The 287,846-nt window shown below is 35.5% G+C and overlaps 15 protein-coding genes, 2 long non-coding RNA genes and 1 pseudogene across 19 annotated transcripts; 11 read left to right on the top strand and 7 right to left on the bottom strand.

Moving 5' to 3' along the window:
- The first annotated feature begins 7,132 nt into the window (after window positions 1–7,132).
- On the top strand, window positions 7,133–8,728 carry LOC6649167. Its single transcript, XR_001450517.3, has 3 exons — window positions 7,133–8,133; window positions 8,194–8,519; window positions 8,581–8,728. It is a non-coding gene; the product is annotated as an uncharacterized LOC6649167 (long non-coding RNA).
- Window positions 8,729–15,806: 7,078 nt separating this feature from the next.
- LOC6649166 lies at window positions 15,807–16,520 on the top strand (annotated as a pseudogene).
- Window positions 16,521–53,392: 36,872 nt separating this feature from the next.
- Window positions 53,393–85,345, top strand: LOC6649165 (transcription factor Sp9). Of its 2 annotated transcripts, none has more exons than XM_002070991.4 (3): window positions 53,393–53,560; window positions 83,037–83,401; window positions 83,578–85,345. In XM_002070991.4, the coding sequence occupies exons 1-3, from the start codon at window positions 53,447–53,449 to the stop codon at window positions 85,205–85,207; spliced, it is 2,109 nt and encodes a 702-aa protein (XP_002071027.3). In that variant the 5' UTR covers window positions 53,393–53,446; the 3' UTR covers window positions 85,208–85,345. The 2 variants fall into 2 exon arrangements, with proteins under 2 accessions (XP_002071027.3, XP_023035104.1); XM_023179336.2 differs by having other exon boundaries at window positions 83,563–85,345.
- A 17,150-nt stretch (window positions 85,346–102,495) lies between these two features.
- LOC124460482 lies at window positions 102,496–103,292 on the bottom strand. Of its 2 annotated transcripts, none has more exons than XR_006954383.1 (3): window positions 103,080–103,292; window positions 102,752–102,980; window positions 102,496–102,627 (listed from the first exon to the last, which is right to left on the bottom strand). It is a non-coding gene; the product is annotated as an uncharacterized LOC124460482 (long non-coding RNA). The 2 variants fall into 2 exon arrangements; XR_006954382.1 differs by having other exon boundaries at window positions 103,088–103,290.
- A 28,616-nt stretch (window positions 103,293–131,908) lies between these two features.
- LOC6649163 (obg-like ATPase 1) lies at window positions 131,909–134,723 on the top strand. Its single transcript, XM_002070989.4, has 5 exons — window positions 131,909–131,987; window positions 132,107–132,405; window positions 133,053–133,113; window positions 133,426–133,807; window positions 133,881–134,723. The coding sequence occupies exons 2-5, from the start codon at window positions 132,225–132,227 to the stop codon at window positions 134,448–134,450; spliced, it is 1,194 nt and encodes a 397-aa protein (XP_002071025.1). The 5' UTR covers window positions 131,909–131,987; window positions 132,107–132,224; the 3' UTR covers window positions 134,451–134,723.
- A 32,983-nt stretch (window positions 134,724–167,706) lies between these two features.
- Window positions 167,707–207,886, top strand: LOC6649021 (carbonic anhydrase-related protein 10). Its single transcript, XM_023179482.2, has 8 exons — window positions 167,707–168,052; window positions 190,106–190,156; window positions 193,752–193,888; window positions 194,094–194,306; window positions 203,772–203,867; window positions 204,163–204,384; window positions 207,417–207,600; window positions 207,686–207,886. The coding sequence occupies exons 1-8, from the start codon at window positions 167,995–167,997 to the stop codon at window positions 207,706–207,708; spliced, it is 984 nt and encodes a 327-aa protein (XP_023035250.1). The 5' UTR covers window positions 167,707–167,994; the 3' UTR covers window positions 207,709–207,886.
- A 20,609-nt stretch (window positions 207,887–228,495) lies between these two features.
- Window positions 228,496–231,593, top strand: LOC6649020 (serine protease easter). Its single transcript, XM_002070987.4, has 3 exons — window positions 228,496–228,592; window positions 228,661–228,812; window positions 229,867–231,593. The coding sequence occupies exons 1-3, from the start codon at window positions 228,511–228,513 to the stop codon at window positions 230,869–230,871; spliced, it is 1,239 nt and encodes a 412-aa protein (XP_002071023.2). The 5' UTR covers window positions 228,496–228,510; the 3' UTR covers window positions 230,872–231,593.
- A 2,266-nt stretch (window positions 231,594–233,859) lies between these two features.
- On the top strand, window positions 233,860–236,317 carry LOC6649019 (serine protease easter). Its single transcript, XM_002070986.3, has 3 exons — window positions 233,860–233,956; window positions 234,021–234,172; window positions 234,755–236,317. Exons 1-3 carry the CDS (start codon window positions 233,875–233,877, stop codon window positions 235,739–235,741), a joined length of 1,221 nt encoding a protein of 406 aa, XP_002071022.2. The 5' UTR covers window positions 233,860–233,874; the 3' UTR covers window positions 235,742–236,317.
- Window positions 236,318–236,436: 119 nt separating this feature from the next.
- LOC111519296 lies at window positions 236,437–237,075 on the bottom strand. Its single transcript, XM_023179340.2, has one exon. It carries the CDS (start codon window positions 236,982–236,984, stop codon window positions 236,754–236,756), a length of 231 nt encoding a protein of 76 aa, XP_023035108.1. The 5' UTR covers window positions 236,985–237,075; the 3' UTR covers window positions 236,437–236,753.
- Window positions 237,076–240,383: 3,308 nt separating this feature from the next.
- Window positions 240,384–241,091, bottom strand: LOC6649018. The gene is made up of 2 exons (XM_023179339.2): window positions 240,733–241,091; window positions 240,384–240,524 (listed from the first exon to the last, which is right to left on the bottom strand). The coding sequence occupies exons 1-2, from the start codon at window positions 240,965–240,967 to the stop codon at window positions 240,508–240,510; spliced, it is 252 nt and encodes an 83-aa protein (XP_023035107.1). The 5' UTR covers window positions 240,968–241,091; the 3' UTR covers window positions 240,384–240,507.
- Window positions 241,092–242,396: 1,305 nt separating this feature from the next.
- Window positions 242,397–243,679, bottom strand: LOC6649016. Its single transcript, XM_002070983.4, has 2 exons — window positions 243,366–243,679; window positions 242,397–243,297 (listed from the first exon to the last, which is right to left on the bottom strand). The coding sequence occupies exons 1-2, from the start codon at window positions 243,576–243,578 to the stop codon at window positions 243,289–243,291; spliced, it is 222 nt and encodes a 73-aa protein (XP_002071019.1). The 5' UTR covers window positions 243,579–243,679; the 3' UTR covers window positions 242,397–243,288.
- An 801-nt stretch (window positions 243,680–244,480) lies between these two features.
- LOC6649015 lies at window positions 244,481–246,753 on the bottom strand. Its single transcript, XM_002070982.4, has 2 exons — window positions 245,451–246,753; window positions 244,481–244,755 (listed from the first exon to the last, which is right to left on the bottom strand). Exons 1-2 carry the CDS (start codon window positions 246,475–246,477, stop codon window positions 244,691–244,693), a joined length of 1,092 nt encoding a protein of 363 aa, XP_002071018.1. The 5' UTR covers window positions 246,478–246,753; the 3' UTR covers window positions 244,481–244,690.
- Window positions 246,754–249,010: 2,257 nt separating this feature from the next.
- On the top strand, window positions 249,011–249,925 carry LOC6649014 (endochitinase A). The gene is made up of 2 exons (XM_002070981.4): window positions 249,011–249,318; window positions 249,385–249,925. Exons 1-2 carry the CDS (start codon window positions 249,012–249,014, stop codon window positions 249,741–249,743), a joined length of 666 nt encoding a protein of 221 aa, XP_002071017.2. The 5' UTR covers window position 249,011; the 3' UTR covers window positions 249,744–249,925.
- A 621-nt stretch (window positions 249,926–250,546) lies between these two features.
- Window positions 250,547–251,319, top strand: LOC6649013. The gene has a single exon (XM_002070980.4). It carries the CDS (start codon window positions 250,635–250,637, stop codon window positions 251,139–251,141), a length of 507 nt encoding a protein of 168 aa, XP_002071016.1. The 5' UTR covers window positions 250,547–250,634; the 3' UTR covers window positions 251,142–251,319.
- A 944-nt stretch (window positions 251,320–252,263) lies between these two features.
- LOC6649012 lies at window positions 252,264–253,545 on the top strand. The gene has a single exon (XM_002070979.4). It carries the CDS (start codon window positions 252,309–252,311, stop codon window positions 252,858–252,860), a length of 552 nt encoding a protein of 183 aa, XP_002071015.1. The 5' UTR covers window positions 252,264–252,308; the 3' UTR covers window positions 252,861–253,545.
- Window positions 253,546–254,223: 678 nt separating this feature from the next.
- LOC6649208 lies at window positions 254,224–254,735 on the top strand. The gene is made up of 2 exons (XM_002070978.4): window positions 254,224–254,633; window positions 254,706–254,735. The coding sequence occupies exons 1-2, from the start codon at window positions 254,258–254,260 to the stop codon at window positions 254,711–254,713; spliced, it is 384 nt and encodes a 127-aa protein (XP_002071014.2). The 5' UTR covers window positions 254,224–254,257; the 3' UTR covers window positions 254,714–254,735.
- A 4,375-nt stretch (window positions 254,736–259,110) lies between these two features.
- LOC6649207 lies at window positions 259,111–260,217 on the bottom strand. Its single transcript, XM_023179481.2, has 4 exons — window positions 260,025–260,217; window positions 259,838–259,954; window positions 259,615–259,767; window positions 259,111–259,552 (listed from the first exon to the last, which is right to left on the bottom strand). The coding sequence occupies exons 1-4, from the start codon at window positions 260,211–260,213 to the stop codon at window positions 259,445–259,447; spliced, it is 567 nt and encodes a 188-aa protein (XP_023035249.2). The 5' UTR covers window positions 260,214–260,217; the 3' UTR covers window positions 259,111–259,444.
- Window positions 260,218–284,129: 23,912 nt separating this feature from the next.
- Window positions 284,130–285,727, bottom strand: LOC6649206 (pancreatic triacylglycerol lipase). The gene is made up of 4 exons (XM_002070976.2): window positions 285,510–285,727; window positions 285,286–285,440; window positions 284,596–285,072; window positions 284,130–284,521 (listed from the first exon to the last, which is right to left on the bottom strand). The coding sequence occupies exons 1-4, from the start codon at window positions 285,725–285,727 to the stop codon at window positions 284,130–284,132; spliced, it is 1,242 nt and encodes a 413-aa protein (XP_002071012.2).
- Between the last annotated feature and the right edge of the window lie 2,119 nt (window positions 285,728–287,846).

Below are 287,846 nucleotides of genomic sequence, written 5' to 3'. Positions count from 1 at the left end.
AAACACTTCGACTCGTGCTTGTCAGAAAAAAAATGAGAGTGAGATGAAAGAAATGAGAGCTCTTATATTTAAAAACATTTAATAAGTAAACCTCAATAATTTGAAATCGACAAAGTTTCTCGATCATCTCAAAAGAATTATTTATTTTAATTGGTTGTGAATTTTCATTCCATTCTGCAAAAGAGAATTCATGATTCGTTATACTTGTCTGAATCAATTATTGTTATTTCTTTTTGTATTTTGTATTTTGGTATTACCCCTTATCGCACAGGACGTTTCATGTGTCAAGCTCGGGCTTCCTGAATGGCAACACCTCCACCTTCTCTTCCTGCATCATCATCGACATCATCCACATCATCTCCAGTTCCAGTTCCATTTCCATTGCAATTTAGAAATACTTACAATGTTGGGATACGATACGCATTTATCATTTTGGGTAGAGCGGAAAAATTAAATATAAACATTTGTTATATGCCAAATATGAGAAACTTATGCGGCAAACGGATATCCTTGACATATCCTGGGGAGGATAATAATGCCATATAACATATTGTCAAAAATGAAACAAGTAAAACACATTGAAGATATAAGATACATTTGATGCGATCTCTTATCGCATTTTGCATTGATTAGCCTGCAATTTTTTGTTGTGACTACTCGAATTACATTTTGCGACACCTGACGGGAAGTCCCCTCTTGCTTCTAACCCTCCTTCACCCCCACCTCCTTCATCACTCTACTTCAATAGGTGTGTGTGTGTGTGTGTATGTGTGTGTTTGTGCCCCCTTCTTTATGATGCTTTAGTTTAGTTTTTTTTTCTTCTTTCTTTTTCTTAATTTTTCGTTATATTTCATATCAATTGACATGGCACTTTTGGCCCAGCTGCCTAAACGTCTGCCATACAAACATACATCTGTAGATATATACATATATATATACATATATGAAATGCCATTTTATGCTTTATGCTGCCTGTTAACTGTAGTCTATAATTATCGGCCAACAAAACGAACCAAAAACAAAAAAAAAAAAATAACAGAGAAGAAGAAAAAAGAGCAGAGAAATATCAAGTTGAAATATTTTTATGCCTTTGGGCTGACTTCTTGGCCTGCCGCGTATGTAATGGCAACTGATTTATTGTATTTGAAATATTTTCAACATTACTTAACCTTTTTTCCTTATATATGAATCCCTCACCCCAACTAGGATTTCACAGAGAGTGAAAACGATCGCTAAAACGGAAATTATCTAAGAAAGCATTTGCTATTCAAGATCAACTTTTATAGACGACTCGGGAGACTTGCATACAAAATACACTGATCTAGGCTTTTGAAATATAAATATCTCTTTATTGGCTATCAAAATCTATTGGTCTATTAAATTTCATAAAAATCGGAATACAAATAAGCAAATTATAGGTAAAAATATGCCGCTACGTTCGCCCAAGTGCTCATATCAATGAGGAAAAAGTAAAAAAAAAACCAGAGCGCAAACCCTTGCAACTTTTTTGGTAACTCTTTCCTTACCTATAGCCATCAAAATGGAGAAAGGTTTTATCTAAAAATGCGAAAGAACGGCCTTCAATCTTAGCATAGGAAAGATATTGACAAAAGTCACTGTTTTCGACCGATCGTTCCTATGGGAGCTATATGATATAGTCACCCGATCTTTATCAAATTCGGCACAGTTTATAGGCGCAATAAACTCACCAATATTAAATTTCACGACAATAGCTATAAAAATAACGAAGTTATTAAGAAAAGTCACTGTTCGTGACTTTGCCATTTGTATGGGAGCTATATGATATAGTGGTCCGATCCGGCTGAGTCCGAGATATACAACCCCTGCAGTATATACTGTAGCTCTAACGGTCTAGGAGGAGTTTGCGTTGATCCAGACGGACAGACGGACGGACGGACGGACATGGCTATTTGAACTCGTCTCGTCGTGCAGATCAAGAATATATATACTTTATATGGTCGGAGATGCACACTTCTGACCAAAATTAATATACCCTTTTTGCAAGGGTATAACAACTAAAATTACTTATCTAGACTTTTTTTCAAAAATTATTCAACATTTTTACCAGAATTCTTTCTACTTTTAACTGTGATTATATTCCAGAGTATTATATATCAGAATTGATTTGAATGAGTAGAAGAAAATGGGAAAACTTTTCCATGCAAATATTGAAATATGTTTATCGAATAGATTCTAAATGAAATTCCATCTTTGGCACAATTTTTTTTTCTCTCTAATAAACTTGTTTCTATTGCGTTATGGTATGGAAAATCACATTGTCTTATAGTTCAACTAATTTGTGACCTTTGACTTTGGTATCGTTGGAATTTTTTGCACAAACACTTTGCACTTTGTACGCCGCCCAGGCCTAAACAAGGCGAATGAGAAATTTAATAGTACCCCTTTGTATAGATGCCATCCGCCACCCTCCCTCCCATCCCTCCCGCTATCAATGCCAATTCAAATGGGACAAATGCCAACTAAATTAACTAGATGCCGACTGGCTGGCTGACTGGCTGTCTGACTGGCTGGCAATATGCCTTTAATCAAGCCGCAAAAGACAAAGTAATTTCAATTTTCAAATTATTTCCACAAAAGCTACCGCTTGATGTTGACGACAGAGACGATGCTGATGCTGATGCTGATGCTAATGCTGATGAGGATGAGGATGATGATGTTGCTGATTGGAGGGAGATGAAGATGCTAATGGTTTGAAACGAGAGGGCAGAGGCGAGAGTTGGAGATGTAGGTTTGAGTTGATTTGGATTGGGATAAGGATATGCTGGAGGGGGAGTGTGGGGTGTGGGGGATTGAGGTCGAACAGTCAAAGTGAACAAGAGCGCGTGTATTTAAATTAGGCGCACATAATAAAGCCAATGAGCGATTTAGTTGAGTTGCCAACAATTGAATAAATTTTCCAATTGCCTGAATCTTTTGCTCGCATTAGCATTAGAGCGCGGAGGACTCTCTCTCTCTAACTCTAAGTCACTCTATGGATGGATGTGTGGATGTGCCTTCAATTCAGTTGTCGTTTTCATCAGCTCACGCACATCCTGACGACGCACACAAAACGCAAAATCAGTTGTCGTCGTCGTCTGTTCGTTCCCCGTGGCTGGCATTCATTCAAATGACGACGATGTTGTCGCCCAACAATTTTGTGAACCCTTTCGTGCGGCACAAAACGTGCGACTCTGTCAACGTATAGAGAGAGAGAGAGAGAGAGAGAGGGAGGGAGATGGAGAATGAATTTGAGGTTGGGCATTGGGGTCTTGGGTTGGGGTTACACTTTTGGGTTGGGTTGCGTTTTCGTTAAAGTCTTTGAAGTTTATTCGTTGACTCTTTTTCTACCATTATTTTCATTTCTTTTTTCAGTTTTTTGTACACACACACACACACACATAAACACAAACAAAATGAGTGTTTGTTGCGTTTCATGCGTTAACACCCATTCGGTGTTTTTTTTTTTTTATTGTGAAAAGGATCTCATAAAGGGTTTTTCTTATATAAACAAAAATTTCAATCGATAAAGGACTTAAATGATTGTTTTAAAGTTTTAACCATGATTGTTTCTGCTCGCTAACTTGAAATTTTTATACATACATACATATATAGAAAATATATAGTCTACAGTCATGTTTTATATAAAATCGTATAGTTTTTTCGAAAATTCACGCAAAAAGTTTAGGGAAAATAATCGTTATTAATTAACGCAATTGTTATTTTGAAGTTAAACTTGAGTTATAATATAACTCATATAAATAATATAACTTGAGTTATATTATTAAATTTCAAATATAATATAATGAAAGCGAAAGCAGAGATTAAACCCCCGTACCCAATCCCCCCCCCACACACAGACACACACACACACACACACACACACACATTTCTACATCAACGGAATACACTCCCTTTTTTTTTATTTTTTGCTTCGTTCATCCAAGTGCGTAAGCAGTCATTTCATTTGAAAGGGTTGTGCATTTCTGTTCCCACTGATTTGTGGCCAGTAGAAGAAGAAGAAGAAGAAGAAGAAGAAGAAAAAAAACCAAAGCAAAATAATGTTTGTTGCCAAAAAAAAAAAAACCGAAACCGAATTTTTTTTTTGAAAAAAGTGGGTGTTTTATTGAAAGTGGCGCGCATGAGTGCCAAAGGGCCAACAGGCCTGTCAAAGAGTAAGAACTCCGGCTCCCTCGCAACCCTCCTCCTACCCACCATACCCCACCACTCACGCACACACACACACACTCACTCACACACCCAATTTGCTCCTCGCAAAAGTCGATCCTGGTTGGGACTCTGAATTTTGATTCCTTGATTCTCTGATTCTGGGGCGGTTCAGGCGGAGGGGGACACGCCCAAACGGTTTTTATTTCTTAGAAATAAGTAGCTGGCGGTTGCTTTTTTTTTTTCTTCTTCTTCTTCCTCCTCCTCCTCTCGCTTTCTTAGTTTGCCATTTTACGCACAGTCGTTTCTTCTACATGTTCTTGTTTTTGATTTTTTTTTTTGATTTTCGGCTCAAGTTCATTTTACTTATTTTTCGGTTTCGCTGAGCTGTTGACAAAGGCGTGGCTCTATTTTGACAATTTGCTTCCCAGTCAGAGATAGAGAGAGATGCAAAGAGGGAGAGATCGGGACTCAAATGCAAGAAGAGGAGATTAATATATAACTTTAACACTTAATTAAACAAATGATACTCACTTTTATTTTTGTCTAGTTTACGTCTTTTTTTCATTTTCAACATATGTACATACCTTGGGTCCATCTTCAGATCACTTCATTAGGTTGTAAATCTCAACTAGTTTTGGTGTTGCAATTCTAGAGTCCTTAAACTTTGGGCTTTACACTGCACATAGTTACCGCGTTTTCGTTTCCACTCCCTCTAATCCTTTGGATTACTTCAAGGTCTAATGGAGACTTCATACTCACCTTTTAAGCTGCCTTTTATAATCTTACCATTTGGATTAATTCAACGTTTGAAAATCATTTTCTGCAGTTGCAACGAGTTTTAATTTAAAGAATCTTTGAATATTTTCCGATTCTCTAGTCACAAAATTTTAACTTTTTCATAACTTTCCACTTAGTAGAAAATGTGAGACAAATACATTGATTTTGACTTATGATGTTGAGTGACTTAAAAAGTTATGATTGCTAAGAATTTATGGCTAGTTCTTCCTTTCTTCTTTCTTTAGCTTCAATGTAACGTCAGTCCAACAATGTAAAATGTTTACCTTTTATCCTTATATCATAAAAAAAAACTGAGTTCAATGTGCTGGCTTTTGGCTATTAGTCATCTAAATACTAAGCACTTAGTTGGCTTAGAGAAATTTGATTGATTCGATTAACCAAAAATTAATGTTAATGAATTTTAATCCATTGATTGGTTTTTCCCTGTCCCTTCTCTCTACTCTTCCCCTTCAATCGCCGCTTTTTGTTTGTCTTTATCTGCCAAATATATTGGCGAACTTGACTCTCACTGTAGAGTGGTTGAAAAGATATGCCGACATAATGACTATGCTTGATCCTTCAACGATAAGAAAGACCCTTCCCAAATAACAACAACTTTTGCTATTTAACTTGACATCAATCAACAGTCAAGAGGTAAAGACACAGTGAATGAGAAAGAGCAAAAGGAGAAGGAGTAGTGGGGTTTGTCCAATATGAGCAGCTTCTGTTAAAGACGCACTCAAAATGCTTTTAAGTTTTGCGAATTCGGCTTACAAACACGAAAAAAAGAAAAAAAAAACGAAGACAGCAAAAAGATGAGAAATCTGCTGATGTAAAGATGACCAAACATATATTTGAGGAGATCTCTCTTAAAAATCCGTTGTTACGATATTGTGGCTGTTAATTTGATTTCAAAAGCGGCCGCCGCCGCTGCCGCCGTCGATGCAGCCGCAGACGTTGTCGACACTGCCGCCATGAATAGGCAAATTATGTACACAGGTGCAATGAGCCACTGAACATCATCGAATGAACCACTGAAGTGCAACACCCACCGAAAACAACAAAACAAAAGATGTTATGCAAGTGAACCGACTTACCTAATGACCTATACCCAATAATAATTGACATAAATTTGCTCTACATGAAACCTAAAACTATTGTGATAGTATATTTTGTAGGAATTCTTTTCTTTCCTCTTGAAGACATACAATTGATCTTCACCAATATACCCTGTTTGACCATTTAAGCATAGGGTATAAAATGATCTTTAAGATCGACGAGTGATGAAAATTGCAGTCAGGCAGGCGCTTTCTTTTGGTTTCTTTTCGTGCGGCTTAATTGAATGTCAGGCGAATGGCGGTGTTACGTTTGGTTCATCAAAATCGTCTAAGCTGATGAACTATTTAGATACCACAGTTTTAAATGATGAAACAAAAAAAATGATAAAATTTATGAAATTTACAAAAGTATTGTAAAATGGTGACTCCGACGTTTAAGGTTCCATCTAGTTGAGCTTAGCAATTGCTATTATGCCTATTGTAACAAATTGGTGACCCCGATGTTATGTTTTTTCTTTTATCTAGCGCTCCGAGTGCCCATTATACCCAATATAATTTCCACTCTTATAAATACATCCTAGAGAAAAGCATCAGTAACTACTGTGCCAGCTGTATTGGAATAGTCTAAAAGCCAAAGCCAAAACGAAAGAAAAAACCAAAGAAAGAAAGAAAAAAAAAAGAAACACAGACTTCTCTTTGTGGGCGTTTGGGGCGTGCGCATTGATTGAATGCTCAATTGAGCGCATGAACCGGCGATCATTTTGTTCAATGCCCGACCCTCCTCCAGCCACCGCAGTTCGGTATTCGGTATTCGATCATATTGAGGCTCGATTTGTGCTTGATGCTTTGATTGATGGGTGTCAGCAAATTGGATGAGTTGTAGATTATGATGACTATCCAAGTCATCGGGTAGGCCTTGCTTTTTATATGTCAAAATTCAAATGCCAGCAAAAGTTGATATACCTAACCCAGAAATCTAGGAAGTTCATTAAGTTTCAGTTTGTTCTATCTATCAGACCTAATAGCAAGTACAAAATTTTAAGTGAAAAAAAGAAAAAATAAAATAAAAATATAATATAATCTAATAAAAGTAAATAACAAAAAAATAGTATACAAAATAAAAAGCCATAACATAACAAAAGTCAGACCTAATAACAAGTACAAAATTTTAAGTGGAAAAAAAAAAAAAAAATATCTAATAAAAGTAAATAACAAAAAAATAGTAAACAAAAAAAAAAAGCCATAACATAACAAATGTCAGACCTAATAACAAGTACAAAATTTTAGGTGAAAAAAAAAAAAATAAAAATATCTAATAAAAGTAAATAACAAAAAAATAGTGTACAAAATAAAAAGCCATAACATAACAAAAGTAATAATAAATAAGACAAAAAAAAAGTAGTAGTTAATTTTTTTCCTATTTGGACACAAGGATAATAAAAGTATTTTAAATGGCGTGCTGTACACTCATTGGTGCAGTGATTTTAGCTGCTCTGCGGGAGAAGAGACAACCGATGACATACGCCGAGCTGCTAAAACACATCTCTTGCAAACTTCATGTGCCCAATTATTTTATCAAGAGCAGCTTCGGAGTTGCATTGGATATGGCTCATAGCCGAGGATTTATCTATAAGGAGGGATTTCGTTATCGCCTGAGAACCGATTTTCGTGGCATACCTCTGAGACGCACAGTGGAGTATGTCCTCAGTAAAAGGAACGAGGAACCGAATCAGGGAAATGCTGAACCATGCAACAGCCAGCATGCTGCTATTGACGCTGCGGAAGGATCTGTGTATGATCCCAGTGTGCTCTTTGTTGAAAATCCACCAATAAGCGTGGTAACTGTTTCTTCGGCGGAGACACTTCGTCCAAGCACCGATTCTGTGATTTATATCGGAACGACCTACATCACACAAGCGGATCGTCTTCAGATGGGGTTTGGTAGGAATCCCAATTGTCCCGTAAAGCAGGAATACTGCTACTGTGGACGTATGTTCTAAATGTCCCTAGCTTAGCTCCAGAACCGACCAGTACAGCCTAGCCTCGTTTTATGGATTCCTTTTAGGCGAAATTTCAATGTGTATGTAAATCAAGGCGTCAATAATTGCAGGTAAGAGAACTTGCACATAAACTTTTGTTAAGAGTTATTTCAAACCATTTTTAAAATTAGGTAACTTCAAGGTCCTATCACCGAAAAACGGTAATCTTCAAAAGGAGTTTAGCCCAATTCTTCGGGGGACAGAAATGGGTGCGACTCTAGAAATTTGTTCAATGGAATGGAACATTCAATATGTTTGCCATTGATTGTTCGAGAAATCAACCTTGACCTTCTTCTACGTGGACTCATACGGGGAGAAACTATCTGGAATCCATGTATTGTCAAAAGACACAAGGATATGTGTCTATACTGCGGTCAATTGGATAATGGGGGCAAATCTGGTGACCTGATCATGACTTTCAACTTAAATTCAGACAAGTCCGGAATAGTTTTGAACTGTGAGTTAGACAAAGTAAGTCCACTAGTGGTATAAAATAGTTTGTCCTTTCCTCTCTTCAGAAAACAAGTGCAGTTCGAAACGGGAAACGTAGAAGACGCTAAAGATGTGGGAAGGACTTTCATTCCTGATAGTGCCTAAAATATCAATTTCCAAATCCACTGTGTTTAATATTGACCAAAATAAATGGCGTGTTTCAATGTTTCAAAACTTTTGCTTTGATTTTTCTCTCTCGTTTATCGAGAAACTCTGTCGTTTTGCTGTTGTTGGGCACATACCAAAAGACCACTGAAGTAATTTTTAAACATGGGTCGATAAAAATCTAATAAAATGCATGGAGGGACGGCAACAGAGAGTGACATAGGGAGGGAGGGAGGGGATTGTAGTGAAAATTGGTTTATACGTGGCTGACGATATCTATTCAATACTTGGCTAGCAAAATGAACTCGTGTAAACGGCATACTTGTTATTGTTGTCGTTACCTGGCATTAAAGCAATTTCTGGAAATTATTTTTAATAAATTTTTTTTGTTTTCAGCTTGATTTCTCGATTTTGTTGTAGTTGTTCTTGCTGCTGCTGCTGCTGCTGCTTTATGTATGTAGGTTTGCGGCACACTTTGCACTATCGAATTGTGTGGATCTGAACGTCGCCGTCGACATTGTCGACGAGTAAAGTCTTCAGCTTCGACTATAGCCCTGACACCACTTTTGCAGGTGTGCCTTTAGCTAGGAGGAGATCGAAGTAGGCGAAACAGAAAACAAGACTTGTACAGCGAGAGAGAGCGAGAAGGATGACAGAAAACGTGTGGTGGGGGGATGTGTGGAAAATTGAGGTGCAGATGTGCAATGCGAAACGCGCGCAAAATTAATTTCATGTACAAAGAATTTTTAATTAACTTACATGGCGTATGAGTAATATTAAATCACTGACCGAAAAGAGATAGATAAACAAAGCGACAGAGACAGAGTTAGATGTGCTTACTGCCAAGACTAGTTGAACTCTTATCATGACTTTCCGATTGGCTTATTGATACATATTTGAAAGTTTTTCCTTAAAGAGAATTAGCTAATCAATTAACCCACTTTTCAATTGATTTGGTATAGTAACATCTTGAGATGAAAACTAAATTGAAAAATTGGGTATAAGCTTTTCTATGGAAGGTTATTTATTTAAGAGGGCTTTCAGATTAACTCTATATACATATATAACAACTTTTTAGGTCTTTGGATATTAACTTTGTAAGAACTTTTGCAAATTTGAGTGTTTTTTTTTTCGCCTCATATAAATTGACTTTATTCTCAAAGGCTAAAATTTATCCCTTTAGTTAATAAATCATACAAAGAAATATTAAAAACTCGCTCTTTGAAGTCTCAAAGTCTTGTTATAAGAACAGATATCATTAGTAAGCTGAATAAGCCTCAATAAAGGCTTAAAGTGTTTGTAGAAAGTACAAGAAGCGGTTATGCCTTTAGAATTTAGATAGAAATTCAACCCCAACATGCTTAAATTAAGGTTTTCAAAATCACGTTATCTCTTTTGAATCGTAGGATTAATCAGAATCTCTTGTCCACTTCAAATGTAAACTTGTTCATAGACGTTGAAGTGCATTAGAAAGTTGAGAAACTCTGACTAAGAAAGATAATAAAAAATATTTCGCCTTTTGTCTTTATAAATATAAAGATTTTATTTACTTATAGGATATCCATGCCCCAATTTGCCCCTGATGCGAATGTTTAGTTTAGTTTCTGTTATTAAATTATTTACTTGTTCAACACTTTTCATTTTCAGCTAATCTTTAGTATTTATAATTTATTATTTATTATAATATAATTTTACTGTTGATAAGCCAAATAAAACACTTTTTAGCTATGTCATTACGTAGCTTACAAAAAAAATTTCAAAAGAACTCGCAAGAAATAAATTAATGAAAAAAGAAATTAGTGAATAATTAGAAATCTAGTAAATTATTTAACCCAAACAATTTCGAGTTAGTCTGGTTTTTTATGTGTTGATAAGCATAAAAAAAACTTTCTTGTTAAATACATATTTGAATTTCCTTTTTAATATTTCATCTGTATTGAAAATCTCATCAAAAGTAAAGTTAAAACTAAAATCAAAAACCGGTTCTCAGCTAATTGGTTGGGCATTCATCAAGCATCAACCACTAAAATGTGAAATCTGGTTGAAATTGAAGAAATTGTCAATGGTTTTCCTTATATTGTTGGGTCACGTGACTATCAAACCAAATGATGTCCTTCCTAGATCGCTTTACAGGACCCCAAAAAAAAGGCTGCCTGCCTGGGGGTGCGGAGGAGGTAAACAATTTGTGCTCGTTACGCGGTTCAAAATGAATAGCAACAGCAACAACCCTCGAAAATCTCGAAAAACAGTTTTAAAATCCATATCAAACCACCCACACAAGAAATTTCATCAACTTTAGCCACCCACCCACCTTATGTGTTTTGTCATTAGTTTCATTTTATAATTTATTAACGTCAACATTGTTGTTGGCGAATTTCCCATCTCCCTTGGCATTAACTGTTTTTGAGAAGCGTACATGATGCGTTGCCTCATTATATGGGTCCAGCGTCGGTTCGAGGCATCGAGTGGAAACGGTAGGAGGGGGAGGGGTGGTAGCAACTTTTGGCTTTAAATGACCAACGAAGCGGATGCACTTTAATTTGACAACAATTGCGTAAATTGCCTCGTCATGCTGTTTGTCCTTTGACTCGCTCTACTTTCTATTTTTAAAACCAAAACACACACACACACAGAGAGAAGTAGAGATAGAGATAGAGATAGACATAGACAGAGGAAGAAACAACTGACACTAATGTGTCAAAGGTCACGTGGCATTCGTTTGCGACATTTGTAAATTTATCTTTCAGCTTAAAAGTTTTCAAAAGTGTGAGACCCTAAGCCAACGAACAACACAGAACTCAAGGCACTGCCATGAGACGAGATGCGATGCGATGAGATGAGATGCGATGAGATGAGTCGAGTGAATGAATGCCTGGGTGGGCATATGGGTGTGGATGTGGGTGGATATGGGTGTGGCTCATTCCCATTCACAATCCCCTCCCCCCATCCCCCAGACAGAAAGTGCGAACTGAAGTCAGTGCATACATTGTCACACATTGTCATTGAGCATAAAGAGATTGCATAAGAGTTGAGTTTAAATCTGGGCGGACCCTTCTAATTGAATGGGAAATATTTTTTTGCGGGATGGGGAAAAAAAAACTCTTAAAATTTCATTGGTCATTTGTTAGTTTTACTATTTGCGAAAAAGTGTACACTAACAATAGAATATATTCATGTAGTTAACAAAACCCAACTCTTAAATTTAGCTAAACAATTAATACTTTTATTTTAAAATTCATTTTCAGGGAATTTTACTTATTATTATTTTCGTTGTAATACAAGAAAGTAATAATATATTAGAAACAATTGGTGACTACGTGAATGTAGTAGAAATAAATATAACAAAAAGTCGAGTTTTTAATGTAAACAATTCGAAATATTGTGTAAAACAAGCTTAATATATAATTTGTAGTTTCATTTGGTTGTAATTCACAACTAGTTTTGGTAAATTTATGGACTTGGGCTATTATTATACCATACACCCATGGGGGGAAATGGTATATTAAAGTCGCCAAAATGTATGTAACAGGCAGAAGGAATCTTTTCCGACCCCATAAAGTATATATATTCTTGTTCCGGATCAGCAGCCGAGTCGATCTAGCTTTGTCCGTCTGTCCGTCCGTCCGTCTGTCCGTTTGAACAGCTAGATCTCGGAGACTGTAAAAGCTAGAGTTACCAAATTTGGTATGTAGACTCGTGTAGTATGTAAAGTGAACAAGTTTATTTCAAATTTTCGCCACGCCCCTTTCCGCCCCCGTAATTTGAAAAAACTCGATTATCTTCCGTAATTTTCTACCTTGTGCAATCAAATTTGGCGCACTTAAATTTGATACTAATATCCAGCAAAATAAAAAATTTGATCAAAATCGGACAAAAAACAGTCGAGTTATGCATATAAACGTTTTTCCTCAAGGCCAGAGTTGGCCGTTCTCTGGTGGGGGCGCTAGAGTGCTGGTATGATTGAGTGAGCGAGATTAGTTTAATAAATTTGAAATATTTGCTTTACTGGTGCATGGTATAACTTAGTCGGCGAGACGACTTACTAACTTCATTTAACAATAAGTTGGATCATCAAGTTATCTAGATTTTCTTGCTTACTTCTTAAGTTCTCATATGATTATGTCATTTGAAATTTTAAACCAAAAGTAAAGGTACTTTCTTGCTCATTTATTGATTGTTGCATTTGTTTACTTATTCAAAATCCAATATGATAAATTATGCAGAAAATTCTTCAGTTAAATAGTTAAATTACAAATTTTGAGTCAAAGGATAAAGGATAAAGCTTACATATGTATGTTTTTGTTCTTTTGTTAATATGCTGTTTACGTATGTATGTGACTTTGTATATATATGTATCTTTATGTATATATTCAAATAACTCCATTGTTAACTCTCCATTATTCATGTGGTGAATATATCCATATGCTCGCTTTACAAATTTACTATCCACACCTTGTTAATATGAAATTAATGACTGCATTAGATAAATTACCTTTCCCAGGTGCTTACCTTTCTCCTTCTACCTTAGCTCTGTCTTTTCCCTTCTCTCTCTCTGTCTCTCTCTGTCTCTCTCCTTCTACTGTTTGTCTTTTCATATGGCTTAGTTGTAGTGCTTTGTGGTTTGTGCTATTCTATTATTAAGTGACAAGAGCAGGACATGTGAAAGGACCCCCAAGAACTAAGGCCACGACAAATTGCCACTAAACCATTGATGGTAATCGAAGCCGATGGCAACAGGAACAGTAGCAACCAGGCCAACCAGGCCATCCAGACCATTTGCATCCCATTCTACCAACCATTTGCTAATGACACCCGAGGAGTTTGCCTTTAGCTTTTTGTTACATTTTTTTTTTTTTTTGCTTTTTTGTTATTGTTATTAACCTTTCCACTGCTTCTGACCTCTTTAGCCCATTTTCAGCAGCTCATTGTGGGTGGGTCTAGGCAGGGGTGGTGTAGGGAGAGGGGTTGGAGCATTAAAATATGATTAACTTTTTGGTTCGTGCCATTGTTGTGTGTGTGTCTATTTAATTAGATATTTGAAGCCTTGTTCTTTGGTCTTGACGTGTTCCGCATATCCCTCGGCCTCGGCTAATGACACTTGAAAGGTGCCTTCTAGGATTGGATGGCTTGGCTTCGTTTGGTGGTGTTGGGTGGGTGGATGGCTGGATGGTTGGCGTTGGCTGTCAGGTGGCTGACAAAAGGCGCTAATCTATGTTTTACGTGTTCAAAAATTTTACGCTTTTTACATCATATGGGACCATGGACTAGGCATAGAGTGCGGCCACTTGGTTTGATGGATAACTTTATACACAGGACTGTGCGGTATTAAGGTAAGTAATGGACTTTTATCTTTCTTTCTTTTTAGGGTATTGAGTAGTTGATCATATGAAATGTTAACTAGTTCACCTTTTTGCTTTTAGTCTTTCGCGTAGAGTCTATCTGTACGATCTAATCATAATTATGTGATTCCCCTCACACACACACACACTCACACACCCTCTCCTCGGGGCAAATGCTTTGTACTATAATTGGTATCAAAATAACCGCCAGCAGCTGATGTAGCCAGTGCATTTTGTTAAAAGGTGACAATTAATTTGTCAATAATAAAAATTGTCACCATTTTTGTTGCCCATTTTTACGCTTCGGTTTCGTGTTTGTGCCTCATTTTTGTTCTTGCTGTTGTTGTTGTTGTTGTTCACTAATGATATATAGCCTAGTTGACGTCCAACTTTGCTCAGGTTAATAATTTTAATTATTTTGTCATTTGTATAAATTCAAATATTTTGTTACAGACCAAAACAAATAAACCAATATAAATTATCAAGAAATTTGAACCTAAAGGGTTGACCTTTTCATATATATATGTATACATACACTGCAAAGAAAAAAGGGTTAACACTTTGAAATTGAAAACATCTAACAAAGATAATCTCATGAAGTATATCTTTGACTCTGACTATTTATCTTTCGATATATACATATGTATATATATGCTATATATCATCTGCCGATTGTAGTTGATTCATAATCATTTTTCTTCACGTGTACACTTTCAATTTCCCTTTCTCTCTCTCTCTCTTTTTCTCCCTCTCTTTGTCGAAGTATTGCCTATTGATTAATGATTATTTTGGCCCTCGGGTTTCCTTTTACCAATTTCCCCCATGTACATATATATGTAAAACTATATATGGCGTGACAACTCAATCAAATGGACATATGTAGTATGGTCTCTTGATTCTTTCCTCTTAATTTACATTTCGATTGGAAAACCCCTTTATTATATGGTCATACAGTAGTGGACAATTATAATTGAATCCTTAAAGGGGTTGAGACACAGGCAAATTAAAATAATTGTACTCAATATTTCAATTGATATAAAGTCATTTTTTGCTTCTCTTTGCTTTTTTTTTTCAAATTTCATTTGTATTCATAACTTGTAGTCAAAAATTGTATGTGTTTCGCTTTGCGATTATTTTTTAACCTATTGAACGATTTTAACATCAATGACGATCATTATTTATTAAACTTGTTTAACTTGTATTTGACATAAAAGAGATCATATCTTATCAGAATTTGGAATTTATTTTGGACTTTGAGCGATATTCCTTGAATGACAAAGTGTCCTACATTATATTCAGCTTAACTATGGACTGAACTAGAAATTAATTATGGGAGTTGTCCGATCAAAAAACTTATTGTAAGATGTTCGGCTTAAAAAATTAGGTCATTTTCAAGAAGAGCGTTGTGTCAGTTTAAGAATTTATCGGAATTGCCCGACCAAATGAGTCGAAAGGTTGATATTGCGAGAAGTGTCCCCTGTATCCGTTCCAGTATAACCACTTGAATGAGTACCCTACTCACTATTCAGGGGCCGAAATTATGGGAGAGCAAGCGGAAAAGTTTCCTCGTGGCATCATAAAGACAAGAACCATATAAAATGAAAAAGTTATCAAAAATACTTTGAGCCAATCAATATCAGGCGAAAGATAACAAAAACATTGGACCTATGTCCCTTCTGACTTCTTTAAGTCCACAAAAGCAATCACTTATGGATATGTTTACTTATGTAGGTTGCCATCTCATGAAGGGTTTCATTTAGTCCTTATTCTTTGTAGCATCCTTTGATGCTGATAATCCTTTTCGTGAAACGGCATTCGGAAAGTGTTTGACATGGCGTCAAAAGTTTCTCGTGACACGCTCCTTGAGGGCGTCAGCGGCCTGTTGGAGGCTTCAGCTAAGAAGAAGCGTGGCTTTTTGGAGACAGTGAAACTCCAAATTGGCCTGAAGAACATTGATACCCAAAAGGACATTCCCCGCCCAAAGATGAAGGTGTGCATCCTTGGTGATCAACAGCATTGCGATGAAGCCAAGGCCAACAACGTCGAGTACATGGATGCTGAGGCTCTCAAGAAGCTGAACAAGAACAAGAAGTTGGTTAAGAAATTGGCCAAATCCTATGATACTTTCTTGGCTTCCGAATCGCTTTACAAGCAGATTCCGCGTCTCTTGGGTCCTGGTCTTAACAAGGCCGGCAAGTTCCCTGGTCTGCTGTCGCATCAGGAATCGATGATGGGGCAAAATTTAGGAGGTTAAATCCACCATCAAATTCCAAATGAAGAAGGTTCTGCGTCTGTCTGTGGCCGTCGGTCATGTGGGCATGAAACAAAATGAACTTGCCCCGAATGTCAACTTGTCGATCAATTTCTTGGTCTCACTGTTGAAGAACAACTGGCAGAACGTGGGTCCCCTTCACATAAAATTTGATGGAAAAAATTGCATATTGAAGCTTGTGACCTTCTCAAAAAGAGTTTTATTTAGGCATCTATCGATTGATAATCCGGAATTTGGTAATAATTCTTAAACCTAGTTCCTTACATCTATTGGGATGCGAAATTTTGGCTTATGTTTAGTTGTTCATATCTTTAAAGTTATCATTTGTGGTATATATGTAGTTGAGTTACTTTTGTTGGTGTTTGTTTGTTTCTGCGTCCAATCGAAATAGTTTGCTTGCTGTCAGCTCATTGGGGATTTTCCATCTAGTTAAAGTTATCTAAGAAGTAAAAGGAGACAATCGAGTGCAAAAAAAGCCGCTCGAACTGGCAACTTGCAGTTCACTTATATTGGTACTATATATATCCTTACTTATGTACATATAGTGTACATACATATATGGGTGAGTATACTTATACATATATCATTTCTGGTCCTCATGTTGTCGTTGCTGTTAGGCCTGCTGCGATTGTTGTTGTTGGCAGCCTGTAATTAGCCGCAGACGTTGTTTGGCATTGCCATTTGCCTTCTTCTTGGTCTTTAGCTTCTGCTCTTTTCCTTAAATTTTCTGTGTTTTTTTTTTGCCTTTTACATTTGTGCCTTTTGGCATCTTCAGCTGCTGCTGCTGCTGTTACTGGTGGCTGCCGACGCAAGTTTCTAAGTTTTCAAATCCAAGGCAAGAATCCAAAGGGAAAGGGAAAGACCAAGTCAAGTCAAGTCCATGGCCAAAAAGTTGGCTTTTTCTTTCATTCTTTACGTTTCATTTGGTTTATTTCAGACTTTTGACGTTGTCCGTTTGACCTGCCAAGCTTCAGGTTCTCTCTGTGCAGTTTTTATACCATACACCCATAGGGTGAAATGGTATATTAAAGTCGCCAAAATGTATGTAACAGGCAGAAGGAAGCATCTCCGACCCCACAAAGTATATATATTCTTGATCAGGATCAAAAACTGAGTCGATATAGCCATGTCCGTCTGTCCGTCCGTCCGTCCGTCCGTCCGTCCGTCCGTATGAACACCTAGATCTCGGAGACTATAAGAGCTAGAGCCACCAAATTTGGTATGTAGTCTCGTGTAGTATGTACGCTTATCGAGTTTGTTTCAAATTTTTGCCACGCCCCCTTCCGCCCCCAGAATTTACATAAAACTGTTTTTCTTAAAAAGTATAGCAGATAGAAACATCAAATTTGGTTTATATACTCGTTTAGTTAGCGCGCAGAAAATAATTGTTCCAACTTTTTGCCACGCCCCCTTCCGCCCCCGGAATTTACATAACTCTGATTTTCTTAAAAACTATAAAAGCTACCGACATTAAATTTGGTATGTAAGTTAGCCTCATAGACGCGCAGATATTGACTATTTAAAAATTTTGCCACGCCCATTTCCGCCCCCGAAAATTAAACAAAACTGATTTTCTCGAAAACTAACAAAGCTAAACTCACCAAATTTAGTATGTATATTGGCTTAGTATGCGCGCAGAATACATATATTGTAATATGTTGTCACGCCCACTTCCGCCTCCATAATTTAGAAAAAACCGATTAGCTCTTGCAATTTTTTGACCATCGCGATCAAATTTGGCAGACTAATAAATCTTATCTATTTCTATCAAACTACCAAATTTGATTGAAATCGGACTAGAAACATACAAAATATACGTATGAACGTATTTTGCTACTCGATCCATAAGGGCAGAATTGGCCGTTGGCTAGTGGCGGCGCTAGAGTGCTTGTGTGTTTGTAGAGTGAGGGAGATAGCAAATGGTATGAGGCATGTTAAAACAATTTAGTAGACATACATTTGGTTTTCGAAATTCTAAATATTTGTTTCACCTGGTGTATGGTATACCCAAGTCGGCGAGACGACTTACTTACTTCATTTTTTATACTTTTCTTTTTTTTTTTGTCTTTTAATACAAAAAAAAAGTTGCTCTTTTTCTTCTTTTATTTTATTTTTGTTTTTTTTTTTGGTATTCTGATATATTCTTGTTGTTTTGTTGTTTTGTAGGCGCAACTCGTAAAAGTCTAGACGTGATTGTATCACGATTTCTATCGGCCATTTTGGAGTCTGTGTCTTCTTTCTTTCTTGGCCATCTTTTGAGGTCTCCTTTAAGCTCCTTCATGGTTAATGTGAAAAATTCCTGGGAATTTTTTGTTTCTTCTTCTGTTTTACCGCATCACCAGGGCAAAAATCCAACAAAACGGATCAAAGTGCGTGGGCCCTCTTCACACACAGAAGAGAAAGATGATAGGAAAGTTTGCTAAAAAAAAAACGGATGAGAAGAAGAGCATCCCTTCAGTAGTCTGATGATAATGAGTTTGGGACCTAATATGCGTTTCTTTCTATAGCGTTGGCTATTGAATATTAAGAAGCTGTGATGAGAAAATCTAGTTGGATTGGATTCTTTAATATTCGAAACTAATTTGGAATTTATAATCAGAATTTATACAATTTTCCCTACCCTAAATAACAGTTTTTCTAACTAATTGAGTAGTAGAAAATAATACAGATGCCAAATTTAGCTCTAACATTGGGTTTAGCTTACTGCTTGCTTGTAATTCTCAACTAGTTTAAGCCATTGGCAAGGCAAGACCAAAAGTTGGAAGAGGAAATTTCCCTGGCCCTGCCTACTCCACAAACTTGTCTCTAATTGATTCAAATTTTCTACTGCCTAACAAAGACTTTAGTAAGAGAGATCAAGCAAGTGCCATGCCAGTTTAACTATTTTACATGCTTACCTTAATTAAAAATTTTTCATGGTTTTTTATAATTTTTCTGCGTTTTTTTTTTTTGTGATTCAAAGGAAGTCCATAAAAATGCATAATTAATAAATGATCCATTCATAATTTTAATGAATGGTCGGTGGGGTGGGGCAGAGGGGGGAAAGCTCTCACCGCATTGATTTCATTTCCGAGGGGGGACCCCCTCCTTACCCTATTAAAAAACTATCTTCTAATTATAATTGATTTTCGTTGCAACCTCTTTTTTTTTTTCTTCCTCTGTCTTTTTTGGTGAAAATCGATTAATATGGAAGGCAAAGAGAAAAATGAATGCGCCGTAAATTAATAAATTTGTGAACAAGGCAAAAGTCGAGTTCGATTTTTTTTTTTGTTGGAGTTTGTGTGAATAACCAATAACCAATTCAGGGAGAGAACTGGCGCCAGGGCCAGGGCCAGGGCATAATTAACCAAACAAAGAGCCGCAAAGAGCCGCACATAAGCCGTTAAAGTGTCGAAGTTGAAGTTAAACTCAAAAGTCAGACACAGGCAACAACAATAACAACAACAACTATTCTGAGAGTCCAAAAACCAAATCAAAAATGCGGCAAAGTACAAAGCAAAAAGATGTGAGCGAATGGAAACTGTAACGAAAGAAGAGTTCGAGTTCATCTTTCAGAGTGCTTCTTGTGTATGTGTGTGTGTGTTTGTGTGTGTGTGTGTGCCACCTACACGTAGAAGACAACAACAACAAGAAAAAAAGGGTCGTTTGCTTGGCCAAAAATTTAAAGAAAGAAGGGCAACATGAGCCGCTAAAGGAGCAGAAGCAGCAAAAATCATTAAGCATGATTAAAATGCACGAAAGGATGAAATGTTTTCCATCAATATACATTTTTCACTTTTTGTTTTTGGAAGAGTAAAAGTAATTATAAGAAACTGACAGACAGATATATGAAAAGGACAGACACTTAGACAGACATTCGGTCCATTAGAACTGTGGGAAATATCAAAAACACAGAATAAAAGTTAAAAGAAAGAACAAATATTTATGATTCCAAAAAACAGTTTGAATTTTACAACTAGTCGATCCAGGCTGACTGACAAAAGTAACACATCTTTGAGCCCTTGAGTCCTTTTTAGGTCCCTTTGTTGTCATAGATCGCGTGTGGCATTCTGTTTTATCACCTTGACCGCAAAAAGACAAAGTAAATCGACTTGAGAGTAAACTGCGACATCTTGGCAACAAATTTAACATGAAACAAAATAATTCTTAAAATTCTTTTTGAAAGGCAAATTATCCTGCTCGCTTATTTAAAACCTTTGGCAAAAATTATTAAGATTTTTATATCTAACACACTTTCTATTTCTCTTCTATTGATAGCCTCTCTTATCCAGTAAACATTATCACATAGTATAAATACAGTGTTTTATTTGTCGCCACCCCCAAAATAAAAATTCAATTCTGTAGAATATGGTTTAAATTATCTAATTCACAAATAAAAAATCATTTTCATAACATTTTTTTGCAGTTACATATGTTCAATGTGTCCAAAAAAGTATTGGCACAATTTTTCTGATTTTCTTAGAATATGAACTGCACATAATGTGTTCAGCGCCAGTTTTCGATCTAAATTCGGACAGAAACGATCAAAATGTGCACAGGAGCAGAAATTTCCTTAGAAACTCGTGAATTGATTATAAAACTATATGTTAAAAACAAATCTTATCGGGAAATTGGCGAGTTAGTGGACAGAATTGCATTTTTATTTATAATAAAACAGAAATTGCATGGGATGAAAGGTGAAAATTTTAAGTGTGTCAATACTTTTTGGGCTCACTGTATAGTATATGTGTAGAAATCAAACTATTTTTTGTTCATTTAGTTTTACTATTAAGATTTTGTGCAACAATTGAATTATTTTGGTAATGTTTAAATCTCTAGGTTTCTAGATCTTTAAGTCAAATTATATGTCAACCTCTCTTGACCATCACAAGAAATTATAAACCAGAGGGCCGGGGCTAACTTTGACCGCGTCGAAGTTTGTATACTCTTGCAAGTTTTTTCAACTCTGTAGCTCTAACGGTCTAGGAGAAGTTAGCGTTGATCTAGACGGACGGACAGATGGAAAGACGGACGGACCGGCATGGCTATATGAACTCGTCTCGTCATGCTGATCAAGAATACTTTATATGGTCGGAAATGCTTCCCTCTATGGAAGCACACTTCTGACCAAAATTAATATACCCTTTTTGCAAGGGTATACAAATTACTCTATAAGTATATGCCAAAATTATATACAAAGATTCGAAAATATTATTTTGGTAGAACAAGAAGAAGAAGAAGCTATTAAACGAAACTATTATTCGATCTGGATCTGGATTTTAATTTCTGTAATTTTGTAACAAGAATCTTTTTTTTTTCAAATTTCTTTAATATCCTATAGTTGTCCTCTAGAAAACTCTGTAAAAGTAATCGGAGTATGCTAGGATCCATCTGATGTGTTGATAAGTGAAATCAAGGTTACCCATTAACTCCTACATCCCTTTTAAAAGCATGATACCCTGCAATCAGAAAGTAAAGTTATATTATTTTAACCCCTCGTCAAAAGTTCTTCAAATATGGCAAACTCTATGGGAAACTATAAACTTTTGTATCAACCAATGTCCCTGTCACATTTATGTACTGATCTGTTGTGGCTTGTTATATACTTGAGTTTTTTTTTTGAATCCCAGTATGCCCAGAATGCCTGAAGTCTGTTTCCTTTCCAGTAGACAGCTGTCGGAGAGGTCTAGATGAGTTGTGCCCCCTCGAGTCAAATGTGTAACAGCGACCACAACCACAAAAACAAAAAGAAAAAAAAAAACAAAACCTATGTACATACAACCCAATTGCACCTGTACTGTAAGAAATTTGTCTTGGGACTCGACTCAAGTCAACTCTTTCTGATGTTTTATGTTTTTCTTGTTTTCTTTTACGGTTTTACAGTGATATGTTGTAGCATTGCCATATCCTTGAGCCACAACAGTGATATATGTATCTAGAAAATTCTGTGAATTTTTTGGATCAGCAGCCTTTGGTTAGTTTGGGTCAAAGACGCATAATTATGGGTTAGCGAGCAATGAAGAACAGAGAATGGAGATCACAGAAAAGGAAGAAACAAAACGAAACGAAACGAAACGAAGAAGAAATCATGTTTTATGAAAGATGAGGAAAGTGAAGTTGTTGTTTGCAAAAAGGAGTCAGACATTCCCCCAAATGTAGGGTCAGAGATGGAGACAGACAGACAGACCAAATGATGAATGATTTGTAGACAGTTTTGGTGGCTATGGCCAGCAGAAGCTATGGTAGTGATGATAATGGCCATTGCAATGTACCTGAACAGGTGAAAATGTAACCAATAAAGCAACTAACTAAATTTTAATAACCAAATAATAAATTATTGTTTTCGCATAACAATAAATAATAATTTTGTTAAGTACTTTAAGACACAGTAGGCTTAACTTTTCGCAATGATCTCCGAAATTTCTTAGTGACCTATCTAAAGAATTTTATGATCATCATTTTGGTCCTATTTGTCTATAGTGTAAGACTGCTAGTTGCCATCAAGGAGGAGAGCATCTTTTTCTAAGCCAATTGAGGCTGATTTCCCTGCAAGTCATTGTCGAATTATACTAACAATTCTACATACTGGAAAGGAGCAGTTTTGCCCTTATTCTGGTAGTTTATGTGGAATGTCAGAAAACATTGGCCATCGTCTTCTTTGGAGGACATTTCCCGTTGCAAGTCGAATGTTTTGACACTTCCTTGGGCTTTGATATGTTTCTGTATATTCATGCTTGGTCGACTACCAGGATGCAATGTGGAAAATCCTTTGGATTGTTCTAAAACCGATGCATTCATTGCCCTCAATGCTTTCAAATCCTTAAAAGAAATACAGAGTTATATTAATTAATACGAATTAAAAACGTTTAACAAAATTTTAGGTGAGATTTAATTGGTAAAGTCTAAAATTTTCTAAAATAAATCAACTTTTCCAGGTAAAATGTTATTTTTTAAAAAGGTTTTTGTGAACCAGAAACCTCAACAAGATGAAATTGTGTCTCTGAACAAGGCTTGAAATGTAACAAATTGATTTTAAATTATGTAAAACACAATAAAATTAGTTACACATTTACATAAAGCAACAAAAAAAAACAAAAACAAAAACTTTACAAGATGCCTTTTACTTATTTTACTGCATTCACGTGCCCATCTTTTGGCCATGTTGCCATGTCTGAAGACCTCATGACAAACAGGTGTCAAAAGGCAGCTTGAAGGCTTGAACGGAATGGCCGAAGCTTCTCTTAATGTCTGGCTAACTAATTGCCAACAAAACAAGAATAAAAAAAAAGAAAAGGTCCTCTTCAACATATACATATATGTTTATAGAGGGGAGAGGGGGAAAAAAAAAAAAAACATTTATTAGATTTTCGTTTTGGGGCGTTGACCAAATTGGAGCAATCCCATACCCAACCGATGGCCGATGTTCAATTAATTTCATTACAAAATTGTTTCTTGTTGCAGCAAATTGCAGCCAGGCTCTCACAATTTGTCATAGGCCAAAAAGGAGTCGAGTACACAGACTGGCAAGACCGAGATCAGAGGCAGAGGGCGGTACTTGGGCGGGTCGGTAAGGGTTTGGTTTTTTTTTTCTCTCTTCCTTTTCTTTGGTTTTTTTCTTTGTTTTTTTTTTTTTTGGTTTTTTTTTGGTGGGGGTGGAGAGGCGGGTATGGGGAAAACCCAAAGTGGACCTTATACTTTCGTCCTGGTGCAATTTTGAGCTGCAGCTACCGCATCGCTCTCTTTTGCTCTCGTTTTGAGGCTAATTAAACACAGCAGGTGGGCATGTCGGGCAGTCGGGTACTCCGCAGGGGCAGGCGTCCAGTATTGAGGTCCAAGTTTCGAGTGATAAATGATTCGTATACGGACTATGAATGAATGGTTTTTGGTTGCACACACACACACACACACAAGGTAAGGTGCCGAACTGAACCGGATCGGACCGTGCCTGGACCAACCTTCAAGCCTTGCCCTGCAATTCGAGACGATTGTTTCTTTAATTTGAATACCCTGTATTCAAGGGAAGTATCAGCTATTCAAATTGAACAAGTGGATGCAACAGCAAAAACCCAAATTTAAAGCTTTATCTTACAAATCGAAATTCGAATTTGGCATTTAAATCATAAGCAAAAGAAACCTTTATGAGTAAGAAAATAGAATCAAAAGCAGGGTATAGATACTTCGTTCTGAACATTGTTAACTAACGTCTCTCCCAGTGGTCTCCTTTTGCACTTGAATGTGTAATTAGTGCAATTGGTGAATGAATTCGGGTTTTTTGTTTTTGCTCGTGCAATTCTTGGAAATGCCGCCAAAATGTATTTTCAAACTAATGAGTTGCCCGTTTTTTGTTTTTTTTTTTTTTTCGGCAAATATAAGACAAACGTTTAAGGCACCTGCAGAGTTAGACGTTGAAGCAGCTGTATTGGGAAGGGAAGGGAAGGGAACATTAGACTAATGATGTCAAGTCTGGGGTCGAAGAAACTAGAGCAATTTTTTTGTTTTTGTAGGATAAATTGTAATTTAGGCGCCAAATCTCTCTTTCATGATTTGTTACTTTCCGCACGCTTTCCGACAATTTTCAGTTCTTGTTGTAGTTGTTGTAGTTGTTGTTGATTTTTTGCGTTATTATTATGCATTAAAAAAATGTTTATCGCGTGGTTAAACAAACGATTTTCCTCAACAAGATTTCGCCTTCAGTTTTGGGTGTGGGTAGACGGCGAAAAAGGTAGGAGAAACAGAGAGGAATGAAGAGAAGAAGAGGGAACCAAACAGACAGAGTCGCCATATTGTCTTAAACCCTTTTTTATAATTAAATATGACAAATTTTTTAGCTTAGTATTTAAGAGTATTTCCCTAAGTAATTTCTTTGTAGTTGATTTCTGGAGACTTGAGCTTGAAAGGTGCGCCAAATTTGATTTGGCAAGTGGCAAGATCCCCTATTTCTTTCCCCCCCCCTCTCCCTCCACGCCATACGCCGTACTCTGGCTCTGACTCTGACTCTGGAGGCGTGATGGCAGCATAACCCAGTCGAAAGGGAAGCAGGGAGGGAAGTGGAAGATTTTTTAAAACGAAAAGAAAAAAAAAATAAAGAAAAAATAATTCACAAATTATGCGAATAAAATTTTTAATAATTCTCATGGCAACGTTAAATAAATGAGCGCAAAAAGAAGGCAAATGCTTTTGGCCTGGTCTGGTATGGTCTGGTCTGGCCAATGTCTGACACACAAATCTTTAGCTCTGGTTCCACAGCATATTCGACTTCATTCCGGAGCTCGCTTGGCTCTGTTGGCCAAGAAAAAGTGGGTTGGCACAAAATCTTCAACGCGTCGGTATCTCAGGCCCGTGGGCCAGAAAACACAACCCAGCTAAAAGGAAAAAACCACAAAAAAAAAAAAATAAAATAAAATAAAAAGAAAACAACCCAAAAACCAACCAACTCTGGCGCAGCCATAACAAAAGTCAAAGTCGTCAAGTCGTCGAGGTTAAAGATGCAGATGCTATGGGGATTGAGGATTGCGGATTGAGGCAGGTGATCCCTCCCCCCTCTCTGCTCTACCACTACACCACCACTTCCGTCTCCTTCACCTACTCTTTCTTCAGCAACTATCCATGAAAGAGGTAAGACGGACATTGGATAATGCTTGGCTCTGGCCTCAGACTTGAAGACTTTTTTCGAGAGCGTTGCAAAAATGTTTTTGGTTTTTTTCTGTCGTTGTCGTTTTTGTTGTTGTTTTTTTTTTTTTAGCATATTTTCAACTCAACTCAACTCAACTTTTTATACACTTTAAACATATAATATGCAATTAGTTCATATGACTTTTAAGGTGAATAGTATGTATGAAAAATCTAGATCAGTTTAGTTTTTGGTTGACAATTTGTTATGACATTCTTTGCTGGATCAAAGATTATAAACTATCTAAGTAGGACAATATTTTCTTAAGAAGCTCTTTTTTTCAAGACTTGCTTAACAGTAGAAGTCTTTTAAGCCTTAATAGCTGCTGCTGCTGTTCCTCTGCTGATGGGTAATGAATTTGTCTAACAACAAAAGAAGTTGAAAACTTGAGATTTGAAGAGATTTTAAAGAATAGCAGAGAGATTTCAACATTTTAGCAATATTTCTATGGATCCAAGTCTTTATCTACATACAAATGATTAAAAAAATAAACGATAAGTGTATAGATTATTCGTTGAAAGTGTAGTTTTATTAGGGCTCTATGGTATTTTTTACAGTGTGTCGGCATTTTTCGTTTTGAAGTCGTTTTTTTTTGGTGTTTTTTTCTTTTCTTTTGGTTTTCTCTGTTGTATTTGACTTTCGCAGCATCACGAAAATTTAGCATGGCCAATGGGGTGAAGCGGGTTAAAAACAAAGCAAAACAAAATCAAAGAAGCAACAACAACAACTACAGCAAACTCTCTTTTAAAATCAAATTTCACTTACAATACTCACTAGTTTTATGTTCATTAATGGTGTAGGCAACAAAAATTTCATATATTTTTGTGTTTTTGCTGTGGTTAAACATTTTCTGTTTTTTTTTTTTTTTTGTATACGCCCACTTTTTGTACATTTATGTGTAAAATTTTTTGTAATTGTTGTGCAAAATCGTTTTGTAGAGCCAAACTGTGGCTCATTAGGCACCACAAATGCGGCGGCGTCGGCGGTCTGAAATGAGAGAGTTGTACAACATTTTCCAAATGATGTTTTGAAAAATACAAAAAAAAAAAAAAAAAATAGGAAAAAAACATTTGGTATAAATTATGAATTATATTAGACGGACTTCATTGAACAAGATCATTTACATAATCACAAATCACACAACAAGTCGATAATAATGGGTTAAAAGTATTGACTAATTTAAGACTCTAAGACTTTAGTGGTTGGCCCTTAAGGCCCTTAGAATTCTATTTAAAATAGACTTTAGATTAAATTCCATTTTAAAATTCATTCAACAATTAATAAAAATCAAAGATTTCATCTTTTTGCCAGTGTTGTTGTAGCCTTATAAAGTCAACCGACTGCAATAGAATTTTCCAACACATGAAATCGAAAAAATATTGTAACATGAGCAAAGGAGCTTGAAGCAAATTGAACATTTCGAAACCAATTTAAATAAGAAAATTGCAAACACTATAGCTTAGATAACTCCACAAGATCTAACGGTTTTTCGAATTTAAATGTTAGTATTACTGATTAAAATATATATAGAATGTAATTTCACACACAAAACACAACTGTACATGATTTTGGTTAAAAATCGACATGCATATTAATCAAAAGGCATGCGATTTTCGTTTCAACTAATTAATTAGCTTAGACGCTAATTAAAATCAATTTGCTCAACACTGGAAACCGGTGATTAGTGTGGGAAAGAGATGGGTATCAAAGTGCCGACAAAAATAAAAACTGAGAAGAGAAATAGTGACCGAGAGAGAGAGAGAGAGTGGGAGAGGGGTAGAGTGAGTGAGTAAGATTATCATTTTACAGCTTATCTGTCAATCATTTGATGTTAGCTCTTTCGTTTTTGACACGTGCACTGATTTTTTTCTGTCAAAGAAACTGTCACAAGAAGTCATCAAGTGTCATTCCACTTGTTCGCTTCACCCTTCCGAGTGTCGTTGTTGTTGTTGTTTTTGTTTCTTGTTGTCTTCTCTTGTGCGTTTAATTAGCCTCTGTGACACTTTTATGAGCAGTCAAAATACACTGCGACAAATCAAAATGCTCTATAAAAAATTTAAAGTTTAAGCCGTTTAAGTTCTTTGACCTTCTTAGAGTTTTTTAGAGGGATTCACAATTTTATTGTTGTGACTTCTGTAGTTAATAGTCGAATGTTTTAAGTGTAGATAACACAGAAAATGCCAAAGGGATAGATGATAGAGAAAAAAACGAGATTTGTCTTGCTGCATGAAGTTTAGCCCTAGCCTGATGACAGCGCAATAAAAACTAATTGAGTGGCAGGCTCAAAGAGAACTCTTATCCTCGAATACCCTGCAACGTTAGTGCTCCAGTTTCATCTCTCCACTCACTCCCGTTTCCCCTTTCTCACTTTTTCTCTTTCGCTTGTTGGCTTGATGGGACATCCCTTGTTGGCTTGTTTGCTACCCCATTCTTTGTAGCTTGTTGTTTGTTTGTTGCTTGTTGTTTTTGTATGTTTGTTTGTTTATTGCTACTCATCGGCGGTTGCCCCGCTTCTTTATCCTTTGTTGCCACCAGCCACAAATCCCACACCTAAAGATGTAGTGCCTCACCCCCCAACTCCCCCATATGGCCTAGCCGTTTCTTTTCATCCTCCCACTCCCTTGGTGTTGTCAACGTCAAGGGCCACGCCTTTTTTGCGTTAATTTCAATCGAGGTTTGGGGCATAAAACGGGGAAATTGCATTGCAACTCATTCATGTATCTCCCTCTCTCTCTCTCTCTTGCTCTTTCACTTCCACCTTCTTGTCTCTTGCCACCCTCAACTTTTTATACATTTTGTTTTTTTATTGTGTTGTTTTTTTTTTTTTGTCATTCTTGTTGGTTGATTTCTTTATTTGTTTTTTTATTTTCTTGTTGATTGGAACTTCATTAAATGTTGCCTTTTGTTGTTACGTTGCAAACAGCCAACAACCAACAGTAACAACAACAACAACAACAAACGGAGCCAGTCAGCGAATAACGAAGTGCTATTTCCATGGCCAAAAGTCACGCCCACAAATTGCAAATAACAAGAATAGAAGGTGATAAACCCAACTAAGGATATACACATACAACATGGCGTATGGGTAATTTGAAAAGAACTCTTGTAATCATTGCGATTATTAATATTATTTCATAATTAGTAAAAATTTTTAATTGCCAGTTACTTTTATCACATAATCAAGAGAATGGACCCCATGTATGGAGGTCTAGGTCTATCATTTACGATCATTCAATAATATTTATATTCATCATCTGATTTCTAGAATAATTCCATATTCTATATTAACACTGTAAAGAAGCTTAAGAAGAAAATATTATGAGCTTCTGCAGTCTATAATTAGGACACTGCTCTATCGCAGCCCAAGCGATGCAGTTATCGAAAATCTCTCATCACTTTTGGGGTTGGAAATTATAAACATCAATGTCAATTAGTTTAATATTTCCAAAATTTTTGAATATACTAAAAATTTGAATAAGTAAAAAAAGTGTTTTATAGTTGTGAATGTCTACTTAATTATAAAATTGATTTCCCTGGATTCTTTTTTAGGAAGTTTTAGGAAGCAAAAGGGGACAAGAGATTAATAAAAAAATTGAATTTTATTTTATTTTAAAATTTGCTATTTAATTGCAATTTCTACATTGCCTCAAAAGTTTTTTGTAGAAAGCGATCAAAATGTTAAAGAAAACTTTTTGTCCAACAGTAGCTGGAAAATGTCATGATGAAATAATGGAAATTGCTAGAGCTGAAAAGCTGGTCAATCTGAAAACTTGTTTCACCATTTTTATCGTGTATGCTAGAGAGAAAAGAAGAAGAAGAAGAAGAAGAAAAAAACCCATATAAAACTACTGCCAACTACTTACTGGCCCGGCTTTATACACATTCAAGTATGTCTGTTTCGTTTTCTTTTTCTGCCAGTCGCGTCCACACAATTAATTACACAAAAAAGAAGAAAAAAAAAAAACGGATAAAAAAAACTGGAAAAAAGTCTGAAAATGTCTGGCTAAAAGGGGAAGGGAGAAAGGTAGCAAAGCCATGAGATGAGAAGAGGATGGAAGGACGGGGAGACGGGGCGAGGGGAGTAAGTCTGTCGAAGGAAACTTGGGTAACCGAAACATTTTTCTTCTTACAGCCACAACCTGTAATTATCGTTCGATACAAATCGAAAACGAAAGACACAAAAATTTATTATTGCGAATTAATAAATTTTATTTCTTGTTTTTTTCTTTTTCTTTTTCTCTCTCTTGGTTTTTTTCCCTCATCTTTGTTGTTGTTATTTCTTTGCATCTTTCCAACAATTTGTGAAATAATTTTTATTAGCAACGATCTGCAATGGCAAGCAAAACGATGAGCATATCAATTTTAAGCATTATTTGGTCTAACATAAGAGATGGTATAACTTAGCTGAGTTATCGAAATGTTATCGCTTTAGTGTTTGAAAATATCGATAGTCGAAATGGAAGAATTTACAATTAGACTTTGGAACGAATAAAACAAATGCCAATTTCTTTGGGTGAATCCATCATCTTTATATACAAAAAGAAATCACCCTATTGGAAGATGCTCTCATTTTTGCATATGGCCGCCAATGTCAAATCTGTTTTGACATTTGTGGACTAGACAGATTCAGAATACAAGTGAATAAGCCATGGAGCGATACACTCTCCAAGAACGCGGAATAATCGTGAAGGACGCGTTTCCGGGTCGCTTAATTTCGCGTTTTGGCGATTTGCTTTGGCCCGCCAGATCGCCCGATTTAACGGCCCCGGACTTCTTTTTATGGGGTTTCTTGAAGTCCCGTGTTTACATCAACAAGCCTGAGACCTTGGAAGCCCTCAAGGAAAATATACGACACGAATGCGAGAATTTATCGCCCGAAACGCTCGCCGAAGTGATGGAAAATGCCATAAAACGAGCCCGTATGGCAATCAATTGTGACGGCGCCCATTTGTCCGATATCATCTTCTCGACTTAACACAATTAATTCTAAAGGTATAAATAAACATAATCAAGAAACAGAATCGAAGTTTTTCATTTAGAAAAAAATAAGAGCCAAACAACATCGGGAGACTTCTTTTGCCCAGCTGGACTGGATCTTGTGTCCCTTTATACTTATATTACTTAAAAAATATAATTTTATTTTTCTAATAAGTAATAATGATAATCGCAAATGAGAGAACCTCTTCAGTCCTTTTCTAGTTTCCGATTCTGAAAGATTTTATCGAACCGGATAAGATCAATTATCGCTTTCGATTCCGATTAGGATTTCTATTAGTGAATGGATTGAAAAGTTATTACTTTACACAATTGTACATTCTTTCAAATATTTTTTAAGTTTTCTTTAAGAACCTCAATTGAGAACCACATTTGGCCATAACTGATTTATTCTAGCAAGGAATTAGAAAATTGGGTGGAAACCACACTTGTGACAGCAATCGAAATGGAATTGACCTGTTATCGACTGAAATGCTTATACCACTCTTAAAATTGTATCAAAATTAATTGAATTTCTTAGGGGTCGAATCAAATTAGTTTCAAAAACCATTCACAACTTAATGCTCTGCTATTTTTGGAAAGATTTGCACAAATTTGTACCTTAATTATTATAATATTTGAGAGTCTCGTAAACTGACTTAGTAGGGGAAACAAATATTTTCAAATTTGGCCTTGAATTTGAAAAAAATTTGACATTTTACTCCGACTTGAGAACAGAAATTTTGATCACTCTGCGAAATTGCTGTCCATTTATGTACTTTTAAAAAACGAATCGAAAACGATAACAAAGCCTGATTGATTAAATTTTTAATTTGAAACGATTATTTGCTACACATGTTCATGTTCTGATTTTCGTATAATTTCTACAAATTTTAAAAACTTAACTTTAACTCTTTTAAATTAAACAATTCATTACAGTTTATTACAGGTTTTCTGTTTCTTAAATTATTCTTAGCAAATTGTAAGTCCTTTGGTTAGATTTAAATAGGTGTAGGGTATAGACAAACTATCATAACCGAGTCTCTTTTTATTTTTGCTGGTGCTGCTTCATGTGGCATATATCTTGAACATTATCTTGTCATACAATCTTTATTTTCAAAAAAAAAAAAGAAAAAAAAATTGGGAATTTCAGGATCTTGTTTTGTATATATACTTTAAAAGTTTTTTTTTTCCTGAAATTTTCTGGTTAAATTGTGCATTAAAAAAAGTCCTGCCAATTGCTTTTTGCTAACGTTTAATTGCTCAATCCATTTGACTATTTATTCAATTGCAATTCATTTCACTTGGCCATATAATTATGGCTAATTATGCAATTAAAATTGCCTACCCCCCAATGGGTCGCACCCTCTTCAGATGAGAGGAAAGAAAAAGTGTCAAAGACAAATTGTGCAACAAATGCAAATAGCCGGGCGCCATCAATAAAATCTGCTTTATCTGGTGGTGGTGGGGGGCGAGTGGGGGGAAGGGGGGGAATTGAAGAGTGAGACGCTTAAAAGGCCAGTAGCCAAGTGGCGAGGCCTTTTTGTTTAAGCATTTAGTCTAATTATGATAATTTTGCGTTTTAAACGCCTTGGGCCTGCAATCGATCAATTACACTACGTTGCGTATCCTCACACCTTGGTTGGTCGGTCTGTCGGTCAGTCAGTTGATTTAAACAATTTGCAAATTCGACATTTCGTCAACATGTTGTTGGAACATCTCATCAAAACAATATAAAAATAATAAATAACAATAATTAAGTGCAATGAAGCCAGTCTGCGGTGGCGTTGGCACGCAGCAAAAGACTCTAAAGACTGTGACTGGAGTGCACTGAGTATATACATATATAAATATATATATATATGTATATATATAGAGAGAGAGAGATATATATTTGTGTGAATGTGGGTAACCATGTTGGCACCCTCTTCAGCTTAAACACAGGTTTTCGGGCAAAAGCAGCAGCAGCAGCAGCTTAAGCCACAACCGGCAGCAGCAACACCCTCAACATGGAGGAGCATTGAAAAGATTGGACACAACAACAACAACAACAACAACATTGGATGACGCTGAAGATGGCAACGGGAAACGACGGAAACGATGAGGATGTAGTGTGTAATCAAGGTAGGTAGTCATTATATGGTAAGTTGGTACCTTAACCTGGAATTTATGTACAGTAAAATGTGTGCCTGGCGTTGATTCGTAATTTCAATTTGATAACTCTATTCAATAGTTGAATTACGCGATCGAGAGTCTGAAGAAAAAACAGATATATCCATATGCAAGACTGATAACTGATCTCTGTTATTCCTTGATAGCCATTAACACTTTGAAACAGATCCTTACAGCTACAAATGTATGCTCCTAAAGGTCGATACAGTCTTGTCTTAACCATATGAAGTTTCAGTTTTGCGTGAGACTTAATATACTCTTGTTTTTTTTTAGCCATATATAATTATTGTCATTAGTTGATGAAAGACAAAGGCTTTGCCACAGTGATGAGAGGGCAACGAGAAACAACATCGATAAAAATTTGTTGATTGATTTACCCTATAGTTTTATGGTTTTCAGTCGATCAATCTTGCCAAAAAGGTGCTTGCCATATATATATGTATATATAAGACAAGATGTGTATATATATGTATATAGTATATATATGTATATTTGGTTTTTGTTTTAGCTTAGACACTTAACGGCTACCGTGTGTCAGGATAAGCAGCTTTGGCAGCGCCTAGCGTGCTTTTTCCTGTCGCTGCGGGGCATTCAAGAATAGTGTGTGTGTGTCTCAGTGTGTGTGTGTGTCTCAGTGTGTGTGTGTGTGTTGAAGATGGCCAAATGTAAGGCAAAAGGGAGAATATGTAGAATATGGGGAGCAAAGTGTCTGTTTTCTGCTGTTTCTGTTGCCGCTGCTGTTGCTGTTGTCTCGAACGTCGCTCGGACGTCTACGACCCACTTCAAAGTGATTTACGATTTTGTGACACGCCCTCGCCTAGCAATTTAGAGGAACGAACTTGGACTCGAACTGCTGCTTTTTTATTTTTTGCTGGTTTTGCTGTTTTGACGCATAACTTGTACTTTTACTTTAACGTGCGATTCCTACATACATATATGTATATATGTAGTGGAAGTGGAAGAAGTAAAAGAAAAACACAACAAGAAGAAGAACTTGAAACGCCGACCAAAAAGAAGAAGAAAAAAAACATTTACATTCGCATTCATGAGCCATGTGCCATGTGAACTTCGGGGAGGGGGGTGGGGGGAAGGGGCAAATATATGTAGCTTCTGTCTCTGAAATTCTCTTGTATGGTTTTTTGAAATCCGTAAAATAGCCTCTCGAATAGTTTGCCTTCCATTTCATTCATTCACTCATTCATTGGGGAGGGGGAAACAAAAAAAAAGAAAATACTCAGCCACCTCATAATCTTTTAAGAGTGTCCTTCTGGGTTAAGACGTGGCATTGTCACTTTAACCAAGGGAAATTGTCGTAACCCTCTAATACCCAAGAGTGCTTTGAGGAACTTATCGATATTTTATTAAATCATTATTGTATTATTTACAGTTACAGGGGTAACCAGGGGGTTATATCGATTGCACTAAGCTTGTAAGTTATCGATATAAGCCACTCTGTAACTCTGAATATGTTTCTTCTTCCTTTTCCGCCTCTAAAAGTGTATGGACACGAAATAAAGATAAACTTTTAATTTAAAGCAATCCAATCGATCCTCATAAGCATAATTATCATTTTTATTTACAACTCCACCTAAACTCATATTAAACGGAATAAAATTGAGCTTGCCATGTGTTTTGAATAATTTACTACAGGGTATATCCAAATTGGAGTAACTGTAACATTTTCTTTTAGTAGGCCATGACTTTTCAATTTCGGGGACTGTTAGTTACTTAACATTTTCTTAGCAGGGGACTGTAAGTTACCCAAAATGTTTCTTGGTAGGCCTTGACTTTTCAACTTCGGGGACTGTTGGTTACCTCTCAGATTCAATCTCAGTTTTCATCATTCCTGTTTGGTTCGCCCAAGCTGCAACATCACAATTTTTCCTTATTTTTGTGTTCCAATTAAACTTTAAAACTGCCTTGAATTTAAATTCAAACGAATAACCAATCACATCATCATTTATTTCGAATGCATATCACACTTATGGCACGTCTCTATATTTTCCTTAATACTTACAATAAATCTCAAAACTCAATCCACTAAGAGGAACTATCAGTTAAAAAAAAAAGAACTATTTCTTAACCATTGCAAGAAATCTATGTTAGATAAGAACTATACAACGCATTTTAAGTATACATATATATTCATGATCAGCCTTGCCCGTTCAGCTTTCCAGGCTACATCAAAAGAAACTTCTCTTTTATCCTTTGACTTGATTATTTTGGTGAGCTTTTTTTTTTGTATAAAAACTAATACTTGTCAAGTAAATAAGTGTCTTAGTGACTTTGACAAATTTCATTAAAATCAGATGACCATATTGCATATGGGAACTATCTGAGCGAAAATTTATTTTACTCAACATAACTTTTTTTTTGCTTTTTATGCGTTAAGCACCAAATTAAATTACATATATTTTTCTTCACAATGTGGAACGACTATTTTATATAGTTAACATGTACAATCGCATTTTATATGGTTGTCATACATATATAGAATGAAATATCATGGAACTTTGTTATTTTGGTGAGCGTTTTTTTGTATAAAAATTAATACTTGTCAAGTTAATCAATGTCTTAGTGACTTTGTCAAATTTCATTAAAATCAGATGACCATATTACATATGGGAACTATCTGAGCGAAAATTTATTTTACTCAACATAACTTTTTTTTTGCTTTTTATGCGTTAAGCACCAAATTAAATTACAGATATTTTTCTTCACAATGTGGAACGACTATTTTATATATGTAGTTAACATGTACAATCGCATTTTATATGGTTGCCATATAAATATAGAATGAAATATCATGCAACTTTGTTATTTTGTGATCGTTCTTTATAAAAATTAATTTTTGTCAAGTTAATCAATGTCTTAGTGACTTTGTCAAATTTCATTAAAATCAGATGACCATATTGCATATGGGAACTATCTGAGCGAAAATTTATTTTACTCAACATAACTTTTTTTTTGCTTTTTATGCGTTAAGCACCAAATTAAATTACAGATATTTTTCTTCACAATGTGGAACGACTATTTTATATATGTAGTTAACATGTACAATCGCATTTTATATGGTTGTCATACATATATAGAATGAAATATCATGGAACTTTGTTATTTTGGTGAGCGTTTTTTTGTATAAAAATTAATACTTGTCAAGTTAATCAATGTCTTAGTGACTTTGTCAAATTTCATTAAAATCAGATGACCATATTGCATATGGGAACTATCTGAGCGAAAATTTATTTTACTCAACATAACTTTTTTTTTGCTTTTTATGCGTTAAGCACCAAATTAAATTACAGATATTTTTCTTCACAATGTGGAACGACTATTTTATATATGTAGTTAACATGTACAATCGCATTTTATATGGTTGTCATACATATATAGAATGAAATATCATGGAAGTTTGTTGTTTTGTGATCGTTCTTTATAAAAATTAATTTTTGTCAAGTTAATCAATGTCTTAGTGACTTTGTCAAATTTCATTAAAATCAGATGACCATATTGCATATGGGAACTATCTGAGCGAAAATTTATTTTACTCAACATAACTTTTTTTTTGCTTTTTATGCGTTAAGCACCAAATTAAATTACAGATATTTTTCTTCACAATGTGGAACGACTATTTTATATATGTAGTTAACATGTACAATCGCATTTTATATGGTTGTCATACATATATAGAATGAAATATCATGGAACTTTGTTATTTTGTGATCGTTCTTTATAAAAATTAATTTTTGTCAAGTTAATCAATGTCTTAGTGACTTTGTCAAATTTCATTAAAATCAGATGACCATATTGCATATGGGAACTATCTGAGCGAAAATTTATTTTACTCAACATAACTTTTTTTTTGCTTTTTATGCGTTAAGCACCAAATTAAATTACAGATATTTTTCTTCACAATGTGGAACGACTATTTTATATATGTAGTTAACATGTACAATCGCATTTTATATGGTTGTCATACATATATAGAATGAAATATCATGGAACTTTGTTATTTTGGTGAGCGTTTTTTTGTATAAAAATTAATACTTGTCAAGTTAATCAATGTCTTAGTGACTTTGTCAAATTTCATTAAAATCAGATGACCATATTACATAGATTCCATTGGAACTATCTGAGCGAAAATTAATTTTACTCAACTTTTTTTTGCTTCTTATGCGTTAAGCACCAAATTAAATTACATATATTTTTTTTTTACAATGTCGAAGGACTATTTTATATAGTTAACATGTACAATCGCATTTTATATGGTTGCCATATAAATATAGAATGAAATATCATGCAACTTTGTTATTTTGTGATCGTTCTTTATAAAAATTAATTTTTGTCAAGTTAATCAATGTCTTAGTGACTTTGTCAAATTTCATTAAAATCAGATGACCATATTGCATATGGGAACTATCTGAGCGAAAATTTATTTTACTCAACATAACTTTTTTTTTGCTTTTTATGCGTTAAGCACCAAATTAAATTACAGATATTTTTCTTCACAATGTGGAACGACTATTTTATATATGTAGTTAACATGTACAATCGCATTTTATATGGTTGTCATACATATATAGAATGAAATATCATGGAAGTTTGTTGTTTTGTGATCGTTCTTTATAAAAATTAATTTTTGTCAAGTTAATTAATGTCTTAGTGACTTTGTCAAATTTCATTAAAATCAGATGACCATATTGCATATGGGAACTATCTGAGCGAAAATTTATTTTACTCAACATAACTTTTTTTTTGCTTTTTATGCGTTAAGCACCAAATTAAATTACAGATATTTTTCTTCACAATGTGGAACGACTATTTTATATATGTAGTTAACATGTACAATCGCATTTTATATGGTTGCCATATAAATATAGAATGAAATATCATGCAACTTTGTTATTTTGTGATCGTTCTTTATAAAAATTAATTTTTGTCAAGTTAATCAATGTCTTAGTGACTTTGTCAAATTTCATTAAAATCAGATGACCATATTGCATATGGGAACTATCTGAGCGAAAATTTATTTTACTCAACATAACTTTTTTTTTGCTTTTTATGCGTTAAGCACCAAATTAAATTACAGATATTTTTCTTCACAATGTGGAACGACTATTTTATATATGTAGTTAACATGTACAATCGCATTTTATATGGTTGTCATACATATATAGAATGAAATATCATGGAACTTTGTTATTTTGTGATCGTTCTTTATAAAAATTAATTTTTGTCAAGTTAATCAATGTCTTAGTGACTTTGTCAAATTTCATTAAAATCAGATGACCATATTGCATATGGGAACTATCTGAGCGAAAATTTATTTTACTCAACATAACTTTTTTTTTGCTTTTTATGCGTTAAGCACCAAATTAAATTACAGATATTTTTCTTCACAATGTGGAACGACTATTTTATATATGTAGTTAACATGTACAATCGCATTTTATATGGTTGTCATACATATATAGAATGAAATATCATGGAAGTTTGTTGTTTTGTGATCGTTCTTTATAAAAATTAATTTTTGTCAAGTTAATTAATGTCTTAGTGACTTTGTCAAATTTCATTAAAATCAGATGACCATATTGCATATGGGAACTATCTGAGCGAAAATTTATTTTACTCAACATAACTTTTTTTTTGCTTTTTATGCGTTAAGCACCAAATTAAATTACAGATATTTTTCTTCACAATGTGGAACGACTATTTTATATATGTAGTTAACATGTACAATCGCATTTTATATGGTTGTCATACATATATAGAATGAAATATCATGGAACTTTGTTATTTTGGTGAGCGTTTTTTTGTATAAAAATTAATACTTGTCAAGTTAATCAATGTCTTAGTGACTTTGTCAAATTTCATTAAAATCAGATGACCATATTGCATATGGGAACTATCTAAGCGAAAATTTATTTTACTCAACATAACTTTTTTTTGCTTTTTATGCGTTAAGCACCAAATTAAATTACATATATTTTTCTTCACAATGTGGAACGACTATTTTATATATGTAGTTAACATGTACAATCGCATTTTATATGGTTGTCATACATATATAGAATGAAATATCATGGAACTTTGTTATTTTGTGATCGTTCTTTATAAAAATTAATTTTTGTCAAGTTAATCAATGTCTTAGTGACTTTGTCAAATTTCATTAAAATCAGATGACCATATTGCATATGGGAACTATCTGAGCGAAAATTTATTTTACTCAACATAACTTTTTTTTTGCTTTTTATGCGTTAAGCACCAAATTAAATTACAGATATTTTTCTTCACAATGTGGAACGACTATTTTATATATGTAGTTAACATGTACAATCGCATTTTATATGGTTGTCATACATATATAGAATGAAATATCATGGAAGTTTGTTGTTTTGTGATCGTTCTTTATAAAAATTAATTTTTGTCAAGTTAATTAATGTCTTAGTGACTTTGTCAAATTTCATTAAAATCAGATGACCATATTGCATATGGGAACTATCTGAGCGAAAATTTATTTTACTCAACATAACTTTTTTTTTGCTTTTTATGCGTTAAGCACCAAATTAAATTACAGATATTTTTCTTCACAATGTGGAACGACTATTTTATATATGTAGTTAACATGTACAATCGCATTTTATATGGTTGCCATATAAATATAGAATGAAATATCATGCAACTTTGTTATTTTGTGATCGTTCTTTATAAAAATTAATTTTTGTCAAGTTAATCAATGTCTTAGTGACTTTGTCAAATTTCATTAAAATCAGATGACCATATTGCATATGGGAACTATCTGAGCGAAAATTTATTTTACTCAACATAACTTTTTTTTTGCTTTTTATGCGTTAAGCACCAAATTAAATTACAGATATTTTTCTTCACAATGTGGAACGACTATTTTATATATGTAGTTAACATGTACAATCGCATTTTATATGGTTGTCATACATATATAGAATGAAATATCATGGAACTTTGTTATTTTGTGATCGTTCTTTATAAAAATTAATTTTTGTCAAGTTAATCAATGTCTTAGTGACTTTGTCAAATTTCATTAAAATCAGATGACCATATTGCATATGGGAACTATCTGAGCGAAAATTTATTTTACTCAACATAACTTTTTTTTTGCTTTTTATGCGTTAAGCACCAAATTAAATTACAGATATTTTTCTTCACAATGTGGAACGACTATTTTATATATGTAGTTAACATGTACAATCGCATTTTATATGGTTGTCATACATATATAGAATGAAATATCATGGAACTTTGTTATTTTGTGATCGTTCTTTATAAAAATTAATTTTTGTCAAGTTAATCAATGTCTTAGTGACTTTGTCAAATTTCATTAAAATCAGATGACCATATTGCATATGGGAACTATCTGAGCGAAAATTTATTTTACTCAACATAACTTTTTTTTGCTTATGCGTTAAGCACCAAATTAAATTATATATATATTTTTTCACAATGTGGAACGACTATTTTATATAGTTAACATGTACAATCGCATTTTATATGGTTGTCATACATATATAGAATGAAATATCATGGAACTTTGTTATTTTGGCGAGCGTTTTTTTGTATAAAAATTAATACTTGTCAAGTTAATCAATGTCTTAGTGACTTTGTCAAATTTCATTAAAATCAGATGACCATATTGCATATGGGAACTATCTGAGCGAAAATTTATTTTACTCAACATAACTTTTTTTTGCTTATGCGTTAAGCACCAAATTAAATTATATATATATTTTTTCACAATGTGGAACGACTATTTTATATAGTTAACATGTACAATCGCATTTTATATGGTTGCCATATAAATATAGAATGAAATATCATGCAACTTTGTTATTTTGGTGAGCGTTTTTTTGTATAAAAATTAATACTTGTCAAGTTAATAAGTGTCTTAGTGACATTGTCAAATTTCATTAAAATCAGATGACCATATTGCATAGATTCCATGGGAACTATCTGAGCGAAAATTTATTTTACTCAACATAACTTTTTTTTGCTTTTTATGCGTTAAGCACCAAATTAAATTACATATATTTTTCTTCACAATGTGGAACGACTATTTTATATAGTTAACATGTACAATCGCATTTTATATGGTTGCCATATAAATATAGAATGAAATATCATGCAACTTTGTTATTTTGGTGAGCGTTTTTTTGTATAAAAATTAATACTTGTCAAGTTAATAAGTGTCTTAGTGACATTGTCAAATTTCATTAAAATCAGATGACCATATTGCATAGATTCCATGGGAACTATCTGAGCGAAAATTTATTTTACTCAACATAACTTTTTTTTGCTTTTTATGCGTTAAGCACCAAATTAAATTACATATATTTTTCTTCACAATGTGGAACGACTATTTTATATAGTTAACATGTACAATCGCATTTTATATGGTTGCCATATAAATATAGAATGAAATATCATGCAACTTTGTTATTTTGGTGAGCGTTTTTTTGTATAAAAATTAATACTTGTCAAGTTAATCAATGTCTTAGTGACTTTGTCAAATTTCATTAAAATCAGATGACCATATTACATAGATTCCATTGGAACTATCTGAGCGAAAATTAATTTTACTCAACTTTTTTTTGCTTCTTATGCGTTAAGCACCAAATTAAATTACATATATTTTTATTTTACAATGTCGAAGGACTATTTTATATAGTTAACATGTACAATCGCATTTTATATGGTTGCCATATAAATATAGAATGAAATATCATGGAACTTTGTTATTTTGTGATCGTTCTTTATAAAAATTAATTTTTGTCAAGTTAATCAATGTCTTAGTGACATTGTCAAATTTCATTAAAATCAGATGACCATATTGCATAGATTCCATGGGAACTATCTGAGCGAAAATTTATTTTACTCAACATAACTTTTTTTTGCTTTTTATGCGTTAAGCACCAAATTAAATTACATATATTTTTCTTCACAATGTGGAACGACTATTTTATATAGTTAACATGTACAATCGCATTTTATATGGTTGCCATATAAATATAGAATGAAATATCATGCAACTTTGTTATTTTGGTGAGCGTTTTTTTGTATAAAAATTAATACTTGTCAAGTTAATCAATGTCTTAGTGACTTTGTCAAATTTCATTAAAATCAGATGACCATATTGCATATGGGAACTATCTAAGCGAAAATTTATTTTACTCAACATAACTTTTTTTTTGCTTTTTATGCGTTAAGCACCAAATTAAATTACATATATTTTTCTTCACAATGTGGAACGACTATTTTATATATGTAGTTAACATGTACAATCGCATTTTATATGGTTGTCATACATATATAGAATGAAATATCATGGAACTTTGTTATTTTGTGATCGTTCTTTATAAAAATTAATTTTTGTCAAGTTAATTAATGTCTTAGTGACTTTGTCAAATTTCATTAAAATCAGATGACCATATTGCATATGGGAACTATCTGAGCGAAAATTTATTTTACTCAACATAACTTTTTTTTGCTTATGCGTTAAGCACCAAATTAAATTATATATATATTTTTTCACAATGTGGAACGACTATTTTATATAGTTAACATGTACAATCGCATTTTATATGGTTGTCATACATATATAGAATGAAATATCATGGAACTTTGTTATTTTGGCGAGCGTTTTTTTGTATAAAAATTAATACTTGTCAAGTTAATCAATGTTTTAGTGACTTTGTCAAATTTCATTAAAATCAGATGACCATATTGCATATGGGAACTATCTGAGCGAAAATTTATTTTACTCAACATAACTTTTTTTTGCTTATGCGTTAAGCACCAAATTAAATTATATATATATTTTTTTTACAATGTCGAAGGACTATTTTATATAGTTAACATGTACAATCGCATTTTATATGGTTGCCATATAAATATAGAATGAAATATCATGCAACTTTGTTATTTTGGTGAGCGTTTTTTTGTATAAAAATTAATACTTGTCAAGTTAATAAGTGTCTTAGTGACATTGTCAAATTTCATTAAAATCAGATGACCATATTGCATAGATTCCATGGGAACTATCTGAGCGAAAATTTATTTTACTCAACATAACTTTTTTTTGCTTTTTATGCGTTAAGCACCAAATTAAATTACATATATTTTTCTTCACAATGTGGAACGACTATTTTATATAGTTAACATGTACAATCGCATTTTATATGGTTGCCATATAAATATAGAATGAAATATCATGCAACTTTGTTATTTTGGTGAGCGTTTTTTTGTATAAAAATTAATACTTGTCAAGTTAATCAATGTCTTAGTGACTTTGTCAAATTTCATTAAAATCAGATGACCATATTACATAGATTCCATTGGAACTATCTGAGCGAAAATTAATTTTACTCAACTTTTTTTTGCTTCTTATGCGTTAAGCACCAAATTAAATTACATATATTTTTTTTTTACAATGTCGAAGGACTATTTTATATAGTTAACATGTACAATCGCATTTTATATGGTTGCCATATAAATATAGAATGAAATATCATGCAACTTTGTTATTTTGGTGAGCGTTTTTTTGTATAAAAATTAATACTTGTCAAGTTAATAAGTGTCTTAGTGACATTGTCAAATTTCATTAAAATCAGATGACCATATTGCATAGATTCCATGGGAACTATCTGAGCGAAAATTTATTTTACTCAACATAACTTTTTTTTGCTTTTTATGCGTTAAGCACCAAATTAAATTACATATATTTTTCTTTACAATGTGGAACGACTATTTTATATAGTTAACATGTACAATCGCATTTTATATGGTTGCCATATAAATATAGAATGAAATATCATGCAACTTTGTTATTTTGGTGAGCGTTTTTTTGTATAAAAATTAATACTTGTCAAGTTAATCAATGTCTTAGTGACTTTGTCAAATTTCATTAAAATCAGATGACCATATTGCATATGGGAACTATCTGAGCGAAAATTTATTTTACTCAACATAACTTTTTTTTGCTTATGCGTTAAGCACCAAATTAAATTATATATATATTTTTTCACAATGTGGATCGACTATTTTATATAGTTAACATGTACAATCGCATTTTATATGGTTGCCATATAAATATAGAATGAAATATCATGGAACTTTGTTATTTTGTGATCGTTCTTTATAAAAATTAATTTTTGTCAAGTTAATCAATGTCTTAGTGACATTGTCAAATTTCATTAAAATCAGATGACCATATTGCATAGATTCCATGGGAACTATCTGAGCGAAAATTTATTTTACTCAACATAACTTTTTTTTGCTTTTTATGCGTTAAGCACCAAATTAAATTACATATATTTTTCTTCACAATGTGGAACGACTATTTTATATAGTTAACATGTACAATCGCATTTTATATGGTTGCCATATAAATATAGAATGAAATATCATGCAACTTTGTTATTTTGGTGAGCGTTTTTTTGTATAAAAATTAATACTTGTCAAGTTAATCAATGTCTTAGTGACTTTGTCAAATTTCATTAAAATCAGATGACCATATTGCATATGGGAACTATCTAAGCGAAAATTTATTTTACTCAACATAACTTTTTTTTTGCTTTTTATGCGTTAAGCACCAAATTAAATTACATATATTTTTCTTCACAATGTGGAACGACTATTTTATATATGTAGTTAACATGTACAATCGCATTTTATATGGTTGTCATACATATATAGAATGAAATATCATGGAACTTTGTTATTTTGTGATCGTTCTTTATAAAAATTAATTTTTGTCAAGTTAATTAATGTCTTAGTGACTTTGTCAAATTTCATTAAAATCAGATGACCATATTGCATATGGGAACTATCTGAGCGAAAATTTATTTTACTCAACATAACTTTTTTTTGCTTATGCGTTAAGCACCAAATTAAATTATATATATATTTTTTCACAATGTGGAACGACTATTTTATATAGTTAACATGTACAATCGCATTTTATATGGTTGTCATACATATATAGAATGAAATATCATGGAACTTTGTTATTTTGGCGAGCGTTTTTTTGTATAAAAATTAATACTTGTCAAGTTAATCAATGTCTTAGTGACTTTGTCAAATTTCATTAAAATCAGATGACCATATTGCATATGGGAACTATCTGAGCGAAAATTTATTTTACTCAACATAACTTTTTTTTGCTTATGCGTTAAGCACCAAATTAAATTATATATATATTTTTTTTACAATGTCGAAGGACTATTTTATATAGTTAACATGTACAATCGCATTTTATATGGTTGCCATATAAATATAGAATGAAATATCATGCAACTTTGTTATTTTGGTGAGCGTTTTTTTGTATAAAAATTAATACTTGTCAAGTTAATAAGTGTCTTAGTGACATTGTCAAATTTCATTAAAATCAGATGACCATATTACATAGATTCCATTGGAACTATCTGAGCGAAAATTAATTTTACTCAACTTTTTTTTGCTTCTTATGCGTTAAGCACCAAATTAAATTACATATATTTTTTTTTTACAATGTCGAAGGACTATTTTATATAGTTAACATGTACAATCGCATTTTATATGGTTGCCATATAAATATAGAATGAAATATCATGCAACTTTGTTATTTTGGTGAGCGTTTTTTTGTATAAAAATTAATACTTGTCAAGTTAATAAGTGTCTTAGTGACATTGTCAAATTTCATTAAAATCAGATGACCATATTGCATAGATTCCATGGGAACTATCTGAGCGAAAATTTATTTTACTCAACATAACTTTTTTTTGCTTTTTATGCGTTAAGCACCAAATTAAATTACATATATTTTTCTTTACAATGTGGAACGACTATTTTATATAGTTAACATGTACAATCGCATTTTATATGGTTGCCATATAAATATAGAATGAAATATCATGCAACTTTGTTATTTTGGTGAGCGTTTTTTTGTATAAAAATTAATACTTGTCAAGTTAATCAATGTCTTAGTGACTTTGTCAAATTTCATTAAAATCAGATGACCATATTGCATATGGGAACTATCTGAGCGAAAATTTATTTTACTCAACATAACTTTTTTTTGCTTATGCGTTAAGCACCAAATTAAATTATATATATATTTTTTCACAATGTGGATCGACTATTTTATATAGTTAACATGTACAATCGCATTTTATATGGTTGCCATATAAATATAGAATGAAATATCATGGAACTTTGTTATTTTGGTGAACGTTTTTTTGTATAAAAATTAATACTTGTCAAGTTAATAAGTGTCTTAGTGACATTGTCAAATTTCATTAAAATCAGATGACCATATTGCATAGATTCCATGGGAACTATCTGAGCGAAAATTTATTTTACTCAACATAACTTTTTTTTGCTTATTATATATATATTTTTTTTTACAATGTCGAACGACTATTTTATATACAGTGGTGTTCAGCAGGTTAACCCCTTTTTTAACTTTGAATTTGATTTTCTGGGCTCCCAAGAATTTAATGAAGAAATTTTTTGTAATTTGTTGGTTATTGTATTTAGATAATGACCCGTAATTATTGTCATGTCAGCTTTCGATTTTTTTTTACAGGTGCGTTTGAACGTAAAGCGCCCCCAAATGCTGGTCAATAGTTTAGCCCGGTCTTTCCAAAATCTTTAATATTATAGTTAGACATGTGCATACTTTAAAGAAGTTGTAGATCTAGGTAATCTAAGATAAGCTTTATACCAAAAATTTACATTTTAGCCCCAGTATTTGTTTGTTTGTTTCGTTATTAAAACATTTTCCCTCTAATTTAAAAATAAAACTATATGCTTTCCATTAGAAATGATCTAATCATGTTGAATACATTTTGAATACAGATTGTTTAAAAATATTACTAACAGATTCTAAATTGTAATCTAAGTAATTTAGAGTATAGATCATTCCCTCAATGACATCATTATTAAATAATATTGAGAGTTCATTTGTTCCGTTTATTCTCTTGAACAGATGAGTCAAGTTATTTTCAATTAAAGAAATTTGAGGGTTTTTTTATATATGTATATAGAAAATTGTCGGTCGATATTAAAAATTTCAATATAATTCTGCTGGCATAATAATAAAAAAAAAGTAGAGGCGTTTCCTTGGCAAAAGAAATTGGCCCACAATTGAAATTAATATACTTTAGAGTGATTATATCATCCATTGCATTTGGACAATGGGAGAGGAGAGTTTGCTAATCAACTTGCCCTGCTTAAAATGTATAATTAAGGCACCTAACATATACATATACACTTAATTGTTAAACATAAACGTATCATGGGTCAGCAATAAGACAAAGTCATCAACTAATTGTAAGAAGCCATTTTCATTTGTGGGTCGCCTTGGCAACAGCAACAGCAACTAAATAACTCACTAAAACTAATTTTCTAACCCCAAACGAATCCCCCGTCATCCTTATCGTGTGATAATCATGTCCCTGTCGTCGGCTGTCGGCTTTAATGGTGAGGAGGGGGGCGAGGGGTCGAATGGGTTGTGTAGGTTGAAGTAGAAAACAATTTAATTAAAAATCAAACGGAAAAAGTTGCAATTAAAAATTAAATTTTACAATTAAGTGACTCTCAATGGAAATGGAAGTCTGTTTTAATGGCGCTACTCGCAATAATCTTCGAGTGGCTCATGGACGTTGGTGGTGGGCGTGGAACAAGGTGACGACAACCGGGAACAATGCCGACGAGTCATGGCACACAAGTGCAATAATAATGGTGCTCGGGTTTGGGGGGGTGCAAAAACTTTAACAAAATTGCAAAATGGTTTAATTAAGCGAAGCAAAAGTCTCAAATGGCTGACAATAAGAGTGTCATTATAATTGTCGGCAGGGCAAGGGAAATGCAAATCATCGTCAGGATAGTAAAGTACTCGCCTCGTCCATTCCCGCACCATATCCTTTTGGAATATGAACGTAAATCGAGCAGCGGGCAACGCCCAATATAATGCAAGTGGTGTTGAGTTGAGTTTTTGGCCCCCACGTTGGGCGCCCCCGCTGCATAATGGGGCGACAGAGATGGCCATAGAGTGAGTGAAGTCGAGACATCGAATGACAAAGTCGATAACTTCGTCGTGCAGTGCGTGCATCGAATTAATGAAATCGTAAATAAAGTCGTGCCCCCCCCAAAAGCATGGACAACAGAGATACATGTATATATATAGTGTGTTTGTGTATGTATATGAGGGATGAAGGTCTAAATAAACTTGCCACTTGCCTTTGCGGTTGCAAATTTTTCGGCAACTGTCCCAACAGATATATGTATGTATGTATCTTCTACAAATACAAGCTTATATCCCAAGTATTTGCTTCAAATTTCATACAATTTTACCTTTGTCATTTAATATCTTAATATCTGCTTTAATAAAATAATTAAGAGAAATTTAAGAAACTTTTGTGCTTATTTCTTAAAATGGGAGTGCTTAAACTTGGACAATTAGTTAGTCATTCAATAGAGTCTATTGGCAAGGCTTCAGATGTCTTTAAAAAGTGTAAACAGTATTAAGTTGTGTGCAGGGCAGCCTGACCATGACGATGGGGTAGTGGAAGGGGGGGGGGGGGGACGTTAAGGAAACCACCCACTCGAAACCCACCCAGATGGGCTTAATACATATGCCACTGATATAAGAGATTGAGGGAGATAGAGAAAGAGAGAGACCGCAAACGAGAAAGTTTGAGAGGGAGATAGTAAGCGAGTGCACAACGCTGATTCGCCCACTCACATAACTTAATGGTTAGCGAAACAGAGAGAGAGAGAGAGAGACACACATTGACTGGAGGCAGACTGCAATCAGTCAACAGAAAGCAAAAAGCATCCTCTTGTCCTCTTATCAACTTGGTTAGCCCCAACTAGCATGATGAATACGGCCAACAATGCGGCAGGAAGTACACGTTGGCCTTGGACTCTTAGGCATACTTTTCAATTGGAAAGAAGGAGGAGGAGGAGGAGGAGGAGGAGGACAAAGCCACAGCCTCTGTCTTTGGTCTCTGGTCTTTGGTGGCCGGTCTCTTGTATCTGGTATCTTTAACTCAGCCTGGCGCTAAAAGTGTTGCACTTTGTGTGTCCTGAAGCAATGTCGTGAGATATACTCCAACCGACAATGTCGGCAAATGGGCTTCGAGTTTTGCACTGTCAAATACACTGAGAGAAGTAAATTTATTGCATTTCATCATAAATATTTACTTAAGTTACTCGGGCCCAAAACGCGCTTAAACTACATATACACGAGCACGACTTTAGGTGCGCCTTGGCTATTTTTTAGATAGTTTTTGTGTAATTAGCAAAAGAAAAATTATGTTTTTAGCGGGATTATAGCTAAAAGTAGCTATTACCTGCTAAAAAAAGCTGTCAAATTTTGAGATAGTGTTGCCAGCTGACAAAATATTGTTGAGTTTACATTATTTCTTATAATTCTATAATTCAGAGTAAAATATTTGGCTGTCAGGTCGGTCAAACAACGCGCCATATAAAAAAAAACATTTGCCAACACTGAAATCTAGCTTTTGCTGATTTTTTCGCTTTTCAACACTAAAATCTCGAGTAAATATTTACTGTTTTTATTAACTACCTTGGTGTAACTGTTTTTTATCAATTACTTTTTCGTAAATACTTCCCAGTAAATACTTCCCTGCAAGGAGGTAGCCAGGTACTGGCAGGGGACGGCAGCTGTCCCCCCTCCCCACTTAATTTGAATCCTGGCTATGCTCTTTCTTTCCTTTTAGTTATTTTTATACTTTTCTTTAAGTACTTTTCAGTACAGTACATTCCAAGTAAGTACTTTCATTTAGTCACATTTCTATTTTCCCGTTCTTACTTTCGATTAAGTACTTTCCAATACATTCTTCCCTTTAGTTATAGTTTTTCGGTAAACATTCTTCATTAACTCATTATTAATGTTCAATTTTCAATTACTTCATTTCAATGCTTACTTTCCATTCTTGTTAATTGAACAATTACTTTTCCTTTACTTCCTTCAAATTTAAATTTGACTTTCCACTTCTTAAAATTTACCTTCCAATAAATTGTTTTCATTTCTTTCGAATTAATACCCATTCAATTGGCAGTACTCATTGAGTACTTGAGTACTTCCCACTTGGACTGTGGATATTTTTCCAGTGTATAGTTGTAGATAGTTTTCCTGATTTCCTCACAGGGCTGGCAGGCTGCGGCATGCGCTCTGCACACTTTTGCCTGTTGGCTCTTTGGGATTTTCCCCAGTTTACTTGGTTATTTGAAAATTTTAGTTTTTTAGTTTTTTCCTTTAGTTGTATTTTGTTGTTGTTGTTGTTTGTTGTTGGTGTTGTGTTTTTGTCTTTTGTGGCCTGGCGTTTGTGGGCGTTTTGTTTGCATTGGGCGGGCGGTGCGGGGCGTTTTGGGGCGGTTGGTGCGGTCGTTGGGCAATGCAGAGCAGCAGCTGCCATTCCGGGGTGTGGTTCAATTAGCTTAGTTTAACTCGAAGCCAAAAAATTCAACTGATGCAACATTTCTTCTTCTTCTTCCTCATAACTGTGCATTGCTATTGCTTTCTTTCTTTGTTTCTCGCAAAAAAAAAAAAAATTGACAACGAAAATGGAAACATAAATTAAGTAAAAGTGATTTTAATTCAGGAATTAAAAATTTTTATTTCAGTTTTAATATTTTTGTTTATTTTATGCAAAATTTTTGAATCTTTGAATCTTTAATGCTTAGATCATTTTGGTCTTCCATTATGACAAATTTTAAGCCTAGACTCAATAGATTAAAAAAAAAACAATAATAAACACTTAAACTTCTATTCACGAAGATCCCAATGCACAAAGGACCTTTTTATATCTTGCTCACTTTGCTGATCCTTTGTCATTTTCTTGTTTGCATTGCCCTAGTGACAGGATCGAATTAATTATTATCACTAATTAAAAATAGTATTGCAAGTAGTTAAGTATGTACGATAAAAATTGTTTCAATTAATAAAGATTTCGTTTTTTAAATTTCAATTAGATTACATTACATTTAATTGAAAGAAGAAAATTTGTATTAGCCAAACATTTCTTGATTTCATTTTTCTGGAAAAATAATTTCCTTATAGTCTTCATTTATCATTTCGATATGAGTCTCTTACGATTCTAAGAGTGGAAAGCTAAATATTAATTTGAAAATTTTTCCAAGGATATGAGCAACCTAATAAGAAAGGAAGAAATAAAACCAAACAAAAGCATTATCTTTAATCCAATCAAACTTTCCACCTAAACTTGCCTCAAACTAATTTTAATCAATATATTCTCAGAACAGAGAACAAAAAAGAAAATAAGGAGGTGGAATATATTCCACAAAACTTTCTATTGGAATACATTTACGGTTTTTGTTTATCTACAATGACGCAAATAATAAAAAACAAAAAAAAAAAGAAAACATAGATATATATGCAAAGGAAACGGTGGGGTAAAAAAAAAGTCGAAACAATTTCATTTACAAGATAAAAAACCAAGCGCAACATTTTTGCGTCAGGCTCACGCGATGAAATTCAACTGAAATGAAAAACAAACCGAGAGAGTCAGCGAAGGATACACCGATACAGAGAGAGAGAGAGAGAGAGCGAGAGAGAGATAGCATACGCATGAGAGCGAGAGAGGTCAAGAGACCTAGACAATGTATATGCATCTCTGTCGCACAGCGGCCATCGCTATAATTATAGGTTAGCGCATGTTAAGCCAAATACAACTCTCCGATTGGCCAACGATTCACAGCGGGAGGGCGTAACCAAAACCGAAACGAAACTTGTTTCGGTCGGAGCGTGCGCCGACGCTCGTTCATGAATGAAAATACCAATCCCAATATACATATATATGGATATTAGAATACCCCCATCCACTTGCCCACCCCCCTATTCATGGTACAGTGATCGATGTTGCTGCTGCTGCTGCTGTTGCTGTTGCTGGTGGTGGATGTTGGATGTTGGTATAAGGCCATCTCACTTGCACTTTTGAGCGTGCCCTGAATTGCGTCACATTGTGTGCGCGCGGATATCGGGAAGGAAGGAAGGTTGCTAGTAGCGTTGGCGTTGCTCCTCGTCGTAGTCTTCATTGTGAACGCACAGCGTGTTGTGTGCAAAAAAAAAAAGAGAGAAGAAAAAAAAATACACACACTCACACATACTCATCAAGTTAGTCTCTCGGTTAGGTCTCTCTCCCTCTCGCGCACACACATTGTCTCGCTCTCGCTGTTTGCTGTATCTCTCTGTCGCTCGTGAGTTACGCCCCTACGTGCGGCTAAACTAAAGTGAAGTGAGCTAACCAAGCTTTTTGTGAAACAGTTGCAAGCCTTTGAACGATCAGCGACGACGACGAAAACTTTTGCGCGGATATCACAAGAATAACAAATAGCAAAAAAAAAAAAACAACAACAAAAAACAAAAACACAAAATACAATAAGAAAAAAATAAAACAAAAAACAACAATTGAATTGAACAAAACCAAATGAAATTAACTAAAGAAAAGGAAGAAAAATATATAAAAAATATAAACCAAAATAAATAATTAAATCAAAAAATTCAACAAAACAAAAAGTGCGAGTGCGAAATATAAAAAAAAAAAAGTTTTTTTTTTTGTAAAACTAAAATATATATATATATATTTAGTTTAATACATATATGTATGTACATGTTTTTAATGTTATTCAATTTGGCTTTTAAACGGCCATATTTATCGTATATACGACAATTGGCCGATTTTAGTCTTGTGTAGGCAACTACCAGGGCCAAGAAGAAGAGCTATCACGATATCGGACCGACGGCAAAAACGAAACAAAAACCGAAGTGAAACTGAAAAGATCAAAAGTGTACAACAAAAAAAGGGCAAACGAAAAAAAACCAACGGCACAAGGATAAAGTTGAGAATAAAGTGCAAAACGAAAATCGTATAGAAAACCCAAGAAAGAGAGAGCGAGAGAGAGAGAAAAAGAATAGAAAATCCTTTTTTTTTTGTTGTTGTTGTTGATTGTTGGATCTTTGCGTAGCATTCCGTTCCGTTTGTTATTTTCTTACTTCATGTTTGTTTTTTTTATTGTTTTTGTGTATGTGTGTGTATGCGTGTGAGTGAGTGTATGTGTGTGTGTGTATGCATTTTGTCCATATGTCCGTTTATGCCAAGAGCCAACAACTCGAAATCTATAACAAAACCGATTTTCCTCTTTTGTGCTTTGTGCTGCTATAGAAGAAGATACAAGATACAATCATTGTGCGCCTTAAATTGACAACAACAACAATAGCGACGAAGACGCTAGAAGAAGCAGAGGCAGAGGCAGAGGCAGAGCCAACGCTAGCAGCAGCAGCACCACCACCAACAACAACAACAACAACAACAGCAGTTAAAATGCTAACAGACATGACACCGACGGCCGGTCAATTGTATGGCTCACAAATACCGGCCATGGGAATGAATATCACAAATATTGCCACACATTTGCAGAAGCCACAAGTTAATCCGGTAAGTTTCTATATCTAAATCTATATCTCATGATCTTGGATATTCTTTTCTATGTACGTTCTGATGTTCATCTAGATCTGGGTAATTGGGTTTTCTTTTCGGTTTATCAGGGTTTTTGCCGTTTTCATCTAATGGATATTTGAGCTGATATTCACTTGCTCGAAATATATATATATTTTTACCGATTTTCATGGCACATTTGATCAGATAATTGCTGTTATTTGATGAATGTGTCGAGAAGGTATTGAGATTACTTTTTCTCTTTCATTTAGACAACAATTCTAGATAGGGACAACAAATTTGCATCAATTTAAGATGATTTCATGATCAAATTTGTTACAAAACTTTAGAGATTTAAATCAAAAGTGGGTTTCAGCCGGCTTTACGTCAACAAAATCTTACTAATTTATAAGGTTGTCTGTATAGCTATTCAAAGACCCATCAAGTTTTATCATCAGAATCCACAGTTGTAATGGCCATATCATATCTTCAACGCTAAAACTAGTTGGGAATTCAAGCTACACGAAGCGAAAAAAGAACGGCAAAGCTTGCAACTGCAGATTCGAGATCGATTAGAGATTAGCTTTCGGATTGCCAAGTTTAACATTTTATCGTATCATTTTCATGAGGAATGTTCTAAAATATCTATTAATATATATTCGATAGACGAATGGTCAAATGGTTTAGAGTCCGATCAACATCAGGACTTGTAGAAATTGCACGACATTTTCAAAGACTTTGTTGGGGTCTTAAAGGGATTAAAAAAGTAAAAAAAAAAAATGATTCAATCATGGGTCAATTGATTAAAATTAAAGTTGAATAGATTTTGAATAGATCTTAAACTTAAAACAAATCAATAATGTTTTCAAAAAAAGTATGTATCTATATAAAGTATCTGTATCTGCATTAAAAGGAATCTTTAACTAAATAAAGTATAGCTTTAGTTTTGCACAATATCCTAAATATTTCTGTAAAATCAAATGTCGATTGTTTTGTCAATTGTATAAAACAACAAAAAAGTGATCAAACACCTAGTATAAAGCACTTATATGGCATTAGGCATAACAAATAACAGTCAAGAGCTGTGTCAGTAGCGGCAACGGCAAACAAACAATAAACAAGCAACAATCGCAAATCGACAACAATGGCCGTAGCGATATAATAACACCGTTAGACGCCGCAAAAAATATACCTATACATATATGAGTACTGTGTGTGGATATTGTATCTGAATCTGGGCAGTAGCTAAAGCTGACAGAGAGTACCTATGCCTTTTCACAGGCACCAAATGAACAGCAACAACAACAAATAACTTCCATCCTCCCGGTTATTCTCTCTCTCTCTCTCTCTGCGCGCTCAGCTGGACTTCTTTTGTTTGCCAGCCGAGTCGATGATTGAGCCAAATGTATCTAAGGTTGCTGCTAAATCGATTAGATGCGGCTTGTTTAACATTCTGTGGCCCCTTGTGTGCAAAAGAAATTTCACGCTACGGCTTAACCACCGTAGAGTAGAGTACAGAGAGAGAGATATGACCCGGCCACAGATACAGAGATACGGATACCAAAATACCAGATAGCAGTACTTACTCTCCTCAGGTAAGCGCCGCTTTCAAATCAATTATTCGGGCTCACTTGAGGTGTGAAGCTAACGATGAAATGATTCTTTTCTTTTTTTTTGTTTTCTTTTCTGATTCCAACTATGATGTACAAACATATATGTACATATGTATGTATGTATGCCTACCGATATCGGATTACAACAATTTCATTGTATTATTTCATTTCTTGGTTGGCTAATTGACTTTTCGCATCTCTATGCTATAGCGGAAGCAATCACTTAAAAATCACCAACAAAAACCAAAAAAAGAAAAAACTCAAAACCTTTAATGATTTTACCTCGACCAGTTTCAATATTCGCACAATTTTGTCTTTGATCTTTGGCCGAGTGAAGCGAAACAAACTGAAAACTAAACTAAAGCATTTTTTGAGCACTAATGATAATGATGATAATGATGACCAGATAATTCCGACCTAAAGCCCAAAACTGAGCATTATGCAAATCGCAATAGATTGAAATGAATGAAACTAAAACAAGAATTTATAAAGTTGTGCAATTTCTTAATCTAAAATTGAACAATTTGTGTGTTTAACTAATTAAATTATATATGAATCTATTAAATGCATGTATACAGATTGATCGTTAAAGAAAATTGCCAGATTATACAATATATATACAATTGCAACAATTTATTGCTTATGTGGCACCTCAAATGCTGGTCAGGGACTTTTTACTTGATCTTGTTGAAATTTGCATTCATAATTTATGAAAAATATTGCGTATACGCAATGTATGTATAAAAGACTGACCAAGTAAGTAAGTGAGTGAGTGAGTGAGTGACTGGTTGACTAACTGACTGACTGACTGGCAGGCAGGCGGACCAATTAAATGCAAAAAACTGCAAGTCAGAAGCACGCACAACAATTTTTCTACTCTCTACTCTGTTTGGTGCGTGGTCTTTGTAATTGAAAAACGGTCTAAGGGAAAAACCCCAATTGAAAAATGCTTTTCAAAGTCGGCACTTTTGAACCATCAGCCATAGCGCGACCTTGTCTCTCTCTCTCTCTCTCTCTCCCTCTTGGTCTCTTTGGTGGCTTCTTTTCAATTTTGCCCTGCTTTTCTGCAGCATCATGCCAACTAATTTTCCAAATGACGCAAGTTAATTGCATCAGTTCGTAGCCGCATAGTCTTTTGTCAAAGGTGAAAAAAAAGTAAAAAATTTTACAGCAAGGAGGCGAATTCATTAAGCTAAATTATATATATTAAATATTTGTATATGCAGACCCAAAAAAAAAAAAAAAAGAGACAACAAATTTATTAAAACATTTTGAGTAAAATTTCCAATTGAATTAGCAAAATGCAGCAAAGTTGATGCTTTTGTTCTTAAAAATGTTCAAATAAATTATAGTTAAACAACAGTTAGTTATTTAATAACAAAAAAAAACTTGAAGCAAATATTCTTTACAGTGTATAAAGTTGCCCTAAACAGTGGGGAATATGAGGAACGGCCTCAGTCAGGGCTACTGAAGGGTCTTAAAGTCGGCGCTCTGGCGCCTATAATACAATGTCTGCACCTACAATGTGTGAGACAATGAGATAGAGAGAGAGAGAGAGAGAGGGAGAGATGGAGACTTTGAAGGGAAATAAACGAGTAGAGTGAGATCAAGAACCACAACAAATTAGTCAATGACGCGGCGATCTTTCTCACATATGTGAATAGGTATATTGCCCTACCTCACTCTTTTAACTCTCTCTCTCTATCTCTCTATCTCCCTCTCTCACTCTTTCACACTCTATCATATTCATATTCTTTTTTCTGTATTTTCATTAATATTTTATTGCTTAATTCCTTTTGTTATGCTGATTATGCCGACCGACGAACGGTTGAACAAATGAGGCTGAGACTCTGGAACTCTGGACCGAGAGAAGTTTTGTGTTTTTTTTTTGTGTTCATGGGAAAAACAGCAACCGATGTTGCATGATTTTCAATAATTTAACAGAGTCTTTCGAATCATACAAACACATATACATATAATTTCTCTTTGGCAGAGCTTTACCCCAAACCCACCTCACCCCTACACTGACAGAGAGAGATAGAGAGAGATACAAACACATTACAGAAAATGTTAATTTCAGTTTTGTCTTGGTAATTTATCATATTTTTTTATTTTTTGTTTCTGTTTGCTGTTGTTGGTGGCTTTAAACGCTTTTAATTAAAACGAATGCTCATGTGTAACTTTCTTAAGCAGACCTCTTCTGACTCTCTTAGTCTAGGCTTAAGAATCAATATTGTAGATACATGTGTGTGTTTGTGTGTGTGTATCTAGTCTCGAGTGTTTTATTTCTACTTTGAACTTGGCCGACAGCGCGTTTGTTAAATGATTGATGTGGTATTAATTTTAATAAACGCTTTTCTTGGTCCCAAGCAACAAAACCCCATCAATATGCATATTATATTGAACAAGAGAGTCGGACTTGAAGTCGGTTAGCTGCTGGCTGCCGGCTGGCTGCTGGACCCGTTTTAGACTTGGCTTTTATTCTGCGGTTATTTATTTACATTTTGTTTATGGTCGCACGCAGTTGCGTGGCGTCTGCACTTTGCGCTTATGGCATTTCATATGTATGATAGAGTAAGGGGGGAGAGAGAGAGGGAACTGCAGCAAGTTAACTTCCAATCATTTTACGCCTATTTGTGGCAAGCTGGCTGTTTATGCAACATGCTGGCACTTATCGGCCCTGGTAACTCTATTAAAATGTGTCATGCAATTGTTATAACATGCAAAACCAAATAGAGTTGGCAGCAAAAAGCAAATAAAAAAAGGCAAGATCAACAAAAAGTATATAGAAAATTCATATAGATTTCTAGACAATATCTTGTCTGTCTTTGTCTTTCTTTATATAATGAAAGAAGTTTGGATACCATTTGACTTGAAACGAAAACCATTTTGATAGATATTTGTTAAGAGGCCATTCGAAAGGAGTTTAGTTTAGTTTCTAAGAAGTAATCCTTTGTTGTTATGTTCTTTAAAGAACTAAAGTGGAATCGACTCCGCTTATAACCGTCCGTCCAGTTATAGCGACTACAGTTCGATGAGTGATTATTTAAAGAACCACCAAGATCTTACTTTAGTTACTTCACAGTAAATACATTTTAAAGCCTAAAGCTTGTTGAGAATTGCAACTTTATTACTTATTATTGGAATAGACGGTCATTTCTTTAAGGAAAAGTTCAATCACTTAAATACATTGATCTTAGTTTTTATTTGTAAAAGTTTATCTTCTCATTATGTTTTTGTTTAACTATTATTTGGAACTTTTGAAATATAATATTGAATATTACTTAATCAGATATTACTTAATCTGTCTCGAAATTGTAGAAACTTTATATTCGATGTGCTAAACAGTTCAATCAGTTCAATTCAAAATCAATTTAGTTAAAATCTACTAAAAGTACTATTAATTTAACCATTACCTTGACTTTATAACAATTTATTTAAAACGAATGGGTAGGTAGAATATACTTGATTGTATCTGGTGATCTGGCAATAAATCAATCAAAAAATTCATATGCATATTATTGGGCTCTCACATTAAATTCAAATCAAATCTGGTCACAGATCTGATATCATTTGTAAAACTAAATGGGGGGGTTGGACTACGATGGGGTGTGTGGCGGGGGCGTGTCATATATTTCCTCCCTCATATTATCATTTTATCATTCCCATGCCTACCGATTGTCAGCAGTTGTCACCTGCAACATATTTGATGTCAGGTCAAATTAGTTCTGAATAATAGAATAGAATTCAGACAGTGGCAACAGCGGGAAGCTAATGAGAGACAGATATCAAAGCCTCTCGTATTTCTACCTAGAATAGTAACTAGAGACACATACACACACATATATATACCAATTGTAAGTACGTCCAAAGTGTAAGGTGTAAAGCGCATATGCTCATTAGAAGCGCATTCAGGCCATTTACTATGGAGCTAGGTTGCTGGCTGGTTTTGCTGCCAGGTAATTGCCTTGCACTCATGCATTCTAACTCATTAAAAAACAAAAAAAAAAAAAAACAACGGAAAATAATAAAAACACATACACACACATACATACATACTAAATTCCAATTGAAATGCAAATACAACTAAATAATGTAGGAAAATGTTATTAAAGAAAAACATATTCAATTTGCATTAGCATTTTTTAAACATTTTCATTTAGAAAACAGTTAAAAATTTGCATAAAATATATCCAACTACAAGTATATATATATATATATATATATATGCTTAGTGAGTACTTTAACACGTGTTGCCATTTACGAGATGTAAACCTTTAATATTCATTGGAAAGTTTAAGACAACTAACTAATTCCAACCTGCCTAGGTTGATGAAGTGATGAGGTTTTGAAGTGAACTAAAGAATAATCATTCAAAAAAACTGTTGAATAATAATTAACAAGTCTGGTAAATGGTTTAATTCTAAAACCATTTTCCATTTAAGTAGTTGAAGTAACTAAAATAGTGAATGAAATGTAGGAGAAAACTTAATAATAGAGTTGGGAAATTTTGATATTATAGAAAAGTCATATCTCCAATTCTCCACCTTCAATTTTGGGCCATTTGAATCAATCATTTAATTAAGATACAAACTGGAAAAAGTTGGAAACTTTTCGAAATTGAGACCAACCCCAAAAAGCATAAGCAAAATATAACATTAAACAGCTGCAATTGTTTGATAAAAACAACACTAAGCTACATAAATGTGATACAATTTAACCAAACTAATATCTAGGCAAAAAGATGAAAAATGAAGTAAGTAAGTCGTCTCGCCGACTTAGGTATACCGTACACCAGTAAAGCAAATGTTTCAAATTTTTTAAACAAAAGCATTTTCACATGCTTTTAACAAGCATATCTTAGTATCTCCCTCACTCAATCATACGAGCACTCTAGCGCCCCCACCAGCCAACGGCCAACTTCGGCCTTATGGAAAAACGTTTATATGCATAACTCGACTGTTTTTTGTCCGATTTTGATCAAATTTGGTATTTTGCTGGATATTAGTATGAAATTTAAGTGCGCCAAATTTGATTGCATGAGGTAGAAAATTACGGAAGATAATCGAGTTTTTTCAAATTACGGAGGTGGAAAGGGGCGTGCCAAAATCTTTACACATACACGCTTAAGATAAACGCTTTTTTTTAATTGCGGGGGCGGAAATTTGAAATAAACTTGATCACTCTACATACTACACGAGTCTACAAACCAAATTTGGTAGCTCTAGGTCTTACAGTCTCCGAGATCTAGGTGTTCATACGGACAGACGGACATGGCTAGATTGACTCGGCTGTTGATCCTGATCAAGAATATATATACTTTATGGGGTCGGAGAAGCTTCCTTCTGCCTGTTACATACATTTTGGCGACTTTAATATACCATTTCACCCTATGGGTATAAAAATCAACTTTAATAGATTAAATTTAAAGAATTACTCAAACAAAAAATTGAAATATTTTATTTTTGTCTATTTAGATTACGACCTATTTAAAATTTAAATGAAACCTTGCAGTTTAGCCGGCTCGAGGTCAATCCTTCAAAAGAAGAAATAACAGGTCGTGATATTAGTTTGTTAAGGGCGAATCTCTTAAGGGTATCCACAAAAAGGTTGTCTTCGGTACTTTTTTCGCTTAATTTAGTTTTAATTCCCAACTTGTTTTAGCGTTGAAAACATGGTATGGCTATTACAGTTCTGGAGTTCTTTAGCAAAGTCTGCTGATGATGGAATTTGGTGGTTCTTGAAAAAGCTATACAAACAACCTGCTCACCTTTTGGAAGATTGACCCCGAGCCGGCTAAATTGCAAGGTTTCATTTTAGTTTTGAATATTGTAGATCTTTATAAATATTAAAAGTCACTTGCTTTATTAATTTGGATTTATTTTGTATACTTATAAGATTAAATCTTTATCTGAGTGGGATGTTTTGAAAGATCATATCCAAGTACAAATTTTCAAGGCAGTCTAAATTGTGTTGATTAGTGTAAAGGCCTTATATTACATTTAGAAGGTATTTAACCAACTATCACACCTTGTTTTTTCTTTTTTTGTTTAACCCTTTTTCCATTTATGTTGATCGCATCCCGCATTTGGCCAAAATTGAACACAAAACGCAGCTGCCATATTGGCATTTCATTTTTAGGAGGCAATTTTACCATTTAGTTTGTTATTTGGCCAAGAGTGTAAAACCGATGATTGCATAAGCATGTATGTATGTACATACATACATATATATATATAACTTGTTATAAATTTTGTTGACACGAAGTCAAAGCGTTTTGTGGTGAGCGTTGATTTGAATGCAAGTTCATGAGTTAATCAATTTTAATGCATTGGCAGCAGCAGCAGCAGCCAGCCAGCCAGCCAGGCAATGGCCAAGACAACGGCAAAGGCAACGGCCAACTGACAACTGCCAACTGCCAACTGGCTAAGTCTGGGCACGTCTACACATCGATCGATCGCATCGAAGTGATCGCAGCGATTGAAGCGATCCAGCGAAACGATCGACTGTTGATCAGTTTTCCTTAAACCCCCCGAAATTACACCATTCTCCACCCCTCCGCTCTTTGCCCACATATCCCACACTCTCCTTCTCCTTCTTCTTCTTCGACCCCCTTGAAGCAATCAATCCACAGCCTTGTCTCGCCATAGAGTAGACTAACTTTGCGAATTATTTGATCGTGTTGTAAAGTTTTTCATGTTGTTGGTGACGGCAATGGCGATGGCGACGTGCCTTATATGGCAACTGGCAAATTCTATCCCTATCTCACTCTCTCGCTCTCTGTCTATCTATCTTATGGTTGAACATTATTTATTTATATGTATTTTTTATAAAGCGTTGTATAACTTGATAAAAAAAAACCCAGCAACAATAACACAACAAGAGTCAGGCTTCAAGATTGGGTTACGTTTAAAACAAAAACAAAAAATAATAATAATAATAACAAAAAAAAACCTTCCAAAGGCAAAAATTTAGTTTGACTAGACCGCACTTTCTATTCCCTAATAAAACTTTCATCAATTTCTTTTAAATACTTTAAACAAAGCAAAGCAAAACTATTTGTCTCTATTTAAAGTTAATTCAAAAGAATTAAGTACAGTACTTTTTGACGATGAAAGTAATTAAAAAGATATGAAAGGATTATGGAAGGATATGCAAATGGAATCCAAGTAACTTGAAATGGTTTCTTTAAACGATTCTTTTAATGGGTCATAAGTAAACGATTCTTCTAATGGGTCATAATCGATTTTGAGAAGTTGTTTTGGCTTCATTTACAAAGACAGGATACGCTTCTGGAAATATTGGAAAGTAGAGCTTAGAAAGGTAGTTGTCTTTTAGTTATTAAATATAAAATTAAGTAACTAAAAGCATAGAAGAAAGGACAAATTATTAAATAGAAAACTAATACAGTAATAAAGTTTTTAGCAAATGAATTGAAGTCGATTTAGAAGAAGATTAAATGCCCAAAAGGTTATCAATTGCACATACCCCTCCTCAGGTTAGGGTAGAGAAAAAAAAAAAAAACAAAACAAAAGAGTTTTGTGCGCTTGCAGAATGAAATGATTTATGGTCTGAATTACAGATAATTGTGATAATCATACCGAAAAGACCCAAAGCTCAGACTCCGGTTCAGTCGCAGTTTGCAGTTCGCATTTGCAGATATTTTGTGTATACACACATTTTTGTTTTTTTTTTGTATTTTTTCTTCTTCTTTTTGGTGTCTGAAATCGATATAAAAATCAAGTAAAAGAGCCTATATCTGGAGAAAAAGAGAGGCGCGAGGTGCGAAGAAGATGAGAGTGAGAAGGAAAGAAAATCATATTAGTTTTTGGGGCAACTAACATAAGATGCGTGCTTGAAATCCATAAAAGTTGAGTTATTAAAGGGATCGAGGTTGAATTTTATTTCATTTCAAGGACACAAATGCTTCAACTGGATTGTTAGTTAACAGTTATACATTTTTGTTTATACAAATTATTTAAACGATTCCATGAAAGTGTTTAGTACGACGAATTGAGCAAACTCAAATCAAAATTTGTTTTGAGAACTATTTGAAATTAGAATAACAAAAGGTAACCAAATCAAGCAGTTTTTTCAGTGAGGCCTTAAAAAAAAAAACCTTCTATCTATCTATCTTTCACTCTATTAAGGATACGTTATACCTACGTTTTGGCTTACTTAATTAAGGATGAGATACTTAAGCATAAAATAGAAATATTTGAAGATTGAATTGCACTTTTGAGATGTCCAAAGTTATGATCAAATTCCAAAGTCTCTCAGTTGGTTAAGTTGCTAATTTTTTTGCATTACCAGAGAATTTTTTTGTGCGGGAAAATGTGGTTTATGCAAAATCATCTTGAGCATTAAGAAAACGCACACACACACAGAAAGATGTGTAATAAAAGGTAGCTCTAAGTGAAAAAAATAACAACAAGGACAAAAATTATGTTGAAAAGAGGGCAAAATTGTGAACAAGGGACACAAAATGTATAGATCAAAATGGAACAATAGAGATTGTATTCTAGATGGATGCTCTCAATTGTATGTATGTATCTGTAAGATACAGTTTGTTTTCGTTACGGCTATTTAGTGCTTTGGCTTTGGCTTTGGCTACGGTTTTCTTCGGCTTTAACGTGAACAAAGTGTGGGCTAAAGCGCCTCGGTTTATTTGCTTAGGCGGCTTAACGAGTGGAACACAGAACAGCAACACAGCAACACAGAGAGCAAAAGAAAAGAAAAAGGACAGAGAAACAACAACAAAAAAAAGGGCCTAAATGTGAGATGCCGTTGCCCTTATGTCTTCTAAAGGCTCTCTGACAGTTTTTGCCACTCGGGTGAGAGAATAGCAATTGTTTTGTGTGAGTGTTTATGTGAATTTGGATTTATTTTATGTGGCTCCTCTGGCCTGTCCTTCTTTGCATTTCATGGCTCTTTCTGGGTTTTTTTTTTTTTTTTGGTTTTATGTGGTCGTATATCTTACAAGTGTTGAAGTGTGCCTGGCTGACTGACTGACTGAGTGACTGACTAACTCGTCTTTCCTCTATGTCTCTCTCACTCTAGTTCCCATGTGTCTATGTGTGAAAGAAGAGATAGATGATGGGGAAGAGGGCGGGGGGAGGAAGTATGCAAGTTCTTTAGACAGGAAGCCGTTAAAGTTTTCAACTTTTTTAATTGCACCAAAGTTTTTATATGACCACAGAAAAAGCAGAAAATATTTCACAAAATGTTCTTAAAGACAACAGCAATTTATATATACATACATATGTATATGTATATATATATATCATATATCATCTGTCATGTCAATATGTGTGGAAAAGTGTTGAATGATTTATAAAGAGGAAAAGTGCTTAGAATAAAATTTGAAATTTTTAATGTTGTCTTTTTTTTACCTTCTTTTCAATATAAATATAAATTCTTAAAAATTGTTCGTAAATCAAAAGTGAAATTTGCATTAAAGTAAATTAGCTTCGATAAGTATGAGCCAAACGGAGAGTCAGTTAACATTACTTGTACTTGTTTTAAGTATTTGGATTACTAGTTGTCCGCCTTTTGATAATTTCTTTACCTTTAAGCCCTGTGGCCAGTTAAAACACATCAAAAATCGCTTAAGGTGCATTGGTAATAAAATCAGAGACATGGTAAAGAGTTGTCCATAGTCTATAGGGTCTTTTAACCATTTGCATATGTCTAGAGGGGAAAGGGAGAAGATGTCATGAGTGGTGGGAGAGGGGGGTGGGCCTGTGTTAAACATTAAATGAAGTCGTTAAAATCATTTAATGATGCACTCGTTAGTCACTCGCTTGTTGACAAGTGAAGCGATGCGCTGATGCATTGCATTCTAGCGAGGCGAGAGCCAAAGTCATGTGGCATGACATTCATTCCATATGTCGTCGGTGTCGATCTGTGTTGCTGCTGTTGCCTCCTATTGCTGCTGGTGTCACTTTGTGTCGGCAAACTGTAAAAGAGACCATTCAAAAAGGATGTTTGATGGCATGCTAAATTGACAAATGCATGCAAAACAAAAAAAGGGCTGTTGGCTGCCGTTTCTGTTTTGGAATACGCATTTCGGCTCATTATTCATAGTCCAAGTAGTTGAAAATTGCATGAAATGTGAAATTTGCAACAAGTGCCAACAAGCATTGTCGGGTGGGGGGTGGGGGGCTAAAATGGGTGGGGTTTAAAATGTAAAGGCCATGCCATAAGGTCAAATTGTTAGGTATTATTATCAATGACCACCAAAAAGGACAGCAGCAGCAATATTGCACGCCAGCAACATGGCACGGCAGCAACATTGAAGCCATGCTGGGTCTATAAGCGTTTCGTGCTTCAAAAGCGCGCGCGACACACACACACAGAGAGAGAGAGAGAGAGAGAGAGAGGGGGAGAGGGAGAGCAAAACATTGTTGCTGTTGTTAAGGTTGCCGCTGTAGCCGTTGCCGTTGCCGTTGCCGCCAGCAGCAACATCGAGTTGCAAGTTGCTGCTATGTTGCCATGTTGCCTGCTTAAGATGTATCTGCTGTGATTACCACCAGGCGAGCGTGTACTTAAGCATTTTATATGCTTTTTTTATGCCATACTGATGTTGTCCTTGTGCAAGAGTCGACTTGACTTGACTCGACTCCACTCGAGATGGCTTGACTTGACTTTAGTTCAGTCGCGTCGCGTCGCGTCGCGTCTTGGGGCTCTCGATTCCAAAATTGGGTTTATAACTTTTCGCCAAGGCGCGCGTTGAAATGGCGTTGATGATGTTCATGTTTCATGTTTGTGGCTTGATGAAGCGCAACGATTATCCCAACAGCAAACGGCCACAAAACAACAGCAACAACAGCAACAGCAACAGCAACAACACTGAAAAATATGCCACAAATTGATTGATTTGCCACGGCACGAAGTAAGACGGTTGTTGTTGTTGCTGTTGGACTGAGGCTGCGCAAAACTCGTTTCAATTTCAATTTCATTTTTAAAGGCTTTTTTTCTTTTTTTTTTTGGTTTTTCTCTCGATTTTATACTTACCTCTGGTTTTTTTTCGCCGTCTTCAAGTGGGCGTTTTTGGCGTTTCAAAAATCTATCTATGGCGACAAAATATGCAAGAAACGAAAAAAAAAGAAACAGAAAATGAAAATTGTGCTACGCCTACTTGAGCTGCAAAAGTATTTCCCACTTTTTATTGAAGACTTTTGTTGTTGTTGTTGCATTTTCATTGCGGAACTGCCACACAACAATTTCCCAATTGAAATGTGTATGCGAAAATTGTCTTTACCAAGTTGCAGTGTGCCGAGTTGCCTATTTGACAAATAAGTTGCATGCAAATGGCAAACCAGCAGCAATTGCCACTGCAACAGCAGCAGCAACAGTCTATGAACAGCAGCAATTTGTATGCAATGCAATTGAATTCCAACCCAAATCCAACTAAATTTCGCCTCACTTCACTTTTTGAGTGTTCTTTGTTTCTCAATGGCAAAACTTTAGTTTCATTGATGAAAATCAGCACCAGCAGCCGCATTTGACCTTTGACCAATTTGGTTATTTGTCAAGAGTGAGCGAAGGCGCAACAACTTGACAGACCGCCCATTTTACGCCTCTATTTCATCTACTCCTCGCATCGCCAGCAACATACCTCAATCAAACCGATTGAGAACTTCTCCAGCACAGTGGTTCAAATTTTGAGTAAAATGCAATTTCAATTTTTATTTTCAGTCAATCATGAACATCCTTTTTTTTAATGGAGAATTCACTTCACTTTCTTTGGAGTTTAAAATTATTTAATGACTTTAAAACCTACATTAACTTAAAGGACTCAAATAGTTAATTGAGAATTCAGAACAACTTTTTCTTAAAATTCATAAGAGTATTGACCATGTTAATGTTTATAGTAATGTGTTCCAAATTATGACCGATCCCAAATTGGGACAGTTGCCCTAAAAATGTATTTTAAAAATAACTCAAAAGTTAACGCTAAATAAACTCCATACACTGACCAATCTAAAGCAACTAAAACGTTTTCAAAACTCAATTTTAAAATCGCATAAATTCAAAATTAAAGTTTAACAAAGTAGGGGGCTTAAATTTCTGACCTCCACTGTGCTTCTCAGGCTGAACTTCTTTCAATTATATATTAATCTTAGTCTTATAATCTTATAGAAATAAATGGAACTTTCAAATGCAAAAAAAAAAGGCTTATTAATAAACAAAGTATACATTTTCGAAATTAAATAATCATTTATCCATTAAGTAAGTTAATATATAAATTTTTAAAATTTGAGAAAAAAAAACAAAAGATATGAAATTACAGATTTACAATTTTAAAGTTTGATTATAAATAATCGTTTCTTTATCGTTTCGTTTGTTTGTCGGCTCAAAGTTTTATTCCTTTTGATTTCTCCAATAAATTTCCAACTCCTTCAGAACAATTGGATTAATTTTGGAATGGAAACAAACTTCATATAATATTTGCTTGAATGACAAATTTGTTTGAATTAAAAATGCAATTAATTTTAAAATTAAATGAAACGAGGAAAAACCAAAAAAAATTAGGAAAATATTTCAAATAAATTTATAGGCACTTTTAACTGGTTTTTGTTGAGTTTTTTTTTTTTTTGTGGTGGTTAATCAAATTTGTGCGGTTTTGGTTACGATTCGGTTCGGTTCCCACATTCGTCAGAGTTGTTTGGGCCAAGTGAAAATGCCTCTTGGAAAGCTGAGAAAATGGCCCTGAGGGACTGAACTGACTTTAAACGTTTTGTAGCCAGTTGAAAATTGTGGGTAATTTTCGGTGGTCTCCTCCCGAACCGTCAAGCTGAGGCAAGCCGACACCATGGCCGCCTTCGCCTCCGCCTCCCGCCTCCACCTTCGCTCTTCTGCTTACATTAGCGTTAGCGTGTGTGCAGGTTGTAATTTTCTACTTTGCGCCCAAAAAATAAAAATCAACCACAAGAAGTGAGACAGAGAGAGTGAGAGAGAAAGAGAGAGAGAGAGTGGGGGTAAGAAAGAAGAAAAATCCAATAGAAAACCCAAGTCTGATCACTCACGATCATTATCGAGACGGGACAAGGCTTATAATTATGGCAGAACTTGTTAACTGCTCATAAAAAAATAACAACAAAAAAGATGAAACATTATTAAATGTTTAGCTTTGGTTTGGAAATGGAAATGATCTATACACGAATTGTTGCCATTGTGTTTGTACATTTCGTGTTTGAAATTCAATCAGAGAAGCAATCATTGCCGGCGCCTTTTTATTACTTGTTTTGCACTTTCTGCAACTCTTTCCCCCCGTATCCCCGCTCTCTCTCTTTCTCTCTCTGACTGACTGGGCTATCAACTATTCCAAATGATGGCTAAAACTACCCACAAAACCATCTAATCCGTGTTGTCTATCGCGCTTTTATTATTATTGTTTTGTTTTTGTTTTTGTTGGTTAATTAGCCATTTAATGCTCAACAGCAACAAGCATCTTTTTTTTTTTTTTTTTTGTGATTTATTGAGTCATTAAATAATAATCATAATTTTTGCTTGTTTAGTAGCGTTTTTCAGTGATAAATTTGCTGTTGATTATGCCGTGTGGATTTCAGACTTGAATAACACGTAAAAACAACCGCACAAATCTCTTTAGGGGACAGCAACCAAATCTCTTTGGTTGATGGACAATCGATTATAAACGATCGATAGGGCCGATTGGTTTTCAAGAATTCTCAAGGTTCCGAATAAACAAATCGGGAAGTATGAGTATTGAATAAAGTAAACCATAATAAAAATACATTTAAGCATTAGAAGAAGAAATTTTAACTTTTCTCTAAGTTGTTTTAATCGATTTCGTAAACAAATACACACTTTTAAGAATAGTTTTGAGAGAGATGAAACTCCTATCACAATGTAACATCGCTTTACGCTTAAACCAGTTGCGAATCGTACGTCAAGTCTTTGAACTTTTTGCTTGCCTTGATCTTGGATTTTGTGATACTTCGTTTTGAACAGTTGACAATTTGCTCCATCCATAGTTAGAATAGTTTTGAATATTATACATCGCGAGAGAGAGAGAGAAAGAGAGATGAAACTCCTATCACAATGTTACATCGCTTTACCCTTAAACCAGTTGCGAATCATAAGTCACGTCTCTGAACTTTTTGCTTGGTTGGTGATACTTCGATTTAAACTGTTGACAATTTGCCCCCATCCATTCTATGGCGATATGATAAATAGTTATTTATCACAACTTTGGTCTTCCTGATCTCTGTTAGGTTTTACACCTTTTATTTTTTTTTTTTGGGGGGGGGGGGGGGGGGTAGAGAATATTATTGAAATATATATAAATTTGTAGTTAAGCCAAATCAATTTATCAAATGAGAGAGACTCCATCATCTTTTGATAGCCCCAAGTTGGTTTTTCTTTCTAAATACAAAACAAAATTATGAAATTATAAAGTCTAGACTCACTCAAATCGATAGACACGCTATCCATATGCAGATATATTCATATCTATATGTGCTTACTAATGGGTCATTAATCAAAGTCAACCCTACGGGTGCAATCTTCATTTTAGTAGTAGGCTTTGTGTCAACGTTTTCTTAACTTTATTTCATTCTGGCTAAAACAACACACACACACACACACACACACACAAATAGAAAGAGAAAGAAAGATAGACAGAGAGAGAGAGAAACAACCAGAAGAAGAGCACAATAAAGAAATCAATAAGTCAAATTGCCAACTTTACGCTCTGGCCATTTCATTATTTATTATTAAACGAATTGGTGCAACCTTAACTGCCAAGGCAATTGGCTACTGGTGTTCTCGTATTCGCATTCGTATTCCCCATTCACAATCACATTTGCATTCGCATTCGTATTCGCATTTGTATTCGCATTCATGTTCATTCGCCACTACCAACTGGCAACTGGCAACTGGCAACTGCCAACTCGAAATGAATATGCAAAAGAGGCAACCGCAAGTGGCAGAGTCAACACACGGCACAGTAGGATAAGTTTAAAGAAAGGGTTACGACGACGACGACGACGACGACGACGACGACGGGAATGGGCGGTTAGCTTAGGTCGAACAAAACCGGCAGCATTTTGGGAGTTGGAGCCCAGACAGCTGGACAAGCCCTTTTCACAGCGGGGACACTGCAGCCAGATTTAGAGTCCAAGTCCGTTTCCCCCCAGTCTCAGTTGGAGTTAAACTAAAAAGAAGACAACAAAAAAAAAAAAAAAAAAAAAGGGTGGCCCAAACCTCCAGCCCCAAAACTTCATGGTCTCTTTTATATGGCTAATTTAAATGAGCTACAAACAAGAAGAACGAGCATATTTTTTGTTTATATCTGACCGAAATCTATATACTCTTTATCATTACTTTAAATCTCTCTCTCTTTTAGGCCAGATTTTGGGAATCATATTCTCTAGCAGAACCAAAATAATAAGAGTATAGGAATATATATTTCTATATTTAACCGATTAACAGAAGTTAACGAAAATCGCTTCTTCCATTATGATTTAAATATATTGAAAACTTCTCGTTAACAATGTGTGGCAAGGGCCGTGAATAATCTATATTCGTATTATATATATGTATGTATTTTTTTTCTGATTTGGCTCATATTGACCGATATATGAATATATATACATATAATGGCCATGTAAGAGTATATAAATGCAGTGTTTTGAGATTGATTTTGGAAATGGGTCTTTGCAATTTATTAGTCTCTACCCCTTTGGCTTTTATTTCATTTTCATTTTCTCTGTCTCAGACACACACACACGTAGATACTTTCTGGCTGTCTCTTTCTCTCATTGTGTCTATCGCATTCGCACAACACAGTTGCTATGTAGTGTGTTGATTTGCATATCCAATTATAAACACATTCTGAATGAAAAGAAGATTTCTCGTTTTGGGGCATTTTGTTGGCTGCTGCTGCTTCTGCTTCTGTTGCTGCTGTCTGCCTCTTTTGTTTAACACAAATTGTCGCACTTTAGCAGCCCAACAAGAAAGACAGAGAACAGGACAACACCAAATTGACCGACAGACCGACAGTAACAGAAAAGAAGCCACGATATAATATATATAATGTAGGGAGTATTTATATGCCATTGACACGATATGCATTTCTGCTTATTTGCTTTGCAAAACTGACCGCGTCTCTGTAACACGATATATAAAATCAGATGTTCATAGGTACATATATATAACCCAACATTTGTAAAGTCACGCAAATTGGAAATCGTCAAAGTGCCTATATGTTTGGTATATATGTTTGTATTTACTAAATGGGTATTAGGTTTGTACATGATAAAAAGGCATTAAGGCATACAGTGAAATACATTAATATTCCCACCTCCATCAGGTGTGCATTATGAGGCAAAAATTTTGCAGCAGTAATAAAAAGAAACACAAAAATATACAAAAAAATCTTTTTCAATTTCATTCATTTCATTATACCCTTGCAAAAAGGGTATATTCATTTTGGTCAGAAGTGTGCAACGCATAGAAGGAAGCATCTCCGACCATATAAAGTATATATATTCTTGATCAGCACGACGAGAGGAGTTCAAATAGCCATGTCCGTCCGTCCGTATGTCCGTCCGTCCGTCTGTCCGTCTGGATCAGCACAAACTCCTCCTAGACCGTAAGAGCTACAGGGCTGAAATTTTGCATGTAGGCTTGTATACACTGCACTGTATATCTCGGATTCAGCCGGATCGGACCACTGTATCATAAAGCTCCCATACAAACGGCAAAGTCACAAACAGTGTCTTTTCTCAATAACTTCGTTATTTTTTGAGCTATTGTCGTAAAATTTAATATGTGAGGTGAGTTAATTACACATATAAATGCCAATGCCAAATTTGATTAAGATCGGGTGACTATATCACATAGCTCCCATAGGAACAATGGGTGGAAATCAGTGACTTTGATCAATATCTTCGTTATTTCCTATGCGTTTTTCTACTTTGATGGCTATAGGTAAGGAAAAAGTTACCAAAAAAGTTGCCAGGGTATACAAACTTTGACGCGGTCAAAGTTAGCCCCGGCCCTCTGGTTTTTTTTTATCGCGAAGTACTTTAAGTTAGAAATCTATCAAAGTTAAGTACTAGAAATTGCTTATAATTAAAATGAATACCAAAAAATAAATAACAACAAATGAGCCTTTCAATTGATTTTCAACTATTCATTTAAGGCAAAAATTAAATTTATAATTGAAAATAATATATAGATATATGAATGAATTTAAGAACTTCCAACTATCATTATATGATTTGATATTATATATTTTGAATTTCTATTGCAATTTTCTAATGAAATTCATTTTTAATATGAAAAATTGTTTATTAAATTTATAAATTGTTTACATTTAAAGATATGAAAACGAAGGGCAACTGTACTTGCACCCTCTTTGGATGCAATTTTTATGAACTATTCAACTAAATGCTGTTAAATGCCTTAAATGGCCCAGTAGGGGACTAAGGTCAAGGGGCAAGGCCGCAAAGAGAAAGGGAGAGAGAGAGAGAGCGAGACAACCCAAAAAAAAAACATAACTGAATGAAACGAAGAGGAAACTGCCACATGGCAGAGCCATTTGATGGATGAGGGATCGTTCGTTCGTACTGTGACCGAGTAGACTGTGGGATGGATGCTGTGAGAATGAAAATGCTAATGGAAAATAGTTTGTGTTACCTTCTCGATCCCCTTTTTGTTCAGAATTTACCCCATGTTGAGATCTCGCGCGCCAGCCAAATGTGCAATTTTTGTAACAAATTAGCAAACACAAAAAGATTGAATGAAAGAGAGAGAGAGAGGGCATCAGGGTGATTATCGCTGCTGGAATGGAAATGGCCTGTCATATAGAGTAGAGAGCAGAATATGTGTGTGTGTGTGTGTGTGTTTGAACAAATCCTTGGTGCTCATCCGTTAAATCCTTTAATGCATCTCAGCGCCTATGCGCCATTTTGGTTAGCCTTCGCATTCTTCGCTCTAACTCTCTGCTCTAAATCTCAGTTGTAATGAGCAGCAGTTCTTAGTTCTCAGTTCCATTCTCTGCTCTCAACGAAATCCCTAAAACACACACACACACACGTGATCCTCTTTTGTGTGCGCTAGAAAACACTTGACCAGGAATACAATTGAATAGAGAACAGAGACTACAATAGAGGACACACAATGGTACAGATATGTCTTAAGTAAACAAACTGCCACTTGATTTCACTATGCCAAAAACTAGCCAAAAACTGGCCTAAAACAACAACACTCACAACAACACCATGAATTCCGACAAAACGGTGAATTGCCAAAACCAAAACCAGAAAATCGGCAAAAAAAAAAAAAAAATATAAAGAAAAACTAAACCACAAGTGAAATGGAAATATATCATTTAAGCATTTTACAACATCGACTTGACAATACCCTGGCAAATTTACTAAGAGTAGAAGGACCAATATTGCTGATTTAGATTGAGAATAAGCATATTGTTATTTCACTTATGACCATTTTCAATATGCCCTTTAAAGTCATTGAAAATTTTTTAGGGGGTATAGAAAAACCGTTAACCGTTTTTTTTCATAGGACACAAATTTCGCCGTTTGGTGAATGCGCAGATACACTTAAAAGCTAGTTTCCTGTCACGCCCACTGCGCCACATATATGTGTGTGTGTGTGTTTGTTTTTTGGAGCTGGACTCCACCGCCTCGTCGCCTCGTCGCCGATTTTGTTATCATTAAAACCACGCGAAAAGTGTTCTAATTGCAAAACTTTTGCCATGTTGTTGGTGTTGCCGTTGCCGCGTGTTTGTGGTAATTGCAAATTGCAGTGGCATGCAGCTGTAGCCACCATACGCCGCCACCACTTTACTCCACTTCACTCCACTCCCCTTCACTTCACTTCACTTCACTTCAGTTCACTCGACTCCAGTTTAACTGAATGAAAGGAAACAGCCTGGCCAATCGCCGGGGAATAGATGGCTAACTCTTTTGAACAGGCGGCGGGGCTTTTAATTAAAAGTGACGAGTGTTTAATAAGTGGTGGAATAGTGCAACTTTACTTCAACCTTCCCCCCCTCCCCTCCTTGCAAGCCAAATCCTTGTTGTGGCAACATGCAAATTCAATGTGTGTTTGGAGTTGTGGTATAAATTATTATGGCATTCAATATACGGCTAAATGTGAGTCACAAAAATTGGCAAGACATTAATTTCATAAATGTTTTGATTCGTGATATAATAAAGAAAAAAAACAACAAATTCATTCAATTTTTTAAGTGAAAAGAGAGATAGAAAGTAAAAAAATATAGCTAATATTTAGTCATTTCCTAGCTTAATTTATATTTTTGCCTTTCTCTTTTTTTTTTTTATAGAACGTTGAAACTCAAGAAAAATTCAACTTTCCTTTTTGAAAAATGTTGAATTGATTATATATCTCATATTATTGTTATATTTCGTTTTGATTTCATTCGATCAATGCGTTAAGATCAAAAATTAAGCAATAAATCCAAATTTTCCTTAATCTGCTTAATCAATGATCTACCTCATAGGCCGATCTAGGACTGTGAAATAAGATAACTTTGCCCCTTAAAGTATGTAATAGGCGTTAAAGTATTCATTATTTGCAACAAATTTATAACTTTTTATATGACTTATAACTTAAAAATTCCCCGGAAGCAACAAAGAATATACCAAAACTTTTTCATCGAACTCTTGGACTACTTATTGCATACTTTTGGAAGCAAATCTCCCTCAAATTTACCCTCTCTAGATACATGTGTTTACATATGTCTTCTGTATGCGTTAGATAAATTCTGTAAGCTTATAAATTTAACTAGCAAAGTTTTATATGACTATTTATATGAAATTGAGTTAGTGAAAAGGACAATTCATAGGTGACTAACTAAGTCCATAGTCAAGTAAATTAATTGATATTCAAATTAATTAAATTGATGTAAGGTAAATTGGAATATTATGATTACATGAATGAAGAACTCGTTTAGTTGAGAGAAAGAAAAAAAAAAAAAAATGGAAAATCAATCAATTGCCCCACCAATAAATATCAATATCAACTTGCCTTTCAATCAAACTCATTATGCTAATGAAGACACACAGCTGCACACGCCTACACATAGACACACACACACACACACACACACACACACACACACACACGCATACACACAATTGCATACTTTCCCCCCTTCACCCATTAACTTCCCTTGTCGGAGTTACTAAGTAAGTAAGTAACTTGACTTGACGGAACTCAATTCGACTCAACTCGACTTGACCAACTTGTCGAGTTGTGGTTGTTGTGGCCAAAAAGACCAAAGACCCTGCCTTTCCACCTTCTACTTCTCTTTTGGCCTGTCTGTCTCCCTATTGCTATTCTCTTTCTCCCACTCCGCACCCCTTTAGCATATATATATGTATGTATATACCTGAGCATGATCATGATCACGATGAACATCGACAGCTTGCGGCGACGTTTAAATTTGTTCATACTATAAACAAAATGAGCTAAAGATTCTATCTGTTCGTGTAAATATTTGTTAAAATTAAGCTTTCAACTGAAAAGTCTCAAAAATGTAAAAGAGAAACAACAACGATTTTGTGTTTTCTCTCAATTCGTTTAAGTCGTATCGATTTGTTTTCAACTTTGTGAATTTTGTGTGCAATTTTGATTGATTTGTTTTGGAAAGAGCACACACAACTTCAAAACTGTTGATAGTTATTTGTTAGATCGAATGTGATATAACATTAATGGGTTAGAAATCCTTTGAACCATTTCTTCATTTTTAAATTTCAATAAAGTTTAGAGCTTTAGAGAACAATTAAAAGTGAGCTTTGTGGAAGAGCATTTCCTATTCGTTTCAAAAAGTTGTTTTATTATATTCATATTACCATATGTTTTTGTTTTTTTTATTGTGTGTGTGTGTGTGTGTTAACTTTGTTTGCATTTTTAATGTGGTGTTTTTTTGTTGTATAGTATTTAGCTTGAGGCAAATGTTTTTGTCTTTAGTTTGTCGTGTGTGTTGGGCTTGGATGTTTGGAATGTATTCGTTTGTTGTTGCTGTTGTTTTAGTTATTTTTTTGTAATATTTTCTCAAATTAGCCCGCAGACATTGTGGGACATGCAAACTTTCCGTTTTTAGTCTTTTGAGTGACGGTCGTCAGTCAGTTACTCAGTTAGTTAGCCGATCAGTCGACAGTAGCCAACACCATGGCTACGAGAGTTTGCACACATAATTCAATTAATTTGATTTAATTGCCGCAATGAAAGCGGCCCATAAATGCATAAATTATATTTGTTTCTAAGAGAATTCTGAGTTCTGACAGGCCAGGTGGTGGCAAAATCAAAGTCCTTGCGTTACACTCGTAACGTTTTTCACATTTTCAAATGGCATTCCACCATTTTACCAACAACCCTTTTGCAAGGGGTTAAAATGCATAGATGAGAGAGAGAGAGAGAGGGAGACAGAAATGAGTTGCCCTGCCTTCAACCACATTGGCAAATGGCCTAATGACGTTGTGAATTTGTGGTTGTTGTTCTTGTTGTCGGTTGTACAGTGTTGCCTGTCAACGTGTCTTGAAAGTTGTGAGTATTTTATGAAGTTTTAAGCAGGTACTAAGTGTAATGGCAGTTTAACACGTCAAACGGGAATAAATTTGACAGGAATCAAGAAACTTATAGGGTCAGGGGTAAACAGACTAAGCAAGACAAAGCCAAAAAGGGTGAAAGTGAAGTTATAGAATAGAAGTGATTTTGAACAAAACTGCATCAATGGAGAGCTAATGAATCAGAGATCTTTAATCGCTAGCCTTAGCAGCGAGTAGGTTTTAAGCATTGCCATTTAGATTTTTATTTAACATTTAATGAATAGAAAGTGAATCTAACTTCATGTATATTAAGTTCCAATACTTAAGATTGCTTCAAAAATGCCACAAATGAGACTCTAGAAGCAATTAAAAAAATGAAATAGAAATTAGTCGAAATTAAAGAAATTTTCAATGCTTTTAATTTAACTTAAACCCCCCAACCAGACCATCATCTCTCTGTCTACCCGTCATAGTCAAGGGGTTTGTGGAAGACTAATCAACCCCAATTATGGCCAAATGAAAAGGGAATCAGAAACCAGGCACCAGGCCAAGCACTTACCAAAGTTCGAGTTCAAATTAATTGCAATATGAGGCACATTAAATGTGACCCGTTTTGTGTTTATTGGAGATTCCAACTCCAACATTTTTGTGGGGGGCGAAACGAATCTTTCGAGGGTTGGCCTAATAAACTGCTTACCATAGAGAAAATGTCATGTGGTCCTAATGAGCGGTCAGTTAATCATGATATTTTAGACCAGACCATAAGGACTTGACCATGGGCATGGGCCGTGGAAAGTGGGCGTGAGAGTGTCTGCCTTTGATACTGTGTATCTAATTGAAGTTGAAAATTGTGAATCTGGTTGCATTTTTAACCATTTTACAAATTAAAACCATAAATACATAAATTGTATATTTTGTACGGTTCGCTTGTTGTTGTTGTTGTTGTTGTTGTTATTACACATTAAAGATACATTTAATGCACTTCATCAATTTGGCTTTTTCTTCTTCAATCTTATAAAGTGGTAATTATGTTTCGAGTCCATAACTTGGGCATACTGGAATATGCCTTTGTGTTTTGTTTTTGATCCTGAATTTGATCTTTAATAAATATACATATAATCATATTCCTAGATCATCGATCAAGAGTCCTTAAAAGGCAACAAAATATAATACAGAGACTATCTTTAGTCGATCAATTGATGGGTTTTTATTTTCTGCAGATTTCGCAAAAATAATAAATAATACAAGGAACCAAAAAAAAAAAATCAAAAAAAAAAAACTGAGAAACACTGAACAGATAAGGCTGAACGAAGAGAAGGAAAGAAGAGAAAGAGAATATATATATATGTATATATAAAAATTATGATGAAAAAGTCTGGAGCTTTGGAAACTTCATTAATTTTTGCCTCTGCTGTTGATGCTTCTTCATTTTGTTCTTAATTTTTTTTTTGGTTTTTTTCTTTTTTTTTTTGAGCGTCATTGTTAATGAGTTTTCGTGTATGGCTTACTTATAAGAACGCAGAAGGAGGAGAAAAGGGAACTTCAATCTCAACCCAATGGACCAGTTCCAAGGAACTCTGTCCCTAAGACAAAGTTAAAACGACCAAGAGCCAGAAGAGACCTGGCTACTTAATATTGCTGCTCTCTTTCTGTCTCTGTCTCATTGTATTCGTTTGCTCTTTCGCTCAGTGAGCGGTGATTCTTTTTAAATTTTTAATAAACTTCTGGTCGAAACAAACTCCTTTCGCCTTTCGGTCCTCTCTCTCTTTTGGTGCGGTTCCCACGCTGCTTTTAATTTCTGAAACTCTCAGGCAAACGAACAAAAATCAAAGCCATTAGTTTACACTTTACATGCTAATGGAAGGATGAGGATGAGGACGAAGTGGCATCCTTCCAGTCTTTGCTATATTGCCTTAAGGCTCTGGCTCTGGCTTTGACTTTGACTCTCTTCTTTTCTGCCGGCTTCTGGACAACCAATGAACTTTTTTAATTGCCTATGAAAATTGCGCCCGAGTCTCTGAGCGTATTTGGGTAGCCTTCATCGTTCATTCTGCATCTTCTACACAGATTCCGCTTACCCATTCTGAGCTCCAATTCCAACTTTGACTCCTACTTGTTGCTGCTGCCTCATCTTTGGAGTTTAGTTTTGTCTGGCATTTCGCGCCGTTTGGCGCAATTTAAAAGTTTCTTTCAGTCTTTTCTTGGTTTTTGTTTTTATTTGCACTCTGGCGCCGGAGTTTTTAAAGTTGCAGTAAAACTTTTTGTTGGAACATTTGACGGGTTTTTTTGGTACACTGATTGGATGCTGATGCTGATGATGATGGAATGAAGGAAACCCAAATGCAAGTCGGTGCTTATTGTGGCTCTCATACACTGTGCTACAAAGTTCTTGCCATATGCGGATTAGCAAACGAAATATTGAAAGTAAAGTCATGGTTTATGGCCCTATGAATTGAAGGATTTTGCAACTTACTTATCATAAATATTCAAAGCACCCGTGAAAACGTCATTTCGAGAAAGAGTTACAACACTCTAACCCTACACTGATCTCATGTTACAGATTGAACTCTATAAATATCGATTCAATCTTATGCGGTGCCCCATTTTAGGCTAATTAAAACGGTTCGAAATGACATTGCGGCATGGAACAAAGGTAGCAAAACCGACAAAAGACGACACGCGAGCTAAACAAATTTGGTCAACTCAGCGGGGAGGTGGAATTACTACCAATATTACTACTACTACTACCACTATCTCAATGTCTTTAGGCCAAGATGCTGGCTGATGTCGAGTTGGGTTGCACAGCAGGCGCTATCAGCGAATGGCGCTGTAGGTTCAGCACCTTTTTTTTTTGTGTTGATTCGTCTCCTTCCTCCATCTACGGTTTTCGGGGTTTTCTGTCTCTCTCTCTCTCTCTATCTTTCTTTCTCTTGGGCATTGGAGGCAACAAGTTGTTCACTTCAATCAGAGGCGGTGTCATAATTTTCACAGCAGGTGTCGTTGCTAATGATTTACAATGAGACAAAAGTGGAAAACGAGAAAGAAGAGTGTCGATGGAGATGAAGTGGAGATGCAACAAAGTGCAGTGCCTCTCCCTCTCTTACTCCCTCACAATCTATCTTTCTCTCTCTCTCTGTCTTTCTATGTGTCTGTCTGACTGTCTGTCTGTCGGCAAACAACAATAAAACGTGAAAAATCTAAATTCGTTGTGGCAGACGATGTCGGCTTTCGGTTTTATATGCTTTTGAAGTTCTGCTCAAAAGTAACCAACGATATTCGAAAAACAATTCATTATTCAGATTGTCTATATGGTCAAAAACAACAAAAGAAATGAAAACCAACAGCAACAACAACAACAAGAACATTTTAAATGGTTAAAAGGCGGAGCTATGGGGCGTTGCAGGGGCTCGCCGCGCTAATTTGGGTTTTTGAGAAGGCAAGAAAATGATTAGCAGAAGTTGTCGACGATGATGACGACGATGATGACGACAATGTGGCGCCAAAGGGCGCCCCCTAGGGAGCATAAATGCCAAACAAATTGTTAAACTCTATTGTAAACGATTCGATTCGGATATACCTACCTACAATATTAGGTACAGGAACAGTACTCTAAATCGAATTCGATTTGACTTTGTATATTGCATATAAGGCAGATCTATGTATATGTAATCAATTGGACTTTGCTTTAATTAAATCTAAACATCTATCCAATAGCAGGTAAAGTCTTCTGCGAGGGTTACAATTTACAGTAGGCTGCATATTTATAGAAGCACATGAACTATTTTAGATTTATAAAGGGAAAACTTGGTTCTTGCTTAACCCTAAGTAATATGCTCAATGTATTATTATGTTTTGACAAATGATACTAAACTCAGTTTATTTATATCAAAATGCTCTTATGAATATGGACTTGATTGTAGTTTTAGACAAATGTACATATGATTTTTTTTTCCTTAATGTCTCTTGGTTCTTAAACAACTTTAAATGTTTATTTATGTACCAACTGCTTAAACCCACTAACCCACTCCCTACCTGCCCCACTCACACACACATACAAGAAACCGCTCTGGATAACAAAAAAGAATAAGAAAAAAAAAAGCCTGATCGATTAATCAAATCAACTTGCATTTTAATTTACTTTAACTTGACTGACTGACTAACTAACTGACTGACTTGCCTGCCTCGATATCATTTTGTATAATTTCCATGCCATACAATACACACACAAGCACTATATGTGTGTGTACACATACAGGCAAAGCCATTACTCATACGCGCAGTTGCACGACGTTGAAATTGCTCCAATTAAGTGGATATTTTTTTTTTGGTTTTTGGTTTTTTTATGCTGTGTGTCTGCAGAGAGGCCAAAGCAGTTCGGTGGCTCAAATGTTGCGGATTGTCCGTCCGTCTGTCTGTCCGTCTGTCTGTTTGTCCGTCTATCTGTCTGTCTGACTGTTCTGCACGATTTCGAGGCTGGGGTTTTGTGTTTTTTTTTTGGGGTGATGTCATTAGGCTGCCAAAGCACCTGTCTGTATTCATATTGCACCAGAGCTGAGGCCGAGGCTTGCTCTTTGCCTCGCCCTCTAACTGCAAATGCGGAAACTCTGGTGGAAATGCACATGGACATGATAGTTTTGGCCATGGACTTTTGGTGGGAAGTTGTAGGGCGGACTATTTTAGCCAATTACTTGCCAAATAGCAGCTTCCGCGGATCTCTGATCGCTTTTACGCTCCATCTCTCTCTCTCTCTCTCTCTCTCTCTCTCTCCCTCTCTCTGTCCCTCTTCTTTGGCTTTCTGATCTCAATTCCTAATCATTGCCTGATTGCGGGTTGCCAACATTGACTAGCTTCCTCTGTCCTCCCTCTATCCAGGCACCGTTTGTCCGTTTTTTCTCTTTTGTAAGCCAATTTTTGTTGTTTCTATTGCTCTCAACGGTAAAAATCTCAAACTAGACAACTGTAAATCGTTCAACAAAAAAAAAAAAAAGAGGGGCACAAAAAAAAAACTATTAACTTAATCTCTTTGGACAGGCAGCCACTTGGCTTTTCTGATGTTGACTACTGGGCGATTGCACTGAGAGAATAGACTAACAAACACTTAACGAAAATATATAAAATATTTCAAAATTATGTTAAGTTTTTGCGGCTAAGCAAAGAAGAAACGAATACGTTGAATGAGGAAGCAAATTCATTAATGATAGAGCGAATGTTTATAGATCTTTAAGATTATGTTTAGATACTTATGTATTATCTGAGCACCATTAGCTAATATATAGATCAAAATATATCTACTAGTGATACCTTAACCTGTTCAATTCATGAGATTTTATACACAATTTTAATTTGGCTAACCCAAAAAGTAAAGAAACCAATGAAAATATTAGCCCTTAAGGTGCCTTCTTTTACATTAATCTTTTTTGTCTTGCTCACTCATCATTGCTGTATCTCTTTCTCTTACAATAATCTCTCCTTCTCGACTCTCTCATTGATGCTACATCTCATTCTTTTCAAAAAATCTGATGGCATATTAGATTGAAAAAGTGTTTCCCTTGTGAAATGTGTTTGATGAGGATACCAAATGATTGAGAATACATTCCCATTTTCGACCGTCGTCAATCAGTCAGTAATTAGTGTGAGACAGAGAGTGAGAGAGAGAGAGAGAAAGAGAGAGAGATTGTAGCAGTTGAGTTTTATAAGGAACAAGTGTTGGAATTTCAGAGAAATGCCGCTAGACAAAAGCGGAATTGAAAATTAGTTTTGGTCCCTACCAAAAAAAAAAAAAAAAAGCCGAAACTGCAAAACACTTCCTTTTCTTGCAATTCAGCTAAGACGCATTCGTAATGCACTTACCAAAATTTTTATAATTTTCTTTATGTCTTAGAGTGTCCAACATACTCAAGATACTGTTATCCCTTAAATTAGAGTATGATAAAATGGCTAAAATGAAATTTTCAATTTTGTTTTTGGTTTCGCATTCCGCTTCGGTTTGCCCCCTTTTTTTTGTTGTATTTCTTTTTTTTGGGTTTTATTTTGTTTTGTTTTTTTTTTTGGAGATTTGATTTACGTAGCGAATTAATTTTGTGGGTCGGCGGCAACGGCGGCATTAGAAACCGACGGAGACGTCTCCGTTGTCGACAGGAAGCAAAATTGAGCAGAACAAATTTGTATTTAAATAATTTGATCGTTTTCGCGCGAACTTGGAGCCTTTTTAAGTTCAATTAAGAGAATTGTTTTCGAATTGGTTATTTTCTCACGCCACAAACTGAATGAACTAATTTGGGTTGTTGTCTCTTGCAGGATCATCCCAGTTTGCGGGGCACACCATTGGCCATGCTGGCCGCCCAATGCAATAAGCTGTCGAACAAATCACCACCTCCATTGGCCGATGCAGCTGTCGGCAAGGGTTTCCATCCATGGAAGAAGAGTCCCAGTTCTCCGGTAGCTGGTAGCAGTGGCAGTGGCGGATCAGGTGGTGGCGGCGGCGGCGGTGGAGGAGGAGGTGGAGGTACAACTAGTGGTGGCCAACATTCACCCTGCGCCATCTCAGCGGCCAGTTCATCCAGCTCCAGTGGCAGCACTAGTGGTGGTGGCAATGGCGGAGGAGCATCCCGTAGCTCGGGCAGTAATAGCAATAGCAGCACCATGGTCAATATCACAGCTAGGTAAGCATCTAAATGACGCACAGTGGTCCACAAAAAGGTCCCAATCCACTATCCATTGTGGACCATAGTGCGTTTTGTAGGGCTTGGCGGCCTGGCCAATCCCCATCCCCCCCTCCCCCCATTGATTTGCTTCCTATTATACAACTTGTGAGTAATTTCAGCATCTATCCTTACAGTCGCCCTCTGGCCTCATCGTGCGCGGCTGTTAGCGGCACGGCGGCGGCAGCGGCCTCCGCTTATGGCGGCGATTTGTATTTCCCAAACACATCGTCATCGTCGGCCAGCATGGCCAGCATGGCGGACAATCATCATATGCATCAGGGCCTGCTGGGCAAAGTGGAGGCTGGAGCTGCCGCCTTTGGATCGGTATATTCCCGCCATCACTACGATTGGCCCTTCAATGCCGTCTCGCACAAGGCCGTCGAGGCAGCCAGCGTGAATACTGGCTGGTGGGATATGCATAGTGCGGCTGCTGCCGGAAGTTGGCTGGATATGGGCAGTGCGGCAGCAGCGGGCATGCACTCGACCATGGCGAACTATGCGAGTGCTGCCGCTGCCGGCAGTGATTATTCATCGGCATTAACACATTCACTGTCAAATACGGCACATTTGTTAAGCTCCAATCAGCATCTGTTACAGGATACATACAAGAGCATGTTGCCCGGCCAGGGTGTTGGTGTTGGTGTGGGTGTTGGTGTTGGTGTGGGTGTTGGGGGATTCTCGTTGCCGCATAGCTCACCATCGGCAGCGGCAACAGCGGCCTCGCCACAGGCCTCAACCCCGTCGACACCGTCGCCGCGATCGCAACGCCGTTATGCGGGCCGGGCCACATGCGATTGCCCCAATTGCCAGGAGGCGGAACGTTTGGGTCCAGCTGGCGTCCATTTGAGGAAAAAGAATATCCATTCATGTCATATACCCGGCTGCGGTAAGGTTTATGGGAAAACTTCACATCTGAAAGCCCATCTGAGGTGGCACACCGGCGAGCGTCCCTTTGTGTGCAATTGGTTGTTCTGCGGCAAACGTTTCACACGATCCGATGAACTGCAACGACACTTGCGAACGCATACCGGCGAGAAACGCTTTGCTTGCCCAGTGTGCAACAAGCGTTTTATGCGCAGCGACCATCTGGCCAAGCACGTGAAGACCCATAATGGCACAACGCCCAATGGCATTAAGAAGGGCTCCTCGGAGTCGTGCAGCGACTCGGAGGAGGCCACCAATCAGTCGGGTGAGTCAAACGGGCTAAGCGGCGCGACCAGTGGCCAGCAGCAACAGCAACAACAGCAACAGCAGCAACAGACGGGCGGAGGCGGTGGCGGCGGGGGTGGCTCCGCCGGAGCGGCAGCCAATGGTGCAAGTGGCAGTGTGACGGCTTCGGCCAGTGGCAGCTCTGGCAGCCATCCCGGCACCCCGACTTCGCTGCATGGCCTAAATGCCACAAGCACGCCCAGCAGCACTAGTTTGCTGGTGGGTGGCGGTCTGCACCTGGCCTCGCCGCACCAGATGGTCGCCGCGGGCGGCTCGCCGGTGATGCTTCATCAGCACCAACAGCAGCAGCAACAGCAACAACAACAGCAGCAGCAGCAGCAGCAACAACAACAACAACAGCAACAGCAGCAACAACAGCAACAACATCATCAACACCAATCCCAACACCAACAACAGCAGCAACATCAACAATTCTCACAGCAGCAACATGCCCATCTGCATCATCATCATCACCATCATTTGGCCGGCAGTCCTGGCCTCGATCATCGGCTAGATCACAGTGCGCTAGTTGATATCAAGCCACCCATGGTTTGAGGGTCGCTGGGACCCTTTCTGTTCACCAACTAAAAACTGGCACGAACAGGAATGGGGCCCACCAGCTAGACGACTAGATTCATCTATGGAATGAATTTCATTTCTTCTTGTAAATATTAAAATTAGCTCTACATATTAGTTTTGTTTTTTTTCTTTTTTTTTCTCATGTGTGTGTCTAAATATCTACGCCTATGAAAGTATATATATATATATATATATATATATATATGTATGTATATCGAAGTATGTGTGCATATTTATGTGTTTTATAAATATATATGTATATCGTATACAAATTTATGGCTAATAATATTTAACAAAAAAACAAACAGAAAACAAAAAAAATACATTTTTTTTCTATCGTAATTAATTTTTTTTTTTTTGTCATAGTAATTTAAGTAAAATAATGGAAATATTACAATGGCTTAATGAATTAATCAATGCTTACAAAAATAATCAAAGTGAAAAAACAGTTTATAAGGAGATAAAAAATTTATTGTTGAACATAAAACAAAAGAGAAGTAAAGAGAAAATAAAATAAAAAAAATAAATATAATAATAAAAATATATTTCTAGTCCAATTAAAAAAACAAAACAAAAAAAAAGCAAACATAAACGACAAAAAAGAAAGTAAAACCAAAATTGTAAAAAACAAAACAAGCAAAACTAAAAGAAAAAACAAATACAAAAAAACACAAATTCAAGGCAAAGTTAATAAATTCTTAAACACTTTTTGTAAATTAGCCCATTTCTTTACAAAACTTTATAATAATAATAACAAAAAAAGAAAATATATATATATATATATATATTAATGATAATACAAATTTATTGCATAAAATCATCAATTTTTCTAGCTGTTAGCGCTTTAAAAAAACAAAAATTTATATGAGCAATGTTTTTTTTTTGTTGTTTTTTATTTAATTTATCATTTTTTTTCGTGGTTTAAGCTTACAAAATATTTAAACATAAACATTTTCATATTTTAAATCAAGCTTGAATACAAAAAGAAAACAAAAACAAAAGCAAAAACAAAATACGAATAAAATAAAAATGAAACTACAAATACAATATATATATATATTTTTTTTTTTTAATAAAATGTAAATTAATTATTTAAAAAACAGCAAAACAAAATACAAATATTTAAATTTCATTAAAAATAAATGTAAAAAACCCAAAAATTAATTTGCAAAACTGTAAAAACTTATGTACATAAAACTGATTCATTTTCCACCTTATCCCCCCTTTCCTCTTTCCTTTCTATCCCCTTCTATTAATCCAATTTTATAAGAAAAAAAGGAATTCCTTTTGGTGACGAGTCAATTTAATTGGATACGAGGGTGGTCTAACAAGTACTTAACTAAAGTACTGCAAATAAGAAGACGACTTGTCTAATGATGAAGGATTTGGTTTTGAATTCTTGTCTTCAATTGGTTTTTAATGAGCTCACAGAGAATAATCTAAACCTAAAACCTAAAGGTGCCCCACTAGAATTATACGAGTGCGAGTTATAAATTAGGCAAGGAAAAACCGCGTTTTAATTGAGCTGCCCTCGTATGGCCTTTTGTCTGTAAGCAACTAGTCCTAGAACTCATAATAAATACAAATTCCTTTCAGATAGTTTGAAAATCTTGACTTGATTTAGGATTTTATTGTCTTGGACCTGGTAAAAGGTTATTTAAAAAAAGAAATTTGGATGGGATCGAGTAGGTCGTTAAGTTGAAAAGTTTCAATCCATAATAAATTACAACTTTTTATATCAACACTGAGTTTTTCTCTTTGTGTGAATAGGATTTTCTTAAATTAAAGTATGGGAAAAGAAAAACATGAATTGTGTATTTCGAAAATTTTTGGAAACGATCTCTGATTAGGTAATCAATTTTGTTTTTTTAAACCCCTTTGAAAATATTTAAAACTGATTTGATTTTAAATTCGAATTTTGTCGGTTTGAAGGGAACTACAGTTATTTGATTGTGAATTTTACTTTACCAAAATTTACAATCATTTTGATTACTTAAAATTTAAAAAAATGCTTAATTGTAGCTTAATTGCAATCTTTCTTAAATAGGATATACAAATGTGTGGACTGGAGATGGTAAATCTTAGTAATTATAAGGATTTACTATATCTGCATTGAAACAATGAATCCTGCAACGCCTCAAGGTTGGTCGCACTGAGCAAGGATATCAAGGATCTCCCATCGACAGACTAACTATCCTCGTCCATATCATCCAAACTCCGAGAAAAGCTGCTAAAATGGAAACATTTAATTAAAATTTTTGAACAAATTATTTATTTAGTTTAGAAAAATAAGAAACCAAATATATACATACATATAATCAAATTTTTTGGGAAACTCAATTAAAGATTATAAAATAACAAATAAACTGAAATTATATATTTTTTATATGGTTTTTAAAAATATTTACTTAAATACCTGTGATGTCATTAAAGCAGTTGTATACCTAGTGAAATTGGGAAGAACTTTACACCAAGAACAAACTCAAGTTCATAGTTAAACATTTAAAATTTAAATTATTATTATTTTCTGACACGCACAAGTCAAATGGTTTCCGAAGTGCCGTACACGAACTTACACAGTGTATGTGAGACGGCAGCGCTGCGGCAGAGCTAGACCCTAGTCCGGGGAATGGGCCGTGCCTACCACTGATTTAAATAGAAACAAGCGACAAATAAATAGAAAGGATTTCAATATCTCAGTTGAAAATCAGCATTAAAATTTGACATTTTTCTAGTTTTACTCACTTGCGCAAAGGCAATCAGCCAAATCAATGCTTGTATTGATCGAGTCTTCTTTTCAAGAATTAAAGAAGCTAACATTGGCTATGCCGAAGTTTATATACCCTTGCAGTCCTTGGCAATAATAATTGTAGGTAAATGTTCAAAATTTGTTTTCTGCAACTCATCAATTTGTCAATATACCTACTTTATTTATACTACAATTTGTTCTTCTGTTGATTTGATGATGACGTAGCAGCAAGCAGCGCTGCCGGCAGCGTTTAAACCGATTTATATTGAATGTAACTTGTGTTGTATTTATCCGATCAGATTCAAATTTTGGGATCTGAGGTTTTATATCCAATACTGTCATCTTAGTAAATTTCATGGGGATACTCCAATTTTTATGAAAATGTTTCTTCCAGAGCTATATGATATAGTAGTCTGATCCTGACAATTTTCATACTTTATTTTTCCCGGGTAATAAAAAGCCCCCAAAAAAAATTTCATCCCGATAGCTCTTAAGATGGCTGAGTAAAACGACGAACATGGCTATATCAACTCAGCTTCTTATGCTAATGAAGAATATATATACTTTATGGGGTCGGAAACGTCTCCTTCCATGCGTTACAAACATCTGACCAATTTTATAATACCCTCTGCAAGGGTATAACAAGCCAGAGCCGTTTTCGATTTCTGATAAATTCATGGGAATCAATATTGATACATTTTTTTGCTTCGTTTCCAACTACATTTATTTGATTGTTTCGCTTTAAAGTCATACTCAAATTCTAATTTTTAATTGATTGATAGATGGAATTGTTTTAAAAGATAAGAACAGGCCAACTAGATGGATGTTTTGAACTTAAATCTATATATATCGGCTACTATCCGTACAAATCTTATCACTGGGTAATACTTATTCTACAGCCTCATGGCTTAGAGGGTAATTCAAAGTCGTTGCTTTGCCTAAAGGATATCTATCTTCCTTTTTTTTTTTATGTTGTCTAAGGGTGACTATGGAAAGACGAGAGAAAAAAAAAAAAACAGATTTCCTGCTTTTTTACATCCATATACAATCCTAGCACCCCAACTTCAATACCAACTCTGATTTCAAAATTCTGCCTGCCCCTTGAGTAAATCATGCTAGCTGGTCTTGTCTGTGTGTGTGTGTGTGTTTATATGTGGGTGTTGTGGGTGATTTAAATTTTATTACCATCTGGATGGTTGGGTGGCACACACAGATTGAAATTGAAGTGTGTGCAGATTGTTTCTGTTGAGTAGATTAAGCTGCGCAGTTATTTTTACGCTTATGTTTTGACATTCGCCAAAATTGGGGGCGGCAACGGCCGTAATCATGAGTAGGATGAGGGGGAGGAGTAAAAGAGGAGGAGGTCGTGAAAAGGGGAAGTTGACAGTGGGTAAGGAGAGCTGCCAAGGGTCTGGGATAGATAGAAGATCTACGACCAGAACCATTCACTCACTCAGTGGGAATCATTGGGGTTCGGTTTTGAATGGGCAAACGGCAAAAACAATTTGCCAGGGTAATGAATTGAAGATTCACTTGGTAAATGGTAAATGGTAAATGCTAAATGAAATGGGATGAGATATTAAATGCTGGCGCTATGATGGTTGATTCCGATTGAAATGCCCCAACCACCAAATCAACCACAGCAAAAACATTTTCACAATTACTTGGACTTGCATTGAAGAAAAAATAACATAATAATTACTATGTCTGGTTGCAATTTTGGCATTAGGCACAAATAGTTTTATATGGAACACACATATTTTTAGATCTGAAATTCAATCATTCTGATACTTGATACTCACAAAAATATAAAAGAGTTGGAAGATTAGTTGGACTCAATAGTTTTGGGCTATATCTTGGTTATCTTTCATAGGAAAGTTGGCTGAAATCTAAACGAAAATTTCAGTTGTAAGTAAACAACTTTAGCTGAATTTAATATTTAGTTTAAAAGAAACTAAGTCGACTGTCTTAAGTAACAAGAAGATGGTTATCTAAACAGATATATCCAGTTTTGTGAGATGATTTTTCGCTTAGTTGAAATGAAAGTTATTTTCTTTATTCTAACCTAGAAAGTTACCTTACAGATTCTACAAGAAGTAAAAAAGAAGTGGAAAAATCAATTCAAGAAGTACTTTTTTTTATTATTGCTAATATTTTATTATTATTGCTAAATTAAGACATCTTTTAAGTTTTATGAAATATTAAAACAGTTGTGACATTTGGGTGAAAATTGAAACTAGGCTTAATAACATAGCCTCTATTTAGTCTCCCTTTTACGTCATGGACTAAAAACTTTAGAATCAATCAAAATATTATATGTAGGTTGGTAGGGATCTTGGAATTTCTTTAACGAATTTCGTCAAGGTAAGTACATACAATAAGTTTTGTGGCTACAAACCCATGTATTAACTATTTTAAATTGATTAAACCAACTGTAGATATGTAAATTAACAACTATTTTGCATACTTCTAATAAAAAATGATTACTTAGCCTAGATTCAACTCTTATATTAATGTTGATCAAAAATATATATATATATGTATATATATAAACTTCTGGCCCTCAATTAACAAGACCTTCGTTAACACCAAATCGATCTTATACGATTGTGATTTTGTTATCATGCCCAAAATCTCAATCTAAGGCGATTCAATTTATATCGATTTTAGTTTAAATAAATTTTCAAATGGTTACGTGGAATTTTTTATGTTTTATGTATTCTATGCATGATTTTTTTTAATCAACAGAATGTAAACTCCATGATTTAATCATATTCGCTCATTTAGATCAAACAGTTGAAAAAATCAAAGATTTCTTGGAAGATCTATAACAAATAATAGGCAACAAAGAGATGAACTCAAATTAATAGCCTAGCAAACAGTGAAATTTGACCAATAAAAAGTTTTCTTTAGCCTCTGTGAAAGTCTTGGAAGTTAATGCCCTTTTTTTGTGTTTCCTTGGAATATAGTCCCCAATGTCAAGCGGTGGATCAGGTGTATTTTATGGGATCGGAAAACCATTCCCTCTGACCATGTTATAAATTTTAATGACTTCAAATTTCGTCCTAAAAAATCATCTAACTTTGGTTTTAAAGATTCTACGTCCAGTGCCATTCCAAGCTAAGCTTCGTGCACTGCATGTCCTGCTGTGATTGTCCTGACACATACGCACACACACTCTCTCTTTCTCTTTACTTGTATGCAATAGTCAAATTTCAAAAGGGAATCCGAGCAAGTTGTAAATTAAAATAATGAAAAATACTTGCTTACAGACGAGCATAGACAGAGATATGGTTAGAAAGATACACAAAGAGAGTGAGAGAGAGAGAGAGAGAGGGAGGGAGAGAGAGAGAGAGAGAGAGGAAAAACACAGAAGGAGAGATGAAACGAAAAAAGGAAAGACATGCGTTTGGCATCAGTTTGCAAAGGAAGGACTCGATGGAAGTAGTGCGAGTAGGATGATAAATGAGCGTCACAACGGCGCTGACAAAATCATTAGCAGCAAATTTTAATTAAAATATAGTATTTTATGGATTTTTTTCACACATTCGAACGGAGTTAGGCGCCACAGCAGTCGGTCTTTTGCTCTGTCTTTATCATTTCCTTTGGCTCTCTCCCTCTCCTCTCTCCAGCTGCTTTCAAAAGTGTCAACACTTTATTATTATAAATTTTTTCTTCTTGAGAAAGTGAGAGAGGGAGAATAAGGAGACAGAGAGTGGAAACAGTGTCGACGCTTTAGGCATTTAAAGAATTTTTTAATGGTAGCCACGCCTCTTTCGCTCTGCATGCTCCCCCGAATATCTTGTTCACACATTGTTTTCATTAAGCAACCAAAGAGAACAAAAAATACATATATATTTTTTTCGAATATGTTCTGTCAATGAAAAAAAAGGGTAAATCTGGGTATATATCCACACACACACACACACATACATAAGAATATTTTTCTATTCTAGTTAAATGTTTAACAACAAGTATAATCAGATTAATAATGCAAATAATCGAACTTATTTATTGCTTTTAGTCGTTTTGGCATCGTGAAAGTAAATATGATAGAAAATAATAATATCCTTTTTTGTGTTGAATATTATTGAATTAGAAATCATAATGAAGCTTTCTGTCAAAAGAAAATCGCAAAGGTTATAGAGCAAAAATTACTTTATATAGATAGATTTAGACAAAACATTTTGAATTAAAACCCATTTTAGATATTTTATTAACAAAGTGAATATTTTAGATATTTTATTAACAAAGTGAACTCAAAGTCGAAAAAGATGGCAAGACGTTCGAGAAGTTAATTGTTTGGATCTTAAGTTCAATAATTCTAAGCCCTAATAGTAGGGTATACATATAGTCGAATATACATACATATATATTCAAATATGAGAAGAAATTCTGAACAATTTTTCGACTAGCAATCTCATTGCCATGTATCTTCAAAACTCGAACTGAATGGAGTGTCTGTGATTTGTTGTTGTTGTTGATGTTGTTGGTGTTGTTAGTGTTGTTGTTGGTGTTGTTTGGCTGTCATCTTATTGTGGCTTGTTTGGCTTTGCGACATCTGTTTGCATTTGACACGATTATTTATGTTTATCGCGCGTTAAATGCGCGCTATTATCAGCATAATAATCGTAATTAAAAGCCAACTAATTTATGGCAGTGATTTATGTTGGACCCATTCTTTGCATTCCTCGAATTGTTTTTTGTACTTTAGTGTTTCTCCTGTAGCCCGTATCTCCGTAGTGTTGCCTTCTCGCTCTCTTTTGCTCTCGTTTGCTGTCTCTGAGTTTTGAGTTTCTGACTTTTGCCACTGCGCATAATGCCCCGCTGGGCAATGATAAGAAGCGTTCCAAGGACTACCCACTGAGTGTTTTAATCTCATTAACTGTCGACGCTATATACATACATACATACATATATATTTTCTCATTTTTCAATTTACATTGTTGTTGCTGTTGTTAGTGGTGGTTTTTGTTGTTGTGGTTGCAATAACATTTAAGCAAATTGCATTTGCTATCCTGCGGCGTATCAAAACAGCGAAAAACTCGAGGGAAATTGAATGATGGTCTGGGTTTGGTTTGGGGAATCGCATCGAGTCGCGTGCGTTTGGATAATGAAATTTGAAGCAATTTGTCAATAGAAATATTGTTACATACACACACACACATACACACACATATATACATATATCTCTAATAGATAGATAAATGAAATGGAAACCTTTCGATTTATGCATAACAAAAATGTTATTTGTATTATTTATTATTATTATTATCATTTTTGATTATAGAAAATTCTACAAAAACATTTATCAATACGCAGAATACATCTTACACATTTTAAAATTAAAAAGAATATAAAATATGTATATATATAATGTTAGATGTGAAAAATTTAGGCCCACAAAAGAATAAGATATTTTTACTAAGAAATCTCTTGATGTGGTTGAAAAAAAATCTATTTTTAATTATTTCTTAATTCAAAATTTTTAAAAACCAACAAGATTAAAAATCACTAGATTTTGTTCACAAAAATGTTTGAATGAAGGCATTTCAGTCATTCAATTGTATCATTATCATATGTATAGTGTAGCTTCAATATAGAAATTCTATTAAAAATTAGAAGTATACTTAATATTAACTATTTTCTTATGTAGTCTAAGTAAGGGATTGCATGGAAAGGAACAAAAGGCTCTCTGAAAAATGTAGAAAAAGCCACTAAAAGACTTCAAAAACTTGATGGAAATCTTTCAAGTGGCAAAAGGCTGAGAATATCGTGCTTATCCATTCTTTACTTACAAGTTATCACAAGTATGTACAACATTACAACTTCTATTGCTATTTCTCATAGTTTCTATTACTGCAGTTGGAAAAAATTTCATAGTTCAAAATATTGAAAACTATCTGTGAAATAGACTAAGACAAGTTTGTTACGAAAAATATGTAACTAAAAATGTGCTAGTTCTAAAAATGTTGGTATTTATATGCTGAGAAATTTAAATACCCTAATCAGCTTTTTATAATGTTTATGAAAAATGAAAATCTTTTTTGAATGCTCCCATCCAGAATTTTATCGAGTTTCCTCTTTCTGTTTCAAATAAATGAAGTCATATTCTCATCATAAATCTTTTGGACGAAGAAATTGATACTCTAGTAAGGACTTAAGGAAAGAGAAGGAAATAGTTGGGCTGTTGAAAACACCTCTTTAAGAAAAAACACCTTTTTTGCAGGGCAACGAAGTCTATCTATTTTTAATTCGATTTTGATGAACAATATTTCATTCGACGGCAAATTTAATTCACTATCTTTCATAGTTCAAGTGTAGTTATACTTTAGTGTGAGTTAGTGGCGTAAAGTGACGCCAAGCAGAGAGACCAAAAAAATACATACAAAATTGAATTTTTCAATTTGCTCCAAATTGGACCCTGGAGCCAAATTGAAATTCGAAACTTAGTTTTACTAGACCTAAAACTTGTTCTTTGAGTCCAAAGGTGTACGATCAATTTTACAAATTTTGAAAATGTGTCTTTCTTTTTATGCCGGGTCCGAATTTTGGGGCTTTTTATCAAAACCCACTTAAAAAAAAACCCCATTAGAGATATGCCCACGAAATTTACAGAACATCATCTCAATAGGATAACCAATTGAACGTTATAAATTAACTTATCAAAACTTTTCACTAACATTAAGAAACAATCGAATGAAATCAGAATTTAAGGTCCAAAAAAAATGTACTCAAATTTTTTGCCGCCACTGTATATATTCTTAATGACGAGCATGACGAGACGAGTTCATATAGCCATGTCCGTCCGTCTGGATCAAAGCAAACTCCTTCTAGACCGTTGAAACTAAAGTGCCGAAATTTTGCATGCATATACTGCAGGGATTGTATATCCCGGGTTCAGCCGGATAGGACCACTATATCATATAGCTTCCATACAAAAGTCACGAACAGTGACTTTTCTCAATAACTTCGTTATTTTTTGAGCTTTCGTCGTGAGTTTATTACACATATAAACGACTGTGTCGAATTTGATCAAGATCGGGTGACTATATCATATAGCTCCCATAGGAACAATCTTTCGAAAACAGTGACTTTGATCAATATCTTCGTTATTTTTAACGCGATTGCTTTCAAATTAAATATTTGTTAGTTTAGTATATTAACACATATACTAAATATCGGGTTACTATATCATATAGCTCCCATAGGAACGATCGGTGGAAAACAGTGACTTTGATCAATATCTTCGTTATTTCCTATGCTAAGATTGTTGGCCGTTCTTTCGCAAACATTAGCCTTTTTAGATAAAACGTTTTTCCACTTTGAAAAGGAAAGAGTTACCAAAAAAGTTGCAAGGGTATACAAACTTTGACGCGGTCGAAGTTAGCCACGGCCCTCTGGTTTTCTTTAACTTCTTCCACTTCCACGACAAATGTATATATATATATGTATGTAGGAATCGCACGTTAAAGTAAAAGTACAAGTTATGGGTAAAAACAAATTCAAATTCAAATTTACTTTCATACTTAGTATATAAGAAGCAAAAAAAAGTTGAGTAAAATTAATTTTCGCTCAGATAGTTCCCATATGCAATATGGTCATCTGATTTTAATGAGATTTGGCAAAGTCACTAAGACACTTATTAACTTGACAAGTATTAATTTTTATACAAAAAAACGCTCACCAAAATAACAAAGTTCCATGATATTTCATTCTATATTTATATGGCAACCATATAAAATGCGATTGAACATGTTAACTATATAAAATAGTCGTTCCACATTGTGAAGAAAAATATATGTAATTTAATTTGGTGCTTAACGCATAAAAAGCAAAAAAAAAGTTATGTTGAGTAAAATAAATTTTCGCTCAGATAGTTCCCATATGCAATATGGTCATCTGATTTTAATGAGATTTGGCAAAGTCAGTAAGACACTTATTAACTTGACAAGTATTAATTTTTATACAAAAAAAACGCTCACCAAAATAACAAAGTTGCATGATATTTCATTCTATATATGTATGACAACCATATAAAATGCGATTGTACATGTTAACTATATAAAATAGTCGTTCCACATTGTGAAGAAAAATATATGTAATTTAATTTGGTGCTTAACGCATAAAAAGCAAAAAAAAAGTTATGTTGAGTAAAATAAATTTTCGCTCAGATAGTTCCCATATGCAATATGGTCATCTGATTTTAATGAGATTTGGCAAAGTCAGTAAGACACTTATTAACTTGACAAGTATTAGTTTTTATACAAAAAAAAAAGCTCACCAAAATAATCAAGTCAAAGGATTAAAGAGAAGTTTCCTTTGATACAGCCTGGAAAGCTGAACGGGCAAGGCTGATCATGAATATATATGTATACTTAAAATGCGTTGTATAGTTCTTATCTAAGATAGATTCTTTGCAATGGTTAAGAAATAGGTCTTTTCTTTTTGAATAGTTCCTCTTAGTGGATTGAGTTTTGAGATTTATTGTAAGTATTAAGGAAAATATAGAGACGTTCCATAAGTGTGATATGCGTTCGAAATAAATGATGATTGGATTGGTTATTGGTTTGAATTTAAATTCAATGCAGTTTTAAAGTTTAATTGGAACACAAAAATAAGGAAAAATTGTGATGTTGCTGCTTGGGCGAACCAAACAGGAATGATGAAAACTGAGATTGAATCTGAGAGGTAACCAACAGTCCCCGAAGTTGAAAAGTCAAGGCCTACCAAGAAACATTTTGGGTAACTTACAGTCCCCTGCTAAGAAAATGTTAAGTAACTAACAGTCCCCGAAATTGAAAAGTCATGGCCTACTAAAAGAAAATGTTACAGTTACTCCAATTTGGATATACCCTGTAGTAAATTATTCAAAACATATGGCAAGCTCAATTTTATTCCGTTTAATATGAGTTTAGGTGGAGTTGTAAATAAAAATGATAATTATGCTTATGAGGATCGATTGGATTGCTTTAAATTAAAAGTTTATCTTTATTTCGTGTCCATACACTTTTAGAGGCGGAAAAGGAAGAAGAAACATATTCAGAGTTACAGAGTGACTTATATCGATAACTTACAAGCTTAGTACAATCGATATAACCCCCTGGTTACCCCTGTAACTGTAAATAGTACAATAATGATTTAATAAAATATCGATAAGTTCCTCAAAGCACTCTTGGGTATTTAGTTATTAGGGTTACGACAATTTCCCTTGGTTAAAGTGACAATGCCACGTCTTAACCCAGAAGTACACTCTTAAAAGATTATGAGGTGGCTGAGTATTTTCTTTTTTTTTGTTTCCCCCTCCCCAATGAATGAGTGAATGAATGAAATGGAAGGCAAACTATTCGAGAGGCTATTTTACGGATATCAAAAAACCATACAAGAGAATTTCAGAGACAGAAGCTACATATATTTGCCCCGAGTTGAAATAGCCATGTCCGTCCGTCCGTCTGGATCGACGCGAACTCCTCCTAGACCGTAAGACTTACAGAGCTAAAATTTTGCACGTAGGCTTGTCTATACTGCACAGTTTGTATATCTCGGATCGGATCACTATATCATATAGATCCCATACAAATGACAAAGTCACGAACAGTGACTTTTCCCAATAACTTCGTTATTTTTGGAGCTACTGTCGTAAAATTTAACATTAGTGAGTTTATTACACATATTTATAAACGACTGTGTCGAATTTGATCAAGATCGGGTGACTATATCATATAGCTCCCATAGGAACAATCTTTCGAAAACAGTGACTTTGATCGATATCTTCGTTATTTTTAACGCGATTGCTTTCAAATGAAATATTTGTTAGTTTAATATATCTGTTAATGACTGTGCCGAATTCGATAAAGATCGGGTAACTATATCAAATAACTTCCATACGATCCATCGTTCAAAAACAGTGACTTTGATCAATATCTTCGTTATTTCCTATGCTAAGATTGTAGGCCGTTCTTTCGCCTTTTTCGATAAAACGTTCCCACCTTGATAGCTATGGGTAATGAAAGAGTTACCAAAAAAGTTGCAAGGGTATACAAACTTTGATGCGGTAAAAGTTAGCCCCGGCCATCTGGTTGTTATTTCAGTTCATTTAAATCAGATTTTCAGCAAAAAGATGGCTCAAAATAGACTTACCAAAGTGGTTTCTGATAAAACTATCGAACAATCAAATAAAGGTGCAAAACTGTATATTACTACATGAAAAGCTATTTCAAAATTCTCGTGAGGAATTCATTTGTTAAATTGAATTCCAAATGTTTTATTTGGAACCCAAAATATAATACACATAACGATTTTAAAATTTTGAAAGTTAAAAACAATGTTAATGAAAGATTGTTAGACTTTTAACAACAATTGAAAGCAAATTATTACAAGATTTCAAATGAATTGAAACATACTAAAATACGTGGTCATAAGAGAACTATGAGTTATATGGATGGAAAGGAAAACGACATAATAAGTATTTACTTAAAAATACCCACTGAACTGAGTTGTTTTTGCCTTTAATGTGGTAAACCAATTGGTTTAATATTTTGTATAAATGTTGGAGACATTTCTTTTAAATTCTATACAAAAAACTCCATGACGAAAGTTAATTTAAAACTAAAAAGAAAAAGAAAAACGGAAACTTTGAGCACCTCATTCCTTACAACTCAACGAAATATGTAGCTTAGTTGCTTAAAAGCTTCTTCTATACAATTTGAGGTCATTAAGAATTCCCCGCAGGTCTGTCTGTCTGTCTGTCTGTCTCTCTCAGCAGAAGGTCTCAGCCCACTAATAGCTCAATTAGGTGGACCACATGACATGGCGCAATGGCAATGGCACACAAGAACCAAGAGCAAGTGGAATGGAATAACTCCTCCCCTCTATACGCCAGTCCAACAAACAGCAACAAAAACGAAGCAATTATTTTGATGTACCTACTTATATTCCCAGGTCTGTTCCGGGTTTGGTTTCTATTACTATTACAAATTCTATTATTATTATAACTAAATATATGCCACGCTTAATAAGTTCGTTAACAAGTCTTCAATCGACATTGAAACTGAAACTGGACATTTTCGTGCATTATGATTAACAAATATTAAAATGCTTCCCCCTCCCCCACCATAGAAAAGGGTTAGGCGGGAAAAGGAGAAAAGTTGGTTCAAAAGTTGTGTTAGCCAAATGTCATTTAATTGGAGGGACCAGCAATCCGTCGGTGCACGCAATCGATAGTGGAGAAGTTGCATTTAATTAGATTTGGATCTTGAACGCTCCATTGCAGCCAACTGGCGGAACTGAGGACACGCAAGGATAATATGAGAGTGTACCAAAAACAACACAAAACACAAAAAGAAAAAAGAAAAAAAAAATGAACGAGTGGGTAAAAAAAATAAGGAAAAGAAAAGGCAAACGCAGCAAAGAGTTAAAAAGCAAGGTTCCTTGAACCTCAGTAATGAAGGACACTTGTCAGGATACATTCAGGCAGCGTCAAGTATCTTTTCGTTTGCTCTGGGTTGAGAGATGATTATCTGCTAGAGTTAAATTCGATACCGTCTATTAGCCTCGTTATTATCCCTTCTTTTTTTTTTGTTGTTGCTGTTGCGCTGACGAATGTGTGTCCTGCCAAGGCATTTGAAGTGGTATCGTGTGTCTCAAATGGCCCAGCAGAAGCAGCAGCAAAAAGAAACCCCGAAAAATAAGAAGAAAGGCGAGGGACCTCTTCTTTCCATTCGCTTCAATTGGGTGCGCTCTCTGACAATGAAATCTAAATGAAAATTTCGCAGTTTGCTATATATGTACCTGTGTACAGGTCCTAAAGGTCCTGCCGAAACGCGGCAGCTCCCACGCTGAGCGCAAAAATACTAAAATAGTTTCCATTGATGAAATGGGAGACAGCAGTCGAGATGGTGAAGGCAGAGGGCACAGGAAGTTGAGTTGTGGAACTATTGTCGGCTTATCATTCATCATCCTCACATTAGATTCAACTGGGCTCTCTGACCCCGGTCTCTTCTGCTCCTACTCCAACTCATGTTCTCTCCATCTTGGCTAATATGTGTCTTGGGTTTCAGCGGCACCATGTGTTAGAGACATTCCCAGTTCACGTTTTGGGTTCACTTTGGCATTTCATCATTTTTCCTTTTCATTTCAGTTTTTTCTTTTTGTTTTATCAGATTTACCCAAACACAATTTGCTTAGTTTCTCACAATTAGCCTTTGGACAAATCGGAAGCGTTTATGTTTAGATGCCGTCAACGACACCAAAAATACCCTGTAACAGTCAAGGTGGCAAAAAAGTCCTTTTTCTATCCATTCTATTTCAACTCGATTAAAACTCATTCATTCATAAATTCTTTTGCAAGTACAGGGTGATTATTCTTTGCATTTCTAGTCTTTTTTCGTCTCTTTTTTTTTATTTTTAACCACGCCCCTTGTCAATAATTCCAACTAAAAAGTTGAAAGCAATAGAAAATTTCCATAGTTTGTAATTAATATTTTTCAAATGAAAGGTATTACAATTAGTTCTCATTCCCCTACACCAAATTATATCCTTCTCTCAGTCTTCCTCCTCCATCTCCTCTCACACTCCGTCCATATTTTGCGGTTTCACGCTGCTGTCATGAAGCTTGTTAAAAATAAAAAAAAAACATACCAAAAGTATTGCCAACAAGTAGGGCAAACATTCTCATGGTGTAAAAAGTTGACTTTTTATTTTTTTCTTTCTCTCCCCAACTCTTTTTTTTTTTTATTTATGCTGTATTAAAAAAACAAAACGAATACTGAATGCCTTATGAAAATATATATTCAATACTAGTTTTAATTAACAGCTAAGTGAATTTTCACAAAACTTGTGTTCTATTGTTTCTGTTTTTTTTTTTAAATCTTCTTGTTTCAATCATTCTAATTTAAAATATTTGAATCAAATGCATATTCAAATATAAAATAGTCTCAACTTTTGCAGTGCAATGAGAAAATGTGAATCCTTGTCCATATGCTGGCCACAAATGGCCCAACAACATTCACAAGGATATGAATTATTTAGCACAGAAACGTATATTCCATTAACTAGGTGCTACAAAAAAAATATGGAAAAAACACACACAAACAGCAAGGAACAAAAAAAAAAAAACATATCAACTTTAAGGCTATTATTAATTATATTTCCCACATAGGTTTTTTTTTTCATTTTCCATTTGTGTTTTGTTTCAATGAAAATTATAGAGGTATGTAAAAGTTTTCAGCTCCTTGTCAATTGGTCGGTCATAAGGTATGTAAATAAGTATATGAGTATGAGAACAAATGCCAGTTGTTCCCCATCCATTTTGTCAACAGATGTATGGGGTTCGAAATGCCATTGAGGCAACCTCAATGTTGCGTGTGTCCGTTCGAGTGCAGTCAGCGGATCTGCTTACATAAACAAAAGTCAAGGAAATAAAGATGAAGAAGAGGGGCTAAAAATGTTGCAAAATATATTACAAAAGTTTTTGTCATCATCTAAAGAATGATTCTAAGTTGATATTGTTGAAAATACCATATGTTTCTGTTTGCAGCCCTGTATTTATCCCTGGTTATATCGATTGTACTAAGCTTGTAGGTTATCGATATAAGATGCTTTGTAACTCTGTATATTTTGGCTTCTTCTTCCTTTTCCGCCCTTGAAAGTGTATGGACACTTAATAAAGATAAACTTATAATTTAACGCAATCCACTCGATCCTCAACAGATATAATATTAAAACTTAACTATGATTTTTTCTTAGCCAAATGAAGAGGGGGAACGTTTCATTCACAAAAAGGATTAAGGATTTCAACAGTTATCCAAGACTGATTTTTGGCTCTGAAATGACAGACTTTACCTAACAAAAAACCTACATGAAATCCTTTTGCATGTTTTTAGAAGGGAATTTTATGTAGAAAATTGTCTTTAATCGTAACGAGATTTGATTAGAATCGAATTCGTACTTAGATTTTACCTCTCAAAATTCACATCGAGATCTGCATATTTTAAAAGGCCATCAAAATAACTACACAAAATCCTTTTCTTTATCCTTAGAAGGACATAAGAGATATCATTTTTATTAATAACCTTGATGAATTCTTAAATCTAAAAATTCCTTTTTAGAACTCACAAATTGTTTTTGAAATATTTAACTTCTTTTTCTGCCTTTTATTTTTATAATATATAAAAAAGTTCTTGGTATCCTTAACTTAACAACAAATACAGTCGAGTCTCGATAATTCGTACCCCGATAAATCGAAAACCTTTTAATGTAATTCGTAAAAATTGTGATCCCTTGCCATTTCGAGTTATCGAGACTCGACTGTATCTCCATATAAGATCTGTTCTCATAAAGGAAACTAGAGCAAAAGTTGGCAAAAGTCAAATTAGTCTAGAAACGAAAACTCCTGCAACTCCTTCTTAAGGCATCGTTAATGAAAATCAATTGTTCATACTCAGTCGATTGAAATAATTTGTCGAAAATGTCAAGTCAAGATAAGCAATCAGCAGGAATAAAATCAAATCTGTGATCTGATTGTTAAACATTAGGGCATTGTATTTGTATGTGTGCCAATTTGAAGATTTTCAACAAAATTTTTGTACATCATGTTGTTGCTATTGGAATCTCTGGCCCTCGTCTAATTCAATTTGCCACGCATACTCTAAAAAAAAGAAAAAAAAAATCAAGTAAACCAAGCAGCCAACATAAAGGTAAGAACATTTGACATTTACGCAATTTGACATAATCCATTTAACATTAATCAAAAGTCAAACAAAAGGACTTACACACAAAAATTGAATACCTGGCAACCATTCTTGCTCTTTCTCCACCCCAGTTTGGCAATGAGTCAGCAAATTACATATATACATATATATATACATACATATATCTGGAGTTTATCTGTATCGTGTCCTTTATTGTTTTTCCCGTTGAAAAAAAGGGGGTTAACTTTGTAAAAGAGTTAACTTTTCTCTCTGTAGCACAATCATTTTAATTGCATGCTCAATGACAATTCTAATGCCAATTTCAATTCGAACAACACAAAAAACGTGTTATTAAAGTTAATGATTTAATTTGAAAATTAGTAAAAATCGATTTAATATTCTTACATACTTGCATACTTGCATTTTGTTTGCCTTTCCATATTGTAATCTTGACCCGATAATTGCATTGAAATACCTTGTACGATTACAATTCATACGAGGAAACCGGATTTATTTATATAAACTTTGTCTTGAAAGTGATTCAATTGATATGTATGTCGGTTAGTGTTGATTAAGTGATTGATTAGTCGAAGCCTACTAGATACATAGTTTCAATAGATTGACAGGTGTGTCAGTTGTAGCCCTAAATGACAGTGCTACAGAATGACATAGAATGTTGAGTTTGCAGGATGATTAACATCTTTGCCTAAACAACATGTCATCAGAAATGTCATCAGGTAAGGTCCTACATAAAAAGGGGCATGGGGATAGAAAGCTCACTATATAAGTCCAAGTGTTACTAACCGAACAGTTTCTCCATGAGCTTTGCTAAAGACGGAACTGTGGCGCTACGATAATCCGCCCAGGACAATGGACGAGCTTTGGAGTCGAGTCCAAGCAGAATGGAGCACTCTATCGCACGGATTGATAAACAAATTGCTAGAAAGTATGCCCAGGTGCATTAAAAGTGTGATTACAGCCAAAGGCCTTTGGGCTAAATATTGAAAAAATTCCCTAATCTATAAGTTTTGTTAAACGAGCAAAAGTGGATACTTGCTCATTTTTAAGTTTTTTATGGATAATTCGAGTTAAGGAGGGGATAATGAAAAACATTCTTTGTTTTTCGTTTTATATATTATTAGTGGATTTTTGTTAAAAATTTGGAATCGATTAATGCATTTTTGTGGGTTTTACAGCCACTCAAAGTCACAGTATCAAAACATGTATCCACATGTGCTCGCCACTGTATTTTAAGTTATTAGTATTTTAATAATAATCAAATTAGTTTTTCCTCTCCCAAAGGCGCTAAAAGCATATTTGCATGATTGATCTCTGATTTAGGAGTACTTAGTAAAACTTTCTCAATATTATTTCTTATTTTAGATCTAAAACTAAATCTGAATTCCTTAGAGCACAAACTAATAGAATTATCTAGCTAAGAACAGTTTATGCTGTACGAGTAAAAGGATCTTTTTAGACGAATCTTTTTACATTTCAATGAAATCAAATCCTTTAAAATTTACCCAACTAATTAACATTTATCCTTTAGTTAGATACTTTTGTTTTATACTAGAATCTTAGAACAACTTCCCATGGCTAAAAATATGAAAAGAACTTCAAAAACATTCCGCATTTTACATTAGCTAATATATGAATTAAACTCAATCGATTGACCATTTCGTGTAAATTATCCTATTAAAGTGTTTGATATTGAGACCAAAAGATGCCGCTCTATCTATATGAATAATAGCCATTTCGATATAATAAAGATTTCCAGGAAGTTGTTAATAAAAAAATAGCAAAAGAGAGAGAGAAAAAAAGGAGAAAAAACGGACAAAATCAAACAGCAGCCAATTTTAGATGTCGTGCATTCTGTATGAGTAGACAAAAACGTGCCATAAATTGGCAAAAATTTGCCATAACAATGGGGCACAGCACAGGACACACATTGAGGATACACAAAAGTCAACAGTGGCCACAGGACATTTGGCCAGGATAACAATTGCGGACAGCAAAAAGCAACAGAAAAACGAAAGAAAGAAAAAAAAAAAAACTGAAATCAACTGAATTGAAATGAAAGGAAGACGAGCAAGAGAAAAAGTTGATTGTTTGCCCAAGTAATTGATACGCTCTCAATAGAGTATACATATGTACAGATATGTGGTACGTGGTAGGGAGGGGAGGGTAGAGTAGAGTAGAGTAGGGTAGGGTGGGGTGGGGGTTAGCATTAATGTCAACCTTATGTAACCGCCAAGTCAAAGAATCGACAGAGGGATGCGGTCTGGACGTAAAGGACCTAAAGGAAGGACACAGCATGCGACACACTCACACACACACATACACAATTGATGAAAAGAGCTGAAGAATTTGTGAATTTATGTAGCATTTTGGTCTATGTGTGTTTGTGTGTGTGTGTGTGTGTGTGTGTTTAGAACCTTCCTAATTACGCGACATGCGCTGACAAATTTTATGAAAAAAAAATATAATAATAAAAGAAAAACAAAATCCTCCATCTGTGCCCCTTACCATTGCTCCCTTGCCTCTGTCCCTATCCATGGTGTGAATGGTCTTTGAAGGACAATGGCAAACAGAGGACTCATCGTAAATCCCCATAAATGATAATGATAATAATAGTTGTCAATTTTTGTGCGGCTGATCGATGGATGAATTTGTGAAACGATCGTCCCGATTTCTACCCCCCCCACCACAGCCGAACTCAGGCTGGAATGAATCACAATCCAGACGACAATGATCGTTGATATTGGACTGCTACTGCTACTGGACCTAACTCAACTGGCTAACCACAAAAACCATTCTCATCCTGACTTTAACCCCCAGTGTCGTGTTGTTTTTGCATCAACAAAAGGGCCGATGGAGAGTGAGAGAGAGAGAGGCGGAGAGGGAGAGGGAGAGAGAGGCCACAGCATGTGGTCCCCACATGTCCTGTATGGAAAAACATTTAAATTGAAAATCGCGCCTGATGTGTTTGAACGTTAATTTTGAAATCCAAATCATACTCACGTATGTATGTAGGAGCTTTGTGTTTTGGTGGAAACTTTTTAATTGCTTAACTTTCAAGTTTACCATGCAGGACAATTGGCATTTTGATCCTTTATTGTGCAGTGAGGCGATTTCAATCGCCTTACCTCCTCCCCATTGGCATTAGCCACACTTCAGTGAACATCGTCATCAGCATTATAATTCGATTATTCGGGCTTTCTTTTTATGCAAATATTTTGCTGGCAAATGCTGCAATTGATTAATTTTTTTTTTCCTCTGTACTTAACTTTAGGAGAGGTAATTTAAACAGTAAAGGATTTATGGCAGTGCAGACTTCAACAGGAAGTTGGATATACTCAATTTAGAGAAAGAAAAGTTATTCTTCCATTAAAGATCTGACTACAAGTGAAACTAGAATGGATATTAAAACTGTTCCCAGGTTGACAGTTCAAGGCAAAGGCTTAAAGCTTAAAGGATACTAACGATTTAACTAGGCCATAAACTCTACGAAGTGCAAAAAGGATCTTAATTTACTCAGTCAAATGATTCTTATGATCAACTCAACCCACTGAAGGGGAGAATACTGAAAAGAAAAAAAATCTATTTGAATGAAAGTTGTATCGTTATCTTGAACTTCTTCTAATGCGAATACTTTATTAAAATGATATTAAAGGTAAGTGATATTTAAGCAAGTTGCTGATGCATTCACAAGCATTGCATGTATGATGAATTTAAAAATCAAAAACAATGACTGTATGTCTATATATAGGCCCTATCGACCCTATGATACTCTGTTGAGATTTCTCCAAATGGTGATCATATATATTTGATATGATCAGTAGTTATCGATTAGCCATTGTTGAATAAAACTTGTTAATGTAAACTCTCTCTTGGCGCATCTTTAGAAGTTATCCTCTAGGACAGTGGCGGATCTACGGGGGGTGAAATGGGGGAAATTTCCCCCCCCAAAACTCCGAGTCTGATAGAATATCAGATTTTGGTTGAGAAATTCAACTACTTGTTTGTGCGTGGATTGCGAGAATTTTTGTGAATATATTAAGTTCATATGATATATGTATTGACTTATTTTTACAATATATAGTTAAAAAATCAGACCAAAACATTCTAGATAGCCAGTTGAGAGCTTGATGGGTGCTAAATTGCTATCACGCGTGTTAATCACGACGTAGAATTATCACTGACCGGAGTTTCTCTAGGCAGCATCGTTTTAAAAACAATGAAGAAACTAAATTTGAATTTAGAAAACTGTATCTCTCTAATATACACAGATGCAGAAAAATTGACTGAGGAATTTATTATAGAAGTAAAGAAACCAAGAACAGAAGGTAGACAAACGAAACGTGAAAATCACGACACGTCTAACTGTGAAGATTACTTCCGAGTCTCCATGTATATTCCACTTTTGAAAAAAATTATTGAAGATTTAAAAATTCGATTTTCTCAAGAAGTTCTAGATGGCTTCAAATTATGTTCATTGCATCCAAAAAATGTTAAGGATATAACATCAAACGAAAATACAGATTTAATCAACTGTTTAATTCAACGATTCGGCATTCTACAATGTGCTTCACAAATGCAAGCGCCGAACGGTCTTTTTCAACTTTGCGACGTAGTAAAACATGGCTAAGAACAACCATGCTACAGAATAGATTGGTAGGCCTAGCACTGCTGAATATTCATTATGACATTGAAGTAAAACCAGAAGATATCATTCAACGGTTTGCAAATCTAGGAGCCCACCGAATGGTTTTGTAATTTATGTTTGAGACAGCAACTTATTTGTGTTATTAATCTTATTAACGTATATTCTTTGATGAATTGTAGATTTGTATGTATGTATGTATACATTATTTTTGACTTACAAAAATATTAAAATAATAAGAAACCAGAGGGCCGGGGCTAACTTCGACCGCGTCAAAGTTTGTATACCCTTGCAACTTTTTTGGCAACTCTTTCCTTACCTCTAGCCATAAATGTGGAAATAACGAAAATATCGATCAAAGTCACTGTTTTCCACCGATCATTCCTATGGGAGCTATATGATATAGTCACCCGATCTTGATCAAATTTGGCATAGTCGTTTATATGTGTAATTAACTCAACAATATTAAATTTTATGATCATAGCTCAGAAAATAACGAAGTTATTAAGAAAAGTCACTGCTCGTGACTTTGCCATTTGTATGGGAGCTATATGATATAGTGATCCGATCGGGCTGAATCCGAGATATACAAGCCTACATGCAAAATTTCAGCTCTGTAGCTCTTACGGTCTAGGAGGAGTTTGCGTTGATCCAGACGGACGGACAGACGGAGAGACGGACGGACGGACGGACATGGCGATTGGAACTCGTCTCGTCGTGCTGATCAAGAATATATATACTTTATATGGTCAGAGATGCTTCCTTCTATGCGTTGCACACTTTTGACCAAAATTAATATACCCTTTTTGCAAGGGTTTAATAATATAGGTATAATAAAATGAAATTTCTTCCATACTTGGTTTAAAAAAATTTTTGTCTTCGATTTCCCCCCCCAAAATCGAATGCACGGTCCGCCACTGCTCTAGGATTCTAGAACCAGAGATATGTATGTCTAGTTAAGGCACTTAAAGACATTTATTTTCTCAACTTATTGAACTCAGTTGAAGATGTGCTTAAGTGCGTTTCATTGAATAGAAGGGTATAAAAAGGCTTAACATGTGCGTGACTGTCAAGATGATGATAATAACGTTTTGGGTTGAGGTTGAGGTTGGCATTGGGAAAATGGTGAATGGTGAATGGGGTATGGGCTGACGATTCTAGGGTGTCTTCTTTTTGTTGTTGTATCTCTCTAGACCTGAACCGACAGACACAATGCCTGGTGACGTTTTGTAATAGTTGCACGCATGATGCTGGTTTTTTTGTCTTTACCCCCCTCTTAAAAATATTTATACCCTTGCAAGGGTATATTAAAATTGATCAGAGGCTTGCTTTGAATATCTGAAAAGTGTTTAGAGGATCTGATAACTAAATGAGAGAGCACTTATAATAAAGATCTATCGAAATAAAACTCTAAGACTGTCCCAAAAATGAATGTTTATTTCCAATGGTCAAATTCAAGTTCACATTGTCAAAATAGGTTTTTGATAAGGAAAAGTTTCCCCAATTCAAAAGAACTCTAATAAAATGGAGTTTCTCTCTGAATTGATATCTTTATGCGATTGAGTTTTATATTCTTGTCTAGATAATGGCCGAAAGGGTATTAAGACATCGGCGCAATTGAATTCATTTTGACATCTTTTGTTTTCTTTTTTTGTTTTATTGTATTCCAATTTCAATTTACAATTTTGCAGTCTAAATGGCAGTTAGAAAAATGCACGCAATGCCTTTTGTGTGTGGGTTAACTTTTTTTTTACTAGTTTTTTATTTTTTTGGTTGACCGCAAAAACGATTAGCAAGGTCTATGAAGCATGGCATCACAGATGGCCAAGAGCGAGATAGAGAAAGAAAGAGAGAGAGCGAAAGATTTTTCCTAGTCTTGAGCTTGGGCCACGTTAAGATGTTGGCCAATCGCAGTTAGCCATAGCAAAAACTTGCTATGGATCAAAGCAACAACTAAGAAGAGAGGGTTGAATAGAGAGAGGGGAAGCACGGAGGGTTGCCATGCTCCTAACTCTCGCTCTCTCTCTCTCTATCTCTCTCTCTCTCTGTCAGTCTGTCTCGCTTTATTTCTGTTTCATTTAATTGGTTGCCAACTGTGCGTACCATCTAAACAACAATTTCTATATGCATATATATTATTAACTTTAACCGCGTAATTACAGTGAAGAATACAAAAAATGAACAACAACAAATTTAAGTTCAGTTAGGCGGAGAAGTTGGGCGTGGACATTCATTGGTTGGTTCGTTTGTTAGCCGTTTGTTCCGTTGACAGTCGGCCATTGTTAGCTTGTATATCACATTTTCATTCATTTTTATGAAATTTTCTTTTTATACCTAGCAATAAGCAAAAAGCTTTCAAAAGGGTATATCAGTATCCACTTAAGGTGGTAAGCTAATCCTGTACACACATATGTATCTATGTAGTAAGTGATCATTTGTTATCCATTCAGTGTAGGATACTCGTGAGGAAAAAGAGGGACATAACCCTTCAGGTCTTTGAAAATTCATCAACATGAAATGATTATTTCCTCCCACCAAAGTTAAGGTAAGTCTAGGGCATTTGTCAGTCGTTTCAACTTGTTTGACTTCTGTTTTTTTTTATTTCTCTACAATTTGTTTGCCAATAATCACATACGAGGACCAGCGAGCATGTTTGTTTAATTTTTTGTTTATTTTGTCGCGTTTTTTCCTTTTCATTGTTGTCTGTTTATAGCACATACATATGAGTATTATTTACCCCATTTGACGATTTTTTTTTCTTCTCTTTGTTCTATTATTAATATTATTATTATTATCATCATCATCATCATTATCGTCGTCGTCGTCATGATTCGCATTGTCCGTAATGTAATCAGTAGAGGGGCTTAAATACGCCCATTTTTGGTCTAAGCGTTTTGTTTAACAATTTTTAGCACAAAACGCCACAAAAATTATAACCTGTTGAACAAAAAAAAAAAAAAAAAAAAAAAAAGACAAAGCGAGAGGGGAGAAAGGAGGGGATAGAGTGATAGGCACAAAATTAAATAAAATATATATTATTATACTTACTATTTAATTTACAATTTGGCTATCTACTTAAACTTTGCCAATGTGATATGTAATGTGATCACATACATATATTTCTCCTGATCATTAAGGTTCTATCCATTTAAATATCTGTTGGGTTTTCAATTATCAAAGAACTGCCTTGTTAAATATTTAAATGGCCAGGCAAACTTAAAAATTATTTTTTAGTTCTTCTTCGAGAGAAAGAAAAACTAACTAAACCCAAATATTATTGGTAAAGGAGAGGTGAAGAAAAATGTAGGAGCTTTTTAGCTGAAATCGATGAATCAAAATAATAATAATATTTTGGTTTAGTAGTTTCTTTAGTTTATATTCTTATTTGATTGAACTTCATTGATAAAGTAGAATTTGTTTTTTTCTTTAATCTTTTTTGGTTTGATCAATATTTTTAAATGAACCAATCCAGAAGAAGGTCCCAGGGGTCCCCTATAATGTCTAAATTGATTTCTTTCACTTCTTTATAAACCCAACTAAAGAGTCTTCGAATTGGTCGTGCAATTTCGGTAAATGCTAATAAACCTTAATTTTTTGATCGGACCTTTTTTCAAAAACAAAAATCTATAACCGTTTATTGTAATCTATATTTATTGAAAGCAACAAAAGATGTGTAGGTTATCTGTTTCGTTCTTTTACAAGAACTTTACAAGAACTTTACAAGTCCTTTAACGAGCAGACAACGACTTGAACTACTTGCGAATTACAATAAAATGTTGCTAAATTTGGAATAATTCATATACATTAAAGAAAATTCTATTTGTTAATTTTAAATTTTTGAAATGTGTGCAAATTAATTTGTTTTTTCTTAGAAGAAAACCTAATTAGATAAGCCAGCTACGAAAACAAAAGTTTGACAGTATTTCTTAACCCTATAAGGGTCGTGAGTTTTTAATCGATGATCATAAAATCAATAAACAATGAAAACTAATACAGTTTTGAAAATATTGAAAATTTATTAAAGTTAGGAATAAACAAATTAAACTTTTTAACATTAAATAATTTCCCAAATGATTTAGGAAATGAAAATGGTCAGAATTAATGATTTTATTGAAAATAAGTGACTTGAGGCACTCTTAAGTCTTTCTTATTTAAGTAGTTTTGTTTCTTTTCTCATATTTCATATGTTTTCTGATAATTTTTGAATCCAATCCATTCACACATACATATGTGTGTATGTATGTGTGAATGTCTCTTGGTAATCCTAATCGGATGCACTCATTAAGCTGTCACCTCCCGCTCCTCGTTCACAACTTTGTGGTCGAGTGGAGGCGAGGAAACCCTTTTAGAACTCTTTAGATGTGCCAAATGATGATCCTTATTATCCTTGCATTGCATTGCATTCCAAATCAATATCCAGTTAGGAGAATTTCCTCTTCGAATCTGAATGGATTCAAAGTGCATTTAGGTAGCGCCCACTCAATTATGAGCTAGAGGGTCACGCCCCCTAATGGTTGTTGCCTTGCCGCCTTCCCAGTTCCCGTATGCTGCTTGCGGAACGAAAACTGTATTATAAATATGCACAAAAAGGATTACAAGGACACGGCAGCTGATTAGGTTGACACGTTCCAGAGAACTTCATGCACAGCATCACCAGCAGCAGCAGCAGCTCAAAGGACAAAGGACATTTGCTCGCACTGATGCTGGAGGCGGCGGCGAAGGCGGCACAGGCGTGGCCCATGTGCGAGCGTCGAGCGTGAGGCCAAGGCCGATCCCGATGCCAATGCCACGCCCTCTCTTAAACAAAAAGTGGCAATAGCCAGCCGGCCCATTTCTGGCGCGAGTTAAATAAAAAAAAAAAATTCTTCCTTTTTTGTTTTTCGTTTTCTTTTTCTCATTTTTGCATTCAATCAAAATGCAGCGATTCATTTGACGGGCGGGTGTGACACGCCTACTCATACCATATGCGAATGAATGAGCGAGAGAGAGTGCATACTGAAAGGACACACAAAGCCAGCAAGGACAACAACGCACGTTGCCTGTCACATGTCAAACCGGAAGTGTGCAAAATATATTTTTATACCTATTCGAAACGAGCTCATACACTGCGAAAAACAATAATAAAATCAATGTAATTTTCGATCTGAAATAGAGTAATTCGATTTTAGTTGAATAGCTAAACAAACAATCCAAAAACCCAATCTAACCATTTTCATAGTTTTAGACAAATTTGAATACATTAATTTACTAAATAGGAGTTAAATAATATTACAATTTAAATTTATTTTAAGCTTTTGAATGTTATCGATTAATAGACAAAACAACACTGATTAAACGAATTTCTTTTAACTTAGCAAAACTCTCTTGGTTTGAGTAGCATTTACACTCACAAATGGCAAATGAGTTTACCCATACATAAAGTTGAATTACTTCAATTAGAAGAATTTACAGAATTGCAACAAATTTAGATAAATAATGGAAAGATTTTCCTGGTTAATGAAACATTTTTGAGAAGTATTTCAGGTGTGATCATTCATTATAAAATTTGCAATTAATCCAAGGTGAAATTTCAAATAAGGTGGTAAGGTGAACCACAAAGCAATGTTTTGAAATCGAATCCATTTTGAAACGTTCCATTCCCAAAAATTGAAATCGAAACCAAACCAAAACATTATTTTGATTCCGTTTCATTGCAAATTAAAAGGACATTCTTAACTCATCTGATTGAGCTATTTTTCCTTATATTAAGTGTAAGCTATGAGAGTTTCTCTAGACCTTTGATAATCCAGGCCAATTATTTTTTCTAGTGTAAAGTGGGCAAAGAAGGCGTGTTGGGTGCAGACTCGCTAGTTCCCTCATTCCTCTCCCTCTCTGTCTCTGTGATTTGGCGTAATTATGCTAGCTGGCAGGACCCTGGCGGTCTCCTTTTGCACCCCTTTCTAATGTGCTTGTGTGTGTGTGTGTGTGTTTTCTTTTTTGTCCACTAATATAATTATAGAGTAGAGCCGGAAGCGCTTTCATCACAGCACCCAAATCTAGTGAAAAATGCAGCGGCTCCAGTTTCCATTTCGTGATCCTTTTTTTTTTTTTTAGGCCTGGCAGGAATAAGAAAGCTTTGTGCGTCTGCGTTCTGGCATCCAGCGGCGAACGGAAGTCATTCGAATCAAGGTCCTTGATGGATGGATGGATGGATGGCTGGACGGACAGATGGATGGGTGATGGCGCGGAATGCTAACTGCGCATGCCTCTCTCCTCCAATCACATTCACAATCGCAATCGCAATCCAAATCACAATCACAATCACGACCATCATCAACATCATCACCAACAGCAGCGTCGTCATCACTCATCGCACTATAATTATGATGGCAACAATGCTGCGAGTATCGTTTTTCAACGCATCCTGTACTGAAATACTCTGTACACAGCTGCCAGCCATTTTTCGAGCCCCCTAACCCCACCCCTTACCAGGCCAATAGTTTTTATTGTTGGCTCGCGACTTTCTCTCTAAAACACAGTTTCCAACAGTTTGCAAATAATTTGATTCTTTCAAAACTCTAATTGAACAAATGGAATATTTTTCTGGTTGACTGTTCGAGTAATTGAAAGATTGATTAGCCAAGGGTGTGACAATGGATGAGATTGGAGTGGAAAAATGACAGCACGTGCTCTAGGTGCCACTTACCTTTTTATTCTCTCACTCCTCTAGGCCCCATGGGATATAATCACAAAGAAAAGAAAAGGTTCATTCCCTCATTGGCAGTAGGCAAAGTTGTTAAAGAGGCATATTTTCTCAAAGGGTAGAACTTCAATGATTTCACTATTGAATAATACTTTGATAGTTAATAATTTGAAGCTTAAACTTTTCTGAGCCAAAGTGTCATCCTGACAGAAAATAAATAGTTCTAAGCATTTACTCAAAGAGGGCATAGCCAAAAAATGGAGTACACCAATGCCTTTTTGGTAGTTTTCCTTTCAATTCAATTTTTTTTTTAGATATTCTTCAAGAAATATGGTTAAATTTGAGTTATTTAAGAAGAAACCAAAAAAAAACCTGAAGAACTAGCCCTTGGTTTTATTTTACCAGGACTTATAACTGCTCTATATGGTAAGCTTTAGAGGCATCAAGTAAGAATACGAACAGCAAGAACTCGTAAAGACCTCACATGGGAACCTCGAGAAGAAGTCCTTGGAACGGGACTAACATTGGTAGAATTAAGAAAAGTAGTTTTGCAAGCCATCGAATTCATCCTAGAAACCAATAGAGCATCACAAAATATCCTTAGATAGGAAAAACGGCGTCAAGAAGACATAGGAAAAACGGTCTCCAAAGTTTATAGTGGCCGTGACTATGCCTGAGGGCAAATCCTTGAGCATACCAATGAAGGTAATACAAACGACGGCAATGAAAGAAGATCTTAGGACTGAAACAGGGAAACTGAGAAAAAGCAGCATATCGAAAGCCCTGAAACTTTCCATTAAAGCAAGGAACAAATAACAAATGACCGAATAATTTCAATCTGTGTTCTTATTTTCATTCCTGAAGATCAACATTGGAACGATGTTTCAACTGATTGGGTTTTATTTTATTTAATCAAAAACGATTTCAAGAGATTCTAAATAAATTAAAATCTAATAATTATTTACGCTTTTTTGGTAAATTTCAAAAAAGTTTCACTTCAGATTCATAACCATCCAAACCGAAAAGAGGGAAATACCAAACATTAAACATGCTTAGATATCCTTAAGGCATTAATTTACCTTATGTATTTGGTCAATTGATGTTAGAACCTCTCAATATTGCATTCGAAAAACTCAAATCGGACTGATGAGTATATTTTTTGACGAATCTTAAGCCTCTATGCTAAAAGAGAAAGGAGCTACTCTTTCTTTAAAATAAGTCTGCCAAATTAATATTGAAGACCAAGATCATTCAAAGCCCAGTTCAGAGGAACTTTGGGTGTTTGAAATAGAGCAAGCTAATTCTATTTCTTACCCAAATCAAAGATTTTAAGTAAATTTTTTAGATTGAAAAAGTTGCAATGAATAAGATAAACCTAATATAAATAGAGTGTAATAAACTGAGTGGAAACGAATTGGCATTTTGAAATTTAAGTATGGGCAAGATTAAAGTTAAAAAGAAAATTATAAATAATTAAAAAGCAAATAACAAATTGATATGCATTTATTCACACTTTTAATGGTGCACTAGGAGTAGGGCAAAGATTGTTGATTTGTTTTTGTTGGTGGCGAGGGAGAACTTAAGCCAAATGTATGTCTGATATATACATATATATCTCTTAGTTGTGGCATTATATACATATGTATGTATGTATATGTAGGTACATTCTGTATCTGTATTGGACATCTCTCAGCACATTTTGTGCTCACTGTGGCACGAACAATGCCAAATGGAAAATTACGCCAATATCACTGCAATGCAGTAGCAGCCAACAACAGTAACAACAATAACCAGTTGCTATAGGTAACAATTTCCACGAATGCCAGAGAGCCTTAATAATACAACAAAATGCATTTAATAAGCAACTGCAAATGGCAACAGCAGCAGCAGCAAAGGCAAGTGCAGTCCAACAACAACAACAACAACAATTGCAAAAGGCAATGCGAATGTGCGATGATCGCTTCCTGTCGATAAGATGCGCGTAATAATAATGCTCCCAATAGAGAGACAAGACCCAAGAGATAGATGCAAAGTACAAAAAAAAAACTCAGCGAGTGAGCGAAAAAGATAGTTTGAGGGGAGAGGAAAAGGAAATGGCCAGGAGCCTGGCCTGGCCTCAAGTATGTATGTATGTAGTATATGAAGGTTGGCCTTTCCATCCAGAAGCCTTCAAGCTTGTAATCATCTTTGGCCAACGGCAGCACCAACAATTCCGTAAATTATCATAAATTGCAACAGCAACAACAACCACAATAATACTGATTGTAATACAAAAGGTAGACAAAAAAAAAAAACAAAAGAAACAAATCACAAAAACCGATCTAGTTGATACCCTTTAAGAAAGAGAAAAGCTCAAATAATTTAAAAATTTTAAAGTTTTTTTTTTCCAAAGGCAACGCAAAAAGGTGAGCAGGTTGTCTGTAAAGATATTTCAAGAACCACCAAGTTCTATCATCAGCAGAATTGCAAACCACGTCTTCAACGCTAAAACTAGTTGGGAATTGCAACTAAATGAAGCCTTTTTGTGTTGCTTTTGAAATAATCTTCTTGTTGAAGATTGACCTGTTCTAGAATGATGATTATATGATCTTCTTTCACATTAAATGGACACCGAACCAGCTTAAACATTCTACTTAGTTATTTATGTTAGATGAATAGGTTATTTTTATTTTTAAATTAATTATGGCTTTGTTTAGGCAAATTCAAATTTTACTATGGCAAGGATATTTAGTTAGAAGTAAGTTTGAATTGAAATATTCTTTAAAATTTACATAAATCAAATTCACTTCTAACTAACATTCTTGTCATCTTATGTAATAGTTTGATTATTTGGGTTTGAATTATAAAAATATATTATATTATATAAATCTTCGAGTCGCCTTATTTTTTGTGGGGTTTCAATTTCTTTAGGTTTAAGTTTCTCAATTTTTCGAAATTTGTTTCGTAGGATTCTTAATTTTAACTGACTTAAGATATAATTTATTTATATATTATATATTATGTTTAACACTCAAAGGTTTTGAAACTTTCTTTAGATAGGTTTTAAACAATAAACATCTAAGAATCGAGTTAAGTTTAATTTAATTGCTATTTCTATATATGTATTTTGGCCATATTCTTAAGAGTTTCAACCAACTTCAATTGCAGATGATGTGAGATCATAAACATATATAAGCTCGCATTATGCTGTACCAAGGGGCAGCAATGGCTGCTGCTTAAAGTGTAACAACAGAAGTCATCAGCCAAGTTCTTGAGGCATCTAACCAGTTTATTTTTTTGTTTTTGCTTATTGTCTGCAATTGAGCAGAGGGAGAGGGGGCTCCTACCACCATGGCAAAGGCAGCGGAATGATGGCAGAATGGTGGGGATAATGGCGAGGGAGTGGTGAGGTAGGAGGGATGTGCTAGCCCGCATGTTTGCATGCCAGCAGCAAATAAAACGCAAACACACGCACAAAATGGTAAACAGCAGCAGCAATTGTGGCCGAGGCAGTGGCAGAAACAAAAACAGAGACAGAGACAGAGGCAGAGGCAGGGACAGGGCCAGAGAGACAGAGACAGAGACGTAGGGGGCAGCTTTTGGCGGCCATTGCAGAACGGAGGCAAACTGAAGCTCAAAGGCTGGCTTTAACGTCAACAACGACTGCGCAATGGCGCAGCAAGTATATGTGTGTATGTATTGGTACCCACATAGATACACACACCTATACACTTTCCGCTTGCGTGCCAAGTGGCAATCAGTCACGTTGGCAAAAGGCGTTGTCCGTTCACCAAAACAAAAACAAAACAAAAAAAAATAGCTCGAGCCGGGGCCGGTTTGCCACTGACTTCTCTTCTCTCCAATCCAAACGCAAAACGCTACATAGATACACACACACACACACACACACACACACACACACACACACACACCTTTCAAGGTGTTTTTATTTGCCTCTCGCTCTATCTGCATCTATCTCTCTGTGTGTGTGTGTGTGTTTGCAACGTGTGGTTTCTGCTTTTTGTGGCATCGCGATTGTTGCCATTTTGACAAAATGCGTCATTTTCAAGCGAAAAGAAAGCATCTAATAATAAGCTAAATTATAGTCTTTTTTTTATTTGACAATGAAGGGTATCACAGATTTGTCATCATGTATCCGCAAATGAATTCTTTAAAATGACCAAATTGTGTCTGGCAATTTTATTTTTCTCTCCAAAATTTATTTTAAATATTTTCAAATTTTTTAACTATATATGTATATAACTACTTAAGTGTAATGTCTTTATGTTAAATCTACATATATAATTTTAACTTTTTTTTAAAATTTTAAACTATTTTTTAGTAATTAGCATAGTATTTCATTCAAAATCATTCAAGAAATTTATACTAACATAATAATTAGGTAATTGAACTTTTTTATAATAAGCCATTTCAAAAAATATTGAAAAATCTGATTCAATTGGCCAATTATTTTAAGTACGATAAGATTTCAATAGAATTATTTTAGAAACTTGCATGATAAAATAGACAAAAGTCTTGATTAAAGAAATCTTTTTCGAAAATTAAACTTAAAAAAAATATGTGATCTCATATTAGTATACATATATAGTTATATAAAGAATATTCATATAAATGATTTAAATACTAAAAGTGTTTCAAAACTTTTATATACATACATGTTTAGAGTATACAAAATTCATTGTTGTTTATCAATTTTTTTCTTTTGATTTCTGTGCTTGACTCTTTGACTAAATTGAGGTTTAGTTTCATTCTCTACAATTTCTCTAAGGGGCTAAAGCTAACCGTTAGTTAAGTTAGCCTTGGCTTTCCTTTAAAATTGGCTCAGGTCTTGCAGGTGCCAATCGTTCGAGGGTCCATTAAACGTTATTATCTGATTACGTGATGGTATGCCTGAGTAGATCTCAATTTGTGATATCCAAATTAATTTCATATTACATTTAAGTCACTTCATTTCATTCTTCTTTTCTTTTATTCTGGGGTCTAGTTAATATTTATCAGTTTGTATTGCTATGAGAAGTCTATTGCAGCTTTGTGAGAGTTTTCTTGTTGCTCATTTTGGCTTAAAAAATATAGATTTTCAAAGCTTAAAGATATTTTTGGATATCTTTATGTAACTTTTTGTGTCAATTTCTCGAAATGAAATCATTGAAAAAGAAATAATGGCTTAAAAATATAAGTTTTTGGTATTTTAATGCGAATATAAAAATAATTTTTCTATGTGAAGGTTAGGACATAAATGAAATTTGGTCAAAAATTAATGTATTAGTAGATTCGCAATGCTAATATATTTTATTATTTTTTTTTTTTAGAATTTTTAAACCTATATTTTTGGGCTGAATCTGCTTTCTTTTTGGACTCTATTGTAGTCAAATTCTATCCGATTTCAAAATGTTACTTCTCAATTTAATCGCAATTCAGCATATTTTAAAATGGCTTCTATATTTGAACAATTTTATAGTAATCCGATGACTGATGACCCGATTTAATATTGCATTCGATATTAAACTTGATGGATGCATCACAATTTTTTGCGAAAATCAGTAAAAAATTTAGTTTTTAGGATTTTAATGGAAATTTAAATACATTATTTTTACTTCAAAATAAAGATATGGATTTTTAAAATACAGCGAAAACTAAAGCATTATGAAATTAAGGTTAATTCAAATACTTTTCTGTTTATTGGAATTTTTAGCACCGTTTGAATAAGTTGATAAGTTGATAATTGAATTAAACCCCATTCAAATGAGGTATTACTTTCGAAAATTGGTTAAAATTTGGCAAGGATACAGATACAGCAACGTTCAGAATTTTTAAGAATTTTCAGAATTTTTCATATTTATTAAATATAAAAATATTTGAGTCACTTGAAATAAGTTTGTCAATTTTGAATGTCAAATCTCAATTCTTAACTTGGTTACATTTGAATATTAATATTACCCATTTTGATTTCAATTCTTTTAGTTTTTGTTTTATCATCTATATATACTTAAACCTGTCTACATATGTACATATGTATGTATTCATATATATCTTTGTATATGTGTGCATATTCGAGACCCTCAATTAAAAGGTGTGGAAAATGCAGAGTTCACATGCAAAATAACAATTTAAATGACCAGCGATTGGCCTGGCAAATTGGGTCCCACTGCCACATCCCCAAGGACGGCGAATGAAAATTGTACCATTGAGGTATGTATGTACATATATACATATGTATGTGTGTATATCCTCCTTCATCATAGTCGTAGCATTTTCTTTTCTTTTCTTTCGCCTGCTCTATAATTGGAGTATTCCATTAATGATCATGTAATATACATACAAAACGTGTGCTAGACCTGGCTACTACATATCGAATGAGGGAAAGGCGACAGGAAATGCAACAAACACGATAGCAATAACAAGAAAATGGAGATGGAGCTCCATGTTGGCGAACTTTGTTGGGAGGACCAGAATGATGCAGGCAAGCAGGCTCTTCAGGATGGCCAGACCGAAGCAAAAAGTCGTCGTATGGCAAGAAAGAAAATTGCATGCGATTTGTAAATTGTTTGACGATTAAGAAAGAGAAGGCTAACACACAAAACAGTAACAAAAAAAAAAAAAAAAACTAATAAAATACGTTGGCAAAACGAAAATTACAATTCGCTGAACTGGAAAGTTGCCTCCTGCCACCTGCCTCCAACGTCCCCCCTCATCCCGTTTACCCATCTAATAAACACAAAATGGCGCGCGTGTTTTCCAAGAATGTAATTAAAATGAGAGAAAAAAAAAACTAAACTCAACTCAGCAAATAGCAACAGCAAAAACGATAAAAAAAAACCCAAAGAACTTAGAATGTCTAATGTTCAAGCTGGCTTATCTACCCTATATTTGTCATTTCGTAAATGCGAATAATATGGCCAGATCAATCGTCAAAAGATATTTAATATAAATAAATAAAATATATATTATTCATGGATCATTCAAATATTCAAAGTTGTGTGTACTAAATTTGTTAATCTGATATTATATTAATTAAATTGCTTAGCTCTCGCGTACAGTGTGGAATTTTAATAATATTTAGCATCAAGATTATATCAACCAAGTATTGTAAACTGATAATTAAAGTCAACTTAATGATAGACAAGTGACTAAACTAATGATTGGTTGCCTCAAACCACCAATAACCATTGATGATCCATTAGGTTTTGTCGTTACGAAAACTTTCTATTTACATCATGTTTGTAGCTCATGAAGTTCGATTATCGATTTTTATCGATAGTTTTCCAAGGCAACACTGAGACTTGTTATTCTCAATCAATTCTAGCTAGAATGAAGAGAAATGAAGAGACAAATATGGCCAATTAAAGTAGACATGTTGGGAAAAATCAAAAGGAACAGATTTTTGAAGATAATTAGGAATGGGGAAAAAGAACAAGGAATTGGAAAACCTGGCAAAAAGAAGCGATAAAATTAAAGGAGGAGGAGAGAGAGATTTTAACCTCAACTAAAAATTTCCTTAGATGAACTATATCTTAATCTTAATAATTAAGAATACTTACGTGTGGCTTACATATATGATTTTGAGTAAATTTATAGAAAACTTAATCCATCTAAGAGCTCCTGGTTCCTTGTGGTTGCTGGCTCGACTGAAAAGTCGGGTATGCTTGTGGGGGATATAGGGTAAGCACTTGGAGCTTGGGCTGCTGTTCCTTGGCGTTTGGCGCTCATTAAAGTGGAGCTACCGGTTTTTGTTTTTGCTCTCTCTCTCTCTCCCTCTCAGACACATACACAGTGCTTCTCTCTCTGTTTGTCTTCCAACATAACATTTGTGGATTTCTCTCTCTCTCTCTCTTTCTCTCTTTCCTTCTTCTGGTCTATCAGCTTGAGTTTGCGGCCCGTTTACATGGCCAGTCCGAATAGCTGCTGATGTCCCGACTGCCCCCTCCAATCCACCCGCTCGAGCCCCCCCTTCTACTACCCTATCCCAAATTTGTGTTGGCCATTTTAATGGCCGCCGACCGAACGTCGCCGTCGTTTGGGGTGTTCAACCAACTGCAATTATTCTTTTTTTTCGCATTTTTTTTCCTTTTTTTTTGTAGTTTTTGTTGTATTTTTTCTTGCTTTTCTTTTAGCGCAATAATTTGCCTTTCTGTGCATTAAATGGATTTAATGAATGCGGTCCTATTAAGTTTTTTTTTTTTTGTTTTTGTGTTGCTTCTTGTGGTGCTGCTGTTTTTTTTTTTTGTTTCTCTCTTTTTGTTTCAACTTGTTGTAGTTGCTGGCTGTTGTTGTTGTTCTTGTTGTTATTAATAATAATTGGGCAAGTCGTCGTCGTCGTGGTCGTCATCTGAATTTCAAATTCAACTTCAACTTAATTTTTATTGCCACAAAAAACAACAGCAGCAGCAGCAAAATGCGAAATGCGTTCTCTGAAAATTGTTGGCCTCAATGGTAAAGTGACAGAGGTGGTGGGGGGGGTGGTTAGGGTAGACATTCAGGTTTAGTTTGCTTGACTTGACTTGGCCCCTGAGGCTGCTGTGTAATTGCCCTGCCATCAAAATGGCCGCCCCAAATGGAAATTATGCGCCATTTGCCCAAACAAAGAGAACAACACAAAAAACCCAACAAAAGACTAATAAATAAAAAACCGCAACAGTAGCAATAAAATAAAACCGAGCCCAAATAAGAAAGACACATGCAACTAATACAACAGTTTAGAGTCTTAGATCAAAACAAAAAAATATGGTTTTAGAAAAAGACTAGGAGAAGCACAGGTTTAGAAGGAAGACACCAATTCTGTCATTGCCAAGTCAACTTGGATCATTATAGGATGAAAATTCTTGAAAAGAAAAACCAACCATCAGAAGTCTCTTGGGGTATTCTTTGCATCAAAATGCTATATATGTACATATATGACGTCAATAAAAAAAATAGCACTATTCCGAAAACATTTCAGTTTTTGACATTTGTATTTCATTCTTTTAAACAATAATGTTAAAATATGAAACTAATTGTTATCATTAGTCTTTACAATTAGCGCCTTTAACCTCTGTCTGCCACGTATAAGTCACTAAAGCTAAATAGAAAAGTCATTGAAAAGATGACTGATGATAACCTGCCTCACAATGCGAGCAATAAGCGAGGGACCGATGCCTTTCTTAGAGACAAACTTCAACTGGATGATGCGAAGATGCATCGAGAATTGTCGCAGCAGGAAATATCGTGGTACTTCAACCCACCGTCAGCTCCTAACATGGGAGGAGCCTGGGGGCGCTTGGTGCGTTCCGTCAAAACCGTGTTATACCGTATAACACCAAATCAAAAATTTTTAGATGAAAGTCTTCTTACCGCCATGGCAGAGGTGGAAATGACGGTCAACTCCAGGCCCCTGACATACGTGTCCCTAGACGACGAAGATGAAGAAGCTCTTACGCCAAATCATCTGTTGCTTGGCTCATCAATGGAAGAAAAACTGATTTGCGATCCGGAACAAATCGACTATAAATGGTCGTTCCGCCAGAGTGAGATGTTCGCCAACCTATTTTGGAAACGCTGGGTCAAAGAGATGCTACCAAACATAACACGATCCCGATCCAATGAGATTTATCGGGATAAATCAGCTTTATCTTACATTATATTCCAAGATATGTTGTACATTTTATCAATCTCAGTGACTCGCACAACTGAATTTCTCCTTGTTAGATTTGTATTCTCTTTTGGAAGTGAAAGTGAAGTATAAAGGATACTTCTTACTGAGGCCTAGTACATCTTTACTAATTCCGATATCTTTTTGGATACAGGGTTTACAAGTTTATATATATAATTTTCTTTTTCAATACATTCTCCAAGCATGACTTGTATTGTATGAGGTAATAAATTCTTAATTTCTTAAGATGAGATAGATAAATAGAGAGAGGCATTAAAGAAGCTGTACTGTAGAATCGGAAAGTATTATGTTACGACATTAAAATAAAGTGACTATCTGGGCCAGAAACGATCAATAAGTAGGTACACCTTAATTAAAAACACAAAAAAAAATCACATTTTTGGAAATACATTTTTTGAAACAAATATTCCAAACTTTGCTTAACTTCATTTGGCTTTCTTATAATTCTTTTTTCTGGTTATTTTCTGTGAAATATTTAGATTTTTCCTTTCCAATTGTTATTGTTTATAAAAATAAGCCGAGAAATTCAATTGCACTTGACATTCTTGAACTTCAGCTGGTTTAATTAGCTTGATTACTGAATTTATCCATTTATTTACATTTCTTGTTTGGAAATTGATGTCAAACAATTTCGAACTGGCAAATGGCAAAGTTCTAGCACAGATTCAAAAATTGCATAGTTTTTTGGGAAATTTTTTAAGTTTAGTATTGTGAATTTTCCCATTTTCCTTAAACTGATCAATGGTCAATATCTAAACGATTTTAATGAAATTTTAGTGCACTTTCTAACATATTTTGAAATGGTATTAAACGGTTTTAAACTTAGGGAATTTAGACACGATTTTTTACAAAATCCTTAGAATTTGTTCGATTTAAAACCAAAATTGGTTGAATGCAAGTTGAATCCGATCATTGCCATACGAAAATTAAGACAATAAGTTGAAAGTCGGCCGAAAATTGACTAAGTTTCTGGAATTTTTCAAATATTTTTCAATATTAATCAAAAGTGGGTTTTAACGGGTTTCAACACTTATTTCTTTTTTTTTTTTTGGTAATTTTTCAAGCTTATAATATATAAATTATTAATATTTAAATACTTTTCTTAAAGTCTAGTCTTTGATCAATGTCACATCGATTTTTGACATTTTTAACTATTTTTTAACTATTTTTAACTATTAAAGAAAAGAGTTTGAAAACTGTTCAAATGTGTAAGTACTTAGAATATACTAAACTAATGTACACATATTTAAATAAATAGATTAAGACTTTTTATTAAATTTGTCAGTTTATTTTTTGAATTTGGTAAATTGTAGGGGAAGTCCTTTTATCCCATTTCCAGATAAAAATTTGTTAACATTCTGAATTTCAGTCATTCGTCTTAATAATCGTGAAATTTACAGATAAGCAATTAATCTGTTGCTTTTGACCAAAAAATTAGTTGGCTCCAAATGTTTTCCATTTTTTATCAGCTATTTGGTGGAATCAAAGCTCTCAAGGCGAACGAAACTCTTGGCCTTAGCACGTTCCACAATTGCCCGATGTCCTGCGGTGATAATCGCTTAATATAATAAGCAATGCGTCAAAGCAAGGCAAAGGGACCAGACCATGGCACCCAAAGAGAAGTGTCCCGAAATCCAATATGAAAAACTTCTAAACGATGATTCAATAACGAACTTGCAATACCCTAAGCTAAATATGAATGTAAGTAATGGGGACTAACGATCTTTTTGATAAAAATGTAAATATTTCAGTCCATCTTACTTAATAAATCCATTGGTTGTTTAAGGGGAAATTCAATCTGCTGCAGCTTTTCTTTGTCTAATTAGCTTATAGTCTATGGCACGGGAAAACCTTTGAAATCGCAGGGTATCAGGTGAAGCAAAAGAGGGCAGCTGCTGTGCCAGAGAGTTTTTTGAGTCACGTGTTATGGAAGCTGAATGATCCACACAATGCAATGGCTGGAGGGGTTGGGGCGCGGGGTTATCAAGGAGACGCCTTAGTATGAGGTAGATTTGGTCTACCTATTTATAATTCATTTATGAGAAAGGAAGCCGCAAGGGTGAGTTCCATTTCAGTTTCCATTTTTCTCCTCCGGTTGGGTTCGTGTTGTATTCGGGTTTTTTTTCTTCCTTTCTTTTTTCTTTTTTTTTATTATTATTGTTGTTTTCCCAGTTTAGTTTTTTTTTTATGATTATTATTGCGTTTATTACGATTTCCATTTCTCGAACAACCGTGTGGCTATGGTAACGCCTACTTTTTTTTCCTTCCTTTTTATATATTACATTTAGGCACATACAAATACATATATATGTAGGTATGTATGTATGTATGTATATGTATATTCAGCTCGTTCCGGTGTCAGCTTTTTCAATAACTAAACAATTGTGTTGTGTCTCGCACCTTCTTTTTAAATTTATACGGTCCTCTGTCCATCTTTCTGCGCTCCTTTCCGTGTCATCTTTGTCTTTGAGTGCATGCTAGTTTTTCGTTGCCTTTTTTGTTTTGTTCTTGTTTCCTTCCTTTTAATATGCAACATGCAATTTGGCAGCTGATGCATTGATAGGGGGGCCCCATCTGCCCCGATCCCGATCTAAAGAGCGTTAGAGACAAACCGGTGGAATGAATTCAAAGAGTAGCAAAATTTACATACAGGCAACCAAACAAAAAATTAATAATAATACAATAATTGCTCAAATTTTGATAATTTTCAGGGTGCATTTTTATTTTCAGAGAAATGTTTCAAGGGAATATTCAATATATATGTATATTTAGGAGGGGGTGGGGCATATTATTTTAATCGTTCATATACTTATTCGAACTATTCATACATATATATTCTTATAGATAATGCTTCTGGCATCACCAACAATAAAAGCAATTTGGTTGGTTATGACCTTCATTATGCTATGATTCTGACGTATCTAATATAGCTATAGTCCTTATGTGTCCTTGTACCCTGCCTCCTAGTGTCTCGTTTTGCCCCAGCCCAAAATTTTGGCACCTTAGACTGAAAACTTAAAAAATTGTGTAAATTAATTCGAAAAAACGATCAACACACGATAAGTCAATGCAATTTAGAACCCATTTCAGTTTGCTTTGATCAAAATTAGAAATCTTAAAAACAATTTATGAAAACTTTTGTTTGAGAGAAAATCAAACTGTCAATGATAGAAAATATATAACCTTTGATATTTTAAATACTATGAATTGGAAATAACTAAGTTTATTATCCAAATATAGTCTACCACAATGCGATCTTAAAACTCTCCAAAGGTATTGTTATGTCTAAGGTCGAATGGTTCCGCCCTCCGATATTAATTGGATGATTTACTTAGAAATATATATAATGTAGTAATAAAATGTCTTCTAATATCGGTAGAAAGGAATCTTCGGAATTCTTAACTATTTTTTTAGTAAATTGAAGTTAGGTTTTTTGGTGAAAAATTCAACTTTTTTTTCAAATCTAAAAAAAACTTTGATTTTCGTTTTTTTAGGTTCACATAGAAGAAGGACTAATGAAAATAAATTATCCATTTGATTTTTTTGTTTCACAATCAGACAAAAATTGCGACCTACATTTTGCCCGCCAATTGGACACTTTAATTGCGCGGTGGTGCACAATAGTCGATGAAAGTGGGCTGTATTTCGATATTTTAAATTTAAAAAAATATTTTTTGTAAGTTTAAATATGTAATAAAATTATGTACAATTTTTCTTTACATTTGCTTGTTTTTTTCTATCCTAAAAAAAAACACGAAAAACTGCCTTTTTTAGGCCTCCTAAAGCAGGCTCCCCCCTTAAAAGAACAAAAACTTGAATAAAGTTTCATATTGTCTAATAAAGTTTAAGTTTATTTTGAATAATATTCAATTTTTAAATAAGCTTTTAGTTATTCGAATTTGAGGCGAGCTCTTTAAAATTTTGACTATGGTATTCATTAAATTCAAAAACATTATTTTAAAATCCAAGAGCAAAAGAAACTCTTATTTATATTTGTTTGACAAACAAATGTAATCCAAATCAGATGTATTAAAATATTGGAATATATTTTAGAGAGAGCTTCTAAATTATAGCATTCAAAACGACTTTTGAGATATTTAGTTTCATTGAGGCTTAAAAAATGAAAGAAAAATTTGAAATACAAATTTTGATGTAATAGTCGAACTCATCTATTTGTGTGATTAAATAAATAAATAAGATGATAAAGAAATAATTTTTTTTTTGTGGGATAAATTGGCACTTATTGGGTGTCGCATGGATCCTTAAATCACTTTAAAAATTTACAGTAATCCAACTTTTGAAATGATTCCTAAAGTAAATAAAGAAATCTTTTGATAGGTTTAAAGTTTTAAATGACTTTTAAAGTAAGCCAAAATAAAGTACAATTTTTATTCCAGATAAATTTCTATTCCACACTTAAATGTTTGTAATTGGGAAAAAGGATTCCAAAATAAAATCAAGCTTAATTAATTAATCAAATTTGAGTAGCAATTGAAATAATATATCTTTAGATTTTTGTGCAATGTTGCTTTTTGTTGTTCGTTTTGTTGATATTTTGTCAAGTTTGTTGCTTAAGTCTTTCGTTTTGAGGCCAAAAAAAACGAAATGTAAATAATTTGCATAAATAAATGGCAGGGGGGTTAGAAGGGGCTCTTCCTGGGCAGAAGGAGCTTATTACCAAGTCAGTTAGTCAGTCACTCAGTCAGTCAGGCAACAAGGCAACCAACGACTACATTATAATTAAAGGCAATAAAAAAAGGAAAAAATATGAAAATTTATTTATGACCACTGTGTGTGTGTGAGGCTCCACATTTTCCAACACATTTTCCATTGAATGGAAGTTGATTCAGTTCACCTGCCTGGCATAATTATAAATAATTATAAATTATGACTTTAATGTGGGTGCGAATGTGAATACGAGTATGAAGTATGAATACGATTAAAGGTGTGAGTTTAAATGTGCGTGCATATATAAGTATGAGTTTGCTCTCTCAGACTTGTTGGCTAATTTCCCCTACCCCTACCCCCATCCTTACGTCCGTTCGTCCAAATGTAAAGAAATAAAATTTATGTTGCTTCTGGCAAACGCCTACAACAACAATGCGGGTCTCCATCCCGCTTGTGGGCTGGTCCATGGCCCAAAGTGAGTTGAAAGCAGCCATCTTCCTTCGCACTCCATATAAACAACATACATATGTACATTAAATGTATACATATTCAGCTGGTGGTTGATAATTAAGCTCAATAAAAGGCAATTATAATTAAACCATAATTGGGCAAAACTGGAAAATGAATTAAGCAATGGCTAAAATTTGAATAGAAAACTCTCTGAACTCTCCGAAAATGTCAGGAAAATGCAGCCGAAATATAATCGCTTTATGAATGTGTACAGGCCCGGACTGGGACCCTGAGGGCCCACCGGGCATTGAAGTTGAAGGGCCCCCTATACTACATGCTTGAAAAATTATGTCGAGGAAAATGAAAGGTACACATTTTTAGGTTTTACATCAAGTATGATCGCTTATGTGAATAAAACAAAAACGACTTCTTACAAACAAACAAACAAACAATTTTATTCGCCTATCTTTTTTCAACAATGCACTTCTACGTAACGTAATTTTACTAGATTTTAAATTATCAAATAGTCAAAAGTTTTTGAAGTAAATTGCTCTGTAAGTATAAGGCTTTAATAATGCTTTCATTTTCAATTTGATTCAAGTTTTTTTTTTTAACTGCCATATGCAAGAAAGTTTCTAAAAATTTTGAAAACAATATCTAAAGTTCCAGTAGCTTACAAGGCTTCTGAATTCCAGGGGCCCCAGCGTCTATCGGTTTATTACATTTCAAAAATGATTCGTACTGAAAACCTCGTTTGATGGGCCCCTATAGGCTGAATGGTATATGCTACATTCAACTTCGGTTTTTCAAGAAAATTTTTCTACACTTCATTCGTTTTAAAGGGCCCCAGTGTTTTCCAGTCTTACAGAGCCTGTGAACGACAGGGGCCCCAGCGCCCATCGATTTTTTATGGTACAAAAATGATTCTTAGTGGGAACCTCGTACGAAGGGGCCTAGTGACTAAAAACTGCCACTTTACTACATGAAATTTCATCAAAAGGGGCCCCCTACATTGAGGGGCCCCCTACCTTGAGTCCGGGCCTCAACGTGTATTATTTACACCAGTCGAAACAAACATATGATCCGAATTGTTTATTGAGATTTTATTAATTTTTGAATTCAGACAGTCATTAAGGAAAATATTTTGAGTGAATCTAGAAAAATATTTTGGGTGAATCTACCAGGTTTTTAACGCTTTTTGTTTTGGAAAAGGAAAATGAAATTATCGAATTTAACTTTAAGTTAAAACGTTGGTCTTTAAACCATTTTAAATATAATTTGCAGTAATTAAAAGGAAAAATAATTGAGATGTTTACTCCTGAAGTGCTTGGAGCCATCTGATGAAACAATGTAACAAAAGCTATAAGGAAAACTCTGTACAAAGGCCTACTTAATGGCATGGCCAACTATGTTATAGAAAAATCTGCTTATCGAAATCGATAAACGACTAAAAGAAGCTGTGAAAGATACAAAATAATATCCCCAAATTAACGAAAGTGAAGTGACTTTTTGTCGGCCAAAAGTTGTGACAAGTGAAATGACTTTTTGTCGGCCAAAAGTTGTGACAAGTGAAATTGTAATTTTTAAAATTGAAATTAATATTCGTTAATAATAATTGTATACATAGGCAAAATATTACATAAGCAAAAAAAACTAGTAAATTATTTATAACATCGATGAAAACTTCGGATCAAGTGATTTCCCAAACTTTTATTTCCTAACTTCTTGTCCATTCTAAAAGGAAGATGTACTGCGAGTAAACAAGTGTATTAATAAAATAAAATTGAAGTTGTCAAGTTCAGAATTGTGACAGAGTTTGGAAGGATCCTAAAAACGTCAGCAGGCCAACCGCACAACAGGCCAACAATAAAAAACAACAAAAAAATATGATGAGAAAAAGAATATTTTTGCGGTCGCTCGTGACTCGTCATTACATGCTTGAGGGGAACTTGACCGAATCAATCAATTGGCACAGCAGTTGGACTAGATAAATATTTCATTCATGGTCAGTTGATCCTTGAAATGGTTTTCTTGCGGTTGTCCAGACAAATGGTTTTTTAAATGTTTCACTCAAAACCGCAAATACTATATAAAAAAGATGAAAGACAAAAGTAGCGTGAAATTATCAAGAAATTTTCTAGGCACGCAGCCAAATACGCGTATGCAGGGCCATTGGCCAAGGGCCATTGGCCAAGGGCCAAGGGCCATGGGCGAAGGAGTTCATCAGACTCAACTCACGCATAACGGAGCTTTTAATTAGGGACCGTAAACGTCGCGACGTTGGCAACAAATCAAGCAAACCAAATCAATTGGTATAGGGTTACGGGTAGAAGTGGCATTAAAGTATCTCATCATCGATGAGTAGGTAAAGGTTTTTGTGACCAGCAAAGAGGTGGGGAGACACAGACAGACTTGCGTTTCAATGTGCAATAAAGCTGAAAGTTTTGATCGATCGAGACGATCGATACGATAATTATGCGAAATTATTGATTATTGCAAAGGCTTTTCACTAAACCGCCAAATTGCGTGTACGTGAGTCGGCAACGTTTGACCTTGACAGTTGGCCAGGCTTTTTCTTTCTTTTCAACATGGTGTTTTTTTTGTTTTTTTTTTTTTTTGGGTCAAAAGCATTAACAAAAACTGGTTAGCGCTCGTTATAGCTGTGTATGCTTAAGCGCAGCGAAAGTGAATTAAATATCATTATAGTATATATGTATATATATTTATATAGGAAACATTTCACTCAAGTGTATTTTTATATTTACTGCAATTTATTATCAAAAAACTTTAATAATTTAAAATGGTTATAAGAATATATTCAGCAGCCATTTGAATTGTGCGCCAAAAGGCTGTAGCGCCATCTATTGGGAAATTGCAGAAACCAATGCCTTTGGCAATGTTTCCTTCAATAACCGCCGTCGGCGCCTCAGTGCTGGCCAATGACAAGTGTCATGAAAAAGATGTCGCTTTATACAAAATTAGCTAGAAATATATTTTAGAATTTCGAATGGTTTTTGTTTTGTAATAAATCATATGGCTTAGCCGACTTTGTAGTTGAGCGCCCTAATTTCAAATTTGCCTATGTGAGTGATATCTGGCAACGTTATACGCCACGCCGTCAAATTGTTAGAGTTGCCACAATTAGACACGAATTTAGCTTCTGGCAGCGCTATCAGCCGGAGGTGGCAAAGGCAACAAAAAGCCGCAAGTAAGTAATTAAACATATTTGCAGCAAATATTGTAAATTCCAATGTGCAATTAATTGATAGTTGCTGCCTATTATTAATCATATCAAATAACATTCCATTTATTTTGCATTTTAATTAGCTGGAAACTGAACGAGTCAAACTAGACGTAAAGTGAGGTTAAACCGAATTTGGGAAACTAGAAATCTATAAAAATTTGTTACTATTTTGAGTTGCGAGAATACTAAAAAGGATTCAGTATGCCACCGAAGAAGCATGATGAACCAGAACGCAAAGCGCTAATCGGACGCATTGGCACCAATTTAAGAATTGGTATTGTCGGCGTACCCAATGTGGGTAAATCGACGTTCTTCAACGTGCTGACAGAGAGCGCTGCCCCCGCGGAGAATTTCCCCTTCTGCACGATTAAGCCCAATGAGAATAAGTATTTCCAATTATAGGCACATATACCTACCTACCTACTCGCTATATAGATGTTTATATATATATTATATATATAGATATGTATATATTCAATATGCCTGGCGGCTCTTCAATTTTCTTAATCATTGTAATTTTTAACGAAATATAATTTTTCACCCGCAGGAGCTGAGCAGCGTAAAAGGCACCACACAACAACAACAACAACCACAACGACAACAACTGCTGCAGCCACAGTAAACCGCTTCTAATTTCAAAACTATGAATTTTTTTTTTGTTTTTGTTTTTCGTTCGTTTTAATTTTCTTGAAGGCGTGTCCTTGGCAATTTTGATCAGATCCAGTTTTCAATATGCAAATTGCTGCCGCTTTAACCCCAGCACATCTTGTGTGCCGGACGACTTCATTTTTACTTTTTGCGTCCGCCTTGATCTGGGCACAACAAAATTATAGAAAATTGCAATGATCGGCGGTTTTTGTGGACCACCAATTGATGATGTTGTTGCTGTTGCTGTTGTAGCTGCCGCTGCCGGGTCTCCCCAATATAATATCTTTGTGCCAAAACTCCGCTAACATGCATCTTCCACCTCTCTCTCTCTCTTTCATGTCCATGTCGTCACTTGTTGGAATTATCTTGCCTTACCCATACGTCGCGTTCCTGTGCCTGATGAGCGTTTCAACTATCTGGTGGAATACCATAAACCAGCCAGGTAAGTTTCAATCTTAAATAGCAACACCAACGTATCCATATATATATATATATATATATATATATATATATATAAGTCAATCAGTCGATTAGAAATGATCTGTAGGCAGAACCATCTGCGGGTTAGAGATTGATCGATTTGTGTTTGTTAATTCGACTTTATGACCTTCAGATTTACGCTGATTATATACTATACCCATACAGATACATATATATACATATATAATAATGTGATTGAAATTGTTTAAACTATTTATTTATAAATATGAATGTTTGTCTTTTGTCATTTTTCACACGCTTCGTCGTCATTCAGTGTGGTACCCGCCTATCTAAATGTGGTGGACATTGCCGGTCTTGTCAAGGGTGCCGCCGAAGGTCAGGGCTTGGGCAATGATTTCCTTTCGCACATCAGTGCCTGCGATGCCATTTTCCATTTGTGTCGTGCCTTCGAAGATCCCGATGTTACCCATGTTGAGGGTGAAGTTGATCCAGTCCGCGACTTGGAGATCATTTCGGAAGAATTGCGTTTAAAGGATGAGGAAAAGTTACTCCAGAATCTAGATAAACTGGAAAAAGTGGTGGCTCGTGGTGGTGATAAGAAATTGAAACCGGAATATGATTCTATGGTTAAGATCAAGGAGATTTTGATTGATCAGAAGCGTCATTTGCGCTTTGAAGATTGGAATGTCCATGATGTAAGTTTAACTGCTGTCGCATCATCATATTAAACTTAATTAATCACTGATGTATTTCCTTTTCTCTTTCTAGATTGAGACATTAAATAAGTATTTATTTTTGACCTCAAAACCAGTGATTTATCTGGTTAATCTCTCTGACAAAGATTTCATACGCAAAAAGAATAAGTGGCTACCAAAGATTAAAGAGTGGATTGATAAAAACGATCCGGGAGCTCTCCTCATACCATTCTCTGGTGCCTTTGAGCAGCAGCTGAGCGAGAAAGACGAACTTGAACGCAAGGCCTTTGAGGAGGAAACCAAATGCAAAAGCCAATTGGATAAGATCATTATTACTGGCTATAAGGGATTGCAGTTGGAATATTTCTTCACCGCCGGACCGGATGAGGTTAAAGCCTGGACTATTCAAAAGGACACAAAGGCTCCCCAGGCCGCTGGACGTATTCATACCGATTTCGAGCGCGGTTTCATTATGGCCGAAGTAATGCATTTCGAGGACTTTAAATCTGAGGGCAGTGAAGCGAATGCCAAAGCGGCGGGCAAATATCGCCAACAGGGACGCAACTACACGGTGTTGGATGGTGATATTATATTCTTTAAATTCAATGCCGGCGCTGGCCTTAAGGATGCCAAAAAGAAATGATATCGCCTTGCCACAATTGTCACCATGTTTGCAATTTTGTATATTAATTTGATTTTATACTCGCAATCGTTTCGCTTAGCTGGGGCGAGTAAGCGAGAGAGCTGAACTATATTCACGCTCTCTCGCTCTCACTTGCTTATTGTCTATCTATTACACACATGTTCATGTTCAATATCAAAGGTCTCTGATATCTGATATGATATAGAATGCATTTTTTTTTTCGCCGATTTCGTTTTTTTACCATATGTAAAATACATTTATGACTCTGTCATACGTTTTGTGAGTTTTCATTGGTTGGATCGAAGGAGTCGTTGGTAAACTAATTTCTGCTACTCATGTTTAAATGTCAATCACGGCAACTAAATCGAATGTAGGTTAAACAAAGTTTAAGAGAAAATATTGGATTATCCTGCTTGTCTTGGAGTGTCTTTCATATGATTTTAATTGGATATTTTGTATAAGTTTTTTGGCTCATTCTTTAAGATTTTTGGAAAACTGTTTTTGTTTTTTTTTTGTGAAAATCTAAGCGTTGAAAATTCTGTTTTGCCGGCAAAGTTTTTAATCATCTAGCAGTAGCAAAACTTTGTGCAAATGGTTTGATGCTGGCCTAAAGAGGAGATGAAGGCAAAGGTAGGTAAAGACCAGCAAATAGAAGGCTCCACAAAGGCAAAAGAAGAAGGCGTGCCAATGGTCTTGCTCATGTTGTTGTTGTTGTTGTTGTTGTTGTTGTTGTTGTTGCACATATGCAGCTGCAAGGATGCACACAAAGAGTTCAGAGACGCGAAGGGCGATGTCACAGTAAAGGAACGGGCTGCAATGGATGCGGTAAAGGACGGGCCTCCGGTTGTAGTGGGAAGTTTCTAAGCACATAATTTGGTTTACCGCATGGGCCTCTACAAACACGCACTGCAAGTAACCACACACCTCCCTCTCTCTCTGTCTCTCTCTCTTTCTCTTTCACCCACTCTCTATATCCTTCCCCTCTTGTTATCCTTTGGCTCATGAACACTCTTTGTCGTATGCACTTTTGGTCTCTGTTAATCTTTGGACGTAAGAAAGTTTTCCTCCAGAAACAGTGGGGGAAAATTGTTATAAAATGGAACTGAATGCCTTTCCTTAATTGTTATTAGACTCAGGTCTCAAAGTATCCTTCTAACAGTAAAAATTTCAAGGTTTTATCAGAGTCACTTTTGATTCTAAGTTACATTGAAATCAATCTTGAAAAGAAAAGTACTACTAAAATATAGGCGCTGAGATTTAGGATAATAAAATAAAATAATCGGAATACCTTAATTTATTAGAAATATTTCTTTAAGGGATTTATAAGGGAATATAAACATAATTTAATAAAATTAAATTAAACATTAAACAAAATTAAATTACCTACGTTTAAAATGTAAACTAAATTAATCATCAGGATTTTAATTTTTGACCACTTTATTAGGTAATATTACTCATACCACGTGTTGGCTTAGCAATTTTTAACCCCATATGTATGTACATAGTTTCATAAAACCGATAGAAAGCAGATTTATTTACTGCTATACCTCAAAATAGATTAGATATGAGATAGTTTTTAATTATAATCAATTAACATTTTTGTTGATATGGGGTTATATTAGATGGAATATGTATATTTGCTTCTTGAAAATTGTTTTATGAATAGGATTGGGATTAGTGGTCCTTTCTTCCTATTGTGTCATATTTGGAATATCCTGGGATTATGTGGATGTCTGTAATGGGTCTGTTGCAGTGATAGAAATGACATATGAAAAATACCCATTCCATTTCTCAAATTTTATCGCTGCTCTTAAATTTTGCTCCTCACTGACCCATAATCTGTATACAAAGTTGGTTATAACTTTTTCGACATATTAACATTAAAATATTTGAGATATTTAAGATAGCCACTTTGAATATGGATATAGAGATACATTTTTTTATGGGATCTTCTGGTATTACGTTAGTTAACGTTATTTGGACTCAACATAAGAAAACTTTCTTGAACTAAAGTAATGATTCTGTGAGATGTTGAATTACCCTAATATGGAGTTTATATTGCAACGGACTTAATAAAGTTAAAATCCATCAGATTTTTGAAGGGGAAAGTCCCCTTAAACGTGATTCAGATCATGCCACTGTGCTGCATTTTGGGCGCTTGTATGGATGGATGGATAAATGAATAGTTGGGATGGATGTGAGGCATGTATGGATGAAAAGTTTTTGCGTGTGGCCCGAGAAAACGAGGCAACTTTTCATATGAAATGTGCAAAATTACACACTCCCGCACACACACACACACACACTACCGCCGACGCCGCCGTTGCCGCATAACCAACCAAACGAACCAAAGGCACGAGCGAGCCGAGAAAAATATTTTGAATGTTTTATTAGCCCAACAAACAGCGGCCAAAAGAGGTAGCTGAGGGGCTGAAAGGGCATGGGGCGGGGCTCAAGGAGAAGGACTGTGAGCGAAACGTGGGGCAAAGAATGCAATTGCCATGGAGTTGTAGTTAATTAAAGTGTAATGTCTGCCACTATGTCTAAGTATATGTATGCATGCATATGCATACATACATATGTGTGTATAGGTATGTGTGTGTGCGTGAATCCATGGGCATGTGTGTGTGTGTATTTTTGGGGCCAAGCCAGCGAAACGTTGACAAGGCCATCAAAAAGCGCATGATATATGGCCACTGAACTAAACTAAGCTCAGCAAAATGGCCATCATGCCGAAAATATTCGAACAAAACTGACCCACTCTTGTACTGTTGTCCCTGCCTCATCCTTCCCCCAAGTCCCTCAAGTCACTGTCCCTTACTGACCCCTACCAAATCAACCGGCAATGGGGCCAAACACACAAATCATCATAGAAAGAAAAACAGAAATAAGTTAAACGAAACTTTACTTATACCCTAAGTTAGGCCTTCAAATATTCATATATTTTCTTTGTTAACTATTAAACATAAAATTTATATACTCTTAATATAAATTCATTTCTTATTTGCCCTTTTGTTTTTTTATTAAACTTTGAAAGGGGAATTTTAAAGATATCGAAATCGAATTCAATTCTAATGTAATATATGTAAATGTTTGCACTTGTAATATATCGTTCTGTGATCGAGTCCTTTTGTGACAGATTTTCTTAGCACAAAGATGTTGAGAAATCAACATTTGCATACCCTGTACTTATGACAAGTGTTGTAGGGTATATTAAGGACAAATGAAGCAGGTGACAATATGTAAAAGTAATCCCTTTTAGTAATCCAGAAGAAACGAAACCTTGTTTTTTCCTGTTCTTTGAACTTGGCACTCGAGTGATATAAGAGAACTTTCAAACATATTTTAGATAGGTTCAGCTGAGTTCAGAATAAAATTGATTATTTCAAACCAGTTGGGAATTACAAGTGCATAAAATGCAAAGATGTGGAAAGCATAAGGAAATTGTATTTTAATCCAAATGCGAATGAATTCTAGATAATGTTAGTTACTTGTACTCAATATGGTTTTTTGAGTGAATATAAATTGGTGTGGCCACATCAAGTATACGCCCCAGATACACTAGTACATGGTAACTAAAAGTCGATCCTGTCTAACTTTCTTTTTGTGTTAAATTTTGTTTGTTTCCTTGCCGTTTTGTCAGGCATTCGCCGGCATATCCATGCACTTCAGTTTTGAAAAAAGAAAAACGAAAGACAGAATGAATGAATGAAAAAAAAAACACAATTTTTATTCAATTCAATTGAAAAATGGCATGGAATATTTGATGTATGGCGCGCAGGGTGGAGAGAGGTTTTGGCGGTGCGATGTGTAGCACGATGAGTGGAAGCGGGGCAATGTGAATGGCGGGTGGGTGGTTGAAAGGAGGTGGCAGAGGTGCAGGAGGAGTGTGGTGGTTGGCTTGTTGGTGATGTCACCCATCAACTGTCAGTTGCAGTAAGGGGCGGTGGCATCAGCATGGCCAGCAAAGCGTTAAAAATGACTGTCATAAATTAATGAGCGGGACCGAGTCGCATTGAAATTGGAATTGAATATTTTGCTGAATTGCATTCATTATTCATTTACAGCTGCCTCTTGTCTCATTCACTCTCTCACTCTCCTTTTCTGTCTGTGTCTCCGACATTATTCTAGTTTGACTTGAATTCAAAATGCTGCCACTTTAATTGCTTGTCAAAATAAAAGTAGAAAGAAAAGCCCAAACATTCGGGAACAATGCAACGGCAGCAGCACATAATAATAAAAAATAAAAAAAACTGCCCACGATTATCGCATCTTTTGCATCTACTTATTTACCTCTCACTCACTCCGTGTCTATCTCTTTCGCACACCATCTAGTAATTCCAATTCTCAATCTGGGCATAAACGTGACAATAATATAAATCAGCAGATTGCGTTGTTCTCGATGCGGTGTCATCGGTATCCACATCGACATCGGCATCTACCTCATCATCATCATCATCATCATCGCTCCTCAAACCTCCCAACCTACATCACCCGTTCTCATCATCGGAATCCTCATCCTCGACGACAACGACAACGACATCGACATCGACATCATCGTCTACGTTGCCATTTAACTTAATGCCACATGCGGCGACAACGTAAAACGTTTTGAGTCCTGGATTAGATACTCGTATAGAGCACCAGAGAAACCAGAGGAACCAGTTGCTAAAACAAATGCATTAGAGCTGACAAAGTTCAAAGAACGAACGAACAAGCTACGAAGAATCTTCTTAACTAATTTCGTTTATGATATCATTGTAAAGTCATTAACTATGAAAAGAACTTACAAGGATTCTTTTAATTAAGTAATAGTCAAAAAAAGGGTTATCATCAAATAATTCACCGAGTGGTCAAAGAATTTCATCAACTTTCATCAATCGAAGTATTTGCTCTTATCTCATTTTTCTGAACGACTGTACAGAATCTAAGAATGACAGTCAAGATCAATCAAAAAGGACACACATCAATGTAGGGATCTCTTGTGATTTGGAATGGGACATCCTGATGTTGTCTTTTTTGTCTATACAACTTGCTTTTTTCCCAGTTTGAATTTGCTGTTTTAGACAAATTTTAAGGTGAAAGTTCTGATCTAGGTAAGTCTCGAACGGTCTAAACAATGTTCATAGATATATGCTAATTGGTCAAAGTTTTCTTCTTTTTAATTTTCCACTAATGGCCCTGTGGAAGTGGCCCAATATGAACTAGAGATTCTGGCCAACACTAGAGTGCAGCATCAACAAACTACGTACAATGCCGAATACGTGCCGTTGCTGGGAATAAAGCGTGTAATTGTTTTGGCAGCTGCCGAAACGTTTTAACAGCTAATTAAGTAGCCCATAATTGGTGAAACTGAGTCTGATGTGCGTGAATGGGTGGGGGTCAGAGAACCAGGTATTAGCACACACACACACACACACACAATACCTAGTCTGACCTTTCTGCAAATGCTGAATCGTTAAGCAATCATGATATGAAATTGCTTACTCAAAAGCATTTCATTAATTTCAAATACACCTAGACCTCGCTTTGCGTTGGGAATACGTTCCAAAAAAACACGACGCAAACTGAAACGACGCAAAGTGAATTAAGATTTTCTATAGGCAACCATGGAAAGATCAAAGATAGGTGCCTGGGCTATGAAAATACTAATTTCTAGAAAGAAAAATTGAACAAAGTAAACATTTAAAAACAAAAATTTTATTGCATTCATTCATTGAAAAAAACTGTTTCCATTAAATCAAAATAACCCATTCAATTAGTTTATCTTTATGAGTTTTTAGTGGCTTCGTTCACCAAAAATTTGTCCAGAGTTTGGTGAATAGCTTTTTTTTGTAAATTTAAATAAATTTCTTGGTATCAGTTGATGTTTGCAGCTACCGCCTGGGATACCTTAAAACTTCTGTTATTGTAAGGATCGTTTTTTATAAAAAATCTCCATTGCTTCGTCTATCAAGCCCATCGCTTTTTAAATTTGTTTGGAGGATAAACACTGTTCTACGAACATTTCTACTAAACCGTTTCCGAGTTTTGATAGCAAGACGCAATTATAAACAGAAGTAGGTAAGCTAGATGTCAATGTTGAAAAACGTAAAACTGACAAACATTCAAAGGCAATGTTGGTAAAAGTTAATATTGGCGTTGCCACAATGGCTGATTTAGAAAAAACCAGAGGGCCGGGGCTAACTTCGACCGCGTCAAAGTTTGTATACTCTTGCAACTTTTTTGGTAACTTTTTCCTTAAGTTTAAGCTAAAAGGGCTAATGTTTCCGAAAGAACGGCCAAGATATTGATCAAAGTCACTGTTTTCCACCGATCGTTCCTATGGGAGCTATATGATATAGTCACCCGATCTTGATCAAATTTGGCACAGTCGTTTATATGTGTAATTAACTCACCAATATTAAATTTCATGACAATAGCTCAGAAAATAACAAAGTTATTGAGAAAAGTCACTGTTCGTGACTTTGCCATATGTATGGGAGCTATATGATATAGTGATCCGATCCGGCTGAATCCGAGATATACAACGCCTGCAGTATATACAAGCCTACATGCAAAATTTCAGCTCTGTAGCTTTTACGGTCTAGGAGGAGTTTGCGTTGATCCACACGGACGGACAGACGGACGGACGGACGGACATGGCTATTTGAACTCGTCTCGTCGTGCTGATCAAGAATATATATAAGTTATATGGTCGGAAATGCTTCCTTCTATGCGTTGCACACTTCTGACCAAAATTAATATACCCTTTTTGCAAGGGTATAAAAAGTCAAACACTCGAACTCAAATCAACGCAACAACGAGAATTTAACGACGCACAGTGAAAATTAGTACTAATAAAGCAGCGACGCAACTTCGAAAAAACGCAAAACGAAACGACGCAAAGCGAGGTCTAGGTGTACTTAAAATGTTGCCAAACTAAAGCCAAATGTGCAAAACTCTTGTTTCAATGGACGCAGTGCACCTCAACTGCATTCCAAGGTGGGCTTTTAGTGTAATTCATATACGAGATTTCCATTGTGGCACACCAAGGAGAAGCCAGCCAGCCTACTGTCCCAGCATGCCTTTCGCCACATGGCATCAAAGCAATCTCATTACCAGCATGTAATTAAATTCGCTCAACCCGACGGAGACCTAGCAGAAGAAATGGACTTGGATTCAAGCCTCAATGCTATGCAATAAACTAAAGTAGTTAAGCAAGGCGAACCCAAAAAAGACATCAAGTATCCAAGCAAAAATTGGCCAACATTTTTCAAAACTAGTTTCAAAGTTTTATATATAAATCGACATAAAATAAGTTTACCGATTTCTATATATGTCCTTGACATAAAGCAAAATATATATGAGCTTATTAAGTCGGTCAGATTTACTTGGAGATCATAATTATAAGCCATAAAATTTTTGCTTTTTTCATTTTGTTCAATTAATATCAAATTAAAAGATTAATTTTTGCAAATCTCTCAAGATTTTTAAATTGTTTCTTATCTTCTTGTTTAATAAATATATTTTTATTGAAGATTTTTAATAATAATCTTTAAATCAATAGAAAAGATTATAGTAAATATTGAAAAAAAGTGGTAATTAATTATTTTTGCTATATATGAAAAATAATTACTTTATAATACTTAGAAAAGGGAATCCTTATGAATTATAGTATTTAATACAGTTTTTTATTTACATTTTTAGATGATTTTTATTGAATAAGTTTATTAACAAACACTTTGAAAGATATTTTAAAAAAATCTTGAAAGATTTACACCAAAATGTTTATTTTTCTCAAAATTTTCAAAAAGAAATTAGTAAAAATAAATAAAGCTAATGCGCTTATTGAGCAGGGATATACTCTTAAAGAATTTTCGAACTGTTTTGCTCTGATGCTGATTACGAACCTGTGACCTAAAACCAAAGAAACAAATGCCCTTTGCTGGGGGTACAACAAGTCAACGGTGGAAAACAATACATTAAGCGAATGCCCAATCTTTGAGTGTGAGGCGACAAACAGTAGAGTGGTAGAGGGGAGAGAAGATGAGGTGAGTTGAGTTGAGTGAGTGAGAGCAAACAACACACACACACGTAAGAACATATACGTACACGTACACCGGAAAATGTGTTCATTTCCGGTGTCAGTGTCAGCAGAGGCAACAATGGTACAGCTTCTCGCCAACTTTTTGCCAGTCGTGACTTTGATGAAAAATCGGGAAGCTGACGCTCGACCCTGATGGAGCGACGAGTATGTGAATGTTGATGCGATTAGTGATGGCAACGTGACACGATTAACTTACCTAAATACTTACATCCATATCAAATTAATATTTTTCATAAAACTCACTTCACGCACTTGTGAAATTAATACTTGAGAATTGAATTGTGAAAAGTGAAAACTCTTCGAGGATCTCCTAGAGGCATAAATGAGGAATCTTAAACTGTTCTTACTTTTAATCTAAAATTTACATCTAGATGTGCTTTAACTTAAAAAAATACAACATAATAACAGTAAAAAAATAAAATGACATAAACGATAGTCTGAAAGGATTTCCAATGATTTCTCCATAGCGCGTGTTTTAACTCTCTGCATACTTTTACACTTACTTTACTTAATGAGTTATAATATGTTACCAATTTGTTGTTTTGTCAATAATTCACGTTTGCATCTCTAACGCATCTCCCTCACTTATAGACTCATACCCTCCAAGGAGCCGTCTCTTGGTATATGTACGCTGCACTTCATTCAGGCCAAAAAACAAAAAAAAAGAAACAACAACAGGAGCGTAGACAGGAGGAGGATGAGCAGGGAAAAAGCGTAGAGGCGACATCATAATAATGTGGCCCATGTGAAAAACAAAGCAAACAGGCAAACAAAAAATTTCCGAACCAACAAGTGAACAGACAAAAAGGCCAAAGAATCTCCAAAAAGTAGGCAACTCAACATACACATACTCACTTGTGTATGTGTGTGTGTGTGTGCACATACACTTATGGATTGAAAGCAAATGCAGTATGTATTTTAATTTCCTGTTTTACAGAACATAAGGTAACCCACACAATCAATAAACTAATAGGGACAACAAACGACGAAACTGAATTGATTAAAATTAAAATAAAAAATGTGTATATCACGATCTTTAATAATTGCTGTTTTAAAGGGAAATATATAAGTCCGAAATGCTGTTGTCAGTAGAAAACTGAAAACAACAAACATTTCACATTGGTAATGTTTTATATACGTAAATAAGACACCAAGAAATACTTGAATCAACATTTTGTTGAGTTCTGAAACTTGAGACACGTTTTTAAAATGGATCTGGGTTTGGCAATATCAAAAGTTTGATATAAATACAGAATATATTAATACAAAAATATAATAAATATGAATTGCATCACAAATCTCACACTAATTGAAATGAAATCCAATAATTATGGGAAGCAAAAAGTTTCAACAATCTCAAACCTGATACTAAAGATGAGAAGATAGAAATTGAACGATAAAACGAAAATGTTCATTGTGTGATAAAATAAAGTTCCAAATTAAAAGTAAGGAGAACTCATCATTCATAACGATTTTCCTGGTTTATAAATGTCTAAAAATTTAATTTTTATCATGACTTTCCAAGCTGAATATGAATTTCCCACGAGCCTCTTAGGCTAATCATTCTAACAAGAACGTAGATCACTTTTAAACTTAAATTTAATCGGAATTCCTTTACTTTTATTAAGCAATCCTTGTGAACGTTAATGATAAAATGTTCTTTGATAAATTCCTTAAAATGTTAAACAGATTTTCATCTTTTAACAGTTGCATCATTCATTCCATTGCCATTCATTTCTTTTTCGACTTTTTACTGTTGTTGGGCCCTGGGTGAGCATTCCCCCACCCCCTTGAGCCCCTCGGGCTACTCAGTCGTTTTTCATTGCAACTTTGATTGCATTTACTTTAAAATGTCGTCCAAAGATCTCAGGCGTGACTAATAAGGAGCCAAGTGGGGGCTTTTCATGCTTGATTGGGTCATCGATGACTGCTGCCTGCTGCTTGCTGCGTGGCTCACTTTTCCTCAGTTCATCGTGTGCTTTTTGCCCTCATATATCCCCTCCACCCCACCCAACTTAACTCGTCTGCTCCACCTGCCTGCCTGCAGTACTACATACGTTTACTCGTACGCTTTCCATTTTCGATCCTTCCCTCGTTCGTATGTGTGTGTGTGTGTGTGGATGTAAAGTAATTTATGGCAACAAACTCCCTTGGCATCCATATGCCTGATTTATGGCTGTTATTGAAAAATTCGTAGTGCCAGCTCTTTTAATTATGAGGCGAGGTGTAAAAACAAAAAAAAAAAAAAATACCAAAAAAAAAAGAAGGAAAATTGTGTGGGGAAAGCAAAGGCAAAAGCAACAGCCGCGACAGTCGAATAGCAAACAAAATGGAAAACTGTGAAACAGCAAATTATGTTACTCCAGAGAATGGATATAAATGAATGGAAGAAAAACGAGACACCGAAATTGCACTCGTTACTCGCTGCTTTTAAATTAGTTAATGTGTACTAAATATACATATATTACGACTAAAACAAAAAAAAAACATATCACAGATTGAAGTCACAAAATGGTAACACAAAACGAGTTACAAACGGGTAAAACACGAGTCATTGCATAAATGTTTCGGTTGTGAGTACCATGATGGGAAGTGGAAGTGGAGGTGAGGTGAGGTGAGGTTGGGTAGGGTGGGAGAGATCCTATCCTGACATGCATGGAGCGCGCAAGTGTTTTAACACAATTTAATATGGCACAGACGGAGCCTGGCACAGACAACTTTTCGCTGCGATGACATAATATGAACGGGCGACAACAACAACTTCATACTCCCGCCGTTCCCCCCTCCACCAACCAACGGGAAAGTTGCTCACCGTCCTACATCGAGGACTACTGTAACTATGTATGTACGTTGATTATGTCGAGCAACGAGCAAAAGGGTCTCGTCCACCATATGCAACGTTATTAAATCATAAAGCGCAAGCTGCCGCCATCTAACGTCCTCCACATTAAGGGACCAACCGACGTGTGGCGGCTGCTTGAAGGTGGCGAAATGCATGTAGACGGAGTTGGAGCTGGAGTTGGAGATGGAGCGATCAAAATTCAACATGGAAATGAAGATGGAATAAGCAGGCATAAATAGCAAACGATATGTGTTTCGTTTTTTTTTTTGCCTCGTTTGTTTGTTTTCCTTTCTTTGTCTTTTTCTTTTTTTTGTCAACTTCCGTCACATATGGGAATACATTTTTTTTAGTTATTTCAAACGCCTGCTTATTATTTTAAATAATCTGTAGAATTCGCTTCAATATGAGTACAATAAAAGGATAGCAATAGAAAATACATTTTAGGGGTGCCTTCAAATGTCTTGAAACAAAATAACAATTAAAAGAAAAATTAAAGTTGCAAAGTTTTAATATTAACATTTTCTTCTTTTGATCGATCGTTCATTTGGCAGCGAAATGATAAACAGGTCTCTGGCTAGCTGTTACCTTTCGGTATCACTTTCTGCAGCTTTAAGGATCTAGGTGCAGGTTGCATCCAAATCCAGACAGACTCATATGGCCACGTCATCATGTGATCGGAGATTCATATTTTCTGTGCCTTTCTAAAAAAAATAAATAAAACCCTTTTTGGGAAGGGTATTAATATTAGCTGACAGTTTTGGCCATTAGAAGCATAATGGCTTTGTCTCAGCTGACTTCAGTCGTCCCATTGCTCTACCTGTTATACACTGCAGACTTACCAACGAGTTTAGGGCTTACAACGTCCACTTTTGCCGATGACACGTCAATCCTCAGCAGATCCAAATGCCCAATACAAGCCTCTGCAAAATTAGAGGAACACCAAAAGGTGGAAGAGGAATGGCTAGCAAAAATATGGCTAACAATATCTCCTTGTTGTAAGGCTCTAAGCTAAATGTAGATTTCAGCAAATATACGTTAAAAAAAAGAACCATATTTATGTATACTAATAATTATTTTTTGATTCGTTTTATTAGAAATTTAAGTAGTTGATTTCTTAGACATCTTTTAATTTCCAGGCAGACATAAAGTTTCCATGTTGTTAAACTAATAAATACATCATGCGTAATATGTGGCGTATACTTAATATCTCAGTATAATCGGATTAATGAGATGGTAGATTACCTCGATTTGTGTCAATTATTTGTATCTGATAGATTGAAAGACGTTTGATGCAAGGGTGGCCAGTTCCCTTCTCCTCCCTCCCTTCTTCAAGAGCGTTGAATGGCAGGGCCCGTTATCAGATCATAGAACACAACTAAGAATGACACAAAAATTAAGAAACTGAGGACAAAACTCCAACTCTTTCCACTTATCCACACAGGAGATCGTGGCTTATGTTTCAAATATCCAAAACTATCCCATTTTGAAGAAAAACTTGAGCTAAAACAGAATTGTGTGAAACACAAATATGGTATAGAGGCAATGTGTGAGTTTTTTTTCTTCTTCTTTTTTTCTATTCAGTTTGCAGTAAGATTTATATAGCAATTTGCCAAGTTGTATTGCAAAACTAATAAATTGTCGCTGCAAACTTGAATAATGTATGTAAGTATGGGTGTGAGTGTGTGTTTTCTCTCTGTCTCTGTCTCTCTCTTACAGTTACTCTCACTGTCTATCTGAGAGAGAGAGAGAGATGGAGAGGGCGGGTAGGTGGAGGGCAGTTTGGGGGGCACAATTATTATCCCCAACGTCCGTGGCTGGCGTTTCCTGCTAGGCAGCCAAAAGAGCCGTGGCATAACTTTTAAATAAACTTTCATAATTTTGCATACTTGAGATAACAAATTGCATGTTGCAAGTCGTTTCCTTTTCTTCTACTAGCCCCTTCCCTTCCCTCCACCAGCCAACATCCCGCCCTTCCGCCAAGAATCTCCACCAACGCTTCACCATTCTGTTCTGACATGGTCTCAGTGCATTTTGTTGTTGGCTCGTAACTTGTAAACTTTAAATTAGATTGTTTTCTTCTTTAGGACTGGTTTTCTTCAGTGTCTACTTAAGTTTTTTAACACACCCGCACGCACTAACACACACACACACCGCACTTAATACCATCTCGCTCCCACTTTCTCTAATTGTCTCCGTTTTGCAAGCAAAAACCAGATCTAATCCAAATGGTACAATAAAATTTCCAAATAAAAGACAATTTCATACCCCGCGTTGTCATATCGAATTGGACATGGACATTTTGATCTTTTCATTATAAAGATGTTTATTTTCCCTTTGAAAACCTTTTGAATTATTTTTGCTAAATATAAGTGCTAAATGTGTTTGGAAAATAAACGCACCCATTTTTTGTTAGAATACTTAAAACGTATCTTTAAACTTGGTTAAGTTGTATCTTAGATAATTTCAGATATAACGCAAATTATAGGCTTAGGCTTATCTTGAAAATTTTAGATTTATTTTTAGTAGTTTGAAGAATATATTTTATTTATTTGTCGTTTTTTTTTAGGAAACGACAGCAAAAATAACGATACATTTTTGTTCAATATCAAATCATATTGGCAAACTTTTTTACTTTACTTTCATTTAAAAAAAAAACAAGTACTAAAACTAATGGATATATCAATTTTTTGGTATGTTTACTCGTTTAATAATCGCTCAGTTTTTGGTTGTTTAAAAGTTTTGCCACGCCCCTTTTAGCTAATGCAATTAACTTAACTGGTACCGTAATATTTGTTATTAATATCTAGCAACTTACCAAATTTAATCAAAGTCAGAATAAAACTAGTAAAGTTATGCGTATAAAACACTAGAGTGCTTATGTGCTTGAAAGTGTGAGCGAGATAGCATAAGCAAACAATTTAAAGCAGTTTTCCTTGATTTTTCTTGGTATGCAGAGGTCGTCAAAACAATTTACTTACTTAATCTATGAAAAATTCAAATATTTCTATTAAAATTTTTGAAAAATATTTATGTGTGTGTGTGTGTGTGTGTGGCCTAATTGTAATTAAATTTATCAAATAACAGTTTAAACACTAGACGATTATATTAATTTCATATCATTTGACAACACACATACACACACACACACATGCACACATATGCCTAGTCACACAGGCAAGGCGGTAGCATTAGGAAAACAATTAGTGCCGGGAAAAAGACACTGGGTGTCCATGTATGTGTGTGTGTGTATATACAGGATAACGTAAGGAATAGAATAGGGGAAAAGTACGGTCAGTATAGCCGTTAGTTACACACACATTCCTTGCTGCCAGACAAAAAGGCAATTAACAAAGATTTTGTGGGCAATTGTTGTCAGCAGATTGTTTAATTTGTGCAAACGTTTCTTTCGGACAATCTCAAGACAGCAAACAACAAACTATCTACACATGGACACACAAACACACACATACATATACAAAGAGGACTTATATGTAGATTCCAGAGAAATGAAGGGGGCGAATGGTAAAAGTGTGCTCATAAATATTTTACTAGTAGCTATACAAAAACTACTTATTGTCATCTCAGAAATTAACATACAAACACACACACACACATATGTATGCATATACTGACAAGCACATACAAATACCTAGAAAGAAACCATGCTTAGGATCTAGGTTTTCTGCAAGGCAATTAGCTCAAAGAGTTTGTGTAAATTACCTTCGATTGGTCACTGGTCTCTCATATGGCTAAGGATTTACGAAAGTTTTGTATGTGTTCAATTTTGATACGAATGCACACTTGACTTGCTGCGGCTTTAATAAATGGCTTTCATAACTTTAAATAAAGCTCCAGTGAACTAATAACGGAAAATGATACAATGGGTTTCTCTTGTTTTACCGTTCGATGCAAAAGTTTTTGGTCTACAGTAAAACCGCATCAAGAAGTGGCAAGTGACTTTTAGCCATCGAATTGACCAAACGGCATGCCAATATGAATAAGACGATTGTGGGAATATATATAGAAACTTTCATTATACCTTAAACATAAATATTATACAGTATATATCGCTTATAAGCTAAAAACAATAATTACGTATACGTCAAGTAGGTCAACTTAACAATTGAATACATTTGATTTAACCTAAAAAAACATCGGGTTCATTTGTTAAACAAATCCTTATAAAATATGGCAAGGCCTAGATACAATTAAGAGAACAGCGTTTTTTTTTGAATTTGAGAGTGTCTAAACAGAACTTGAAAAACTTGAAAACTTTTTGGTAATATTTGCCTTTTTCATATGGTAGCAAATGTAACACGATTTCAGAAAATTTCAGTATAAGATGATAGAAATTTAAGTCCAATCATTTGGATAGCTTTTAATCTCAAAATTCTTTCTTTTATATATTAGAGAATATTTAGAAAATATTAAGCGAGGATCAGTTGTATTGCAATAGAAATGTGAATCAGAAATATGCATTTTACTTGACACTTGAGTTTTATTTTCATTTTTACTTATTTTACTTCTTCAAAATTTAAACCATTTCAATTGCACTTCTGACATTATATTCTTTGTGCATGTCCTCTCTTTGCCAAATATTGTAAACCTTTTTGTAAGCATTTCAAAAAATCTTCATTCTTCACTCCTTTTAAAATTGCTTCACGGGCGTGGCATTTTAGGGATGACACAAGATAATTCCTCTTCAATTATAAATCCTGGGGGTTATGAGGAAAATTTTTCCCTTACATAATCACGACTAGCCAAGTTAATGAAATTTCGAAATCAGAAATGAATTTGCCTTTCATATTGTTCCAAATTCCCCCAACAAAGTTAGGAGTTAGATCTACCACTTCTTCTCTTTACATCCTAAGATCAAATATATTAATACAAATATATCAACTAAACAGAGAAAGCTGAATAGCATAAACTCAAATGTTTTCAAGAAGTGGATAAAGTGTTCGATTTCCAAAAAGTTATACATTTACATTTTGCAAATTACTTGATTTTTAAATTGATATCCAACAATTGTAAAATTGAAATTAAGTCGATTCCCATGAGAAAAGTAAGATATGAATTTTGGAAATTAACCAAACGTTGAAAACAAATTCTTTTCATTTTTTACCAGACTGAATTTTCGATCGATTTCGAAGAGTTATAAGTGCATATGTATGTATGTATATGTGCATTGACAATGTCTGATATCAGTATGGATAGTGAAGTTGGCTAAACGATGCTCTCGCACATGTCTTAATTTTTGACCAAAGTTTTGTAGCGTTCTCCACACACACACACAACCAAAACTCAACTCGAACTCGACTTGACTCAAGCCAAAAACACGAATGGGGGAAACAAAAAAAATTGCCTGCTTGCTGGTGGTGTATGTTGTTGTTGTTGTTGTTGTTGTTGGTGGTGGTGTTTGAAATAAACTTTAATGAGTTTTCTGCTTTTCAGCCACAAAAACCACTTAACCGGCACATATGCAATGTTCGGGGAAAGCTGCAGAAAACTTTAGACGGCAACGTCGACGATGGCGAAACGGCAAACGAGAACTGAATTTTTGGCCAGAACCACATATATACATATATATAAATGAACATATGTATATGTATATGTGTGTGTGTGTGTGTGTGTGTGTGTGTGTGTGTGCAGTTTTTTGGTTAGCCCTTGGACCCTGCAACGGCATAAAAAAAAGAAAGAAAAGTGAAAGAAAAATATGTGGCTAAAAAATGTTTGAGCGCATGTAAATTTTAACGGGTCAGAGCCAAGCAAGATGAAGAAGAGAATGAGAGAACATGGAAAATGGACCAACATTTATGGCCGGCAAATTTTTCGCTTAGTGCTAACCAATCAAGTGTAGCACAGCCCTAGCCCTCTCTCTCTGTGTGTGTGTGTGTGAGTGTAATTTCTGACATACGACAACATGCCGTATGAGTAATGCCAGACACTCTCTGGCCACTTTACATTCAAATGTTATTCATTAAGCCAGTGAGGTCAGTGGACCCAGTGACATTTTTTCATTATATTTCCAGCCAGGCCAAAACATTGCGCATTTTAAGCATCTTTTGGTTAATTGCATTTTCTTGAAACACAAAAAAAAAACGAACGAAAAAATAAAAAAATAACAGAATATACGAGGAGGAACTGAAATAAAAATGCTGTTAATAAAGGGCCATTAAGGGTACATTTGAGTCGATTAAATGAATAAATAATCTAATTGTAAATACAAAAAACTAGGTCATACGAGTTGAAATGAAGAAGACAGCAAAATTATCTTAAAAATAAAGAGAAATATAATAAAAAACACTGTGCCAATTCGTACTAATTATTTAGAGTTACTAACTACCCATTAATACACAGGGTTGCTCTAAATACTAGGTATCTCTGATGTCTATATGTCTTTGCTAACATTATTTCAATTTTGCCCTGCCATTCACATTTTATTTCTATTTCCTTTTTTTCTCGTTGTTTTTTTATATGTATGTATATTTTATTTTTTTTTATCATGAGTGTGTGTTTGTGTGTGTGTGTGTGTGTGTATGTTTGGCCCCAGCAATTACTTTGTGGCCAAAACTAAATGTGAAAGCAAACGCAGCTGCCGTTAGCATAAAGTAATCAGAAAACTTTTTTTTCTCTTTTTTTTTTCGTTTCTCCCCACTTTTCTTCTTTTTTTTTTTGGCAGTTGTCGGAGTCATTGGAGTCGTCATTGGGCATTGTGATGGCGCCTGGTTGGATCTGGTATTTGGTATTTGGGTCTCGATCTGGGCCTAAGCTTGAACCTGGTCATTGCTCACTGGAAACTGCATGAACGTTACCTTAATATTTCTATACCCTGCAATGGCTAAACGGGGTATATACTTATTGAAGACTCATTTAGGATAACAAAAGTGAAAACGACTGAAAGAGAATAAAATCTCCAATTTCAGAGGGTACCTCTCGGTCGATACTTTGATCACTTTATAGGCATTCGGTGTTAGGCAACCTTGAAAGAAAATGCAATAAAAATTGATAACTTTTTCTTTTGTGTTGAACTTTTTGACTTGGTATACTTAATTGCAGCAACAAGAAAAACACCAAAAACCCAAAACTCTCCTCTTCCCCCTATTCGATGTTCATACATACATACATATATGTAGGTGAATGAATGAATTTGTTGGTTTTTTGTGAACTAAAAGTCAATTTGGTATTATTCGCACGTATTTCGATGAAATTTTAATAATCCAGCTACGAAGGTAATAAAGAACTTTTGCTGGACATGTGACTGCCGTCCATTGCTGTTGTTGTTGTTGTTGCCTCCTCCTGTTGGCCAACATGGTCAACAGTTTTTGCCTGGCACGCGTGTGAAAGCCTGCGAACACTTTGAAATGTCTTGGCCAAATGATGCAACACAAATGATTAAATTTAATCAATCTATTGCAATAATCTCTATCTGATTTTTACTTGCTCCTGTTCTTGGGCTATTTGCTGCAATGGCAATTGAGAATCGTTTTGGTCAATTTGGAAAATTGTAATTAGGTACTGATATTGTAATTTGAAAGATCCATCAGAGGTGTCTTTCCGTTTATTTAGGCAATTGTCAGCATTTATATAATAAATGCAATTGAAAGGATCGGCAGAAGTTACCACAGAATTCGGCCTCCAAAGGGGTGACCCTTGAAAATTGAAGTGGTTTTCATTAACGCATATATTCTCTATATTTTGTTGTAAATGATTGCAAAATTGTAAAATATTTGGTATCTTAAATGTAAATGGAAATTGGCAATGTAAACAAAAAAGGAATGATTAATGCAATATTTGCTAGAAATAAATAAAACGTTAAAACTTTAGATTCGAAATATAAAATAGATGTCCAAAAAGTCCTTGATATCTCAGTTTTCCCCAGGACTATTCGCATGAGCTGTCACTAGAGAAATTATTAGACACCTAATCCTTGATCCTTTAAGAAACTTGCGAGATATTCTTGATTGATACTGCTGGATTTTCCAGTTTCTAGTACCATCAGTCGATGTTAATCAAAAAGGACTACAATCTGGTTGTGAAGACTTCTGATATTGGCTTGAAATAACTTTAATTACGAGATTAGAAATTTATTCATTTATTTTTGATAGATTGGACTTGAGATTTTTTTGCAACTTTTGTTTCTTTTCCTCCCATTTGAAAGCTGCCACCCACTTGGAAACCATTCCTAGTTACCTATTCATCCCTTCTTCTATCATCTTGATTGTGGCGTTTTTTTATTTTTTTTTTTGTTTTTGGTATGGGATATCGATTTGATTGCAATTGCATTTTTAGTTTTTGTGCCAGCAAATTAATTAAAATTACTTACATTGCAAACGATTTGGAAACAGATACAGACCTCTACTCTATTATTTTTCTGCACCTTTTACCGCCGTGCGCCCCTCATGATGCCTCCATTACACACACACACACACACACACACACACACATATACAGAGTGGCATCCATCATCATCATCAATTTAATTTGTTTAAATTTTGAACAAGAGAAATGCTAACAATTTAATTAAAATTGTATAAACACACACACACACACGAACACACTCACACACTCACAGAGACAAAGTGAGTTGGCAAGGGGAAAAGTGGGCTACAAAGTTGGGCGATGAGGTAGAGCAGCGTCTAGAAAATGTTTCGGATGGAAAGACAAACATTGACCATTGGCTAGTTAGTTAGTCATCAAAACCAGTTATGTCCTTCAATATCATTTTGGCCCTTTCTTTGAAGAGAATTGCTCCATCCACTCACTGACTCACTCACTGACTCACTCACTGACTCACTCACTCACTCACTCTGCCCCCAACGCTCTCTGTCTCTCTCTCTCTAACCCCCTCCCTCAGTTACTGTGGCAGTGACTTTACCCTTGCATTTGGCATACAAGTGCAGTGTAAACACATGACTGACTCATTCGTAACGCCTGTCCGTGCTTTCATTTTTTCTCCTTTTTGACCACAAAAGGTTTGGCTTCTAAAAAATACCCAAAACTGGAATTTAAGTTGTTTTTCGTTTGCACTTTAGTTTATTAAAAACTTTTTTAGACAAATAAAAGATGTAACAAATTGAAATATATGAGCATAGGCGATTTTATTAGACTTTTGTGAAAGATTTCAAGCGAATGTGTCGATTTAGATTTATTCCAGGCATTCTATATTTGATTTAGGTTCAATAGTCTGACAGTTTATTTAGCCTATTAAGAGTATAATTAGATAAATTTACAGCTAAGTCGATGTCCTTATGAAATATGGAGAACCTTTTGCCGTTGTATCCTTACTGCCACGTGTTGGCCAATTTCCAGGTCATGGAATGTAAACAGTGAAAACGTAAACAGACCGCTTCCACCGGCAAAAACAAAACACATTTCCACCTCGTGGTGGATAACGAAGAGTCGCTTTGAGACTACTCGTTTGCCGACTACAATGTCAATAGATATAGGTCCTTTCGGTTTTTGGCAACAAAGACAACTGGTTCTTGATCTAAGCGCCTGCGCCAATGGCAAATGTTTACTATGACGGCCGTAGGGCCAACAAATTTGTCCCACAGCCAACGGCAGGACGTCGACGACCAGTGTTCGGGTGCCGAGCCGAATCGTATCCTTTTTGGGGCCGATGCCGTTGCCCGATGAGTGATGCCGAACGAGCGGCAATAAACGAATCACAGGCAAAAAGCCGACAACACGACTAAAAAAGGAAGGAAACAGAAACAAGAAACCGATGAATTCCAATTTCTGAATTTGGTTTGGGCCAAGCAACAGTTTTGTTTGAAACGTCAACACGTGCGGTAGTCGGATAAGGTCCTTGCGGGTGTCCTGTCTATGTTCCTTTTTGCTGTTGTTTATTATAGTAAACGCGTCGCGTGTATCCAAGAACTAAAATCTTTCGCTAAAAAAACTAAAAAAAAATAAAAGATGAATCCAATATTTTAAATGCGTTTTTTTTTTAATTTTTGTGATAAAACAAAAAATCAAAAAACAAAATTAACAACGCTAAAATTAATCATCCAATTTGAAATACAGTTCAATCAAATTAATCAAATTAGAAGGTAAAGGCAAACAAAATTTAGAAATAATGACAGGGCGACTATTCAAGAAATGGCAAGAAGGTGAAATATGATGGCAAATAGAAAATGTTCACACACACAACACACACACACACACACACGAGCAAGCATGCTTTGGCATATAAATTGCCAAAAATCAATGTAATTTGAACCCATTATAATCAGTTTGGCTTACACAATTCTTCACCCAGTTCCTTACTTTCCTTTTCAAATCAATCCCCAAATTCCCTTCCCCATTTGCTTGCCTTGTGCATACCATCCATCTTCCCATCCCCATCCCTACCCAATCGAAATTTTCGAACTAACACAAAAGACAAAAAGCGAATGGTTTGTTCCGACTAATCGTTTGTCGATTGCAATTTAAATGCCCCGACCCCCGCAAGTTCTCCGTCAAATGCCAGGAAACGGAAGTGCATTCAAACGCGCGCGCAAAAAAAAAAAAAAACACAAAAACAAAGAACGAGAACGAATAAATACAAAAACAAGCAGAAAATGAAAAATTGTAGAAATAAAACAACTCAAAACAAAAAGGAAAACAAGAAACAAATTAAAGAAAATAGAAATGAAATTCTTTAATAAAATGTAAAAGTAAAATCTTTCGAAAAATGGTTGAAAAGTATTTGTTATTCCTTTTTTTTAATACCATTTTCTAAAATATTTTGATGAATTTCTAGTTTAGTAGTAGTTTTTTCAAGTTACAAATTATTTGTTTAGATTCAATCAAAAATGTTTTTTATAAACATTTCAAATATGTACTTTCTAAAAATTAAAGTGGCTCACAAAATCTTAGAGATTATTACGAAAATTTTTCGATTAACAATTTTCCTAACTGAATTTAAAAACATTGTAAAAAGTTTCAAATTTCAAAAACAAACTTCTTAAACTTTGTTTTTTTGTCCCCGAATCTTTTATCAGTTTTGTATACTTTAGGAACAAAATTATAAAAATCTACATTTTTACAATAAAACCAAATAAAGTCAAAATAACTACTTTTGAATTTGAAAAAGAGCAAAATACACTACAAATACCGACTGTCCTGGAAAATTGTTCAAATTAAAATTTTTATTCATTTCTTTGTTTTAATTGTCTCAGTTATTACTAACCAAGTTAGTCTTCAACTAAATGTGATACACTTAAATTGAAATGTGTTTAAAAGTGATCAATTTGTTTATCTATAAAGTCAAATTTCAGCCAAAGGACGGTCCAAATACATAGTCATCAGATTTTGATCAAATTTGTGCGGGAAAGCAAAAAAAGTTTTCATGATCAATCCCGATTTGTTTATTTATTAATTTATTTATTTATTTGTTTATTTATTTATTTGTTTATTTATTTGTTTATTTATTTATTAAAGTTATGGGACTATATTTTACAAGCACTGGCAACAAAGGCCTTCGGCTTGGGCGAAAACTACATCCATACACTAGCCTGGGATTCGAACCCGGATCCTCGTTCAGTTGACTAAATGACTGGGCCACTTAGACAACTCATCTACCGAGGACTGCTCTTTCTTAACGATTTCTTTCTATTTTCTTTATTGAGTGTTTTTGTATAATATTTCTAAAACTTGTGAATGAATCGCTTTGAAAAACAAAGTTAGTTATTAAAGTTAAAGTTAGTTATCGAACTCGGTCATAATGATATGCGAGGGACCGTCGATTTTATGTCGTTACACCCTGAAGATTTCTTGCTTTTAATAGTTCGTAAAAGGTTTAAAAGGAAATTATATAAAAAATTAATGTAAAATATAGATTATTAATATTATTATTATATACGGTTCACTTATAATGTAAAATTATTAGTAAACTTAGCTTAGTGGCTGCAAAGGTATTATAACATATTTATATTGAGGAAAAAAGGATAATTGCAAATAAGTATGTTTATATTTACAATGTGAGATAATATATACATACATATATAGTTAACTCTTTATGTGAGCTCGTAAATGTGAGATGATTTTAAAAATTGAACGACTTTGGATAGGTTTTCTGTGTTAAATATGGCTGAGAGTGGGTTGGATGATGGGATTGGATTTTCTAACGTTTAAGGTGTTCGGACAATCTAGTAGGATGTGGTTAACAGAAGAAACAGGGTTACAATGTTGGCATAAGGCGGCGGTGGTGGGGTTGAGGAGGTAGGAATGGGTGAGGTTTGTATGTCCAAGAATATAGATAGCTTAACAAAATAATATAGAATCTTGATCTCTTGCCTAATAATCATATAATGCATATTTGTGGGCATTAATTTAAATAATCATTGAATTTTGATTGTTTAGCAGTATTCTTTGACTTATCTATAAAGTCAGTCGGGTACATTGAAAATTTGAAATCTATCTAAAATTTCTGCAGCATTTTTAAATGCTTCCATGAAAATGAAAAGTTGTCTTTGTCGTTGTTGTTGTTGTCCCATCCGTCATCAATATTTTTTAAACAATGTTATCTTAGATTTGTTAGCCTTATTTCAATAATAGCCAACTGAATTGTGAAAACAATAGTTGCTAAAAGCGAAAACGAATTTAGCCAACACCAGGAGAGTCGTTATAACCACATTCTACTGTATACCGTCTTTTTATTTATGTGAATCCAATATTTACAAGCCCTGAAGTAAATAGAAATTGCATTTGTGTTCCAATTAATACGATAAATCAATACTTATGGTTATTAAATTGTAATAAACAAATTGAAAATTATTGAAGTAAACAATTTGGGGAAACAATTTCAAAATATATTTTCTAGATAACACAAACATATTTATTAATAGAATATAATCTGTTTAACCACATGCAAGTGCCCGATTAAATTTTGCATACAAACTCGGTTAATGAGGCTAAATACTCTGTATTTGCACATATAAATATTTGCATTACGCAAAGCGTTAATTTAAATATGAATCTGTTGTTTGATTGTATAATAATTCCATGCTAAAATGTGCAAATTTTTCAACCAAAAACTGCAAGTTTTTGTTAGAAAATGCTTAAACGCTTCTTGCTTGCCATTTTGCCGCCGCACAGTGGTTCGTTTTTCAAGTTAAATGAAAGAATCTTTTCATTTTGTTTTAAGGGTATTCAACAATTTGTCACATAATGCAGAGAACAGGGAACATTTTCATACATGAATTTGTTCCGCCGTAATGGTTTCTGAATTGGCACTAAAGTTACAATAAAGTATCAAATATTAGACAGATCGAACCAGTATATCCAACAGTTGGCATAGTAACATTTTCGAACGAATATAGTCTTAATGGTAATAATACTAAATAATAAACCTTTTGTTAAGATCGGAATACACAAAATTATAGATTTTTGTATATAGAAGTAATAGAAAATATCAGTTCTTATGAAACAAAATTGTCAGTTTGGTGATTTTTAATATTACTAAATCCACATTTATTCGGGATCTAAATATCCATAATTTTGTATTGAAACATTCGGCACTTAAGTTGACAATATTTTAAAGCAGTTTACATGGCTTAAACAAATAATCTTGATTAACTGTAATTACAATGCAAAATTTGGGAAACAAACATTGTGAATGTTTTTTGCTTTTTGTCAATGCATCAAATTCGCTATGACACAAAAACCAAAAAAAAAAAAAACATGAAATTGGTAGAGCAAATTATTAATATATATACGTTTGTATGTGTACAATTTTTTTTCCACCCAATATTGGTAATCCAACAAAAACAAAAAATAACCTTTAAAATGAATATTTCTTTTGTCGGGCGAATGGTTTTTTGTTCTTTTTGTTTCTGGTCTTGTTTGTTTGCGAACGCGTTTTTGTCGCCTTTTTTTGTTGTTGTTTTTATTATGGCGGTGGCGTCTCTTATTTTACCTATTTTTTGATTGTTGTTGGCGCTAACGTGTGGGGCAATTATTCTTTATGGAATACAAATGAAATACACAATGTATTTTGCCCATATGCATACATTTTGTATACAAATCGACAGGCTGGGGCAATTTGCCTAACGGCTTTTTCATTTTAATATTTGTTTTTATAAATTTTTTAATAGCCTCTGCTCATGCTTAATGAGTGAACCCACAGTCGATCATTTAACGTAGAAAAAAAAGAGTTCAACTATTTCATTATCATTATGGCTAGATGAAAGAACTTTCGTTTTGAAGAGGAGGTAATTTGATTTACTGGCGTTTAATTAAAAATTGCCTAGGTGAAAATAAGCAGATCAGATAAACTCATGGACAAAAGCTAGTCTCAATTCTAGAAGTTTTAAAACGAAAACAATATTTTCGGCATGAACCTTTCAATCAAACTGGCCAGCATATTCCTCTCTGTTGTTTTTTTTTTTTTGTTGACTTGATTGGATTTTTGCTTCATATTTGTGTGTGTGTGTGTTACGATAGTTAAACATTTTTCTAGTACAAATTGAAAAATCCAAGAGCTTAAAAAAAATTAGTAAAGTTGTTTGATCGCTTCCCATACAAACTAAGTTAATGAATTTTTCGTTATAACCTTCAACATTTTTCCTAATAGTAGACAACTTGGCCAATTCATAAAAGAAAGTTAAGCAACACAATAGCTTCTACTTTAAGTTAGAAAAGTATGATTTAATAGAGGTAAACAAAGGTTCACATTTGTGGATCAGCTAAAATGTTCTGATATTAAAGCCAATTAAGTCCAGGTTAGAATCTTTAAACTCATGTAAAATTATTGGCCAATAAAGTTTTGGTTTAGCAATATTCACAGAAATTTTCGGATTGTACAAAATGTTTTTATTAAGTTTGTGTAATCGAATCTTGAATCAATAATTATCTGAACATGATTGTGGTAGCTCTTTATGTCGATTTTGATTCGATTGAGTTAAAAGAAGTAAGTGGAATTAATTTCCCCAATGATTACTAAGCTAACTTGTTAGAAACATTACAAAATAAAAAAGAATTCAGTTCAATTTGTTAAACTGAAAACAAATTGATATAAAATGTAAATTAGGTGCAAAAACGCAAAAAGCAATTGTTAAAACAATAAAATTGATTAATTTTTGTTGGTGTTTTTAGCGTTTAGAGCAAATCGTCATACACACATCAAACATTTCCGCTTAACTTTACCATTCTGACCTGATCCTGGTCTTGGTCCTTGTTCTGCTTGTTGTTGTTGTTGCTGCCGTCGTCATCGTCAACATCGTCGTTTCATCTCCCCTCCCTTCCCTTCTCCATTTGGATACATTTTGGCCATTTGCGTGTTCATGACGCAACATTTGCGGTTGTTTATGTTTTTGAGGTCCCATATCGTGGTTAGCCAATTGTTATGCGCATTTTGTTTAATTGCACACACGCACACACACACACACGCATGTCTGCTAGTTGTGGTGACATTTTCGTCCTTTAGGTGTTAATATTTCAATTAGTAGCGATTTATGTTTTACGTAGCGCAAAAGAATTTCTATTCCCATGTAAATGTAATGCTCCACGCAACTGTCGCAATGGCTAAAAGTCGTAAAGACCAAGTGAAGGGGCGTGCTACATACATACACACACACATACACACATACATACATACATACATATCAGTGTGTCTTGTTAATGCTTTATTCTGACCAAGTTTTATAACAGATTGCGGCCAAAAGCACTTGCCATGCAGCAGGGATTTTGTTTTTACACTTTTGTTTGCCTCTTTTTCCTTTTTTGGGCTAGCATCTGGTTAGGTATTTGCATCTGAAATGGCTGAGATTATGTGCCAAGGCAAAATAAATTGGTCTATTCAATTTCTTCGATTAACATCAAATTTTAAAGTAAATAAAATTTCCAACAAAATAAAAGCGACACAAAGTTTTTATCGAATTTGCAATGGAAAACAAAGATTTGTTTTAACTCTTTTTAAATTATCAAATTATTTAACTCTACGTTAATAACAAAATTTCAATTTGGTCTTTTCGGATTTCTAGATGATCTATCTGATCTGTAACTTTTCTTCTATTCCGTTGTCGATTTTCTCAGTCTATAAAACTGAAATATATGACTTTTCCTTGATCTTCCTTCATCTGCGAATCTTCTGTCTATTTATTTATGATGTCATTTTCTGAAAAAATTAAAAAAATTTCTATTCTAAAAAGGTCTTTGATTTCATTTTAAAGCCAAATTAATTTGTTTTCGATTGAGTTTCGTAAAACAAAATTAATTATTTCCAAGATGAAAATCAAATTAATTCCTCAACAATGAGAACAGATTTATATAATTGTCGTCTATGTTTTCTGAGAGATTCAACTTATGTATATGGCCAAAATTTTTGTTTACAATCTTTGACTTTGCAAAAACAAAGAAATATTGTGAAAATGTTTTTAACAATAAATCGAAAAACAGGGGCAATAAAGTGAAACAAAATTTGATACATGAATTAATAAAACGTGTGAAAAATCACCTGAAGAGCGGATAAAATTGCATTTGGCCAATAAATAAAAAATTGTATATTAAATATTTTTGGCCTTATCACAAAAACGTAGCGAGTTAAAATAAAATAAAATAAAATGACAACAAATAACCAAAATATCAATAAAAATATAAATGAAAAGAAGAATATCCCATAATGAATATTCAAAATGCTTACGCACAGGCGAAACGAATGAACAAATGAATGAATGAATGTTTGAAAGTATGTATGAATGAATGTACATATATGTACATACATACCTACATACTTATATGTATATAGATTTTATATGAATGTATATAGGTTTTTTAACATTTTAATATGCATGGCGGGACCAGTCAGAAAAAGATGAATATTGCAAAAAAACAAAAACAAAAAAAAAAGAGTTAACAAACGCAAAAAAAAATAAAACGAAAGAAAGAAAAGGAATTGAACCAACAAGCCAAAAGAAAAAACCGCCAACGGCAAACGAAATAAATTTGTCAGCCATTGCAATATTCTTCCTTTCCCAGGACCCAAAGAACAACTGAAACTGGTTCTGAATTGTGGACGAACAATCGGACAGACGGCCAAAAGGACGGACATACGGTTGGGCGGTTGGATCTGCGTTCCATGTGCACGTAAATAAATAAATATACAAAAATACTATATATACTATACATATGTACATATATATGTATTTGTATGTATGTAAGTACATATAGATATATCTTTTTAAGCAGAAACCGCTTTCTGCCCCACTCGCCTTATCTTCATCCCTTTCGCTCTCTCTCGAACTGAAATTGTGCATGAAAAATATGAAAAGACACTTTTGGTCAACGTTGAATTTGGCCCAGACGCATTTGCACTGAGGCCAAACTGACAATAAATGTCATTTAGTTGCCTAAAGGGTATGGGTGTGTGTGTGGGGGTGGGTGTGGCCAAAGGCTGGCGGAGGTAAGGATGTAAAAGTCCTGGCACATTGCACAGCTGCAATGCCAATAACATTTATTTAAAACAAATTAAGAAAACCAATGGTCTGTGAATGATTTGTGTTGTGGAAGATTTCCCTTTTTTTATTTTTTGCTTTTTTTTTCAATATATTATTTTATGCTCAGTTTGCCTGTTTGACAGTTTACTTTTTTTGTGGCTTCAACACTTTTTATAGCCTCAGCTAATTATGCTGGCCGTAGACATAGTCCATTGAAAGAGGCGAAGATCCTTGCGGAAAGATTAAAATCGACACCTGAATATAAGCAAAAAAATTGGTGTGTATATTTTTATTAGCTAAAAGTGACTTTAAATGAATATTAACATTGTCCTTCTATTTTCCTCATGCATTTGAAGCGATTTATGAGTCCAACAGAAATTGGTATAGTCTATGGAAACGATTAAAGTGAAAAAGCTATTTTACGCCCCAAAATATGCAACATATTTTTTTGTCTTAATGATACAAGGACGAAGCTCTAAGAAAGAGTATCAAAATTACGACATATTTCTTAGCTTTTTTTTATTTAGCATTTGATTTGGCATTTTGAGTGTGAAAGACAGACAGAATTATTTCATATTTTTCTTGTCTAGAATTAAGATAGATTTGCAACATTTATGCATGTTTTTATGCGATTGCATACACACATACATATACACGCATGCATGTGTGTGTATGCATGTATGTACATATTTATGTATTTTTGGCTTGTCTCAATTAACAATGACAAAAGATTATGCAATTTGCCTGGGACAAGGGCTTAAGGATTCCTTCACTCACTTGCAGATTTTATGGCCAAACTTGGTTTACATTTCTTTATGATGCTTGTGAAAATCTTTAATAATGCCAGGCAAAAAAAAACAACAACACAACAAAAACAAAATCTAAAAACTAGATTAGAATGAATAAGAAAAATCTATTTTATTTCATCAAAAATTAAAGCAATAATAAGAAATGACAAAAAACAAAAATATGCTTTTATTGTACACACTTACATACATATGTATGTGTGTGTGTAATGTCTAAGTACTTTATTTATGTCATCATTTGATAAGCCAATAAGTCGAAAAACTGTTATATCATAGGGAAAACAAGTTTTTAGCAACTCAGTAGATCAAAGAGTCAGAGTTATAAACGAATTTCGAGGAGCCATCAGTTCTTTTTGCTTTAACTTTCGATATCTACATAAATAAACTTCTTATCGCTAAACTGTTCCAAGTGCAAAATTATGTCTTTTTATAGAGGTTCTTCCCAATTAACGAGTTACTTTTTAAATAATTTCCCGTTAGAAAGAATTAATAATACTTCTTTGGTTGTAAAAGATTTGGGGATCTTAATAGGCCACAAACTTAGTTTTAATCAGCATATATCGACTACTGTTAGTAGGGCTAAGTGTGTTCTTGGCTTTATAAAGCGCTGGTCGAAGGAGTTCAAGGATCCATGTATGTACTACCAAAATACTTTATACATCTTTAGTCTGCCCCATATTTGAGTATGGATCTTGGGTTTGGTCTTCTCAATATGAGTTTTATCAAAACAAATTAGAATCTGTACAAAAACAGTTTTTACTCTTTGCCTTTCGTGATTTGCTAAGGGATCCAACTGTACAATTTCCATCTTATTCTAGTCGATTTTAGTTAATTAACCTTCCTTCTTTAACTAATCGTAGAACTATGCTTGGTGTAACTTTTCTTTACAAACGTTTGAATAGTGAGATTGACTCTTCTGAGCTGTTGAGCCAAATTAACTTTTCTGTTTCATCTAAAAGAACCCGCAATGCACAATTAACTTTTCTCTGCATGAACCTTTTCGTATACTTTGTAGTGACTACAACAGACTTTGACACGTTGTCGGTTCCGAAACATCGCTTTCGGGTATAAAAACTGCGCCTAACCTATCCTGTTTTCTTTTTATATGTAACCTATTATCTTATTACATTTAATATTTTCTATTTTTTTTTTTGTTTAATCTATGTTTATATATGTAATACGCCTATGCCCTTAGGTTGGAGTGGGTGGAGGTTGTAACATTAACTTTACTTAGGGTCATTCGTAACAGACCCGGGCATGGTGTCATATGGGCCACTTGTTCGTACTGAGCGTTGTACGACTACGTCTATATAATAAATAGATTCGTGTTCTTTTAGTTTTTGTTAACTCCACCTTCAAATTTAAGTTTAAACTAAAAAGTGTATTGAAAACAAAGTTATGCTAATTACAAATTTAAGATATGAGATGGGTCGAATAAGCTGTGAGTCACTGTATCTATGCTAATATATTTATTTATTTTATATATTATATATTTTAGTCTTCCATTCTGAAACATTGGAGTCTAAAGGATTGAATTAAAATTTCATAAAATATTTGATTCAATTTTCCAATGTCTTTTGTTTATAACGTATTAATTAATCTTAAATTAAATACATTTTTCGAATGTTTTTGGCTTAATTCTCGATTATTATCTCGATTTTAACATAACATGGCAAATTTCGATAAATCTCATTCTCTAGAAGACTAAAAAAGCTAAAACCTTAAAATTTTGTATATAGACTTCTTTAACATTTGTTCAGATGAAGTTGATTGTAAATTTTTGCCACGCCTTCTTCCCTTCGCAGTTCGTACGCTTTATTTGGCCGCCATACAAACTGACCAACCCAATTATACATATATGCTTATATAGATGGTATATATCTACTGCAATGTATTAACTAAACAGTTTTTATTTAAAAGAATGCTTATGTATGTGTTTGTATATTATATGCCTGTGTATGTATGTGTGTGTGTGTGTGTGTGTGTGTGTATCGTTGGAAAGAGAAAATTTTCAATTATGCTCATGACATGACATAAAACGTAAATTAAGGCAAAATGTCTAAAAGTCAGCGAGTGTGGAGGAGTTTATAGGCCGGGCCAAGGTAGAAGAGGCAAGTGGGTGGTGCTGTGGGGAAGTGGGGCTGTTGAGGAGAGGGACAAGTTGCAGACTTAGGGTGGAGTTTAACGGTTGATTTGCTCTGACATAAGTGGCGGCGACTTTTGCGCTGTGTATTGTTGTGTTTCGCTTGTTTGTTGTATTGTGTGTGTGTGTGTGTGTGTGTGTGTGTGTGTGAGTGTTCTACTACAATGAAGCCATTTTGCCATTTGGCATTTACCGTTTGTCCAGGATCTAGCTCTAACTCTGTCTCCGGCTAGGGGCTCCATCCAGCTCGCTGATGGTCTCGGTCTTCTGGCTTGGGCTTTGGCTCTGCCTCCGTCTCCATTGTGCTGTGTTGGACAACACACAGAACCGACGAGTGCATGTTAAGTGCCTTATTATCCTGTTTATGTAACCGTGCAGTTGTCAAAGGACACACATCCAGCCCATCCATCCACCCACACACACTCACACAAACAGTGGTTCGTTTCTGGCCCATTTTCGCCAAAAGTGTTTCGTTCCATGTCCCCCCATTTCGTCCTTATACTCCCACCAAACATGTTCATGTTTTATTCAAGTCTGATGTATTTCGGTTTTTGTTTTGCAAATTGTCGTATATGCAATATTTTGAATACAAAATATCCAATGGATATTGTCTGGAATACCCGATAACGATTATGTACAGATAAATATCCAGAGCTGAGAAAATTGAAGCTAACCTTCACAGGATTAGTTATTCATTCAGATCATGGATGATGATGACATTCAAACTTAAATAATGGCAATTAAAATTTAAAATTGTGCGTGTGTGCGTTTTAGTCAATTGCTCATTCAGGTTTTGGCCAGTTCTCTTCAAAGGAGCAACATTTATTAGCTTCAAGTAGACAACATGTCTGAGGCTCTCCAACAACGCATCAAAGGTCCTTGCAGCTATCCTTCGTCTCATCTTTTTCTCACACTGTTTGCATTTTTTCTCTCTCTTTGCTGCCTTGGCTGGTGTTTTAGTGCCAGCTAATTACAAAAAGTGAAAACACAATTCATTTTTCTTGTGGTTTATGCGTTTTCTTCCATGTTTTTTGCCCCCCCCCCCCCCCATACCTCTCCCTCACCACTACTTTTCATTCCCTTACTTGAAACTTGCGGCGTGCTACCGACGCGTCGTCCTGCAGCGTTATAAAAATGTTTATGGCTGACGTTTGTTCCCATAAAATTGTGAAGTTGTCGGAGTGCTCTGGTGCGTGTGTGTGTATGTGTGTGTGTGTGTGTGTGTAGCTACCGGTGTGAATGCGATTACCAAGGAGGAGAATATCGAATAGAAGATGGGAAAGGTAAAGCAGAAAGGTCACTTAGTCGTGGCCATTGCTGGCTTTGTTATGCCTCACACACACCTCCTCCTTTTGTAACATGTGTGTGAGTGTAAGTGTGTGCTTGTGTGTAACTGTATTTATGATGGCTGTGTTGGTTAATATCATTTGCAGCAAATGCATTCCATCACTGACGTAATGTACCCACACTTGTGAGCCAGAAAGCAAACTACTTTCATACCATTTAGTTGATACCCTTTACTTACTTGTTATCGATTATTATTAAGATTAATCCCTGACTTACACTGTTAATCTTTGAAATAATTGTTTAAATGGACGAAAAATTAAATAAATATGATTGTGATGATTTTTATCGATAAATTGGTGTTCTTTTGTCCAACTGCTACATCGATCATCACGTTATCGATAATTGTCATGGTATGATCCAAACCAGATTTATTATTTATAGTAAGAAATTGTTTTAGGGTATCTCTAATAGTCTTTTTAATCCACAAGATGATAATTTGATTTTCCTTATATTATTCTAATTAATTTAAGTCTCACTCCACATTTCTCGCCATTTTCTTTCCTTCTCTCGCTCTGTCTCTCTCTCTCTCTCTATTTATCTGATTCTCGCTTACTTGGCTATTACATTTCTTGTTGTTCTTTTCATTTTACAGAGCTTGGCAGTGCAATTACGCAGAATGCCGTTTGCCTTTTGAAGGTTTTTTTTGCTATATGTATGCAAGTTGTTTATGTTGTTGTTGCCCACCTTAGCGTTCCACAAGGCGGCACAGTGGAAAAACAGTGACGTTAAACAGGCACTGGCAGTAAGTCACTGGCGTAAAGTTTTACCCAAGTCGGAACCGGAGTTCCAGTCCGTAGCCATTGCCGCTGGTCCCTCGCAGTCGAAGTCAGAGTTGAAGTCAAAGTCGGAATCGGAGTCGGAGTCGGAGTCGTCTGTCGCATAACTCAAATCTGATGAAATATGGAGCTGCTTCAGGCACTTTGCTGCACATTTCTACTGCTGCTAGCAAGAATGCAAGGTAAGTTAGTTTAAAAAACAAAAAACATGACACTTAAATAATTTTACCAAAGTGATGATACATGACAACTTAAGCGAAAAATCACGATGTGATATTCATAATATGAAAAATTATGCAATGAAAATTAAGGAAAACACTAAACAAAACAGATATATCTACAATGCATATATTAAAATTTGATCAGATAGGGCATATATCTAAATACAATGTTTTTTTTTCTTTTGTATGAAATTTGGAAATCTTTTAATGTTCTTGACATGATTGTTTCCGTTTCATTCGTTGAAATTCAGTAATTTTCTTAGAAGTTTCTTGCTTTCTCTTTCTGAACAATTCTGAATTGATATATATATGGGGAAATCCATTTCTCTAGCTGATTTTAAATCAAAAAAATTTAAGGCGAAATTGTGAAAAATTTCATTACGTTGCGAGTCGTGAGTGAAAAAAATAAATAAATTATTAGGAGTTGTTACTTTGATCTAGTCAAACAGGGGAATTCCACTTGCCACGCCTCTTCGCCATTTATCCACTCCCAGGCACCTCTCTGTTTGCTCTCCCTCTCGCTCGACCCCCGTTTTTGGGGTCAGTGTCAACCGTGTCAACGATATGCGATATGCAAATTTTTGCAACCTGACACGCGCTTGCATAACTTTGCAACAAGAACAACAACAATATCAAGTCACGTCCCTTGACAAGTTCAACGTAATAGTTAAGCAAGGCGAAAAGTCAGTGGAGAAGGAAAGAAGCCAAAAGGTTAGTTAGCCATGGGAGTGGCTCTTCTATCAATGGCTTAGATCTGTCCCAATGCGCTAACCGAAAGCTAAGCTCTATAAATTTCACATTAATTACAAGCGACGACCAGGATAACTAAAAGTGGAAAAACACCCAAAGCTAGTCGGGTCGCGAAAAAGGGGCAATAGAAGAAAAAGAAATCTACAAAGTGCAAGAGCAAACAAACAAACAAACAAAATAAATAAATATACAAATAAATTGCAAAGCTCTGGAACACGGCAGTGAAGTGAAGTGAAGTGAGGGGCCAAACAAAGTGGAAAACAAAAATTAGTGGAGACAGAATGAAAGAATTCTACTTCAAATTGCAAGAAACGGATGCAAGTGACCAAAATGAAAAGTTTGCACATTAATCGAGGCTACTTAGACCAACTTTTTGCCATGATGGCGCAAAATATTTAAAAATTAAATAGAAGAGAAACATGGGGAAAGCGGCGATAAAAAAAAGAGAAAAGAGAACACCCAAAAAAAAGAAGGAAAGGAAAAAAAAATGGGGGGCAAAACTTAAAGAATAATCAAAGTTGGAAATCGATAGCCTGAACGGGAAAACTTTCCGCTTTGCCAAAGCATTTAAATGTTTTTAGTTAATAAATTTTTACAAGTCGACAAAAGTCGAGTAAACATGTACTACCAAATTGGAATCAAAAAGAAGTGCCAAATATATAAAATTATAGTTATCTAATCTCTTAACTCTAAATGCAAAAAGAGGCCAAAATAATTAAAGCCAGTTTCAGTTGGTATATCCTGGTCAATATTACGTATACGCAGCATATGCCGGCTAAACCAAGAGCATTCAGGTAAATATTTAAACACTAATTATCGTCCCATTTATTTAATCAACTTTAGTCGAGGATATATGACACTTTCAGCCAGAATTTGTAAAATATTAAAAGTTAAGTGTGTGTGTGTGTGTGGGTTCTGCTTTTTTTTTGGTCTACCAATCAGTTATCTGCTAGTTACCCTTTAACTTTAAAGTCATAGATATGCCTCTGGCAGATATTCATATATACATAGATACATATGTATATATGTACATAGATATAGCATAAATATATAGCCAGTGGCCGCACAATTTCATGTAAAGGCATAAAAAAGATGCAAAAAAAAAAAACAAAAAAAACAAGACGAAACTAAGACGAAAAAAAAGAAGGAATTTCATGCAATAAATTCACGTTGAAATTTTGCAATAGTTGCGTCTAAGAGTTGCAGCCAGGAGTTCTTCTCTCCGTTTCCAACGTCTTACTATATTTTTTCCCCTTTATTCGTTTTTCTCTTTTATTCCCAGTCTTACTTTTCTTTTTTTTTCGTTTTTTTGCCTTAGCATCAAGAAATAAAACAGGCAACAGAGAGGCGTGTCTTGTTGAGTGGCTGGCTCCTGCTCGTGCTTAATTTTACAGCGCCTCCGCTTAAGTAAACTTTTTGGTTTGCCAAAAGCACCGAAAAGTGCATAAATTATGAACCGACTTTTATGATACTCTACACTGAATTGCCAAATATTATGTAGCATACGATTGGATTGATCCAAATGAAACTGTAATTCGATTATAAATCAAACTGATGAAGATTTTTAATTAGTTTGAAATGATTTCACTTTCTGAATATGTGACAAAGACAACCGAAAATGTACCCCTTAGTATAGAGTATGACTACAGGGTATATAAGAACCTCTTGGTCTGGCTTGGCGATAAGCAGGCCGCTTTTTTTATAGTACTTTTTTTTGTTTGCCCCATTCGATTAAACTAAACATAAATTTTATGGACGATAAATCAGCCGTGAGAGTTGTTGGCCAAAAGCAAAAGAAGACGAAGACGCAGAAGAAGTTGCAGGTGCAGCACAACTTGCAGCCTTCAGGCTGTGCGAGCCTTCGGGGTCCTGGTCCTTCCTACCTAGCATTGCTTATACACAAAAGACGGCACATATGGGAAATCAACGGCCAAAACTATAGAGAACAGTGGGTCGAGCTTAATAAATTGAATAAAACAAAACCAAACAAATATTTTAAATGTGCACAATTTGATTTCGTACATTACAATAACATATATAATCTATCGTTATTGTTAAACGATTTTGATCAAATCAATATACAAAGATCCAACTTAAGTTAAAGTCTCTGGAATTTCTATATATACCAGTTCAGACCTCGGTAGGTATGTATCTGTGTGTGTGTGTGTTTGGTAACCTGGTCGCGGCAGGACATTGATTTTCGATTTTCTTATAGCCATACCCAGACCCATGCTGCTGTGTAAATGAATTTTCAATTTGAAATGGAAATTATACTTTTGCTTAGCTATTTGCTCTCGTTTTCTACTTGTTTGCCTGCCTGCCTGGCTGCTTTGCCTGTTTGTTTCTTTCGTTTTTGTAAGCTGCATTGCAAAATCGTTTGGCATAAATGGAAATATGATTGCCTAAGCAGTTGCTACTACTACATATATATTTGATCATAAAAACAATCTCAGACATGCCCAAAATTAAAAAATAATAAAGGATACAATTTTTGGGAAACAAAAACACCAACATTGAGCCTTACTTGACCACATTTATTTCAAATGCATATCTAATGCGTAATTTTATTGATGAGAAGAATGAATACCAACAACAAATTTCTAGAGAAGTTTGTGTTTAGAATTGTCCTTTTTGCCTCCTTGATATGGAAATGCAAGTTCCCGTTGCTATCACAAATCCGTACCTGTTAAGTCATTACAGTCAAAGAGAATTAGCCATATCTAGTTCAGACAGACTGCTCAATAAGCCATGATGGAGACACATAAAACAATGACGAGTCTAACATAATTTCCAGCACTTAACCATGGCCAGCTGCGTTCAATTGATGCCAAAGACAAGGGAACCTAAGGGACACGTCTGTCTGGTGACAGTTCAAAAACTCAAATATCCTCCCACTAACAAAAAAGAAAAAAAAAAAAAAAAAAACAGAAGCAATCGGGTCATGCATTTTTACGCTTCGCTTGTTTTCAAACTGATTTCAATCTGTTTTTGCTGTCTTTCGATCTGGCCCCGTCTGTCTCCTGCCATGGTTTGCTCCTTTCTCGCCGCCTGTCATTGTTTCATTGTTGCCAAAAGTCATTGTTCCTGCTGTTCTTACTGTTGCTGTTGTTGTTCTTGTTGTTGTTGTTGCTGTCGTCCTCATGGCCTGCCGGTCATCATCGTCATCATCATCATCATCAGCGTTGGCATTTTGCTTTCAATTTGCGGCCAGCATTGAAAACAAAGAAAAGCGAGAAAACGAAAAATTCCCTCGAAGCGCTTAAGTTTTTCCCGTCTCATGCGCGCTAATGAAAAGCTGCCGCCGGTTGTTGCTCGAAAATTTGTTCATTTTACCTACAATTTTCGTAAAAGCGAGCATACTGGACATATTGGTCAAGAAATTATCGAATGAGTGAAGTCAATTGTAAGCTGGAACAAATATAGAAAAAAACTTCAACCATTTGTTTGCTTACCTTTTATACTTTACTTTGTTTGCTTCTCCGATAAAAACTATCGATCTTAGGTTTTGCCATCTATTGATCTGAAATCTGCATCTGAAAGAAATTTATAATATTTGCTCAGTGATCTAACATTTGCTTTTGTTTAAAAAATCGTAATGAAAGTACATAAATCAATTGAATATACATAGATTTCGATGTAACAAATTATATATCGACATCAATATTTGATAACAGCAACTATCGATATCGATACAAATATTTGTATATTGTCCAATACAAACAAATAAAAAAAACATGTTCCGCCATCTGCCATGGGGATATTTAGCTTCGATCTGCAATGTAATTTTTTTTTTGTTTTGCCCTTTCCCATTGTTTCTGGGTAAACTGTTGTTGTTGTTGTTGGTGCTTTTCGTTTTTGCGTGGACAATGAAAATTAGCAGCACAAATAATCAAGTGCAGTTTTAATTCTTCATCTTCTCTTCATCTTCATTTTTAACAAAACAAAGGAATAATAGCCAGAGACAAAGGCCAAACAGAGAAGACGAATTTTGCCTTTTCCCCCATTTTCTCAGTGAAGTTTTTTTTTCTTTTGCTTGTGTTTCCTTTTTCTCTCTTTCGCTCTCTCTCTCTCTGTCACACACACACACATCTTTTCCTTTTGGGTCCCCTTGCTCGGTCGGTCCAGCAATGTGGTCACAAATAATTGGCCCGATGCCGTTTGACGTTAAAATTTTATTGAATTGGCAGCTGCAATTGGCAGTCGAAGAGGTCAGAGAGTTCTAAGCTTTTGCTTAATTGTTCCCCCGATAACTGACGGAACAAAAGCAAAAGAAATACGATAGGCAAGCAAGGCGATGGTTCGAAGGGGGTGGCGGTGGAATGTCGGCAAAAAATGGCGACGAACCAGAGGAATGAGGGGCAAAATGTTTGCATAATTCTTTTGTGCTTCGCTACGCCTTATTGAAGAAATAGAAAGCAAAAAAACGAGTCAAAAGAAAAAAAACACACACACACACACAAGAGAAATGTGAATAGGGAATGAAAAAAAACTTGGCCAATAAATGAACCCCACTTTGGATCCAGACATAACAATTTTTCCTACACATATGCACAGTGTGTGTGAGTGTGTTCACTTCTAAGTGTGTGTGTGTGTGAGTGTGAGTGTGTGTGTTCATTATTTACGGCTCATTTGCTGGTGGATTGTAGAGTAGTAGACGGCAAAGGGCAGAAGTGGCAAAGTTCAATTGGCTCGTCTCTAATTTGGCGTTTTTAAAGTGTGACAGCATTTTACGCTTAATTTGGCATTGATAAAATTTCGGAAAATCAAGGCCTAGGTAGAAAAACACCTGTTGTTAACCCACGCACACATACATACGTGTGTGAGTCTTCCTATGTATATTGTGTGTGTGTGCTTGCGTGCGTGTGTGCCTAAAAGCAGGCAACACATTTTTCAACTCACAGCCAAAACACAAAAGCACTTCAGTCAACGCACCCAACAACACCAACAACAGCAACAAGAACTCCAACAACAATAATAACAATAATCATAATAAAATGTAAAAGCCCAAGAGACTAAAAGACAACGTCAAGCACACACAGTGGGCACAGTGGAACCAAACTGATAAAACTTGTTACATATAAATCATGTTAATGTGAATTTTAACAAAAATAAAATCTCACCTGAGCAGAAAATTTGCATTTGACTAGAGAAAATCTAAATCTATTGAGTACGATAAATAGAATAGTCCAAGATGAAACATACACAAAAAAATGCCAAAGGACATATAAATATTGAAACATTTGTAAGCATTTTTAGCCTACTGTATGCCAATTGGCTAGAAAATCTGGTCAATGCGAAAAGAAAATACAGAAAACGCTGACATTGATACGTTTGGCAGTGCGTGATGTTTCTGCCGGCTGCTTAAATTTTATGATGTTTTGTCATTTTTGGTCTCAAGAGCCTCAAGAGCATCAGGAGCTTCAAGAGCATCATTCCTACATGGTAGAGCATCCCACAGAATGCTACAATCGACCTAAAGGTATTCCCCTGCAGAGTATTTTGTTGAATGTGCCGCACAGGTGACGGCAAATTGATGCTGTTATTGTCGTCCAAAAAGCTGGAGAATGGGGGGTGCCAAAAATGTCGGAATGCCAAAATGCTGTCAACCCCTCACCATATCGCCTTTTTCTCTTGTCTCCTCACTTCACTTGCCACTCGCCACCTTGCATGGCTCTTTCTCTCTGTCGCACTCTGGATGGTTGTCATGTCAGGCGGTCATAACCATTGACATTCATACATAATGGACTCATTGATATTCGCAGCTAGAGCAAAAGAGCAACAACAAAATGCCAAGTGGCTTTCGACGTTTTACGGTATGGCAGTGGCAAGGAGAGGAGTGGAGTGGAGTGGAGAGGAGAGGAGAAGGAAAGAACCAGAGAAGGATGTTAGGGAGTGGGTGCGTTGAGTGGCTGAGGTGGTTGGAGGTGGATGGAGGTCGTTTATTGTTAGCGTTGTCGTCTTTGGGGTCATAACAGTAATTGCCAACAAAACGAGTGATTAACCTGACACACACACACACACACACACACACACACAAACACATATGAACTGCAGTTGGACAACGCCCCACATTTGCCTTTTGACCTTGCCCATGGGCTAATGTTGCGTTTCGAGCTTACAGTTGTGGGTCTTCAAGAATAGAAAACTTAAAATTTATTTACATGGACAAAAATATAGCATTTTCAACTTATTCCTCTTACTCTATCAAGTGGTCTATGTCCAATCACCCAAGAAAAATACTTCAACAGGATTAAAACTTTAATGATTTTTCTTAGAAATTAACATTTATATCTTATCTGAGATTTTGTTATCTCGTAACTAATTTCAAGAATTTTAAGATTTTTAATTTCGTAACTAATTTCAAGATTTTTTTTATATGAATAAATATTGATATATAAATCTCAACAATTATTGAAGGAATTAAAAGCAATCGATCGTAATACAAGAGATCGACAATTCAATATAAATAGTTTCAGTTTTTAATACTTGCAGAAACAGAAATCTCATTTTATTTGGTCAACAAAAAAATTGTCATTTAAATGCCATAAAATCGATAAATGAATTGCTTCACAAAGTCAACTTTCTCTAATGATAATTTATAATTAAATGCATTCGAAAGCTTTTTAGTTTTTTTTTTCCACATTTGCAACCGAAATTTACAATTAATCAATTGATTTTCGACTCAAATGCCCATACACAAATTTATATGCATATAAATATGTTTATTAGAAGCGAGGGCCACTATACAAGTATTGGATACTCTGGTCTCAATGTCAGTTCCTTTTCCTTTTACTTAATTCCGTTTAATTCGTTAAATGTTTCATTGTTTATAATACTTATCTTTGGGTGTGACCTATTTTTTAACATAAATATTTGAATTGATAGTAAAAAAAAATGTTGCATGCATTATTTCTGCCTTTGTTTTTGGTAACTAATTGAATGACACTCGTTAGATATCAATTAAATTGCTTTTATCGCTTTCTGATTCGGTCAATTACAAAATTTTTGGCTTAGATTTTATAATTTATGAAATTTGTGAACTAATTTAATTATCTAACTACTCTAAGCAATTTTATGCATTAAATCAAATTAAAATAGTTGCGTTTGAGTTATCCAACCGCCCGCTCTTCATCACCAAAGGTATCTCTAAAATATATCCTTCCATTTATTGCTATCCTTTTCTTTGCTTCTAACTGGGCTTCTGTCTCACTGATTTGAAATGTCCATCAGGCAAACAAGCAAATCACTCAAAGGGGATCAACAAATTTGCGCTTTGATTTTTGTGCACAACCAAACAAATTATTGAGCATTTGTAGACAGGCCCAGACACTGACAAAAAAAAAAAAAAAACAAGAAAAAAATACAGAAAAAAGGGGGAGAAAAACTGGGTAAAATATAGACAGACAGAAATGTATCTGTGTCAGTGTGTGGGTATGAGAAAGGATTTGGTGGCTGTGTGTGTGTGTGTGTGTGTGAAGGGGAAGCCTTCTGTGAGGTTCAAATTGGCTTAAAAATAACATGTTCAGTTCATGGGTTAACGTATTAGAAATTGCTAGTGGGTCTTATGGCAAGGCCAATTGAAGTAGGATAACGAAAAATGTAAGCATCTTAAAATGAAAACAATTTACGAATTAAATTTAAGTAAAACGAAACAGAAAGAAGCAACTAGGTCAATTAAAGGCCGATTGAACCATGATCTATTAAAGAGAAATTCAAACTAAATAAATTTAAAATATTGAGCATTGAACAAAGTAAAGTGAAGAACAATGAGAAGATACATTTAAACTAGCAAACCAAACTTAATTTTACATTTGGCATAACAAAATACATAAATCATAGTTAGATTGCTCTTTAAAAACATGGCAAAAAAAAAAAAATAAATCCAACAACATATTTGTCTAGGCTAAACATTGATAGGCGTTGAAACCAAATCACAAGTTAGTCCATAGACTGCATTTTTCGTTATTAGGATTTTCCTCACTAGAGAGACAGAACGCTAGACCAAAAAGGGGAAACAAATGAAGAGAGAGAGAGAGAGAGGGCGGAATTGGAAGGTGGATAGAGTACGAAAACACTTGAAATCAAATCGCATTGCCATTAAATTTGGCCAACGAAGCATAACTCTGGCAGCCAGCTACTTTTACCTACTGACTACTCTTTCTCTCTCTCTCTCTCTCTCTCTGTCTCTCTCTTCCCCCATTCGTTTCCAATGCCTTCACCGATTCCAATCACATTTCTAAGAGCTCTAAAACGAGAAGAAGATGAAACCCTTTTCTAAATAAAAAAAAAAAATGAAAATGGCCAAAAAAAAAAGCAACCAGTCGGCTCGACTCTTCCAATTCCACACATGTTTTGCATGCAAAACTTACCATTTTGCCTTAGCCAAAAAACCAAAAGCCAAACAAACATCATCAGAGGCAGCCAAACATCTTTCGGACTCTAGTCGTTCGTGCCGGAAGTAGTAAGAAAAAAGAAAAAAAAATCGAAAAGAAAAAAAAATTGTTTCTCAAGCAAATTTGTTTTCTTGTTTTTTCGTTTTCCTCGTTGTTTTTCTTGGCATTTTTGTGTGTGAGTGTGTGTTTCTTTTTTTTTTTTTTTTTTTGAATTTTTATAAAACGTACTTGTGAGCCAATTTTATTAGCAACAAGCAAAAAGAAAATGGCAAAATGGAAAAAGAAAAACTGCAGCACGCAAAGCAACGTCGTCAACGTGCAGTCAAAAAGTTGTAATTTTAATTTAGCTTCTGCTCTAACTGCCTCAAAAGACACAAGCCAACTGAAGCAGAGAGGTGGCTAGTACTTGATGAGAAGGGCCAGAAACAAGACCAAGACCAAGACCAAGACCAAGGCGTTGAAAAGCCACAGAAGTTGCACGTGCAACAGGGTATGGATAGAGCAAGGATGTGCAAGGAGAGCAAGGCACAAAAGTAGAAGGGGTGAATAAGCTGTAAGTGAAAAGAGAAATATTTCTACATTGTATATGTATGTATGTATATTTTTGGCCATTTGAATTTTTCATTCAATTTTCATTTGAGTAAGTAATTTAACCAGTTTACTAATTCTTAAATTCCAACTAACTTAAGCTTCAACAATGTCAAAGACTGCAAATGTTATTTAAGATGTTTTTGCATTTTTCTCTATTTAAGTAAAATCACTGTCCATCTTGCCATTCCTATTAAGCAATAACTTCAGTAAGCTGATCAAAATGAAACTTCGGTAATATATTTGTAATAAAATACACATACATCTCAATAGTATGCTTTAGTAATTTAATATGAGAGATTTCTACTTTAAGTTTTCAAACACCTAATTGTAGTAACTTAGCTAACTAACTGAATGTAAATCACATTTAGATTTGGGCTGACTATTTTAATTAGCACATAAAACAGTTTTGAATGTCAATTAATCAATTAAATGAATGAAATATTTAACTATTTATGATTATGATAAATTATATGGCACCTTTTGTCTTATATTCTGTACTAGTCTCAGAATATTATGTATAAAGGGTCTAACAAATAACGAAATGTAGAAATATTCTTTCAATTTAACTCGATTGGGTTAGTAAGTGAATTTGCTGAAACTATTTTGTACAAGTGTAGAAAAATGTATTTTGCTTCATGCTGTGCCCTCATATATTTATGCCCCAAAACCCTTTTTCAGTTTTTTCTTCCTTGATTTGTTTTTTTTTTTCTTAGCTAAATAAATAAACCACAAGGTCGTCAGCCTTTACACACATTATTCCAGGCAAACAAACACACACACACACACTTTTACATTCACCGTAACGAAATGGCAAAAAATTGGCATAATTTCCGTGGCCTTAGCACAACAAATCAAGAGGCACATTAGCGCCACCTGTGTGCGCTTAGATGAACTAGCAGAACCCCTTTTTTCGTTGTTGTTGTTGTTGTTGCTGCTGGTAATGTAATTTTCAGTAGGTATCGCTGCCTGACTGAAAAATCAGCAAGCATCGATTTCTGCAACGTCGACCAAATGAAACTGAAACGAAAATAAAATGCCAATGGCTCATTTATCATGGCCTCACACTACACAAACACACAAACACACACACACACACACACATCCATAAACACAAACCTCGCACACACATGCTAATACTGGAGTCCTTGAAAGTTTGCTATGCCACAGTGAGGCAAAAACCAATCAAATATCTGGCATTTTATTTCTTACCTACATTTATAGGATTTATCAAGCTACTAAAGTTGACAATTCTGACCGTTATTTGCGATATAGAATCTCTTATGAGACTAACAAATAAATATAAAATCTATCAATACAAGATTTATTAATCAGATAAATCAATGTTGGATCTTTAACGATCAATTTTGAATGATTTTTCGTATTGTTTTGTGTCAGTGTATTGCCGCACCATACGGCTAGCATACTGTAGCATACTTTTCAGCGCCATGCCACAAAAACCGCCAAGAAAAATGTGCCACGCGGCTAATGAAGAATGTGTGTGTGTAGGAGTTAAGGCATCTCATCTTGACGCCAAACTTTTTGCCACAGAAAAAAACTAAAATCCCGAGACCCCGAAATATCCAAAAACCAAAAACGACGACGTCGACGACGACGAGGACGTTAGCGACTTTGCTCCTAATGATGATTTCAAAAAAATGGCAAACATTTCATTATTTCGGTGCTTCTATTGCTTACTCCAAAAGTGAATGCCAAACACTATGTGTGAACACATTGAGTGCATTAGAATGGGGCTGGAAATGGTTTATGATCATTCATTCAGTCAGTGATTACAAAATGAATACATTTCGATGGGCATTTCGCCATGATTGAATCATGCACTTGAATTGCACTTGCGTTTTCGTTCTTGTATCTCTAGAATCCAACATATAGATGAGAAAGTAAGAGCGTAAATAAGGGGCGGGGCGGGGGCAATAACATACGCTCAATGCACATTTTAAATGGCCAAAAACAGCAATTGAGCCTTCAGAATATATACACAGTATAAAGTACCAACGAAAAGTAGCCAGTAGATGAAAGTGAAAGCAGCCAGCCAGTAGGTTGGCTTGGCTTGGCTTGGCGGCAACAATGAGCCAAAGGATGCTTGAAGTTTGTGCACCCCACTTCCACTTAGACTAATTAACTGAGCCATCACTCGGACAGGGCTCTGACTCGGACTTTGGGTTTTGTACACTGAAAACTGTATACTGGATGCTAGGGTGGATGCTGAGTACCTGGAGAACAAGCCAAATGCGATGCAACTTTAGCCTCTCTCGTGCTTGGGCTATGCTGCTGCTGACGTTGCGTGGGCTGTGGTCGGTTGTACGGTCTCATCCGGTCACTCAACGTTGACTTGCCGGGAGTCAACCAACAACATCATTAAAACTCCTGAGAAGGACATCCAAATGGAGTTCGTTTTACTTTTTAGTGTTTGCAATCTCTCTCTCTCTCTCTCTCTTTTTCCCTTTAATTCTAGCTGTCTCTCTTTTTGGCCTTTTGCAGCCAGTTGGCAGCTGCATCAAGAGCAATATTGACCGAGATAGGAAATGGACTCCAAAATGTCCATTTACTAAGCCAACGACAATTTGGCAATACGCCTTGTAACAAGTAGAGTGCTAGTAAGAATTTAAGTTGCTATCACTTATAACTTTAGTTTTATGGATATCGATTATCGATTATAAAGAATATACATATATATGCATACATATATCTAATTATACATTTGCAAAAGATCGTATAATACCTACTTTTATATCTTTTACATTGTCTTTTTAATTTACGAAAATAAGTAAATTGCATTTGCATTTATAAAGTGGCAACATTTCATTCTAGTTTAAAGTACACATTTTGCTCACATTCTTATCTTTTGGTATGTTTCAAACATACCCCTAGACATTCTTGGGAGTTCGGAGGGGAGGCGATTGGGGCATGTTAAGTTCTTTCTGGCTTTTCCTTTCTTGTTTTGTTGCATTGTGTAACCCAAATGAGCAGAATGTCTAAAAGGCAACTTGACAATAATGAGTACTGCAGCAACAACAACAACAACATCAACAACAACAACAACCACTGACACAAAAGATACAAAAATCGTAGTTGTAGATGGCAAAGTCCTTGAAAAAGAAGCCAACAATCATCATGGCAACAGACGGAATGCTCCACCTTGCAAAGTGGTAAATGTAAAAGGTGGCAAAATGTAGCAACAAATCAAAGTCAGTGAGAAAAAATTACTCTTACATCTGACATTTCTCCCATTTCTCACTCTCTTTTGCTCTATCTCTCTCTCGCTCTTTCTCTCTCTCTCTCTCTCCATCAGGCTCTCTGTCATTCTAGGTATTTATGTAATTGCAACATTTATTATTATTAAAATGCATGATATTTAAAGGCTTTCAACGAAGCCCCAAACAGCGAAATATGTAATTATGAAATACTTGGAAATTTTTTTCAAGCGTTGAATTTTTTAAATTCTTTACTTTACTTGCATCTCATTAGCCTTCGATTTTCACCTCTTGTAAAACTTCCGTCCCTTTATTCCACCTCATTTTGCCACGTCCCACTTTTAATCAGATACTCCCCAAGAGAGACATAAGCGGCTTTTAGTCGTTTTGTGCAAGAAGCAACTTTTGCAACTTCCTTCTATATAGGGTATATACCCTAGGCCAAAAAAAAAAAGAAATTGAATGACATAATTTCAGAAAATCAACGAATCAATTCGTCTACGAATCCTTTAAGCAAAAGTTGTTCTACCAATTGAACATTTTTAGAGTTTTCGAGTCGATTTACTTCTGCTAGTAGAGTTGTAGGGTATCTATATATGGGATAGGTGGGTGAAGAAAAGCAAGAATCAGGAATCAAGAACGAATACATGAAACAACCTTTCTATACCTTTTTGGTTATCGTTGACTTTGACACGTTTATTGGCATTTGGAGAAGTGACAAGAGTAGCAATAACAGAAGCAAAAATCAACGAAAATGAGCTCACAATACTTTTTTCTTTCTATTTTCTTGCTCACTGCTATAGTTTTTGTTCGTCTTTTCTTTCTTTCCTTTTTTTTTTGACAGGTGTTTGGCGTGCCATTTGTTACACACACACACAGCGTGAGAGAAGGGGATGAGGGCGCCAGGTGTGTGGTGAGGGGTGAAAAGCACAGGTTAACATTTCAAACGGAAATAAAGAATTGTTGAATATGGCAACAATATGTTTAGAGCACGGATTTCTGTGGCAAACAAATTGACACAAAAAGTAAAAAGATATTACAGAAAAAAAAGACTTTTATTTTAAAACTTTTTAAAACTCACTGTAAATATTAAATTTGGGAATGGGAATTCATTTGCACTTTAACCTTTCGGAAAACATATATTAATTCTAATGGGTTTTATAAAAGTCATTTTTTTGAGAAATAACTGAGTTTTTTTGTGTCAAGTCCTTCAGACATATTGAAGGTGCTTAAGCTTAACTAAAATGTCATTCCAATGGCATTGATGGTAAAACCTTTTTTACTGTCTTCTCTGTTAAACTCAAAATGGATGAAAACTAAAGGCTGCGCTTACTTAAGCTTCTGTGTGTTTATGAAACTCGAAATTTAAAGTTGCATGATATGCCTTTATGATGATTATAACCGCACCCCATATCTGTCTTTAAGCTTCTCTAACTCTAAATCACTCCAATTTCCATCCCCCTCGGACTAAGACCCACTCTACTTCATTTTATCCGACTGTTTGCCATGTTGCCTGGTGTTTTTTCTGCCCATTGTGCAAATGCACTTAAAGCGCCAAATGGATGTTAAAGACAGAGATAGAAACACAGAGAGTGAGAGGGAGGGAGGGGAAAGATAGATGTAGTTTGGTTGAAAAGGGAGGTGAAAAAAAAAAAACAAACGGCGACAGGCCGCATAAAATTTTAGTACTGTGTACGTAATTGAAATGGCATTTACCATTAGCCAGAGGCAACTGTGGAAGGGAGGCCAAACAAAGGCGTGGCCCACACGAAACCAAACCGAGACGAAAACTTAATAAAAATCAAAGAACGAGGTGTGGCCAGGCCAATGGAAATGAAGTAAAACGAAGAAATAAAACAGCGAAAACAAAAAACACCTCCGAACCCAAATTGTATAGCAGATCCTTGAATACCCTTTCATGGCGAAGGCTATCGGTCTATTGAATAAATACAGTGAAACAGCAGAAACCGACCAGAGGCAAGTTAGTGGGCATTACAGGCCAGTCATTTTAGTATGTCCCCCCGTTTTTGGAGTGTAGGGTATCATTGAAACAGTGCTTCTTTGGAAAAAAAGAGCGTAACGATAGAAATTAAAAGCCAAAAGCGACAAAAACAGAGGCGTGTATGGTAAGGAGGGGGTGGTAACCAGGCAGCCGCTGGGTAACGTTAAGGGGAAAGGAAAACGACATTGATTGAAAGCTTTCACTTGCTTGCGCTTTTAAAAGTAACACAAACTCCATACATGTATGGCTCCCCCCTCCTGCCCCGTGCTACTCGTTCGCTGCCTCGGCTCCTTGTCCAGTCGAGTCCTGGCCAGCCCCTTTCCTCTTATCACTTGCTTCTCCTTCGTTTGGTAATTTGCATATTGCTCTTTTTTTCCAGTTGTTGGGGCTGGGCAAAAGTGTGAAGTAAATGAAAACTAATAAACCAGGCAAATGAATTGGCCTCGGGCCGTACAAATTGATGACCAAAAAGATTCACAAAATATATATGTTTGTTCATACATATATCTTACAACACGCAAGTGCTAAATCTGGCAAATACTTAGAAATAGTTAACAATTAAAGGCTTAATTGCAACAAGCTAGGGGTTCATTTGATATCTCAATGGTCGATAACTTGTATGGGGGATCGATCGATAACTTCTATGGAAGATAAAGAACAAAACTTACGAACTGAATGGGAGAGGAATTGACACGAACATTTTAAACTTGATACATATATGTATATTTTTGCAAGATTTTATACCACACAAATATATCAAAACGATGAGATTTATTCCATACATTTAATCCCTCCGAAGTAGAAGCGGAATCACCAGAAAGACGTATATATCAAAACCCAGAAACATAATCAATATTTTCTTTTTTGCTTGACATTTTATTTAAAACTTTTTATATAGTAAACTTAAAGGCAAGACATAGGGAGAAGAACAAATTGAAACTTAAAGGGACATTATAATCAACTAGAAATGTTAAAAGGTTATAGAAACATCCATTTGGTCGAATGGGATAGGCATTTGAGTTCATTGTTCATATTTTTATTTTTGATTTCAATTTCATAGTTTAGGCCCTTTTTCTCGGCTGCCTGGCTCGCTATCCATCTCCATTTCCATCGGGTACGTTACTTTCTCTGGAGGTTTAATTTCCTTGGCGCGTTGGCAACGCAAATTTGCATATGACAAGAGCTTTGTCATTCATAACCCTCCGCCCCCCTGGCCATCACAAACACACACACGCACACACACACACACACACACACACACACACACACACCATATATGATGATAGTGATAGATATAATCAAGTTAGGCAAACATAAACAAAATATTATGTTACCCGCAAGCAAAGCTGATGTCCTGATGTCCTTTCCTCACATGCCATGTATACCACTAGGCGACACCAACAACAACAACGAAAACAATCAGCTAAAATGGCAAAAAAGAGGCAAAGGAAAAAAAATGAACCCGCGACAGCGTGACTAAAATGCTCACGTCAATCCTTTTTTCCAGCCACCTTACCAAGTCCCTTTCGGAGTCCGTTTTGTTGCCATTGTTGTTGTTGCTGTTGTTCTCCTTCTTCTTGTTGTTTTGGGTGCGCCAGGACGCAAGAGTCAGAAATGTTTACATGCTTTTTTATACCCTTTTACCCATAAAGTAAAAGAAAGTCCATCATGAGCTTGTTTGACTTCGTCAGCAAATTCATTATACATATATGTATTCCTAATCAGATACTTTATTCGATCTCTGATTTCTACTTTTCAAATAAGGAATCATATGTAAAAGAATTCTTATTATTTATAGTAAGAGCCACCAATCAAATGGACTCAATTGCTTACAGGGTATTTTGAGGGTCGAATATTCAACATTAAATAGGACAAATTTTTAAATAGACAAAAGACGATGACGAAGAAAGCAAAAGAAAAAAATAAATATAGGCAAACTTCAGGGTGAGGAAAACACCAAAAAAAAAAAAAAAAAAACAAACGAGTATAAAGTAAAGCAAACAAAATTGAGCGCAACTAAAGTGTCACCATTAATTTCCCTCGGCATTGTAAACAAGCAAAGAAATAGAAAACACAGGAAGAAACAGAGGCAGCGAGACAAAGCCAGAACAACAAAAAAGAAGTGGCAAAACGAAATTGAAATTGAAAATCATGAGGAAAAGCCAAGGACCAAACGAAGTAACGGACCAGAACAATTAGCACGCAGCCCCAATAACCATAAACGGAGGGGGCCAACAACAATTAGCCAACAACTATTTTTGCTTATTGGCTTTCGAGTGGGGGCCGCCAATGAGATGGTGAGAAGGGGGCGAATGGGGGGGGTGTGGCCCGATACGCTCTAGACATCCATGCAGACAGAAAGTTGTCAATGGCAACACAAAATGAAATGAAAATGATAAGAAAATTTCATTTGTAATTAATACTAAAAGGAGCGCTCACACACAACACAACAAGGAGCAGCCACAAAAGCGACAAACCACAAAACTGTAAGGGGTAGCCCACACACACACCAGGTGAGTGGCTTTTTTTAAGATAGCCAAGTGCAGGTTTTAGTTAAAGTTACCTGGCTGCCATGACGTTCCAATTTGATTTCAGTCTCTTACCTCCATGTAGCCATACAAATTTGCCCCACATTTTGTTGCCTCTTTTATGATTGCGTGAAGCCATGAAACAAGGACCACAAAAATACTTATACATATACATATTTATAAGAACTAACCTTTATACATAAAAAAAAGAAACTATGACCACCAGAACAAAAAAAAAGTAGTTAGGTAAGAAAGAAAGCGATCCAGTGAACCATTTTGATTAAATAATTTGATTTATTGTACAATATTATCGGGAAGAGATAGGATTTACTTTTTATTTAAGTCATGTTTTCTTTCAGACAAAAAGTACGTTTCCTTAGGACTTAATGCAAATAACAAGGATATACTCTTATGTTTCTTTCCTATATTCCTTCGACTGCATGTTGGCTAATTTTAAACCGATTTTAAAAAGTTATCTAATAGTTTGCCCAAAAACTGTAATTTCTTTAAGCAATTATAAACTACTATCGAACACTGTCATACGGAAAATTAATCTTGGCAATAAATCTTTAGTTCCATTGAAGTTTTTACCTATCGTAAGTAACTTTTATCTCTGAAAAAAACCACTTGACTAATTCTGTGGGATATTGAAATAAAATGTAAACTACCTGAATAACAATCTGAGTGTAAGTATGTTTTCCGTTTCATTATAAACTTGTTCTTAGACCCATTAGAAGGAACTCCTTTAGCTGATCGTTGATTGGAAGGTGAATCAGTCGTTTTATTGAACATTTTCGATCTCGGTACAGGTAAACGAAATACACAGTTTCCATTGCATTTATGCCTTTGTTTTTTTTTTCTTTTTTTAAGCGATTTGAAAAGTTTGCTCTCCATCTCATTACTTTTCGCTTAACAAACTATTTAACAGAAAACAAAATGCATTTGTTGTTTGTTCTTTGTGCTAATAATTTACAAATGTTGCACAACTCATTCACCATTTTTACACAGACAGAATGCAGGCCACGCTAATGGCTTTACGCTATAGAGAGAGAGATGAAAGGATGGAACGATGGGAGGAGGATGCGAGAATAAGAGGTGGGAGAGGATGGTCGGGTCAGGATCCGAGTTTTTCCAGTTTCTCGTTGCAGCTCAATGGATTTCCACAATACCATTAAAATGAAATTAAACTTGAAGTGAGCAACGGCAACAAAAGGCGAGGTCATGTAAATCTGTAACCGCGGAACGCTTTTTTATATTTTGTTTTTGTGTTCTCCCTTCTTTTCTTTTTTTTTTTTTTCATTTTCAACAGTGGAGCAACAATTTGTCGATGGGCGAGAAAGGGGTTAAGGTGAGGTGGTTGGGTGTTTGGGCGGTTAGTTGAAAGCTTTTGTCGAGCACTTAGAATGACGTTGAGCATTTAGAAATCCATTAATTTCAATCATTGCCCATGACTTTGCGATATTATTATTATTTTTGTCGATATTATTGCTTCTTCTTTGTAACATTTTTTTTCCTCTTCCTCAGCTCGAGCCATATTTCAAAATCGATGGCAAAAAAGAGTATAAATATGAGTATGTTGCACTGGGCAAATGCAACAAAATGAATTTAGTATCAAATTAAGTACCGATAATATTGTCTCTAATGTAAAAGTCCGTATATATTTAAACTAAAGAATGCATAAGAAATTCGAACTAAGAAACTTCTTCCACAACACTTTCTTTTACGTCTATTGATAAATTGTCAAATTGTCGATTAATCCTACATATATTTCGATATTATATTGTTTTAATTGTGTCTTATAAACGATATTGTACTGTATCGATATAATATATTGTATAAGTATTTTAGCTAACTAATATTTATACCCTTGCAAAAAGGGTATATTAATTTTGGTCAAAAGTGTGCAACGCATAGAAGGAAGCATCTCTGACCATATAAAGTATATATATTCTTGATCAGCACGACGAGACGAGTTCAAATAGCCATGTCCGTCCGTCCGTCCGTCCGTCCGTCCGTCCGTCCGTCCGTCCGTCCGTCCGTCCGTCCGTCTGGATCAACGCAAACTCCTCCTAGACCGTTAAAGCTACAGAGCTGAAATTTTGCATGTAGACTTGTATATACTGCAGGCGTTGTATATCTCGGATTCAGCGGGATCGGATCACTATATCATATAGCTCCCATACAAATGGCAAAGTCACGAACAGTGACTTTTCTTAATAACTTCGTTATTTTTTGAGCTATTGTCGTGAAATTTAATATTGGTGAGTTTATTACACATATAAATGATCATGCCAAATTTGATCAAGATCGGGTGACTATATCATATAGCTACCATAGGAACGATCTTTCGAAAACAGTGACTTTTGTCAATAACTTCGTTACTTTTGCCGCGATTGCTTACAAATTAAACATTTGTTAGTTTAATATATCTGTAAATGACTGTGCCAAATTTGATAAGGATCGGGTAACTATATCATATAGCTCCCATAGGAACGATCGGTGGAAAACAGTGACTTTAATCAATATCTTCGTTATTTCCTATGTAGGCCGTTCTTTCGGAAACATTAGCCTTTTTAGCTTAAACGTTTTTCCACTTTGATGGCTTTAGGTAAGGAAAGAGTTACCATAAAAGTTGCAAGGGTATACAAACTTTGACGCGGTCGAAGTTAGCCCCGGCCCTCTGGTTTTTCTTTATTTCAAAAAGTTTGATGTTATGTTATCGAAAATTTGAATGCAATGAGAAACAAAAGCTTAGATTGAAATTTCATGTTCTAGATTAAAAACGTGTTCTTAGAAATTCAAATTCAATATCAGATCAAAGTACGTACAATAATGGGAAATGTAGAAATGGTAGAACCCGTAAAGACTGAATTGCATTAGCCATTGCATTTCTTGTGGCCAAGTCTAACTCTTTTAATGACTCAACATTTCTTGACTTTGATTTGAATCCTAAAGGCGTTGGCCTGCTTTCCCCCCCCCCCGCCAAGTTTTCGCTTTTTTCCACCTAGTTTTTCCTCCGTTTTATTTTTTTTTTGTCGGCTGTCAAAATAACAAAGTGTTTCAGCTTCGAAAGCTAGCAGTAGCCTCGCGGGCGTACTACCGGGTCAGGGGCCGAGGTGGTGTTAGCGGTGGTGCCGGTGGTGTCAACGTAGGCGGAGTTGGTGGCTCGAATCCCAAAAAGCCAAAGGCAAAAAGTGTCGATGAATGTTAAAGTTAACAAGTGACGGAAGTAAATTTACAACGCGAGTCGAAAAAGTGAAAAACGTTTGCCGAGGGCAAAAACCAAGCAAGAAAAACGAGAGAATATACAAAAGTAGAAAAAAAACAATAAAACAAAATTAAAAAAGCAAAAATCATTTCGAGAGAGTGCAAGGCAAAAAGTTTTGTACTTGATATTAAAAAGCCGATTCTAGTATACCTAGTGAATAATTTTGAATTAAAATTTTAATACATATTTCTAAAGTTTCTAATCAGAACTAATAATAAATTAATGAAAATAGAAATCTCATGTTCCACTGTGTTGCATTAATGGCGAGAAGCAAAGGGCGTAGAGTAACATTTTGATCTGGAATCCCTCAGGTCTCATCTGTGGACGGAAACGGCTGTTGGTAATGATCAGAGTGTTGGCAATTACTCCCTTAATGTACCCTCCCCTACACACTATGGCTACAGGGTAATGGAAAAGAGGAAAATGAAGTCAAGCAGAATGACTGTGGTATTTGGGTGTGTGTATGTGTGCGCCTTCGAGCAGGCAATGCTTTTTGTGTGTCCAAGTGCATAGTGCAGACAATGCACTGAAAATTGTTCAAGTTGTTGTTGTTGCTGTTATTACTGTTGTTGGCGGCACTCAGTTGCTAAGTTCTTTCGTTTTTTTCTCTTTCTCTTGTTTCAATGGCAAGCATGTAGTTTGTGGATATTAGCCAAAAAAGGCAACCATGCCTAGTGATGGCACGATAATCATATGATGCGCAATAATCGATTATTTTGTACAATCTTACTATTTAAATGTATCGAAAAATGCCTTTCATATATTTCAATCGATTAATGACTCAAATAATCGCCTCATGGTTTCCAACATTTTGCCACGTTTTGTTCTTAAGAACTTAGTTTTTAATATGAAACTGAAACATTCTTTTTTTAAGGCACGTGCTCGTTTCACGGAAAAGAGAAACCACTACTCACGTGTTCAAATTACTTTCTCTTTATGGACTACCATTGGAGTACCATTTTTCAATAGCTGCAGCTTTTAAATGATAAATTTTAAAATATTTTAAATAGGACTAAATTGAAAAAAGAACATCGTTAGACCAATCGATTATTCTCATTTCTTTTCGATAAATCGTAAACGCACTTTCGATTAATCATGTGATTTAATAATTTTTCATGCGTAAATGCCTCTTAGTTTAGTTATTGATCATTCACAATATTTTGTGACTACTTCAAGAAATATATGAGTATGTTTGGTTAGGATATTTAGGCTAATGTTGCCTATGTTCTTGAATTATTCATATCAATCTCTTTTGTTACTTTCGTTACAGTTCTATATGCAGTCAGTTGGGAGGAATGGTGGACATACGATGGAATATCGGGTAAGAAAAAGATAAGCTACAATGCACGCACACATATATATGTATAAAGACAACTTTATCTACCTACCACCATCTACATATATATACATATATGTATGTGTGTAGGTACATACCTTTGGTTTCTTCATAAATGTCAAGAAACGAAAATAACAACAAAGTAAAATTTAATCAAAGCTCTACGTAAGGCGACAACAATAACAATAACCGTCGAGCGAAACTTCAACAAGCAGCAGCACGCGCCACACTTGCAACAAAGTTGCGCGTTAAATAACCTAGCATACTTTTTGGCGTTAAAAAGTGAGTGAGAAAAAGATGCAGAGCGCATAAGCGGGAGAGCGTGAAACAGGAGCCAGATGCATGCACCTGCAAGCGGGTTATTTTTTTGCTTGCTTTCTTTCTTTCTTTCTTGCCCGCCTGTAAAACGATTTTCTCGGCGGACTAAAGCGAAGCTCTCGGAAAGCGTGTAACTGGAAGACGCGAAGCCGATTTGCAGCTGTCAAATGGAAAAAGCCAGACAAAGTATGGCAATACTTGAGGGAACCAAAAAAAAAAAAAAACCGAGCTTGGAAAAGGCATTTGGAGTGCTAGTGGAGAGGGGCTTATAGAAGGGTACTGGGAAATGTGGCATAAGAAACTTTCCTTTTGCCATTGTCTGGCGCTGAAACGTGATAAGGCAAAAATGTGGAACCTAAAATGCTTTTCCAAACAAACACACACGTTCACACAAACCAATGCACGGATGAAATTTTGTTCACAAATGTGTCACAAGTCGAATCCGTAGGTCCATGGAGATTAAGTCCAGACAAACGAAAAACAAAAAAAACAAAAAGAGACCAGACAGAGAGGCAGACCAGACGTAGATAAGCGAACCCATCTTCTACTCTCAACCTCTCTCTCTCTTGCTTTCTCTTTTTATCTCTGGAAACCATCTCTCTTAATCTCATTAGAGACAACGGCAACGCCATTTGCCCAAGACAAATGCATAAATAAGTTCAAGTGCTTTGAATTTTGAATTGGATTTGCCAACCAAAAGTGCAAGCCAAATGCATGAGAAACACCTGCATAAGAATAGAATTTGAAGTTCATTTCCAAAAGTTGCAATACTCTTTCCATAATAAACTTAACAGTTGATCCTAGTAGAAGGAAAAGAACGTCATTTATCGATTAAATGGCATTTAAGAGTTGAGCAGCTGCACTCACTTAAATTTTATCGATAACAATCGATCGAAATAAATAACTTGTAATCAATAACTATATGGACGTAATTTGTTTCCCTCAGCTTAATTGATTCATGTAGTGCATGGACTCTGGAGTGGTTTTTTCTCGTTGGTTTTTGCATTCTCTAGTGACTTGTAACACGTGTTGTCAACAAATTGCAACCGAAAATCCAGGCAAACTTTGTGTCTCTTTTGGCATAAATAAATTTGCATAAGCGCATTGCATATATGCGATAAAAACATACACTGAGAGATAGATAGCGAAAGAGAGAGAGAGAGAGAGAGAGAGAGAGAGAGAGAGAGAAAGAGTGAGAGTGTATGAGAGAGAAAGAAAGTAACAGCAAGCAAGATGGAAGGGGACAACTGAACATTTCTCTCTAGAGCCACAGTTGCAGTTTCAGTTCGTGCCACTTGTTTAATGTGATTTACACTCGCAACGAGCCAAAAAAAAGGTAACCAACCAAACACACACACACACACAGACACAACAAGATAATATGGCTAAAAGGCGAAATGTAACCAAGCGAATCGTGTTGCATACCTTAAGGCGCACCCAGCCACCTAGTCAGCCAGCCACTAATGTTGTTAATGGCTGCTAAAATCGTTTGGCAATTGCCTCATTGACTCGATAGACATTTCCTTGGAGCTGCATGATACCGCAGAGGAGAAGAGATGAATGTACACGAAATCGAGGAGCGGCCAAAAGAGATGGCTATACCCATCTCTTTTGCTGGGGTCAACAATCGTTTAAACGCGTGTACGTGGCATATCTATGATTGAAGCTTTTGATTACGGCTTTAGCAACCTCAACTCCACCCCCCACCCCCAATATGTATGTATGTATTCCAGGCTGTCCCACAGTACTCCACTTCATGGGCTAACTAAAACGTGTTGAGCAGCAAACGCGTTTTTATGGTGAGCTAAATGCGATTCTCATGCCACAGAGATGAAAGTATTTTCTTTCATTTCTATTTTACTCTACTTTGCCGCCATATCCTGCATCTTTGGGTTAAGGAGACTGTGTATATTAAGATGATCTAAAAGTTTTTAGTATGCAGAACAAGTTTGTCTATCTTATTATCTTTGAATAATGGAGATCAATCACTATCAGTTCGCTATTTCTCTAGAGACTCTCAACATTTTTGCAGACTTTGCATTCATTTAGCCATTTTAAAGAATGCTCTCATTTCTAGGGTAACAAGCGTTTGAAAAGATAAAAGCAGTAGAAGGTTATAATTCTATTCTAATAATAGAAATCTTATTATTCAACTGATGTGAGTCTATAGAAAATTATTATCAAATTATATTTTTTGCAAGAGTTGAGATTTTGACTTAATTTCAAATTGCCATAAATTAAATAAAGTTTTAGTTTGCCAATGAAACAAGGCAAGGGGAAGCCACAGGCAGTCAGAACTAGAGTGTGCCAAGGAAGCAAAATGTAGCCCAAAATGCAAAATTCACCCATCCCAACCCAACCCAATTCAACCATCAACTATCCAACATCAGCAGCCCCCATCATCACTGTCCGACATCCACATCGCTTCTTTTCTATTTGCGAAACCGCACAAAATTAAAACCGTCAGAGCCTTTGGATTTTGGCTTTGGCTTTGTGGCCATGGACAGAAGGAAAAACCAAAAACCCCAGAAATAACCAGGCAAACACAGCCAACATAGGTCAACACCTATGGAGCTTTTCAAATTTTCTGGTCTTCCACTTAACTAGAGATGAGAAAGTGTCACAAAAGATTTGATTGGCCAAAATCCGGAAATTAGATATTTATCGTAACCAATAGAGAGATGATTCAGTTAATAACCCAAGCGGAAGCGACTAACTATAGTAAGGAAAAGATTTGTTAGTAGTTTTTTCCCAGCTTTAAGCTTACATTTTGAAATGCACACTTTTGTATCCTTTCCCGTATGAATGATTCAAAAGATTCAAAAATATTCTAAAATACTTTATGCTCATCTCTAAACTTTAATGGTTCTATTTTCTCATTGGATGGCTTGGTGTAAGCCTTCTGGCCAGTTATACCAGTTTGTGAAAAGTTTTTGCACCTCGTTTCAAATGGAACAATAACTGCAACAACTGCAAAAAATAACTTTTTGCATAGTTTGTGGCGAAAAATTGTTCATAAATCTTGGCTGGCCATTGGACCGTAGAAGCGTGGAGATACTTGAAGGAAAAATAAAAACTAAAACTAAAAAAAAAAAAAAAAAAAAAAACAAGCAATAACATTTGCCAGATGGGGAAAAGTGCAACTAAATTGTGAATTGTTTGCAACGTATACGAGAGCTAATGAACTTGTACACAGAGTTTTTGCATTTTCTTCTGCCTAATTGTTGTGCTTTTTGTACTCACCCCGCGCCTCCTTTTCTAGGTCCTGCATTTTGGGGTCTAATCAATCCAGAATGGTCATTATGCAATAAGGGACGTCGCCAATCGCCAGTGAATTTGGAACCACAGCGTTTACTTTTCGACCCAAATCTACGACCCATGCACATTGATAAACATAGGGTAAGTATTTAAAGTAATTTGATATAGATCTGACATTCAATTATATGAGAAAAAATAATGCAATTAATTGAATGTCCAATTTTGCTAGCTATTTATGGAGAATGTTTCAATTTTGAGTTACTTGAGAAAAATCTTTAAAAAGGTTTAATTAAGAAATGAGAGAAAAATAACAAATATTCTTTGATTTTGATCGTCAATATTTCAGATAAGTGGCCTAATAAGCAATACGGGTCACAGCGTCATCTTCACCGCTGGCAATGATACAGTTGCCAATTACGATGGCAATCAAACGCCAGTTAATATATCTGGCGGACCATTATCGTATCGCTATCGTTTCCATGAGATACATATGCATTATGGACTGAACGATCAGTTTGGCTCGGAGCACAGTGTGGAGGGTTATGCATTCCCAGCTGAGGTGAGTTTACATCACACTGTCACACCTGTTTCCCCACCCCCCAACGCCCACATCATACATATACCTACTATCTACCCAATGTCAATTTCAATTAGTTTACTGTCCGAGTGGGTGCCTAAATTTAGCATTAGACATTTTGACACTTGTGAATGCCATTTGGGCACACAATATTCTATTTATTCAGTGCGTGTGTTTTTTTTTCCCGTCTTATGTGTGTGTGTGTGTGTGTGTGTGTGTGTGTATGTCTGGCTCCATTTTGGCTGTTGTCTGTCAACAGATTTGTGTGGCCCTCTTTAACAATTCAATTGTGTGAACGAAGAGTAAGAGTGTCAAGTTTGTCGCCCGTTGTCCTTCTCCCTTCATGGCATTTTCAACAAGACTTTATTCTTTTCCATTCTCTCTCTCTCTCTCTCTCTCTCGCTCTCTCTGTCTCTCTCAATTCATTCTCATCTCATTGCCCTCTGCCCACGATGTTCTCGTCATTTATCCATCGCATTGTTGTAAACTTGTTAGCTCTGCCTGCTCAAATATTTATACAGATAAACGAGCGGAAGTGTATTTGATCAGCATTTAACGTAGCAAATGTCGATTTGTCGCAAAGTCGCAAAAAACCTCATTCCACCGTTCATAGTAAACTTCTTGTTTCTTGCCATATTTTCCCCCCTCCGTTCGGGTGCCTTTTTGCTGTTTAAAGCAACGCCAGCAGGACGCCCACGACCCCAAGGAGCACAAGTAGAGAGAGAGAGAGAGCGAGAAAAAACACAAAAGGAAAGAAGTCAACGACTCAGAAGTTGGCCCTGAAATGTCGTCATCAGCTTTCACCAAGTTGAAGTTTTCTTTTTTTGTAGGTGTTTTGTCTATTTTTTTTTTTCAAAGAAAGAAGAAGAGGGTAAAACTATGGGATTGAGTTTCAGTCAGTTTTTATGTCAGCATATAGAATTTGATAATAATTCGAATAAATACTCTACGTGAACAAGTCAGCATTCAATAATAATTTAAGTCAATTATAAGATTTAACTCAATTTCATCACAAACATTTTTTTAGATTTGGAATAGGAAACTATTTCTCAAAAATTTTTACAAATTCATTGAAATATATTTTGCAAAATCTTTAAGATTTATTTTCTAAAATCAAGGAGTAAAGAAAATGTTTTCATCATTAGTTCAAATTGTTTAATTATTGATTAAATAATAATATGATTGTTGCTATCCCAATCGACTAATAAAGGTAGCGACTAGCTGATGACATATTTGTAAAATATTACTTTTCATCATTTTAAATTCAAATTCTAGGATATAATCTGTTTTATATGATCACGATCTTTTACAGCAAACTGTCGCAAAAAGGAGGTTTCAAAATTTATTTGGAATTTGTAATAAGCTGGACTGAGTTTAGCAATTAAAAAATTTATTCATGGTCTTGGAATATTTATTTTATTTACACTATTTTCATATTAATATTAGTATATTTATTGTTTAAAATGACGACGACTGAAACTGTCACCTTAATTGAAAAAAAAATTTTGAAATATTTTCCAGCTACGTTATTATACCCTTGCAGAGGGTATTATAAAATTGGTCAGATGTTTGTAACGCACAGAAGGAGACGTTTCCGACCCCATAAAGTATATATATTCTTGATCAGCATGAGAAGCTGAGTTGATATAGCCATGTCCGTCTGTCCGTCCGTCTGTGCGAATGCGTTTTAATCAGCCGTCTTAAGAGCTATCGGGCTAAAAAATATTTTTCGGGGTTTTTTAAAGTATGAGACCCATCAGGATCGGACCACTATATCATATAGCTCTAGAAGAACTAGAAGAAACATTTTCATAAAAATTTGAGTATGCTATGAAATTTACATATGTGATAATATTGGATATAAAACCCCAGATCCCAAAATTTGAATGTGATTGGATAAATATAACACAAGTTACAGTCAATATAATAATCGGCTCTATAATTGATAATGTTGATAAAATTGAATTGATAATCGGCTGCAAATACAGCAAGTCCAAATATATCCCCCTTAGATTTTTCTTGGCTTAGGTTTCTATTTAAAGATGTTTTCGAAAAATTAACAATTATGATGGTTTGATATATGAAAATGTTTGGATTAAATTTCTCTTGTTTTGCTCATTTTTTGTTTGCAGTGTACAATTTGTTGTACTTATTATTTTGACATCAAGCGGCATTTGGCCAGGGCGACACCTTGTGTGTTTTTCGTCTCTCTGTCACACTCTCTCTCTCTCTCTCTCTCTCTCTCTCGCACTTATGAAGAGTATCTTCATCGACCATTTTCTCCATGATTTCCTTGCTGTTCGCTTTATTTAGCCCGACACACAATGTACACATGCATGGTTCCTCTTTGTTTTTGGAAAGCAAGTCCTTGTTTGTTGTTTGGCAAATATGATTTAGTCAGCGTTTTTTTTTTCTTTTTGTTTTTTGTGTGTTTTCATACTATTTTTTGCTTTGTTCATTTTGATGTCAAGTTCAGAGAACTCGACTCGCACATGAGTCGCTCGCTTGAGTTGATTTGCCAGGAGTTTATTAAAAAACAAGGGCAAACGAAATGTAAATATTCCTTTAGCAGGAAGGGTAAATAAACAAGTAAATCGTTTTGTTTCCGCTCTTTTTTTCTCTTACGCTTAGCAAAATGCACAATAAATGGTTTCCATTTTGTAGCAGAGCACAAACCCTTCACCTCCCTAACCCCTAAGCCTGATCCTGATCCTGCTCTTGCCACACCCTTGATGTCAACAGTTTTGTGGCTAGTTTCTTCATTTGTGTGTAATTAGTACATGTCCATTTTTAATTAACTCATATTTTCATATAATGTCAACTGCTTTGTGGCTTCAGTTGCAAGTTGCACTCAAAGACCTGAAAATCAATAATTCTTCTCCCTGTCATGACCTTTGATAAGGGCCAGAAATCCCTCAACGAAATGCCCTCTCAAATGCAGGTACCATTTGTATTGGACATGGACAAGTTTATGTGACAGCGATTCACTACTAAAAGGGTAAGGCAAGGATTTTTCTCGGCCAATTTGACTAGAGTTATTTTTTGTAGGTGCTTTATAATCAACCGATTCATATTGGCAGCATTTCGAATTTACTGTTAGTTTGTTTTGTAGACGTTTTTAATAGATGAAAAGCAATTGCCTTCTAGTGACCTACTATACATATATTTTCCATGAGATTTCTTTCCGTTTTGTGCTTGGTATATTCATTTCCATTTGCCATTCGCTGACTTGTTGGCACCATACGGAGCTATTGTTTTTTTTCTTCATATTTTCTTTTCTTGTCGACTGTCACCAAAAAAAAAAAAAAAAGAAAAAGGAGGCAATCAAATGTAAGCCAAGCCGACGCCAACTTGCAACAACGAGAAAAGTGGCGACAACAAACAAGCAAATAACGTTATAAATCTGTTGCTTGTCAGCAGTTGCCATTGCCGTTGCAGTTGCAGTTTGGTCTGTCGGACTTTTTGAGTCACAAGTCATGACTGAGTCGACTGCTGCCACCAATGTCAACGCAAATTAATTAGAAACTCGGCTGGCGCTGCCTGCAAGATGATGATGCGCCACAAAGTATGCCATGCATTTTGCTTAAATTACTTTTACCATGCCATGAAAGGGGGCAGGGGTAGAAAAAAACAAACGATTTACAAAAATTTAACTGCAATACAATTGGTTTTTTGTTTTTTTTTGTATATTAATATTTGTTTCCTCCACTCTCTCTCTCTCTCTAACTGTGCTTGTGTCTGTTCTAGTCTCTGTCTCTTTGCCCTTCTATAGCCAAAAATTTGATCCGCCTTAATGAATTCGTAATTGGCAATTTTAATTAATCCTTGCAAAATCCATACAAGATTGCAGCCAGTCAGCCAAGGCACCGACACACCGACAGACAGCCGCCCAAAGTCTCGGATTTCACTTGTCGTTGTCATTGGATGCCACACCTGATGAGTGCTGGTAGAACTAGGAAGTTGGTTGATGGGGAAGGGGCGGGGCTACAGGGTTAGGAAACGTCTTAAGAGAAAATCCATCCAGACGTTCGATTTTGATTTGTTTCGGCTTTACTTTTTTTTTTCGTTCGTGGTAATTTAGCACTTGTCTTGTGGCTAAAATTTAATCATTTGTGCGTTGTGCGATGGAATTGAATATGCCAACGGATGAACCTATTTCTCTAGAGATGCACAGTCATTACATTAAATATCTAGTAAAACACGATAGTTTTCTGCTCTGAAACAAAGCAGAGCGTAATTAAACATTTACTTTTCCCTCTGAGATGCAAATTTAAAAATAAATGTGTTTCATTGTCGTTGTTAGACTATATTATTTAGACACGTCTCGTTAACATTCTTTCAGTTCGTCTTATACCCATCAACCAATTATCTATTAAGCCTAAATAATCAATTTTTTGATGGAGAAAAAAGGTTTTATGATATTAATTATAATTGGATTCTTCTTTTTGCCAAACGCGTGTCTGATAACGTAAGAGTGGTTGATGTTCTTTGCGTTTGCTGTCTCATCTCTAGTTTCAATACGTGCGAGTACTTAATGGACTGCAAAGTCCTTTACCTTGCGCTTCCCCTTTTGCACTGATACCAAGTCCCCATTTGTGGTTGCCATTCATCCCCAAGCCATAGCAACCCAAAACCCAAAACTGGCGACCGGCAACCAACCGACAACGGCTTAACCATTAATTTACGCGTTAACCATGAAGTACTTAAATATACAAATGTATCTGTAGCGAAATACAGACCCAGACACAACTACAGAGAGTGAAAATATTTGCTGTTAATGAGATTCAGTTAAATATTTCGACTACTTTTCTATTTTAGCCTCGTTTTGTGTGCTACTTAGCTTTTGCTGTCTCTCAATCTGCGGAAAAATTCATTTAAAGTGCAGCATTTCAGTTAGATTTGTAAGAGTTTTTCATATAATATTTTGAAATTGTACACTTGAGTGAATTAAAATAGTGTTAGAGACGTTCTTCCTAAACTATGCAATAGACAGTGGAAATAGGTTTTTTTTTTGTAACCATAAAATATCTCCTTTATCTAAATAATTGTCTATTCAAAATATTACCAAGGCAAAAAGAAGATTTTAGAAGATCATTTTAGTCTTCAGAATTCTTTGATTGTCTAAATATGTGTAATAAAACAAAATGAAAATTGACCATTTATGGTGTGATAAAGTTTGTTGCGTTAGGGACAGTGACAAAGGAATACGAAGGGTCTAAAGCACCACGAGCACCCCTTGCATCTAACTCATCTAGGGGAGAACGAATCATACATATTTACTTAAGCATTTGTCTAGTATAAATGTCCTAGCAAATCATGTAGATCCAGCTGACATATCCTGAACTTTTGCTCCTGTTAAATAAAAAACAACTAATTCTGTTATTATTACAAATATTATTGAAAATCAAAGACTTAAAAACGAACTTTGTATTATTTTGTATTTGGCCTTTGGCCAGATCTTTTGGCTTCCATCTCTTATCGCCAATGTGTTCGTGTATTCATTTGAGTACTTAGGTTTGCTTTTACTATTGGTGCAGTGCATAATTAGGAAGCAAAGTACTACAAGTGCATAAAGAGACAGGGAGAGCAACCTAAGAAGGACTAGAGACAATGTTACCATAAGTGTGTGTGTGTGTGAATGTGTGTGTGTGCTTGTGTGTGTGTGCAAGTTTCACAATGTTCCCCCAGTGCGCTGTTAAGCTAATTTGCTTCATTTGTCCAGAAAACTGACAGAGTAAGCGGCAACTGGAGCTTGAGAGAATGTTAAAATGGCAACGGACTGTGGGCCGTTTTGTATGGGCCAAGGGTTGTGTGTTAGTCAGTAAGGGGAATATAGGTCTAGGCGGCAAAGTGTTGACATGAGGCCTTGTTCTCGGCCCTAGTGAGGAGCTGTAGTATTTAGCCCCGGCTGGACGATTGGTCATGCCAAGCCAACGTTAACGTGCCGGACAGTGCAACACGAAAGCCAAGTCAACCAGCTGAAAAACACACGCGCAGACCCAGGACATCGCACAGTGGTATACAACAGTACCAAAAATATTCATAATTCTTCCTCTTTTCGATAAGAAAGAAGTCGATATCAAAGAAGTTACAGTTTCAATTACAGTTTGGTGTAATTAAGTAATAATTCGATTCAAGAGATTATTAAAGGCAAAGAGATTTAACTTTTTTAAAATCGATCGATTTTATACATAAAATATAGATAATTCATTCGAACATTCAATATTCAGTCATAGAATTGGAATTTCATTATTTCATTTAACAATAAGAGAAAAATTTGATTGAAATGTATCTTTTGCTGCCCATGGTCACAGATTTTGTGTGTGCCCGTGGGTTGAAGGGCGCAGACATACGAGGGAAAGAGCGAACAATAGCCTAAGCCCGGCCAAGTCAAGCCAAGGCAAAGTTTGCAGCTGGCACCGCATTGGTAGCTTTTGCCTTTTCCACTAGTCTACGCCTGGCTCTCGGTCTGGGTCTGGACTTTGGCTTGGGGTTGGGGTATATGGGTTTGGAATCCATGCAGTGAAAACATGTGTAATTGATCTGATTAAGTTGCCAGTGCCTGTGCCTCTATCCATGTGTGTGTGTGTGTGTGTGTGTGTGGCAAGAAATATGCCAGGTCCTCGCTTTGTGTATGCGGTCTCCTTCCCAAACCAAATAAACAGTCGGACAGACAAACCACTGGCGCCCCTTGCCTCCCGCCTACTACGACGCCAATCTAAGTACTTGGCCCCACCCAACTCCACCGCACCGCAGCCCTCAGCCCTCCTCCATCCATACCCACCCTTTGCTTGTTGGGCTGTCCGACTATTTGCTGGTACTAACTCTTGTTGTTGGCCATGTTTATTTGCTGCCACACGCTTTTGCTGTTTAATGAAACGGAAATATAACATTTTAGTTTGTGGTTAAATATTGTATAATTTTTTACGCACACAAACACATACACACACACACACACACAATACAGGCTAAACAATCAAAGGTAAATGGTGTATGCCAAGTGGATGGCTTACCGTTATGTTTTAATCACTCTAACTATCTCTTCTCCATAAAATTGTTTTGTCCCGCCGCTCTCTGGGAATTATTTGTTTATTTATATTAAAGTACTTTAAGCTGGTTTTAAGTAGCATTACAACAAAATTCCAAACCATTTATGAATTAAATGCAATATTTTGCATAATTTTTCCATAATTACAGTTTATTCTTTAATTCGTTAATTATGCAGCCCTTTGACTGATTAGAGTTCATTAAGAAATTTCAAGTCAATTACGATTTCATATCGAAATTGTCTTTCTAAATGTCATTCAATTCTTTACTCAAAGAACTAGACTAGAAGCATTCTTTTTGAAAGACTTGGAATTGGAATAGGAAAATTGAAAGAATTTCAAAAGTTATAATAAAATCTATTTTAAATAAATTTAATGAACATTTGGGTCGATAAAATATTTCTACAAATTTTCATGACATTGACAACAATTTATAAAGGAATTCAACACTTGCTGGCTTAAAAATTAATTGTATAATTTAAATTTTCTACATCTCTAGAAACCGCATTCTTTGCTTTCTCTCTCTTCCTCTCTCCCTCTTTCTCACTCTCTCTCTCTCTCTCTCTCTTTCTCTTTTGTTCTATCCACACGTGGTTATCTCGTATTCATTTGTATTCGCTTTTGCCATTTCTTTTTAAAGTTTCAAGCATTTTAATTTAATTTAAATTTTATTTGGTTTACTGAGTATGCATTAAAATTGCAGTATGGAGTTTTTTAATATTTAAATGCACTCTACCCGTCTCTATCCATTTCTCTCGCACACATTTCGTGTTGTCTCTATCTTGCTCAGCTGTTATCTTGTTCATGTCTCTTTATTCTAGGTTTTTTTTGGGTTTTTGTTTTCTGTTGGGTTTTTCCCCTTTTTTTTTTTGGGGTTTTCTCGTTGCAATTAAAACAAAAAACAAGAGAAAAATGTTGGAAACTGGAACTGAACAACGATTAACTGCTGTGACTCATGTGTAAGCGTGCCACACCCACCGCCCATGCTATAACTACTACAACTATTACTATAAGATTCACCAGCAAATGTGGTCGGCATCGGCTTTTCACTGCTTCTTCTGCTTTTATTATTATTACTATTATTTTTATTATTTGCACTATTGTCTGCAGAATTCTCTCTATTGCCATTTCGTTTTCTACTTTTCTTCTCTAAAGAATGCACTCCACACTTCATATACCACACACACAGACACAGACACACACACACACACACACATCGTATACCAAAATCCAACAAAATCCAAACACATACATATGCAAACGCTTTTTGCGAGGGTAACAACAAATACATATAAATTTAATCGATATTAAGTAGCATTGATTAAAAATAACTTTCTAATCTAGGGCGCCTAATAATCGATAAAGATTTGAAAATGTACCTACTTCAATTTAGCTTAGTTATATTTAATGTTTAGTCATTTCTTCTCTTAAGACATCCAGAATCGAGAAATACTTTTGGATATATCAAGTGCAAACATCCCTGGTCCACTTTAATATCAACCAAATCTAATCCAAGTAGTCCACCAGGTCCAACTCTTTGTTTCTTTACGAACTCACCTCGTTTGCCAATTGCTTGCTATTCATTTTGTGGTATTGCGCTCTTCTTCGTCGTCTGAAGGCGTTTTGCCTGCCGACATGAAACAAAAGTGCAAATGCATATTTATACTTGGTCATCTCTGTAAGTGTAAGTGTGTGCGTGTGTGTATACATACATACATATATGGTTTCTGCCACATTCCCATTCTACACCATATACACCCCTCTTACCGCCCCATCATTTGCCAGCCTGCCTCGCAGTGCTTTCCTATTTTCTTCCATGTTTGCCTAAAAGCAAAATATTTGTTGTTACGTTACTTGATCTCGCCTCACCATGTCTCTGTCTCTGTCTATGTGTATGGGTGTGTGTTTGCTTTCATGTATTTGTATTTGTCTGCATTTTGTTGATAGTTGGGATTATTTTGTGGCAATTTATGCGAAACAAGGCGAAAGCTTTTGCCCATGGTCCATCTCACAACTGACCAACTCTTACGGCTCCTGTCTTCCTTTCCTTCATCTCTTACTCTTCGTTTTCTTGTTCAGACACGCCTCCTATTTTCCTGTGTGTGTGTGTGTGTGTTAGTCGGTTGTGTCGCCGGCTTTTGTGTGCATTTGGGCTTAAATTGAGCAACAATAAAGTTTGGCCACAAAGGCAAACAACTGTAGCTCTAGGAATATGTGCGGGAGGTAGTAAAAATAAAAAAAAACACAAAAATGAGAGAGAATAAAACAAAAAACTTTTCAAAAAAAAAGAAGAAGAGATAGTTTTTTATACTTCTTCCTCTTCATCCTTAACGTTAACTTCTTCTACTTTTTATTCACTATGAAACTTTCTCTTCGCTTCTCTTCTCGTTCTTTTTTGCAGATACAAATATTTGGCTACAATTCACAGTTATATGCAAATTTCTCCGATGCCCTGAATCGTGCCCAGGGCATTGTAGGCGTATCCATATTGCTCCAGGTAACCAACAGAATTGCCAACATTCAAAAATAGCACAAACAAAAAATGAATATGAAAACAATAAAACAAAAAGACAGAATATTATTTTCCTAACTGAAACTTGCTTTAAGTATTTTCTTTTCAAATTCATTTATAATTCTCAAATATATCCTAAATCTAATCAAATGATTTAAATTAAGAATATTTCAATAATTATACAGTTTATTTCAAATTTTTGTTTTACAAATCGTTTAAAAACCTTTTTAACTCAACTTTGAAAGTATAATCTCTCTTTTTTTTATTTCCTATGAAACAGTTGGGCGATCTCTCCAATCCTGAGCTGCGAATGCTGACAGACCAATTGGAACGTATTCGATATGGCGGCGATGAGGCATTCGTTAAGCGTTTATCGATACGAGGTCTATTACCGGATACGGATCATTATATGACCTATGACGGATCAACAACAGCGCCCGCTTGCCATGAGACGGTAACCTGGGTGGTCTTAAATAAACCCATCTATATAACCAAACAACAGGTGAGTTGTTGTCTCACTATGCTGGGCATAATATTAGCTACAGGTTATTAGTAGTCTTTAAACGAATTGATGATGACAATGTATTTCTTTCAGTGTAATAGTGTAATTAATGGGTTAATTGCAATTTTAGTTCATGTCACCCTCAGCTTCCTGTCTCAATCGCTGTCTCTTTCTTACCAACTCTTTTGGTCTCTTGTTCTTTTGGTCATATCGCTTTTCCTACGCTGTCTTTTTCTCTCTCTCTCTCTCTCTCTCTCTCTCTATGGCGGTGTTACTTTAATTTGGTAAATTATGTTTTGCCAGCAAGGTGCAGTTGCCCCTTCTTTCCTCGCTCTGTTGACATGCAGCCACTAAATTACATTGCCGTCTCGCTGTCTGGCAATGTTCTGGCTCTCGCTCCGGCTATGGCTATGGCGCTGGCTCTGCTGCCGGTCCTAGTCCATGGCATGCCTCTGCCTTTGGTTCTTCAGTCTGGCTGGTCCTCTATGGCGCTGCCACAAGTTGTAATCATGTGCCCATGGGTGCCATTGAGCTTGTTGAAGTTTTTATGAGTCTGCCACGGTTTTTGGTCTCAGCCAGAAACACCAACCAGTGAGAAAGTGAGTGTGTGTGCGAGAGAGAGAGAGAGAGAGAGAGAGAGAGAGAGAGCAAGAGACAGAGGATGTACATAAATGCAACAACCGTGTGTGTACCTATGTGTTCCCCACTCCTTCTTCAGTTTTACCTCCACAACCATTTCTATCTTTCTCACTGTTTACATTGTTTACACGTACGCCGCTGGCCATCAAGCCACCACCACCCTCCCCACCCTCCCCTTACCGCTCTCCATCACCTTGCAGCATCCCTCCAACGCCTCTTCCCTCATGCATGTTGGCGTCTTTATTACAGCACTGCACTTAATAAACATTTGCGTTAAATTTTTTTCCAACCATTTTTTTTCCGCTTACTCTTTTTTTCGTTTTCGTTTTTGTTTTTTCTTTTGCTTTGAGTTATGGTTACTTGCCACTTTGTTGCAACTTAATTTAAAACTTAAATGAAATTAGCTAATAAAACAGAGAGACACACACAGACAACGGGCATACTAATTTATAAACATTAGATGGCCATCAGTCAAAAAACAAAAAACCATCAAGGAAAACGAAAGAAAAAAAAAAACAAATGAAAATGAAAAGTAGGTTACGTGGTCAGAATGGTGGAAAGCAAGGATGTAAAAGAAAATCCCCCACCCAATGACAATATTTTTAATATCTTGGCATGGCAATTATCCACGTATGTTTTCGATTATCATTTCTATTAACTATATCCAGTTTCAAGGATTAAAAAACTTTAAGCTTACAAAAACGTTGAAAAGTTTCATGAGTTTGCATATAAGAGCAAAGAAAAAGTTAACTTAACAGTAGAAAGGACTCGAAAAAATAAAACTATTGAAAAAAATATGTAATATTTGTAACTAAATTCAAGAATAGTTTGATCAAAGTTGGAAAATCTTCATTTTTAACATCATTAATTTCAGGAATATGGAATTCATGTTGACTTAGTTTTAAAAGCTTTAAGTAATTACACCAGTGGGCATAAATCTATGACGTTCATTGTTTTGGATCTTAGTTCTGAAATTCTCGGATTCAAAGTAATTCTATTAAGAGAACTTTTTAGTAATTTGTTAGTTATAGCATTTAGATTATGAACCGAAAATGTTGTCATCTCCGTTTTTTGCCTTTTTTCTAAAGACTTTATGGCTGGTTAAATAGTTATGACCTTTTTCTATAATATCTTGAATTTTTCACGGACACTTATATAAAGTATCTTAAAATTTACTTTGAAATCTTAATGTTCATTTTGGGTCGTTTGATAGAGTCCGTTTTAATACTTTCAGCTATTTTTTTTTTGAACTACGATAGAAAATGAATTGAATTTTCTGTCAAATGATATATTTTTAAACAAAATCCAATAAAAATTAGTTAGGTACTGAACACATAACATAAAAAAAACTACCTACAATTTTTTCTTGGTTTTCTAAAAGAAAAGAACGAATAAAGCTATTCTCATTACATGCAATTATTTATTGAATACTACACTACTTCCATTTCAACTAAACTGACTTAAGTTCACTTAATAGGACACTGGGAAACTTTACCGGGCCAAGTGGATAGGTTTAGATGTAGATAAGTCCGTTTTTCAAGACGTTCAGGCATAATTATCAATCAATTTTTATCGAATGTTTTTTCTTAAAGCTCTTCAGAGACAAAATCATGCTTGTGCTAAATTGCTAATCCTAAAAATAAGCACAGACACAAGAGAAGTTGACAAGGAAGCGTCAAAAATTGGTTAAAAGTAAACCAACTACAACGCACACACACACACAGACACAACAACAACAACACTAGCATCGGCAGCAGCATCACCATCAACATCGAGTCAATAACACTTAATCTACTCAATCTGTTTATCAATTGACTTCCGTCAGAAAGCGCTTTTCATGACAACATTGGCCTGGCTTGGTTGATGTTGATTGGGGGGCGGGAGTGTTGGTTAACTGGCAGCAATCCCCCTTCAAATCTCCTTCATCAGTTTGTGTGTGTGTGTGTGTGTGTGTGTGTGTCCGCTCAAGTGTAAATTAAGTTGTGCACGTGTGGGATATGTCAGTGTGGTGATGTGTCGCCGGCCAAAAAGTATGCAACACTAAATGCCACTCAAGGCATATTAAGAACCGCGATACCGCACATGAAACCTTTTCAGCCACCAATGTGGTACGGTGTGCTGTGCTTTGGTGGGGTGGGCGTGGCGTGGTGTGGTGTGGTGTGGCGTTTGAATTTTGTGGGTGGTGCTAAATTGTTATTTGGCAAATGGGCAGAGCCTGAGATAACGAAAACATGATAACAAAAAAACCGTTGACATAGCAGTAATTTTTTGGGGTCCATTTTCGGAAACGGAAACTTTCATCATCATAAAATTCATAATTTCATTTACCTTGTTTGTATTAATATTATTATTATTATTTTTCTTTAATGTTGTTGTTTTCATTTTCGTTGCAGTTACACGCCCTGCGCCGTCTTATGCAAGGCAGTCCTGATCATCCGAAAGCACCGCTGGGTAATAATTATCGGCCGCCACAGCCGCTATTACATCGGCCCATTCGCACAAATATTGACTTTAAGACGACGAAAACAAACGGCAAAGCCGCCTGCCCCACCATGTATCGGGAGGTCTACTACAAAGGTAAGTAATCAACGACTAAAACTAAACAAAACATTATCAATTTAACTTTAATTTTTGGGAATACATTTTAATCTTTTACTTTTAGCGACCAGTTGGAAACAGAACTAGAAGTCAATGCACCACATAACTTAAGCACGTAAGAACGTAACGTAACGTAAGACGTTTATGGCGTAAGTAGTGTGCGGTGTGCGCAACAGGAGCTTCCACTAAACATATAAACAGCAAAATTTACAAAAACCAAAAAACAAAAACAAGAAAATCAACTTCAAGGCGATTAGAAAATGGCAAACAACAAAAATTAAACACATAAAACAATTGAAAATAATTGAAGTTTAAGAGAAAAACCAAGAAGAAAAGAAATGAATAAAGTAAAGAGTAAAGAAATCATGAAATTATTAGAACAACCTACCTAAGAAAACGTAGCATTTAATGTGATTTTTTTCTTCGAATCAAAATGAAATTGATTCACATCTAATGTAATGAGTCTGTGTGTATGTGCTGGCGTTGTTTTTTTTTTCCATAATGTGTGTGTTGTTTTTTTTTTTTTTTTGGGCTTAGGATTAAGCACAATTAATAACCATAGCATATTGTACATTATAATAGGTGAGATAAAAACATAAAAAAATAAAAATAAAAGTAAAAGTGAACAAAAACGAATACAAGATCGAATAAAATGAATACCAAAATTACAATTTTGGCAAACCGAAATTAATATACCCTTGCAGATTCTAGACTCTAAAGATTGTTAAACAATCGATTGATGCAGTTGTCCGATTAGCCTGCCAAATTTATCGATCGATAACGATAAGTTTGTAGAAATGGCTCTAATTTTTATTGAGCATCGATCAATCGATCAATTTACATAGTTTGCAGCTTAATTTCCTTTGAGATTGTTTGAATTACTTTAGAATAATGTAAATCAGGTATTTATAGTATATTCCATATATACTTATATACATAGAAAGAAAATTCGGAGAATTCATTTTGTAAGAAACTCATTTTCTGCAAGAGTATAGTAGAAATAGAATAGTTATCGTCAATCATTAAAGTAAATCCGCCATACAGATACACACACACACATATATATATATATATATATATATATACTAGCGAATGTTATATACATATACATACCAAAGAATACAAAAGAAGATATATAAATATAGAATGCATTATGCAAAACCCACCCGTGCTACATATTATAAACATAAACATATACTAACTAATAATAAAACCAAAACTCACAAAAAAAAAAGAACAGAAAAACAAAGTATAACTGAAATCCTGACATAATCATTTATTTGTATGTACGTATATATATACAAATTGTGTATAGAGAAGAAGAGTCAAGCCGAAAGGGAATAAAATCAGATTCTATTCATTATTTGTATTATCCATATCATAGCTGAACCAGACTAGGGCCTAGAATTTGTTTGTGTGTGTACAGTATGTTTCTAATGAAAACCAATACCCAAATAGAAATACATTGATATGCAAACAAAACTATCAATATACATATATACATAACATTGAAATGCAATAATAATAATAATAATACAATGATAATCGCATAGCAGCAAACATATAAAATATGGCTTAAATCAGTTTTCAAACAAAATAATATGTAAAAAAAGGAAGCACGGATTGCAGCCCCAAAAAAACAAAAAAAAAATTATTAAACATTTGAGTTTTAAAAATTTGAATTAGTAAGGTAAACTATTTGTGTTTCGAAAAACTATTTCTTGAATTCCAGTTGGCCAATTAGCAGGGAAAGTGAATGTGTGGTTAATGGAGTTGAGATGAAAATTTCAAGCTGATTACAATATCCTGATAGCATTTGAGGTAACAAGTTCTATTTCTATTGCATTAAGAAATTGGTTAGCCAAAAACAGAACTAGTAAATAACACCTGCATTAGCCTTGCCATCTTCACTCATTTAGCAAAACGTAGCATTTAAATGCATTTGACCACAGAACATTTCTCCAGCCCGAGCGACCCGTTATGATGCCATCTTCTGGTAGTAACTCAGCCATGGGCAGAGGGGTCGGATGGGGTGGGGTGGGCGGCAGGACCTTATCTTGCAACTGCATCAAGCCTAGACCCAAACTCTCCAAAAACTCAAACGGAATGGAACCAAAAACCGACACCGACAACCGAAATACCATCCTCCTACCCCCATCCCCCTCTCTTCGGTCCCACCGCATATGCCATACAATGTCCCTTATCGAACACACAGCGAAATGCAACATGAAACCACAAAATCTGTTGCGGTTATTTAAAATCACGTTTAAATACGAAAGTGCTGTAGTTAGTGGCGCGCAGTTTCTGCATAAAAATGAACTTTTATGGCCAAAAGGGAAATTATTACGTATACGTAGCGTGGCCAGGGACATGGCCGAAAAAGTGGCCAACACACACACACACACACAAATTTTCTCCACATTTTAGAGGGCTGTGCTGGGTTAGTTGACGTTATGCTCGAGAAGGACGAATGGTTTGCTTCGGTGCGGAGGAGAGGAAATGGCGGTATATAAAATCACATAATAATTTGTATAAATATTTGCATTATTTTAGCTCTAGCCAGACTTTTGTGCTTTTGTTGTTGTTGTTGTTGTTTTTTTTGCCTTTGCATTGCGTTCTGTATATTATTTTTCCATATTTTGTGTGTGTGAAAAACTTTTTTGTATTTTTGCATTGCTTTTTATTTCATATACAATTTTATTTCTTTTTTTTTTTGTTTTTGTTTTATTTATTTTTATTTTGTATTTTTTTTATGCATCGAGGGATTTGCCAATGGAAAATTATGACTTAAATTAATACATTTCAAATGTAATTTATTTATGTGAAATGCATTGCAAACTCGGGCTTAACAGCAGCCACCAAAAAATATATTCCGAGTGGAAAAAAACCAACCAAAACGCCCACCAGATGGTTCCGCCATTTGACCGATTTTTTTTTTGCATTTGCATTCTGTAGGAAATACCCTGTAGGAAATGTATTTCTAGTTAAGAAGTCAACTAAACGACATGACAGTTTTTTTTAGATAATTTTAGTTTCCCTTAAAAAACACAACCTTTGAAAATCAATATAATTATTGGAAACAATCGTAGTTCGAATTAAAATTGTTTCTTTCTTTATTCGAAAAAGGGTCAATTGATCATTAGAAACTGAACAGGAATTCTTTTTTCCTTTTTCGAGTATTTCAAAAGCATTTGCAGAGTATTTTCACAGTCGTTGCTGATATTCTATTTATTTTTTATTTAATTTCATTTTTGCTGGCTGGGCCGCTGCGTGCCATGCAGCTGCAAACTCAATTCCAACTTTCTGGCTGACTTTCAATCAATCAAATGGTTGGTTTGGGTTACTGGTTTGGAGGTAGATGGGGGTGTTTGAACAGATTGGTGGGTGATGGGGGGCAGTGAAACTGATTTGCGGTGGAACACACTCGGCAGTGGCAGGAAGAAAGCAAATGGCAATACGAAACTGACCACGGTCAGTGGCATATGTATATATTGGCGGCAGGCAACCGCAGAGACTCGGCATTGGCATCGGACTTCAAACTTGGCCATATTAACCTTTTGCCAGCCTTTAATTTATTTGTTATTTATTTGTATGCACACAAACATACACACAATAAACTGGGAAAGCCGTCACTCTTATAGGCCAGTTTATATTTATGGGCAATACAGAGACATAGAGAGAGAGAGAGAGAGAGAGAGAGAGGGCGAGAGAGAGAGTGGGAGGAAGAGCCAAGCAATATGGTAATTTCCTGAACTGAACTCTCAGTTTCTTGTTCAACACATATTGAACTTTCTTTTAATTTATTAATGCAATTACAGATCTTAATTTGCAACTTAGTTCTATCGTATATTGATCACATTATAGCCACATATTTTCAATTTCTATCACAGGATATATGTCTGTCCATCATTGATTAAATTTTAGTTGCTATAGAAAGGATATTTTTGCTTATCAATGAAAATTACTAAACTGGCAACGTTTCTTTCATATTTCTTTATGATAGCCATAAAAAAATTGTGGCAAAAACATTTTTCTTTCGTGCATTCGCAATGCATATATGAAAATTGTTATTTGAATTTTGTATATTTTGTATTGGCAGCCAAGTAAGAGAGAAATAAAGTGTCCAAGTGACTGCGATAAAAGCCAACATCGATCAAGTTAAGGGGCCACTTTTCGGTCATTGGTAAAAGTGACAAATTCATGCACATTTATTACAATAAAAAAACAAAAGATATAAAATTGACATACAGATAGATATACAAACAAATATACATACACACATATACATAGATACATATTTGGGATATAACTCTATTGCCTATGGACAAATTCATAGACGTTATCGTTTTGCATTTAATGGAAAGCCATCAAAGTGTCAAATTGGTTTTATTAACCGATTAGATCGATCAGAGCCCAACAAATTTTACAGTATGAAAGTTTATCTAACTATTGTACACACACACACACACATACGAAAGATATTGACGTATAGGCAAGTGTCTGTCATATATAAATATGGCTTTAAAGTTGAATTTCGTGTTTTCCAATTATGCAAAATTCATTATCGATTGTCCAAGATGCAGTAATTGAAACGATGTGCAAAATGCTAAACAAACCAGTTGCTTGTTGTGGGGAAAAAACAAACATATTTCTAAAAAGAAAATCTATTTTTCAATACTCTGTAACTCAAACGAATTTCCCATTTATATATAACTTAATATATGTTATTTTTGCAGCGTCTTGATTAAAATATCCTAAAACTTATAGTTGAACAATTTGCATTGTTGTTGCCGATCAGTTCGCATTTGTTTTGGAATTCTATTCCAGGGTATATGATTGGAATGCGGATATTGTTGAAAGATTATGTAACAAACGATTGCAGTCAATTACATTTGAACACTTTGCGGAATCGTAAGCAACTGAATCGTCTTAACTCTGGATATCGATAAGACAAGACTTAAGATTGTCTCAAGCCACATATTGACATTTTATAAAGGCATTAATACTGAGCCTTTTTTTTAAACATTTCCAAAAATTATTTATGCTTAAAAAGTTCGATTTCTTTATTTTTAGCAGAAACAAATTTCCAAAATCTTCAAACAAACTATTAGTTTTGATTATTTGTTAAAAACGTGCAAGGCTTAAGATGTTTGAAACTTCAAGTTCAAGAGGCACATCCTAGACATATGTATTTACGATCAAATCAAGTTAAAAACTAAGAAACAAAAATCCATTGCATACTTTCGGGAGTAATGTAAGATAAATATTCGTTAAATTGCCCTTTAAGAGTTTTGAAGAATTTAAAGAATTTATTTTATCTCTTTCTATTTGGAATCACTTCAGCCACAGACATAATGATGTTAGCCAACTTTGAGATCTGTCTATGGGTGTGTTGTGTGTGTGTGTGTGTGTGTGTTAGTGTGTGTGTCTGTATTGTATTGTATGTAGGAGCTACTACTAATTTAATTATGTAAATGAAATTGAATTTGAGCATATTTGTTGTGGGCAGTTCATAAATTTTACCATTAACCCAAAACCCTGTCCCATCATCATTTTCGCGTTTTTGGTCGGCATGTAAATCATATTACAATAAAATGCATAGCATTGAGCGGCAAGCAACATGGCACGGCAGCAATGCACTTAATTATGACATCATTAATTTTTAATAATGACAATTTTGCGACAATAAATCACTTAACTAACACAAATGCAAATTATGCCAGACAAACTGTGGATGGGTGAGAGGGGGAGTTGCCTAGAATGGTTGCGGGTTGGTTGGCGGCGAGCATCGCGAAACCATCAACATGTATGAAATTAGTGTAAAATTTAAACAATATGTGTGTGTGTGTGTGTGTGTGTGTGTGTGGGAGTGTAAGTGGTATTTGTATGTGTGTTTGTGTGTGTATCCTGTGCGTGGCATAAACAAATAAACAGATTGACTATACTCTTCCTCGTCCTCATCCACACAGCAACATCCTGTGTCCAGTGTTGTGTGTCCTTTGCCTTGTCCATGGCATTGAGTGATGGCATTCTAGCAGAAGGATGACTTCCACTCTCTCCTCGCCTGAATTTAATTAATCTCGCTACCGTCAGTTGCACACAATTGCAATTAACTTGCAACACTCGCATAATTACAGGCGACCTCATGTTTTGCTACTTATCAGCATTAACATTGCCATAGAGCAAGAGGCAGAGAATGTCAGAGAGAGAGAGAGAGAGAGTGAGAGAGAGAGAGAGAGAGAGAGAGAGAGAGAGAAAAAGAGACGCAGTGACTATGCTAGAGGCGTAGAATGCATGCCTAGAAACCAAAAGGTAGACTAACTAAATGCCACATACACTAATATGATACAATTAACTTTCCTTCATTTATTTGCAATATATTATTATATTTCAGTTTGCTGTACAGTGAGCTCTCTTTCAGATGCACTTCATTTCACTAAATCAATCTATGTATATATCGTTTCAGCGTTCTCAATTTAAATGATTTTGTATTTATTATAGATTTGGCTTTTCTATGTTTAACACAAATTAGTTAGTTGAGACTTTTAAAACAGGATTCGAAGGATTCAATCGATTTCGATTAGTTTTTATCGATCTTTTTTTCTTGAGTTCCTAATCTCACATACCCGAGTTTGTAAGAGCTAAATAATTGCTGGGTATAATAAGCGACAGGCTCACTTTGGCACATGTCGTTCCTGCGTGTTTGCATGTGTATTGAGGTGTGTGTGCGTATGCATGTGTCTGCGTATGTGTGTGTGTGTGTGTGTGTGTGTGTGTGTGGGCAGTGGTTGGCTCATTGGTCATTTGGTTGCTGCTTGGTTGGTGTTAGCGGTTGCTCGTCATCGTCATCATCAAAGTTGTTGCTGTTGCTGTTGTTGTTGGTCAGCGACTGATTGCAAATGTGTTGTTGTTGTTGTTGTTGTTATTGCTAATGTCGGTGGTGTTGCCGCCTTGTGGTCAACAGAGTCACCTGCCACAGTTCCCATTCCCGATGCCCGATGACGTCGCTGCAAATTAACATTTTGTAACGCGCGTTTCGGTTGCTGCCGCATTTTCATTTCGCACTTTCCCCCTCTCGTTCTATTTTCCAACTCTCACACTTTCTCCACCCCTCCTCCCCGACAGCACTCTCCCAGCCTTCTATGTCTTCCCTGTCTCTGTGGGTATGTGTGTGATATGCATTTGACATGAGAACTGGACATTGCGATTGTCGTTAACCTCCGACCCTCGACCTCTGCTCACCCTCTTCTCTTCTCATTTCACGTTGACGATGCTTTTGTGGCAAATTGTTGTATTTGCACTTGATTGCCAAATCAAATATTTGTTGCACATGGCGGCTGCGGCTGTTAAGGGGGCGTCAAGCTGTCGGAGATGGGCGTGGCATAGCTACACATACATCTGTGCATATACATATATGTATTTATGTAGAATGTAGGCTTCCATTTCACATATAAATAAATAATCAAATACTTTGGGGAATTTTTAGTCCGAACAAGGCGTACATGTGTGTGTATGTGTGTGTGTGTGTTTATGTGTGTTTGGCTTTAAGTGGCGCTAGTTGATTAAATTAGATAAATTTAAATTGAAATCAAATTCGAAAAGAAACAGCAACTCATTCAAATCGATTACTGTTAACTATAGCTTTTAGTTTAAATAATACTCTAATTAATTTACACCATTTTGAGGTTACACCCCCCTAAAGGTATACTACACTTTGCAAGTTCTGCTCAATAGTGGCATTAAAACCAACTATCAATTTCCTTAAAATCTTTTTAACTAGTTCAAATTAAGTTCCAAGTGAGAAAAATCAGCTCTCAGCTATAGAAAATCAAAAAAACATTTTTTTTTTATTATTTTGCAATTTTGTAACTTTAATTATACTCAATCGACCATTTTCAGTCGTAAAAGCGTTAATTGATCGAAATTTTAATCAAATTCTTAATTCATAAATCGATCAAAATAAAAATAAAATGAATGAAAAAAACAAAAATGTTCAATTAAGTAAATGAAATGAATAATGTAATTCCAATATAAACAAATTAAACAAATAGGATAATAAACTAAAATAATTCAATGTTAACTTGTAGAAAAAGATCTTAAATAAGTAATGAAATATAAAAACAAAGTGTTCTCTGTGTTTTTTAAGTTGTACAAATTTATATAAAAATTTATATGATGTTTATATGAGAATAACATAGATGAATTACAACAAAAGAAGCCGAAACTTTGGTGAACCGAAGTTCTAATACCCTTGCCATTGAAAATATGTGAATGTAAAGAAGAAGAGCTGGTGAATTTTCGATAGTCCGTGTGAGGTCTTATCGATTGTTTGAACTTTCGAGTGTTGTCGTATTAAAAATGATTTAAGTGGTCAGCTATAAATCCATATTAATATGGGTACTCAACTAATTTTGGCAAAGGTATCAAAAAACACAAACCAACTGATGTTTCTTTTGTAAAATTAGTAAGCTTGAACCATAATCATCAGAATATTTATACGATTAACACATAAATATATATATATGTACTTGTAGTTACTATAAATATAAATTGAAAATCTAAAATCAAACTGCTTATATACATATATATGTTTATAAAGGTATATACATATATATATATGTAAGGCGAATAAACACCAACTGTGTGTAGTGTAGTGTAAAGGAAGAATATTAAGTTATATATTAGGGGTAAATTGTGCACCCTTTTAACCATATAAGCTTTCATTTTTGTTGTGTGTTTGACATTAAAAAGGCATTAATAATAATAGTAATAATAAAAAAAATACCGTAAAAAAAACCAAATGATTTAGTGTGTAAAAAGACATAATATACTAAAAAACATACATATATATACACCTACATATAGAGAAATATATATGTATATACATAGATATATATATATACTATGATTATATATGTGTTTGGGGAAATAACAAATATACGAGCATATATACAAAACGGAGGTGAAACATTTATTGATCATCTTGCTTCATTTTATTTTTCAGATTTAAGCCTCAAGCTGTAGGAAATTACCTGTAACATTATACCACCTTCTCCTTCTACTCTCTTTCTCTCTGTCTTCAAAAAAAAAAAAAAAAACAAAAAACTAATTTCCGACACGCCTATAAGAAAGAAGGAGCCTCCTTGACACAATGTCATACAATTAAAAAAAGAAAAAAGGAAAGCCCAACGAACGCTCACAAGGAAGCCCCACAAATGTTCTACATTAGTTTTGGTGTTTTTCTAGTTCTCTATTCAAAGACTCGCAGAAGGAAAGAAATTCGCCCTCAGGTACTCCAATAGTTTTACAGTACTCCAAAAGAAAGGGAAACGAAAAGCGAGAAAAAAAAAATACACAAAAAAAAGACACCCAAATGAAATAAATATAATAAGATGATAAAATGGATTTTCATGTTGGCCAAGTTTATGTATGTTATTGTTACCAGACGATAAAAATCTCTTTCATTTCCCATTTGAATTTGCCGCCGTATGCCTCTCTAGAGTCAGAGTGAGAACCAGGAGAAGGAACGCATCTTATCAGCCAAACATAAAAAAAGAAGCAAAGATGAAAACAAAAACCAAACGAAACGAAACGAAACGAGGAGGCTGTAACGAAATAAATGCCGGATATCCGGACGCCCCTTAGGCCAGATGGCGGTGTTAATAGGCGCACGACAATAACAACACGAGAGAGAGGAAATTTGTTAAACAAACGCCATCAGCCTCCTCTCAGTCATGACCCCTCAGGAGCAACTCAATGGGGTGTGAGTCGTTGGGGTCTGAGGGGTCTGGGGAGCTTAATAGATTTGCCAGCAGCTTCTGTTGGCATTAAGGTCTTTCCTTCTTTAACATTTCTGGGCATATTCTTAGTTCCCGTTGGGTTCAATGAACGCTTTTGTGTTGTTTGCTTATTGATTTTGGTCTGCTCCTATCTTCTAATTTGTGACGTTTTCAGTTTCAGTTTCATGGACAAAACTGAAAAAAAATCCGCACCCCCTCCCCCCAATGACGTTTTCCCAGACATTGTACATACCTAGCGCTAGTTCAATCGGATTACATACGCCCAGCGTAGGTATAAACAATAGCGGGGAAAGAAGGCGGAACAGCCGCAAAAAAACAACAAAAAACCAGCAAAAATCATAGTACAAATCCAACCAAACATTCATACTTTCGATTGCAATACCAACGAAACAACAATTGGAAAAAAAAATTTGAGAAACTAGATACTTGATTCGACGTATAAACTACCCTCGCAGCCATTGTCTTGAAATGTCTTAACTGTAGGAACTAAGTCTGAAAAAAGAAAATTTGAATCAAAGTTATTTGTAGAAAGTTATATTTAAATTGGGGACTTTCTTTTACAATATTCATTATCTTACCGCTTAGATTGATAACTGCTTCGGCGACTTTTACCTTACCTTTTTATGGCATTCTAAACTCCATGTATAGAGCATATTTTAGTGAGATTTGTAGAAGAAGCAAACAAAAAATCAGGGCAAGCCATTTGAAGATATGAAAACTGCAAAACTGGAAAACGAATCAACAATCCGTTCCGACGGACAGACGGATGGACGGACATGCCATGGTAGAGCCGTACAGGTGTCCTGGTTGGTCAGGTCTTTTCGGAAACCGGATGTTAACAGGGCCAGCAGCTGCAGCTCGATTCATGGATTCAGGATGCCTGGACCCGGACCCGGACCCGAACCCGAACCCGGAATCCGAAAAACAGATATTCAGAGTACAAAAGAGGAAATTAAAATATGCAGAATGAAAACCGCGCGTTTTGAATTTTGGCGCGAATTTTTGGTTTTTTGGTTACATTTTCGCATAAATTTTGCCGCCCACCACCAATCACCACTCAGAAAACGAAGCGAAATCGTTTCAGTTTCGAATGTATCATTAAAATATGCAAATCTGAAGCCACTTTGAGATGGTAGCGTGACGCAAACATGGCCCGGAAATTGGGAATGATATGTAGTGCTATTGGCCAACGTGACACGATCTCCAAGCTTCCCCCACACACTCCCCTGCCACCAGGCAGTGGGAGCTATTAAATGAAAAGATTGCTCACGGGTCAAAAGTCCAACAACGATTGGCATTACAACTATGGAGAGGTCTATTTGGGGGGGAGGGGAAGAACTAAAGTGCGGTGGCAAAACGATTTATGTCCTGCCAGATACAAATCGATTGAACTCTCCGTTTTGGCCTCACACGCGGAGCAAACAGTAGCGGGTAGAGGCGGTGAGTGTTTAGATTGAATGTAAACTGCACTTATGACAATGAACAAGTGAACCCAGCTTCCCTCATTCTCATTGGAGCCACAAGCTTCTCAGGGTTATGCGGGGTCCTGGGTCCTGGGTCACAGGCCATGAATGTGCCCATTGCTTCTAAGCAAAAGGAAATGTTTGGTCGCCACAATAGTTGAGCTTCCCTCTTTCTCTCTTCTTTCACAATGGGCATAAGTAACAAATAATTGTTTCAAAAAAATACTTTCAAACTGTAGGTTTTTATTTCTTTTTATGATCGTCGAACAAAACAAAAAGATTATATTCCGCTTTTTTGGTTACCCATTGAATTGGGCTTTGAAATATATTCTAGATAAGCCCATAGAGGCCAGCAGTCAAGTAAAACGCATTTTCTATTCATACTCTGCACATTGACATGCTGCAATTTCAACGTTATTTCTATTTTGTCCTGGTATTCCTTGTCTCCGTCGTAGAAGTGGAGGAGTCACTGGTTCCAACATTGTCCATACGTCTATTGGCTGCAGCTATTTTCTATTTCTTTTTATGATTTATGGTGCTGAAATATTAGTTTTGCTTATTTCATAGAGACGACGAGGGCACACCGTGTGGCTAGCTATGGCTGACTATTTGCTTTCTCTCCGCCTCTGTCTCTGTCTCTCTTTGACTTAACCTGAACCCATCGTCACACTAGTTACCCCTGGGGGCGACCAAAAACCATGTTGGAAGCTCTCGAGCTCAACAAGAAGCCAGCTTGTGCGCGCTGCTGCTACTGCTACTGCTTCTGCTTCTGCTTCTGTTGTAGAATGCCACGTCTGAGTTGCATAGCTCATTTTATGTGCCAGGTGAACGTTTATAATAATCATAAAGGATAGAAAGAAAGCACCGTGAGGAAGAAAAAAAGAAAAGGAACATACCTTTCTATGTATATTCAAAGTTTAGACCGCCGACTATCAGATACCTTCAACTCAAGTAAATTCTGAGTAACTCTTAGTTGCTGTTAGTACTCCTTGTTGAATTCATTATAATATTGAAATATTGTCAAATAGTTGGCAATATATATACACGATTTGAATATATCCAGAAAAAGTTTAAAAACAAAACAAATAGAGAATTGAGAGGTCATTGTAAAAGTCTAGTTCTATACGATATGAAGATAAAATTGTTTCGCTTGAAGTTGGTTTCCATCTTGAAATTGATGCACAAATCGTGTATGCCCGCTCGCGTATGTATGTGTGTGTGTGTGTCTATGTGTGTGTGAGTGTGTGTATCGAATGTGTTAATAAATTGCCACTTGCAGCTATTTTGCAGGCAAGGCAAATTGGCTTTTATGCAATTGCCAATTGCTTGAGCGCCACAAAGTATGCAGTACAAATATGTTTGTATGACGATGGTAGTCAATGGTTGGGTACCTACTCTCTCTCCCTCACTCACTCACTCTCTCTCACTCTCTCTCTCTCTTTCTCTCTCTTTCTCTCTATCTCACTCGTTTACGTTCAGGTTCAAGTGTTTGCAATAAAATTTGATTTTGGTCTTTTCAGGCAATTCACACTCTAAGACTTCTGCAACTGAAACGCAAATTGGCACTGACAATGCCACTTCCACAAAAGCCCATAAACGGAAGATACAGATACACTGACGTTATTGATAGATGGGTATTCAAATCAAACTATGTATCTGTGCCTGTGTGAAGCACATTTCAATTATATTTCATCAACTGATTTAGGTAAATGGATCTAGTTGCATATGCAATTTATTTCTGATAGTTTAACTAGTTCTCGGAGCAATACAACAAATGCGATTATGATTGTGTACAAATTTCCAAGTGACAACTTCGATTGCTAACACAATCTCGTTCATTACGTATACTAAAACGTCGATTTTTTACTTGTTTAGTCCTGTTGTCTTGTTTATCATATCATTATTACGGCAACTAAATCAATACTCTACAACTGCAATTTCCATTCCAAAGGCACAAAGTCAAAATTTTCATGTTGAGCTTTGGTAGTTTTTGATAGTTAATATTGAAATTAAATACCCTGAATATCCGTATATGAGGCCATGTTTAAGGACCTCAAGTGAAACAAGTTGTCAATACTTTCTTAATTGTGCAAAATGAAATGAAATGAAATGTTTAAAGCGTTTGAAATACATAAAAAATATGGAAAATCAAGTTCAAAATATGTAGTTTTCAGTTATTTTTTGTAGTTTTTGTTGAATTAAAGAGCTGACACCCACTGACAAGAAGTAATCGCATCAGTTTGTATCTGTAACTGCCCTTTAACATCGAGTAGTAATGTTTTTTTCTGTTTGTCTTCCTATTTTTTTTTATTAATTCAATAATATTTAAGCAAGTTCCGAGGCCTAAACTGACTTCTAAATCATTGCAAAAAGATATTCAGTAAGCTAATAACAAATCTATTTAAAGTTTTAATCATCTATGTATCAAAGATATAATGATAAAACCAAAAAGTATGCAAACTTAACTTAAACTAAAAAATGGTCTTACTTCAAAACTGTTGCATAAATCGAAATAAATTTCAATTATTAATGTAAATTTCATTACTCACTACTCATTTCAAGAGTAGTTTATGCCACAAAAATCGAATTTTTGACCATAGTGAACTGGTTGAAGTTTGTATAAGAGTTCTAAGAATTATATGGTAGATATTTACCACAAAGTTAAATAACTTAGCTTTAGGCCTAGGAGCTAAAGCTGACAGAGGGATTATTCTTAATTCGCTATGAAGTAAATTTTATAATATGAATGTTATTTTAAATAAATAATGATATGAGCGCACTTCTGGAAGAGATTTATTATCATATTGCACCAAAGATGTACAAATTCAAAGATTTACTCGTAAATTCAAATTCAAAAATGAAGATAGTAAAAGTTGACTTTATATGTTTCTTGAAATTAGTTCATGGACTTTTCTTTTCGTATGGGTTTTCATCCTTCTTTTTTTTTGGCAGGACACTCTGACTCGGTGACATACATACATATATCTGTACGCATTTATCGGTTGCATGTCAATTGTCGTTTTGCACATTTCGTTTAAGACTCTTTACATGCGTTTTTTTTTTTTGTTTCTTTGCCATGGTTTATTCGTCTTTTCGCTTTTGTTTCCCTTTGTTATTTTCTCTCCTTCCCCTTGCCCCCGCTTCTTTTTGATTTTATTTTGTGTCGGCTCATTAAAACACGAACGAACAACAACAACAAAAAAGAAGCCTCACACGCAATGGATTGAAAGGACAGGGACGGGGGCAGGCAGTAGGATAAGTAGGTGGTTCCGGTGCCAGGCGCTATTCACACACCTCACAAAATATGAAAACGAAAATTGTCACCATTCATTGGGTGCGTGTCGATTGCTGGGATGTGTTTATTTGCCATTTAGACCAGTGAGTCCGTGAGAAAGTCAGTCAGTTAGTCATTCAGTCAGTTGGCAATTTGGTGAGCTATCGACAATCGATGTGTGTGTGTGTGTTTGTGTGTGTGTGACAATTAGGGCTACTGGCAGTAAAGCGGAAAGGTGCCTGAATGTGGCACTTGAGTGGCGCGATCTATGGTATAAATAAACGAAATGTGTTTTATTTACTTATTGCCACTTGCATTGAATGTGACAGATATTTTTAAGGAATAGAAATTGTTTGATTTTTCGTATTATTTATGATAAGTCACAATTTGTTTTTATCGATTTGCGTAAGTAAGTTGCGTAATAGTGAATTCACTTTCAATATTATTGATATTGATTCTCAAAAGGGATAACTTATGAACTAAAGCGAATCTTATAGGCAATTTTGTAAATTACAATTGCATACTGTAAGGAGAAATATGCTTTGTCATTCCTTTCTGGTATTCATTATTCTTTTGTTGTTGAGAGAGAGGCAGAGAGCGAACTCTTGTTAAATTTTAAACTTATCCATGTTGAAAATGAAATTTAATTTTATGACTCATTATTTTACGCACACACAGAACAGTATACACCTCAAAGCCCTTAGGACGCATATGTAGGACATAATACACATACATAAATATCGAAGAGGGTCGGGACTTAAATGAGCCTTCGACCGGTTTAGCTACCTACCCCCTCCACTCCACTCCACTCCGCCGTCGTTTATTTGGCTTATTTATTTGCCCTCGTCGTTTTGCCGTTTTATGCACACTTTTACTTTTACTTTCTATACAATTGTCGTTTTCGAGCGCCCATTCCCCTAGCTTCCCCCATTAAACACCCCCATCAGCCCATGCAGTGTGTGTGTGTGTGTGTGTGTGTGTGTGTATGACAGAGACACTCGAGTGGCTTTTGACATCGTCGTCATGAAAAAGGTAATGGCAAGAAGAGAGTTGTTGGGAAAGCGGATTGGTCCGTGTCTATTTAAATCGAAGCAAAATCAATTTCGGCATTCGCGTTTTATGCACACACACACACACAGAGGACAAAATAAAATGCGCGCATGAAGTGCGTTAAAATCACTTCCCCCCGTTTCTCTCACACACTAACATTGTAGGGAATTTGAAGAGTGGATAACCTTTCCAGTATAGTAGCTAGCTGATGCATTCACATTTAAGCACATTGTTGACAATTGAAATGGTGTGTGCGCTCGTGTTTGTAAACACAGAGGCGTAGTTCCAATTAAAACAATCCCCATTAACCATTAAAGATTTCACATTAGAAAAGATCCATTGTGACAGCACCCTAAAGTATGTTAGCTGTTTTGAAAACCAGCTCATTTTTTTGGGAATCAGCAGGGAATCGAAATAATGTTTTATAACTTAACATTTTAAGGTCCTTGTGCTCTCTCGTTGCTTAGCCTCTCATTGTACCTTCTGGTGTAGCGAATTATTTGATCTTTAACCGTTCCTAGGACAAGATCATGATGTAGTAAGGCGCCTTCGTGACTATTATCTAAAACATTAAATCAATTATATGTTTAAATTAAATAAAATGAAAACGATTACAGACGGAGAAGAGTCCAATTCTAGAGCGGCTTAAGTAGGTTTCACCGATTACTCGTACTATTATTTAGTTAGTTATTCGGGATTAGTTTTTTGTTTTATCAGAGGCTTCTGTGTGAAATATTTATTGTTAGCAAGCCACCGAAAACGATGTTAACCAACATTTGATGATATGAGTGCAAGGATATCTTGTGGTTTTAAGGACAAATCTTAACTGAATAACTTCAAAACACTGGGTTATATGGTTATAGGTTTACAAGACTTTTTGTGACTGAAAGAATTTATGTTCTTAAGCATGGATTATCATATGGGTTATAATTTACTTGCTTGAATGGCTTATCCTAGTAGAAATACTCAGCTGGATGGTTCAAAGTTACAGCTCGATGGTTTTTCATTGCAGTTTTATCACTTTATGGTAAGCCCTTTGCCTAAGCCTCTGATTCATCGAGATATTTGCTATTCCACCTGTCTCTTTATGGTATGTGTAACCTATGCCTTCTCCCCACACTCACACTCACACACACACATACACACACACACACATGCGACTTTTGTGTATTTGTGCAAAAATAATCGCATTTCCGATTTGCGATTTGTGATTAGCGTGCGATAAACATTTTCTGCCTCCGTGCTGTGCTTTTGTGTATTATTCTTGTAACTTTTTCGGTATTACGTTTCTCTTCTTTTCCTCTCAAAAATATTTATATCGTCTCCTGTGTGCTTGTGTGTGTGTCGTCTCTGTGAAATCGAGCATAAATATAACACGTTTATTTCAAGTGAATTGGAAACTTTTATTTATTTACTTTTCGCATTCTTTTGTCGATTTTGTTTCTTGCCATTGTGTTTACTCTTTCTGCCATACGAAAGTCCGCCAAACTTATTCACAATGTTTGTAAATTTTCAATAAGAAGTCACCAATAGCACATACATATTGATCAGTATCAAAATCCTTTGCAAATGATATAAACAAAGTTACCTAATGCCAATTTGAATCGAAATTTTATTTCGATAATATTAAAAGTTAAGATATATCAATTCTTTTCAATTGTTGTTTATATCAAGGGTATATCTGATTCGATCTGGCAAAATTAGTATGCAAGATATTTGGTTTTTTGTTTTTTGCCTTCCTTCCTTCCTTCCTTCCTTCCTTTCTTCCGGTCTTTCTTAAAATGGTGATAAAACAAAAAAAAAATTTGCCCTTATTCTCTCTGGTGCAATGACGACAACATCGTTCGTTTGAGTTTTCAATTAAAAATGTTAAAAACTTTTGCTTTTATTGTTGCTGTTATTTTGCATTTTTGAATGGTTATTCATAAGCACGTTGCTCGGCATGAATCAATGCAAAAAGTGCAAAGTCCAATGGGCGGCAAGACCCCACACAAGGCGGTGACTTCTCCACCGCCTTCCTAACCCCCTCGCCTCACCCACCCACTCAAAAAAAAGGAGGAAGTCAACAAAGGGTAAGGGGTTGAGAACATATAGACGTACAGCTATTGTAGCAGAAATTATACTACGGGCATTTTATCAGCATTTCCCCTCGACCCAACTAGAAATTTTGCTCCCAATATGTTTTATGTATGCGTAGGGATGACTGCGTGATGTCGACCAATTGGATGATTATGAAATACGCCAAATTGTTAGATAACAACAGTAGCTAGATGACATCATTGATTACATTGTGTCTCATATGGCCAAAGGTCGAATGTGTGTATTGTATTAAATTATTAAGAAATTAGTAGTTTGGGTGCTTTTCTGGCCAGAGATAAAGCTGCAAAATATTGCCTAAACTTAGTTGTCAAGTGCATTCATTCAACGTTGATAATTCTTAGCGCTCTAAGTTAAGTAGCCCCAAAAGATCTATTGAGACGCCATTACAAGGCTAAATTCACTACTGAACGTTGACTTACAGTAGACCTCCAAAATAGCTTACATTAAGTAACGGTAGCTTTAATTTCAAGAACTCGGACTACCGTACATCAGATTAGATAGAAAACTAATGACGTTGAGTCGAATCGAGTGTCGAGTTCTCTTCAGTTTTCCCATTGCTCTTTGGACTCGTTGTCAAACCTATCGCATAACACTGCCATCTCTAAACATGGATACTCATGTTGCCAAACGGACGACGGCAGCGACATTATAGCCAGCAACATTATTCATTATCGTTTACCCCATACCCAAACCCTTCGACATTTCACGTTGGCTGGTGACATTGCAACAGATACTTTTGCTACTGCTGCTGGTCCATGCCTCAAGTTATGTTTCTTTTTTTCCGGCCCTCCGTCCCACGTCTCCGGGCTTGATGCTTTTGAGCCACATGAAAGTCAAAACTCTGGACAAAGTTTTTCTTCAGTAAAAGTAAAACGAGGAACAAAAAAAAAAAAAACAACCAGGACACCAGGCAGCAGGGGGCGACAGGAAGACACGCAGAAGGAAGGGAAGGCTTTCCACTCACAGTCGCTGTGTCGGTCGCAGTCGCAGTCGCAGTGACACAGTTGACACTGCTGGCACAAAAACTTCCGTTTCAACTTGTGCTTTGGCAATTGCTGCCGCCTGTTGTTATGCCCTACAATGATCCACAATGGGTCATCAGTTTGCCACATTGACTGGATCAACTGATTTGAAATCTAAACAGCTTCGCACAAATAAACGGAAATGATTCACTTAGAGCCTGAAATAGTCCGATAACCCATATAATATACATATATGTATATTGAATGCAATGTCCATACTAAAATGAGATAACACCTTGACCAAATAAGGTTGATTGATATGAATATATCAATATCCCTAGCTGATCTTAAATTAACTTCAATCAGATTGTTTATCTCTCTTAAACTCATTCAATTTTTGTTTAATTCAAAAAATTTCAACATTTTCTTTTCTCGTATTGAAATAGTCTAATAGCCAAATTTCAATATTCTAATTATATAAAACTTGCATTTAACAACAATCAAGGCTCTTATCACTATCGAAATGCACGAATGACAAGAAAAAATAATAATTCTACAATAAAATCAGAAAAACTTCTTCGATTCTCTTAAATACGAATATCGAAAGATAAGTTTCTGGATAAAGCGTGAGTCTGAGGCTCAAGTCCATCAAGAAGCAGGCTTATTTTATCAAGTGTAAAAGTTTCAGGGTATTAATTAGTCGGTTTTGGCTAAGGATATTTAACTTGTTTACTGTCATTGGTGTCTTGTTGTTGTTGTTGTTGGTAGTATAGTGACCATGCAGCTGCAACTGAAATTTTGGAATCCTGCGTGTGGACATATCGTCTTCGTTTCACCGCCTAACAACCTACCCACGTATCAACCATTCCCCCAGCCCTTGGAATCGACCTCAGTCTTCACTATTCTCCTGCTGTGAAGCATTCAGCTTGGGTTTTCCATAGCCCTCCGAAGTCTGGGCACTATAGTTAGAGCCTTGTGCATATTTTGCATTTATGCAAAAAGGCGAATGGCAATGGCAACGTTGGCCAACATACAAACATACTAAATGGAGCGCAGCGGCAGCTTGCTCAATGAAGATGAAGATGATGGCTCAAAGGCTGAGGCACGACCCCCACGCCCACATATATGTATATATAGCCGAAAAGTTTCAACTTTTGTATATTGCATGCGGTTTTTCTATGACATTTTCATAGATTTCATTTTGGCGGAACGGGCAGAAGCAAGTTGGGTAGGAAAAGTAGAGTTCAACTTCAAATAGGACTGAGATATTTATGACTAAATAAATATATTTATATACCTACCTATAAGTATATATACCTATGTTTGTTTTTGCCACATAAATATTACTTGATGAATGTGTGTAGAGACCAAATTTCATTTTAGTAGTTACTTTTGGGAAAAAACCAGTTTTGATTTGAAAATAGAAAAATTAATAACATAAATTGAATTTATTTCTCACTTTATTTAAGAAGTGGGTATATTAGAGTTACTATCGAGCTGGCCCTAATTCGATTATTACTTACTGATTAATAAATGAATCTAAATCGTTCTTAAGGCTAAATTGGTGAAAGGCTATAAATATGGAAGAAAGATGCTGTGATTTGAAAATCTCCAAACTCTAAAAACTTCTACTCTTTGCAAGTATTGCACTTTGAGGAACTTTTCTAACACACCAGCTGAATGTTCAAAGCTTTTTCTATATAGCCTGATAACTGCAAATGCACAAGCAACATCAACAACGAGTTTTCGATCTATGATTACATGTATGTAGGTATGTGTATATATACTCACATATTGAAGTATATATAGATAGCCATAAACATACATATGCATGAGAGTAATCATTAATTGAACGATTTATTCAACGATCGTTTCAAGTTGGAACTGGAAATCCAAGCTGAAGACGCTGAACTCGCTGAAAAACAAAATATATATAACCGATAAAGAAGAGAGCAAGGGAACATTTCTATCTGGAACAAGTTTTCCCTTTTATACATAGAATGGGGGACTGGAAACCGCATAATCAATGGAAAATCCAAAACGCCAACAGGTTGAGGGTCGCCAAGCGAGGCCGCTGCGGCAAATCTGTTGGCTTGTTGATGGAATTCGCAATCAGTCGATTGCTAACAATTGAGACGAAAGCTACACAGCTCAAACAAACAAGTACTCACAAATCTATAAAAATATATATATATATTATATATTTCTTCGTATCAAATCGAGTGAGCGACTTAAATATTATGGGTTTATTGAGGCTGTTGCCTCTTTTCCTGCTGCTATTGCTTAAAGATGATCATCTGGCCCAGTCCCAGAGACGAGGAAGTGAGTAACTATTTCTAACGTTATTCATTTGTTTATTTTTGTGCCTCGTTTTTTTTGTGCCTACCTAGACACAGGAGTGGTGACACATTATGGCAATTGCAATGCATCAAATTTCGGTCCCGGAAGATGCGTTGCCTCAAGTGATTGCGATTTCTATGACGTTAATATATTGGATTCAGCCGATAAATCGCAATGCAGTTCCCAAGAAAGACCCGATTTGGTAAGTAGGCAAACGTGGAATAAACAAGTCTCCTAAAGGGGGAGGTGCATTGGGGGCAGCGTAAACTGGCCGAACACGATTCACTCAATTCTCCTATTCAAATGTAAGCAAGTAGAAAAGAATAAACAATCCCAGACAATAGTCGGTACTGAAATTAATTTCAAATTTATTATACCATACACCGATAGGGTGAAATGGTATATTAATGTCACCAAAATGTATGTAACAGGCAATAGGAAGCATTTCCTACCCCATAAAGTATATATATTCTTGATCAGCATCAACAGCCGAGTCGATCTAGCCATGTCCGTCCGTCCGTCCGGCTGTCCGTATGAACACGTAGATCTCGGAGACTATAAGAGCTATAGTCACCAAATTTGGTACTTAGATTTCTGTAATGCCTACGATGTTCAAGTTTATTTCAGATTTTTGTCATGCCCCCATACGCCCCCGAAAATTACATAAAACTGATTTTCTTAAAGACTGGCTTAGTACACGCGCAATTTTTCGAAATTTTTCAAAATTTTACCACGCTCACTTCCGTTTTCGAAAGCTAAATAAAATTCATTTTCTCGAAAACCAATAATGCTTGAACCACTAAATTTGATATGAAGATTTGTTTGGAATGCGTCCATATTACTAATACTAAAAAAAAAAAAAAAATTGCCACGCCCAATTTCGCATTCATAATACAGAAAAAACTGATTGCCTGTCTCAATTTTCGAATTGAATTTCAGCACACTAATTAGCCCTATTAATATGTAGCAACCTACCAAATTTCATTAAAATCGGACTAGAAACATGGAAAATATACGTATAAACAAGTTTAACTAGGCGGTTCATTACGTCGGAGTTGGCCGTAGGCTAGTGGCGGCGCTATAGTGCTCGTGTGTTTTTGTGAGAGTGAGCGAGAGCGAGGGAGACATGTAAAACGAATTTAATAGACATGCATTTGGTGTTCGAAATGTTAAATATTTGTTCACCTGGTGAATGGTATACCGAAGTCGACGAGACGACTTACTTACTTCATTTCTTTTGGTTTTTATTTACATAGATCTGTTGTCCACGTGAACCGAACGCTTTACCTATATTAGCCTCACGTATTTCGAATGCGACAATAGCACCAACACTAGCACCAACTATATCGAATACAAATTCTCAAAAGCGTCCAGGACCACCGTCTAGTCCGGATGAGTTGCCCGAGTACCCCTATTGCGGCTTATCCTTTGCCTTTAAGGTCTTTGGCGGTGCTAAAACACGCATCACAGAATTCCCCTGGACAACCTTGTTGGAGTACACGATATTGCAGACACGGAGGAAAGAATATGTCTGCGGGGCTGCCTTCATTGCCCAGCGTTGGCTAATTACCGCCGCCCATTGTGCTCATAAGAAATTCGTCGAGGATTATGGACGAAAATTGACCGGTGCCCGATTGGGTGAATGGGATCAGACTACCAATCCGGACTGTATAGTGTCGACCAACGGAAAGACAGAGTGTGTTCCGCCATTCATTCAGGCGTCTATTGATAAGATTCTGGTGCATCCGCAATTTGATTCCGGTAATTTAACCCATGATATTGCATTGCTACGATTGGCTCAGCCAGTGGATTGGACCCAATTGCGGCATTTGGAAGCCGTGTGCTTGCCACCAGCACGAGGTCGAGAGGCCAATCAACTGGTGGGCAGTGCCGTCGATGTCTCCGGCTGGGGACGCACCGAGGAAAACTATGCTTTGAGCGATGTGAAGCGCAAGGCAATGTTGCATGTCCAGCCGCTGGATCAGTGTCAGGCGGCATATGAGACTCAGGGCTATAAGCTGGGCGAAGGTCAATTGTGTGCCAGTGGGGGTTTGGGTGTCGATTCGTGCAGCGGAGATTCTGGCGGCCCACTGACCGCCGAGGCAAACACACCGCAACGCGATCGCTATGACTATTTGGCTGGTGTCGTGTCGTATGGCAAAACGGAATGTGGAAAATCCGATTTCCCCGGTGTTTACACGAGGATCAGTCATTACATAGACTGGATTGAGGCAACAATCAGAGAGAACCGAGGACGTTAGAGAAGGCAGGTAAAAGCCCAATTTGATTCCAGCCTGTCAGTTGTCAAGGGGGAATTTTCTTTTCCATTCAACGTCATCTCTGTCCCTGACGTCACTAGTCATGGTGGGGCGGAGACTTCTTCCGTTGTCTCTTTTTGTTTTTTTGTCTACTCTTCACATATTCTGTACTTTTTTTTTTGTCATATTAAATTCATGTGGGCAATTTGTCCGAGACATGTCAACCTCAACCTATCAGGGCCATACAATCTATAACTAAGATTACGAATTCTGTGACATGGACACACACAGTGGAACATGGCTAAAGTGCATACAAAGAAAATTATTATTCGAATATAGCGAAAACCCTCGCAGATCGGGGAAAAAAATATAATATTTTCCCATTGGCATTTTTGACAAAATAACTATTAATAACTAGAATTAAGATAAAGAATTCGAAAAAGTCGAAAGACCATGGGAGTTTCCAAAACAATTTTCTATATTTCACAGACAAGATATGGGCATTTCTGTTATGTCTTTACGGACGTTTCTACACATTCAAAGTAAAGACATACCAATCTTTCACATTTTACCTTTAAAAATGAGATTCAATTTGTTCGAACGGACAGTTTTTGTATGCGTGTTAATACAAATAAGTATTGTCATAAAATGAAATATATGCAGGTTATTTCATTACTCTTAAATCTTAAAGTAGTTACAAATTGCACAAGTATTTTAAAAATATTTAAACTTAAATTTAGCACGTAGAACAATAGAAATTAAAATTTTTTGAACATTAAATAAAATAAAATGTTTGTATGTTAATCTTTTTTTCGCAAAATTATATTTCCTCCGAACTTTTCAACTTCTCTTAATCACTGTGTCTCTTTATTTTTGGTACAATGAATTCTGATCCTCTTTTTTTATGTCAAAGGGAACTTCAAAAAGTGTGCAAAGAAAAACTGATCATCTACAAAAATTGCAGGTTGCATTATACCTTTGACTTTTCATACCATACACCCATAGGGTGAAATATGGTATATTAAAGTCGCCAAAATGTACATATATAACAAGAAGAAGGAATTTTCGACCCCATAAAGTATATATATTCTTGATTAGCATCAACAGCCAAGTTGATCTAGCCATGTCCGTCCGTCCGTATGAACACCTAGATCTTGGATACCATAAGAGCTAGAGCTAGTCTCACGTAGTATGTACAGTTATCGAGTTTGTTTCAAATTTTGACACGCCCGTTTAAAACCTTTCCGCCCGCGTAATTGAAAAAAAACCGAAATTTTCTACCTTGTGCAATCAAATTTGGCACATTTAAATTTGATACTAATATCCAGCAAAATATTTGATCTAAATTGGACTAAAAATAGCCGAGTTACATATATAAACGTTTTTCCATTAAGCCGGAGTTGAAAGTTGGCTTGTGGGGGCGCTATGGTGCTCGTATGCTTGGATGAGCGAGATACTACGATATGCTTGTAAAAAGCATCTGAACAGAGTTTATTGAAAATGTCATTGGTGTCTTGTTGTTGTTGTTGTTGGTAGTATAGTGACCATGCAGCTGCAACTGAAATTTTTGTATCCTGCGTGTGGACATATCGTCTTCGTTTCACCGCCTAACAACCTACCCACGTATCAACCATTCCCCCAGCCCTTGGAATCGACCTCAGTCTTCACTATTCTCCTGCTGTGAAGCATTCAGCTTGGGTTTTCCATAGCCCTCCGAAGTCTGGGCACTATAGTTAGAGCCTTGTGCATATTTTGCATTTATGCAAAAAGGCGAATGGCAATGGCAATGTTGGCCAACATACAAACATACTAAATGGAGCGCAGCGGCAGCTTGCTCAATGAAGATGAAGATGATGGCTCAAAGGCTGAGGCACGACCCCCACGCCCACATATATGTATATATAGCCGAAAAGTTTCAACTTTTGTATATTGCATGCGGTTTTTCTATGACATTTTCATAGATTTCATTTTGGCGGAACGGGCAGAAGCAAGTTGGGTAGGAAAAGTAGAGTTCAACTTCAAATAGGACTGAGATATTTATGACTAAATAAATATATTTATATACCTACCTATAAGTATATATACCTATGTTTGTTTTTGCCACATAAATATTACTTGATGAATGTGTGTAGAGACCAAATTTCATTTTAGTAGTTACTTTTGGGAAAAAACCAGTTTTGATTTGAAAATAGAAAAATTAATAACATAAATTGAATTTATTTCTCACTTTATTTAAGAAGTGGGTATATTAGAGTTACTATCGAGCTGGCCCTAATTCGATTATTACTTACTGATTAATAAATGAATCTAAATCGTTCTTAAGGCTAAATTGGTGAAAGGCTATAAATATGGAAGAAAGATGCTGTGATTTGAAAATCTCCAAACTCTAAAAACTTCTACTCTTTGCAAGTATTGCACTTTGAGGAACTTTTCTAACACACCAGCTGAATGTTCAAAGCTTTTTCTATATAGCCTGATAACTGCAAATGCACAAGCAACATCAACAACGAGTTTTCGATCCATGATTACATGTATGTAGGTATGTGTATATATACTCACATATTGAAGTATATATAGATAGCCATAAACATACATATGCATGAGAGTAATCATTAATTGAACGATTTATTCAACGATCGTTTCAAGTTGGAACTGGAAATCCAAGCTGAAGACGCGAACTCGCTGAAAAACAAAATATATATAACCGATAAAGAAGAGAGCAAGGGAACATTTCTATCTGGAACAAGTTTTCCCTTTTATACATAGAATGGGGGACTGGAAACCGCATAATCAATGGAAAATCCAAAACGCCAACAGGTTGAGGGTCGCCAAGCGAGGCCGCTGCGGCAAATCTGTTGGCTTGTTGATGGAATTCGCAATCAGTCGATTGCTAACAATTGAGACGAAAGCTACACAGCTCAAACAAACAAGTACACACAAATCTATAAAAATATATATATATATATATATTTCTTCGTATCAAATCGAGTGAGCGACTTAAATATTATGGGTTTATTGAGGCTGTTGCCTCTTTTCCTGCTGCTATTGCTTAAAGATGATCATCTGGCCCAGTCCCAGAGACGAGGAAGTGAGTAACTATTTCTAACGTTATTCATTTGTTTATTTTTATGCCTCGTTTTTTGCCTACCTAGACACAGGAGTGGTGACACATTATGGCAATTGCAATGCATCAAATTTCGGTCCCGGAAGATGCGTTGCCTCAAGTGATTGCGATTTCTATGACGTTAATATATTGGATTCAGCCGATAAATCGCAATGCAGTTCCCAAGAAAGACCCGATTTGGTAAGTAGATAAACGGGGAATAAACAAGTCTCCTAAAGGGGGAGGTGCATTGAGGGCAGGGTAAACTGGCCGAACACGATTCACTCAATTCTCCTATTCAAATGTAAGCAAGTAGAAAAGAATAAACAATCCCAGACAATAGTCGGTACTGAAATTAATTTCAAATTTATTTTTCTAATCAATTCAATTTATTGCCCAGACACACGATTGAAATATTTCTGATTTTATTGATACGATTGATTGGACAATTATTGAAGTGATATTTGATAAGTACCCAATATTACCTAGATGATCAAGATAAAGTTATTTATTTGAATTTTAAGTTCGAGTTTCGATGTCAGTAAATCGAAGTAAATTGTTTGTCTAATTTTAATCGACTCTTAACTTTTTAGTTGATTTTGAATTTGATCTCATTATATATGTATTTTGCTATACCATGCTAATGTCTTAGGATCGCGAAAATCAATGTAACATGCAGGAGAAAGTCTTCCTGATCCCATAGGGTTTATGTATTCTTGATCAGCATCACAAGATCATTAGTTTTAATTATTTCCTTTTTTCTTTTGGTTTTTATTTACATAGATCTGTTGTCCACGTGAACAGAACGCTTTACCCATATTAGCTCCACGTATTTCGACTACGACAATAGTACCAACGTATATAAATCCTCGTAAACGTCCAGGACCACCGTCTAGTCCCGATGAATTGCCCAAGTTCCCCTATTGCGGTATATCATTTGCTAATAAGGTCATTGGCGGTGCTAAAACACGTATCACGGAATTTCCCTGGACAACCTTGTTGGAGTACACGATATTGCAGACACGGAGGAAAGAATATGTCTGCGGGGCTGCCTTCATTGCCCAGCGTTGGCTAATTACCGCCGCCCATTGTGCTCATAAGAAATTCGTCGAGGATTATGGACGAAAATTGACCGGTGCCCGATTGGGTGAATGGGATCAGACTACCAATCCGGACTGTATAGTGTCGACCAACGGAAAGACAGAGTGTGTTCCGCCATTCATTCAGGCGTCTATTGAAAAGATTCTGGTGCATCCGCAATTTGATTCCGGTAATTTAACCCATGATATTGCATTGCTACGATTGGCTCAGCCAGTGGATTGGACCCAATTGCGGCATTTGCAGGCCGTGTGCTTGCCACCAGCACGAGGTCGAGAGGCCAATCAACTAGTGGGCAGTGCCGTCGATGTCTCCGGCTGGGGACGCACCGAGGAAAACTATGCTTTAAGCGATGTGAAGCGCAAGGCAACGTTGCATGTCCTGTCGCTCGATCAGTGTCAGGCGGCATATGAGACTCAGGGCTATAAGCTGGGCGAAGGTCAATTGTGTGCCAGTGGGGGTTTGGGTGTCGATTCGTGCAGCGGAGATTCTGGCGGCCCACTGACCGCCGAGGCAAACACACCGCAACGCGATCGCTATGACTATTTGGCTGGTGTCGTGTCGTATGGCAAAACGGAATGTGGAAAATCCGATTTCCCCGGTGTTTACACGAGGATCAGTCATTACATGGACTGGATTGAGGCAACAATAAGAGATAACCGAGGACGTTAGAGAAGGCAGGTAAAAGCCCAATTTGATTCCAGCCTGTCAGTTGTCAAGGGGGAATTTTCTTTTCCATTCAACGTCATCTCTGTCCCTGACGTCACTAGTCATGGTGGGGCGGAGACTTCTTCCGTTGTCTCTTTTTGTTTTTTTGTCTACTCTTCACATATTCTGTACTTTTTTTTTTGTCATATTAAATTCATGTGGGCAATTTGTCCGAGACATGTCAACCTCAACCTATCAGGGCCATACAATCTATAACTAAGATTACGAATTCTGTGACATGGACACACACAGTGGAACATAACTAAAATGCATACATAGAAAATTATTATTCGAATATAGCCAAAACCAATGCAGATCAGGAAATAAAATGTAGTATATTCCCATATCAATGTTAAAATAACTGTTGTTAACTAAAATTAAGAAAAGGAACAGACAAAACCACACTTAACCTCACTTGCTGGTTAATTATTCATTAAAGTCCCTCTAAATTCCATAGAGTTAGTTAATCTCTTGCCTTGTACATAACAAAATAAAACAATTACAGAGACTCTCACAAATGAGTTTTCCTTTTATTCTGAATTGAATCTCCGTTCCATATGTTGTTTTCTGTATCCAATTCTTGTAAATTTTAAAACTCTTTCCAATGGTTTTTTTTTTCATTCAACAAATTTTTTATTCACTGTGACACAGAGAAGCACAGGTTCGCAGAGTGTAAAAATTTCCACTACGTTTTGAATTCTCTTTTTTTTTTCATTATTATTTTAACTATCTTTTTTTTTACATAAAACTTTTCTGTTTATTTAGCAATTAGTTAGCAACTATTTCGTAATCTATTATAAATAAATACTATGTGTGTATAATAAATTAAACTTACAATTAGCAAAAAAAAAAAAAACGAATTAACAGAAATTTATGGAGAAATGAAAACTAGACGAAAAGCAGGAAGCAAGCAGAGGGGGTGAGTGAGTGAACATCCTTTCTTCCTGATACCCATTCTTATACGTAATTTCGACCTTCACTTGGGGCGGCCAAAAATAACCGCTCGCCGACAACGATCGCGATGATCCCGCATTTTGCCATCGGGACAGGGTCGAGGCAGCTTCCTGGATACCAGCAGCTGTCCGGTTAATGTAGTGCTTCGCGGATTGTAGAATATCAGACGACGAGCTTCTGCCTCTTGCGAGCATTGCGAGAGCAGGACTATCACGACAATAACGATTCCGATAAGTAATCTGTGCAACTGCATGATGATTTTGAGAATTTGAGAGTTTTCTTTAGATTTTCGTTCGATTTGGGTTGGGTTGGGTTTTTGTTTTCTTAATTGTAAATATCGAATTTTTGTTAATATTTTTTTGTTCTTTTCTTTTTTGGTAGAGCCGTTACGCGCTTAAGTTTGTCCGCGTTTCGCTTCGCTTTTATTACTGGGCGCGTTCCACAATGTTGTCCCTGTCGATATTGCCCTGCCGCCAATAGGCTAAATCAGTCCCCTCATATATACAAGCAGACATACATACATTCGATAAGATAAGCCAAAGACATTCCATATAGGTCTACTGCGATAAGATAGCTAATGTGTAGCCCTCGGCTTCGCTTGCAAAGTTTGTAATGTAAATTCAACCAACTGGACGGAGGGCGACCAAATCATTTTATTATTGATTTCTATTTGTGGTGACTTACCCAACGTACGTCTATATAATATATAGAGTGTGTTTTGTGACGAAGGCATTGGGGAATTTGTAGTTGGAATCATAGGGGGAAAATTTGCTAGCTTACACATTACCGAATTTTAAATACCCTGTATATTTAGTTAACCCACATATGGGTATTGTCCCTGGCAGCATTTGGCTTACAGCTTTCCGTTTTCTCGTCACAGTCAGACTCCAAAATAATTAGTTTATGAGATTGTTGATGAGAAACGGATATGAAGGAATCTAACCCTCCCTTGAGAACAAAGATTTTTTGCGTTTTCCAATCTGTCTTTCTTGCAGATGATGTCAATATACTTCTTAGGCGTAGATTACTAACAATAGGGTATACAAATTCCACAACCATGCGCTGTGGGGGCACTCAATGTAGTTGCTAAATGTTCTAATAAAACAACTTCGTCATCGCCGGTGGATCACTGACCATTAATGGGGAAATGCGCACGCCATGGTCTTCAATCTTATCATTGTGACGCTGCCTCTTCCGGTCGCAGAAACCAAAAGTCAATCGAAATTTCACACAAGCGCCTGAAATTATGCTCAAAACAATTAGTAATAAATGAGTTCATACAAAACGCTTGAAAGAAGTACTACAGAAATTTTGATGTGAACACTAAAGGAACTAGAATGAACTAGAAGAGCATAGGAACGTACAGTTATTGATATATTGGCTCATAATGCTATTGCATTAGCTTTCTTGGATCTAACTACTACATACTCTTAAATAGTTTATGAAGTAAGTAAAGATCGTGATCGCATAGATCATTGGCAGATTTGTCTGATTAATAATCGCATTCTAGAGGAGATTTTGTTAAGCAAAAACCTGTCGTATAAATTTTCCTCAAATCCTCCCTTTGAGAATCTTTCTAGAGGTTACCAAATAATTTAGTTTCACCACATTCCACAATACATTACTTGCCCTGTCTCTTAAACTACCTACCTCACCATCGAATTTTAAGCATTCATGGAGTGTGCCAGTAAATTTTCATTCAATAAAATATAGTACCTTCGATGGCTGATATGTCAATAACAACGAAATACTATATCAGAGTGGCCAGGGTCGAAAGAAAAAAACTGAATCATCCGATACATAAATGTTGATTACATTATCCGTCTTTTGGGTGTTTTTGGTCTGACGTAGGGCCAAAGTCGTTACCAGGTGCAAAGTCTGAGAATAGAACCAACAACATTCACAACACACTCTATACAAAATTTTACAATCAATTTCAAAAGCATTTCTTTTTCTTTTTTGGCACATTCAAGTGATCGATGGATTTGACGTGACTTGAATGAGTTTAAAAGGAGCTTCCAGACTGACGATGACGACAGCAAAAAAAAAAAAAAAAAGAAAAGAAAAGAGAAAAAAACTAAGCTCTACCTTTCATATCTACTATGACTATAATTCTCTTTTATAATATGATAGTAAATTTGTTTTATTTTTACTAGCGGCGATAAATTCACGTTATTAAAACCCACAGCTCTTGGTATATACTAATTTGGCCCATTGCAAAAATAGAAATGTATTTTTAGAGAAAAAGAGAGAGAGAGAGAGAGAGTAAGAGGTCTGATATCTTTTGTTTTCCTTTGTAACTCGACAATTATCTGGACATTTTATTGTCAAGCAGGCATTATAATTGCAAATTAAAATATTTCCGATTCAACTCGAATATTTATTTAACTGATATGACCCATGCGACAGCTTTGTTATCACTGAAGTTGATTAACTCCAAAATCCAATAATCGAGTAAATAATCAGGTCTCTCTCTCTCCCTCTCCCTGCATTTCGATTGCATTGATATAAAGCTGGCAGAAAAATTGTAGACTAAGAAGCAATATCACGTCTTTATAGATTTATTTTTATATCCTTTTTCACAATAAAATTTATTGTGCTTAAATGAAATTTTGAATTACTTTGAGTTTGTTTAATAACTACATATAATAAACTTTGTATATATCGACTTTTAGTATTACCAAAGTTTTTCATTTCCATTGTAATTAATTACATAAATGATCTAAAATAGATATTATATCTGATTAATAACATATTATTAGAAAATATAACAGCTAAGCCATCTTAACGTGAAAGTCGTCTATTCATCAGGGGCCTCTGTCCGGATAGCATTGCAAAAATCATCTTTTTCATGATCGCGTTTGGCAAAAATCAAAAATGCAATCGATAGGGAATACATCACAGATTGTGCATCCTAAAGATTTCTGAAATCGGTTAACAATTATGTGTGCTAAAGGTGCCCAAGGTTGAGACATTGTTAGTAAGTACGAAAAATGATCATTTTTACGAAAATTCTTGTTTTTTGTTTTTTTATCTGAAAATAATGTACTTTATTAGTAGTCTGTTAATTATAAACTAAAAAGGTTTAAAAAATACACTACATATTGGCGTTTTTTAACTTTGGTGATATAGAACTAACACGGGTCAACTAGGATCAAGGCAAGACCACTTACAGCGGGTAGATTAAACATTTACCTATCAGATGGATATACTAAAAACTAGGTACACCTCGCCATAAAAAACACACCGCTGTGCGACGCTTAAAATAAAAGAAATAGACTTTGCCTTTATTTTGTTTTAATTCTCAACTAGTTCAGGCGTTGAAGATTTAATATGGTCATGAAAGTCTGGAATTATTTTTCAAAAATCCGCTAACAATAGAACATGATGGATCTTAAATGAGCAATTCAGGCACCGAGTGACCGGCTGTCTTTGATTTTAAAATATTACTCTTAAGATTGCCCTTAAGTCCGCTAATAACAAAGGTTTAATAAAAGGTTGTTTCCTGAAACTATTTATTAATTCAGCGACAAATTAAACCGATATTATGTATCAATATTCAAAAATTTAGTCATTATGTTATCTTCTTTTATGCTTGTTGTATGTTCCAAGTAAATTGTTGATAGAAGTGATATAGTTTAAGTAGAGTGCGAGGTTTTTTTTTTATTGGCGTTTTATAAATATTATAATAAATAAAGTGCATAAATTAATGATTCATCCTTGGAATGGTTTGAGTGTGTTGGAGATTCGCTTTGGTTTATAGGTCATTTTGGGTGTCAGCACTGCACACCATCTGGAAAATACAAAAAAAAAGAAGAACACAGCACTTTAGTTGTGAGATCGATACACACACACACATATATCTAAAGGAGCATCCTTATGCTTAAGGCCCTTGCCTTAAATTATATTTCTGTCTTAGTTGGACATTCTATGCGCCAATTTGATGATCACTGTAGCAACAGAACAAAAGATAAACACACAATAAGCACACACACACACACCTGAGTTAAAGGATATTATGCGACGACAGTTGCCACGATGATCCCGCATATGACACTTCTGACATGGGACATCCATGCGATGGGTTGACAAGATTTGGCTGCGCGCTATACCTGGAGGGGCTAGAAAGATCACGCGACGCGATTCACTTGGTGCGGGGGCACAAATCACAATCACAGCACTCAGGCAGAGCGCATAGAGAAGTAGCTGATATAAACGTTGCAACGTCATGGTCATGATTCTTTTTCTCTCGGTGTCGCAATCGATCTCTCAGAGACTTCTTCTCTCTCTCTTTCTCTCTCTCCCGTTTTCTCTTGATTGTGAAATAGTGTAACAATCTGGCCAACACGATTTTCTTTAGCCTCTTTTTACAATTGTATTATTATTTTTTTTTTTTTGTTTCTTGTTAACTAACTAACTAACTGGCTTGCTCAAATGCCGGCATTTAACTGATTATATGGAATTTGGGCAAGCAGTTCTTAAATAAGAAGTTTGCCTGGCCTCAGTTCGCTTGTCTTTCAGAATTGATAAACAGCAAAATGATCACACAGGGTGACACAACAATTAAAACAATTGTCAACGATATCACTCGAAAATAAACGAGACTGAAACTTGTTAATTAATTTTTCATATTTTATGAAATATTTGTGAATAATTTTACGCATCTTTTAGAGACTTAACTTTGTAACTTTAGTCTTTAAAAAATTTAGCATTGGTATTATAGAAATAATATTCTGGTGCGAAGTAAGTAAAGCGATATTAGTATTTTTCATCAATTTACATTATGTATTTTCCAAATTTTCGACTTTTTTGGATTAAAGTTAATTAAAAGCTTAAACAATTGTAAGGACTTAGTTTAGGTAATTATATCTGTGATTTTTGCAATTATTACTTATATTTTTCTAACAATTTCAGTTTACTTTAAAGCCATTTTTAGTTACTTTTCCCTTTGATTTGGTCTCACCCTGTATATACAATTATTATTATTTATTTTTTTTTTCCTTTTCTTCTTCTGTTGTGTGAGGGAATCTTATCTATGGCGTTTTGCCTCTTTTTGTCACACGCAATCTGTGTAATTGAGTGTTTCGCTTTACTTAGCACCGATTTTGATTTTCCCCCTTTCGAATGGGGGTCTATGGGGGATATCTTTGGGTGGGCTTAATGCATTTGCATAGGACATGGTAAGACCCACATGTGAGGCACAACGCGTGCTACCCGATTACGCAAAAGAATGATGATATTGAAAAAAAAAACAAAAAAAAAAATAACAACCTAACAAATAAAACCTCATAAAGATGGCAAATCTTATATTGTACAGTTTGTGATAATGGGGCAAATGGGGGGATTTTTTAAATACTTTTCGTCTATTTAATTTTAATGATGAATTCAAAGCCTTAAAATCATTTGCTAAAATTCGTTAGAAGTTATTATTTGAAGTTTGAAATTATGGGAATACGTTTAATTCCCACCTGGATTCATCTTTAAGTAGATACATTAATGGCCAAAGTTTAAGCTTTTATGAAAATACCCAAATCAATATCGAATTTTTAAAATAAGAGCACTTTTTAGTGATCATTTCCTAGACAGTTTCTTTTCATATAAAATACTCATTTAAGCTTTTGTTTAAGTTCAAGTTTATTAATAATAATATATAATATTGCTTATGCTAAAAGGATTAAAATTATATTAGAGAAGTAAAATTATATTACAGATGAGGTAGTAAAAATGTCGGCTTATATCATAATCTTGGGTCAATAAAACTAAAGAGGCTAATTATTTAGGCGGTCTGCGAATCTAGATACAAGTGTATTTTCTTCTTTTTAAGTGTTTTTTTTCAGTTTGCTTATTCATTCAAAATTCAAGGGAATATCGACAATTTCATCAAAAAAAAAAAAACAAACAGACAATTTCTATGGATGACAACTTACCACGCGTCCACGAACATTTTTTTGATTTTGTCTGATTCTTTGATTATAATTGTTGATTTCATCGTTTGGACTCTGACTAGTGTAGCCCAGCTGTGATTTTCTCATAAACGTTTTCCTGGTAAATATATGCAACGTCACAGATTTTACGCTGTTAGATTTAGGCGGTTGTTATCAGTTGGGTTTCATACTGAAATTTCCCGAAAAATGTGACCAAATGGCAACCAAAACATTTGGAAATAGCCCAATGACTCAGAAGAGAGAGAGAGAGGCAGCGTGTGTTGGTGTGTGTGTGTTTGAGCGAGGGAGACAGACATTGACTTTATCTGTGTTTGCCTCCCTCAATTGTATCTTGTAGTTGTATCTTGATATCGTTTTTGAACATACAGAACACGTTGCCCGTTGCCATTTGCCAGTTACCAGTTGCCATTTACGCGACTCGATGAAAGTTCACAATTCACTATAATTATTTCATCATTATATCTAACCGTTTCCATCCCCTGACACGACACGGCAACCTCCAAGAACTAAACACCAAGCGCCAAGACCAATCTACACGTGATAATGTGACGTAGTTACACTGATAAATATTTTATGGGCTCTGATAATGAATGAAACGGCAGGCCATCGGATCTAAACAATCTATAATTTAATTGTACAATTAGAAAAGTTTTATTTAAATAACTTTAATCTGAAGATTGTCAACCTACCCGCCGGCAGCGTCCATGGTGATCGTGCATAAAGCCACGACGACAGTGTGAACGATTCACACTCAGTAGCATCGCCTCCTCGGTGACATTCTTAACGGTCTGATTTGCACTGATGGTATTATAGTAGATGACACGACCTCCTTGACTGCCTTCGGGCTGAGAGATTAGAATGGTAGCAACTACTAAAGTACAACATAGCCATAATAGTCGCATCGTATAGTAATTCTCGATTATTGTGAGTTTGTCCGATCTGTCTGAGGTTCGCTTTCCATTTGCTGGCAATCATCTAGAATTCAGCTCCCAATCTCATGTTGACGGGCCAAGTAGCTTGCTGCTTATCATTTATAAGATTAAGATTTGTTTTTTTTACGTTTTTTGTTTTTTTTGTTTTTTTTTTTCATAACAAAATAGAAAACAAATCAAATATATATAAATACAAACGTACAAATAAAAGACCAGGTGCACCCTGTTATTGTTGATGTAAACATTTCGTGATGCCTACTTTTAGGCTGAAGTCAATAGTTTTCCGTCCTATAGCAAAACCATGTAAAGTAAAACAAATGTTGTGAAAAGATCGAAATCTTTACACTTAATATTAATACAGATTATTTATCAATCGGCTGTAAATAACTTATACATATATACACCTAAAATCATGCTGATCGCTTTGATATAACGCAAATTCAATAACAAAACTCTATGCCTATTATTATAGATTGTTTATATGCCCCAGTTGAGTAATCTTCCTGAAATTTTATGAAAATAATAATCAATTTTGTTTTTGCAAATCAGTTGAGAATCAATTTTGAAATTCAAACTTTATATAGCAGAAAATATGCTAAATTTATCCATAGTGCAAAATAAAGTTGTTGATTGATTTCCATTCGTTGCTTATCAATGGAAAATACTTTACTGAGACGAATGAAAAGTCTTGAAAAGAAAATTGATCTATTAATAGAAACAGAAATATTGCAAGATGATTGAAAACAGTTGACAGCCCTTTTGAAAGCATTTTGCATATTTTACATCACTATATTTTGTATGGCAAACAAATACATATATATTTATGTATGTATGTATGTATGTATATATTGTTTATAGATTTACAATTTGTGTTTATTTTGTTTTCCGTTTGATTTATTTATTTTCTAGTTTACAGAATATATAGACTAGATGCCATTGAGTGAGCGAGATAGAAAGTCAGAAAGACGAGAGTGCGGCATCTAGTTTACATCACAAGGAGGAACTAAATCTGTCTGCTTCACTTTATTTATTTATTTTTTTTTTTGATTTGATGGCAATGATGACATCAAAATTTTGATATTTTAGCGCGCTGTGGCACCCGGCGCCGCACGATACACGCAATTGTCCGGATCGACTGTGATGAGCTCTAAAAAAACATGAAGAGAAAACGAGAGAAAGAGATGAGATATAAGAGAGAGAGAGTGAAGGAGTAATTCACAATGTTCCAAGAAATTAATGAAAAATATATAGATATGCACAATTAGATTAAGTTTTGTTTTTCGAATATCTTTGATCTTGCTTTAGCTCGAAAAACCATCCTCTCGCACACCCCTCGCTTTTTCCATAATACATTTCTATTATTAATTGCATTTTTTTTTTGTCTTGTTTTCATTTCACATTTTTAGCTTCGTTTATCCATTAGGCAAATACACACATACACATACATATACATATGTATAGGCATATGTACATATATCATTATCTTACTGATAAATACATCTTTAGGTAAATGTTTGTATTTTAGAAATCTTCTTTGAATCGATCCAAGCAGTCAGTTCTCCGCTGTCTTGATGTCACTCTATGCATTTCATTCATTGTTCGAAATTTTTGAAACAATTCACACAAAGAAGAAACAAATTAAATAAATTCTCAAGTTCATTTTATTGTGAATCAGAAATGCAATGAAAAGACCAGCTGCTTACAGATTTTGCACGTCTCTGTACTTTCATTTGTGATTCCCAACTAGTTTGCGCATTGAAGAATCAAAATGAGCTCATTGAATTTTCCCTAATATTTTCTAAATTCTTTCCTGGCGTTTTGCATTCTAGTGATATCACTCACCCTGAGCCACATCTTGATTGCAACTGCGTTGAGTTCTTCGTCCGCGCGATTGTCTCGGATTTGTCTTCCTAGCTTGTTCCGGTTCCGCCTCTCCCAGGTGTTCCTCCTCTGAAGTGGATAACTGAGCCTTTAAACGTTGTCGTGCTGTTTTTGTTGTGGTGGTCGTGGCCTGCACGACTGCACTCCGATCCTTCTCTCTGTCCAGCAAGACATTCTCACTGGACGAATGTCGTGGCGGTCGACGACGTCGCTGGCGCTGAAAACTATCCTCTTTGATCATCAAAGTGCCAGCTTTGCTCGAACGTAGAAAGTAACGTGGAGAATGCTCCAACGTGTGCTCTTGGACATATTCCGGCGATGAGTGGCGACCCCGTGCCATGCTAAAACGTTCGAGTATTGAGCTCTGTGACCGTCGATAGCGACGCTTCTCCCGCGGTCCCGCCGACGACGATGATGTGCGATCCGTTGTGGTCAATGTCGATGTCGAGGGTGGAGTTGGATAACTGGGCACTGGCTGTGCTGATGGGGAGGCTGACGTCTCCTTGAAGCGTACACCTTTCAACGAGCTGGATCTGTGAGAGCTACAGCTGGGCTCCCAGTCTGGTAGCTCATTGGTGTTGAAGTCAATGCAACTGCCTGTATTGGAGGTGCGATCCCGTGAACTGCGACTACGACTACGGCTGGGACTAATGCTTGGTGTTGCCTCTGCAATGCGTAGTCCATGGAAATCCTGCGAAAGTCGCCCACTATCACTACTGCCGGCAGCATTGGTTTTTGGCTTTTGGACCAGACTCGAGGTGGCTGACCTTTTGCGTCTCTCTTGCGGACGATAAGTCTTTTCAGTATGCTGATCGGCATCGACAAGCAGATTGCCCGTATGATCGTAAAGCAGAATTCGTGGCAAGGCAATATTACTGCAACTCCTGGAGGTGCTTAGCTCCCAATTCCAGTGTGTTGGCTTGCGCAATGTCAGGCTTAATAGATTGGCCAATGGATCATTATCACCATCTTCGTTATCTTCAAACATGATTCTTGGTCACGCATCTGTTTTTTTCTCTCTCTCTTTTTCTTTCTCTCTTTGTATGTGTGTGTGTGTGTACCTAGTCCACCTGTTGGTTGTCTGTTCCTTGTTGTTTGCCTTGTCTGGTTTTGGCCAAGAGCCAATAGCTCAGTTAACTCAACTGTGTTTAGCCCCAGCAAGGTAAATTTATCTCTCACAAAGGATGAATATTTTATCGAATGCCTACCGTACACTCACTCACTCTCTTTCTCTCTCTCTCCCACATATGTTGCTGTTTTTGTTGTTGGTGTTTAATGCCCACGCTTTTTTGCTTTCTTTACTTTTCTTTTTGTTTCTTTTTATTTTTTTGCTTATAATATTTAAATTTTTATTCTCTGGCACTTTTGAAGATATTTTCTATTTATAGTTTTCGTCATTTTATGTATTTGGGTCTAATCCCTCCCCTCCCCCGATGTTCGCGTTGGCATTTAAATGATCCACTGTCCCACTTTTTACAACACTTTACAAACAAAATTGAAAAACAAATGTGGAAAAAAAGGAAAAAAAAATAGAAACACACAAAAAAAAGTGCAATTTGTATGAGGGAGTATTTTTAGTTGGATTCTCTCTTGGATTCTCGCGCTCTCTGTCTCTGTCACTTTCTCGCCTCCTCTCTCGCTCTTTCGCTCGGTTTCACTGTTCTAACATTGCCACACAATTATATGCTCCATCTCTTTCGTTTCTATGCTCGATCAGCTGATTGCATTAGACGACTTTTCAAGCGGTTTTCTTTTTGTTCACCGTCCGCCCGTCGACGTGCTTCGTGGCCAACTGTTTGGCTTGGGAGGATTTTCATAGCCAAGAAGCTTTCCCCCGTACCGCCACACCTCATACCATCCACCCACCGGCCACCAGCCACCAATCACCTCCTCCTCCACCAGTTCTCACCATATAGCCCATTGGTGGGCATTTAATTTCATGCATATTTCACGCTCTCAACAACGGAAAAACAACAAAAAAAATAATAAAAACATATTCATTTTGTTTATCTTTTGCGTGTGTGCTCTCTGTTCTAACACACATCGTTCTGTGTGAGTGTGTGTATATCTGTTTACTTTGCATGTATTGTATCTATGTGGGCAGCCTGTCGCTTTTTGGCTAATTTGCTTTTTCACCATTTGCCATTGAAATTGACAATAACAAAAAATGCAAATCGCACATGAAAAAAATTGGGGAAAAACAAAAGGAAGGCAAAGCTGCTTCTTAGATGTATATTTACATAATTTTCCTCATAGCCGACAGAGTTTATGACACTTGGCCATAAGATTTGTGCCACTCATTCGAGGTATGTATATATTTAAAGGAATCTATAAGTTTTTAGGCATCACTCCTTATTATTTAAGGAGATAAATCCGAAAGGTAGTGGCTTCTTTCTTTTCTTAATCAAGTTTTCTACTCATTTCCCAACTGTTTGAGCATCTAAATATTAGCCTGCAGTATAAGAATTCTTTAACTTCAGAAGATATGCTCTTTCATTTAATGACAAACCATCTTCTGGTTACTAAGAAAAACAGCATTGAATATTATAGTTCTTTAGAATATCGTTAATTCTTGTTTGATTCTGTTAGATGGCCTACATTAGTTGACAATTTTTTCAAGTTAAATTTCTGAAATAAGCACAAATCTATATAATAAGAACCCAATCACATTATAAATAATCATATAAATATATGTTATAAGATATATTTCATTTCCAATCTCAAGTACTTTACTTAAGCACACTCAAATAAGTTCAAAATTAGCTTGCCTCATAGACTCTTGAGTAATTTAGAAATTGCTTTCAAAATTTAGCATCCGTAGTGTATATTTTTCTTTTATTTTAATTATTCGGATGAAATCCTATGTAGTTGAGTATTCGACTATATGTTTGCGGTTAAACAATACTCAAATTTATGTGTTCACCCATCGTTGAGTATGTGCACGTACGTATTCCATCTATCCCATATCTTACGCTTCTCTTTCTCTGACGTTATTTGGCAAAAGTTGGCAATTATGTTTGCGGCCAATTTGTCATGAACAAAACAAGAAGAGCGGCTAAAAAATTTGGAATTATTTTTGCACTTAGCCTAGACATTGACATATTAAGTGGACGGCCTGAAAGTATGCCAGGTTCAGTTCAGTCTATGCATACCCTGTGTTTGCTCGTTAGGAAGAGTCTATTCTGTTGTGTTATTTTGAATAACAAAGAATTTTAAAGAAATGCAACACATGACCCATGTGAAAATTTAATTATATATAGAGTCATAGATGGTTCTGAAAATTTTGTACTCGGTCATGCGTAAATTTTAAGTTCCTTTAATGTGTGTTTTAACCACTATTCAATACCAATTGATGGGCATATCAGAGTCGTTGCCTCGTTATTCCTGTTAACCAAGGCAATGTCACAGAGGGTTATCATTTAATATGATAAGCCATAGCCATCGCTTGTCGATTGGAGCTTGAGAAGCCACAAAATTTCTTTGCAAATCATTCAATCAGTTGTCAACGAAATGGCAAGAACAATGGGAAACGTTTGGCTCTCGTTAATGGCCACTTGCATACTCTTTGGCTGTGCCATTGAGCTAATCCAGGCTGCCGCCCTAAGGCCATTGGAAACATCAGATGGAATTCCTGCAAATCCTGTGGCCTATAAGCGTTGGGTAAGGCGACGTCCTTCGCCGCACGATCCCACCTTGAGTGTGTATGAGGTGAGGCATGTGTATTTTGTACGCCGCAGCACTACCCCGAAACCGAAACCGGTGATTGAGCTCAACGACGAGGATATGGATCTACAGATACGTTGTGATTTTCAGCCTACCCTACCAGAGTGTAAGTGTATAGATTTCACGTTTAGTTTCTCAGAGTATTAATGTTGGATTTATGTTCGATTTAAAGGCAATGTGATCCACCATGGTTCCAGTAGCTCCTCTACAACCTCTACGACATCAACAACAACAACAACAACAACAAGAACAACAATACCATCAACCAGCACCACAACTACCCCTAGCACCACTACAACTACAACCGATCTACCATTTCTGCCCACACTGCCGAGTACTTTGGAGCCAAATGAAGAAACTGAAAGCGTCACAGATGAATTAGTTCCCATTGATCCAGATGAATACAGTGATGAGGCAACCGAAGAATATAATGACGATGGTAGTGGTGAGCACGAAGACGATGCCACTTCCCGATTTATTGGTCCAAACGACGTAAGCTTCAAAAACAATGAGAACGAATTGAATGTGTGAGTTTTCCTACATGTATATAGATGTAGATAGGAATAGTTTAGTTCTTCTTCCTTGTAGCCATATAAAGTTCAGTTCAATAAAATGGAGGGACAAACAAACAATTGGCAAATTGTTATACATAATCACAGGGGCACAGGCAGCGAGAGTGTTTTGAACTGTTTGTCTCCATTCTTTTTGTAACATTCGTTAGCCTAGTTTAAATTTGTAATAGTTGTTAAATGATAGAAATCTCATATGCTGCTTAATAAACTGTTGTAGAAACCCTCGTCGTGCCTGCTTACGCACACGTATTAATGGCAAGTGTGAGAGCATTTCAGCTTCCGGAAAACAAAAAAAAAACGTTGACCTAAGTAGGGGAAAAAAACAAAACACTCAATTTGGGCGACTGCTACGCAATTTTTTCTAGTTGTATATAGAGTTATAGACTTCATTCTAGTCTTATCGGAATGGCCTTGACACCACGCTGTCTTTGTGCTAAAGCGGATGGGTGGAGGTGGGTGGCCAAGGGAATCGTTTTGGATACCTTGGCGCTCAGGTCACAGGGCCGAGCAAAATGTCACCGTTTGTGCATTTGTGTGAGTGCTTTGCTTGAATGTTGTTGTTACCCCCCACCCATCCATTTTTGTTTTTTTTTTTTCCTGTACAATCAACTGACAATTGGCATGATCTTTTGTTGTTGCTGCTACTGAGATCGTAAATTGAATTACTTGTGTATGAATCAAGAAAATGCGAGTGCTGAAAATTGAATTAAAGGCAAACAAAAGGCAACAAATTCGAATAAAATGCCTGGAAATTGAGGCGCCCCAGGCCATTCGTGTCAAGTCGCAGCGACGAGAAAGTTCAGTTTGGTTATTATTCGATACAAGTTACAAGCCAAAGGAATTTCTAGCAATGCATTCAAATCAATCGAAAGGATCAACCGCCTTGCTGCTCAGCCTTCTAATATTACTACTCGGGGTCACACTTAGCCATGGCGATCTATTGGATTGCGAGGAGAAACTGCCCGGTCTATCCGATTTAACCGATAAAATCTCTGAGGCCACCGGTTCTAGTTCGAGCACTGAGCACGGTGTGCGTGATTTCTTCAAGAACTTTGGCTGCCAGATCAAAAAGGGTGCCAAAAAATTGGGCGAAAAGGCTAAAGATTTGGGTGAAGAGCTAAAGGAGGGCGCCCAGAAGTGGGGCGAAAAAGCGAAAGATTTGGGTAGTGATCTAAAGGAACGCTTTGCGGATTTCCGTGAAAAACTCTCAAAAGACTCGGTGGAGGAGATGAGCAAGGATCGCGGTTTCTTGGCCAACGTTGAGATCATCAATCCGGATATACTCAAGGGAGAGCAACAATGCGGACATGGTCACATTTTGGACGCTTTGGGCAACTGCAGCAAGTTGAGAAAATAGGACCTGATCTACAAAGAACTTTACTAAATATTTTACTTTAATTTGTGTGTTTTTTTTTTTTAATATATATATTTTTTTTTGTGTTCTCCTTTATATTAATTTATACATATATGCCTACGATTTTTGCATTATTTTGTATTCCCTTTTGTGTGTACATAAATAAAAGAAAAAAGTGATAGATGTTTGAATGACTCAATGGAAGGATATACGGAAAACTTGATTGACTCACTCATGGTTTCAGTCAATGAGGTTCAGATGATTTCAAATTCAATTGAAATCAATTGTTATTCTTCACATTAAATGGCTTTGCGACACATTGTTTATGTTTTGGCTACAGAAAACCAGAATGAAAACATTGTGAAAATTTGCTGTGGATTTGCTTTGTCTTGTTATTTGATACCGACACCTCATAAGCTGATTCTTTACATAAATGGCAATTTCGATTAACTCAATCACTTGAATCGAAATCCTATATAGTATATACATATCATAATGATGCCTCTTTCTCTTTCTCTTCTAGACTATTCTTTCTGTACTTTTGTTAAATGTGTAAATGTAATTTTAGAAAAATGATTAAAATGATTTTGTCTCTTATTCATCCCAATTTATTTTTTATTTAGATAAATAACTTGAAGGGTATAGAAAGTTTGATATGTATTTTCCAAGTTCTTGTTTGTTTTTTCGTTTTTATTCTTGCTTTATTCTTCGAAATGAGAAATGCATTTGTCATTTTGATGGACACACTTGTTCGACGACTTTCTCGCAATCTGCCGACCAAAGCTCTCCAATGGCATTATCCATGGGCTTTTTGTTTGGTTTGATACACTAACCGTGGGGAATATTAGTTACAACTGAAAGTCAACTGCAACTCTTTGACAAAAAGAGAATTTTATAGAGTAAATGAAAAGATTTACGTTTCATTAATCAATTCTTTACTTGATTTTCTTTTCAAACTCGCTTATTTGCAGTTTGAGGTAAGAAAGTGTATTGAGAGGTCTGCTTGGTCAGCACTGTCTTGCCTTCTGTGTATTGTTTTTGCTTTATGTATTTGTATTTCGTGAGACGAGAACTTGGTCAAGTGGCTGCGTCTGGGCGATTGCTGCAAACGGGTTTCCAGACTCGGTTCAGTCAAGTTTTGAGCCTCAGCGGCAACAGTACATACAAGAGATGGCCAAACGGTATAGCCAATCGATAATGAATTACTCCCTGATATTGGCCATTGTGGTCCTGAGCCTGTGCCTGGGTCATTTGCAGGGGGCTGCCATTCTTTGCGGTTCGGATAGTGAAGCTAGTGTAGCCTCAAAATCTGTAGAGGAATCGTTAGATTCAACAGTGGTCACACCCACCAAAAAGCCAAGTGAACTAAACAAATTGTTGCACACAGTCCAATGCAGTTTGGAGAAGGCTAAACCCTGGATAGAGAACATTGAGAAGGAAGCCAAAAATTTGGAGGAGACGGCCAAGCGTGTGGGACTTCGGATTGTTCATAGTTTTGGCGACATAATGGATTCATTCCTGGAAACAGTTGGCCAAAGGAAACCGCTGACCAGCACCACACAAAAGCCTGAAATTGAAGAATTCAGTGTTGGAGAGAGTTCCAGTCCAAGCTCCAGTGCCACTGCCCCCTCATCCACTGCAGAGAGTGTTACAGTGGAGTCGACGGAGTCGCCACTGATCAATGCCAACGATGCTGAGAATGAGATTCTTGGCCTCAAATAGTATCTTTTGGATACTTTTTTGTGCATTACCATTTATCTAGTAATTGTATATTATTTATTTAGCCATAGATCAAGTTTCCCAAGCTTAGCCAATAAATGCAAACCGAGAGCAAAAGAAAGAGAAAAATTATGGGTGGAAAGACAGAGAGAGAGAGAGAGAGAGGTAAATGAGGCAATTGAAGCTTTTGAGACAAAAGCTTTTATTTCTCCCTCCCTCAGAAACATGAAACATTTCAAATCGTTTTGTTTGTCAGCTGTTTATAATTCTCCTCAATTTCGGGTTCAATCATGTGATCCCCATATGAGTCATATAGTTTAGATACAATAGATACAACTTCTGGTCACTCAGATTGCGGCTTTAATTGAATAATAAATAAATTCAAAAACGTAAACATAGTTTAGATTCATCCCATATTGAGTCATATCCTAAAGATTGACATTAATTTCAATGACTTGCGACAAAAACCAGACGATCATTTTTCATCATTAGGAAACTGAATGGGAAAGAAAGAAACTCTTTACCTTTTCCTTAAAAGTAGATACCGAATGAAGGACATAGCAATTGTCAATTACTATTAAAGCTATCGAGAGTCTAGGAAATTAAATGACTTCTTGTAGAAAGAAACTATATTTGGCCAAAATCTATGCCATCTCAATAAATGAATATGGGTAATGGTGGAAAGAGAGTTAGCGGTTTATTTATGTATTTCAAAAGTGACTCGTCGTCAATTTATTTAGTTAATCCCTTAAGTGCGTCATCGTTTTGGTTTGAGGAATTGAACCAGACCGGTTCTTGAATATTCATAGTATGTCAACAAACTCTTTGCCCCCCTTTCACTTACATGCTTACAAAAAGAAGAAGAAGAAAAAAACTGGATCTGCAACTAAATATTTGTATCTGTATGCGAAAGGTTGTCACAAAATTTCTCGCAAGTCCTAAAACCAGTCATTTGCCTGCGTTCTGTCTGCCACGGAAGATGCAATTGCGGTTCGTCGTTTGTGGTTTTCTATTCCTAGTCATTCTCACCATCTTGCCCTCAAATAGTCGCGGTGGGATCTGGTCTGGTGGTGGCTGCTATAGTGTCGATCATCTTGGTTGCTGTGTCCTTTGGCGTGACCCCCGGCTACGGCCTGTGTGTAATATCAAAGTCCAATCGCAGTCAGAAAAAAAAAACGAAAATAATCAATCTAAAGAAGAACCGGAGTCTATAAATACAAAACAAGTGAATTTAAAACCGGTTGGGAGAGCACAAGACAGAGAGAGAGAGATAGAGAGAGAGAGCGATTATTAATTACAGAGAAGCTTTCGTTTGTACAACTCTCGATGATTGTCTAGTAAAATGATCGACTCTCAGTCTTAGTTTCTAGCTGCTACAGTAAAGTCCAACTTAAATCACGATGAATTCTTATCTAATCTACGCACTCTTGGGAATGCTATTGGTCCTTAATGTGCGGGCTGATTGCGATGACACCAAGGCTCCCGATGATAGTGATTTCACGCATTTCTTTAAGAACCTCGGCTGCAAGGTTAAACAGGGTGCCGAAGATGTGGCCGAGGCTGCCAAACCCTATGCCACAAAAATCAACGAAGGAGCCAAGGATATTGGCAGTAAATTGGCCCAGAAATATGACGATATAAAGCATCATCTGAGCGACGATTCATCCGATAAGCCACAGGTGACACCGGTTGTCTATGATGCGCCTACTGAAAAAGTGCCCTTGGCCCCAATTGGCGGACCACAGCCTCCATTGCCATCGGTTGCCTCCAATCCAGGTAAAAACTGTTTGCAATGTTTTATTTTTTTTAAATAAAATATTTAATTTTTGTTTGTTTTTTTTTTCACAGCTGCTTAAATTTAAAACGCACAAGGAATAATCGTAATTTTTTTTTTCTAAATGTGATTTCTCTAGAATTATATATATGTTTTTTTTCGTTCAATAAATGAAATGTGATTTAAATTACTGGCGTTTTAATTAATACTCGAAATTGATAAGAAAATCTTAAAGCCATTTGTGAGGTCAGTCTAATCAATTATTTTGCATTAAGAAGTCTGAGATCTACAAGTTGAAATAGATTTACGCAGTACAACATGAAAATAGAAGGTTAGGATGGAATTTTCAAGCATTGTTGAACTATTATACATTTTTTGAATCATCAAGTTTTAGAATATAATTCTTTTTCTTACAGCTCAGTAAAATTTACTATTGATCAGTGCCTTTATTCTCTCGTCATCGTCAATTTCATTTCAATGATTACTTGTTCATTCATGATTGTTCATTTCTATGGTCTCTTATGGTATTAAAGTGAATGATATGATAGATATGATGCTATCTATCATTTAGTTTAACATATATTGCGTAAAATTATGTATTACTCCAGTAACCACTTATTAAATTAAAACCAGAGGGCCGGGGCTTACTTTGACCGCGTCAAAGTTTGTATACCCTTGCAAGTTTTTTGTGTAAAAGGTCAAATTTTTGCGAAAAAACGGCTTAGGAAATAACGAAGTTATTGATCAAAGTCACTGGTTACCACCGATTGTTCTTATGAGAGCTATATGATATAGTCGCCCGATCTTAATCAAATTTGGCACAGTCATTAATAGGTATGCTAAACTGAGAAATATAAATTTTTATGGTGATTGCTTCAAAAGTAACGAAGTTATTGACCAAAGTCACTGTTTTCGACCGATCGGTCCTATGGGAGCTATATGATATAGTCACCCGATCTTGATCAAATTTGGCACAGTCGTTTGTTAGTGTTATAAATATTTCATAAATATTTAATTTCATGACAATATCTCAGAAAATAAGGAAGTTATTGAGAAAAGTCACTGTTACTGACCTTAACGTTTGTATGGGAGCTATATGATATAGTGATCCGATCCGGCTGAGTCCGAGATATACAAACTGTGTAGTACCTTTTGGCAAGGGTATAAAAACGACCCCCAAGGTCCATAACCCATGACTTATCAATGTACTTTGAGAGCTAGACTGGATCGATCTATATTACATTATTATTATTTTTTTTTGTTAAAGCATGAAGTAGTTTTTGAATAGGTATAGCTACTATTTCAATACAAAGCAGTAGCTTTAAGTACTGTGCAATATTACTTTTTGTTAACTATTCTTTTGCCAACATTTTACGATCAATCAATTGTCTTTATTATGACTTAACACTGTTTTAACCTGTTTTTTCTAAGCCCATTTTAAATTATTCAGTTTAGATGCTTTGTATAATCTTTTAAAATGTCATAAAATGTCATAAAATGTCAGTTAGATAATTCCTGAGCAGATCAAAACAAAGGCAATGCAGCTATTGTATGTACATACATACATATATAGGAAACTCGGATATCTGGTATAGATCTAACAATAAGTAGAGTATGAGAGGGTAACTACAAAGCAGAGCGCTTCCCAGACGAGTTATCAATTCAACTGAAATTGTATACTCTCTTTCTAACCCCCTTGCACTTCCCTAAATCGGATGCTCCACATATGTAATTACTCTTAAATGTATGTAATTTTCGCTACTTTTTGATTTACGGTTAACATTTTGTCATTCATTTTGCGGTTTTTCGATTTGTTTTGAATATTTCTAGTTTACTTTTTATATAGATTTGTTATTCATTTATGGAAGCTTTCAGACATAGTCAAGTTCAAAATATTTTTGTCGACTCAATCGTGCTCTCAATGTCAGTTGGTATTTCGACTTAAGTCTATACACTTTATCATGCTTTGCCGCAGTCGTTTAAATCAATTAAGTGTTGCTTTATGTTTTAGTTTTCCAGTTTTATTTACCTCCTCTTTCAGCCCCCTAGCCCAACCCCCTGTCGGTCGTTTGTGGAGCTTAATTGCAAGTAAACGAGATGAATTTTAATTTTTGCCACCGACAATGGATGAGCATAGAAATGTAATTGCAATTGTTGGAACACAAAAAGTGGAAAGTGTTTTTGTTTTTTCTATGATACTTACTACAGACGATGTAAATTATGTAAAATATTGGCAAATTAATTGAAGGTCGATGATTATCTCATGAAGCATAAAGAGAGTATAGTTCTTATACTGGACAACAAGTTTCGATAGGTGTGATTGGTAAATCTGTAATTTTTTCTTTTAGAAAAACCAAAGCCATTCGATGTCTTTTATAGGTGGATAAAAATTTCTGAGAGGCCACTAAAAGTCAAGATTTTTTCCCAAATTTTTTTTATAATTGCATTTTGTTATGGGTTTTTTTTTATTATTTAATCAGTTTTTTGTATTTATTTAAAATTTTGAACAATTATTTTGACTTATTATTTGTCATAATTCGAAAGACAGAATTTCATTCCACGATTCTTTTTTGGTTTTTTGTGTTTTCCCTGTAATTAGTCAAGCATGATTATTTTTAACTACGCGTAAATTCCCAACCATTATCAGATGTCACAATAAAAAAAAAAACACACACACACACACGAAATCTATACACGTATGTAAAATTAAAGTCAAACTCACAATTAAGGCAATCAAAACTGTCTAAATTACTATTTTAAATAAACACATCTTCTAGGCAATTATCACCTTCCGTTGCGAGGTATGGTCAAATGGTTATGCGATGTTGTTATCGAGAAAAACGGAATTTTTGCCATATGCAATAAATTATACAAAAACGAACTGTTTGTCCAGACCTCTGCCATAACAACTTTCGGAAAAAGTATTTACATACAAGGGTATTTCTTTTGAATTTAAAATTTAAAAATTATACACATTAAATGTGTTTCTGATAGACTGCAAGTAGGTGGATACATTGCCGCCAAAAACTGTTGCAGGCTTTTAGGCATCGAGCGAAAAACAAAAAACAGTAACAGGAGAAAAAAAATATCTCGAAAAGTATAAAATTTTGAACTTCGCTTTTCGATAAGTTTTGCCATTGCCGGCATTTGTTTGCCTCTCAAACTTTGCAGACTCAGGGGAAAGAAGCGACGAAGTGGCGGACGAGTGACGCTAGATGAACGGAAGGCCAACTGACGGGGGGCTCTCATTACCGCCGCAGAAAGTTTGTCGACCAAACGTACTTTCGAGACAGCCATCTCATGGGCATCGAATTATGACACTTTTAGTGGTTTTCCTCCTGCTAACTATGCCGAGACAAACAACAAAAAACAAAGAAAATAAAAATAAAAACTAAACGAAAAAGAAAGAATGAAGAAGGTAGCAGGATGGCAGGCGGAGCGGGGGGAGCGTGAAAGAAAATGCTGTCTTTGTATTTTTGTGTTTGCAGTTTTGCCTTCCGGATTTGTTTGCAACTTTACTTCGATTTCAGTAGTCGGGCAGCTGGGCCACAGAAGCCAGCCAGAGAAACTTTGCAGTGTTTCAGCATTTAGTTGTATTGTACTGTTTTCGGTGTGGAAAATGCAGCCATGGCATACCATTAGTTTTAGTTTTTACTTTAAATAGATAACAAACATATCACTTTAGTTTTTTCTACCTATCCTTCATATGTATGTATGTTGAGTCATTCTTTATAGAGTAGATTACAGGTAAAGAGAGTCTAATAAACATTTAGAGCACTACTTAGATCGAACCTTTTTGACGATTTCATCTAGTAAGCCAAGGGCGAACTTTGCGGGAGAAAATAGGGGGTATTTGCTCCCAAAAGTATGCAATGTGCTGAAAAAATATTTAATATTTGCAATAAATTTATAACTTTTCTTATGCCTAGCAATTATGTACAACCAATGTTTGATTAGAGGATTTTATTTATCCACACAGTTTCAAATTCTTGCTTACTTTTGGGAGCATATTTCCCAAATTTACCCTCTAGATTCGCCTTTGATTAAACTGCTTGAAATCTCTCTTTCTGCTAGAAACTGAGCACAGCTCTGTGAAGATCAGCGTGGCCATTCCAATTTATACTGTGAATAATGGTTTTATTTTAAAGTCCGAAATTTGGAAGTTTTCGCTTGAAAACTTATTGTTAGATGTAAACTACAGTTTTCATCCATGGATATGAATATTTTCTTAACAAGTTTTGTCAAACTAAAGCCAACGACATCGTGCGACACTTTGCACTTTATTTTCAGTGTTTTCTTTTTTCCCCCCCATTTTTCTTTTTGGAAATGTTTTTTGTTTTTGTCGGTGATTTTCATTCATTTTGGGTATATTTTTTGCTTTTGCTGTGTCGTCTTCTCAAAAGTTTATCAATAAAATTATGACAGAAAAGTTTTTAATTTGACGTATAATAGTTGTGTGGCATTTGGGGATACTTGTGTGGGCTGGGCCATTGGAGAGATAGGAAAAACTTGTCAAGGTTTTTATTTCAAATAAATATATGTATGTACATGGAGTAAGGATAAACAGGTTAAACCACTTACATTATAAATCAAAAAAAAAAAAAATAATAATAATAATAATAGCAGTGAGAGCACGGATGTAAAAAGTGGAAGAGAAGGGGAAAAGGAAAATATACATATAGAAACAAGCACATTTTGGTACATTGTTCTCATCTCGTTGAGCCTATCACAGAGACGACTATCATATCAAACTAACAACTATCAGGCACGGCACTAGTTCGGGGAAAATGGAAGGGAAAACAGGGTGTTCAGCTCATCGACCCTTGAGACTCTTGAGTTTGTTTTTCTTTTCCACAGCCAAACTGTTGGCAAATTGTTGATCCGCCTCCGCTTTGTACTCCTTGAGATTGTACTTAGTAGCCTGCAAAAACAGAAAAAGATGAAGCGAGAGATTCATTGATTGTTAGAAATGAAGCTACTTACATTGAGAGCCTCATGGAATTCGCTCATGGCCAGACGCTGTAGACCCCGGAAATTGCGACCGAATATCCGTCCCAATTCGTAACGAGATATTCTAAACTCTTCAGTCGTAGTCGGCTCTTCGCTACTATTGCTATTATCCTCACCGCTAATGGCCTAGAAATTACTCATTTCAATCAAATCTTCTGATTTAACTTTGGGCTAAGAAATATTCCATTGAACTTACCACTTTCTCGGTTGTTACACGTGGACGATTGGTTGGCTTGGCTGGTGCCGGATCACTGAATTGCTCATTAACCGTATTGTAGATGTCGTTTAAAGTATTTCTTGTATCTGTATATTGCTGTCAATTATGAAAAGAAAATCGACAATATATACAAATAGTTTTTCATTCTGTATCAAAGCTTTCTTACATCCACAATGAGGTTCTTAGTGATAACCATTTTCTGAAAAAAATCCCAAAATATTCCACGTTTATGACGCACATGTGGAGCATTTTGTGGTAACTTCTCCTCGGCAGCCGCCTCAGTCTCTCGGCTTAGACATATCACTAAGATGCTACTGATCAAGACGACCAGCATTGGTAGGAATTTACTATTCATTGAGTTGAACATACTGAAAAAGAAGCAAATGAAGAATAAAGATTTTTAATTCACATGGTAAATAGTTTTTCTCTCTCGCTCTCGCTCTCTCTCTCTCTCTGTGTCTCTCTGACATTCAATAAAATGAAAACTCTAAGGAACCAGAGCAAGAAAAAGTTTAAATTAGTTGCATGTCGAACGAAACGAAATGAAAATTCGTTAATGAAAATTAACATGGAAATTGTTGTGTTTTAATTTCCCAAGATGGCAAATTTTCTTTTACTCTAATCAAATTTGCAAATATTAGACAGTTTTATTCAACAAAAAATAGCAGAAGAGAATGCAAAACTAATATATATATTTATTTTTCTTTGTTGTTTTGCTGTTGCATAATTCGCATAATTAGGGAAAATTTTCCAAAAGTAGCTTAGTGCATTTTCATGCCCTATAATTCTATGTGTAGCTGATGGTTATATCCATTGTATGTATAAGCCGTTGAGGCCAAAAAGCTCACCCCAGACTATGATGGCCATTTGGTTTGGTGAACAGGGTGAACAGGGTATCCAAAAGTCGTGTTCTCAATTATGCATATGGGGATTTTTACGTTTTAATTGCATTTTCCTCTATTCCCTTTCCTCTTTGGCAATTGTAAATTGTTTTTTTTTTCTGCTGTTGTTGTTGTTGTTGTTTATCAAAAGCCATTTAAGCCCGCTCAGTATTTTGACCATGGACAGAGGGCAACGGCCAACAACAGTTAATAGAAATCAATGAGATTGTGGCAAGATGGGAAACGGGTAGCAAATTACATACATATATAAGTATGTACCTACTTAATTGTTTGCCCAATAATTTTATAGAAATTGTCGAAAAATAATACAAATTCTATTTAAATGCCAAATCCTAAATCGCCCTCCCTCCTAACTACCCCTTTTCCAAACGACTATAAATACTTGTATATTATTCAACATAATGCAGCGCATTTCTGCGCGTAATTATATCTAGGCATTTGGTGGTGCTAATTTAAGTGGTGCTGGTGGTGAAGGTGGTGGCAATTTGTTTTAGTACTAAATAAGTTCAATGCATGAGAGATTTAGACTTAGAGTGCAGGTAAATTTATGCCGAATCGATTAATTGACTCAAATTCGGGTTGCTACCTGTTTTGGCCTCTTATATCGGGAATGAGGCCTGAAGGGAATTGAATTTCAGCTACCTTATTCAATGTTAAGGTAGCTTTTTCGTCATTATACGTCATATACGATGTCATGTCTTTCTTAATATTCTCTATCTAGAGCTCTAAATCTCTCCATTAAATGAGATTCAGAGGTTTTAACACAAAAACTGTCCTTGAAGGGGCTGCAAGTTGTCAATGGATGGATTCATCTAGACACTATTGTTCTGCTGCTTATTTCGTTAAGTACCATTGCACATGGTTTAACCTTCTCTTTGTGATGAATCTAGAGATTCTGTAAGAAGAATTTAAGAAAATTCATGGCAAAGCTTATCATTACAATCGGCTTATACTTATGTTGATTTTCAATTTCTCATTCCAATGGCATTGGCAGATTTGGCTAGTATCTGCACCATTCTCTTTCACTCTTTGTAATGCTTCTTATCCTAAAAGTATGCAATGCATTTTGCCAATTAAGCAATCATTTCTTTATACATATATAGGTTTCATGATGCTGCCTTTTGCCAAATGCAAAACGGAAAAGTTCAATGTTGCTGCTGCTGCTGCTATTGCTGATGATGATGATGATGATGATGATGATAATGATGATGTTGTCAGTTGTTGAAGTTGACGCATCGAAATCGGTTCGTTGAATTCTCCTTTTTTTGTTGCTTTTCTCTTCTTTTGCCTGCACACTTCACTGATTGCCTTACGCTACAACAGGCAATCTATACGAATAACTATATAAGTGTGTGCGTGTGTGTGTGTGTGCGAGTATCTGTATGTGGGTATGATGCATTTGTTATGGCATCTCGTTGCCTCGTTGGTGCGGGTGGATAAAAAGCAAAAGTTTTCACTTGAAGTAGTTTTTTCCCTTTTCTTTCTTTCGGATATTCTATAGTACCCAAGTATTTTCTTGTCTGCCAAAAATAGCGACAGAGATAGCAATATAGAGTTGAGCATTCGAGTAGCATTAGGGCAACAAGAGATTTTATAGACCAAACAATTGTCTAACTAACACACACACACACACACACACTATATGGTATATATACCGTCATAAGCATACAACCAGCCTACCCAGTTTGTTTATTTTGAGTATAAATAACTGAACTTTGAGTTCATATGAAATGAGTATCGTAAATGATCGTAACAAATAGTTGTCTGTTTTTCTTCTCTTGACTAGATTAATATAAATACTGCCCATATTTAATAATACAAGAACTATAGAATATATATGTATGTATATATAAAAATGAAATTCTTGCTTACCGCTTGGATTAATCTCAAAAAATTAATTGATTCGATTAATCGTTTGCTTTATTTTTTGGATCTAAAGAAGTTTTTGTGAAAGCTTAAAGTGGTCTGTTGAAAATCTTTTTAAGCATTCATGACAAGTCTATGGTTTCAGCGAATCATTTGCTTTGAATTCTAATACCATTTGCTATCTTTATACATATTTCTTAAGCTGCAGTTTTTTAAAATATCTGCATTAGAACAAAAACACAGAATATTGGTAGAACTACAGCCCACAAAAAAAATATGATATATAAGTATTTAGCCACAGTAAAGTCACAAACGAAAATCTTGTCATGTCCAAGCTGTTGTTCCATATGTTTGCTGGACAAAGACGTATAGAACAGCTGACTCCGTCAGTGTGTGTCTATGTGTAGCTAACTTATGTGTATAATAAATCTGATTCGCTGGCAATGCTCAAGGATCATGATAATTTCACTTTATGCGCATTGAATCGTATAGTAAAAATCGAATATAATAGAAATATATGAAAATTATGCAGAAACAAAAACAGGGTGACCCATTTAGAAGCCTTAGCATACTTCACATAAAGAGTAAGGCAGACAAAAAGATTCTAATTATATGATTCAGAGAATAAATAAATGAATGGTCAAAGTTGCCTCAAAACGATTCCATTCGACTTATTACGGCAAAGAATCAAAATTCCATGTCATATGTCAAGTTTGCGACTTTTGTATGCTCTTTGGGAATTTTTTCCAATAAAATCTTGGATTTGCCGGTGCTTCAATGCACTAGAAAGAGCCTTGAACATTTTGGCATTTTCCAAGGGTACACCCTGTAATTGTTGACTGTGCGTGTGTGTGTGTGTCTTTACAAGTAATGTAATTCGCCTGCAAGCTGACGAGCTAATTACTATAATTAATCAGCTTTTTTGTGGCGTTTGGTAGGCCATAAATTGATATGCAGCTCTCCAGCATAAGTCGATTGTTGCTCTTTTGCTGATTTCTTGTGTGTGTGTGTGTGTGTGAGTGTGTGTGTCTGCATTTCCATTGGCAACATTTTGTATTTAATGGTTAACAATAAAAATGCTGTCTGTTGGTCAATTAGTAAGCCAGTTATTCACTCATTTATTTAGTTGTTTGTGTGGCATTAAGATGAAATTGATGCCAGAGGCATGTGTTGCAGTCCCATTAACTATTTGACCCCAAAAAGTAGGCTATCTATCTTTTGTTCTTTGTTGATTTCAATCAAGGATTTAGAACTCAGCGGGATTCTAGTAAATGTTAAAGAAAATCGTGATAGTCTGAAAGTGCATCCAATATGAAATGTCCTCCATCTCGCTTTTCCTCTCCTGGTGTGCCCAAACTGTGTTGTAGTAGCCGCATACCTTTTGAAAATCAGTTTAGATACATTTGCCACAGATTCTTTGCACCTTTCGCTTGGGCTATTTAGTTGGCCAACAGTTGTTGCGGCTCCCACAACATTGTTGACAACCACAAGCCAAAAGCCAAATTCAAGTTTTTGCTCCATTCACACAGTTTGCATTGGCAACTTTGTCCTCGTTCGCATTCTCATGCTTATCCCTCTCGTCTCTGGGCCTCATTCTCATCCTTTGTCGCGGCATCCTGAACTGTCGTCCAGCAGTCTGTTGTCATTATCTAACGCAGCGTCTTCGTTTTTCTGGTTGCAACTTGAGCATTTTAATTATGCCCTAATGGCGCATAATAGCTGTCTCCCTCCCCTCACACCACTCTGCACTTTTTCCTTTTTTTTTTTGTATCCATCGCTTCTTCTTGAACCTCCTTCTTATTATGCCCACCAAACGAACCGAACTTCAACGGCATTTTGGTGCCCGCAACCAAACTTTTCGTCCGTTTTCTGTTTTCTCTCGCTCTTTTCTGTATTTTCGACTTGATAACTGAGTTGAGTCGCCCGTCTTCAGGTAAATTTGCAGTGGCCCGCAGCAGCACTCGGTACTCGGTACTCGGTACTCGGTACTCTATAAAGGCTTCAGTAACTTTTGCTTTAAAAGAATTCTATGTATGAAATCGAATTCTGTATACGAATTAGAAATCACTCTTTTGCGAAATGAAAAAGCATTCGATTAACCCATTTTGAGCACTTATTGAGAATGAATACATGTTTCATTATAGGGCCAGTTGCAACTTTACGACATTCTAATATTGATATTTTCATTTAAAGTAAGTGTATTCAAGTTTTGATTTGACCCTATTGAAATTTGATTGCCTTTTTAGCCACTATCTCGATTGCTTACTTTTGCTAGCAGGTGCCCATTCCCCCCCCCTTTTTTTTTTTTGTTTTTTTGGCAACTCTCATTGCACTTTTGTGCTGCACGCTTTGATTATTTTATTGCCTGACGAGCCACACCCACTTGGGCAAACTTCATTTGAAATTAAAACTTTTTCGTTTTTCCTGTCCCAGTCTCAGTCTCAGTCTCGGTCTCATAGTCGAAAAAGAGAGATGTCCGAGTGGGGCAGAGCAGGATGGCCAAAACGCATTCTTGATTATGTTTTCCAACTGGCTCATCAACTGGCCAACAAAACTTTGTAATTATATCGAATGAGCGATTCATGGTGGTAAAGAAGAAATTGGCAGCAGGATGAATTATTTGAGGAGTAGAATGCGGCATTTGGGTGCGGCATTTAAATGGAATACCAAAAATCAATCAATTTTCGTATGCTTTAGGAAATATTTTTGCATGGCATTTCAATTAAATTTCGTTCTGAGCATCAGACACACACACACACACACACGTCCACACCCCCCAAAGCTAGTGTGTACACACACATTAATAGATAAGTGATGCAGAGACAGAGATAGAGATAGGAACAATGCGATTTGCCGTATTGTATTGTATTGTATGTTGCCCAAGTAAATAATCATCATGCTAAAGCATTTGTGACACAATCCACTGAAATGGAAGCAAAAGCCTGAACGTAAGCCATTCTCCCCAGTTGCCCATAGTTTTCGAGCCAATACACATTTGCATCTTAAGTAGCAAGTTGACAAGACTTGAGTAAGATTCTGCATGCCCATTCTAATACCTCGAATCCCAACTTCCACACCGATGGGAAATGATCTTCATTATTTTCACCTATTTTTGCTTATGTTTAGTCTATAGTAATTACAAAAATCAATAACATGGTTATTTCTTTTAAGTATATCGTACAATTAGAAACCATATAATTTAAGTAAACTCTTTGCTCATAAAGTGATTATTCACAGAAACAAAAACTAGGTAAAATTTAAAAAAGAATCAACTTAGTTTCTTTTAGATTTAGTTTAATACTTGAAACTTATATGAATATTGGCATTGACCTCCTTCAATAGCACAAACATGTTTCACTTTTTAGGATAGCCAATCGAACCTTAAAAACGAAATGGTTAGGAAAGTGCGCCATAAATCGCATAGAAGTATATGAGTTATCAGGACGTTACACATTCATGGTCATATTCGCATTCAAATTACAGTTCTTTATGGTAATGGTCAGCAGTCGAAGCAAAATTTTACCTTTCAGAAGTCATAAAACGTATTGTCATTGATATTAAAGCACATCAAACCTTAACCTAAACCCAAACAGAAACTAAAAACAAAAAAAAAAAAAACAAAACAGGTGTCGAGACGGAAGCGATCATAAAATAAACTTGACCATACGGAAAAGTCTTGCATAATAAATGCTAATAAAGCTTTACGATGATAGCCAGGGCCGAAAAGGTGCACCGCCCAACTAACCAACCCCCCCTTCCCTCTCCTCACTACCGAATATAGTTGGCAAAGGACGACACTCACTCACAAAACACATGAATATATGTAGGGGGGGAAGGAGGGGCGACATCAAAATGTTAAACAACACGAAATTCCATTAAGGGAATGGATTCCCATTCATAACTGTCGTTGCTCTTTCTGTGTTTGTGTTTGTGTGTGTGTGTGTGTGTGCGTGTCTGTCCGTGTGTATTTCGTGGGTGAGTGTGTTTTTATACTCTTCACAAATCGTAGTCTTCACCGAGTGTTGCCCCGTTTGTTAGTTTTTAAAAGTGTCTGTGTGTGTGTACGTATGTGTAAGGTTATCGATCTGGCAACGTGTTCTTTAGAGAAGCATTTTAAAGGTCAATGTGATTTTTAAAATAAAAAATTGTAAATTCTGTTGGTAAAAAGTTCAATCGATCTACATTTCGATAAATACCAAGAAACCAATCGAATCAAAATATGGAAACTCTGACGCATTCATAGGAAGTTTGTGTTTGTGATTGTGTTTTAAATGTTGGTCTTTGGGAATGGTACATAATAATCATCGATTAATTCAATTAATCGATAGAACGGATCACACAAAAAGTAATGGACAAAACAGATCCGTAGAATCTAGTAATCAATATCTCCTAAACATTTTAGTACAGGGTATTTTGAACATAATGAAAATTGTAGTTTACTCATATGCGTTGCTGTTGTGTGTGTGTATGTGTGTGTGTGTACACACAATGTGCACCCTGCCGCACAGCTGTGTGTGTGTGTGTGTGAGTGTGTGTTTACTTTTTGTGGCATCGCATAAAGGTGACCAGACTCCGTGATATGTCATTTATTTTCAGCGCCGGGCGCGGCAACCCCGCCATTTGTAAACTCAACCGGAAAATTGCTTTTCTCAACGCGTATAGCTTGCAGGTTTCCCCCCCAGTTTTATCGTGGCCCAGCCATAGGGGAAAGCCGTAGGTCTCATCGCCACTAATGGCCATGCAAAAAAAAAAAAATAATAAATAAATAAATAAAAAATATCAACAAATATTGCAAAAACAAAAAAATGCTCAATTAAATTTTGCTAAAAGTTTGTATATTTTGGCCTTCACTTTAATTGTTTACTTGAACATTATTCTATCAGACATGGGTGAGGGGATGCATTGGCTAGGGGGCGGTATGGCTGGCTGGCACGGCTACGTGATCGTCGAGACGAGCTCATAACTCATATTAAGTCTGAGCGAAACATTTTATGCCCTACCATGTCCTGGACCTGGCGCCGTCTTCTATGTCCTTGCTACGTGCCAACTGTCAAAAAGCTGGCAAAACAGCAAGTCAATAAATAAAACATACATACATATTGATGCCGACATTCTATGGGAGAGTCGGAGTCGGCATCTCAACTTAAAGTTATGCCCCGGGTCAGAAACACGACCCACGAATGGTAAACTGCACAAAAACTTTGTTCTAGCAGATGCCACCGCATTGAATTCAACATGACTTTGTTATGAATACATTTTCATTCGAAACTTTTACCCCAAATAGCATAAATTCCAAGGTATTCGAAAGCTTTCGACTTTTGTTTGGAATTTACAACCGCCTATATTTGAAATCTAGCGAGGTTCTTAAGAAGACACATACACAAAGACAGCTAAATGAGATACATCATGTAAACTAGATTATTTTACTTTGGATTTAGCCAAGACTTTGAAAAATTTATCGATGGCAAGGCTTTGGGCATTGTTGAGAAAAAAGAGGGAAAGAAATATCTGAAGAAATTAGTTGACTGGTTCTTTTGATTAGAAAAATTAAGTAATGCTAAGTGTTCAGGCAGCATACTTGTCGTATACGTCATTCGCGTAACGTATACGACTTGTGGTACATCGACTATCAAATATGTATATGTAAAACAAATTTGCAAAAAGAATCATTATTTCGACAAAAACATTCTCGACACAGAAGCCAAATAAAAAAAAATAATGAAGTTTACAATCTTGTTATATAAATAAGATTTATCATCTTCGTTGGATAAAAAGTCAAGTGAAAACTAAGAAAATTTAAATTTCTTTAAGAGTTTTTCTTTAAAAATTCATATTGGTTCTGTATTTACATTCTGCTTCAAAAAAAGGTAATCGATTTACAGTATTGAATCCAAAAAATCTCATTGACAAGGTGATAACCAATCAAATTAATAGCAAATAAAAACTTCTTCTCTTTGACTACAGATCCAAACTGTTTGGCCTATTAAATAACTTTCAATTTCACATTAATGACGCTCCTGAATTTCATCAGATGCGCAATAATAATACATTTGATGTATAAATGTATGAATATCCATGTCTCATATGTATATATTTTATTTATTTGCCAATTGAGAAGAAATCAATATTGAAGACATAGCGGGACAATGCGGCAATTCGTCAGTTCAATTTGTCCCTCATCGCGCACATCAATTACCACCTGCCAATGTCAATTTCGGTTTACCGGTTTCAATTTCGGCAATTGCCAAGTGTTTTCACGTTAGCGTTGGCGTTGACGTTCAAAAAAAAAAAAAAAAAAAAAATGTTAATCAAACAAACAATTTGGTAATAGTTTATGTTGTCTTTGGCTGCATATCTTTTGTTATTGTGTTCGGATTAACTCAACTCAATTTACCGACCAATATATAAATCTGAACGTGAGTGTGTGTGTGTGTGTGTGTGTATGTTTGGTTGTTTGTAACCACAGAAAAATACCCAGAAAATAAAATAAAAACAAAAAAAAAAAAAATCGAAAAACCTCAGTGACCTTGGCATCATCGTGTCGAGTCACAAAGGTTGAAACTGATGTTGTCGCTTCGTCGTTTTGTTATTTTTTTTTTCCCATTTGCTATGTTGAAAGTCAAGGGCAAATTTTTGGCGTGGCTTTTGGTTTTATTCATTTGTTTTTTTTTTTTTTGGTTTTTTCTTGTCTTTTTTATTTTGATTGCCCCCTTTTTTTTTATTTTGGTTTTTCTGTTGTTGTTTTGTAATTTGATTAGTTTCCCATTGTCATCGGGCAGAGGGAAGATGGGTAAGCTTGATTTAAATATTAAATGTTTGTAAACTAATTCGTCGAAAGTTAATTTCAATTATTAAATTTCCGTAGTTGCATTTCAATAGATGCAATGATGTTGATGTTTTGTTCTTTTGCTTTGAATACCTTTTTGTGTTCAATTGAGCGTTAAATGACTAGCATTTTGGGTTTTAATTAATAATAATAAATATTGTGACTATTTTTCGCAATTTATTCGTGCAAAAGCTATAAAAACATTTAACAAATTATTGTATATTGTATGTGAATATATAAATGAGTATTGACTAACTAAAAATAAATGCAAAACTCATTAGTGCAACGATGGCTTAGTGCAGTTCCAGACTAGCAAATGCTACGGACAAAAATTTAGTTTACATAATTCGCATAATTCTTCAAGACTCTTAAATTTGCGAATCTATAACTTTGCCAGATTTTAAGCGATTTTGGAAACGAATATCTAATTAATGCTTCAAAATTTTCATTTTCAAATGGAATGTAAGTCATGCTAATGAGCAAAAGAGAAGCGGTCCACTGAACAGCAAAATTTTTAAGTTAACCTTTAATTTTACGACGCTCTAATTTAGTCTTCATTTTCAAATTATCATAACTTCTTTTAATCAGCATTCAAATCTTAAGGACTAACTGTTGTGCCAATTTTCGGAGAAAAAAATCCTGACTTAATCCGGCAATAAAAAATTACATCAGTTGGCATTTATCTCCTTTTGTATTGGATTATTGAAGTGAAGTAAAGTACAAAATTTGAATTATTTATGATTATGTTGTGGCTTTTCACCACCATCAATTGTATGTATCATCATTTGTTGTCCAAAATTTAACAAATTATTGAAAACAATTTGATCTCAGCAGTAGACTGAATCTGTTTATGGTCATCTAGGGCTTTAGAATTGAAGTGTTTTGTTCAGTTTTTCAAAATGCTGCTTAGGAAATACTCAAAATAATTATTTATATATTCATAGTTCAGATTGCATAAATGAATTTATGAAAAGTTATAGAAATCCATGAATTTTATCATAAACGGATCTTAAAAGAGTAATACCAAAAAAAAAGAAAGATTTGAAATATCGTTATTTAGGGGGATGTTAAGACCATTTAGCCTTCCTTCCTGGATCTGTCTATGCACTTTATCAATCGAAATTAAGTCATTGTCACTTCAAAATTTAAAATTAAATCGCCTACAATAGAATATTTACCTAAAAGAGCACTTATTTAATTAAATAATCAAAGCATTGTATAAGATTGCATCACAAAATTGAACTTTTCTTTTTGCATGACTTACAAAATGCACATGCGAACGAGTAGGTATATATGTATGTATATATATGAATGTATCTTTTAAATACATATGTTTGTATGTGTGTGTGTGTGTGTATGTACATATGTACCATAGCATGTTAATTTTATTTTATTGGTTTCTTGTTTTCTGTTTGCATTGCATAATCAACTTATGGCAGGCAGCAGTTACTTGCAGCACGGTGCATTGTCTGCCATTCAGTCAGTTAGTCAGTCAGTCAGTTAGTCAGTTAGCCAGCATCTCGTTGGGTATTTGTACTGAAGGCGAACGCGTCAATTTACTGGCCGCGAGGCAAGTGAAGCCTGGCAATTGGGTCAAAATTGTTTACACGCCGCTGCGCATGCGCCTCGAATTATGCGAGAAAACACACAGAATTGATCCTATGAAGCACTTTTAATACCCATTAACAATATATCGATATACACTCTTGTTTAGCTGCGAATACTTTGAGATTAAGAAACTTTATTCCATAGAATAAATGCCACAGTTACACCATGAACCACGTTTAGAGAGCTCAAGAGCTCAGTTTTATATATCTCAATATCTATGTTACTCGATTTTAATATACCCACTAACTGGTTGGAGTTAGAGGGTATGGAAACTGGCGCAAAACTGATTTGGAATTCAAACCAAATCTCAACAATCATTTCTTATCTTTGAATTTGTAACTGTTTCAAGGCCATTGAAGGTTTCATTTTGTGTTTGCCTTTTTTATTTGTTGTTGGTGTTAAACATTTTCTTTTTTTTCACTTTTCTTCGATTCAATTCGAAATTTCACACATATAAACTTTTCTTTTGTATTTTTTGTTTTTTTTTTTTTTTTGCATAACATAAAAGCAATTTGAGGCGAGGGGTTAATGTTTAAACCTCTTGCCAAACACACACACACAAATTGCAAACCCAAAAAAAAGGCAGAAAAAATAATAATTACAATCATAAAAAAACTACGCAAAAATATTACAAACAATAGTTTTAATATTTGTTGAATGTTTTTTTTTTATTTTTTTTATTATTTGTCTGCTTATATGTAATTCAACTCACTCGCTTTCTAATCAATTAGTGAAGCAATTCAAGAAAAATTAAGAAAAAAAAACCCGAAATTCGATATTGAAAATGAAATTTGCCGCCAAGCGCCAAAATTTGGTTTTCTTTAGTTTGGTTTTTTGGTTACTTGTTTTTGGCGCACACGAAAGAGAACTAAACGGCGGCCAAATTGTTTAAACTTTATGCAGCCACAAAAAGCGAAAAAAAAACTGAAATAATGAAAAAATGGAAAAATATATGTGATACGAAAAACTGACGCCGACGTCGACGTCAACGTAGACGGTGGCGAAGTCAACATCGAGGCGAACCGGACCCGACTTGCTCTTGGGCACAGTGGCTCAAAGTGGCCATATCAGGTATTTCGATGTAGAGAATTTGAATAAATATTTGAAAATCCGACTCGATGTAATCAGCCGCTATTTCGTATACCACCAATTTTAATCACATTAAAATCTGGTATGTTGTGTAACCCAATACATAAATGCTAAAACTAGTTGTGAATTACAAGTAAAGTTTAATTTTGCAAATGTAGCCTCTCTGACATATGCTTAATTTTACCTAAGTCTGTTTATTTTGTATTTAAATCATTTGTAACAAATAACATTATTTGATAATAACTGTTAGTTATTGATTTTAATGTTAAAAAGTTTTAAAAAGCGTCGCCCTGAACAGACATTATGTGGTCTATATTTTTTTGAATTATTTTTTGAATTATTTTATTGATAATAATTTCTCAAATTTTGCCTCCTCTGCAGGAGGAGTTTTCATTCCTAGTCCTAACGATTTAAACATTTCATAGCACTCTCGTACCACTGTGGCCAGTGCTTAAGCTCAAGCATGCACTGATTGACTAAAGCAGCAAAGACCCAGAGTTGACTGCGCTACAACAGCTCTGCAGCGTCTGCGACAGCGTCAGCGGCAGTCAGAGCCAAATGGCGGTTAGCATGACAGCGCCAGCAGCGCCGCGGCGCAGTTGGTACACGTTCCAGGGCAAGTAAGTTAGTTGAGAGTTGTAAAGTAAACGCTGTAAACGGCACAAGCTGCAAATGCTGCATGCGTTGGCTTCGCTTGGCTTTTATGTGGCTGCTGCTGCTGTTGTTGTCTTTTCCGTTTTTTGTGCCCATTGCATAAGAGATATAATGGACAATAACATAATGAATGTATGTGTATGTGTATGTGTGTGCATATTGTACATTCGAGTTGTGGACATATATACATAGGTATATATGACAAAAAAAAAAAAAGTTATGATCCAAAGTGCTTAAAAAAAAACCTTTTATTGTATACTTAATTCGAGTTGAAACAAATCATCTTGAAGAAAGGTCGATCTTTCTACCTAGACAGAGTAATTCTAGCGATTGTTGTTGACCCAACGAATTCTTTAATAGTTTAGGGGCACGAAACAATAATTAAAAGTATAATTATTTGTGCTTTAAGTTTTACTTATATAGCAGAAGTTTAAAAAGATAAGAAATTTATCTTTGAAAGATAAATTTATCTAGATAATTAACTACGGACTTCATTGATTTTCTGATTCAACAACTCAACACTCAACTCAGAGATCTCTCTTAAGGATCTCAGGGATGGGATTGTTATTGTGTGGAAAAGCATTTTGCCAAATTGTAATAATTAAAAAATAATTCAAGTCCCCAGCAATCTTCATCTTAAGGATATAGTAATTCTAGGATGCCTTCTCATTTATAAATTAATTCTTGAAAGTTTCGATCTTTTCTTTTTATCTGTGAAATATTAGGAATTCTTTTCTTTCAGTAGGGAGTGCTAATCGACAACACAACATTTTGTTTAAAAACATTTTCTGAAACGTTTTTATAAGTAAATACACCAGTCAAGGAAATTCTTCAATTCTCATTTAAGTTTAATATAAATAAATTTACCAAAATCGTTTTGTATAACTATATCCGTCAGGCTAACTTACTTTTTATTACTTGAACAAGTTCATTTACTCACTCAACTCATTTGATCAGTTGAATCACTGGCCCACTTGTTCAGTTTATTCACTGATACTCTTGCTCAGCTTTGTACTGACTTTATTGTTTTCTGAGGTCCTTGATCAGTTTCTTGTGAAAAAATATATTAACCGTCCCTCAAATATAAAGGTCAGCTTGAATCTACTAATCCAATCATTTGAGTGACTGAGCAAGTGAGTGAGTAGAAAAGGAACAAGTTTGGTTAACTGTTCATTAACTGAAATGAGTTGTTCACTTATTCACCTGCTACCCAACTCTATTTTCCTGATGATTGTAGAATTTATGTTTGAATTCCAAATTAGAATTTTAAACCAAAGAGCAGCCGCGCATACACCAAGGGGCATGCAGTTTTCATTACACTTGGGTCTCGTTACATATTCTGGCCCTGTGGATTTCATTTTATCAGAAATTTTATTTTATGATAAGCACACCGGATGTGTGTGTGTGTGTGTGTGTGCAGGCAAAACGGAACTGAACTAAACTGTGAATGTTAAGCTAAATCTTTTCTCAGCCATTTATTTTAAATTGTGCAAATAAATAAACAATAAAAATGCCAATGAACATACTATGTACATATGTATATAGTATTGGCATAGTTAAGTTGACAAACAATATAGTTAAAAATTGTAATTACAAAGCACTTCACTTCGCCCCATTTAAAGACTATGCGAAGTGTATAACTCGTGACCAAAGGCCACACTTTTACGTTAAAAAATGTGCCTCGAATTTTGAGAAGTCTTCAACTTTAGTGGGTACTGGCCCACGATATGATGTAAGAGACGCTGAACTTCAAAACCTGAACTTTATTTTATTTATTTCTACAAAGGCCAAAACTGGTAAGAGAATTCATTTATGCCATCGAAAATTCAACAAAAATGAAATGCAATGGGAAGAATTAAACATTAATAGAGATTTTCAAAAGACTCTAATGTTTCATAGGATTCCTATAGGGTACAGGGAGTTCGTAGGATTCCTCTGGCTATTTTAATAGTTCAATTCATAAAAGTAATGCAATAGTAGTTTTGTTTCTTTTTGTCGGAGATGAATGAAATATTCATAGCGTAATATGACGAGTTGATAAAATGTCGGTTTTTGGTATTTATTCAAGTATGTTGTATTTTGGCTTCGTACACAGTCATTTTTCCCCCAAATGGTTTTGCATATTTCAAATATATATATTTATTAATTTTCAGTATTGCCAATTTTCATTCACCTTTTTGTAATACAATTTTTTTTAGATAAAATAAATAGAAATATTCGTTGCGTATTTTTTATTTTTATTTCTCCGCTGTACCTGAATACATATAAAGATATATACATACATATATCGTTGCAAGTGTTACGGTAAAAATAAAGAGAGAGAGAGAGAAAGAGAGAGAGAGGGAGAAAGCACAAATTCTTTTTCGAAAATTTGCATTTAATTGGAGCATGAACAAAAAGTAATGCCAGGAATTAGGCAACACGAAAAAATATATACATACATATATGTATATATAAATTGCCAAAAATTGAGATGAAATGACAATTTGCAAATAAATTTTGTCAATGTACAAATACCCTGTACGTTTTAATTGAAAGGTATACTAAAGTTGCCCATAGCATAAGGAATATTAAAACTAAAACAAGAAATATGTCTATATGGCATAGATAATGGAGTTAGTTCCTTTTTATCAGTTGGATCCTTTCACACTATGAAAAGGACCGATGCAAAAAATTGCTAGGTACAGGGTTCGTTGAGGTCGACACTTTGCCCCACTTACGATGCATTTTTTCCTTGACTTGATAACAAGTGCGAAAACATGATCAACCACACACACACACACACGACAACTGCCACTCCCACAGACCAACTTTCCCACCCCCTTTGACCTACACGAGAACGCAAATAAAATTGTTTCATATATACATAAATACAAATAAGTTTTTTCATTGCATCTTGATAGAACGAAATGTTTTGTTATGTTTTTTGTAGAAAAATTTGAGTAAATGGCGAAATGGATGAGAAAAATGTTGATAGGTGAATAAATTACCAAAATAAATGGGCACAATAGTTGAAGGTGTTTGTCTGTCGGGAAAATTTGTTCAAACCATGATTACCATGATATAGAAACAGTCGAAAGAAAATATTTGGAAAAACCAACATAATTAGAGAACTTTTATATGTATGATCAAGTACATAATTACATTTGACATTTGACCGATTTCAAAGAAGAATGTAAGACATTAATTGACTACATTTAGAATAATCCTAAAGTTCCTTTCTAATTTAAACTGAAATTTAGTCCACAATATTTTACCTTTTTAATTAAAAACTTACTTTGTAACCACAGTGCCATATATAATTTGAGCCCCAGAGTATGCTATACAAATATTTCTCATGCTACATGAGTAACAGGGTGTCACCCATTTGAGAAAAAGGTTAAACTTATCATAAACTGATTACTATTAGTTAAGTGGTGCAAAATAAGACCTTCTACGGAAATCATCTATTATTATCTATCTAATTTATTCTAATTCCTAACAAAATCAAAAGAAAGCCTAACCGAATGTAGAAGGGTGAAAGGAAATTTCATTTTGTTTGTGTTTATTAAACGGTTTCTTTGAATTTATGAAAAGTTTAAAAGGTAAAATAACTGAAACATGCGGCCCGTTTCAAAGGATATACATATATAAATGTCTCTACTAATCCTTATATTGGATCACTTGAATGTATAACAAATTCCACTTGACGCTTAGTATAAATACGAATTGAATCTAATTTCGAAGTCTTAATCTGAGTCCTTCCAATCCTTCCAATAGAACCAACTGTTGCGTCGCCTGCTCTCTCATGTTCGCTTATGCTCTTGCTCGTTGGGAAACTCACCACATTTCCTTTTCAACTTCAACATATTCTTTCCTCATGTTGCCGACTGACTGTGCCACTTGCCGCAATTCGTTTTAGTTGCTCTTCGACTTGGGAGCTGAAACCATTTCAAATGCTCGGGACAAATTTTTCCCAATTTCAATGACTATTTTCTTTTCAATAGCCGGCTATATTTTCAAAACACACACACACACTCACATACCGAAACACGCACCCACACACAGGCACTCACACTTAGCCATAACAATGAAAATATAATTTTAGTGCCCAGTAAAAATCCATGGCCATGGACAGTTTTCGTTACGGTTTAGTTCCCTTTGCCTTGCGTGCAGCCAAAAAAGAACTAAAATGAAGAAAAATATACATGGCAGACTATGTATACTTATCTATGAAATCGAGAATATTGGCAAGTCAAATTTAATTTCACGCTTTGCAATTTTTTTTTTTTGTCCATTTTATTTTTTGTCTCTCTACTTCGTAGAGAGTAATATTCGTAAAAGCCATAAATCAGACAGCGCAATATTGCTAAGGAGAAAGTTAAATGTTAAATTTTTATAAATTCTTTTAAATCCAATTTATATATTATTAATATCTATTATTGGTATTGTGAAACTCTAAAGGAAATGATAGTTGAGAATTCAAAAATTATTCATCATCTAGTTTCAACTTAGTTCTCTTTTAGTCTTCGAAATAGTTAGAGCCAAATACATAATTGGCATAGAAATTCCATTAAATTTAAAATGAATTGCAATAAACTTGATTAAGTTATTTTCAAGATAAAACAATTGTCAAAATGAATATTTGAAAAAGAAAAAATAAAACTAAACATTATTAAATAAACCTAGTCTAGCCAAAAATCTGTTGAATGCTGAAAAAGAATTTGAAAAATTTGACGAAGATTTAAAGTTCTTGAAAGGTTTCTGGTTTGATCGAAACACTTTGTTGGCTCTGAAAATAGAAAGTCAAGATGGAAGTGAAACTAATTTTTATTTATGAATGCATAAAGTAGAAAAAGGGCGAGAGGAGTAAAGGCCTAAAATGAAATTGCTCACCATTATAGCAAGCAAATTGAACATACACACACACACACACACACACACACTTACAAGCATAAGTATGAGTATATTTATATATTACACACATATGTATGTATGTATGTGTATGCATGTAGTATAAGCATATCCGGGAGCTTGGCCATAAACAATGAAATTTGTTGCTCACTTTTATGAGTTCCTTCCCTCAACACCAAACAGCATCAACATACTACCAAATACAACTACAACTTTTGACTACAACTACACGCCACACACACACACACACACGCATACACATAGATATATGCATGTTATACTCTTGGCTGTACGTACGGCTGTTGAGTCCTTTTAGCCAATTTTAGTGTCTTACAATTTTCCGCATTGTCTCCGTTTTTGTGCTTATCCGTTTCCGTCGTCCCCTTCACACCACAGCGCTCACCACCTCTCTATCTAACCACCTAGCTAACTATGTATATATCTCTCTCACTCTCTATCTCTCTCTGTCTCTCTAATTCCCCTTCCCGGACTGGTCTCGTATTCCACTGCTTTCTTTGGCCACTTTCACGCCACTGTCATTGCTAAGCTTAAGTTGTAGCAGCTCTTCTGCCATGTCCTTGTTGCTTGGTTAAAAGCATCCTTAGCGCAGACCAACAAAACAAAAAAATAAGTTAACGTACAGAAGGAACCAAACACAGGCAAAGCAAAAGAAAAAATAAACGCATATCAACTATCAAGGCTTTTGTACCACACATGGCATACTGAATTCGAGTTGGCAGCGTGAGTCACGCACTCATGGATTTAGGTTTTTCTCTTCGATCAATGAAAAGATTTTATTAACTCTCGATGGAGCTAAAAGTGTTAACTATTTAGCTTTTCTAACCAACGCAGAAAAGAATCACTCATTCTATTTATACCCCCCCACACTGTAATTCAGTTATCATAATCTACGTCTATTTTGGTTTTAAAATCAAGGCCAACCTTGATTTGTCATAAGAAACATCGAAACAAATTGCTCACTTAATATTTCATTGACCAATTGACTTGGGGTATATATCGATAGACATGACAGTCTAAGATTAAGTGAAAGAGGTAAAACTCGCAATGAAAAGATGTTTTAATAAATCCTTTAGAAAAATATTATACAGTCGATTGGTCAGTTAAAGACAATGGCCCTTCTGTTTGTTGAAGAAACAAAAGTGTAGATATTTCGTCGTTTTTAATGGCGTGTAGTATGGTATGGTGTGTGGTTCATGGTTCGCTTTGCTTTTCTCATTTTTTGTTTTCTTCTGCTTCTTATTTAGAATCATTTCACTCTGGTCCCCAGTCGTAATCTGCTGCGTTTACTTTATTGCTGACCATTTGTTAAAACAAAAGCGCAGTCCTGAAGGAAAGTGACGTGCCTGTGGGTGGGGACATGGTGAGTGAAATAGAGTCAGAGAATGAAAGAGCGTTAGTGGCGAGGGGAGAGATGAAACGGGGAGGTGGAATGTTTATGATGCGCTTTGCTAAAAAGTTATTAACTAAATTGTATGCCATGGCTCTGTGCCTGGTCAGTGGCAGTGGACTCTTTGTTTAGAGCCTCGCGGAAATTTAATCACTTCAAGTGCAAAAGGTGAATGGGAACAGAGGTGGAGATGGAGACGGAGATGGAGACGGGGACAAAGGTGGTTGGTGTCGTGTCCCAACGGTCGGTGCCATGGTGGCATAATAAAGCAAAAGATGCAACACAATATTTTAGTGTCATTAGAAAAAGCAGAAAAAAACACCGGTAAGGTAGATGTGCCTGTGGGTTGGTCAACATTGGTAGAGACAAAATGCCAAAGGTTAGTTCGAAACAGAAAATAAGTAACTGTCTAAGCGATTATTACCAGTGGAATTATAACAATCGTGTTAAACTTAAATATAGTCGTCTCCTCTTCATCAGAGATGATTCAGAACATCTCGAACACTTTCCTAAGTAAATTTGAAGAACCTTTGCACAGTCCAAAGAAAAATCTTACCAAATTAAAGTATCATATATAAAAATTTACAGGGAGACTTTTTAATCAACTTATGTCAAAATAAAACAGTTCTCTGACCATTTACAACTTGGATTTCTTAACTTTTACTTTGCATAAATGATGCAGTGCAACAAAAAATTAAACCATTAACCAGGGCACCTACAAAGTTGGTAAGGCTATGCTCATATCACTTCATACATCGGGTTCTCTATGAAACAATTATTGCAGCTGGCTGCCATTGTCCTGATGTCCTGGCATTCTGATATCCTGGCATCCCCAGACTTGAGCCGCAAGTGCGCCATAGCTTTTGCCAAGAAGCCCCAACGTATCGTGGCCATGTTGCAGCATGCCACAGAGCGGCTGTACTCAGAAATGCTTTTGCCACCGATGCTTGCTATTGTTGTTGCTTTTGCTGTACTCCCATGGTCAACTGGGGAATGCAGATGGAGAATGAGTTGCCCATAGAGAGAAAAAGAGAGAGCTGAAGTGAAAAGTAGCAAGAAAATTTCGCTGTTTGCACTTGCGTCATTATACCCAGTGTTTGGAATGTGAACGAGTGTAATAAGTGTCATCAGAGTTTCAGTTTTCGACATTTTTAAGCTCTACATTTTCTTTCGACTTTTGATCTCTTAAGACCGATTCTCTTCGTCTACATACGGCTAACTAATCAGTCAGTAAGTGATATCTTTAGACTTTATTACAAAAATTATAAATTCTAACCAGAATTTCAAATCAGGACTTCGAAATTCTCAAATTCGAAAAAGGTCTACACTATAAACTTAATGAAAAGTGGAAAAGGATACCTACTAAAATGCGGTGTGAAACTTAATCTCTGACTGAGCAGTCGCCCTCTGATCTTCATAAAGATCGCCAAACTTATAGGGACATAAAATTTTAGGCTATTTTCAAACTTTCAGGTAGACTCAAGAATCCTTCTTCTTGAATAAAAAAAAGGTCATTAGTTTAAAATATTTCCTACTAATGTCGATAATGTTTCAGTCTCAATTAATGGTCTTAACTTTGTCTTTAGCAAACTATTTGTTAATTTTCTCTCAGTGTATTGAAAATCTACTAGGTTTCTATCGATTTCTGTTGCTTCGAACGCCTCTTAATATTTCATCTTTCATGCTCATTTGCACTTACTACGTACACGATGGCCAGGGCAAGGCCGAAGAACAATGGCCAAGAAGGTCTGCACGGCTGGGTAATCAAAAGAAAACGTTGCCTCAAGCTGCAGGTCTTGCCACTTCGGCTACATCTCCGTCCTCGACACCGTCTTCTATTGGAACTCGGACTTTGACTACAGCTCCAACTGGAGTCCTGGGCTCCGTCGCTGTCGTCCTTTCTCGCTTTTCGATGGTGCAGCACCTGCTGCAAGTTATTTACAGCCACTAGAGGGCGTACGTTGCTTGGTGGCTGTTTCTTTTTTTGTTCTCTTCTCCTGCTGAAGACCTGGACGTCCTTGTACACGGCTATTATACATTGCCGGAAGCATTTGAATGTGTTTATGTGTAAGCGTCTATGTATAGCCTACTCACTCCACATCACCACTGCCACCGCACCAGGGCATGTCCTTATACCCCAGGCTATTCTTTTCTACTTGGAGCGCCAGCAAACGGTAGCAACTAAAATGTTTCCGTTATTAAGCTAAAGAAACACTTAACTTTCGCCCAGGATCCTGCAGAAGGACTCTGGCAGGTGCAATGAATACGTATGCTTGAACTAGAGGGGTTGTGTGTGGGGGGGGGGGGGAGGCAAACGTGCATACCACAAAAGGGGAATATGTGCGGGTGGAAACCGGGAGGCGGGAAACGTTAATTTGTTGTATATTTTAGAAAGTTTACCTTCTACCCTCAACTCTCTTCCGCCCTCACTCGGTGAGTCATTTTCGCATTAACGCTTGCCACTTTGGCGGTTGCAAGAACGAAAAGGACCCGTTTTGATGGTCTTCATTGCAATTTGCGGTTGCTTTTTTCTATCTTTGGCTGTGTGCGAGCTTTTGTGTGTGTGTGTGTGTGTGTGTGTGTGTGCCGTCAACTTGTTTGGTTAAATGGTTAAAGCAACAGGGTAATATATTAGCTTAAATGGAGCAACCACATTGATTTAGCATTTGATTTCGGTTAATTCTTCAAGCTAATTAAAGGTCTTAGTCTCTGAGGCTCTCAAAATCGTTAATCGAATCGTTAATGAAAATCAAACTGAACTCCTTTCAGTAAACTTCCTTGGCAAAACGATCACATTGAATGGGTTAAATATTTTCAGTTTTTTACTTTCTTTTTAAGAATTTTCATGGAAATTTAATTTTGGGATAATTTTGTCAGTTCAACTTGTTGACTTTAGCTAATTTGCATTCGATTTACTTTACATTTTATTCTGTTGTTTCATTTCACTTTTCTTTCGTTTCACTTAAAAGATTTTTTTTTTTGTGTTTTTGTTTTGTTTGTTTTTGTTTTGGGCAATTGTTTAGTTTACATTTGCGATATCCACTTAGCAACTTTCAACAAAGACTAGAAAGACCAAGTGTTTGTTTAAAATTTAAATTTCACCAACAATTTTCCATTTCTTTTCGTTTTCTTCAATGTTATTCTCTCCACAAAAAAAAAAAGGTGAGTCCAACAATTTGATGAGTCAGTTTCTATATCAAGATTCCTTCGATATTTTGGTTTCCATCAAATATAGAGTATGGTATAGAGCTAGGGGAATCTATCATATCCAGATTGAGGAGCAAATAAAACAAAATATCGTACAGATGATCTTTACTCACAGTTATATATATCTACATTAATTCGATTTTAAACCTGTTTCGATAAATGTTATTTCAACAGAATTAAAGAAAAGTTAAAGTAACCCCTGAGAGTACATAATCTTCGGTTTCCATTTGTTGTTTTTTTTACTCTTTCTGTTTTTTTTTTAATATTTCCGTTCAATTTGGCAGGCTGTGAAATTTTGTTGCTGTTCCACGAAATGTTGTATTTTTTGTGTGTTGCATGTTGACGACTACAAAAGGTTGCACAAAATGGAAACTCGTCCACACCCACACACACACATTTCTTGGCCCTCTGGCTCGTTCGTTGACTTGCAACAATGGCTGGTTGAAGAGGAGAGGATCGAATTGATGAAGTTGGGGGATATTTTTCTTCTAGGTTAACATTGGACATTGCATGGGAGTGGTATGGTGTATGGGGCAAGGGCTAAGGGGGGGGTGTGTCGGTTGTGAGTTGTACGCAACAGAACCTGGGTCAAAAAGTCGACTGCAGTTTACAGTTTAATCGTAAAACAAAAATGAGAAGCGAAAAAACAATAAACTGAAATTCAATTTTCGCATTGTAAAACATAATTTTCTACAACTTGACGTCAGCTTGGCCCTTGGCTTGGCTTGGCTTGCTGCTTGTTCCTAAAAGGTAGTTAATATTTTGAACTCCCTCTCTCTCTCTCCCTCCCTCTCTCTCACTCTCTCTCTCATTTCGTGTTGAACATTCCACTCGAGGTGCAAGTTGTTCTTTCGTTTATATTTCGTTTTCTTTCTTTCTTTTTTTTCGCCGGCTGCTTCCTGTTTTGTAGCTGTTTATGAAATTTATGGCGCCGTCGACTTCTCGCATGAGTTATGCGTTTTTTATTTCAGCTTCTGGCCACGTTAAGTGTTAAATTGTTTTATATGCATGTGTGGTTGCAGAGAAACACAAAGACAAAGACAGAGAAAGCAACAGCAACTGCGTGTGGGTGAGAAACGAGACACTGAGATGGCCCGAACCTGGACCTGGACCTGGACATGAACCTGGTGTTTAATTATGAACGTTAATTTTTATGGCAATGTGGCATACGGTATCATTATAATGCCTGGCAACATACACTTCATTTCAATGGACCAAATTAAACGTCAAAAGTGACCTTCAACCAAGTGGAGGGCAAAGAAGTGGTTAATATCTAATTGGATTGCTTGCATCTTAACCCATAGTCAATAAGCTGATTGCTAGGGCTAGAATTTGGTGTGTTTAACGATTTGTGCCTAAACTATTTAGTCATTTAACTTACAGTTCCATGGCATACTTTAAGGAACCCGAATCAATCCAAATACCCGATTTCCACCACCAAAATGATGATTTAATTCAATCTCCAGTCAATATATAGGAGACACTTTCTGCTCGGGTCGAAAAGTTGAAGGTTTCGCTGAACGGGATTTCATTTTAATTCTTTGATTATTATGTTGTTAAGGCTAAATGTTTTTTTTTCTTCATCGTATTCATATTTATTATGAATTGCTTGAATATAAGCCATTGATAGGTTAATGTAAAAATGGTTGTGAAACAATTCCTCATACATAAGGCAATTTAAAACTAAGACATCTAGGAACTATTAGCTTTCTCTCTCAGACAAACACACATAACACTCACTCATAGCCACCCATGCACACACACACACACACTCACACAGACAAAAGTCCCACCCCACTCCCACTGAGTGTTTTGCCACTATTTAAATGCACAACGATTCCTTTCACGTTGTCGTCTTCTCCAGCCAGTTCTCCATATTTGTAGCCGAATAACTTTGCTTTTGCCCTTGACTCTTAGACCTGTTCCAGATCGAACTCCAGATCCTGCTCTCGTGCTGGCTTGCCGTCCAATTGACCACAGATCCTCACGACGACGCTGCACATACGGCTGCTGGGAACCCGTGTCAAAGTAATAGCTACCCTCAGCCCTACGATGGGAGTGAATGCCGAATCGGGCCCGTCCATTGCCCTCACAATGGCCAGCTGTAAACTCACGATAGCTGCCACACTGTGTTCCCACAAAAGGGTATTCCGGATCCATGGATTGGCGAAAAAAGATAGCCGCCGATGAATGACTGCAGGCAATCGGATCTAAACACACACCGAAAATGTTAATGGCAAAACTGCAAAAATAGAAATTCTCTGCTGTCAATTAGTTGACTCACTCGTGTTCTGCATGTCCCTGAGATTCATAAACATGCGGCAATTCTTTTGCGGTGCGCGGCCTCCATTCGGATAGAAGTCCGCATGGCCGCACTTTAAACTGGTGCCCAGAGTGCCGCCCGAGGTGTGCAACACTTGAACAAATTGGGCATCTGTGGGATCCAAACGATATTTGGGCGACACATCAGAGGGCAGGGTAAATAGTGGACCAGCCGGATCCAAGCCAATGATTTGCTCTACCTCGCCATCCAAAACGGCTCCTGCATAGCCAGCGGCATGGGCACCTAGACTATAGCCGGCCAGGGTCACATTTCGTCGATGAAAATGCCGTGGACGCAATTCCTCTAGGGCCATTATGATACCAGCTACAGTTAGGCCGACATCAAATATGGACATGGAGGCACTCTTGTAATCATTTTGTGACAAATTTCCCCAATCCACAACACACACATTGTAATTCGCATCGAACAGAGTCCAAGCTGAAATGAAACAAAATTAATGTTGTGTTCTCTCTTAATGTGCGATTTCAGATTTCCTGTAGAAGAAAAGGCAAGCTTGCCAAACAAAGACTTTGAACCAGACGTGAGTCTAAACCTGCCTATCGAAATGAAGTGTCGGCTCTATTCTGCTTCATTATCGATAGCCATGTGCCCTAACTCTTCTCGTTTGTCAGTCAAGCTACGAGTACTCACTCAACAAGAGCTCTTGCACCCAATCTTTGCTGCCTTGATCATTCCAACCGTGTAGAAATAATGCCAATTTCTTTTTAGCATCCAATCGACGAAAACCACGCAAGTCGCCCAACTGCAAATGGAAATGAACTTCTTCGCCGAAATCTCGATCGGAACTGCAAAACGTTATACACTTAGAGATAGTGATTGATTGGGAAATATGATCACAATGTCGGCCTACTCACATGGTGCGACACTCAAACACAATGCCATAATTGAGACGGGCTCGCTCCAGGCTGTTCCTTAGCATCGTCTCCTGCAGATAGCGAAATGTGTTCATCATCAGATGCCATTTGTGCAGGCCGCAATCGACACTGCCCAGAAGTAGGGTCAATGTGATATGTATGACGGTCAGAGTTTGTAGCAGGCCTTGGTGCCTTCTTCTAATCGCGTGATTTGGCATGCAAAAAGACACACACACACACACACGAAACAAAACAAAAACAAACAAACAAAAAAGAAAACTAAACCAAGAAACCGATAGACAATTCAAAATTTGACAATTTGAATGGGAATGCGTAGAACTGCTTGGCTAGACCCGTGGCATGCTACTGAAACGCTTTGACGGGGCTTGTAAAATCCAACGTCAAGTCGAAAAACGTTGCTCGTAATGATGATGACGGAACGAGATATGTTGGAGATGGTGATGATGATGATGATGATGATGATGTTGGTTAAAGTAATGATGATGACCCTTGCCTTCGTTCGTTCTTGGAGTCAGTGTGTATTTCTGTTTGCACAAGTGAAAGTAAAGCTTGTAACGACTTTGTCTCTTCCCCTCTCTTTCTCTCTCTTACGCTCTGTCTTGATCTGTCTTTTATGTTTATTATATTGTCTTATGTGGCTTTCGGACGGCTCTGTACAGCTCTTGACAACCACTTGACTGATCTTGACATAGAAGCTGCAGAACGGTAGCCAAAATCCCATTCATGGCATCCCATGGATAGATGGCACCGAAAAACGGCTGTCCAAACAATATAAAACAAATTATTGGAAATACACAAAAAACAAAAAAAAAGCCCAAACTTGAAATCAATAGAACAAACATAAAACAAAACAAAACATCAAAAATAAAACAATAAATTCCAAAGTAACAAATTCCAAATTAACGAATATCATATACCCTAAGAAAATGAAAGCAAAGAAGTTTTTTGTATCTCATGAGTCAAAAAATTTAATAGTTTAAGAAAATTGGAAATCTGATTACAAATTTATTGATTTGCATTTCTTTATGATGAGGCCTAAAATAAAAAACTATCTATATTTCGTGGTAGTTAAATTCGAATCTAAAAAATTTTCATTTAAAGTGAATTTGATTTTTATAGTCTTGTGGATGATGATGATCGTTTGCTATAATCATAAATTGATGTTGGGTTACTCTCTTTCACTTACATTCTCTGGTGGCCATGTGTCTGTCTCTTTGTCTTTCTCTCGATTTATGATGTTTGTCTTTGGCAAGGGCTTTCTAAGTCCCCATAAAACCAAAACTAACAAAACAAGCGAGAAAAAAACGAATGCGTTTAGTTAAACGAAAGCGAAGAGCAAAGCATGGCTTACACTAATAGCAGCCAAAGTCCGAAAAAAAGATACCCAGTACTTGAAACGAATGAAAGTAATTTTATGCGATTCTTTAACTCAAAACTGTTTAGCTTTTATCACTCGATATCAAACAAATTGGGAATCTTATGCGATGCCATTCGTGCCATTCGTTCTTTGACAATGTTAGATTTATTTAAAAATCTCAACTTGCTACTTAGTCTGAGACTAAGAAACAATCTGAAATACCTAATTTGCCAAACTTACATAGTTTTCTTACAACTCTTCATCTCAGCTCTTTTCATACGTTAATATTATTTTAATATACACGTTTTGGGTTCATTAGTCTTGGGCGGGCTACAAAAAAGACTAATGCGAAAAGAAATTCTTTCCAGGTGAATTGTTGTTGTTTTTGCATTTTGATTTTGTTTTCGTATTTCTTTCTTTTTTTTTTGTTTCTATCATTCTTTTATGATTTGATATTTTTCACATGGCGAATTTCTTAGTTTTATTTTTGTTGCTCGCCATTTGCATATCTCTCTGTGAATCAAATTTAAGAGTTTGGCCTAAATATCAAACTAATTTTCACCATAAAACGATGCTAAGGGGAAACGAAAGAGAAGAAATTTAAATAAATGAGCAAAAGTATGGAAGAGATAGAGAGCGAGCGAGAGAGAGAGAGAGAGAGAGAGAGATAAAGAGAGACTAAACAGTCGTGCCAAAAATTAAAGTTAAATATTTGAATTTAAAAATCAGTTCATTGCTAAAAGAAGTTATTTTCAATTCCATTCATTCATACTGCAATTATAACTAATGTGAATATTACAATTATGTTAGGAATTTATTTAAGTTCAATCAATTCAAATCAATGTTTTTATACTAATTAACTAATTCGTTTGGTTATCAAAAGCGAAAGACGAATCATTCATACCTCTTTGATCATTTTTGAAAAATCAGCGATATTTTCCCTTTATTTGGGAATTGTG

This window comes from Drosophila willistoni, assembly GCF_018902025.1.
Source record: "Drosophila willistoni isolate 14030-0811.24 chromosome XL unlocalized genomic scaffold, UCI_dwil_1.1 Seg141, whole genome shotgun sequence".
In the NCBI taxonomy this organism is placed as follows: Eukaryota; Metazoa; Arthropoda; class Insecta; order Diptera; family Drosophilidae; genus Drosophila; species Drosophila willistoni.
Note: the sequence above shows the minus strand (reverse complement) of the source record. Positions and strands in the feature narration are given on the sequence as shown.

Excerpts from the sequence above, each read along its gene's own strand:
- LOC6649165 (XM_023179336.2), top strand. The coding sequence starts at position 53,447 with ATGCTAACAGACATGACACCGACGGCCGGTCAATTGTATGGCTCACAA. Across the intron at positions 53,561-83,036 it reads AGAAGCCACAAGTTAATCCG|GATCATCCCAGTTTGCGGGG; the intron begins GTAAGTTTCTAT and ends TGTCTCTTGCAG. Across the intron at positions 83,402-83,562 it reads ATGGTCAATATCACAGCTAG|CATCTATCCTTACAGTCGCC; the intron begins GTAAGCATCTAA and ends GAGTAATTTCAG.
- LOC6649163 (XM_002070989.4), top strand. The coding sequence starts at position 132,225 with ATGCCACCGAAGAAGCATGATGAACCAGAACGCAAAGCGCTAATCGGA. Across the intron at positions 133,114-133,425 it reads GAATACCATAAACCAGCCAG|TGTGGTACCCGCCTATCTAA; the intron begins GTAAGTTTCAAT and ends GTCGTCATTCAG. Across the intron at positions 133,808-133,880 it reads AAGATTGGAATGTCCATGAT|ATTGAGACATTAAATAAGTA; the intron begins GTAAGTTTAACT and ends TTCTCTTTCTAG.
- LOC6649021 (XM_023179482.2), top strand. The coding sequence starts at position 167,995 with ATGGAGCTGCTTCAGGCACTTTGCTGCACATTTCTACTGCTGCTAGCA. Across the intron at positions 168,053-190,105 it reads GCTGCTAGCAAGAATGCAAG|TTCTATATGCAGTCAGTTGG; the intron begins GTAAGTTAGTTT and ends CTTTCGTTACAG. Across the intron at positions 203,868-204,162 it reads GCGTATCCATATTGCTCCAG|TTGGGCGATCTCTCCAATCC; the intron begins GTAACCAACAGA and ends CCTATGAAACAG.
- LOC6649020 (XM_002070987.4), top strand. The coding sequence starts at position 228,511 with ATGGGTTTATTGAGGCTGTTGCCTCTTTTCCTGCTGCTATTGCTTAAA. Across the intron at positions 228,593-228,660 it reads CCAGTCCCAGAGACGAGGAA|ACACAGGAGTGGTGACACAT; the intron begins GTGAGTAACTAT and ends GTGCCTACCTAG. Across the intron at positions 228,813-229,866 it reads CCCAAGAAAGACCCGATTTG|ATCTGTTGTCCACGTGAACC; the intron begins GTAAGTAGGCAA and ends TTATTTACATAG.
- LOC6649019 (XM_002070986.3), top strand. The coding sequence starts at position 233,875 with ATGGGTTTATTGAGGCTGTTGCCTCTTTTCCTGCTGCTATTGCTTAAA. Across the intron at positions 233,957-234,020 it reads CCAGTCCCAGAGACGAGGAA|ACACAGGAGTGGTGACACAT; the intron begins GTGAGTAACTAT and ends TTGCCTACCTAG. Across the intron at positions 234,173-234,754 it reads CCCAAGAAAGACCCGATTTG|ATCTGTTGTCCACGTGAACA; the intron begins GTAAGTAGATAA and ends TTATTTACATAG.
- LOC111519296 (XM_023179340.2), bottom strand. The coding sequence starts at position 236,984 with ATGCAGTTGCACAGATTACTTATCGGAATCGTTATTGTCGTGATAGTC.
- LOC6649018 (XM_023179339.2), bottom strand. The coding sequence starts at position 240,967 with ATGACCATGACGTTGCAACGTTTATATCAGCTACTTCTCTATGCGCTC.
- LOC6649016 (XM_002070983.4), bottom strand. The coding sequence starts at position 243,578 with ATGCGACTATTATGGCTATGTTGTACTTTAGTAGTTGCTACCATTCTA.
- LOC6649015 (XM_002070982.4), bottom strand. The coding sequence starts at position 246,477 with ATGTTTGAAGATAACGAAGATGGTGATAATGATCCATTGGCCAATCTA. Across the intron at positions 244,756-245,450 it reads CAATCAAGATGTGGCTCAGG|AGCTCATCACAGTCGATCCG; the intron begins GTGAGTGATATC and ends ATGTTTTTTTAG.
- LOC6649014 (XM_002070981.4), top strand. The coding sequence starts at position 249,012 with ATGGGAAACGTTTGGCTCTCGTTAATGGCCACTTGCATACTCTTTGGC. Across the intron at positions 249,319-249,384 it reads TCAGCCTACCCTACCAGAGT|GCAATGTGATCCACCATGGT; the intron begins GTAAGTGTATAG and ends TTCGATTTAAAG.
- LOC6649013 (XM_002070980.4), top strand. The coding sequence starts at position 250,635 with ATGCATTCAAATCAATCGAAAGGATCAACCGCCTTGCTGCTCAGCCTT.
- LOC6649012 (XM_002070979.4), top strand. The coding sequence starts at position 252,309 with ATGGCCAAACGGTATAGCCAATCGATAATGAATTACTCCCTGATATTG.
- LOC6649208 (XM_002070978.4), top strand. The coding sequence starts at position 254,258 with ATGAATTCTTATCTAATCTACGCACTCTTGGGAATGCTATTGGTCCTT.
- LOC6649207 (XM_023179481.2), bottom strand. The coding sequence starts at position 260,213 with ATGAATAGTAAATTCCTACCAATGCTGGTCGTCTTGATCAGTAGCATC. Across the intron at positions 259,955-260,024 it reads CTAAGAACCTCATTGTGGAT|CAATATACAGATACAAGAAA; the intron begins GTAAGAAAGCTT and ends CATAATTGACAG. Across the intron at positions 259,553-259,614 it reads AATTCCATGAGGCTCTCAAT|GCTACTAAGTACAATCTCAA; the intron begins GTAAGTAGCTTC and ends CTGTTTTTGCAG.
- LOC6649206 (XM_002070976.2), bottom strand. The coding sequence starts at position 285,727 with ATGCCAAATCACGCGATTAGAAGAAGGCACCAAGGCCTGCTACAAACT. Across the intron at positions 285,073-285,285 it reads GGTGCAAGAGCTCTTGTTGA|CTTGGACTCTGTTCGATGCG; the intron begins GTGAGTACTCGT and ends GTTTCATTTCAG. Across the intron at positions 284,522-284,595 it reads CAGGGACATGCAGAACACGA|ATCCGATTGCCTGCAGTCAT; the intron begins GTGAGTCAACTA and ends GTGTGTGTTTAG.